Source organism: Esox lucius, chromosome 15 (assembly GCF_011004845.1).
Source record: "Esox lucius isolate fEsoLuc1 chromosome 15, fEsoLuc1.pri, whole genome shotgun sequence".
Classification (NCBI taxonomy): domain Eukaryota; kingdom Metazoa; phylum Chordata; class Actinopteri; order Esociformes; family Esocidae; genus Esox; species Esox lucius.
Genome location: NC_047583.1, coordinates 26827185 through 27115542, shown reverse-complemented (window position 1 = coordinate 27115542; position 288358 = coordinate 26827185). Strand labels below are relative to the sequence as shown.

Sequence of the window (288358 nt, the reverse complement as noted above, 5' to 3'; positions counted from 1 at the left end):
AGTGACACTGTATTCATCATTGATGCAGGCAATGCCTTCCTGTTGCGTATTAACGTTGGTGTCATATTGCTTTTACTCTACTTGTGCTAACGTCATGTCCCCTTGATTTAATCTGTTCATGTGGTTTTACTGAAAATGTTTTCTTGTCTATTCTCTTTCCATCTTCAACTTAACTATTAAAATGCTGTCATAATGTGTCATGGTTGGTGATATTTGGAGTGATCTCTATTTCTATGTTGTTGTTGGGTCTTCCTCTGGGATTCTGTTTGCTATGTTTAAAGATGTTATGCTTTTATTGGATCTTATTCAGATCTCTGCTTTAGCATAATCCTTTCACACTTTTCCCACCTTGTATGAGTTTGAGGGGGAATAGACAACTACAGACACACTTCCTCTATCACAGTGACTCTTTCTCCACCTCTATGAAAGATGTGGAGTTGTCCTGGACAAACTCATTCATTTGTTAACTTTGTCATGACATTTTGGATTTGATTTAAAATACAACAGCACACTTAAAAACACATTTCAACCGACTAATTCATCTCACTCCAAACACACTCATTACAGTATGACAGACTGAGACACAATCAGAAACACTCACATAGATGTGTATGGCTTGGTGGGACTCAAGTTGAATTCACACTGTAATTGTCAGTATCCTGTTATCTTTGGGCTGAGATTGTTCAGATCTACAGTAAAATATATTTATTTTCTTAACTAAGCAACTCATTAATTCCATCGTTGAATAATACTAAACATTCTCAGGTGTAGCCAGTAGCAGCAACCTAATGAAAGGCCTTGATTTATTTATTTACCTAGCAACAGAAGCTTCTTTGGATGACATTAACTTTACTTTGGCTGAACCTAGAAGAAAAGGGCTTCATTTGTACAGGTCAAACCTAATATCATCGCTTCCTAGCTAAGAAAATAAAGTGCTGTAAAAAAGTATATGCCCTCATTCTGATATTGTGCATTTTTCACATTGAACTTGGTCAAGGGTTGTCCTATATTGAGGGAGTCTGAGAAAAAAGACAACAAAGTTGGGTGCACGCTTCATTTGTTTGGTGTGGTAGGTAATCAGAAATGCAATCCAAAAAATGGCTGCACTCTTAGTTAATTCCAGCCAATACAGGGGTCAAGTGTTTTCAAATACCATGGTATCTAACTATCAGGCCTGATTTGAGCCAGCCCTTCCCAATATAAATTGGACTAATGTTGGCTCTTGTCATTATATTGCAGTTATCACACTGGTCCCAAAGCCACATCATGCAACAATCAAAAGAAATTCCAGAACAAACTGTTGATGTTTATCGATCTGGAAAGAGTTAAAGCAGTCACAGCTATATTCTCTAAATCAGGGCTGGCCAACCCTGTTCCTGGAGATCTACTGTCCTGTAGATTTTCTCTCCAACTCTTATTCAGCACACCTGATTCTAATTATTAGTTGGATGAAAAGCAGACTCAGGTTAGTCACAAATGAGGCTGAAGAGAAAACCTACAGGATAGTAAATCTGCAGGAACAGAGTTGGCCAGCACTGCTCTAAATGCAGAATGGGGACAGGAAAGGGACAGATTTAAATCTTCCCAGCAGTGGCCATCCTGTCAAAACCTCTAAGAGCAAGGCAGAAAATAATCCAGGAAGTCAGAAAGGACACTAGAACAACATCCAGGGATCTGCAGGCCTCTCTCGCCTCAGCTAAAACATGTGCATGACAATCATCAGAAAAACACTGGGCTAAAATTGGATTAATGGCACAGTAGCGAGACGGAAACCCCTGCTCATTTTGAGGAAAGTGAATCTTGAGTTTGCCAAAAGCACCTGGATGGTCCTCAAGATTTCTAGAACAATGTTCTTGGAAAGATTTGTTAGAACTACTTGGACAAAATTGGCTGTTATGTCTAGCTAAAACCAAACATAGCATTCCACACAAGAACCTCATATTAACAGTCTAGAGTGTCAGAGTGATGGTTTTGGGATGCTTCACCGCATCAGGACCTAGACAACTTCCCATCATTCAAGGAACCGTGAATTCTGCTTTGGATCAGAGAATTCTACAGAATGTCAGGCCATCCGGCCGTAAGCTGAAGCCCAGCTGGGTCATAGAGCGGAATGATGATCTGAAACAAACAAGCAAATCTACAAGAACAAGAAATGTAAAGTTTTGGTCAAAGTCCAGGCCTCAACCCCCTTGAGAATTTGTGTCAGCACATGAAATAGGGAGTTCATGCTCAAAAACCCAAAAATGTGAGTTAAAGCAGTTCTGTACAGAGGAGTGAATCATAAATCCTCCCTGGTGCTGTGTCACTTCAAAAAACATTTGGTTGCAGTCATGGCTGCTAAATGTGTAACCAGTTATTGAGTCTAACGGGATAACTAATTTGTCACCGGGGATATTAGGTTTTACAGAACTTTCTCAAATAAATACAAGTATCAACGTTGTTTGTTCACTAAGGTTCCATTTTATTCAATATTAGGCCTCGACATTCGGTGTCAAAAAATAAATAAATGAACAAAAAAAGAATACTTTTTACACAGCACTGTATATCATAAGGGAGGGAAAAGGCTTAGAACCAAGAGTAAGAGCAAACCTGCAAGGAATCCTTCAACTGGAGAATACAGTATGTCATGCCTTTACCAGGTTGCCAGAAACCATTCAGTGTTTATTTCAGTGTGTGTGTGTGACCTCGGCATACTTGGCTGGGAGGATGAAAGAGGAAGGTGAAGGAAGGAGGTCCTGGCACTGGCAGACTGTGGTACAGGAATCACAGTAGAAATCTGATTCATAATAGATAACAGCACTTAATTCATAAAACGGTATAAATTCTATTATATTATGAACATAAATAATTATTTCAGTACAGAAGTTCCGTGCGGGCTTGCTGTGATGAGTTCCATTCATTAATAACAAGGCAATGAAGGTTTTGAAACTGATCTCTAACTACTGAAGAGGGTTTCAGCACACAAGTACAGTCGTACTTTGTTCAGCTTACTAACGCAGGGTTTCTCAAGTGAAACTCACACACAAACCCCCCCTTTCTAATTTATAGAAACCAAAAGGAAGTATCTTTGGCAGAACTGTGGGCAGTTAACTGTCACTGAGAGCACTTTGTGATCTCTGTGTGAGTCTGTGCCTATTGTGCGATTGGTGCCAGTAACGGCATTTGGGTTTTTTTATGATTTTGAATTTTGAAATGACATATCACATTAAGTGCCTGGTTTTGCAATTACACATCCCCTCCTATTTCTGCCACACTTGTGGCTTAGGGTTACTAACAATAACTAATGAAAGTCTGGCCTCATTTTAAGCTTTTCATTGAACAAGTTCATTTCTCTTTTATTCAAGATTGTGTACATACTCTATCTGGTCTTGATCTTCAGGTGGGGTTGTGTCAGCCACTATCTCCAGAAGACATCACCAATGTTACTACAAAGGCTACACTACAAGGAAAAGCTAGATTAGCCTCAAAAAGTTGTCTTAAAATTACCAAGAACCCGCAGAGGTCTGTACAATGATTTCATGAACAGATTAGAACACATGATAGAAATGAACTGGTGATAGCAAGAGGAAATGCAACTACTCCTCTCAGCCCAGGAAGGTTAAGCGGTTGATAACCACCATCTCAAATCTAGAACCAGTATTCTTCTGTGGTCTATCCCTTACTCTATATTTGCCAGTGCACGCTGGAGCGTCATTTGCCGCGGTGGAACATTCACTTCCTCTGTAAGGCGCTGTCCCGGAGTCTTGTAATGACGTCAGAGTGTGTGGGGTGAAAGGTTAGACCGTCCACCTCCATACCCAGGGTTGCGGTCTTGCCGCTGCGTACGCCGTGCTGCACCAGGATGGACAGCATCTCCTCCTCCTGGGACACAGCAGACACAACAGTGACACAGGATTACCTACGGCACTTGGTTTCCCAGAATACCCCTCTCCTCCCCCAACTATACCGCGGCTTTTTCAATTCCAACGCCACACTTGATTGAACTAGTCAACCATTCAACAACTGCTAAACGTGTTAAATTATACGTGCTCGGGTAGGAATTGAACAACAAAAAAACTATCAGCGTTTCAAATAATAGGTTGAGTTTTGTTAAGCTCAGTAGTAAAATGTAGCAAGCTATGCTGGCACCAACCTGGGCATCCTCCCTCTATAGCTAGCCATGTTAATGACACATTGGCGTAGCTGGTGTTCACAAGTGGTCTGGAAGTTCACCACACATACAAAAACTTCCAGAATGCAGCGGCCAGCGTATTCTCCATGGACATCTCCCTCTCCCTATATAGCCATGGTGAACCACGCGTGTAAACATACTGAGACATGGTGGAGAGTAAACAAACCTCATCATAGGCACACGTAAAGCCAGAGTTGCTTAGAGATGGGGCCTGGACATTCCTACCATGGCTACATTTCTGCATCTTAAGGCTACGTTTATTATTATAAACCAGGTGGTTTCAATCTGGAACGCTGACTGGCTGAATGCTGTGGTATGAGACATTATACCACTGGCATGGCATTATTTTGCAATGTGTCGTGACTCGTGCCTGAGGACAGCTCTCACCTGTGGTATAGAGACCATATACCCCATAACTTTGTGCCTTATTGCTTTTTTAGAAACATAGTTGTTTTTTGATAAACCGGGCCAAGGTTCAGTTGAAGCGTCACACAACATATTTAGTGCAAATGCGGTGTGAGAAACTCTCAGAAAGTATTGCTGTTGTGATCGGGGACCTAGGCCATACCTTGGCTACAGAGGGAAGACTGGCAGCCCAGGCCTGTTTAAGGTCCTGGGCAGGGGGGTAAGGCTGACCAAGGCCTTTGTGGAGGTAACGCTGGTGAACTGAACAGAGACTGAGGATGTACAAAGCACAGGCCACTCCGTAGCCTCCCCAGTTAGACACCCCTACAACACAGAGAAAGACACGGTTAGCAAAGGACATTTGAAAGAGTCCCAGTCGACAATCTTTCATCTGTTTGGCTTGGTATTCCTAGCGCATTGTCTGGAGTTATTCCTAGTGGAGTGTCTGGAGTTATTCCTAGTGGAGTGTCTGGAGTCATTCCTGGTGGATTGTCTGGAGACTTGAACAGTACACCTCAACATGGTCTTTAGCAACACCCCATTGGGTTTTGTTCCAATGGGGACTGGTAAGGAAGAATTCAGAATTTCAGGCTGATTTAGTCTCTCTTTCCTAAACAGACCATTCTAATTGTTCCCATGTCACAGCCTCAGGACAGCTGGTGCTGTCGGTGCTTCATGGTCTCCAAAATGGTATGGTCCACTTGCTATTACGGGGAGTACATCCCAACGATTGGTTTACATGCCTCAACCTGACGGGCATTGGAGAACGTTTCTGAGATTCTGCTCCCAGGTTGTAGCCTGTGATTGTCTAGCATTTTCTTTTGATCTCTCCCAGTCGTTGGTTCCAGAAAAGCACTAGGACCGATGAGGCGCTGGGGGTTCATGGTGTTGGCCGCTCTGAATGATTGGCAGGGGGCGGTGCTGTCAGCAGACCAGTTGGCACTACTCACCTCAATGTTCCTTTCTCATTCTAAGTCACTGGGTTTCCGGGTGAACCAAATGGAAAACTGTTTGACTCCATATGTGGGGGGTCCGTTCCCTGGGTCTGGAAATGAATACACAGAGCGGACCAGTGCCCCCTCTGTTTAGCCCAGGTTTGGCTAGCTATGGGCTTGGTTAAATGTGAGTCTTGTGAGAAGTACCCGTGCAGATGTGTTTTTGTCAGCGGTCACAGACTTCCCTTTTTTTGGCAGCTGACAGACGAAACAACTTCTGCTCTGGCCCTGATGTAAAATGTTGATATTACGTTGAGGTCAGAAAGTCTGATTGTCTATATCAGTGACTTCTGTAGTTGTGACACTGGGCACCCTGGCCTTGCGGTGTAATACAGTTAAAGTCACGCCAAACTTCAGACAACCATTCTTCTGCCTGCAGTTATATGCCATGGTTTGCATAGGGCAATGGAGAATAAAAAAAAATATCTACAAATTCAGGGTTCCTTAAACATTTCTGGCTTCTATTAACTATATAAATTAGTTGCGGAGTTGTTACAGAAAATGTACGGGTTAAGTTGGGCAGATAAAATACTGATGTGTGTGTGTGTGTGTGTGTGTGTGTGTGTGTCTATGTATGTATGTATGTATGTATGTATGTATGTATGTATTTATGTATGTATGTATGTATGTATGTATGTATGTATTTATGTGTATTATAGAATCTGATTGGTGGATAAGCTTAGTGTTTTATTCACTTGGACTGGATACGACCAACTTAACTTAAGTGGCAGGTTTGGTTCCAAGCATTTGTTGCCATGGTATCTCATTGTCTACAGTTCATACTCCCTCTCTGGGGCCAAAACTTAAAAGAGTTTGCTCCAGTTCTGGTTTGACAGAGGTCGCTAGGTTACTGAGCCCATCAAGATGCGTATTCCCATTTCAAACCTGCAGTGATGGCAAAGTCAGCGGCCACATCGCAGGCTATCAAGCTCCCATTGGGCATGTATTCCCTCACCGCCTCCTTCACCTTGCCCATGCCCAGCTCATTCCCTCCGTCTCCTATCCCTGTTAACACACACACACATTCAATTAATTGGGCAATCCTTATTAGCCAATAAAATGTATACTTATTTAATTGGCTAATGTGTAATCCCATAAAATGTAGCCACTTTCAAATGGCTCTTAGTTTAGTTTAAATGTTGTACCCCAACAGAATCTAAATCTGAACTGGTTCTATTTGAATTTTGCTCCACAACACAATTTTGGATAGCTGCAATACCTGTAGAATGGTACCTGAATTCCAAACTCTATAACATCCCTGGTACCGACCTGTGGTGTTAACGCCTGATATGTGGCTGGCTGTGGTGAACAGGTCATCTATAGGGTCCACCAAATGCTTAATGTTCACTCCCCTCATGTTGTAGTAGTTCCCGTCAGCCGCTCTCCCGCTGCGCTCTATCGCCACCAAGTGGTCAAACCTGAACATTACACACAATATATATATAATTTAAAAAACTTTACAGTACGTAAATACTGCAGGATGGAAGTTGATCCATAGGGGTTTGGGTGTTGCTGGGTGTGTGAGCGTTTGCTCATGCATGCTGCTACTGCGGCATTCATCTGTCTAAACTTAACGTAAGGACCTGGGCTTGTTAGGGTCTCCGTCGTGACATAGGAAGTTCAGTGCTGAATCTGGGCTGTTGCCTTGGTAACTGAGCAGTGGTACTGCTGTTTTTATCACACCTGGAACAGAAAGACTGCGTGAGGTTATAGATAAGATGGGGCTCAAATTACGGGATTCAGTTGAAAGTCAGGGTACATTTCAAAAATATCATATATTATGTTATGTTTATCCCCATTTAAAATCTGTTTTCACTGACCCTAAGTCTAACCAAAACTGAACCTAACCGTAACCCTTAAACTAACCCTAAATCATAGAACCAAACTGCTAAGCCAAACTCAAACTCTAAACCCAGCAGTAACTTTCAAAACTGAACAAAACTCAAAACTGTGAAAAGACTTTCAAATTGTCCATGTTTTAGATTATTCCTGTCAGCATATTAAATTGCAAACACACACACACACACACACACACACACACAGATGATGTACAGTGCTGTGCAAAAGTCTGAGAAAATCTTTAAAGCTATTTATCGGGGCAGTAAGTGCCCCAATAAATACAAATGAACATTACAAATGAAAAACAAACAAACCTTAATAGAACAGAAAGTAACAGAACATATCTTCTTCACAGAACAATACCTTTCTTCACTGCGTCCTCCATGATCCTACAATTCATCTCCAGGGCACGGTGGTCTGTCACTATGACAACCTCCTTCCCTAGAGCCTGGAGGGTGGCTGCCATGGCGATGGCTCCAGGGGGCCCGTCAGTCTCTTCGGGGGGGTCGTGCATGTAGTGGGTGGGGAACCCAGTAGTTATGAGGACAGAGGAGGAGTGGGACAGGGACAAGCAGGACCTCAGCAACTCATCCTGGATAAACAGCGCGCGTATACCTCTTTGCCCCGGGTCCTCTCCAATGATCTCCTCCAGGTCTCTTATCCTCTGGACTGCAGCTTTGGACGTCACGCTGTAGTGCAAAGGCTGCTGGGAAATGGAGAAGGTCAAGGGGCACTGTTCAGGCTCGGGGGTGGGGGCGGAGACGAACGTGTCCTCTTGGTCAGTGAGAAACATGCAGCCTGGAGAGTGACTGAATGCCAGGGGTGGCTCTGAGTGAGAAGAATATTTAATGTTCTGTTATCAATGGGAATGTCTTGTAGCTCGTTGTGCAGTAATATTAGAACCAGATACATAACTACTCACTGCAGCTCCGGATCGCCTCCACCCCAGTGACCCCACAGGCCCAGAACACAGGTACATCCCCTGGGCCAGGGGTTACTGGATCCCCGTATTCTGGTTTTGAAGCATTCAGGATCCCAAGCACAGCTGTGGGTAGACTGTGGTTAACCGCCGGGAAAATACCTTTTGGTTCTCTACAATCAAAGGACCCATCTGCATTTGTTTACCTGGGTCCCCAATGTGAATGGGTCCCCCATGAGCCAGAGGGGTCAAGTGAGTGACCTGGGCCACAATGTCCAGCTGTTCCTTGGGTACCGGTCTCATAGTCACCACCATCGGGCACTGGAACTGACCCGGTCCACGACACCGAATCGAAGTCTGCAGGGAGGACAGGGTGTTAAATTAAATAATGTGCAAATGACATATTCTCGTCCTTTGTCTTTATGATGACAGCATATTCCGTCGTTTGGATTTGCTGTACCTGCCAGAAACCCCCGTTGCCCTGTCTCACCCTGAACATGCTGACGTTACAGTTTTGCTCCACGTTTCTCACGGGGACGCCAGCATCTCGCAGCGTCCGCTCAAAGCTGAAGCTACAGCCCAGGTAGAAGCTGACCATGTCCAGAAGCTGACTGGTGTAGGGCATCAGGCTGGAAACTCTGGATACCAGCAGGCCATCCTCAAACACACAGTACTGAGGACAGTCCACTCTGTGGAGAAGTAGAGGTACAGAAATGTGTCTTTGGTAAGAGAATGGGAGAGAGACAGATCTTGGGATAAGGTAGAGGATCTGTATGCTATTACCTTTGGCCAAACAGAACCAGTTCTCTCATTGCCTAATAAATCGGAAAGGGAAATGCTCTCTGGAAAATAACTTGGCCTAGTTTTAATTTCCTGACAATATGGACGGGACCCTGCATTTGGACAATAGATCCAGGATTTGTTAATAGTTTCTGCGCACACTGAGACAGCTTAGCTCAACTTTGGTGTGATAAGTTGGGAAACAATGGGGGTGTTTAAAGGTCACAAAACGTGTCATAAACATTGGTTCATGTTCTGAGAATCATTATATGAATACAGGACAGAGATTATTCGTTAAATCTACACAGCCTTCGAAGATAATTCATATTTATCCGACCTGCTATATTCTAAACAGAGAATGTTTAATAATTGTCTGCGGTTGTATTCTCAGAGACAACATGTCTTCTTTGCACATACAATAATAGTGCAACATGGAACTCAAGGAATTGTTTCAAAATGTAAAAATCTACATCAAAGTTAGCATTGCATGAATGCCTCCTTTCCTTCAGGAATACGACGCAAAAATTAAGACACAAAACCAATTGGGTCTGAGAGATCTTGTACAATTTTGTATAGCTTGTTTTCTGTTAATGTCATATTGTTGCATTCATACTATGACGGTTGTCCGACTGCAGGGGGGGGGTTTCAGTCACTACCTGATGTCTGCTTCTGCAGCGAGGGGTGGACAGCCCCACTCCCCAGGCTGACTCCTGTACAGCAGGGGCAGGGGGCTGGGGTTGGCATGGCAGAACGCCTCAAAGTCATCAGCCAGGCTCTTATGGAGTATCACCACATTGGCCTGCTGGTAGCCTGTCAACCAGATGCAGGGAGATGGCGGTTACAGTGGGTCAGAGAAGTAATGGATCGGACGTGTAACATGACTCAATACATTTCAATGCATTTCGTTAAGTTTTGTGAACACAAAGATAGAAGGAAAAATAGGGATGAAGAGTTTGTTTCTTTAACTTCTATGACGCACAGGGTGGCACTAAATAATTAAGCATGACATAAAAGATCCCAGAGTAATCCCATAATATTGCACAGTGGGTCTATTGAACATTTGTGTTATTCATTCTTTTTTGGCCTTGTCATCCGTAATCCCCTAACATAAAATGTAACCTGGAAAATACCGTGGGTTGGTATTGAAGCGTTTTATGTGTTATAAAGACCTAGTGTGTATTGATTATTAAGCCGTATGGTGGACATACCTGCAGCGAGTCCAGAAGTGTTCTCTATACAGTGGGATTTGTCACGGATCAAAGCCCTTAGAGAACTAGGGCTCATAACAGACTGACACTCAGACATCTCTTCTGACCTGGCTCACCTTTGGCTACACTGTCTTTTATCACCCTACCCTCACATGACTGTAGGGGGAGGGGCTGTCTAGTTGATGTTTCACTGGGCGTCAGGCTAATCTACAGTACTTTACAAGCATAGTCTTTGGGCTGAGGTCAGGCTTAACATTTGACCAAGTGTGATACTTGAAGTCTAGCCAGGAGAAGAGATTACTGTTGATGGCATTAGATAATGAATACAGATTCCACTTTCTGAACTTATCAATGACCTAGGTCCTCAAAAAAAAGACCAGTGTCTACCCAGATAAAAAAGATATCCTAATGACTTCCAGAGGACAATGAAATGTCCTGATGTTTCCGAGAACAGCTAAAAAAAGGTTGTTTGAATGGTTGTCTGGTTTCTTATTGATTTGATTCCGGTCAGATATTTAACTGATCTTATGAAGCTCTGTGTTCTGGAACTGAGATGAAAGTGCATGTGATGTCACTGGATGTCTTACCTGAACACAGTCTGGTACTGGTGACCTTGGCACACATTAGTCTTTGCACTGGATACAGCCTGATAGATTTGGTGAGTGCCCTTGTTATCCCTTGCCATGCCTGAAACATGCTTAAGCCTGAAACATGAGGTAGGTGTTAATAACAGTCATTACTCACTTTAATATCAGAAAACTATTAATTGGTTATCTAATTTAATTAATGAAAATGTCATATTAAACTTTTCAACTAAACAATTTCCTATGTAAATGAAAACAGTCTATTGTCTGAAAATGATTGCATTTGGGGGGGTCATTGCTTGACCAGGAAATGCAAAATACATAATTGGAGAACATGGAATGATCAGAAGGGGAGTTTTTGATTCTAAATCTAGACAGCCTTTTGGTCATTTTGACCCATCCCTATGAAGTCTAACCTGCGTCTACGAACTTATCGCACCACCTCCCAAGAGGCGTTGATTCTAAGGCCTTTGGATGTGCCCTCTGAAGAGCATCTAGCCATGCTATTCTGTTTCATAATCAATCTGATTGCTTAACCCGAAAATACTTGTTAAAACCAAAATGGCTGGAGAAAAAAAAAGAATTCACCTTTTAAATTATAATACCAAGAAACTATGATTTAAACCATACATTCACAGTGCCCTCCATGATTATTTTATTTTGGTAAAAATGTGTTAAACATTTTGTTTGTCTAGCTTTATGTTATACTTTACATGCAATCAAGAAAACTTTTTTAAAAAGATGTTTCATGATTATTGGCATAACTGCCAATTTAGTACTTTGTGTACCCTCAGTTTGCCAAGATAACAGCAATGGGTCTTCTATATTAGATGATGTGGGATAACCTTATCAAACACACCCCATAGCAAGGGACCTGAGACAATTCATCCATGCAGAATCTCCCCTGATCCTTTGAGAGTCTGGTTCCTTGCTCATGGACTTAAAAACACATCTTTCCAGATCATTGCAATGTTTTTGATTGTGGACTTCCCTCTTCAAATCAACCATAAGTTTTCAATTTCAGTTGAATTCTCAAAAGTTCAGGGACTGAGATGGCAATTACAAAATGCTTGTTTTGTGGACCTCGACGTGTTGTTTGGGTGACCGGCTTGCAGTAAGTTCCACTTCTGGGGAGGGTTGAGCATCCTCACTGAGGCAACCAAGTGTTTGGCCATAATATTGGTTTAAGTTCACAATGCTGTTGACCTTAAGGACCACGAGAGTAGACCGACTTCTAAGCCAAATCACCCCATTTTCTGCTTATGTATTTCCACTAAGAAAATACATTTAAAAAATTTAGGTCTTGTTAAAAAAATCAAAAAGCATCCTGGTGTGCAGCCAATGTAAGAAATGTGTACTGGTGATTTCCGAGAAAATATTTACTGAGCTCGGAAGGTTTATTACGGGGTGATGATGCAAACAGGAAGGAAAACACTAGGTGTTCTCTTCAACATTTTGAATGTAACCTTGAGCAAACAGACTACAACTGTATTACGATGACAAACGTTATGCTTTTCGTCAAAATATAACATTTTCATACGCAACGTTTACCTTTTAAAGGCGCAAGAACGTCCCACTGTGCGTGAAAAACGGGTTAAATATGAAGAGAAAAGTGACCACTAGCATTGCATCGGAAAAACATCTTCACTTTTGTCAGAACCAATAATAAAATACTTCCGTGTGACGATATTTCATAATAAAAGTTGCTGCGTAATAGTATTTAATTGTCATCCCGAATTACCTGAATTAATACTTTTTCTAAATGAATGCCCCACCTTTGCAATCAATGCCACTATATGAAATTGGACTATAAAGCATTTACAAGCTTAAATAGGTTTGGGGATGCTCCAGTAACCAAAATACAAATCAGGTATTAATAAATAATTTATATTTTAAACGAGAGTTTAGTGTTGACTTAATGCCCGGAATGCAAAATGCCAGCAAAAAAACACATATTTGCACTTGAAATGTCAACAGAGTAAACGTCTCTCTTTACAATCCATCCAAGTATATAAATACAGTGCATTTGGAAAACATTCTGACCTCTTCAATTTCTACAGATTTTGTTGCTTCATAGACTTAATTCATAAATGATTAAATATAAAATGTATTTATTTGCAATCAAGCAACACCAACACTCCAAACTGAAAAAGTGAAAACACGTTTTCAGAAATTGTGTAGCTTCAGTACAAGTCTGTAAATGTCATTGATCAGCTAAGTCAGAGCCTACATGAATGCCATTAAACATCTGTGGGGAGACTTGAAGATTACAGTTCATTGGTGCTCCCCCCCATCCAATCTGACAGAGCTTGAGGCGATCTGGAATGAAGAATGGGAGAAAGTAACAAAATCCAGTTGTGGAAGACTGGGATATATATATCCAAGAAGACTGGAAACATTGATTGCTGCCAAAGGCCCTTCTACGAAATCCTGAATATAGGGTTGGAATACGGATGTACTGGATGTAAAACAAAATCCCCCAGTAAATTGGCACAGATTTCTAAAATGTGGTTTTTGCTTTGTCAATTTGAGCCTTGTGTGTATATTGATGGCAACATTTTAAAAATAAATTATTTTGTGTATAACACCACAGCATTGGATGAAAGTAAAGGGTTGTGAATACTTTCTGAAGGCACTTTATCTTAAATTGCTTTTATGATGATAGGGTGCAGTAAAAACCAAGCAACTACTCTGCAATGCCTAGTGCCTAAGAACAGCTTGGTATAATAACCCTATACTCGCATTTCAGTTTTTCAACCAAAGAAATATTCCATCACATTCTTTGGAAGATTTAGGCTTGCAGAAAATGTACTTATATTTTCTAAATTTACCCCCACCATTGTTGCCTCAGAGAAATGGTGGTAAAAACTCACATAAAATCAGATATTTTCAGAACATTAAGGCATATTTAATAAAGCACTTCTTTCCATAAAATTGCATTCATTTCCATTGGGAAGCATGCGCAATTAACATCCTTAACTCATTATATTAATACAGCGCAATTTTGGTCAATGAAAAACAAATTACAATATTTTTATTGTACATATAGAGTAGTCTTTGTATATAATTGACTTAATCCAGGAGTAACTACATGTAGCCTCTCAAACCTGATTCCAGGATTCATTCATAAAATATCCCTGTGTCCATGTCTTGTGAATATCACTAAACATGCTGGCAAAAACATTGATGATGGCCATCATTTTACATATTTGACATGTATTTCACTGAGCATACAGTATTACCCTGGAAACTAGCATTACTGAACCACATTGCCTGAGGCAACAAAGAATAAAACTAAATTATTAGAATATACAAATGAACAAAACATGTTCCAAACCTATTAAATATGGTTAATTGTTGTTCCTACAGAAGTACATATTTTTTATTGTCAAGTTATATCTATTTAAAACATGCAAAATAATGAAATGTATTATTACCTTTCTCTCACACCATGGGCTCACGTCCCTCCACTTCCTGAAAGAAGGTCCCTCCCGCAACTGATACATCATAACTTCTGCACCACATTGGACTTTTCACAAAAATGTGCAACAATATACAAAGAATATACATGTGGGTGGGAAGGGGGTCAAAAAGGTTTTCTGTTGCCTGAGGGCAATGGTATTGCAGTAGAGGTTTAACTGTAAACCACACCTCCCTGTGCCATATTACTTAATATAAAATGGGATGGTTCTTATCCAAAATGATGAGCGGATGAAAGCACGGTGTACGTGAAATATACCATGGTTAAGATGCTAGATAGATTTTTACTGTTCTAATTTTGTTAATAATAGCAATAAGGCATCTTGGGGGTTTGTGGTATATTGCCAAAATACCAGAGCTAAGAGCTATAGCCAGGCACTTGGCAATACAACGTGCTTAAGAACATTGCTTAGCTGTGGTATATTTGCCATATACCCAACCTCCTGGAACAGGGTGGACTACCCACAAACATCACTGGCTGTGGAATTTGAATTTCACCTTTAACATAAAGGTCATAATTTCACCCACTGAATACGATTAACTGTAACATTTGAAAAAAATAATACTATAGTTGGCCTGTTCGTTTACATGCGCATCTTCTCTCTAATTGGTTTGAATGGTCCAAAATTATCTGGCCACCTGCTGCCGGACTTCACCTATGTGAGACTACTTACAAAAGGGATTACATCTACAATAGTGGAATTTGGTTTCACCTTCAGAATAAAGTCCCCTGTTAAATATGATGTAACAGACATTAACAGTAAAATCATGCCATATATTCACAAAGTATTAGAGGGCTGTTATATTAGCTGTCACAGACAGCCACGCAATGTTACTGCAAATAGTTTTCACAAATAATAATGATCTAAAAGGTGCACATAACGAACTGATGTGTAATTTCATTGAACTTGGATAAGTTGACACTCATAGACCTCCAAAAATTAGTTTGCTTATCTGTGCCAACAGATTTAGAAACAAGTTAATCCACTCTCTTAATCTGTTCCTCTATGATGATTTTGACAGAGACTTGATGAAAACACATCTGAAATCATAGTAGGTCTATTTGAGGAATGTTTGATTTGTAGTACATAATGGATATTACCAAGGGAATTGGAAAAAATATTTTCTACCTGCAAACAGCGATACTTCTGCACATTCTGGGAGTTTTGTCTGTTTCTTCTTACAGTAGTATAGGGAATTCTGGAACTAAAATCTCAGTGAACGTAATACAACATTCAACTGTTTCTGCATCATATTGCACATTAAAGAAGTGTGTATTATAAGACCTAATAAAACAATTCAGGTAGAACAGTAGCATGCATTTAAAAATGTTATCATTTAATGTGTCCTCCATATCATTATTTTGATAATCATAATTCACAACAATTTACATAATTATTTCTAAATCTTGATGATTATTGCTTTACAGTAAAATGCATTGGTTGGATACATCCATTTATAGCAAGACAAATACATTCAAGTTACACACCAATGTCTTAAATTGAAGATGTTATTAAGTCCATACCCAAAGGTCTTCAGCAACTTGGATGAATTACCCTTACGACTCTTCGCTCACAGTGAACCAGGTCACATTCACTCAAAAGAGGTCGCACATAACGGTGTATGTAACAACAGATAGTGTTTGCATGTGAGTAATGAACAAGTGTGCGTTCATGCATGCCATACATTGAAGTCAAGTTTATTGAAACTTTCAGTCAAAGTTTCTCTGTGACAGAGGAAAGCAACAGCTATTGTTATCAAGTGAGATAGGACACTATGTATGCACAGCCATGATAAATATTAGTGTGTGATGTTTTGTATCAACATGGACCTGACCCTTCAGGAGACCTTCATCCCCACCTTATGGCAATAAACTATATAAACGTAATGATAGTATCTGTTATTTTGTTCATTTTAAAACTATTACAAAATACACATATCCCAGTTCATAAAAAAAAAATCATGGCACAAAAGGACATCATCAAAATGAGTAGAAGAAATATTAAAGAAGGGAATAAATCAAGTGTGATTTTAAAAGTAAAATATACAGCCACTAAGATCACCTTTAAAATGTATTTCTGTGGCTTGGTGTTGTGAAGAGTTGCACGAGACAAATCCAAAAAAGTAGACCTCCCATCCCATTTAAAATAAGAATATACAGTATAGAACACAAGACAACGAAGAAATTGTTAAAGAATGGATTAACATCCAGGGCACAGGCAGGACACACTTGTCTTAAACCCTGCCTAACACACCAGGGTTATGATCATTAGACTCAAAACGGAAGAAATTGACTAAACATACCTGCATACCTACCCAACAAGAAATAATGTTAAATGTTTTCCGTTGTGTGCTCTAATTAACATGACCCAGACTGGTACAAAAGAGCTCGCCCTTTGCGTGTTTGTTGGTTTAACATGCAACTAAGATGTAGGTTGAAGTCATAAATTAGACCTTAAAGTGATAGTTCGACCTAGATTCATATTTGGGTGTAATAACGCTTACCCATAGTTGTTCTTGAAGGCCCAATTAATAATTTTTCACCTGTCCCAGCCTGGACTTCGCAATGTTAGCATCGTCTAAACTCATGAATTGGAACTGTGCTTCCCAAGCTACAAAAGCTGCATTGAACGCGTGAACAAACCCCAAAACACTTCTGTCACTCTGTTACGCCAGAATCGATTTTTTTGACTGCATAATAACAAATCAGCTTGCTGAATTTGGTGACTTCAAATGAGTGACTGATAGTTAGCTAGGGTGGTCAATAAAGTTGTCGGAACTTTGATAAAAACAAGGATTTATACCATTGCGAAAAAAACGGACAGGAAAACATAACTTGTGAAATCCTTTCACTTTATTTGTATTTGAACTCAATGACCACATTTGCAGACCAATAAACCTTGATCAACACAACTTGAATCTCCCTGGTTGCTGTTCGTGTTGCATAAATAATAATGATGCCTGTATGTGGCTTTGTAATGCGTACTAATTAGCCTAACCTTCGCGGGTCTTTTGACCGCGGAGGAAACGCACACATCAATGGGCTGAAGGAACCCTTGGTTGCTTTTTGGTGGAAACGCGGCTATAGGTAGCATTTCATTTGAAAATGAGATTTATATACCTAAAATAAAAACATTATTTTTTGAGGTAAACAACATTGAGAGGTTCTTTGAGATAATTAACACCACTATGTCTTAGTTTGAAGTAGGTTTCCGCTTGTAATGCAGCTTTTGTAGCTCGGGTTTCTATTCATGATTCTGGACAATGCTAATACTGCTAATTCCAGGCTGGAGAGAGTAGAATGGCTTGTTGCGAAAAACTACTCAATGGGCATGCAAGCACAACTTAAGGTACAGTGTTATTTCACCCAAATATTAATCTAGGTCAAACTAATGAGCAGAAGTGAACAGACCTCAGGATTTCAACAACATTCATCTGGCTTAAATACAACACTGACATTACCCTAGTCAGGTAAGACCATCACTAATCATAATTGCACCAGCTACTCCCACTCAGAATCACATATTGAGAGTTTAGTCAATGCTTTTGAACATTCAAAAATCGACAGGTTCTCCCGATAGCCGTGGCAATATGGTAATTCACGCTTCCCAGCTGAGCATTTTTGTCACTTTTCAAAACAATGATGTTTAATACAAGTTGATATGCAACGTAGGCTATAGACAAGGATACACATTATCCTACATGCTAATCAATACAAACGTCAAGTTTTATTTGGCTGCTCTGTTTGGCTTGTTTACAGCACGTAATTTCAATAGATGGAGGCGCTAGTAAGTTACTGTTATATCTCCGACATTCGACAGTAAAAGATACTAGCATTGCGGCCGTTTTAAAACTTGGCCAAACTCTCAAAATACGTGGCTCTGGTTACCAATGAGAAGATAATTTTGTTCCTGTGTGTATCGCGTGTGTGTGTGTGTGTGTGTGTATGTATCTACGTAAACGTTTGAGTGCGCATGGGAAGTAAACGTCTGACAAGTGTGTGTACGTGTCTTTGTTTTTGGGCATTGGTATTAAACATTTGTGTGTGTGTGTGTGTGTGTGTGTGTGTGTGTGAGAGAGAGAGAGAGAGAGAGAGAGAGAGAGACAGAGAGAGTACGTGCATGTGTACTTGCTCATTAACTTGTACAGTATAGTATCAACGATGCTTTCAGCAGCTTCAATAAAACATTATTCATTTTTTTCCCTCAAATGCATAATATACTAGTCCATCGTAACCTGGTACTTTTTTTCATAAAGATTGCATACGTGTTTATATAATATAGACCACACACTGCATCGAACGTCTGCTTTTCGGCACACAAAACCGTGACAGCACTTTTGAACACTGAAACACTACTGACATCCAACACAGTCACCACACAAATGCCGCCCTTTGCCCCCAAAGTGACCCCTGACCTGGCTCGTGTTTATTAGGCACCAAACGGGAAAAAGGAGAATAAACAAGGAAGCAACTACCTACGTTGTCCAATAAGAAACACTCCTTTTTAAAAAAGGTTCTCCGTCATGTGCCCTGATGAACACGACCCTTAATGAGGTCAAGAGGTCAGTTAGATGGGTGGCGGTCAAGAGGTCAGTCAGATGGGTGGAGGGCGACTCCACTCGTAGCTGCCAATAAACGGAGGTTACCAGAGGGACGCATAGGTTGGTCATCCCCCTGAGCTTCTGCGCTGAGGGATAAATAAATAAACTCTGCCTCGCATCCAATCAGAAGACATGATCAGAGAGATAGAGGCAGAGAGACCAAGATGTAGGCAAGAGGAAAATGATTATTTGGGTGAGGGTAGAGGAGAGGTGGAAGCAGTTTAAAATATGTACACAGGAACTGCATCCAATCTGCTCTTCCTTACCCGATTGGCAGAAGGAAGCGCTCTGTTCATAACAAGAGGACCTCAGCTTGTGCATGAAGGGGTCAAATTTCCACACCTCAAAAGCCGACATAAAGACCTGTGTCATTGTGCAGTACAGATCCCCGTCTGCGGTCCTGGTCGTACCCTTCCTGATGTATATAATAGTCTGTCCCGTATCAACCAGGCTGTCCCATATCAACCACCGCCAGTGTTATGGGAGGCACTGGTTAGGCCGGGGGGGGGGGGGGTCACAGGAGGGAGCTTGTATTGTATAGGTCCGGGTCTCTGCCAGTAAACTGTACAAGAAGTGGCCTCTTTAAGACCTAAAGATAGCTTTTATTCTGCCAAAGGGCCCACTTCCGGTTACACTACACTATTTGTTAAATGACCGTCCACTAAGCACCATAGGCATTGAGAGTCACAGTATGGAAGTCTCCCAAGAGGCGTTCTCCTCTCCACGTGGTGCTGAATACTAACAGATTAGACTCCCCTTTACTTCTTCTCATCAATTTACCCACACTAAAACACTGTTCACAGCATATCAGAGCTCCTGTGTTTGTCAGCAGTTTCTTGCAGTTGGAGAGCATCCAGAAATAGAAGAAGCACACTTTCTTCCATGAACTCTCCTCTTGTTGCCAAAGAGAATGAGTGTGGACTTGGCACATCCTGCCTGCCTCCCTGTCTCTTTCTTATTGCACTATGCAAAGGGAGGGGAACGATGAAGCAAAAAATATAATATGTTGTGTATATTTACTCTACTTCAACATTTAAAGTGCAATATTTTCTTGAAATGTACGTCCTTTTTCTCCACAAGGAAACATATGAAATAAATCAAGAGGGAAAAAATGAGGTGCAAGTCCTTTAGTAGATAACAACTCCGGTGAGCTGCCTGACCAAAATAAAATAAAATCTCCCAGTCAGGATGAGATACCAACCGCAGAAGACGTTTATCCAGGGTTACGTAAAGACTGGGTAGGTTTCCACAAGCTGGACTTCTCACCTTCAGATGCTGCGTTGAGCTTTAGAGGCAAATAGGGAGACTCACTGTCTTTTCCTCTGGGTTAGTTGGAGACTATATGTTTCTGTTCGTATTTCATTTCGGACAAGTGTAGGGAGAACGTTGTTTGAGGGTCTGAAGACGTTGGGAACCCGTAGGAATCGAAGGATTTTTATGTTAGAGATAAATACGGAAATCATTTGAAACCTGTATAGTCAGGGCAGACATTTACGATGTGGTTATATTTATGTAAAGTGAAGGCGTGTCTAGATTTCCATTTTACTTTCTCTTATTTGTTCAGTTCTATTGATGTTTCTCTCATGTTTATATTTCCAAAGAAACATTTTGTCTTACTTTTCTCACAGCTTACTCTGTTATTTGGAAAGCACCTTGAAATTAGATTATTGTAGGAAATGTGACAAATTTAGTTGGATTCAAACAGAAACGATTGAGTTAGTTGGGGTTTGAGTTTCCATCCGTCTGTGTGGGTCCATTGTTCAGCTGTGACTTCCTGTTCCGGTCTGGTGGTGTAGGTCATCCTAAAGGCGCTCCAGACACATCGGCAGGTTGACGAAGGTGAACACGTTGTATTCGATCATGATGGAGAAACACAGGAAGACGACGTACATCACCAGCACATAGACACCCAGCTTCAGGTCCAGTTTCCAGTTATTCACATGGATCCCAAGAACCTGCAGGGCACAGAACGAGAGAGGACAGTTAGAGAGAGGAGAGGTTTAGGTAGATCAATAGATTGTGAAAGAGAGAGTTACTAGGGTTAGGGTAAAGCCTACAAATCGGGAAAGCTTATGTTCTGTGACTGGGTAAAATAAAAATACATCCATAATTTTATTTTTAAGTGTTGCATTTATAAAATCAAGGAATTGGATAGCAAGGTGTCATAGCTATACAGTTAAAGTGCTATCAGCTAGGGGATAACACGCTTTTTAAAATACTTAGAAAATTGTCTGAACTATAGATCACCAAATCAGCCAGTAGATGGTATAGGTGAGCTTGTCAAGAACACATCTAGTCGATTTTGTCATTGTATATATTTGGTGAAAGTTTACTGAAAGTGCTGTCAAAATAATATCCTTTCCTCATTCCATTACTATAAAGCAAAGCAGTTCCCACATCTGTTTCCCCGCTTACACTCAGATAACCTTCTGCATTGTCATAGCAACCAGACTGACCAGCTTTGAACAAAAACTCTACCAAGTTAAAATAGGTTAACTTTTTAATCAAACCACTTAACCGGGTCATTTTGCTAGCCTGTCCAGAGAGAGCATTATGTAGCATTACATGTGACATTTTCAACGGATTGCCCCTTTTAAGCAGAGCAAAGCATCAAAATAATAATCCATATCCTTTTACTCACTGTCAGAGCTACAGAGCCCAGTAGCAACACCACAGAGTAGACCAGCCCCCTGCTGTTGATCATCACCTAGGAGAGAGAGGGAGAGAGAAGACAAAGAGAGACAGAAACAGAGACACACACACACAAAGAGGTAGACAGAAAGCGTGAGATTGTGATATTAAAGAGGAATTGGTATTAGGTAAAATTGTGACGCAATAGCATAAGGACAGAGTGGGACATCATTTCTTTACCTCAGAGCCATAGTCCACAGCCATGGTCTGTATAGCCCAGGGAAGACCAAGTCCCACCAATATATCAAAGACATTACTACCAATGGTGTTGGAGACGGCCATATCCCCAAGACCTAGATACAAATAGAATGTAAAATCCTGTTCAGACCATACTGTACACCGGCAAATTACACAACAACATGAAGAGTCATGGAGAGAAAGAGAGAAATAGAGTGCAGGGCTGTACCTTGCCGAGCAACGATCAGGCTGGCGATACAATCAGGGACACTGGTGCCGGCTGCCAGGAAAGTGATGCCCATGATGACATCAGGGATGCCCAGGGTATAGCCAATTACGGTGACCTGCACACACAGGCACATATAAAACTCTAACAAACAACATGCAAAACGAACAGCAGCTTAGTCGTTATGCTATCAGTGTCACTCTGGCTAGCAACTACTGGAGAGAGCTTGCCTGCGCTTTTGTAAAGATTTGTCGCTGATCATTTACATGAATGTGGATCTACCCACTTGTGGCAAAATGGTTGTGGAAACATCGGATTTAGTCGTCCACAAATCGACGGTGACATTTGAACTTAGAGAACCTCAAGTGTGTCTCACCATCCAGACCATCAAGTAGGAGAAGACGGCAATCCACACGGTGGAGAGGAAGAAAGATAGCATGAAGAAACGTTCCCAGCGAGGCTTGGCACAGTTTGGTATGGTGAAGTAGAGCAACAGCAGGATAGGCCAAGAGATCAGCCACTTTGACATCTCCATGCAGCCCCCTGGTGGAAGGAACATCAAACACCAGCTCAACCATTATAACCAATAGGGTACAATCAGTTATTTCATTTTAAGTAGGGTGTCAGAGTAGCATATTATATAAATATACAGCCACACACACAAACTTCTTGCCAGTCCAGTTTGTATTTCTATCCTTGTTCTATAACACTAACTCTAACATTAACCTCAAGGACCTAACCTTCATGCCTAACCTTAACTAAGCAATAATGCTTACCCTAACCCATGATATCTCAACAGGAAAGTAACCCCAGTTGTAAAACTTACCCCAGTAACTTCAAAGTTTTACCCTAAACCGAACACCTAAACCAGAAATAGACTGGTTCCTTGTGGGGACCTGTAACACCTTTCATCTTTTGGTCCCACACTCGGCCTGTACTACCTGAACACACACACACTCACCAGGGATGGTGAATGGTGAGTTCAGGGCTTCTACCTCCTCTTCCTCAGCAGTCTTATCCTCTGGTATAATGCCATTCTCCAAGGTCTCAGGTTTACCATCAGTGATCACCATGGTTGCGTTGTCCACACCGTTAGACGCCTGCACAAGCCTTTGTTGCTGCACACACACACACACACACACACACACACACACACACACACATATTTACACACATGTTGAGACAAAGGAGACTGAACAGTTCCTGGCTGACTTCTTTCAACAACGTCACACACGTCCATTCCTGTGCTGCCTTTGGCTGAAACACAAACACACAGTGCTGCCTCACGAGGGTTTATCTTTCAGGTATTCATTTTGATATTTCACTATGGGATATGCCCCAAGCGTATTTGTCAGAAGGTCTTATTATATTACACAGGTCATGATTTGCTGTACACTGAGACTGTCACGGTTCAGTAGAAGACAGGACACAGGTGCAGAGGGATCCACAATAAACTCACGTTTAATTGCAGGGCTCAGAGACATGAAACATCACGTGGGGAACCACACACAGCAACAATGAGATCCAATAATGACTGACAAGAAACCCTAGGAAAAGAGGAACTTGAATAGGGACTTAACAAGGATTTAATGAGACACAGGGGAAACCAATTACAATGAAACAGGACAACTAGAACTAAAACACACAGAACATGGCCGTGACCAGGCCACTACAGAGACACTTTTGTCAGTGGGGAGATGACGTTCCTATCCTACAAAAGGGCCAAGGGTCAGCATCTCCGAATCATTCGAACACTTCTTGCTTTTCATCAGAAAGCTGCAATCTCTATATCCTCTGTCCATAGATGTAAGCCTACAACACGTTTGCCTGGCGCAATTCTCCGGACGGGGCGGTTGTGATGGTTTTCCTTCCCTTTACCTTAGCGGACAAAAACCTTTCCAGAGTAGGAACGGCCACTGCTGTGACATGGCCAACCCATTTCCCCATAATTGCTTCATAAAACATATTAGACGCCTAATTGGAGAGGATGACGACTCCACGGGACTGGGGAGTTATCTGACAGGGGTGACGACTCTTTTGTTCCCTCGGCCAGGTTGTCAAGGATCTGACCACCATATCCTGCTAAGAAAACTATCCAAGGTAGTTCACGCCAGTCCTCCCGGAATGCTTGAAGGAGGCCAGCTGCACATCAGGCACCCCGCAGTCTTCCAAGAACCCTATTCACGTTGGGTTGGTTCTGGAATGCGTCGACATGGAGGGAATTGGGCTCACCCACGTCTCCTGTGGAACTCCTGGAGTGCACCAAGCCTTCGGGCTAAGTACAAGCGATTCTAGTCATCCTTGACGGAGAGGGTCTACAAATTGGTCTTCACGGCGGTGAGGGCTCTCAACACTGCCTCTATGCACTCTTCATACCAAGCTGAGCTGCAAGAGGATATCTTTATGGCACCCGAACAAGGCCTGTGGGATGAATTCTGCGTTACCACAGGACGTCATTCAAGTGTCAGGCAGAGCAACGGGCCTGACGGTTTATCAGGAAAGGGTACGTTTCAGCTCTGTCTGCCCATGAAGGTGCAACCAGGGCCTAACCCGGTGCCCCGCCAAACCTTTGTATAGCCTGTGGCACACCAAGCCGCTGCTGTTTGCAGACACCCTCCTCAAGCTGTGGGCCAGGGACAGCAGAGGGTCGTGAACCCCAAGGCCTCCCGGGTCTAGGAAGCCTTATATAGAAATAAAGGTTTCTATATCTCAACATTACGTTTTATTTTGGGGTTTTGGGGCTCTGCATATGGCACCATGAACAGGCCATGCTCTGTGTAAACGAAGAGGCACTGCACACACAAAACATCACGCAGCTGATCTGCTGGACAACACACTGTGAATATATCCAAGGATTCGTTTTTTTGCTATGTAAACCAATAGCGATCATCTGAAGAGATTGAAGCATGCAGCCCATCTATCAAAGTGTGGGCTAATTATCACTTTTAACTACACCTTCCCTATCCTACATACACCAGTTGCAATAGCAAATCGTATAAAGCCAAAAGTTTCTCTCTGTCTCTCTAGTAAGCCTAGTTTTGTTAAACAATTAATTGTTTTATACTAATTTATTGACAGCAGATTATTTTGAAAAACACAGTATTAATGTGTAATGGTTTAAAATCTAAACAGGCCTCCAAATCTGTGTGCCACGCTCTGGTATAGATCTCAGGGTGAAGTGGTGCCTCAGTACTTTGATGTGTTCTAGATCTCTGGGCCCTAAAAAAGCCCAACTAAATCACACATTAACCAAGCTCTTCTCCAGTAGATCTAATGTCTTTATAAATGTAACCCTTCCTGTAACAACTACATATTCTGATGCTGTGTCAGATCCCCTCGGCCTGACCCCGCTAACTGATCCTGTACCCTCTGACCCCCAACCCCATTGACCTCTCCCACCTCATTGATGATGAGGCGGCTCGCCATGCGGAGCCGTGTCTTGGGGCCAAAATGGTTGGTAATCATGATGCGCAGGCCGGCGTCGGGGAAGCGGTAGTTAGGAGGGCTGGAGTTGATCATCTCATCCACCATCACCACAGAGCCACGGCTGTAAATCTTAGTGGGCTTCACTGGAGACACAGAGACACAGTGAGATACAGGCCAGACACACTTGGCCAGACACAGTTGGACTGACCATACAGACCAACCAGGAGAAAGGGGTGAAGGATGTGGAGAAGTAAGAGAAGTGTTACAGCACATAGAAGCATTAATGAGCTACCAAGGCGGGTGTCCACATTGACATGCAATGATGAGGATGGCCAGACATACATTTTATGACTCCAGAACATGACTCCCTCACACGAACACACACACACACCACCAGCCAGGAGGACACGGTTTCAGGGTGCAGATAATCAACTGGACCAGATCAAGGACTACTGAAGTCCTAAAGATGCCTTCACCCAGGACCATCAGCCATAAGCAGGGCCGGGCTACAGGCATAAGCAACATAATTATTCACTTAGGGCCCCTGTCCGATAGGGGAGAGGGGACCCCCAATTAAATGTTGCTTAGGGACCCCAAAAAGCTAGAGCTGGCACTGGCTGTAAGTTGCTTATGCTACAAAAGTGGAAATACGTTTGCTAATGTGGGTGATAATGGATAGGATAATGACTTTAAAGGCAAAAGCAATGGAGGGGCGTGGAGTTTGTTAACAGCTTAACAGGGCTTTTGATGGGCTAAACTGGTACGCTAACCCTACATGTTGTGACTCAGGAATAATGGACGGTACTCAAATCTGCAGAAGAGGGTGAGAAAAGGGACATCACAAGACATTTCACAGCTCAATGACCAGGTCACAGCAGGCAGGCAGGTGGGCAGCAGGCTGGTTTTGTAAGGCTAAACAGACAGGCTTGGCTAGAGTAGCGACAGTACTGCCACATGGCAGTAAGAGGTTAGCTTACATCTAATATACCAGACAGGAGAGGAGAAACACAGCACACAGACAGAAGACGAGTCAGTCTGTGAAAGAGAACCTTGTAGAATCGAGTTCTACAAAGGAGATGTATTTAACTCAGTTTCAAGGATTGGCGCTAAGAAGCGGTTCGAAAGACATCAAGCTAAAGGCAGGAGATAGCTGAGGGGACGGTGGATGACGTTAACCCAGATTGGAAGAACCAAGAGAGGTGTCTTAGGGGTTGTGCTAGTCAGCCAGAGTGGCTGTTTTACTAAAAGGCCAGTCAGAGTGCCAGAGGATTGGCTGAGAGCCGACCATGAAGCCTGCCTGATTACCCTCACCTGATATGAGTAACGGCACTGACGGATCGTCCCATATGCAAGTGTCATAACAAGCGTTACCATCCTCCAGCTCGTTGCTCATCACTGTGTTGCCATTGGCCAAGCTCTTGTCCTCCTTCCCTGAGAAGTAGTTTTGGAGGCTGCTGTTAAATCTGACCGGAGAAAAGAGAAAAGGTTTTCCATTCTTTGTGCGGTCGAACCTATGGTGTGTGTGTGGTACACCCAGTACAGTATCCTCCACAGGTATTGCGGATATTACTTGTGGATTTACTCTTTCTGTGTGTTTGCGAACATGCTTTACCAATGGGGACAATAAGTATCCCAAACTTTGGTTAAGCCAGAAAAAGCAATTCATGGGGAAATGTTTCACTGTTCCCTAGTTTAGGTGAAGCTATATGTTTAGGGTAGCCTCTTAGACCAGATCGTGCATCAATAGGCCTGACAAACTTAGAGTTGAACAAAAATGTTTAAAGGGGGTGGAAAAGCGGTGTAAATCGCTGGCGCCTTGTAACACACCAGCCCAATTAAATGCCTTATGTGGGTTAAACCCCAAACGGTGATCATTAAATTATTTTCTTAATTGCAAAATTGTGTGAGGATAGACAGAACGTTTCTGAATAAAAGGCCATTAAAATACAGCTCTGGAAAAAATTAAGGGACCACTACACCTTTTACTTCCCTTTCCAAAAAAGTCGAAAAGGAAGATTCTGAGTGAGGAAAAGAAGGGGTTAAGAGACCAGATTGAATGGTTCTGTTCTTCACTCAAAAGGTGCAGTTGTCTCTTAATTTTTTCTTGAGCTGTATGTTGATGAACACTATGTACACTGTGATAAACTATTTGCTTCTGTCAAGAACAAACTTAATCACTATTAGATACCAGATTTAAAAAAACTAATTCTGGAATGCTTAATGACAGATTTTCTAAAGCAGCAATGACAAACACAATATACCACATGCCTTTAATGTGGGAGAGGTTGCTTGTAATTTAATATCTAATAGAAATCTTACTGATTCAAACTGAACACTTAGTTCCATTCAAACTGTTTTGAAAAGTTTCCAGGCCGCCAAGAAAGCATGGCAAGATTTCAAGGTATGGCCTCACGAGACTAGGTTTAAGGTAAAAGATACAATTGAGGTTAGGGTTTGATTTAGGTTCAGGCATTAGTGATTAGGTTTAGGATTAAGAGTAAAAATTAAGGTTTGGTTTAGGATGAGTAAATTTGAATTTGTGGAAGTCCCCATTTATAGAGCTAAGCTGAAAGTGAGTGTGTTTGTATGTGTGTGTGTCTTTCACATGGAACTCACTTCATGATCAGAATGTACCCAAAGTACATCACTACCAGCACTAAGCTCTCCCACCTACAGAGACAGACAGAGTAGAGTCACATGTCTGCAGGCAGGCACACGCGCACACACACACCCGCGCACACACACACCCGTGCACACACACGCACGCACAACCTCTTCTGAGACACAAGGAAACTCCCAGCTTGGGTACTTACCACACAATCTTTTCATCATAGATGAACTTAAATAAAAAAAATGAAAGAGGAATATTTCAATGAAACAGCTGAAATCTCAAGAGAAAAAATCATACATTTTTACTTTTCTTGTGAAGAAACATGTATATTTTCATATTTTATTGAGCTATTAACTATGAAAAATTAGAGATGAAAAAAATGCCCTAAACTGTCTTCCTTAAAAGCAGTGACACAAAATGATTTATCCTTCCCACAAAGTCTCTGGTAGATCTCCAGGAAGTTTTCTTCCTCCCCCAGTGTCAGTTTGTCTGTCTGTCAGTCTTTGTCTCCTCCTCCCTCTCTGTAATCCCTTATGGTTGGAGGAACTGGCCTGTCTCTCCATGTGCCCAGTAGGATACAGTAAAGGATGGTCTCAGAGTACTAAATGGTTATCCCTTTTAAATCACAGGGAATAAAATTAACACATACGATTTTATCCTAGACCAGCGCTTCTGCTCTTAGATGTGTGATACTGTTTAGGTCTTTCTATATTACAGTTCCAAACGTACGCACACGCCTATACACAAACACACATGCACACATAAACTGGCAGCTGCTGGGTCTTCTCCCTTCGAACATTTATGCTCCCAGTCGGCTAGTCAGTAGTTCGGTATATACAGGTTAAACAGCCATTAAGAGTTGGATCAGTCTGATTGGCCTCATTATGTAGACAAGAGATGAGATGAACAACGACTCACTGCAATCAATGCCACCACAGACAGCGTGTAGTAGATAGAGTCCCGGAAAACTGCAAACTTTGTCAGATACACCACCTGGATGCCCGCACACCACACAAAAGAAAGAGAGACGGACAACCAGAAAGAATCAGAGAGTTGCTGGTGATAGATGAAGCGTGAAATTGATTCTGCATTCTGTTCGTGCATGACCTTAGATGAAATACTAGGTCAACAGGAGTCACATTCACTTTATTCAGTAGGCACATTTATTATACCAAAGTTTTCACCCATTAGAACCCTCTAATCGGGGACTTATTTAGACCTGGGACACCAGGTGGGTGCAGCTGATGATGAGGTAGAACAGAAAACCAGCAGGCACTGGACCCCGTGGGGTAAGAGTTTAATACACATGCATTAGAACTATATGGGCTGAGAGGGTTAAGGAAACTTCCGGTACCGTCCACATCAAGTGAAACCTCTTACAATAGCTACATTAATGTAAGTGGCGTATGTTATTTAGTGTAAGGTTTTATCCTAAGTTATTTACAGTCACGCATGCATACATTTAACATATGTCTGTTCCCTGGAGTCTAAGTGACAGTATGCCGGGTCTTTGTGACAGTATGTTGAGGGTTTTAGCACCTAAACAGCACAGCACAAGGTCACATAGCTTATGGCAACCCAGACACTTCCATTACAGTTAACTAGTAATCCTTTAGAGAAATGTTAAAAACCTTCAGCAGCTACAAAACAAAGCTCTAATCCTCTGGGCTCTCATCATTTCCGCTGTGCATGGCCCTCGCTTGTCCTGTTAAAAGCAGTCGAGGGTCTTTCAGGCTGCAGGCAACACTTAAAAATGCAACTAAACCATTACAGCTTTTTTCTCTGTAGCAATTTTCAGACAAAACACAGCTTTAAATCATGATGACATAATAGCGCCAGATTAAGTTGTTCTTTAATACAACAATCCCTGCTGAAAGTAGTTATGTGATTTGCTCAAGGGAACAACAGATGTTTTTTTCCAGACATTGTTGGTTTAGGGACTCAGACCAGTGACCCATTGGTTACAGGCCAAATGCAGGCATCTGTCTGGTACACAAAAGGTAAAAAATACACCCTATATGCCTGTTCACAGCTAATTCTTCAGGTGTTATTTGGAGCACTAGATACTGTGACTTGTTGTACATTGACACCACTGACACCACTGACACCTCCTTCTGGCGAGGTGTCAGAACAGGCTGAAGGCAAATGGAGGTCACACACCTGACCGGCGAAGATTCCGCACACACCGATGATGCATAGAATGTTGAACACCGCAGAGCCTACAATGGTTCCAACGCCCACATCGCCGTGAGTGATGAACACACCTTAAGAAGGGCGGGGGAGATAGAGGGTGATGAGGGGGAGGAATGGGAGGGAATGATGGCGAGAGAATCGGAAAAAGAGAGGCAGCTGTCTTCTCAGTACGGACACAGGTCGATTATCTCGCCTGTAACACGTCATCAATCAATCACATTTATTTATAAAGCCCTTTTTACAACAGCAGTTGTCACAAAGTACTTTTACAGAAACACCCGGCCTTAAACCCCAAGGAGCAAACAAAAGTAGTGTTGAATTTCAGTGGCTAGGAAAAACTCCTTAAGAAGGCAGAATTTTAGGAAGAAGAGGACCCAGGCTCAGAGGGTACTTCTGGCTGTGCCGGGTGAGATATTAAGAGTCCAATTGGAATAATAAATAAATGCATGTGGGCTAAATCCAGAGTCTATTTAAATTTAGACTAGGTAAGAAGTATGACTAGATGGACAAGGACAGGGAGAAGCAACGGGCCCTCCAAACCAGGTACTCCGAAGGTGTGGACCAGGACGTAAGACCTTGGAACTGAGACGGGGGGGTCCAAAAAGTAGCTTACTTATAATTATGTCCAAAAAGAGTCCCGGTGTAGTAAAGTTGGGTAAGAGGTCAACAGATGAAAAATATAGAGTTGGTAAACACTTAAAGTAGAATTTGACCAATTAGTTTATATAGAGTAAATTAGAAAAATGTTTGGCAAGTTTCATCACTTTCTATTATGAATACCTTTTTGGCAAGTTTCATCACTCTATTATGAATACCTTCTTTATACAGCTCCGGAAAAAAATGAAGAGACCACTGCACCTTATCCTTTCCTTTCCAAAAAATCGAAAAGGAAGGTTTTGAGTGAGGAACAGAAGGGTTAAGATTAAGGGACCACTGCAAATTGAACACTTTCTGTTCCTCACTCAAAACTTTCCTTTTCGTTTTTTTTGGAAAGGAATGAAAAAGGTGCAGTGGTCTCTTAATTATTTCCGGAGCTGTGTTTTGGATTGTGACTCTGTCTTTTTAGTATTACATAATGTGCATATTCAGAGTCACCAGTGTATTTTTCCAACAATATTGTCATGTCACAAAATCAAATGGCTGTGCTTAATGGCAAAAAAGCATGGAATACATCAGTTCCGCTGAGTAGAGTCTCTGGAATACGACAGAATCAGCATGATTCTGCTGTATGACCCACAGGAGATTTGGTATCCATCAAAAGGTTAGCTAAGTACTGTTCCTGTCAACCATGCCTATAAGAGACATGCCTCAAGAAAGTGGTCAACATTTTTTTCTCCAGTTTTCTTACATCTACTTCAAAACAAACTTCCTAATGACTTTTTTCCCACTAAGTGTTTATTCATGTTTCTGTACAATATTTCTTTATGCATCAGAGCATTAATGGACAATTTCACTATAATTTCAGATTATACAAAACAACTAAAATAATCAAGGTCAATGGAGAACTCCATTCAGCAAATTTTCATAGTCCTAGACTAGGTTTAATCTTTGTCCGCAAAACCGGCCCAATTAGTCCTAAAACTCAATAAACAAAATCCTAAATGATCGAACGCATGTCTTGAAACAATTCCATCAGTTACCTCAGTAGAAATCTCACATTGCGGGCAAAGACATCGGTGAGAACAACCCTGATCGGAAACCAGTATACCAAGGTTTACCTATGAACATACTATACAATTCCATACTACTGACTGTATTTCCTCTGCATTTGTTTGAAAACATTTGTACTTACACAGCATTTAAGTGTATCTGTGTGAAAACATCAGACAGACCATCTCACCTATAATGGAGGCAAACAGCTCTGGTGCTGAGCTGCCAGCAGCCATGAACGTAGCTCCAGCCACGTCTTCACTCAGGTCCAGTTTCTGAACGACACAGAGGACAGAGTGTCACACTGAAGCCTTTTCCACACTTACTACAACAACACATCACATCAATCTCGCAACAAGGTACAGATGTAAGATCTTAATTTGCAGTTTTGTAGCTGTAGTAAAACAATTCTGCAGGAGGAGGCCTTGAATATATTGTGGCGCGCCTGCCTGTCTTTTCCCTACGAGTGAGAGCATGCAACCATTGGAGGTTCAGGAACATGGAGGGAATGCCCAAGGAGTACGCTAGAAGCCACAGGAACATTCTGGAAACAGCTAGCCGGGCAGGATAACCAGAGAACAAATCTCCAGTCTGTCTCTGCCCTTGTAGACTGTTATGACACCGACGCCTAACAGAAGAGTCTGAAGTCAACCCCTGTGACCTGGAGAAGCCACACTTGGTCAAGGTTTGTGTAACGTCGTTTCTTTTGGGTTGTTGTGTGTTCTTAAATACGCCTTGGGGCCTGGCACTCTCTGTCTCCTTGTCTCGCTACAATATATTTTGACATACGTCATTTCCAAACAGAAAACGGCTACAGTAAGCTACTGAATAGTTTAAGGGTAGTCAACGACATCAAGAAATGTGTGCTAAACATTAAAACGCTGTCAATTCGTACTTTGTTATAACAAGGTAGTTGTATTCTGTCAGGTGCCTTAGCATTTGAGTGAGCGAGAGAGAGAGAAAAGTGCAGATTTCAGTGAATTCATCACAAGACTCATTTGAAATTCCTGTGGTGTAGGAGAACAATGTCCGACCACCAAGCAATCCAGTTCAGTTCATCTGTAGGAGAGGAAACAGGCTGATGTCCAAGAGGATGTTATAGGGACCCCACCCACCTCACAGATCTTCTCCAAGGACATCACAAAGTAGTCATCGCAGACTATTGCCAAGGCTAGAAACATGTAGAGGGCCTGAGAAAGAGAGAGAAAGAGGGAAGTCAGAAAGAGGTGGATATGGTGAAAGATAGTAACAGAATATAGACTGTACACTCCTGCTCTCCTCTATCCTCGATCTATCCTGTGCACACAAAGTAGGAAGTTGTTTTCCCTCCAAGAGAGAGGAGAGTAATCTGAGGACACTGTGCGTTTGATGTGATGAGAGGCCAGAGGCATTGTCAACAAGCCAACACTGGTGCTGTTCATTGGTCAGCCAAGGACCAGGAGACCGAAAACAAATATATATTTATAACTGTGATAAAAGAAACATGCAGCCTTGAGACAGCAGGGTCATATTTTAGCCCACTAATTAGTGCATGGGCGGATACATTCAAGCTAAAAACATAAACAAGTACGGACAAGCATGCGTGCGCATACACACACACACACACACCAATTTCCTACCGCAAATATGTGCAGCAGAACTGCTCCTCTGGTGCGATGATAAGTGGTGAAAATATCTTCAGGGAACTCATTGATGGCTGAAAGAAGACAAAAGCTGTTTCAGAGTCACCTACTGGTGATGCAGCACCAGCAAATTTTTTGAGATATTTTGTTTGCAACAGTTCTGTACCGGCCATTTTTCCGATTTGAAAGATTTATCCAGATTTGTTCCTTTATCAAGCAAAGTATGAGAGTACTTCCTTTCAACTTGAGCTGACAGGATAAAGCGTATTTCGGTGAGTCCTATTGCCCTGAATGGAAAAATCGTAGAGTTCTGCTTCTAGAAGCCTTGATAATTGACAATTACAAACCATGTCTCTTAAGCTAGAGACTCAGTCCGTCCTTTAGAACATGTGGGTACGTCTAAGTCCAGCCTTTAGAACTGTGTTGGAGCCTCAGTTCAGCCTTTAGAACTGTGAGGGAGTCTACGTTCAGCCTTTAGAACTGTGTGGGAATATCAGTCCTGCCTTTAGAACTTAGTGGGAATCTCAGAGTTGCCTTTAGAACTGTGTGGGAGCCTCAGTCCTGCCTTTAGAATGAATCAATCTTATTTATTTATAAAGCCCTTTTTACATCAGCAATTGTCACAGTGCTTTTACAAAACACCCGGCCTTAAACCCCAAGGAGCAAACAACAGTAGTGTTGAATTTCAGTGGCTAGGATATTTAGGAAGAAACCTAGAGAGGAACCAGGCTCAGAGGGGTGACCAGTCCTCTTCTGGCTATGCCGGGTGAGCATATTAAAAGTACAAATTGTAATAATTAATAAATGCATGTGGGCTGAGTCCAGAGTCTATTTAAACCTATTCCAGGTCGGAAGCATGACCAGATGGACAAGGACAAGGACGGGGGGGGGGGGGGTCAGCAGAGTGGCAGCTGAAATCATCAGGTTGGGTCTTGATCTGCAACACAACCAGGAGGACTTTGGACAGGGACAGCAACGAGTCTTTCAAGCCTGGTACTCCAGAGGTGTGGGCCAAGACCTCATGTCCTCCTAAGTTTAAAACAGGGCAGGAGAGAGGGAAAATTTAGAAAATGCATTCTTAGATCTACTGTACAAGGATCTACAGTGGAGAAGGAGAACTGACCCTACTTCCCCAGCACAATAACATAGCTGCGTAAGACCTTGGGGCTGAGACGGGGGGCTCCAGTGACACTGTGGCCCTATCCGGGGGAGGCCCCAGACAGGGCCCAACAGGCAGGAAATCAATCCATCAACATTGCCAAGCATCAACCAAAGGGACACCCACCAACCACAACCACCCTGAAATGAGGGCCGAATATTGCCAGCAGAGTACAGCTAAACTGCACAAGTGCGCAACAGAGAGACAACAACAAACCAGTGACTCCGCCCCCGAATGGCATTGGAGGGAGTGGTGATGAGAGCCCACCAGGGAAAACAGCCAGGGTGGACAGAATCAAGCCTTTCTGGTCACCTTCACGCCCCTGGGCCAGAATACACTTAATTATAGACCATGCTGTAGAGATTAGTCTTTAGTAGACACTTGAAAGTTTGCACTGAGTCTGCATTTCTAATCTTAATTGTCGAATCATTCCACAGTAGTGGAGCTCTGGGAGAGAAGGCCCTGCCTCCGGCTGTTTGTTTAGAACAATTAGAAGGCCTGCATCTTGCAATCTAAGGTTACATGTAGATATGTATGGCTGGATTATTTCAGCAAGGTAAGTAGTAGCAAGTTAATGTACTGATTTAAAGGTTAACAATAAAACCTTAAAATCTGCCCTAACCCTTAACAGGCAGCCAGTGTAAAGAGGCTAGTACTGGAGTAATATGTTCAAAGCATTTTTGATCTAGTTAGGATTCTAGCCGCCATGTGCAGCACTAATTTAAGTTTATTTATTGATTTATCAGGATAACCGGAAAGAAGAGCATTGCAGAAATCTAATGTAGAAGTAACAAAATCATGGATTCGTTTTTCTGCCTCAGTTTTTGATAGAACGTTTCATTTTTGCAATGTTTCGAATATGAAAATATATTTTATATTTTCATCAAAGGAGAGGTCAGCGTCAAGGATAACGCTGAAGTAGAACTTTGTGGGAGCCTCAGTCCTGCCGTTAGAACTGTGTAGGTGTCTCCATCCTGCCTTTAGAACTGTGTGGATGAGTCTCCACCTTGTCTTTAGAACTTTGTGGGTGTCTCCATCCTGCCTTTAGAACTGTGTGGATGAGTCTCCATCCTGCCTTTAGAACTGTGTGGGTGAGTCTCCATCCTGCCTTTAGAACTGTGTGGGTGATTCTCCATGCTGCCTTTAGAACTGTGTGGGTATCTCATCTTGCCTTTAGAACTGCGTGGGTGAGTCTCCATCCTGCCTTTAGAACTGTGTGGGTGATTCTCCATGCTGCCTTTAGAACTATGTGGGTGAGTCTCCATCCTGCCTTTAGAACTGTGTGGGTGAGTCTCCATCCTGTCTTTAGAACTGTGTGGGTGAGTCTCCATCCTGCCTTTAGAACTGTGTGGGTGATTCTCCATGCTGCCTTTAGAACTGTGTGGGTGTCTCATCTTGCCTTTAGAACTGTGTGGGTGTCTCATCTTGCCTTTAGAACTGCGTGGGTGAGTCTCCATCCTGCCTTTAGAACTGTGTGGATGAGTCTCCGTCCTGCCTTTAGAACTGTGTGGGTGAGTCTCCATCCTGCCTTTAGAACTGTGTGGATGAGTCTCAGTCCTGCCTTTAGAACTGTGTGGGTGAGTCTCCATCCTGCCGTTGGAACTGTGTGGGTGAGTCTCCATCCTGCCGTTGGAACTGTGTGGGTGAGTCTCCATCCTGCCTTTAGAACTGTGTGGGTGAGTCTCCATCCTGCCTTTAGAACTGTGTGGGTGAGTCATGCTGCACCACAGGGTGATCTCCCTCAGGAGTGCTTAGCCGTGCTGGGGTAGGTTCTGTTGCCCAAGTGGCCCATCTGTTCCCCCATCAGATCAGCGTCCCGCTCAGCCCCGCGTCTCCAGAGACCCAGAGACAATGCGAGGTCCATGTGTTCCTCCAACTTCCCCAACCAATTACGTCATTACATTCTGTCACCTTTCAGTTCCCTCCGGCTCTTCCTTAATCTCTCACATCATCGTCTGTAACTGGCATGTCTCCCAGTTACAGACGATGAACAGAAGCCCACTAGGTATAAAGAATGGAAAGTTGGGGACTCCAATCAAATCAACATACAGAGTACATACAACGCTCCTACCAACTAAAGTCTAGATTGATTACAGTTCCTATCACTGAAAAACAAGTGTCCATAGTTTCCAACCTAGGTGTGCACACCCAATTTGGAGCACCATTTTCATGGGGCTGTGGGACCATTTTCTTCTTTCTCATTCTTACAAAATTTTTACAGAAAAATATAACCAAAGACTCGGTTGCACATTGGAATATTTTTGTTTTGTTTCTAGGAAATTTAGAAGCTTAGCCAAAGCAATAAGTCAAACAAATTGACTTGAATTTATGTGTGACCCTTTAATTGATCTAATCACTTTCAAAATATTACATAATTTATTTAAGGTCCTACCAATTATCTATTCACTTTCTTCAAAAAAAACCTATATCTATAATTGATTTTAACTTTCATATACAGTTTCCTAAAATAAATAAAATACAAGATGTTTTGAAGCAAATCTACAATTCTGCATATTGTACTCTTAATAATGTTCCTGAGTCCCTTGCATTCAAAAACGTCTAATCTTGTAATTACTTGCTGTGCTGTGCAGAATACATTCCAAAAATCACAAACTCAAACAGTAGACAGGTTTACTGGACAAGGGCATGAACTGCTGACGTCACAACCACCTGCGTCGGTCCATAGCAGCCGGATCATCAGTAGTAGCACTGTCCCTCCCACAGGCACGTACTGTAACAAACAGCGGGAACACCGTAGCCCCCCCTCCACCAACAGAGGACAGGTCTCAAGGTCAGCAACCGGGATGTGAGGAGAGGAATGGAAGGAGAGGGTGGAGTCTTTCTGAGCAAGTCTCATAAGCAGCCTGCTGCCCATGTGCAAACAGGGCTCACACAGCCTCTCTTTCTCATACCGCTAGCACAGTCTGCAAGCTTTGCCACGATTCAAGCTGACAACTCCAGCTCCAGTTATGTTCACAAAATACACAAACTACAGAGGTTGTAGCAGCTTCCCATATCGACTTCAGCAGCGTATAACAGATTTGTGTTTATCAATGTACCAAGCATGGAACCGTGTTAAGTATTTGTACAATAGCCTAATGCTTTGACAACCGTCTTGGTTTTTAAATAGAACAGATTTCATTAAGAAATTCAAGAAAACCATAACATATCAGTTGGATATCCACATTCCTTTAAAATAGAACAGCAAACACAACCTTCAGCCAATCAAGGACTAAGGAGGACATGGGTCAACCAAATGTTTGTGGAGACTCATTGACGTTTCTTCATGGAGGTTTCTTCCCTTGCTGGGTGATGCATCTCTGCAGTACTCCCCCCTACCCAGGATCCTCCGGGATGCTCCTGCCTCCTGCTGACAGGTCTTCCATTATAAGTCTGTCTGAGGAACCCAACCAGCAGTGATCAATAATAGAAGACAACACCATTACTCCCTCAGCAGTAGACAACAGTCAGCAAGCCAGGACATTCTGCTGGTGCCATATTAGTGTCTCACAAAAACAAATGTGAGAAGACAGACATGCAACCCAGAACGTAGGTTAGGACAGTCATTATTTCAGTTTTATTGCCTGTTTGTGTGTGTTTGTACAAGCGCACGTAAACAGTTGTCGCTGGCAACTAGTAAAGTCAGACTAATGGTCCTGTGGGTAAAGTTGAGGGCAGCTGAATTTCACCATCATTCTGTTAGAAAATAACTAGGTATCTAAAGTTTCAAAGCAAGAGAGAGACATTTACTTCTCAATCAATCATCCCACACTCTTTTTCAGGGCGTCTTACAGATGTGAGGAAGGTTTAGTGCCTTGTTGAAGCACAAGATTCAAACCAACGACCATTCAGTTATTTGCCCAAAATTCTAACCACTAGGCTACATATCTACAGTAATGTGAACAAGTAACTACACTCCCGAACGTATTCTTTCTTGGAAGTAAACACTATTAAGTGATAAAGTTAACCTAATTTAACAAATGACATGGAAAGATTGTGGTTTGGAATTTATTCATCAAAGATATATAGAAATTTATTTTCATACTGTAGAAAAATTAAGTAAACCCTTAACATCAATATCTGGTGTTGCACCATTTGGCAGAAATAATTGAATTTAGCCATTTCTGGGAACTGTTTATCAGTCTCTTACATCGACTGGGAGGAATGTTTCCCCACTCTTCTATACAGCAATGCTTCAACTATATCATGTTCAAGAGCTTTCTTGTATGCACCTCTTTCAAGTCTCCCCACAGCACTTCAATATGATCTGGGCTTTATCTCGACTATTCCATAAAACTCAATTCATTATTTTTGAGCCATTCTGTTATAGCTCTGCTTGTGTGTTTTTGGTCATTCCCAAAAACAAGGTTCCCTTGGATATAAGCAAAATGCAGCCCCAAACCATAATGCCAACACCTCCATGCTTTAAGGTTGGTATAAGGCTCTTATATTCAGAGACAGTGTTTCGTTTTTGCCAAAACAAAACCTAAATTAATCTGAAATTAAATGTTCAATAGGCTAAGTTTGTGCAGACTCTTTCCGACAGTTGACTAATTCTCTGCGACAGTGATTGTGGCAAGAAAGGCCTGTTGATCCCTTAATGTTACCATGTGGTTCTTAGAGACCTTAATGAGCGCCTTCTTGTCAGCTTTTGGCCTGAATTTGGTGGGACAATATGTCCTATACAGATTGCCAGTGGTCTGGAATTTTCTGTTGTACAGTGAAAGATCTGTTGTATATTGGAATGATGAACTTCAAATTGCTTTTGAAATGGCTTTGTATTCATGGCAAATTGTATTAATTTGCATTTTATGGGAACGTAGAGGCAGGTGTGCCTTTACCATTTTATGGGAGCTAGAAAATTGCATTACTGTTAATTTTATTGCATAAATAGTTACAAATCAAAAAATGTCTTGGGTGATTTGTTAAATTGGGTTACCGTTGTTAATTAATGTGGTTTCAATATAACTCAAATATCCATGTGTCCAAATATATTAAAAAAAGGCAACTTTCCAGGAGGTGTGTTTACTGCCAAGCAAGATAAATAGAGACTGAGAGAGACCAATGGTTGGTAAACATTCACAAAGATTGTTCTGGCAAACAAACACAAGCGCACACACACGCACATACTGTACACACACACCCACACACACCCACACACACCCATACACACACACACGCCTTTATCCCAAATATTTCAAAACAGAATTAAGTATTTTTGCAACACTATATGAAAATACACAGAAAATACATATTTAATCTTATATATATTCATTTGAACCCAGGTTTTGTTATTAAATGTAAGTCCACAGTAAGACTGCTAATACTCTAGTGTACATTGGCAGATGATCAACAAACAATTCCCTCTGTCTTCCTATTTTACTGTTTGTTGTTGTCATTGGGTCCTTAAATTAAAGGCCCAGTTAAAATCTCAAATTTCTAAGTTAATAGTGTGTATATTCATTAACAAATAATGTTTCTGAGTTTTTGTATACTCATTTGATCCCAAAGCTTAAATTTGAGAGCCAAACCTCGAACCTCTACTACAAACAAACAGAAATATTCACAGGAGGATGTCATCATCCCCATGAGGAGTTTGAGATGGGCAATCAGCAATCTAGAGAATGGTGAGCAGGCCAATCAGTGGTCTACTCATATTCATATTTGATATGACCAGTATACGCACACCTGCCATTTTTGAACAAAAAAGTGTGTTTATAACATAATGTCAATGTTTTGGGAAGGAAAGCTATTTTCACTACTAATGTAAGAAATTATAGGTAGTGTTTAACAACAAATCTGGAAACACTAGGCACCAACATCTAAAAATAACCCCTGTTGGACTCTGCTATGGCACTTCACTGCACTGCTTATTGCAAGAAACAACTACTAGCAACACTTGGGCTTCATCCTCTCACTCGCCCTCTTTTGCTCCTTCTCTCCCTCTCTCCGTAAATCCCAGTAATAATGACTAAATCCAGAGTGCTCTCTTCCTTAAAGAAGCTGGACGTATTTCAGAGGCATATCCTACTCTACTCCATCTGAACACTACAAACAGAGAAGAAAGGAAGGTGGTATTTAGGATTGCTCTTTTAGCTACAGAGTGTCTCTGTGAACTACCCAATACTAATGAGAGAACCATATTTGCTACTTCCTTTCATTCTGAAATCCAAGAAAAATGCTTTTTTGAAATATCAAAGCCTTTAAAAATACATTACCTTAATCACACCCCACGCCAAAAAGAAAAGTTATCTTCAAAATATGACTCCTAACGCCTCCTGACGTTTGAAAATGAAGCTGAAGGATGAAAGTGATGCAGGAGCAGAAAGGGATTATGGGGGTTTTGAATTAAGGACGTGTTGTAATAACATTATTGCTATGTATCTTTTTAATGGCAACATAAATCATTAATGACAAGACAGGTGTAATTATCTCAAATGAGAAGCTGATAATTAATGCATTACATAATTGTTCGTTCTGTACCTTGGTGGAACGTGGGATGTGGCTTTGTGTCTTGAGGCTACTTTCTGTTAGGTAACAGCCAACAGTGTGTTGATTGCTGACAGTCTAAAAACATTAGCTCTTTGTTTCTTTGTTTCTCTAGCCTAATTTCCTCTTGTTTGTGTTTACAGAAGGGAAATGAAACGAAGGCCTGACTGATGCAGGGGATATCAAGTGTAGAGGGGTGTGTGCTTTGGACTGGGACCAAGCTGCAGGTGTTATGGACGTCACGCTGCTTAGCCAGCGGCTCTCCCTCTACTGTTTCATTGTCGCACACAGGGATCGAGCCAGTGGCTTCACAACACAAATGGCTGTCCTCAAGCAGCTTAAATGCTGTGCCACTCAAAAGCTGACTGATGACTGGTGCATATGCGGACACTGGCTTAAGGCTATGGAGCTGATTGTACACACTTAAGTGTGCTACACAGGCAATCATGTCTGACAGAAATGTGGATGGGAGGACTGACTATACATGATGTCAATGTAATAGTTGAACACGTGTTTAAGCTGTAATGCATTTATTTACACAGCGTGTCATTAGAGCTGACTTTTGGTGGGAACAACAATTTCACTACGCAAACATGATATTCTTAAAAAATCTGTGGGTACACAATGTAATGATTTATCAGTCCATAACAATGATGTACTGTATCAACTAAGCACTCTAGCATTAACATTTAAACGAACAACCATGCAAAAGCTCCATTTGGCCTTTCTGCTCAACACGCAATTTCACTGTGTACTTTTCAACACCCCTCCAGAAGTGGCATCACAGCGATAATTCATTAAAACGGGGTCAAGTACATTCACAGCTGACCTCACACACCAAGAAATGTCGATAGGTATGGTGTGACACATCTACTTAACTTGATTAGATTTCTTCTTTCTTTCATCACTTGGTAATCTTAAACCACTTTAATCAAGTATAAAAGAATTACTAAAAACTAAACAAACAGGCAAAACCCAGCACTATGTGTTAGGCTGTATGCACCAGATACAATACATGGGTCTGGTGGTAAAACCTTTCTAACAACAGGAATAGAACGAGAATAGAATACAAAAACGATATTGTTCGCAAAGTCATATACAATAGGTGGTAATATAATGGGATATGAGTTGTAAGTATACAGAAAAATAGGACTAGAGTCAGTCTGTCCTATCTCAGTCCCCCTTATAAGGTCAGGAGCCCTTGGATGTCCACCTTTTGAGGACATGAGCCCTAGGATGTCCACCTTTTGAGGAAATGAGCCCTAGGATGTCCACCTTTTGAGGACATGAGCCCTTGGATGTCCACCTCAAGAGGACATGAGCCCCTGGATGGATTCTACCTAAAGACTCAAGTCCAGCTCCTCTCTTGGTTTTTTCTCACGTTCCAACTGTACTAGGGATTTCTTTTTTTGTTATTACTTGCTCTTTTGGGGTTTCAGGCTGGGTATCTGTAAAAGCAATTTGTGACAACTGCTGATACAACAAGAAAAGGAACCAGGCAAGCCTAGTTCAGCTGGCCCACAATTAAAGTGATAAATGTTGTTTGTTGGCCTCACTGGATTCAAATCCAGGTTTCCCACATGAGTGGCTGTGTCTTTAACCACTACACAACAGCGCCATACATTTGCCCATTTTGTCATTAACATTACACCAAGTTTGAATATTTCGCTATACACCATTAAGCGTTGTGTTAAACTGATTAACGTTTCTTATTAAGTCTACCTCCAACACAAATAGCATATATGAACTGTATGGCTTTTGCCACTGGCCGTTTTAACAGCTTGTTAGCCAGTAATAGGCCTACTAGTATCTAACTTATTACTGCTTGAGCAATTGTTAGCGAAAATTAAAATGAACTTTAAACAGCCAAAGCTAGTTCATGGCACAACAACGTTGGTTTTTCTTTCATTCATGAATGACAATGATACAATGACTATCAGTATAGGTGACGAGACTTTTACGTCAAGTGCAAAGATGAGAGAATCGTGGAAACTCCTCCTCTTTTAACTCCTCAAGGGGTTCTGATCTAGCCTATATTACCCCGAAAATCATGCATGGATGTGTACTTCGAAAGTCCACCAGAAATAGTTGCAATATAACCGTAAACAGTTTTATTTTAGGCTTACTATAATGTAGCTACTGAAGGTTGTATCCAGCAAAGTGTTTGTCTATCCGGAAAAAAACCTAATGCATAATTTGCTTTAGGATTTTTGCTTTGTCTGTGATGAGATTCAAACGCAGGATCTATTGGTTGAAGGTCCTCGTCTCTAACCAATATGCTATTTAACAAGGGGTAGTATTTTTGCTCTTCTTGGCTGGCTCCAATTACACGGTCTGGCAAAAAGGGCTTTGTAAAATACATCTGATTGATTAATATGCTCATTTCTAGATTGAGTATATAATAGGAGGCCTGACATGGTGAGACATAGACTTGTTAGTCTTTTTATCACTGTTACCTGCTGGAGAATTTCTGGAAGTGTGGGTGGCCACTGGCCTGGGTGAGAGTGGTACCCTGCATGCTTCGTTGGCCTAGAATCAGATGGTGGGCAGGCAGCAGTTGCGATTTGGGGGTGGGTTAATTGTAGTCAAGAAATGTTGATTTTTTCACAGATTATTTGGGCGTCACAGGATTGGGCAATGGCGGTTTTTAAACTCTGAGTGTTTCATGCGTGTTTGGGGAGTTTGTTGAATAGGCGCAGGAGCTTAAACAAAAGTTAATGCTTTATTAATATCCATTTTGAAGATCTCATTAATGGTATTAGTATCATAATTAACTACTTCAAAAGTTGCTTATGAACACGTGAATCTGTAGGTTACTAACAAATGTGTCATTATAAAGTGTGATCGGAAAATGACTGTTTTTCAGTTCACAGAATCATACTGCCAAATATAACCATATAGTTATTAAAATAAACAATTTAAGTCTTCCAGTTGCATTTGTTCTTGGAAAAAAAAATACATTGTTGAAGAATACGTTTTCCTCATGAGAAATTCAAGCTTTTATCCAAGCCCTTTCTGTCAGTACTTCTTTCTTCATCATCTATTGGCATCACAGCATTTACAGTAGCCTGGGGTAGTAGTAGAACAATGTAGTCGACAGGCACCTAATCAGTCAAAACCCTTAAAACCCCAAGAGGGATTTGACACACGTCTAATAGTGTCCACATTGGCACTGGGATAGATACAGTGAGACAGAGCACAGTTGATCATAAGGAGGGAGAGCAAGAGAGACATAAGGCCATCTCCCCTTCCTCTCAGCCTCCCACCCACCCACACTCTAGAGATGCTTCTCAATTGTGACAGGCACGGCGACCTCTAGTTGGCCTTCATTTCAGTATGGTGCCTTCAGCTCTCTCTCTGTCTGTCTGTCTCTCACTTTGTCTCCCTCACACACTCCATCATATTTCAGTCCACACTACACTCTGACAGATCTCATCGACAGACGAACACGCCAGTACGTATCACACACACTTGCTGAGAGATATCAATGAAGATGCTATTTTGCCTAATGATGGGAGAAAAAAAAGATACTGTTTCATATTGTGATATTGCCTTTGACGATATATATTCATATTTGTACAATATTGAAATACAAATGTGTGCTAGTTTGTGAATCCCCACTAAAACTCAAGCTCGTTTTCCCTTCAAAATTATTCTCTTTTGTGCCTTTTCTTAAAAATAGAATCACATGGTTTTCAGGCCTTTCACATTTATTCAACTATTTTTCCATTTATGTATCATTGAAGCAAACATAAGGTGAGCAATAAGTTAAAAACATTTAATCAATTAAATCACAATTGAATCGCAACACACTCAGGACCAAAGCATCACAGTAACATCGTGACATGAGGTTCCTCGCAATTCCCAGCGGTGGCCCTGAGTGAAGCGTGGTTCAACCATGTGATGTGTGCCAACTATGGAGAGGAAGGGGTGCACACTTGCATAGCTATGAAAACGACGGCACATGGACACGTCCTGTCATATGAGGCTTGCTGAATGTCTCTGCTCCAACCGACCCAGCCAGGTGTGTTTCACTCTATTCCAAATCCATCCACAATTTTCAGTTAAATCATTTGACAGGAAGTATTTAGTTGTTGTGTCTTAATGATTGGTTTCTTGGTCCTCTAAGGTCTCTGCTTGTGTCTCCCATTTTTCTGACGTGTGAGAAGCAGACAGCCAATCAGTCCATGAGAGCAGTCAGTCGATACAGCAGCTCACCGCTGTATCGGCTACTAAAAATAGCACACCCCATTCTATTAATAGACAGCACACCCAAGGTCCTGTCAGGAAGGAGACTATCAGCATTATGTTGAAGGATGTAGTGATACTGAGGGTTGGAAAAAATCGCTTCTATAATCACTGGCTAATAAAGATAAGCAAAAAACTCAATTATTTATATATATACTGATCTAAATTGGATGCAAATAAACATTGGGAAATTGTTACACCAATATTAATCCACAGAGAAAAACATTGTGCATCCTCCCCTTGCAAGTGTAATGGAACTTTATGCTTTATTAGATAGAGGAAGAAATTAGTCGCATTCTTCATACCAAATCTTGTCAAGAGCAACTTACAGTAGTGAGTGCATGCATTTTCATATATTTTGGTCACTTTTCTCACTGCCCTCCCCCCAAAGGGATCAAAATCCACAACCCTGGGGTTGCAAACGGATTTACTTTACCAAGTTACACTGGGCCAGATGGCAATTATTTTTTTGTGGATTATGATATTTACTTGGGGTCATTGAATGGTTGGAAGATCTACTTGTGGCCAAGTTCTTTCCTCCTGGCAGAAGCAACAAGGTTTTTGCGTGAACTCATGATGCTGTTGACCTTAGTGAGCCCTAGGGTGAGTGGAAGCGAAACATCCCCCAACATCAAAGCCTCACCACCATTCACTGCATTTTGGAGGTATTCAGACCCCTTCACTTTCTCTAAATGTTGCTGTGTTATAGATGTAATAATTTATTAAATTGATTTTAGAAATGTATTAACCAATTTATTAAAAACAAAAACAGAAATACCTCATGTACATAAATATTCGGGCCCTTTATTTAGCTGTTTTTTTTAGGAGCATCAATGGAAAAGATCAATCATTCTCATTCAAGTCACTACAATATTGCCTCAGCTGTGTGCTTTGGTTCGTTGTCATGCTGAAGCATCTAATCTTCACCCCAGTCTGGGGTCCTGTGTGCTGTGGATAAGGATTTCAAGGATCTCTCTGTATTTGCTCAGTTCATCCTTCCCTCTAACCTGGTCAGTCTCCCAGTCCCTGCCCCTGCGAAGAATCCCCACAGCATGATGCTCCCACCACCATGCTTCACCGTAGGGATACTATTTGCCATGTGAGCAATACAGTACCTAGTTTTCACCAGACATAGTACTTAGCATTCAGCATTTGATTTTGGTCTTATCAGACCAGATAATACTATTCCTCATGCTTTCAGAGTCCTTCAGCCTGCATGACATGTGCTTTTTATTCAGGAGTGGCTTATGTCTAGCCACTCTACCATAAAGGCCTGATTGATGGAGTACTGCAGAGATGGTTGTCCTTCTGGCAGGTTCTCCCATCTCTGCAGAGAACCTCTAAAGCTCTGGTAGAGTGGCCATTGAGATCGTACTCACCTCCCTGACCAAGGCCTTGCTCAATTTGGAGTGTCCTGGCAAAGGCTCTGAATAATTGCATACATGAGATATCTAAATTTTTTATGGTAATAAATTAGCAGAAATGTCTCAAACGTGTTTTCGCTTTGTCATTTTGGGGGAATGTGTGTAGTTTGATTACATTTTTTTTTACCAATTATAAATTAAGTCTATAGAACAACACAATCTAGAGAAAATTAAGGGGTCTGAATACTTTCCAAAGGCTCTGGATATTTTTTGTACTATCTGCCTGATTTATGAAATACAACAATGACAAGCCTTTTTTAATTGTTTTAGTCCTTTGCCTTTGCCCATGGTGATACGACTAATTGATTTTAGATGCATGTTAATTTTACATCCCAGTAAAACAAAAAATCATGAAAAGCCGATTTGTTGTTCCTTAAATTGAAATAATTTCATAATGTTAATTAGAGATAAGATTTTATTTATTTATACAAATTAGTGGTAACAATCAATTGGACACCTACCTTTAACAGATGTAATACTTTTTTTCCTTTGTTATAGTTCTTCTTAATTTAGGTGTGAACCATTATGCATGTAACTGTAGAATCAATACCAACACATAAATGTTTGAAAATAAAACAATATCAATTCCCCCCCTAAAAAGACACCATAGCAACTATTCCCATGACCAGCATTAAGTGGAATTATTTGCTTTTTACAATAGTAACTACACAGAAATTAAAATAGACATACAGCCTAATTTACGTTTTTGTGCCACAGTAATTCCTGCCATGGTATCATCATTTGTTATATTCAAGTGACTACATGAATCTGTACAGGAATTGTGCTTCCTCCCTCTCCTCTCTTTTGCTCTCGCCCACATCGTGGAGCTTTTCAGCTCCTTCTTGTGCCTCCAACTCCCACTCATCTCATTCGTCATCCAGCAGGAGAAACACACCCACCCACCTGGACACCAAGGTTGCCCTCATTTGCAAATCTCCTCTGCACCACAAGCGCGGTAAATCGCTAGCGGTGGTACATAGAGTGAAACATCTTAGGCAACCGATCACTTCCTGTCTCACCCCAGCTGTTGTTTCTCTGTCTGACTCAGAGCATGTGTAGGCGGAAACATGTAGGCTGTACCATTGTATAACACACTGTGAAGAGCTTTCCTGTTATGTTATCCCAAATGGCACAAGCTAGCTGGCAAAGTTGTCTGTACTGTACTTGTTTTGGTAACAGCGCAGTAGCTAGCTTTTGCACAGAAGTAATCCAGCTTGGTTTAGGGCTTTAGTAGAGTGCAATACTTCACCCGTCTTTGTGCAGGTTGAAGTTATAGGGTTAAGTAGGTTCCACGTCTAAGTTACACTACCTGGCTCTGTGCAGTTCTTCTCCAATGTGTCGTTGTCCCCATCCAGGGCCATTAGCCTGCGTCCCAGATGATCTGATGAGTCGACCAGCCCATGCTCCAGGACTAGACCATGTCCTAGAACAGGAAAGAGACGGCCAGTGAACATACAGAAACATTAAACCAGACCATGTCCTAGAACAGGAAAGAGACGGCCAGTGAACATACAGAAACATTAAACCAGACCATGTCCTAGAACAGGAAAGAGACGGCCAGTGAACATACATAAACATTAAACCAGACCATGTCCTAGAACAGGAAAGAGACGGACAGTGAACATACAGAAACATTAAACCAGACCATGTCCTAGAACAGGAAAGAGACGGACAGTGAACATACAGAAACATTAAACCAGACCATGTCCTAGAATGGAAAAGAGACTCGGCCTGATGCTAAACCGACAGGCTCTAAAACACGACAGGTTGAAGCCCACAGGGACAGGATCTAAAAGGTTCAGCAGTACAGCCTACAACATAAGAGGATAGTAGCCAACCCAGGTACAGTCTATAAACACAGTGCGAATCACTGGAAATAAATCTAGAAGGTTCTGTCCAGGAAATCAGAAGCCTGCAATGTAATGCAGTTAGGAAAAACAAACGCAATAACAGTTTCCGTTTTGAGCTCGTTGTTGTGGTTTATTAAACATATCATCATAATAAACAACTGATTTCACAGCACGAAAAAATATAATGGGACTAATGTACAGTATTTGTAAGCAAAAAAACGAAGCTAAACGTAAGTTGCTCTGGATAAAAGCATTTGCAAATGACCAAAACATAAACGTTAAATGGAAAGCATCCCTATTATACACATGAATCTCCTGCCCTAACAGTTACTTCTCTGTGATCATGTATTCTCTATCCTTTACATATAATATAATGTTTCATATAGTATAATCACTAAAATACGGTTTAATTGAAAAATTCTGTGATGTGTTTTCTTTTATGTGTTGATGAGAATAATGACACAGCAATCTGAACCATAAGGCAAAAAGTTAAAGTAAAATGTTAAGTAGCCTAGGACAGAATTTACAAGTTGTCCTGTGCCTATTGTGAAAGATCAGTCTTATTATGCGCGCGCGCGTGTGCGTGTATGTGTGTGTGTGGGGGGGGGGTGTCCAGAGATTAACATATTTCATGAGTCAGGTGGATATGTGGTTCATTAAAGCTCCACATACCAGTTGTGAACTAATCTGGTTTGAGGGGTAATTAATATCAAAGCCAGTATCAAACACACCTACAAATAGGGTGATTGGATTACCTCATTCAGCTCTAACTAATCATGTATGGCACAGAAAAGGAAGAAAGTGTGCTGAATAATCTTCAAGCAACTATATATATATATATACACACAGTGGATATAAAAATAACTGTTAAAATGCCTGGCTGGGCCATTCCAAAACATGAATCTTCTTCTGGTGAACCCATGCTTTTGTGGATTTGGATGTGTGCTTTGGGTCGTTGTCGTGCTAAAAGGTGAACTTCATCTTCACCTTTTTACCGGACGCCTGAAGGTTTTGTGCCAAAATTGCCTGGTATTTGGAACTGTTCATAATTCCCTCCAACCTGACTAAGGCCCCGGTTCCAGCTAAAGAAAAACAGCCCCAAAGCAAGATGCTGCCACCACCATGCTTCACTGTGGGTATGGTGTTCTTTGGGTGATGTGCAGTGTTGTTTTTGCACCACACATACCTTTTGGAATTATGGCCAAAAGGTTCAACCTTGGTTTCATTAGATCATAAAACAATTTCCTGCGTGCTTTTGGGGGACTTGATGTTTGTTTTTGCAAGCCGGGCTTCGATGTTTTTCTTTGTAAGAAAAGGCTTCCGCCACCCTACCCCATAGTCCATTCATATGAAGAATACGGGAGATTGTTGTCACATGTAGCTCACATCCAGTACTTGCCAGAAATCCCTGCAGTTCCTTTAATGTTGCTTTAGGCCTCTTGGAAGCCTCCCTGACCAGTTTTCTTCTCGTTTTTTCATACATTTTTGATGGATGTCCAGTTCGTGGTAATGTCTCTGTTGTACCATATTTTCTCCACTTGATAATGACTGTCTTCACTGTGTTCCATGGTATATCTAATGTTTTGGAAATTCTTTTGTACCCTTCTCCTGACTAATATCTTCCACAATGAGATCCCTCTGATGCTTTGGAAGGGTATGCACACTTATGCAACCAGGTTATTGTAATATTTTTCTTTTTCATTTTTCCGCCTTGAAGATTTCAATTTGTTTTTCAATTGAATTGTTCACATTATAGGTCACATTAAAAGTGGAAAAAGTGCTGCCATGATTTATTTTTGTCTCATTCTTTTACAACACAAAAACCTGGCATTTTCACAGGGGTGTGTAGATTTTTATATCCACTGTAGAGAGAAACAAATGAATAATAATGATTTCAGTTTTTTTAGCCATGACTTGGAGTTGACTAGTAACTGACTAGAGGACTACTAATATACTAATGTGTATATATATATATATATATATATATATATATATATATATATATATATATATATATATATATATATGTATGTGTGTGTGTATTTGATTATATAGTATATATAGGATATATAAGTATCCTATACTGTGTTTATCAGTCTCTTCTCAGTCCACACACAGTGATGTACCGGTTAATACCAGGGAGGTCTTATTTTGGATGTAGGACAGGTTGAAACGAAAGATGTTTTCCCACAAACCCACGCAGCGGGCGCCCAACACTTGCGGTCTCCGAGCCAACACTTTCTCATACGTCGCGATGCAGCAACACGTCCAAAAATGTCAATAGGTGAATGCGATAAAACAAATGTATATTTGGTAGTTTGAGAATGACCTGTGACCTATTCTAAAAACCTAGCTACGTATTGCATATTGCGTCGCACTGAGCAAGCGTGATTAACGAACATTATAGGCTACAGCACACACATAGGTTACCAACAAAACACACTGCGACTACACGTGAGTAACATATCATGTTTGCCAGCATATCTGAGTTTTGCAGACGCAGGGGAAATAAACGAATTCTACAAACGGACTAAAGTAGTGCCTGCCTGTCTAGTTGGAATCCTTAGCACTCTAATCCAGTTATGTTGTTGCATACCAGACATCTCCTTTTTTGAAAATTTACAAATCTCCCAAAATGGGACACGACACGCGCATGCAACAAACAATTCTCCATCCTTAACCATGGCTCGGTCCGGCTATACCGATATTCAAGTGGATTGATGAGTCAGATACACACTTACATAATTTAATCAGTGTAATAAACCTATGAGTTTTCTGGATATTAATTGAGCAATGTGTGCCAAAAATGCGCAATCACATCGCTAAATTCGTTTTAGTTCCTCACTGTTCGGTGATTTAAAAGCGTTCCTCTCCGGCCATCCCTGGGATGCCTCTCAGTGACTCCTCGTAACCTACTCACCTGTTTTTGTAAGCAGGGCGGACATGCACCACGTCAAACATAGAATACTGCAGATGAAACTGACTTGAACGAAAAGCATTTGTCTCCTCTTGCGAACTTTAAAGATTTTAGCTATCGCGCTCTTTTTCGACATGGGGCGGTTCTGCCCTGGTAGCGGCTCCATGGCTGTCCAGTAGCCTATGCAGAGACAGCGGACAGTAGGCTCGTCCTCTCCCCTCTCCCTGCAGATTGGGTCCCAGTCAGTGTGGTGCTGCAGAAAGTTCGGACCTCTGGAATCACCCGAGTATGGTTTCACACAGTCACGGGTCTGGATTCTGTCATTTCAAATGATCGAAGTGGGGATCCCGAACGTAGGCACCGACGCGAACAGTTCGCATGTGTAATGGAGCTCTGTCCAGCTCCCTCGAAGCCGCAGGAAAAAAGCTACTTAGATGTTGGATTACGAAAGCCGTTCGTGAGAATTGTCTCCTGTGGCGAGATTGCTTCTACTGTTAATCAAGTAGGGCCTAATTACAATATCTGTCAATTGTTCATAATCATATACGCACATTAAGATTAGAGAGCCCGCGGCCTATGCTACAGGCCAGAATTTATTCTGAAAATAACACAATTTGTCAAGTATCCTAAACCTCCCAGCCAGTTGGCAGCTTCAAAGGCAACTGACTGTGTCCCCGTCTGCACCCGTCCGTCGAATTTATAACAATGTTGATTATTTGGTCTACAAAAAATATCATATTTTTCTGTTAGCTTGATGTTGTTTCCATCTCCCAAAATCGCTCCGGGTCCAAAACATTGTTCTGATTAATTATTAGCTCAGTCCATACTTTAATTCCATCACTGAGCGCGCTCCCCAGTCAGGGTTGCCAGATTTCATTCACAGTATTCAGGTAAATCAACAGCGGACTATACAAACAACTGATCAAATGCACTTTATTTCTATACAACAGTGTCTGTAAATCGACCCGCCCAAGGCGATTTTTGCCCGCACAGGCGCACACTGTCATTAAAAATAGCCTAATTGTACAGGAAATCTCCCCATCTGGCAACACTGCATGCAGTTGGAACTTCTATATGTGAGTGGGGCTAGAACACGTGACGCACGACAGCAAACGAGCTCTCTCCTCGGCGGTGGTACCAATATGCTGGATTGTTTTCAACGCTAGACTAGTCCATCCTACATGGTCCTGTTTCGACCAGTTTCGACGGCCTCAAAGGCACGGAACATAATTGCCACCGGACAAGTGTTGGTTCCCAGAACGTTCTAGGAACGTTTGTATATGGTTGTGGTAACGTTCCACGAACAATGCACCAGTTTCAATTGATAGTTCTAATTCTATATTTCTTATGTTCTCTAAAGGTCTCTAAATTACGAACGATCTGTGAATGTTCTCTGACGGTTACAAACACAGATATAAAGCATATATGGGACATAGTTCTGTCTGACGTCTCAACAGCTCCGCCATCTTACCTGGGATCTGTCAAAGCCACTTAACTCATGGTGGTATTTTGTGCAGTTGTAATTTGGTGCAGAAAAAGGATAAACGATACAAAGGATGAATGTTATGATAACATACTTCACTTTACATACCATGTTTTAAGTCAGTGAACAAGAAAGCTAATCCAGCCTGACCGTAGCTGTTGAGCTACGTAAATTTACAGTATCAGAATTCTGTTTGTTTTTTAAATTAACGTTCTCAGCTAGCTTGCTACAGAAAAGTACGAGTTAATGTTGCACACAACCTATGTGAAATAACGCGTTAACGTAAAAAATAAAACCCGTAATTACTATAATCGGCAGGTGGCGATGGTGGGTATTTTGTCTACAAAAAAGTAGACTTGTTATTCCTATTTTAATCTTCCGATTACTATGCTAGTGTTAGCATACCAAATTCAGTGAGATAGCTTGCTCTGTTTAGCGTAGGTCAATTGTTTGTACACTGAGATTAAATTACAATATTTATATGTATACAAATACATACAGGTATTATAAATTAAAATCACAGTTAATTGTTTTCTTTGGAAATAAAGAAGTATATATGTTCACTGCATTTAAAGTACTGTCCTCTATCTTCCTATGTAGATCATAGTAGGCTGGACAGATGAAATATTTAGCAACAGTATTTCTGGGTGAAAATTTGTTTACTGCATTCGTCATGGAGGCCAGTATATTAATATGACCTTATATCCAAGCTATGTGTTGTAGTTTTAGAGAAATTGTGGGAAAACAGGACTTAAGGTGTTATTTCACCCTGGCTCTTCCTATCAAGTGTATTGAGCCCTGTGGCGCCACCTTGTCTTCAGAACGTGTTCTAAATCAAAACAAAAAGCCCACTACTGCTATTCATACAGGTCCACTAGTATAGGGAGGACAAAAAAGTCATAAAATAAAGAATATATGTCATATGTATGTATCTTTTCTTAACTGCTATTCACACTTTGCATTTAAATTCATTGTCATCTACAGTTAGCCTTTGACATTGTCATCCAATGGAAAAAGGCTAGATATGCAGACCTGCCTATGTAATTCATACCATATCTAAAAATGCTAAAAAGACCATATCTAAAAATATCTAAAAAAAAGCTGCTTGCCTATTGTCCTGTAGCCCATCCCAGCCTTGTGCAGGTTACAATTTTATCCCTGATGTCCTTACACAGTTCTCTGGTCTTGGCCATTGTGGAAAGGTTGGAGTCTGTTTGATTGAGTGTGTGTACAGGTGTCTTTTATTTTAGAATTTTATAAGAGGGGCATCATTTTAATCAAGAAAATCTCCTTTTTTTAATAAAATATGATTTGGCCACGCCATTCCTTTTAATCAAACGCTAGACTAGAAGTTGCAATTTTTTTATACTTCCAGGTTACCCAGATGTAATCGCAATTGATACAATAGAGAGTCAAATGTTTACTTTGTTCAGTATTTTTTTCAGTTTTGTCTTAAGAAGCGAAGTTAGGAGTAAAATAAAAATGGACACATTTCTTGGTGCCATTTTGAGAGAGTGGAATTATTAGCACTAATCATGCCACGAGAGGCTCGGTGAATGTTTGATTTAATTAGTTTTTTTCTGAATGCTTAAACCCTAACCGTTATTGTCATAGCACAATTTCTAAACATATTAATACTTATAGCAAAACCACTCACTGAGTTTGCAAAACTAAAAGCACAAACACTGCTTTGCACTCAGTTTTCAATTTTGTAACACACACTGCAAAACTGTAGGTACAATCCACTGCACAGCACTCATTTTGCGGAACTGTAAACACAACGCACTGCTTTACACTCATTTTCCAAATGATCAACACACTCCTAACAAAACTATACACATGTATGGCTATTATTTACACTATTTAGCCAACTGTCTGGCACACTGTCACATGTGAAAACTGTTTTCGATAATTAGTTCACTTGGCAATCAGCCTAAGCACTATAAAGAAGCCACAGGTGAGCTGTCCGTGTGGAGTACAATGGAGGGAGCAGGAAGAGTGAGAAGAGTGAGAATTAGAGGAGGCAGAGGAAGAGGAAGTGGAGGTGAAGAAGTAGGAGGAAGAGGACGTGGAGGTGAAGAAGTGAGAGTGAGAGGACAACAAGGACGAGGAGGTAAAGTTAGAGGAAGAGGACAAGGAGGGCCTGGACATGCAAGAGGAGGACGAGGATGGGGAAGAAGAGTAAGAAATAGAATTACTGATGACATCAGAGCTACAATAGTGGACCATGTAATCGACCATGGAATGACCCTGAGGGAAGCTGGCCAAAGGGTTCAGCCAAACTTGAGCCGCTACACTGTAGCAAGCATCATAAGGACATTTCGAAATGAGAATTGGTTAGTACAGACATTTTGCACTAAGTGTTGTAGCACTGCCATACTCTAATGAGAAACACAACAATACCATACATGTAAAAATACTGAAATTGTTACTTTACAGAATTGCTAGACATCCAGATGCTGGGTGCAGAGGAAGAATGTTCACTGCAGAACAAGAGACCCATTTGGTCAGTATGGTGATTGCAAATAATTCCATAAGGCTACGAGAAATACAGCAGCGCATAATTGAGGATGACACCACCTTCCAAAACACACACAATGTGAGCATTTCTGTATTATGTTCAGAGACCCTAATCTTCAGAGTCCCTTTTGAAAGAAACAGTGAACGTGTGAAACAACTGCGATATGACTATGTGCAGGTAAGCTATACTAACATTGGTACTGAATCTGGAAGTGCATACTGTAGTGCTGTGCATGGGCCTGCTGTGCTGCATTTGTTTTGTCTTGTTCAGAGAGTGATGGAGCTAGAGGCAGATGCCATGGGTCACGAGCTGCTTTTTGTGGATGAGGCAGATTTTAACCTCACTACAGTTTTTCCCAATTGCTAAAACACAAAAAGTGAATGCCCAGATCAAAACATCAAAACCGTACCATTTGCATGCATGTCTTACACACAGGCACCAAATGAATAAACACATTGTAGGCATTGCACTGCAAACAATTGTGCAACACACGGTGCAAAACACTACACACAGAGTGTTGTATGTTACACACGTTGGAAAATGAGGAAACACTTTGCATACAGCACATCCATTCAATAATAAAAACACATGCGACAATAGCAACACCCCCGCACACACAGTAAAACACTTAACCAGTAATTGAACACCAATCAGTCACAGCTGTAGCACTATAAATAGAACTCAGGTATGTGCACCTGTCGTGATACAATTGCGAATATGGAGGCCGAAGGACCAAGGGGAAGGAGAAGACGAGGAAGAGATGGGGGAAGAGGGAGAGGAGAACGAGGAAGAGATGGAGGAAGAGGGAGAGGAGAACGAGATGGGGGAAGAGGGAGAGGAGAACGAGGAAGAGGGAGAGGAGAACGAGATGGGGGAAGAGGGAGAGGAGAACGAGGAAGAGGGAGAGGAGAACGAGATGGAGGAAGAGGGAGAGGAGAACGAGGAAGAGGGAGAGGAGAACGAGATGGAGGAAGAGGGAGAGGAGAACGAGGAAGAGATGGAGGAAGAGGGAGAGGAGAACGAGATGGGGGAAGAGGGAGAGGAGAACGAGATGGGGGAAGAGGGAGAGGAGAACGAGGAAGAGATGGAGGAAGAGGGAGAGGAGAACGAGATGGGGGAAGAGGGAGAGGAGAACGAGATGGGGGAAGAGGGAGAGGAGAATGGCACCAACCTGAACGGGAACCAGGCAGACGCATAACTATCACTGACGACATCAGGGCCACTGTGGTGGACCATGTCATCAACCATGGCCTGACTATGAGGGAGGCCGGGCAGAGGGTCCGGCCCAACCTCAGCCGCTTCACGGTAGCCAGCATCATTCGGACATACCAACAAGAAAACAGGTATGTCCTGAATTAACGCCAAAGGACTGCACAGTGAGGTCTGCTACCCGACCCGAGCCCGACGGGACCCGAAAAATGTGCGGGTTTCGGGTCGGTTTCGGGTTAATGTTTAATGAACAGCCTCGGGTTCGGGTCGGGTTCGCAAAACTAAAAAGTCTATATATAGTTTGCGTGCCGTGTGCTACTGTGCTTTGCCTGCTTGCTGTGTGTGTTGTGGTGACCGGCACGCGAGAGAGAGAAAGTACATGCGTGCGCAGATGTGCAATCAATGTGCATATGTTACACAGACACACAGGCGCTCCTCTCTCTCTCTCTCTCTCTCTCTCTCTCTCTCTCTCTCTCTCTCTCTCTCTCTCTCTCTCAAAAAAAATAATAAAAAAATAATATATATATATTTATTTATTTTATCATTATAATATCACAAAACCGTTTTGCGCATGTGCCACCGCTCTCGCACGCTATTTCAGTCACAACAACACAGACAGCAGCAGTGTGACTGTTACAACTGTTCGACCACAGCAAAGTTATGCAATTGGTAAGTTACGTTTTTTTTCTCTTACTGCTGTGCTGATGGGGCCGCTGCGCCTATGTAACGATATTTGTTTATCGTTTTAAGCAATCATTAAATACATATTGCAAACATGTTTTATTTTTTATTTTTTTTGACCTCGGGTTCGGGTCGGGTTTGGGCTTAACATGTAAATGTAACTGTCGGGTCGGGTCGGTTCGGGTTAAATGATCGCGGGTACGGGCCGGGTTAGGGCTTCAGTTTAAAGCCCGTGCAGACCTCTAAGTACCCACACAGCAAATTGTCTAGTGTTAGTGTAGATTTTCCAGTGTTACAGTAATTTAACACTTTTACAGTGGTTACATATAAACCCTGGGGAGTGTTAATTTGACTGTAACTCTGAGAGTGTTAAATTTGCGTTTTCAAATTTGCTGTGCATCAGCGTTCTGGCTGAATCTGGTTATACAGTATTTCACCACGTACAGTATGACAGTACGGGATGGGGAACAGAACCTAACCATCGAATCTAATCATGAATTGTTTGCAGAACTGCCAGGCGACCTGCCGTGGGAGGAAGGCAACGAGTGTTCACCCATGCCCAGGAACTGGCCGTTGTCAACCTTGTGGTGGCAAACAACGCCATCACCCTGCGCCAATTGCGTGAGCGCATCCTCGAAGACCAGGCAATTTTCCACAATGTGCACAGTGTCAGTACGACGACACTCGCCCGGGTCCTGCGGGAACACCACGTCAGCATGAAACAACTTTACAAGGTTCCATTTGAGAGGAACAGTGTTGCAGTCAAGAACCTTCGCTATGACTATGTGCAGGTGAGTGCCACAGTACCACTACAATGGCAGTTGTGTGTTTACATGGATATATACCTTGCAGTCGCCCCCTTACTGCAAAAAAAATATATACTTAAAAATCTTGTTCCATTGGCAAAAAGGTCACATTTATCTTGTTTTTATGTAAAATAAGCTAACCATCTAGATTGTTTTACCTGAAAACAAGATAAATTTGACTTTTTTGCCAATAGAACAAGATTTTTAAGACAAGATTTTTTGCAGTTGGAGGGACACTGCCAACATTTTGGTGATATCCGAATGTGTCCAACCCAATCCACAGTCATTGTGCGACATTGTAGAGGCAGTATCGCTGTATTCAGGAACACAATAGTGACATTTTGGTATATGCATGTTCTGTTAGACTGTCCTGGCCTTCGATGCGGCAGCGCAGCAACATGAGTACATCTACATAGATGAAGCTGGGTTCAATCTGGCAAAAACCAGACGTCGGGGCCGGAACATCATCGGCCAAAGGGCTATCGTGAACATCCCCGGGCAGCGCGGGGGCAACATCACCATGTGTGCCACCATTGGTGGTCAAGGGCTCCTCCATCACCATGCCACCCTAGGACCCTACAACACTGCACACCTATTGGCATTTCTCGATGCACTACATGCTGTGGTCACACAGGACAGACCAGGGCAGCCCATGTTTGTTGCCATCTGGGATAATGTCAGTTTCCACCGGGCTGCTCTGGTCCGGGACTGGTTTGCCAACCACAACCATTTCATGGTGTTGCACCTGCCCCCTTATTCCCCGTTCCTAAATCCGATCGAGGAATTCTTTTCGGCATGGCGGTGGAAGGTCTATGACCGCCTACCACATGTACGCGTGCCGCTCCTGCGAGCGATGGAGGAGGCATGTGGGGACATCGAGGTGGGGTCGATCCATGGGTGGATACGCCACACACGGAGATATTTTCCCCGTTGCCTGGCAAGGGAAGACATTGCCTGTGATGTGGACGAGGTGCTGTGGCCCGACCCCAATCGACGACGAGATCCCTGACATGGACCTGCAATAGAAACACCTACACCAGATGTTCAATACTTATAGTAGTTCTGCACCTGTACACTGAGTTTTGGTTGTGGAAATAAACACGGTTTACAGACTACAAATGTAGGCAGTGTCTTGAGTACAGTTGACCTGTGTGTTGTGTTTGCTTTGACTGTTTATATTGCATGTGCATGTGTGTTTCCTATCGATCCGAAGAGGGCCTTTTCAAGTTAGAGTGTTACGTTTTGATTGCAGAATGTTATTTTGCATTGGCAGTTAGATGTTGATCTCCAAGTGCTGTGTCAAGAAATCTTGTGTGTTGAGTTTTGACACAATGAGCCAAATTTTTATTTTTGTGTGTAAGCAATTGAAAAAAACTGTAAAACAACAAGACGTATCAGGAACATTATTGGACACTGTGCCATAATAAATGTCCCAGGACAACGTGGCGGTAACATAACTATGTATGCAGCTATAAGTCAAAATGGTGCTGTTCACCATCATGCAACCCTAGGCCCATATAACACTGCACACATCATTACATTCCTGGACACCTTACATGACATGCTCACTAATGTTCAGAGACCAGAGCAGACCAGATGCAACATCATATGAGACAATGTTAGTTTCCATAGGGCTGCTTTGGTCCGCAACTTGTTTACAGATCACCCACTCTTCACTGTACTCAACCTCCCCGCATACTCTCCATTCTGGAATCCAATAGAAGAGTTCTTCTCTGCCTGGCGCTGGAAGGTCTATGACCGTCATCCCCATCAATGCATAGCCCTTTTACAGGCAATGGAGGAGGAATGTGGGGATATTGACCAGGCATCATGTCAGGGCTGGATACTGCATTCCAGAAGCTATTTTCCCGGTGCCTTGGACTGGAGGACATTGTATGTGATGTAGACGAAATGTTGTGGCCGGACCCAGAGAGACCACACGATATAGACTGATATTATTTTTCTTCTCAGTGAAATTACTATTTTGTGTTTTGACATGGAAAAAAACACTTGTGTTTGTTTTGAAAATTAATAAATAAACACAAATACTTGAAGTTTGGATCCCTGTATGTTTACAGAACTATGACAAAAGTATGACCTCAAACTGACATAGCCTACCTTGTGCACAGAGAAAGCAAAAGCCAGATGTGTTTTTTATTCATGCCATCAGTGTGTAGTTGGCACATTGTGTGCTTATTAATGTGATGGCTTGTGTTAACTGTTTGCTAAGTTTTTTTTTTTTTACGAAGGTTTGAAGAGTTAAGCAAGGATTATTAGCTTTTGCAATAGAACTACAAAATTTTGCTGATTTGGTGAAATGTTTTCTTATTTGGGTGTAGAGTTTTGCAAAAATAGCCAATAGTTACAAAAAGTTTGCCTAAGCCATCAGAATAAAATATATAATTTGCTATGGCCTCACGCTAAAGTTCCAGCTCAGCCAGCATTCTTTAGAAGTTTTACAGGTGTTGCTGAATTTGGAAGCGATCTATTGTCCAGCCTAACCATAGCCATTTTGTCCTCATAAATTAAAAATAATTGAAAACTATTTAAAATTGATTTGTTTGATAATGTTCTGAAAAGTAATGTCATTTTGTGCATTATGAAATGCATGACAGTGGCTATTTATATATTATTAAGGAAATGTAACTGTTATAAGAACTGTAATGCCACTTTTACCATTTGTTTGTATTGTAGATTGTTTAGAACGGGTCCCAGGTAAGATGGCTCACAAATAGCTCCATTCGGATTTATAGCACATCTACTTTTCTATTACATATGGTTACAAAGTTGGGAATATTGTGTGAATGTTCTCAGAAGATTACAGTGCGAATGTTCTCTAAAGGTTCTCTGAGACTTAGATCTTTGGTAGCATTCTGAGAACATTGCCTAAGTGTTTCTTAAAGGTTCACATTTTTTCCCAAAAAGGTTTCCACTTATGGTTTTCTTTACTTTTTTAGTTTATGCTTCTAAAGTTACATGATTGTAATATAAACTAGAAGGCAACCAGTTTAAACTGGCTTTCCTACTTGCACGTATTAACATGCAGCATGTATACTTTGTACTAAGCCTGCTTACCTTTAATTAGTAGACTTTTGGATAAAATGGACCTGCAAATGAGACAAAGAATTATTCACACTTTACTTAGAATTATGTACTATCTGGCATTATTACCATTTAGTAGTTTTCTGTTCAACTTCTAAACATATTTTATCTGTAACATTCAATACATGACCACTGCTGATGTAAAAAGGCCTTTATAAATACATTTGATTGATTGTCCTTTTGCCTGCCCTGTGTTTTAGGATTCTGGAATTTAGTTGTTATTAAAACATAGCACTCTGCGCTTGGATCCATTCCCTCGTTCGTGTGTTCATGACATTTACAAAGTTGTGACAATGGTACTGAACCTGGTGGAACATCTCACAACAAATTAGGTTAACTGGCAATATTTCAGTAATGTGATTGGGTATAAAAAGGGCATCCCAGAGAGAATGAGTCTTTCAGAAGTAAAGATAGAGAGGAGCTACCCACTCAGTGAAAGACTGCATGGGCAAATAGTGCAACAATTTATCTCATAATCTACAGTACATAATAGGGCTGCACGATTTGGATAGAATATTGAATCGTGATTTTTTTTACAAATATTGCATTAATGGATAATGGATTGCGATTTTAAAACATGGGTGTAAACATCGTAGATAATCTCATTTAAAAATAGAGATAATAGCTTACATAATGTGCTATTAAACTGAATAAAAATCTAGTTAAAATGTTTTCTATTTTACACTTCTCACCAATTTGACCAGTTCTTTCCCAGTCTTTTGTTGCCCTGTCCCAACTTTTTTGAAACGTGCTGCTGGCATCAAATTAAAAGCGGGCATATATTGTTCAAGGAACAATAACATTTCTCAGTTTCAACATTTGATATGTCGTCTTTCTTCTATTTTCTATTGAAAAGGATCTTAAATGATTTGCACATCTTAGCATTCTGTTTTTATTTCCATTTTACAGTGTCCCAACTTTTTTGGAGACAGTGTGTCATGACCCCTCCTCCGTGAGGTGTGTGCTTTTTCCATGGGTCTCGTTTGTGAATGTGTTTCTGTCTTGTGCGTTGGCGTGTTTGTGTGTCCTCTTGTCATCTCTATGATTTGGTCTCCCGGGCTACGGGCGGGCGAGGGGGCGTGACGTCCTCACGGAGGTAATTCCAGTGCCCAGCTGATTCCACTCAACCATCACACACCTGAATCTGCCGTGCCAATGACCAGCAGGATTTAGGAGCAGTCCCGACGTCTTGCCACTGCCGGATCGTTAGTCACGTTTGCACGTGTCAGACCTACCGGCTAATTGTCTGTGCCTTTTGTTTGCTATTCCGTTCGTGCTTGCCAATTCGTGATTGCCAGTTCTTGTTTTTTTTCCGTTAACCTGTCCAGTAATTCTGCTCTCAATACCCCGTTAGGAACACCCGCTGTCACCAGCTTACCTGGACCATTGGGCCCGTTCCCTCTCACCACATGGATACTCACCTGCACCACCTTCCCCGGATTCCGGACTTCCTTCACTGAGCCCACCTTTTCTCCCCAAGCCTTGCTCATGCCTATTCACCTTTGTCCCTGTTCCAATAAATATTCATTATACTGTGTCTGGTCTGCATTTGGGTTTTTTCCCTCAGGAACCCTGACACAGGGACCCCTTGGAAATATTCAGCACCATCCACTTTGATCCCTGTGCTGATGACAACGTTAACAACGTTTAAGTTGGTATACACAACTTTTAGGTAACCTGTCTGAAGCATAACTTTCTGTGGGAAAAAAACTTCAAGAACTGTCAACATAGAAAGTATGAAGATTCTGAATCGAGCACACAATAAACCTGATCTAAATATTTAAAGTTGCCAACATCAATTTACAATTACTGAAGGTTATCTCTTTCACAGTGATCCATTCATCCTTCGATGGCTACTTTATATTGTTAAGGAGAGGGAGACGTTTTGCAAAAGTGACAATTTCTATCTGACTATCAAATCGTACATACTCAAAAATGGAGGTATGAAACAAGAACAGTTCTATAGGTACACTTTTGAAGAATGTTCCATCAAAGTTCAAATTTTGGTCTTTATGGGTGACAGAAGACCACCCTTTGATTAACAGAAATGGTACAGAGTGAATTAAAACAAAAGAAAGCACACATTTGTACTATTTCATCCCAGAGGATAGGGGCTACATTGGACCCTGCAGCACTGAACAACATGTGTAGGTCATTTGCTGGTACAATTTGATTAGGTACAAAAAGGGACTGGCACTAAAGGGCACAAAATTGTCTCTCAAAAAGGTACCCCCCCCCCAGTGACAAGAATTTGTACCCTTTTATGTACACAACGATACTTCTATTTCTGAATGTGTAGTGAGCAGAGAGCTATATAATCTGGAAAATCAATACTATACTATTCTTTAACATAATGTAAATCAATCAATAAAAATTTTACACTTGACAGCAGTTTCCCTCAACAAATGGGTATACTGGCCATCTAGCATTTTGGGTAAAGACCCAATGGGCTGAATAACTTTAGCCCAGTGGGCCTGGGTAACACATTTTTACACAGAAATATAGTTATCTAGCTAATATGGGGCATTGTCATGACATATGATATGTTAATACAATATTAACTTCTGCAACCAGGTTATTGTAAGGTTTTAGTTTGTTTTTCAATTGAATTGTTCACATTATAGGTCACATTAAAAGTGGAAAGGTTCTGACATGATTTATCTTTGTCTCATTCTTTTACATCACAAGAACCTGGCATTTTAAGTGTAGACTTTTTATGTCCACTATAATTTGCCATTGATCTACGCACAATAGCCCACTATGATGAAGCCAAACAATGTTTTGAATTTGTGTGAATTCATTGACATTTTTTATCTGAAATATCTCATAAACATAAGTATACATACCGTTTGACATGGCAACCAGATTTAACTCAAATGCAACCTGTGTGCTTTCATTATTCTTGAAATGCCTTTAGAACTTTCATTGCAGCCCATCTGTGGCATTTAAATTGATTGGACTTGATTTAGAAAGGCACACAAAGAACTTAAATATAATTGTGTCAAGGCATATATCTTGAGAAGGTTATAAAAAAAGGTAAGTAGGCTCCATCATAGTGAAATCGAAGAAGTTTGGAACCACCAAGACTTTTCGTAGAGATAAATTAAGTAACTGGGAATGAAGGGCCTTGGTCAGCGATTTGACCAAGAACCCAGTGGCCACTCTAACAGAGCTTCAGAGTTTCTCTGCAGAGATTGAAGAACGTTCCAGAAGAACAACTATCTTTGCAACATTTCATCAATCGGCAGGCTTTTGTGGCAGGGTGACTAAACGGAACCACTCCTGAGTAAAAAGTATTCAGACAATAATGAGACCAAAATCAAATTATTAGGCTTGAATACCAAGCAGTACATCTGGTGAAGAAAAAGTTCTGCTCATCACCTGGCTAATACCATCTCTACACTGAAGCATGGTGGTGGGAGCATCATGCTATGTGGTTGCTTCTCAGTGACAGGATATCAGAGAATAGTCAGGATTGGCAGAAGTATGCAAGTGGTGGTCTGAGCCACTACATGATGTGCATCTTACCAATTTTAACCTTCAACTCTCACAAACGGATGCATGGAGAAGGCGGTAAATCATAAGACGTCAAGAAATTAGGCAGGTAAAATGTTGTAAATGTGGAAATTGTATTTCCATTGGCCTGTCATGCTGAACATCCACTCCAGGGCTGCAACATAAAGCCTCCTCCAAGAACCACTCATTAAATAATCTAGATAGTTCTTGTAAGGGTGTAAAGAACCTCAGGTGTCAATAAAAAACATGTACTTATTTTTAAAAATTAATCATTAGCTCTGCTTCCTGTGGATGGTGGTTCAATTGGCCAGCACCTCCTCTGTTGAGGGGTTGGTAAAAAAAAAGAACTAAACACCAAGTATAATTTACAAAGATGTTCATGGATTGGTTGCCTGTTAACTTTAGTATTGATTTAATATATTTCATCTAAAATGCATCTGACATGACAGGGTAGTTAAAGGGTGCATTTAATTGTCTTGGTCATAGATATTCTTTAGTGCTGTGAGAGTTTTCCTTAACACACAGTCAAAACAGATAGTCAAAACAAAAATGCATAATGAGGGTTTTAAGTGTCTTTCCTATATGACCAACATAATTCAATAGGAACATATTTTAATTCTACATACATATATTGCCATTTTATCATTTGTATGCATTGGAAAAAATGCAAACCTATACACGTTGGTCATTTTTAAATCCTTGCACCTGCCTACCTTAAGATTGTTCTTCAGAAGCTAGTGTGTGGATTCCTGAGAGTGTACTGAATCATTTTTATATGTATTTATTCATACAGTCGGTTTTGTGAGAAGACAACTTCTGAGAAAATAAGTTGATATCACAGACTAAAATTGGATCTGCTAAAGCCTTTACTTTTGGAATTATTTTTGAGTTCTGCATATGGTTTCATAATGATTGCTGTGTCCAAATCATTTTCAAGTCAAATAAAATATTACATTTAACAGGCCACCTGCAATTCAAGGACTGAAAATAGTCTCAACCTGAAAGAAGTCTCAACCATAAACACAGTTATTTCATAGAACATTGTTGCTGTAAAGGAATATGTGTTTTCAGTCATCTTACTGAAATAACAGAGAACCAAAAGGAATGACGCGGCCAAGAACTTAGCAGTAAGTTTAGCATTGTGCGTCACTGCTGCTAGGTGTTACAGAATTTAACCCAATTTGCTGTTTTTGTCTACATCATGTTGCTTAATCTGCCGTTAATCGAAGCCAAAACAGTTACTTTGAGATTGCACAAAAGATCCTCTCTCCTATAATACACAGTAGCTCAGCCAAGCTCAGTGTAGCTCCAAAACTGTAATATAGTTGAAATTGCATTTCATTCAAATAGCAGATAGTCCATTGGTAAGTAGTTAGTACACAGTTTTTATTCGGATCCACTGAGGGAATTGAACTTATAATCCAAACTTTTCAAGCACCGTATACCAACGGAGCCACACGTGACATATTTTCAAAGTCACACAAAATGCACTGAGTGAATGGATGTTTGGTAAGCTATGTGAAAGATATTGAACCCATAACCTTAGACAGTATGTACAGCCTAAAGCATGTGTTTCTTATCCCTGGGAGAACTGAACCCACAATATTCACATTTCTCTCGAATCAAGTGAATCTTGTATCACACAGAGCAGTAGGGCTGGTGGTTGCTCCGTTGTCTGGCTGTACTACTTCCAGACTACACAAAGGCAGAAGTGTTTCTGTCTCTCTGGGTGGTAAATCACATGATGTCAGAAAGCCAGTGCTTTGTCTAGCCCTCGGCGGGCCTGCACTCAGATGACTGGTCTTCTGACTTAGTCACCACTAATCTCTAAAGGTAATGCAAAGCGCTAATATTATGCAGTCTAGGCAAATCATTTGATGGGCTTACTGTAATGGTTGAAATATATTTCATTGTGTGATATCGAACACATGGTTTCCATTCATTCGATCTAGTCGTAACTATGAGTTCAGGGTCTCCTACAGAGATAAGAAAGTATTTTATTTGACAGTAAACTGGATTACTAGTTGAGGAAAGATCAGGTAAAACTAATCTATGCTGATTAGTTTTTAAACAATTTACTTAATCTTTAGCCTACATTGAAAATATAGGATTTAAGATATGGTTTATTGTATGAATAATTTACAGATATCGAATTTTGCCTACCGGTGTCCCCGTTCCACCAAAAATAGGTACGAGTCACAATTAGTTTGGCCTCTTAGAAATCTATGTTTAATAACACAAAATAATTTCAGGATCACCCTACTACATCCACACCAACCCAGAGGATTCTGTTTTCCCTTGACGGGAGCAATGAAGTGGGAGTTAAAAATACACCCATCCACGTCTTTTGTCTTGTCCAGATCATTTGGCTCTCCATGAGCCAATGAAAATGAGATCCTGATGTATGCCTGTTATCTGTAGGAAATGATAAGAGTTTAGAAAAGGTCAAGAAACGACCTCATAAAGACATCGCCACATGACAGAGCAAAATATATAAAAGCCTACTGTATTTTCTCCGTCCCAAACATGTACCACTGATGGTTATCTGAACAATTCGCTACACACTGTACAATAATCCACCGTGAAATAGTTTGATTCGATTTCAGATTTGGTTTAGGTCCTTGGGGCTACATCTAACTGAACGTTGCACTGCACCACACTATTTCCATCGAATGCGATCATATTAATAACATTTTCCCATTGTCAGAATTAAATTACTGAATGGTTATTTCCGGTTATGTAATATAACCAGCTTCATGCTACTTCTGTCAAGGTAGATGTTTTTTAACATAAGATTTAGCATTATAGAATCAAAGCCAGTAGTCGCCTGATACTGTACATTAGTGTACAGAGAAACACAGCTTACAAATGTATAGGTCAGATAACATTGAATCTGACTTAGACTTGCTGCTGAAGAGTCTGACCGGTCCATAAGATTATAAGGCAATCTGATGATACAGAACTGATACAGAATTGTGTCTAGAAACGGAATTTCCAACACAAGATGTGTTGATATCATTTGTTACTTCTGCATGGGCCTCTTTATCATGTCTATACCCCATCAGAAAGAACGAATGTCCTAAAACGATACTTCGGCTTTTCTTCTGGGACAACGCTTTGAAGAACCCTATTGGGTTCCAAATAGAACCATTTGATTCCAGGTAGGACTTTTTGTGGTACCATGTCTAATCATTCTCATTTAGGGTTCTACATCGAACCCAAAAGAGTTCAACACGGAAACCAACAGGGTTCTCCAAAAAAAATATTCCACAGCAACAGCCAAAGAACACTTTCAAAAGAGTATACAATATTTGTAATTATTTCATTTTCTTTGTCAATAAGTGTACATTTGTGACGATGAGTATCAGTTTTAATAAGTTCAGTGACATATGAAGGGGAAATCAGGAACACAACGTGACTGCCTCACCAACATCACGTCTTCAGGTGTCAGCATGGCACTGACAGTAACTGTATATTACATTGTTATTAGTCAGCAGTCAGAGATCAGGGCTGAGTCACTCTACTCCCAGCATGCACTAGATTTGACCAGGGCCCAAAAGGCCATTTAACAGGTTTTTTTTCTAGCTTCCCTCCCGTAGGCCTGACCTGAACTGAACAATATGGTCATGTGAATAGCTTGATTTGTCTACAAGTGCGGGGATTGGGTAACCACTTTAAGTAACATTTGGGAGGTCAGCTGATGAGGATTTGGGCTAAGGAAATCAGAGCTTCAGTCAAGACATCAGCTGAGGGGTTTACTGGAATCAACAGTGTGTGTGTGTGTGTGTGTGTGTGTGCGTGCATGTGTGTATGTGTGCGTGCGTGTGTGTATGTGTGTGTGCGGGTGTGTGTGCATAAATGTGTGTGTGTGTGCATAAATGTGAGTGTCTGTGTATTTGTGTACTGGTTTTACTATATTAAAATAAGGACATTAAATCAAGGATAATTTTTTTTGGGTTTTACACAAAAGTAATCACTTTAACCCTATAGTCATTGTATGATTTTAAATAAGAAGAGTTGAAATACTGAACCAAAAATTAAATAAAGTATGTCACTTTCAAAATTCTTTGGGTGTTCACTGTATTCATACTCAAGGATTTACATTTATCGGTCAAATAAGACACTAAATGGGTGCATTTGGGCAACATATTACAATACAAATGTGAGGTTAAGTCCTTTTTGCTTAGCATGTTAAATTCAGGTGCGTCTGTTGGCTTTTGATATTTTGTGATTTAGTCTTGTTGGACAGTTCAAGTCTACTAACAAATCATCTCCTAAAACACTTTATCTCACAACACCTTCCTGAACATGTCTTGTACAACCAAGCACTAATCACTAGGTTGTAATGTTTATGTGGGACAGCTGAGCATACAGCCTAGTGATGCTGTCTCAATAAATACTGACTCTGGCCATAGCAGTTCTCACTTCATTAAAACATGTTCATTGTCATTGAAAATTGTTGTAGGCTATATTAGCTGATTATTTTGTCTTTTGTGTTATGAAGTCGCTGCCTCAGGCTAGACTGGATGTAATCGAAGTGGTATTTTATATAACATCAGAAATACAAACCCATATCACAGTATTTTTTATTCTGTATAAACAAAAAAATGACAAATACTTTACCCAGTAGTCACTCCCATAGAATGGTCACTAACGAAAGGCCAGTTTTAGTAGTTTTGTCGTTACAGGCTCATATGTGCTGGATGGAAAATTATTTGAAACTGTCTTCAAGTGCGGATTTCAGCAGGCTGTTTATGTCTGACGGAACAAAGCCCATATCACTCTGAAGAACTGCCCTAATGAAATACAGACGGGTGGTGTTATCTGGCCGTTGTTGTTGCCTCTGCTCCTCCTATTCCATGGGGTTTTTTTGGGACACTGTCCTTGGCAACAATACACTGTTACCTGCCCTCCTTCCCCAGTTTGTCCAAGTACCTGGGTGGTTTGTATACTATGGCGTCAGTGCAGGCCCGGTTAAAGACATTGTTACCTATCCCTCTTCCTTTAGGTGCAGGCCCGGTTAAAGACATTGTTACCTGTCCCTCTTCCTTTAGGTGCAGGCCCGGTTAAAGACATTGTTACCTGTCCCTCTTCCTGTAGGTGCAGGCCCGGTTAAAGACATTGTTACCTATCCCTCTTCCTGTAGGTGCAGGCCCGGTTAAAGACATTGTTACCTATCCCTCTTCCTTTAGGTGCAGGCCCGGTTAAAGACATTGTTACCTATCCCTCTTCCGTTAGGTGCAGGCCCGGTTAAAGACATTGTTACCTGTCCCTCTTCCTGTAGGTGCAGGCATTTTTTGTGGAATTAGGGAACTGCACCTTCTGTGGTCAAGCATCTGTCAGTGACACAGCTGCTTAGCCCCCTGACAGAAAACCTAGGTGAAATAGAAAATGAGAGAGAAGAGTAAAAAAGGATATATTTGGGGAAACCAGCTTAGAGGAGAGGTTTAGGGTCCATCTTAGAGGAAGTGGGTTTAGGGTTAAAATTAGGGTTAGGGGTTAGGATTGGGTAAGGGGGAAGGTATTGTATGTGGGTGGCGTAATGATATAAATGAGTGCTTCAACTAATCCATGACTAGTTTTGTATAATGTGCTACTTATGGGATTTATTCACCATGTGTAACAAAGGTGAATATGAAGAACATCACGCTCTGTTTAAAACAATAGGTACATTTCACAGCCAATTACAACACTGGAGGATTAGTAAAACTGTGAAACACAATTGTTACTGTAAATAAAGGTTTTACTGCAGACAGGTTATGGAGATTTTCAAGATTTTCTAATAAACTTTGACCATTTGGACTGATCCTTGACCACATATACTGAAAATTCACATGAGACATCTCGCATTCATATATCCGCAAAAGTAAACGAAAGATTCCTGGAACAAATGTTAACTACGAGCATTATCTTTGTCAGCAAGAACAAGTGACAGGTACAGCCTTGCTGGCACACACACAAACGCACTCGCACACACACACACACACACACACACACACACACATACACCAACATGCACACACACACACACACACAATATTCACTTCCTGGCTGCTTGTTACATTAACATAGAGGCTTCTGTGACAAAGTCGGCATCAGGGACGAAGTAAGAGGATTAACTTATGGACATTGCTGGCATTATTATTGTCAATTATTGAAATGAAATTGGTCAAAAGGTAGAGCTGCAATGCTCTGTCACAGACACTCCCTCTTCATATATTCATACAAACTCACACATACACACACACAGATCTGCCCACACAGTGAATAATCACTGAAAATGTTGGGAATATCTGCAGAGATGATTACATTTTTGTGATTGTTAACAGTGGATTATCTACATTCAAATATTACTGCTGTTAAAAAAAAACATTGTAAAAATTCACCTTCACTTGGTGCAACAAGAAAACATTTGGTGCTGAATGACTGCTATATTATTTCTGTAATCATGTTTGATGTTTTTCCATTCACTCTATTCCAGAAAATATTAATAGCCGTCCTTTAGATTACATTAGATTCCACTTTTTTGTCATTGAACAATACAAGTACAGTACAATGAAATGCAGGGAGCATCTAACCAGAAGTGCAAATAGAAGAGTGCAGAGACTGTACAAATATTTAGAATATATACATTATCTCACAAAAGTGAGTACACCCCTCACAGTTTTGTAAATATTTGATTATATCTTTTCACGTGACAACACTTTGCTACAATGTAGTAGTGAGTCGGTTTGTCTGGCCCCAGGAGGCGAGTACTTTGTGGAGGGGGACACGTGGAACAATGACGCCTGCACCCAGTGCACCTGTCACAGTGGGCGTGTCCTGTGTGAGACAGAGGTGTGCCCGCCCCTGCTCTGCCCAAGCCCAATCAGAACGCAAGACTCCTGCTGCCCTCACTGTCCAGGTGCGTTTGTATAGGAAGTTGCAAGTTGGCTTTAAATCACTATTGACCTTGAACCTCAATGCTCTGGAGTATGTCTGGAAAGTATGTATGATCAATTATTTTATAATAAAGAGCAGCGGCCTCATTGCTTTACTTGAAAATAGCAGAAGCCCGAAGGTAGTGGTCATTAGAAATGTGGATAATGTCTCAAGGTTGTCTTGATTGAACTGAGGAAATTATACTGTGTCCGCCACTATTTTTTGTACCCTTGGTAAACATGAGTAAAAAAGGATATACAGTATCTCACAAAAGTGAGTACACCCTGCACATATTTGTAAATATTAGATTTTATATTTTCATTTGACAACATTGAAGAAATTACACTTTGCTACAATGTAAAGTAGTGAGATTACAGCTTGTGTAACAGTGTACATTTGCTGTCCCCTCAAAATAACACAACACATAGCCCATTAATATCTAAACCGCTGGCAACAAAAGTGAGTACATCCCTAAGTGAAAATGTTCAATATTATCAATATTTTGTGAGGCCACCATCATTTTCCAGCACTGCCTTAACCCTCTTGGGCATGGAGTTAACCAGAGCTTCACAGGTTGCCACTGGAATCCTCTTCCACACCTCCATGATGACATCACAAAGCTGGTGGATGTTAGAGATCTTGCACTCCTCCACCTTCCGTTTGAGGATGCCCCACAGATTCTCAATAGGGTTTAGGTCTGGACACATGCTTGGCAAGTCCATCACCTTGACCCTCAGCTTCTTTAGCAAGGCAGTGGTCGTCTAGGAGGTGTGTCTGGGGTGGTTATCATGTTGGAATATTGCCCTGCGGCCCAGTCTCCAAAGGGAGGGGATCATGCTCTTCTTCAGTATGTCACAGTACATGTTGGCATTCATAGTTCCATCAATGAAATGCAGCTTCCCAGTGCCGGCAGCCCTCATGCAGCCCCAGACCATGACACTCCCACCACCATGCTTGACCCTAGGCAAGACACACTTGTCATTGTACTCCTCACCTGGTTGCCGCCACCCACACTTGACACCATCTGAACAAAATAAGTTTATGTTGGTCTAATCTGGTTCCAGAAATCCATGTTCTTTGTCTGCTTATCTTCAGCAAACTGTTTGTGGGCTTTCTTGGGCATCATGTTTAGAAGAGTCTTCCTTCTGGGATGACAGCCATGCAGACCAATTTGATGCAATGTGCGGCTGACAGTACGTGCACTCAACTTCTTTGGTCGACCATGGCAAGGCCTGTTCTGAGTGGAACCTGTCCTGTTAAACTGTTGCATGGTTTTGGCCACTGTGCTGCAGCTCAGTTTCAGGGTCATGGCAAGTCTTCTTATAGCCTAGGCCATCTTTATGTAGAGCACCAATTATTTTCCCCAGATCCTCAGAGATTTCTTGGCCATGAGTTGCCATGTTGACCAGTATGAGGGAGTGTGAGAGCGATGACACCAAATTTAACACACCTGCTCCCCATTCACACCTGAGACCTTATAACACTAATGACTCACATGACACCGGGGAGGGAAAATTTGTAATTGGGCCCAATTTGGATATTTTCACTTAGAAGTGTACTCACTTTTGTTGCCAGTGGTTTAGACATTAATGCCTGTGTGTTGTTATTTTGAGGGGACAGCAAATTTACACTGTTATACAAGCTGTACACTCACTACTTTACACTGTAGCAAAGTTTAATTTCTTCAATAAAATATTTACAAAAATGTGAGGGGCGTACTAACTTTTGCGAGATACTGTATGTTACAAGTGGAATGTATGGATGTGCAATGAAGGCAAACGTAGCACAAATGGCAACACTAAATGTGCAATTAAGGCAAATGAAGGAGGGCAGAAAATGTACATGTATTAAGTATAGTGTATGTTACAAGTGGGATAATAGTTGTGTGGGTATAAATGGCATTCTAGGTGTACAATCAAGGCAAAATGAGTAAGGTAGCATGTGCAACCAGGATGCAGAGATAGAAGCAATGAGGTCCCAGAGGTAGACATGCGTATGTAACACCTGTAAAAATGCAAGCACGATAGCAATACCAAATGTGCAAAGAGGCTTATTGAATGTACAAGGTGCATGTACAACTGAAATGCAGGGATAGCAGCAGTGAGGTTCCTGAGGAAGACATGTACCTGTAACAACTGAAAAACTTCCATTATCAGACTTTGCAGGGCAGTGTCAGAGTAGTACAACGACAATCAGAGTAGTACTCTATGCCTCCTGCTATGTGAATGTGTGTACAGGAACCGGCATAGAGTATTTTAATATGCCACTGTGCTATTCCAAGCTCTCTGTCTCCTCCTTGTGGTCTATACTGTTTGTTTTTGCATCTGTTTCACTTCCATATTATGACATGAATCATTATTATGACTGGTTTTCCCAGTCTCTCTCCACCCTCTCCCAGACACATTGACACTGACTTGGTTCCATAAATAAGAAAAAACATGACCAATTACTGTTAGTAAGAGATGGAACCTCATTTATTTACTATTTTATAGCAATGATTTGTTGTAGCAGGTGAGAAACAATAATAAACATATTCCAGCACAGTCTGAATGGAGTACTGAAGTCACTTAATATACTTTTCTCCTATGCGAAGAGCAGAGGTGTTAAAGTACCCAGCTGTGTTCACCAGTTTTGGGAAGTTTGAAATAAAAACCTATATGATGAGAACCTTTATGCTGAAAGGAGTTCATAAATGACCTGGGACCTTTATTTGTAAACTTTCACTGTTCCTTTTTATTTCATTGATCACTGGTTAGTTACTCTCTTTACCTGTTAATTTAGGTATTCATTACAAACTTTCCTAACCTGGTTGACTGAGGCCAAACACAGTTTCACGGTACGTTTTACACCTCGGATGGATAGTACATTATATACTGTAGAAATAAGGGCTTATTGTGTAGTTGAACAGGTAGATCTTTTAATTAAATAAGATAGAAAAGAGAGTCAAGGGTATTGAGGTGCATCCACTAATCACCATGCTACTGGTTTTACAAATGAAGCTTTTTACAGACCTCCATTGAGTGTTGAATGTCGAGTGAATGTGTTTGGAAATTACTGACAGCCAGTTCCATATGGTCATCTTGGACAGGATCCATATGGGCATATCTCCATGATTAAACGCTACATATGGCCCAATGATGGCATGACATGTTAGAGGTGGTATGGAGAACCAATCAAAATAAATAGATATCCTAAATGTGCTCAATATACAGTACTGTGCAAAAGTCTAAGGCTGAAAGTCAAACTAAAATCATTTATTTGGATAGTAAGTGATAAGTGATTTGATATATTGACATATATCAATATATATATACAGCTCCAGAAAAAATTAAGAGCCCACTGTGCCTTTTTCTTTCCTTTCCAAAAAAGTTGAAAAGGAAAGCTTTGAGGGAGGAACAGAAGTGTTCAATTTGCAGTGGTCTCTTACTTTGCTGGAGTGCTGGAGAGGGAGAGAGTATGTAGCGCCATGCAGAGTAACTGTCACCCATCTTGAAAATATTTGAGCTCCATCAGTTCACTGTGAGGCAAATCATATGCTGTCAGAGAGAAAAAAGCTGCGCTATATTCGATGTCTAGCATGCAACAATAAAAACATGCACCACAACAAGAAATGTCATATACCCAGTACATCCAATTGCAACATCATTACCTTTATTTTTTGCACAAAACAACCAGTGATCTAGTTTAAATAATACCTTACACATTGTATTCAAGCTTATATAAAGACGATAGCAACAAAAAGCAATCTGTTGATGTAAACAAAAAATCCACTCACCATTATGATTATGTCCATTCTCATGTCCTTCTTTATTAAATTGGTAATGGCATGTACACATAGCTTGTCTTCTGATTTTAAATCCGAAAAAAGTTATTTTTCAATTGAAATCAAAGCCAGGGGTGACAGCTGGGCCATCGCCATCCTTATATACAGTACATTCACCGCAAAAACCTATCCAGCTAGCTAGGCTCAAGCGTAAGAAAACAAAAAAAGGCTCGCTGTTGGCTCGGAATTAGTGACGTGAACGTAGGCCCTCTAGAGGGCCTTCAGGCGTCATACAGGCGCCCACCTATTCCAAGACAATTTTTGATTGGTTGATTCAACTGTCATTCCAAAATGCAGCTCTAATTAAAGTCAGTATCAATGACATTGGATGGTGCCTTCTGTTCAAAATCTGAGGGCCTAGCCAATGAGCGCTGAGCATAGCTAGATCATTTCTGCCCAGACACTACCAAAGAAAATTCTGATTGGATATTTCTTTCTCTTGGATATTAACTCTTCTTTTCCCAACACAAACCAAAGAAATTCAGTAGGAAGATCATTACAATTAAGACAAAAAAAGATAAAATAAATGAAAAACAAATTGCATGGTGTAATATATAAAAATATATACAGATTTGTATCTATCCTTAGGTCCTATCTGAAGGTGTAGAGAGCCCTGACAATTCCCCACTGACTGCCTACTATAAAAAGAATCCCCACATTCAAGAATGGCGATGGGAATGTTAGGATCTGGGGCTGCTTTTCCTCCTATAAATCATCAAAGGAACCATGAGGTATCTCCTGAGGTATACCAGGCGATTCTTGAAGATAACCTCAGGCCATCCATCAAGGAGCTATAGCTGGGCCAAAAAAGAGGTTTGGTGTTTTGGATTGGCACCTAATCCAATTGAGATGCTGTGGCATGCGGGCAGGGCATACCAGACACACCTGAAACCTCCCTAAAAAAAAGTCTGATTAGTGGCTATTGGAGACGTTTAAGTTATCGCTACTGAGGTGACACACTGCGTATTATTATCATTTGACAGTCTTTGAATGTAAAATCTAGAAAATGTGGATAATGATCAGGAATCAGGTAGAGATTTAGAGGGGCCCTCTAAAGGATATAGACGTATGTGCCCTTCTCAGACAATTTAATTGTGTCCTCCAAAACATCTATTTTCCCAAACTGATTTACTGCAGAGAGTGCATACATTTGTAGTGTGCCTAAGTCCTGTGGGAATTCAACATTCAACAGTGCACTATGCTATTGCCATTTTTGTTCAGCAGTTTGTGGACGGTTTACTGACCAGTCTGTAGAGAGCCTTATAAGTGTATCACTTAGCAGACAACTGGAAGTGGATCAAACATTATTTTCCCAGCCTCAGCCAGTGTGACTGATAAAAGATTCTGCTTCCATTGCATTCAGCCCTAGTGTGAGGGTTGACCTGTTGGTGTCTTTTCAAAGTGCTGTAGGTGGAAGGAAACATGTTTTTGTGCCTCTTGAAAAAAAAAATCTATTTATCTTCTGGTCTTCATCAGAACAAACAGAGATTTCTGCCTCAAGCGGAAAATGGAAAAATTGCTCAAGCAGAAATCACTGTGACTTCCCAAATCCCCTGAGAGGTAACAATGACAACACCGGTACTATTAATGCTAACAATAATCGCATTGAAGAGGCTCATGCATCTGTTTTCAAAGTATTTATTGTGCTGCAAAGAAAAAAACAAAAATAATACATAAACTTGCAAAAGAATCTGCTGTGCTACATGAAATTCAGAGTCAAATCTTCATCTATCCTCTTTATAAATCTTGTTTTTGCAATATCATCATCAGTATCAACATAGTTTTTTTTCTTTTTACATAAGCATGAAACACCAGTAATATACAGACTCTAAAGGGGATTGGTAGTTGTGTGAATAAAATTGGAAAAAAATAACAGAAAGAATGGGGACAGAGAGATATCACTCGCATCTCAAAGGGCATAACTGGAAGAAGCTCACCAAATTGTCAGGCTTTTGGACAAGGCATATTAAGCCTAAACCCCAGATTTGTTTGTTGTTCAGCTAGTCAACTTCTGTGTTCACAGTAACACTGTGTGACAGTCAAACTGTGTGACAATGACCATGTAGGAGTTGGCAAGACAACATAAACACTTCTGGGAACAGGCTATGGCAGGTCCACATGTGAACAAAAACCCTGACAAAAGATGAGGAAGCTTGTGATCCTCCAACTTCTCCACCTACCTAAATTACAACCTTATTTAAACGCTCTTTGAGAGACCAACACAACACCAAAACAGATGTACAATTTCAGCTGCATCGTCCTTTCAGCTCCTATAATGTTCATTTTCAATTGTCTTGCTCATTAATAAATTATTTCGGTCATTTAACACAATAAATTAAATCTTTTTTTCTCTCTTTCTTTGCAACCATGTTTTTTGTTTCTTTTTGTTTTGGCAAGTGAAACTCAAGTATTTAGAACAATACTTGGAGGATGCACTGAAAAATACAAAGATTTCACCCTGTAAGACCCATTGAGAATAAGCTGCATATCCTTAAGTAGGACTTTATGCGACCGTGAATTGTAGAGTCAAGTCCTGCAACCTACAGCAAAATCAAAAAATAACTCAGTTCATGTGATGCAAGTGCAATATATCTTGTTAATCCTTAATCAAATCAATAACTATCATCTCAACATACGTGAATTCTGAATTTAGGTTTCACAAATTTGGTTTATTTCCTGATGATAAAACTGCATATGATGTTAGAATCATTCCCATGTGGTACCTGTTGGTTATTCAGTTGCTTTGAGCAAGTTTTTAATATGAAGGAAACAGGCAAGAAAAATATCTACCTATCAAAACAGTAACTGACGCTTGTCGTTTGATAGGTACATATTATTTTCTGACAGATTTTTTTTTAAATTCTCTCCTATAAACAGAAATGTACTGCCTGTATAGAGTAATATGCAATTTTTTGCATTATTACTAGTATCTTATTTTTACACTTTACATTAAACACACAAGCATACAGTTTAATTAAAGATGCACTCCAGAGTGTTAATTATGCATAATATCATTGTGTAGCCATTAAAGTGGTGCTCAACGGGTCCCCGTTTGTTTTGTGTACCACATCATACAATTGTATTGTATACTACATCACCCATTTCACATGATATGTTACAACCTGCAAAAAAACACACAATACAACACAACCGAATCAAATTCATAACATATCATACAAATCTGGTGAGTTTAATATCCTGGAATGCATCTTTAAATTACACATGGTTTTGTAGGTGAAATTCAGACAAAAACATTGAACCTAATGGTAACACTGGGTCTCACAGGGCTACAAAAAAAAACTAAGGGCAACTTTTTCAATAAAAAGTATTTGTTTAAAAAAACACACCAAAAAAGTTTTTTTTCTATATAAAAGTGCCAAGATGTATGATTCTACTTATTTTTATCAGACAGATTAAGATACACCCAAGACAAACTATCACAAGTCGACTACTACCCCTCCCTTCCTTCATCCCTCCATCTCTCCCAGAGCTTATGTCCACCCACTATCCAGTAGTTTTGACATCAGAAGCGATGAATGAAAGAGAAGAATACAAGATTGAGAGAACCTGGCACTGCTCTGCTCAAAACTCACTTGTCATTACACGGTAGGCATTTTGGACTTTGCTTCATTCAGGGAAGCAGATTGACTCAAATACGTTAGGAACTCACAGACCAATCGAACATAAAAAAAAAATATTAAACTGCCATCAAATGAATGAGAAAAAAAAGACAATGAGATGAATCTTTTTTTCTGTCCTGTCTCTATCACTCCTCTTTATTACTTTTTTCAAACAAGCAATGCAAATGGAATGCTTGTTCTCATCGTGTTTTCCATTATTAGATAAAATCTATTTTTCTCAATCATAAATACATTCAATAGAAAATTAATTGAGAAATGTACATGTGAAGAAAAAAAATCAGGTGTGCATGCATGTATGTTGAAACACGTACATACATGCATGTACAATAAACACATACAGTATAGTCACACAATAGTCCATGTATTTTTCATTTCTAGCAGTAATATGTACATAAGTGTTCCCATAATGTTTGAAACCAATTTTTGCAAAGAATAAAAGAACACAAAGGTGCTTGGGTAATATTAGGTGATGTAACAACCTCCAGAAGGGGGGACTGTTAGTCTCACAGCCAGTAAACAAAACAAAAGGAGGGGAAAAATATCAAAGAGCTACTTTACTGTAGCTTGTCATTAGAGACCCCCAGAAAGAACACAGACATTTGAACATATTCTTTGATTCTATGTTTCCTTGTAGGCTTATCTCAGTGTTTCCTAAATGAGTGTAAGAGTCACTCCGTGTATGTGTCTGACTCAATGGAAAACAGGGATTACAGAAACAAAGCAGAAAAGCAGCACTTGTATAGCATATCCCAAAATCCTCAAGAACTCCACTAGCCTCATCCTGCCTTTATTAACCTGAACCCCTTTATTCTATATCCCAAAAAAATACACAATTGTTTGGAGTGTTTGAAAGTCAGAGTCAACCTGCCCTTTGATGTGAAACACATTTTGCAAAAAGATGATGAAGATTTGAAAGTGACCAAGAATAGAACATATCATACAAGTCAAAGGAAAAGAAACGGATGTACATCAGTCCAAACGACAGACCCGGTGAGAACAACAGCTTGGTGATGGAGTGAGTGATGCTTCTTCATCTTCCTTTCCACCTCCTTTCTAATAGGGGACGTTCCACGGCAAACGAGAAGATAGACCAGTTGAGACGATTTCAAAGGGGGGGAGGAACAGAGGAAGGAAAGAAGAGAGGACTAGTCCAGGTTGAACAGACCTGAGTGGGGTGCTCAGTTGAGTTTGTGATGAGGGTCTACGGTATCAGACCTCTCTCTTTCAGCTGAGTGCCACCTACAGTAGAATAGGCAGTCCGTCCTGCCATGGCTCAGCTCAGACAGACAGACCACATCATTCCTCCAGCATCTCTTACATAGTGTGGTTTTTATTTGAAAGTCAGTGGAGCTTTGGTTCTAAAAGTTCAGTGTTCAACAGCAAACACTAGCTTGGATTATTCTGTTTAGCTCTTCAGAAGCCTTTTTCAAGGAAGCAGGAATGTTTGTCCTAATCCTAAAGATGCTTATCTAACTTCACTTACTCGCTCATTCGCTCAAGTCACTCGGAACGCATGCCTCCACAACGCACAGAAACACACACACAAACATACACACATACACACACACCCCCAAACACACACACACACCAAACACGCTTGTAACACTCGCAAAAAAAGTATATTAATAATCTAGGAAAATTCTAGATTCTGGTTCTCCCATTGTGTTAGCTATAGTTTTAAATCATCATTATTTTATTTTGTTTGGTATGTTATCTTGTGGAGATTCGTCTGTCTGTTCTTTTTTTGTCATCGTTTGGCGTGAACTTAGCTAGCTCTTTTCTCTCCATATAGGTTTGTCTGTCCGTCTGCGATCATTAATAGTTGCTCTACCTGTGTGGCGGTACTGTAGTAATGTGCTCTCTCTGGTTTTGGCTGCTTGCTGACTGCTGAGTACTGGACAAAAGGCGAGGCTGATTTCAGTCTCACTGAGTCTGGTAGAAGTTGTCGGCCTGCAGGTTGTTCAGGTTGTTCTGTTTCTGCATGCTGTAGTAACCGCTGTATCTGGAGTCAGGGTCGGCGATCCGGAGCGTACGCTGGGAACTGTCCACTTGCACCTTGGTGCCTTTCTGGCAGTCCACATACACCAGCTGGTTGTTGAGACAAGTGGGCTACAGAATACACACACACACACACACATACACCCACACACACAGAGACACAGACACACAGACACACAGACACACAGAGTCAGTTATCCCCACAGATCTCCCAATAGATGAGAGACGTATTTATATCAGAGCTGTTGTATATTGTATTGCTTGGCAGTGTTATACATCAGTTTCATAGTATAAGTATGTTTTACTAAATTAAATCTATATAAAGAAGTGTAAGCATTTATGAAGTGTGCATCTCCATGAGAGGAACATGTTATATTCTCTATTGCTTTAGACCAGAGGGGGCTAAAGCTTGTGGAGCGTATTTGGATTTTGAAACTGACATAGCCGTTAACCTATAATAGAAAATGTAAAACATTAAACATACATCATTTTAACCTGCCCATAGGTCACCAGACAAATTAACCCACTTAATGGAAAAAAAAAGGTCTTGCCCATCTGGCACTGGCCAGAATTGCCAGACGGCCAGTCCACCAAGCAGCCAGCACAGAAACCAAAATGAACGTGGGTTATGTCTCCCCCTACCTTAGTCGGGGTGCGATAGCAGAGCACGGGAATCCACTGTTTCTTCTGGTTGATGTAGAGCAGAGCTGTAACAGTGAACAGCATCATGATGACGGGCAGGGCAACCCAGGCCACAGAATGCAGTGTGGCATCCTCACTGGGCACAGGAGTCTTCCCATCCAGATATGGCATTTGAAGACTACCAAAGTCCCCTGTGACAGAGCCAGCACAGAAAAATTATGAAACTATAAAAACATCTGTATCATTGGTGTTTCAGCATTATTCTACAACACAGGGTTTTCTTATACTGAACAGTTAACCTTAAGAACGAGAAGAAAAAACCTGAAGCTATTAGACTTAGTATCAAACACAACACTGAATTAATTCATACATGTAACTGACAGTGTCCATTTGCAGTCATTACTAATTTGGGCTAAATGTTTAACCCTGCCTTTAAGCTTTTTGTGTTAAAAGAAAACCGCAGTCTTCAGGTGGGGAGCTGAACAGGTACATGTAGACCTGTGTAGATACACTTAGCAGCCAGCTCAGTGCAGAGGGGACATTATAACTGTGTGTGTGTGTGTGTATGTATTGGGTCGTTTATTTGGTTTCAGCATGACAAGGCAGTAAGTGTTGGATTTAAAAGTCTGACCTCTGAACTGTGGCATGATGTCATTCTCACTGCGTGTCGGCCAGGCAGGCTGGAACGGCTTCCTATCTCCTTGTCGGTCGGTCTTCTCGATGGGCACGTTGGTGGGGGCTGGAGCATACATCTCTATAAGGTAGCATGACACGGAAAAACGTGGTTAGGCGAGGAGAGGGGGAATGACACAGGGTAAGGTGGCGTAGAGAGAGAGGAATTCTCAGTAGGGGCGTTGAAATGAAGAGCGAGCGCTGAGCGAGCTCTAAAAAGGGACATTTTTCATTTGACATCATCCAGATTAGATCGACGGATTCAATAATTCATATTCATTAGCTCTCTTCTACAAACTACTGTTGGACTCCACTACCACGGCACGTAATTACGGGGGGCGGTGCAGAAAACCTAGTTTAAACAGGCTTTGTTTTCTTAAAACTACTTCCCTGCCTCACTCTTGTCCGGATGCCTAGAGTGCCAGGTGGTAGGAATCCAGACTTTCGGCAAGCTGATGTTACCTTTATGCCAGACAAGCTTAATCAAGGGGATTTTGAATAGTGTTGAACCCAGTGGGTGGGAATCAGGGTCAGCAGAGTTCCCTGCGCTGCTCAGAGCTCACCAGCTAATGACACTGCTGCTGTATCTCATCTACCCGGGGCCGAGCACTGACACGGAAAACACTGAGTATGATCAATGTTATTAGCTAGCCTTAGCAGGGCATGCTAATTTACCACACAACCCAGACAAACTTTAATCGCTCGTTTCAAATGATTAGTCTTAATGAAGGCGAATTTGCTGTGCTTGTCCTCCTCAATAAGAGGTCGAAGATTGGAGTCAACAGAAAAAATACCTGAGGTACGTATAATAATCAACAATGGGGGGCTGTCTGATCTCTTCGATCGTCCGCGCAGTTAACTGATGACAAGGTTTTAAAAATATTTTGCGAGGTTGTGTGTGTGTGTGTGTGTGTGTTTGAAGAGAAGGAGTTCCTTACAGGCTCCCGCACCAACCTGAACACATGGGGCAGCAGCTCCCATCAACTATAATGGGCTGGCGGCAGGGCAAGGCAGGGCAACTGACAGTGGAGCAAAGTGTCTGTCCCTGAAGGCAGTAGCAGTGGGTGCAGCTGTCTATGTCCCAGCGCTCCTCGTCCGCATACGTCTTCCCATTGAAGTGGCACACGGCCCGCGGGGTGGCATCTGCCGGAAGACGCGAAGGAGAAGATCAAACAGAATCAACCTCTGAGGCAGGCAAACATACGGACGATTGTTTTTCCAGTACATACGCAGAGCGCGCGAAAGCCCCGACGCGCTGATAGTGATCAATGGGATGTAATACAATTTCCCACAAGCGATAGCTACGTTAGCGGTTTCGAACAATGGTGTGCAAACACACCATCTTATCTGGCTGGTTAGGCAAACCGTACACTCTCCATCCGTGTGTCGTGTGCACCCTCTGGTTATCTCCACATTTTTTTTTGCCCAGCAGTGTGTCTGTGCAGCATACCTAGGCAGTAGGGGCAGCACTGTCCCTTGCGCAGAACGGGCCTGACGCAGCCTACGGGAGGACAGGATTCCGAGAAGCAGCTGATCTGTCCGTCCAGACACACACAGCTGGAGCAGGTGTTGGGTTTCCAGGATTCCGCTGCCAGGAAGATGTCCCCCTCGTCGTTCCGGCAGTAGCTGGGCATGCTGTCATTAGTAGGAGACCGGGGAGTGAGAGGTTCATCTGTAAAGAAGAGAGAGGTTTGAAACGCTCCATTTGAATCCACAAATCAGAAATGACACTCGACAGGTTTGAACAGTTGAAAGGTCATAAATGTCTCGACTGTTACTTGTAAGTACTTCGTGTATGAACTTTTATTAACCCCTAACTGCCCTCTGACTTCTGACACAGAGCATTACCTGACTACTTGGTTTTAGCCAAAGCCTGCAATCTGCCTCGCCCGTGAGCATAGACCGACACTCGGAAATACTACAACCGCAAGTCTGCACTGCTACCCAGAAGGCTGTTGGAGAGTGACACGTGCGGCTGGATTATTTGAACCTTGCCTAACCCTAACCCTAACCCTAACCTCCGTATAGTGGTGAAATCGGTAACCCATTTCCAAGATGAACATGTTCCCCTGGCCCCTCCCCCGAAAGAAACAACAACATATTTGTTACAATATATAGTGTTTGTGTACACATACTGATGTAAGCACACAACCACCAAGTTAAGATTTTGTTGCAGGTAAAAGTTGTTATTATTATTCTTTAGGCACCAATGTTCCGTGCTTAGTTACTGGAACCCTGCACTGAAATTCCAAAAGACTTGCCTATCTTCAGTCAGCTCCTCTGAAGCTTGTGTGCATCACAGAGAAAAAAAGAACATGAATTCATCCAGAATAATCTACCAAGTATAACTGTAGCAATTTTTTTGTAGCCCAAATGATTTGGTCCTTACAGTCAGTTTTGTAAAAAAACATATTTGTGGGGCACTCAGGGCAATACCAATGATTCATTCTGATATCAGATCGAATTTGTCTTATAAGGTAACATGAAAAACTGACAGAGAGCACTGAGCTGTTTGGGCTACAAATGAATTACTATTACAGTTATACTTGGTGGATTATAACTTTTAAATCCACCAGAGCAGCCAAACACTACATCATCTGACCAGAATAATACCCAGTGCTTAAAATATTGATGACGTTCACGTGGCGTCTTTGGTTAATTCAGCTCAAACATCTCAAATAAACAGTCTAAGAGAAGTAAACAAACAAACTATCCACGTGAGATGTGTTGGTTCCCTTTAAGGCATCCCTGTGCTCTGATGCCGTGTTTTACGGTGACAAAAGCCTAAAGCACTGCTGTCTGTTTCACGTTTGGCTTGGCTGGCCGTGTCTCCGTTTTCCAATGCACTATTCATGTCATGCTCCCTGACTTATGCATAATGCACATTTTTATTATTTTGTTACTTTCTTCTTCTCTCCACAGCGTTTGAATTTGGGCTCCGATCAGTGGTATATTTCCCCAGCTGTTTACCCATCAGAAACAAACTTTCATTTCGCTCCTCTCGCTGTGTCACTGTTGTTCTGTCCCAGCCTCTTCCGTTCTTTCTGGCATACCCGTTTGGTTATTAATTCTGGTTTGTTGTTGTGCAAAAGGTGCCAAAGCAAAATGTAAACACTATTATAGCATCTTGTTCAATGACAGCTCTGTGCAGCTACGATGCCCTACATAATTATTGGCACCTTTGGAAAAAACATGGCTGTAAATACATGTCTTTGTTATTTGTCAGCTTGATCATACATTAACACATTCTAGAAATATCAAATCTGAGGTAAAACATTTAAATTGTATATTTATCTATATTGATATCTTTCTACATTTTCATTTCAGTCAGTTAGGTTAGTTGACACCCTTATACAGTGGATATAAAAAGTCTACACACCCCTGTTAAAATGGCAGGTTCTTGTAATGTAAAAGAATGAGACAAAGATAAATCATGTCAGAACTTTTTCCAACTTTCATGTGACCTATAACATGAACAATTCAATTGAAAAACTGAAATCTTTGAGAAAAAGAATAACATTCATAATAACCTGGTTGCATAAGTGTGCACACCCTTAAACTAACACTTTGTTGAAGCACCTTTTGATTTTATTACAAAACTCTGTCTTTTTAGGTGGTAATCTATTAGCATGGCACATCTTGACGTGGCAATATTTGCCCACTCTTCTTTGCAAGAGCGCTCCAAATCTGTCAGATCGCGAGGACATCTCCTGTGCACAGCCCTCTTCAGATCACCCCACAGATGTTCAACTGGATTCAGGTCTGGGCCATTCCAAAACGTTAATCATCTTCGGATGAAGCCATGCATTTGTGGATTTGGATGTGTGCTTTGGGTTGTTGTTGTGCTAAAATGTGAACTTCCTCTTCATCTTCAGCTTTCTAACGGACGCCTGAAGTTTTTGTGCCAAAATTGCATGGTATTTGGAACTGTTCATAATTCCCTCCTGACATAATTCCCTCCTGACTAAGGCCCCGGTTCCAGCTGAAGAAAAACAGCCCCAAAGCATGATGCTGCCACCACAATGCTTCACTGTGGGTACGGTATCCTTTGGGTGATGTGCAGTGTTGTTTTTGCACCAAACATACCTTTTGGAATTATGGCCAACAAGTTCAACCTTGGTTTCATCAGACCATAAACCATATTCCCACATGCTTTTGGGGGACTTGATGTTTGTTTTTGCAAACTTCAGCCGGGCTTGGATCTTTTTGTTTATAAGAAAAGGCTTCAGTCTTGCCACCATACCCTATAGCCCATTCATATGAAGAATACTGGAGATTGTTGTCACAAGTAATACTTGCCAGAAATTCCTGCAGTTCCTTTAATGTTGCTCTAGGCCTCTTGGAAGCTTCCCTGACCAGTTTTTGTCTCATATTTTCATACATTTTGGAGGGACATCCAGTTCTTGGTAATGTCTCTGTTGTGGCATATTTTCTCCACTTGATGATGACGGTCTTCACTGTGTTCCATGGTATATCTACTTATTTCGTACCCTTCTCCGGACTGATATCTTTCAACAATGAGATCCCACTGAAGCTTTTTGGCTTTTGCTCTGAGATGCAACTAAGAAAATCCGACTAGAACAGCTGAACTTTATTTGTGATTAAACTTTAAATGATGGCAGGTGTGTAATGACTTTGATTTAACATGAGTTTGAATGTGATTGGTTAATTCTGAACACAGCCACATCCCCAGTTATAAAAGGGTGTGCACACTCATGCAACCAGGTTATAGTAAGGTTTTAATTTTTTATTTTACCCCTTGAAGATTTCAGTTTGTTTTTCAATTGAATTGTTCACATTATAGGTCACATTAAAAGTGGAAAATGTTCTGACATGTTTTATCTTTGTCTCTGTCTTTTACAATACAAAAACCTGGCATTTTAACAGTGTGTAGACTTCTTATATGCACTGTACAGAGCGACTTACAGTAATTGCACACATTTTCAACCTGGTCCCCAATGAGTATCGAACCCAAAACCTCCAACATTTTTTGTGCCATGCTCTACCAACTGAGCTACACTGGACAATTTTTTAAATAGATATTCTTAGAAACCACAACTAATAGGAGCATCTTCAGTATGAATATTTATTTCAATAGAAACTTTTAAGTGGTTGTCCAAAACTTCCTGTTTCACTGGCGTACAGATATATACTGATGAGAGTAGCTTTGTTCTGGTGATCCAAATAACTTGTTAGCAGGGAGGTGGCGTCTAACTATAGTTTTGGAGCCATGGTGACCCTAAGAACGTCTGCAAATCTCCAACTGTGATCCATGGCAGTAGCAATAACCTTAAATTAAAGGTTATTTCCCAAATTATTATAGAGTTTGATCAAGCTAAAACTATGATGATTTGTTTCACAGTATCTCACAAAAGTGAGTACACCCCTCACATTTATGCAAATATTTGATTATATCTTTTCATGTGACAACCCTGAAGAAATGACACTTTGCCATGTTGAACTTCCAGTGACCAGTATGAGGTAGTGTGAGAGCGATAACACCAAATTTAACACAGCTTCTCCCTATTCACACCTGAGACCTTGTAACACTAATGAGTCACATGACACCTGAGAGGGAAAATGGCTAATAGGGCCCAATTTGGACATTTTCACTTTTGTTGCCAGTGGTTTAGACATTAATAGATGTGTGTTGTGTTATTTTGAGCAAATGTACACTGTTACACAAGCTGTACACTCACTACTTTACATTGTAGCAAAGTGTCATTTCTTCAGTGTTGTCATATGAAAAGATAAAATCAAATATTTACAAAAATGTAAGGGGTGTACTCACTTTTGTGAGATACTGTATATCCTTTTTTACTCATGTTTACCAAGGGTAAAATAAATAGTGGCGGACACAGTATAATTTCCTCAGTTCAATCAAGACAACCTTGAGACATTATCCACATTTCTAATAACCACTACCTTCGGGCTTCTGCTATTTTCAAGTAAAGCAATGACGCTGCTGCTCTTTATTATAAAATAATTGATCATACATACTTTCCAGACAGACTCCAGAGCATTGAGGTTCAAGGTCAATAGTGATTTAAAGCCAACTTGCAACTTCCTATACAAACGCACCTGGGCAGTGAGGGCAGCAGGAGTCTTGCGTTCTGATTGGGCTTGGGCAGAGCAGGGGCGGGCACACCTCTGTCTCACACAGGACACGCCCACTGTGACAGGTGCACTGGGTGCAGGCGTCAATGTTCCACGTCTCCCCCTCCACAAAGTACTCGCCTCCTGGGGCCAGACAAACCGACGAGTCTCCCAGGTCTGGTTTGTGGGAGCTAGGCTCCTCTGAAGGAGTAGGATGGACAAAAGAGCACAGGGTCAAAGGTGAAAAACTATGAAAACAGCTGTACAGTATTAACAACATTTACTCAGTAACGTCAAGAATGGGAATATTAGCAAAATCTTTTTTTTTTCAGACTTTCAGCCTAGGTCGTCTGGAAGATATACTGTCTACACAACCAATTTGCCAATCTGATGTATTGCTCAAACCAATAGCTAGCGCAACCTTTTTTACCTGCTATACCGCAGAAGACGTAAGCTGATGAGTGTGCAGAGGCAGTAGCACTGGGTATCTTATGCGTGGTTGGACACCTCAAAAGATACTACAACGTAGAACTAGTCTGAATCTGCCTCTACGTTCATCAGCTGGTTACGAACGTTTGAACACTTAACTAAAGCACCAACGCCATAGAGGCAACAGGTAGAGAAAACAGGTAGCCAAAATGTCTCTTTTCAGCTTTTCAGTTACTGCACCGGGCATTGGCCGCGCCAGGCCAAGACTAAGCCTAGCACCCCTATTAACATCCGTGGGAATGATTTAGGAATGTGTCGATTCCCAACCGCGGCACACAAGTGATCGGCACCCCCCGTGTCCAAAAATCCCTGGCCTTGACTTAGCGCTACCTTAGCTAAAAAATACAGTATATAGTATAGAATAAACAATATCTCAAAAAAGTGAGTACACGCCTCACATTTTTGCAAATATTTGAGTATATCTTTTCATGTGACAATACTGAAGAAATGACATTTTGGTAAAATGTAAAGTAGTGAGTGTACAGCTTGTATAACAGTGTACATTTGCTCAAAACACAACACACATCTATTAATGTCTAAACCACTGGCAACAAAAGTGAGTAGTGAGTACACCCCTGCGGCCCAGTCTCCGAAGTGTGGGCAACATGCTCTGCTTCGGTATGTCACAGTACATGTTGGCATTCATGATTCCTTCAATGAACTGTAGCTCCCCTGGAAGAGCACTTTGCCATGTTGAACTTCCAGTGACCAGTATGAGGGAGTGTGAGACCGATGATACCAAATTTTACACCCCTGCTTCCAATTCACACCTGAGACCTTGTAACACTAACGAGTCACATGACACAGGGGAGGGAAAATGGCTAATTAGGCCCAATTTGGACATTTTCACTTAGGGGTGTACTCACTTTTGTTGCCAGTGGTTTGCACATTAATGGCTGTGTTTTGAGTTATTTTGAAGGGACAGCAAATTTACACTGTTATACAAGCTCTACACTCACTACTTTAAATTGTAGCAAAGTGTCATTTCTTCAGTGTTTCTTCAGTCACACGAAAAGATATACTCAAATATTTACAAAAATGTGAGGGGTGTACTCACTTATGTGAGATTCTGTATACCACCATAAATTATGATTTGATTACTGTACATTACATTAGATGAAGCGAATATGTGAATGTGTTTTTAAGTGTCATTTCAGGTGGTCTCCATGTTTTTATCTTTTGAAAGATGTCTTTTCAACATCTTTTTAACGTCCTTTGCTCAGTGGATGCTAACTACCGAGTACACAATTCTCTCCTTATTTGAGTGGTTTTGGGTTGCCTACCTGGGCAGGACGGGCAGCACTGTCCAGGCCAGATGGCAGGGCTGTCGCAGGCTGGCACAGGGCAGGAGATGAGGGCACACATCTCTCTGCCGCTGTGGCAGTAGCAGTCCCGGCAGCCGTCATGCCAGTTCTCCCCGTTGTTGTGCCGTCTTCCATCCATGGAAAGACAGGAAGCCTTCTTCACTGCTGGGGCCACAGAAGAGGAGCTCGGATCTGGAAGGGAGATAGAGAAGTGAGGACAGCTTATAGAGACCTTAATAGCATAATCTTATCATTTCCCTTACATTGTAAAGGACAGTTAGCCTGACCAATCACTGACTGGTTTACACGAGCAAGGACCAACCAATCACTGACAGGTTTACAGGAGCATAGACCAACCAATCACTGACTGGCTTTCTGGAGTAATGGGCAATAAAAAAACTGACCGTGATTAAAATTCTGTCTGAGATTCTTAACAATATTCTAAAGGGATACAGATTAAAACATTTAAAGCGAGTTACGGTCACTCATTTGTGAATATTTCAAAGGCAGTTAATTATTTAGCGCTAATCACTTCAGAACACAAAAGGACTATTAATAATAGATCTTTGGAGAAATGCCCCTTGGTTAACCAACAGGTGGGTTTGAAAAGCATAATAGCAACAATACCTTTATGGTTAGAGGGCCCAGGTCAAAAGTACTATGGAGTTTGCCTGATGACACAAACAGATATTTTACTGCTACATACTTTAGTCTATGACTCCTTCCATCGCAGGCGATTCGGTGGCGATAAAACGAGGGGTGTTACAACCATACAAATTTGTCAGTGATTGGATCATCTCTAACCATTCAGAGGAGTGAGTCTTCGAATAAATATGAATAATTATTATGATAACAAACAAAAAACTCCTATATTCTTTTTTTCCTTGATATCAGTTGATGCCACTCACCTCTGCATTGGCACTTCAGGCAACCCAACTTGTCCTGCTGGAAGCCCATTGGACAGGCCTTGTCGCAGGGTAACTCTGGACACTTCTTACAGCGACATATATCACAACCATGCTTGTTCTTTCTGATGGAGTAGAGAACAAGTGAGAGGACAGAGTGAGAAAGAGAGAGTTAACAATAATTCACAAGGTAAGAACATACGCCTAGGTCTTCACTTATAGCGACTATACAATGCTGCATCTGAAATCTATAGTCTATAGAAAACTTGGACATTCCAGTACAAAAGTGTCAATTGACATAAAAATGTCCCTTTAAATGGAGGAAAAGCACTGAGAAGTGAAATATCCCAGGGACAGTTGGGTGAACACAGCGTGGAAACGTGAACAGCATAGAACCATAGCCAACATGATCAACATGGGAGTTGTTGTAATGAGGATGCAGAATACTCTTCTTCTACTGACGGTTGTGTCTTTTATTAAAGTGGATGAATGGTAAAGGTGGAGGTTTGAACCGGACCACCCTAAGCCACTTATAGTTATACTTCTACTAAACAAATGAATTATTCAAAGAGTTATTTATGTGGACTGCAAAACTAAATGTTTAGCGGCAATACAAATAAATGTACCGAAAAATTTTTTCATTTTCATAAGCACCAGCTTCCAACTGTGTTTGTATTTTGGCCTATGAAAAAGAAATCAAACAATGAAACGTTACTACCACATGAAATGCGGCTGAATAAAAGGACCCACAATACTTTATCATTCAATTGTGCTCTAAAAAAAAAGAAAAAAGTTATAAAATAAAATAATGCAGGTTGCTGTAGCACGGCTGTGTGTTTAAAGTACAAATAATAATTTTAGGCTATGATGGTTTCATATATCATCATTCAATGGCACAATAGCACTGCAAAGGTTATATTTATCGTGTGCCACTGTGCTTGTTTGTGTAACATGCTTTCGTACGTTTACAACAACACTGTGCTTGTTTGTGTAACATGCTTTAGTATGTTAACAACAACACTGTGCTTGTTTGTGTAACATGCTTTAGTACGTTAACAACAACACTGTGCTTGTTTGGGTAACATGCTTTAGTACGTTAACAACAACACTGTGCATGTTTGTGTAACATGCTTTAGTACGTTAACAACAACACTGTGCTTGTTTGTGTAACATGCTTTAGTACGTTAACAACAACACTGTGCTTGTTTGTGTAACATGCTTTAGTGCGTTAACAACAACACTGTGCTTGTTTGGGTAACATGCTTTAGTACGTTAACAACAACACTGTGCTTGTTTGTGTAACATGCTTTAGTACGTTAACAACAACACTGTGCTTTTTGTGTAACATGCTTTAGTACGTTAACAACAACTCTGTGCTTGTTTGTGTAACATGTTTTACTATGTTAACAACAACACTGTGCTTGTTTGTGTAATATGCTTTAGTAAGTTAACAACAACTCTGTGCTTTTTGCAGTGGCATTTGTTTCATTCATATGACATGGTTTTTGGTAAAAGGTAAACAGCCAAAAAAAACATAGCAAGCAGGGGGTACGTTTCAGCTGACAATGCCAAGCAGCACCAATATCATCAGTTAAAACAAGTATATTGATAAGGGTGTGTGTGTGTTTATGTGTCTGGGAAGGATTGTGTGTGCATGTCAACAGTTGGCACAAATGACTGACCATAGAGACATATCAAACAAATGCTTGGCTCCCTAACTGGCTGCTCAGACCAGACAGCACAGGGCCCCTTCCCTATCCTGTGTAAACATTCACCTAGCAAATGTTCCCTATCCCCTCCCTCTCATCCTTCCATCCTCCCCTCTGATCCTTCCATCCTCCCCTCTCATCCATCCCTCCCTTTAATCCTTCCATCCTCCCCTCTCATCCATCCCTCCTTTTCATCCTTCCATCCTCCCCTTTTGTCCCTCCCTGTCATCCTTCCATGTTCCCCTCATTTTACCATCCTCCCCTCTCATCCATCCCTCCTTTTCATCCTTCCATGCTCCCCTTTTGTCCCTCCCTGTCATCCTTCCATGTTCCCCTCATTTTACCATCCTCCCCTCTCATCCATCCCTCCCTTTCATCCTTCCATCCTCCCCTTTTGTCCCTCCCTCTCATCCTTCCATCTTCCCCTCATTCTTCCATCCAACCCTCTCATATGTCCCTCTCATCCTTCCACCTCACCTCTAACCCCTCCCTCTCATCCTTCCAACCTCTGCCCTCGCTATCCCATCAATCCCTCTCATCAATCGCTGCATCTTATCCTTCCATCCACCTCTCTTCATCCATCCCTCCCTCCCTCCCCCTCATCTTTCCACCCCACCCTCTCATCCTTCCATCCTCCCCACCTCCCTTTCCTGCTGCTCTCTTATCTCATGAATAATAGGAGCGAGGAAGAGCCATCATGTGCAATCCGCATTTGGTTTGGTGATAAGGAGCTATCAGGGGCCATTTCAGTTGTGAGGAATATCAATAGAGTCTGTACGGAGAGGAGACGGCGGCATGTTGAATTATTCAAACCAAGCACTCTGCTGCTCCCACATAGGGGGTAAGCCAGAACTTTGACGGGGCTAAATAGATATCTAAAATTAGAATCTTAGATGCAAGCATTCACATCGTGCACACTCATTCACGACAAAGATTTGAGAGAAAGAGAGACAGAAAGAGACAGAGAGAGAGATGAACGGTGAAAGGAAACAAGCCGAAAGAAAGAGATATTTAGAGAGAGAGAGAGAGAGAGAGAGAGAGCGAGAGCAAAAGATAGAACCACGATTGATTCAATGCAGACACACAGCAGCAGAGTGATCCCTGGCTGTGACAGACAGGTGTTGAGGGAGAATTAAGTTCATCATGAGAAGGTTAATGTGTGGACGGAACACTGCCTAGCGCCCGGGCGTTTCGCTCACTGCCCATAACTATTCTGTCACAATAATCCCCAGCAAGCCGACTGGCCGGTCGCTCCGCTCCACAGTTAAGATACAGGCCAGATGGATTATAGTGAAGACAGACGGTGTCCCCGGGGCCCGATGCAAAAGCTGCTAGCTGCTCTATGAAAGAGAAGGTGTGCAAATATTACTACAAGGGACCGGAGAAAAAAGCCATTAAAGCCACACCCCGTCAATCTTTGTTTTCCTCTTCTAACTAAAACAGCTTCCCTCGTGCGGCGCCAAACAACCACTCATGGTTACAACGGGGTGAGTTCCGTATGAGCAAACAAGGCATTTGTAAGTTACATCCTTCAAGACTCAATTACTTCATTAATTGTAATTGCCACTGAACGTCAGACGTCCGATTGCATCTTTTAGCTGAGCGGTGACGAGCCCGAGGTAGCTGGTGGTTAGTCCGAACCACAGACACAGATCATCTGTTTCTACAGCTATGGTACTGCAAGAAATGGGTTGATACGATGTTGAGGTATATATTTCTGCTGCAAAGCTCATCAGAAGGAGCCAGAGACTGAGTCATAATGGTTCGGTAATTGGTCATTTTAAACTGGGTTAATCAAATCAGAAGGGGTTTGTTGGGCTCTAACCTGCCGTTGTTTTGCACAGTAAATGAAGGAGGTGTGTGTGTGTGTGTGTGTGTGTGAATATTGGCCTGTGTGCGTACCTTGTTAACCTGCAGACAAGATTCCGTAGTGAATGCTGCAATAAATCACTTTCCTGACATATCTCGGGTTGTAAATGGCAATCAGTGTATTTTTGGGAGGGGTGTGGTGTGGCTACAACGACGATACCAGGGGCCGGATGCATTTGGTGAAACCAAACAAACATCCTGTTAGAAGATTAGCCTTTCAGTGTCACTATCGCAGGCTATTCTTTATGAAGTGCAACAGCAACAGCCACGCAGCCAACACGGTTGAAGCTAATTAAAGTGTCAACTCCACACGCAGTGGCTGTTTAGCCAAAATGAGTTGTGCAGAAGGAAAAAGGGAATCAATTTGTCAGTTTAGAAGTAAAAAAAATAAAAAAATCCCTTAAGCTTAACAGGCAACGCAGGTAACATTTGTGACATACATTTTCAGGAGACGCAATTTCAATTTAAATTGGCCATCTGTCTGTCTGATTTTGTGAAGTTCTACTGCTTGATAACGGCAGAGAGCGACTGGAAAAGTAGGCATAATTTACCCACGAAAGATTTGAAATTGCTATATATTTCAAAGTGTGGAGCGCTGGAAGTGAGAACTACATGATAATTAAGTGAGAGCAGGGAATCAGCATGTTGGTTTTGAAGGGTGTCTGAGTAGGTAGTATGGGAGGGAGGACCGGGGGAGTGAAGCTACACAGGGAGTTGTCTAAGGGTAGAGTAAGGGAAGCTACACAGGGAGTTGTCTAAGGGCAGAGTAAGGGAAGCTACACAGGGAGTTGTCTAAGGGCAGAGTAAGGGAAGCTACACAGGGAGTTGTCTAAGGGCAGAGTAAAGGAAGCTACACAGGGAGTTGTCTAAGGGCAGAGTAAGGGAAGCTACACAGGGAGTTGTCTAAGGGCAGAGTAAGGGAAGCTACACAGGGAGTTGTCTAAGGGCAGAGTAAGGGAAGCTACACAGGGAGTTGTCTAAGGGCAGAGTAAGGGAAGCTACACAGGGAGTTGTCTAAGGGCAGAGTAAGGGAAGCTACACAGGGAGTTGTTTAAGGGCAGAGTAAGGGAAGCTACACAGGGAGTTGTCTAAGGGCAGAGTAAGGGAAGCTACACAGGGAGTTGTCTAAGGGCAGAGTAAGGGAAGCTACACAGGGAGTTGTCTAAGGGCAGAGTAAGGGAAGGGGAAAAACAGGGCCTTGACGGATAGAGAGAAAGACAGAGAGAGAAGCACTTCCTCACATGAAGCCGAATGGGCAGGCCTTGTCACAGACCACAGCCTTGCACTTCTTGGGCCTGGGGCGACACTGGCACACATCACAGCCACGGGCATCTGTCTGCATGCCGAAGGGACACCTCAGGGCGCAGTCGGAGATCAGGGCGCCGCACAGCTCCTCGCCTGCACGAAGGACACCGACAACAAGCTCATCACGTGTCCGTTAATAGCTAGAAGGCAATGCAAAGTCGACATACTGTTCGGCGATCCGTGGCGAAGGTACTGTACATGCGTCAATAGGTCATCGCTGGTGGAGGCTCAAAAGTGTTATTGAAACTATGATGATCCCTATTGCAACAAGTCATAACAGAAATGGGTAGAAATCCATTCAGGATGTATTAGTGTGCTCTTTGAGTGCGGTGACATCAACAGACAAGATGAAGCGAGACGCTTGAGAATTATGTCTCAATGCCATTGGCCCAGGGCCACTCCTCTGTGTATAAACTAATCCAGTCAGAGGAAATAATATACGTTACCTAGCGCAATGTCAGTCTGAACCATGGTTGAGAATCAAATTGAAGAAAGCAATCTTAAACGGGGAGGTCACCAGCCTACATGAAACACTTGTTTTCTTTTTTCATTGGAAAATGGTGACTGGCTCAATACTCACGTGTTTTGCAGAAGCAGGTGCGACAGTTGTTCTGGTCCAGTTGGAAGCCGTATAAGCAGTCTTTCTCTGACAGGGAGCAGTTTTCTAGTGACTGACAGGTAGGGGGCGCCATAGTGATGTAGGTGGGCTCTGTAGGAACAAAATCAAATACACCACTTGAGGTGAGTCACTGATGACTGAGTAACTTCACTGAACACACATGCACACACAGCTTTGTTCTGAAATTATGACTCATCACTCAAAGCAATTTCTTCCCAAACCCTCACACATTCATTCAATTAATTTTGTAAATATCAGAATACGTTTTGGAAAACCCTAGCCTACAATAATATTCTATTTAAAAGCATAACCAACCTCACCGACAATATTTTTTATGTTTCATTAAAGGCACAACCAAACCCAAATTAAACACATGCTACAACTTCAGTTACAACCATATCCTGGTCAGAAGCATGACCAAACTCACATTAAATACAGTTTTGTATTTATTTAACCAATATTTAACCAGGCAAGTCACCTGGCTATTCTAAATTTCAAGGACGAGTAAAGCATTTCAAATGCCAGACAAGACAGTACACAAAATAACATACATTATATAAAATTGAAATATGTATAAATACAAATGAACAAAAAAATAATACATTAAAATAAATATAGCAGTACACATGAACTGTACAGACAGGAATAGAGGAACAGACAGGTGCAGTGGTCAGATAGCGGCTCCTTTATGTTATCTTTGAGTAAAGTGAGACGAGTGTGTTGAGCTTAAGGGTCTTTTGCGACTCATTCCAGTCACTGGCAGCAACAATGACCAACCTCACCTACAAGAGTATCCTGCTTAAAGGCACAAGCAACTCCACCAGTGATCCTCACGTTCAAAAGCCCAACCAACGTCCTCTATAATAATCCTGTTTATACGCACAACTTTGCCTTTGAGACCAGCACCGTCTCTGCTTCTCCATCTAATGCATATCTCTTAACACTGAGGCATCTGCTTTCAATTCACTTTGTATGAATCCATTGAAAGGATATACTGCATTTAATATCGTATTGGAGGGCTCCGGCTGGCCGTTTCTCACAGTCACAGACCTCGGAACAGCGTTTAGCTATGACACCGTTGACAAGTTCCTCTGTGATGCCTGCCATCATGCCTGGCTGGCTGTTCACCGCTGCACAGGGTTACTGTCTGCTGAGCTGAGGGACACAGCCGTACTGTGATAACAGATGAGGAGGCTCGTACCAGCGTCGGACCGGCGGTCAGACCAGGAAGTCAAACAAGGAGAGGGGAGGATGAAGAGGACAGGAGGAGCAGGTGGGGAGGAGACGGGGAGGAGGGGAGGAGGGGGTGGGAAGGATGACAGGTGAAGGTGGGCAGGAGGAAAGGTGGGGATGAGGAGACGTGGAGGGAGGGGAAGGACATGGCGGTCAAGGTCGGAGGAGACACCCGTGAGTAACTGCTCCTTCTTTGGAGTAAGCTATTATCATGCATGCAATCATCTCAGAACCCAGAACCAAATCACTTCAGGATTGGCCGTTCGTATGTCGACAGAGGTCCTGAATTAACATAAACAGAGTGTCAGAAAGAAAACATAAAGCCATCGCTGAATTTATTGGAAACCATGTCAAATAAAATACACTGAAAAAATAAAAACTCAACATATTAAGTGTTGGTCCCATGTTTCATGAGCTGAAAGATCTGAGAAGATATCCTTGCTGTCAGCATTTCATCTTTTCCAAAACAATCCAGGTAACCTGACAGGTGTGGCATATCAAGATGCTGTTTAAACAGTGTGATCATTAATATGGATGCATCTTGTGCTGGGCAAAACATGGCTTACACTCAATTGCACAGTAATACTTGTCACACAACAAAATGTCACACGGCATGTTAACTGAAGCGATACCTACCAAAGCTATTGCTAGACAACCGCACGTTAATATGTCTACCAAAAGCCACCACCAATGTTGCTTCAGAGAATTTACCAGGACGTCCGACGGCTCTCACAACCGCAGACCACGTGTAACCACGCAAGCCCAGGAGACGAGCCAACCCAGACAGCTGATGAAACCGGGGGTTTACACGATCAAAGAATCTCTGCACAAACTGTCAGAGTATCAGTGTCAGAGAATCTCATCTGTGTGCTTGTCGTCCTCACCGAGGTGTTGACCCGACTGCAGTTTGCCGTCAAAACCGATTCAGTTGGCAAATCATCACCTTTGATGGGTTCTGGCATGCTGGAGAAGTGAGCTCAATCAACTGCACTCGGTAGTCGGCAGACAGCTTGTTCTGTGCGGCTTCAAGTGGGCGAGGGGGTTCGGTTTAGCTGCTGCCAACAGAAGCACGGTTCGAGCAGGCATAAGCCACTGACAACGAACCCAAGTTGCATTTCACTAATGGCTGTTTGAAAGCACGGAGGTACCGTGACAAGAAGGTACCACACCCCCTGTTGTGCCATTCCTCTGCGCCATCACCTCAAATTTCAGCATGGTGACACACGGAAACATCTGCACAGGGTGGCTGAAAATGAAGGCCCGCGTACTTACCAGACATGTCACCCCTTGAGTATGTCTGGGATGCTCTGGATCGACATGTGTCAGTTCCCGCCAACATCCACAGAGAGTGGGTCAACATTCCACAGGCCACAATCAATAGCCTGATCAACTCAATGCAAAGGAAACAGTGGTCACACCGGACACTGACCGCTTTTACGAAGCAAGGTGTCCGCCACAAACAAACACATACCTGTACTCCCGGTGATAGGAGTTCCCTATATTTCAATTGGCTGATTTCCTTATATTAATTATATGTCAGATTAATTGTTGAAATTTGAAAGTCAGTACTATCAGTAATTGAAATGATTGCATTTTATTTCTGAGCAGTGTAGCTAGTAGCCGATAAGGCCACTTAATTAAATGGACCAAAACACTGTTTGGCTGAAAAGTTGGGGTCACTTGATTAATTAATTCCCAGTAAAAATGACTGGTCGACAGGACAGTCAGTCTGAAGACAATGCAGTGCCAATATTGCGGAGGTACAAATTTAATTAGGCCCAATCAGATAAAAGAAACAAAATGACAAGACACTCTTTTCCCATCTGCTTCCTTCTCAAGGTTGTCTCCGACAATTGCCTTTATGTCTTTATTTCAAGAAATACAATTATTATGAATTAAGAATGAGCTCCATCTCTCGCTCTGTCTCTCTGATTTCATTAACCAGCAAAAACCTAAGGCAAAACAAGGTACAGTATCCCTGTTAACAAGCAATTGATGGGTGGGCTGAAAACTGCTCAGCAGATACAGTGGCAGAGACATAGCAATTAATTCAGGCAAAAAACACGCCATGCAATGCCAAAAGGCCATGGACACAAACAGCGACAAAACAACACGCAGACAAAGCGACTGCACCACACAACACAACCCTGTTACAGGTTGATTCCCCCTTATCCTTGGTTCCGTTTTGCCGTTTGGTGTAGGGAACTTATGCAGAATTAAGCACAGAGTGTATACGAGCCCTCCGGAGGCCTTTATCCCAATGTGACACCTTTCATTTGCTTAATTACCGACAGTACTTATGGCACAATTCCCCACCAGGAAGAGGGGCTGTTTCACCTGGAGGAATCAAGCTCTCCTAAGAAACTATCCTATGACGACTCTTTAAAATTTCATGCAGATATCACAAATACACTGTTTCATAATTCTATTGACCGTACATTCAGGAGTCCAGGGAAAGGAATACAGAGAGAAAGGAAACAGAGAGAGAGGAAACAGAGAGAAAGGAAACAGAGAGAAAGGAAACAGAGAGTCAGTCAAGCCGGGGCTCAAATCCCCGTCGCCAGGAGGCATTGTGCTGTCGGAAAAATAATGACAACATTCTAAGCATTTCTAGCACAGCAAATATATGAACAAATACATAAGAAACGTTGCAGTAAGCGATAACCCCCCGTAAAACAGCCATTTTCTCAGATCTTTCAGCAGACTGATCGAGTTCAACAAACAATTGGAGCTGTTTGGTATTTTTTGTTCCTGAATTAGGAAATCAAAATGGCTGATGTGACGGGCTGACAGTGGAGGGAGTAAATGAAACTGCCAGGAGCAAAGGGCCATGTGCCCCCGGGGGCCACTGGGACAAACTAAGATGTGGGGGGCATGTTGTGTGTGCTTGTGTACCGCCTGGGAAGGAGCGACAAGGACAAGGTTAGTGTGTTTATGCGTGTGTGTGTGTGTGTGTACTGCCTGGGAGGGAGAAGGGCAGGGGTGACAGTAGCAGGTCCTGGCTTGTGTTTACCTCCTGTTCCCAGTGGTCCAGGACACATCAAGGCCCCGGACCCAGAACAAACAACACCAAGTCTAGACAACACTCAGCTCACAGTGACTGCCCCAGCCTCATAACCAGATGACAATCCATAGCTACAGTTGGGAGATTAAGTATTTGATACACTGCCGATTTTGCAGGTTTTCCTACTTACAAAGCATGTAGAGGTCTGTCATTTTTATCATAGGTACACAACAACTGTGAGAGACGGAATCTAAAACAAAAATCCAGAAAATCACATTGTATGATTTTTAAATAATGTATTTGCATAGACTAGGCATAACAGCTATCCATGGGTTAGTTCCCAACATTAACGTTTGAGGATTTTTAACATATTATGCTCAAAATAAAATCTATAAGTGACTTTATTGAGCTTGACAATCAAGATAGTTTAGGATGATGAAATTTGCATATACAGATATGTAATCTTCACTTCAACACCATTGAAAGATAAAGGTAAACAAATGTAACACATCTGATACTGACTGAGTACAACAAACATCTAGAAAAACTTTTTTCACAATGTTCATACATACATGCATGTTCATACATGCATAACTTTTGATAGGATTTCCCTATTGTTAAAATATCTTTTACTATCACTATGCTCATTGGTTCTAATTGAACATCATTCAACCATTTGGTCATTATACTGTATGTATTTTACATTGTTTTCCCTAGAATGTGCAGACTGAAAAGTATAGAATCACCATAGATTTGTATGACCTCAATAGGATTCAAACAAAAGTCAAACGACCACTGCACAAAACAACCAAAACATTTCCACAAAGACCACTACATTGCCTATGTACAAAACAATACTGTCAAATACAGGACACAATTGCCATCCATAGTAACCACATCTGGTAACCAAATAACCATATAAACCATGTGAACACTGGCAGTCTTTCAAAATGGAGCAGGATAGACAGCAAGGTAGAAGAGTGAATCACACTTACTATGGACAGAGTCACAACTACAAACCGAGCTGCTGTAAACCATCACAAGTGCATCTTTGTTGACAAAGCAGGCTTACCTGGCCAGAACTGGACACAGTATCACTGGCCTATGAGCAACTGTCCATGTGCCTGGACAATGTGGGGGAAAACCATGTGTGTAGCCATATCTGAAGATGTGGAGCTAGGACATAAGTCCCTTCTTGGGTTCTTATAATGCTTGGGCTGCTCACCTCATTGAGGTTCTTAATGAAATAGTGTGTGATAATGTTGGCTCCATCCCCAAGAGCTGATTCAGGAATGGTTTTGGGTCACTCCTTGGTTCCTGACCCTAGACTTGGCCCCATAATATCCTTTTCCTTATGGAGGTGGAAGGTCTATGACTGCCCTCCCCATGAGCATGTCAAAATTCTTCAGCCCATGGATAAGCCAAGTCATGACATCACTGGTGACCAATGTCAGGTTTGAATTCACCATGCCAAAAGATTCTTCCAACAGTGGATGAAAAAGGAAGATATTCATTGTGACATGGACTAGATATCATGGCCAAATGCCGAAGACAGAATTTAAGCAAATTAGTGTGTGCGCTAAACATTTACATTACTTTTATTTATTTCTGATAGTATTTCTTACAAATGATTAGACAAAAAAAAAACAAAAAAAAAACAAAAAAAAAACTTTTTGCATAAATTAGTGTAGAAGATTGTAGAAGATGAGTGTAAAAGATGTCTTCATTGCTCACACTTTTGGTTATGGGATATAAATTATATAAATTATTTTCAGTGAATTGTGATGTTAAAGCTTTGCCAAATGTGAAAACAGTGAAATAAACTGTAACAAATTACCATTAGCAATTTTACTTGTGAGCCCCGATTCACTAGGATAGAGGCCCCCCCCCAATCAAATTTTGCTTAGGGACCCCAAATTACTTGGGCCGGCACTGCATGTGTCTTACATTGTTCGGTCTTGGACTAACTGATTGTTACAATGACTAAGCTGAGAGAATTGCATGTTATGTTTTAAATGACTTATCCAATGTTCTCATTATATATTTCATCAAAAACTTGGTGTTTGATCTTATGGTGTGTTGTGGAAATTCTTGAACTGATGTATACTTGGTCCTATACATGTATAAATGGGTTACTAGTTAAAGGTACCGAGGCCCCATGTTTGGATGAGAAAAGGAATGTAGTTAGAGAGGTATCTGGTGTTTACCTTGGGGGCATCCTTGACCGTTTAGAAACCAAATTAAAGCCAAATCAGTAGTTTTGAATGCAAAATGTAAAGGTTTACAAATATAATCAGTTAGGAGTTTTGCACTAAGAGTTCTGAAACAGTGCAACATGCTATTGATAATAGTACCAAAGTGACAAAAAAACTATAATAAAAATCCATAGAAATGCAATTCCTGTTGATTAAGTACACCCCTAGCTTCGATAGCTGTTGTTGTCCTCTTTTACTGAAATAACGTAACACAGTTGATTTCTTGGAAGTGTCAGTCTCAGAGGAACATTTTCCCACTATCTGTTTACAACACTGTTTCAGCTGTGTCATGTCTGAGGGTGCCTTGAATACACGGCCCACTTCAAGACATTGAGATTGGGGCTTTGATTCAGACATTACATAACCCTCCATTTCTGCTTTACTGAGCCATCCTTTTGTATCTTTCCATCACTGTCCTGTGGCAAGGTCCATGTTTGGTTCCGCCTTTGTTTATTGCCAGATGGCCTCATATTCTCTGTGGTTCCATATGGAATTCATAGTTGACTCAATGATGGCAAGTTGGCCAGGCCCTAAGTCAGGAAAGCAGCCCCATAATGCCACCACCTCTTCTGCTCAAAGGCAATGATTTGCTTTCGCCAAACATGGCATCTGGCATTGTGGACAAACAACCACACCTTTGACTCATCTGTCCAGAGAACAGTGTTCCAGTAATTCTAGTCTTTATCCAGGTGTTGTCAGACAAACATCCGCTGTGTGTTGATATTCTTTTTTTGAGAGAAAAGGCTTTGTCCTTCCTGACCACTCATGTAGGCCATGTTTGTGCAGTGTCTTTCTGACAGTTGACTCATGCACATCGACATTGATTGGGGCAAAAGAGGCCTGTAGATCACATAGATGTTATCCTGGGGTTCTTAAAGACTTCTATGATTATCTTCTGGTCAGCTCTTGACCTGACTTTTGTGGGATGATGTGTCCTCTGTAGATGGTCAGTGGTTTGAAATGTTCTCAATTTGTAGATGACACACCAGACAGTGGAGTAATGTATTTTGAATTGTTTGGAAATGGCCTCGTAATCCCTCCCAGAGCATCAATATTTTTTCAGAGGGCCTCAGAGCATTTTTTTTATGTTGGCATGGTTCGTCACCATATACCTATATGCTTAAAACCAAACTAAGCCAAGTATCTAATGTTTATGGAAGGGTGGATACCTCCCAAGTTACTCACTGATGAGGATTCAATGCACTATGTAATTGTAAAGGTAAGGGCTTTTGTATTAAGCTAAATTTGATAAATTGTTTCAAAGTACAGTTTTTGTGTGATCTGTTAAATTGGGTTAACATTATCAAATAGTGTGTTTGGAATTTAGCTCAAATTCCAAATATGTCCAAATATGTAAGAAATATATGTAAGAAAAGACATGTACTTCATTATTCACATCACTGTATTTCCATGTTATTTTTGTCACATAGCAGGGATTGCTCTATAACCTTGTGTATAGAAACTATAAATTGTAAGTAATGTGTGATTTTGTAATTTAGGTGATTTATCCCATTAAATCTGACAGGCTATAACAGGGAATAACTTTACCAGAGTATGCAACGAAATACATACCCAGCCCAGGCAGTGGGTGGCAATCTTTCTGTAAATGAATCAATACAAACCACCATTACCATAGTGTTCAAGTACTGTCTGATGTGGTCAAAAGATGACCAGATGACTGAGATCACCAGAGGGCTGTTGGGTTATCTACAAAGGGCACCCAGATGCACATCATTAAGTCATCCGTCTTCGATAAGAAGATGAGGCTAAGGGCATTAGAGGCATAACGATGTGCAACATTAAACTTGCTGCTCACGGCATCTCACGAGGTGACACGGTGGCCTTTTGTAGCACCAAGCTGACCACCACAGTATACGACTGAGCCTTGACTGTGCTAGAAGGCCCAGTGTGCTAGAAGGCCTAACAAATAGCTAGAAGGCCCAGTGAACAATGCCTCGGGAGGAATCGTCAGTGGGGATTTCTTGTTCTTGTTGGACTCTAGCAACTTCCTCAGGGGGCTTGCAAAGCTAACTGAGGTCTGGAGGTGAGTGAGCCTGCCCTAACCAACGGTGGCACACGTCGGACAAGCAGCGTGGACAAAATATGAATGTCTTTGCGGGGATGACTATGAGGAAGACATCTCCTCTCCCAAATAATTTGGGTTTTTTCTGATGAGACAGGTCTTTAGAAAGAATTTTTAATTACTAGATTAAGGAAGGTTATTCATATCTTCTCAAAGAGGATGGTAAGTGACTAGGAATTTAAGTAATAATTTCTTCAGTTCAGGAGATCTGTTCACAAGCAACCCCACAAATAAAAGAATATCATCTAGAGTATGACTGTGTCTCAATGTAGTCAAGGCATGAAATTATTATTATTGCTATTTTAAACTATAATGGATTTTCAAGTTTAGTTGTGTTCAATTTGTAGTGTACACATTTACGCCAATTTCTTTTGATAATAATTATACATATTTTTGGCCCTAAGAACTAAATCGTCCCACTGCAAATTTTGGTTTCTCCCCCTACCAAGAGACAATGGTTTATATCTTAAACAGAACACGGGTGAAACCCATCATATAACAAAGAAAACTCATCCCATGCATGAATGGAATATAAATAGGTATTTGGTTAGAAATCAAATGCGTCAGTCTGTCTCATACCTCAATTAAAATGTAAATAAAATCGAAGCCAAGCCTAGCTGAGTGACTAAAAACACGATGCCCCATAGAGATTCAATTCCCCAAACTATTATAAGTAAATGTAATGGTTGTAAATGTGTGTGATCAGAAGCATATCAAAGAAGGGAATAATATACAAGCTCTATGTACCACAGCTTTGATCTGAGCCCATCCCCCAGAATGAAATGAAGCCTCACGAAATCAGCAACAGAAATATTATAATGTCTCACCTATTGAAAATACAGAAAGAAAATGAGGAAGTCATAAGGTGTATGAATGCATGTGATCTTCTATTATTACTGTTACCATTCAGGGTACGTGGACAGGCAAGCTCGGTGCGAGGACCGGTGCTGCATGGTGATTGGCCCGCAACCTGGAGTACCTTCACCCCCTACCTGACTCTTTCTCCCTGGGTACGAGGCTCGGTCAGTCTAACATGGGTAATTGCTTCGGAGGCGGACAGGTGCATAAAAGATTAATGGGAAGGGGTAGGGGTGGTGGTGAGTGGCACCACAGAGTAGAGGTAAGCGGCCTGCGGGCACGGAGACACGGCGTGGAACGCTGCCTTTTCCCTGCCTTTCCTGTGCTTAGTCAGGTTGATTTGTTTCTCCACACACCAGCATCCATCCATTTCTATATCCATCTATCCCTATACCCATCCATTGATTCATAAATCGCTACCTCCATCCCTATAGGAATCCATCCATCATCCCCTCATCTATCAATACATACTGTACATTCAACATCCATCCCTATATGAATCCATCCATCATCCCCTCATCTATCTATACATACTGTACATTCAACATCCATCCCTATATGAATCCATCCATCATCCCCTCATCTATCTATACATACTGTACATTCAACATCCATCCCTATATGAATCCATCCATCATCCCCTCATCTATCTATACATACTGTACATTCAACATCCATCCCTATAGGAATCCATCCATCATCCCCTCATCTATCTATACATACTGTACATTCAACATCCATCCCTATAGGAATCCATCCATCATCCCCTCATCTATCTATACATACTGTACATTCAACATCCATCCCTATAGGAATCCATCCATCATCCCCTCATCTATCTATACATACTGTACATTCAACATCCATCCCTATATGAATCCATCCATCATCCCCTCATCTATCTATACATACTGTACATTCAACATCCATCCCTATATGAATCCATCCATCATACCCTCATCTATCTATACATACTGTACATTCAACATCCATCCCTATATGAATCCATCCATCATCCCCTCATCTATCTATACATACTGTACATTCAACATCCATCCCTATATGAATCCATCCATCATCCCCTCATCTATCTATACATACTGTACATTCAACATCCATCCCTATATGAATCCATCCATCATCCCCTCATCTATCTATACATACTGTACATTCAACATCCATCCCTATATGAATCCATCCATCATCCCCTCATCTATCTATACATACTGTACATTCAACATTTACTTCATTGGAGACTTTTGCATCCTGATTACAAAACAAATTGCCATCAAACTTTAGCTAACAAGATATCCCAAATTCAACATTCGCTGCTGTACTGCAATGCTTGCTTTCTCCCTGGGGCGCGCGTTAGGCATGGGTTGACAAACAAGCAAAATAAAGTGAAGTGGTATTTGCACTATGGATGGTTCTGAGGCTCAAAGAATAATCACAGTTAACACAGTATTTTTTTTCAAATTAAGCACAAGCATTAAGAACTACTATTTATTAGCGCTGATATATCCCTTAAGTTATATATCCCTCAAGTTACTGTAAAAACATATAATAACAGTATTTATATAGGGTTATAAAGGGAATAATTTAATGTCAGTTGACATATGTGAGTGTTCAAGGGTAAGTAACAACATAGTATTGTCAACAACACTGTAACTTAGTTGTTGTCACGTTAATGTTCAATATAAACAGTTAATATGTAAGCCAATTAAATTTTTTCCCCCTTTGTGTTAATTTACAGTGTTGAGGCTGGTTGTGTGTGAGTGTAATACCTAGTTCTGGCTAGACTAGTCGGACAAATTTAGATATCTGGTAAAAATAACTCACATGGGCTCTTGTTTCTGGTTAGGATAACTGTATTTAACGTAAATATTATTTGATAAGTGGTTAGATTAAGTTATGTATACTAATCAACTTTAGGCATGACTTTGAACTTTTAATAAACAACCCTGAAGTTGTGTAAAATGTAAATAAAAATAGAATGCCATGATGTGCAAATTATTTAAACCCTATATTCAATAGAAAATTGAAAATGAGACATTTTATTTATTTGTTGAAAAATATATGCCCACACAATTTGATGCCAGCAACACGTTTCAAAAAGGTTGTGACAGAGGCAACAAAATACTGAAAAAGTTGTGTAATGCTAAAAAACTAAACCTGGTGGGATATCACACAACTAATTAGGTCAATTGGCAACAGGTTGATAACATGATTGTGTATTAAAAGATCATTCCAGTGAGGATGGGTCTGTCAGAACCAAAGATGGGGAGAGGTTCACCATCCAGCTTCTTATCAACGCACAGTTCAAAAGTCAGTATCTGTGATGGTATGGGGGTGTAGCAATGCGCATGGCATGGGTGACTTGCACATCTGTGAAGACACCATAATATAAAAATGTTTTGGAGCCACATTTGCTGCCAACCAGACTTTTCAGGGAAGACAATGTCAGACCACATTCTGCATTTAATACAACATCATGGCTCTGTACTAAGAGTCTGGGTGCTAAACTGGCCTGCCTGTAGTCCAGACCTGTCACTTATTGAAAAAATGTGGCGTAGGAAACTCTGAAATGTTGAGCAGCTGCAATCCTATATCAAGCAAGAATGGGAATACATTTCAAACTACAGCAATTGGTCTCCTCAGTTCCCGAACGCTTACAGTACTGTTAAAAGAAGAGGTGATGCAACACAGTGGTAAACATGCCCCTGTCCCAACCTTTTTGAAATGAGTTGCTGGCATCAAATTCAAAATGGGCATTTATTTTTCCAAAAACAATATTATTGCTCAGTTTCAACATTTGTACATTTTATGCAGCGTCCCAAGTTTTTTGGAAACAGGATTGTATAAAATATTGCAATTCCCAATGTTACATGTTAAAGGCTATCTATGCTTTAAGACAAAAACAGCAGTTGGGGCTGTAAGAGCATGCAAACACTAAAATGGGTCTAGCAAGTTCTTTTACAGAGAACTATGCTAGGCTTTAACCTAGTATCAGTCTCTTGGATCACTGATTTGGGCTATTGCTGAGTCTCAGCTTTCATGTGAAGGGGAAGATCATGGTTGATAATCTGTAGGTTAGGTCATCGTGTTCCTTTAAGATAAGAGGCTTGCATGAACATGGCACTTGGCTGCTTAACAAAGACTACAGAATACCAATGAAGATCTTCTACTGTACCACCGACACATTATGTAAAGTATGTAAAGTATAGAAACGGACAGCTTACTAGAACCTGGTAGCTCCTTGTACACTTGGTGTAATCTCATCAGTGATAGGAAGCCAGAGAAAGCCAGAGATTGCTAAAGAGAGATAGACAGAGATAAACAGCAGCATCCCCACATAGCTTTGCAAAAAGCCATACTACAGATTTGCCTAATAAAAGATTAGGATTCTGTAAGCCGCTAAGCTCACTGCTTCCACTAACCAGACAAACGAGCAGTAAGCAGCGGCGCCGGTCCCTAGCGTCTTTCCAAACCAATATGAAAAACACATGTGAGGGTAGAGTAAAGAGTAAAGTGATATTCTGAGCAGTGCATCATAAATAAAGATACAAAGCGGCGCATCTGTTGTGGGAAAAGAACGCCAGCAAGGATTGTCTCAGTCTTGGTCTCTGTGCGTGTGCGTCACCTGATTGCATGCGGACTGCGGCTGTAAGACTCCAGCAACAGTGAAGCAGAACCACACACCTGCTAACTGGAATGATAGGATGCAGTTCCGTCTCGGCGACAGGCTTCCCTTGCCATGCTGATTTGGAGTTCCTGGGAGACTACTGTCGTATGCCCCAACTGTTTGATTACTGACTTGGATGTTGTTGTTGTTTTGTTTACCAGGGAGAAAACAAGTGCGTTAACACAGGAATCAGCACAGACACTGACCCTGTCCATGCCCACAGACACGCTACACTGTCGAGGAGACCAAACGTAGAGACAAACAAACAAACAAACACATGGGTCCACAGATGGATACAAAGACAAAGGCACATAAAACATACCGCGCACAACGGCAGGAAAAGAGCGAGGCCGGAGAGAAAGGGAGAGATGAAGAAAAAGGTTAAAAGGGCGAGACTACAGAGAGAGAGAGAGAGAGAGAGAGAGAGAGAGAGAGAGAGAGAGAGAGAGATGGGCGGCACTAGAATGAGGAACAGACAATGGACGACAACAGAGAGAAGGGACACAAAAGAGACAGGCAGGCCGAGGAAATGAGGCAAACGCAGAGGCAGGCAGACAGATGCGAGAGGTCACATTGGCCGGTGGCTCGTCGCGGGCGGACTGTTCTTATCCATCCATCCCCACACTTACCCTCACACACACACAAACACACACATACCCTCACACACACACACACACACACACTTACCCTCACACACAGGACAGCACTCTCCCGGTACTGTAACGGGGTGGAGGCAGCTGTGACGGCACGCTGCAGCCACGCACCGCGTGTCGCCGCTCACACACTGGCAGAAGGTACAGTCATCCTCACGCCAGTGGTCCCCGTGTGCCAGGATCTCCCCGTTCACGTAGCAGCCGGCAAAGTTCAGCACAGGGTAGATGGGTTCTGGAAAAGGGAGAGTCCGGGGAAATTGGATGAAGATTACAGAGCGACAGAACAACAGGCCACGGCTCTGTTTGACACACACTTAACCCAGAACCTTTCTCGTCTAATACGGACGGAAGTGTGATTACCTTGTGGGAGTGTACGTGTTAGACATTTAGAAACCAAGTTTTCACCCTCACAAATTAAAACAAAAGCCCTTTTTAGTTAATTATAACAATTTATTGTGTGGTTTGAGGTACAATGTAGTATTTCATATATTCATAGCATCTAGAACATATTTACATGGATTTATGGGACTCAAAATTCTGATATACCTAACAACGAAACGGATAAACTAAATATTAAAACCAAAACAATACTAAACCCTCCATAAGGCCAAACCGACTATTAGCACATCGGGATCCCTTCTGATTATTCCAATCTTAATATCCTTGTTTCCACATAAATCACAGTTTTATCCTCATCCAAACAAATTCAATATAACTACTGACGCATGTTATCCCACACATCCCACTCCCTCCAAACATGATTCTACGGTCCCAAAGTCAGTAAATGGGAGGTCACGTGAGACAGTTTAAACCTTAAATATCTCCATCAGGCCAGTCCAAGCAGACTCCAAAAAACAGATTTCTCATTTGAAGTGACCTTTTCAATAGGAAAATCAATGCAGATTTCTTTGCATCCCTTAAAGCCCAGTGTGGGCAAGTGACATAACTTAAGCAAAAAAATTATAATATATATATTGCCCAGACATTTTATGTGCATTAAATCTCAGAAACTCACAAATTTGATGACATAAGAGACCACTATAATTGGTGATTTTCCAATGTTCAGCATCAATCTTCAACAATGTAATTATAACCATTGGCCACCAAATGGTGCCAAAGGTATTTATTAGGATCTGTTTATTTTATTGTATGTACAGACGTCACACCAGGTGTTTAAACTGAAAACCATGTGACATATCTCACATTACATCATCAATCAGGCTTTGATTGTGTGCAGCTGGGTAATGTCATGGCATTGTGGGAGTTTGCCTGATTCATCTTTCACCTGATGTTTATTGATTCTCTACACTCAGGCCTGGAGCTCAAGAACCTGCACGTAAGTAACCCCTATTTTACCAGGTATGTTGACTGACAACACATTCTCATTTATAGCAATGACCTGGCGAAGGAGTTAGAGGGGGAAGAAAGAAAAACCTGGGGATAATTCAGTGGCCATGATGGTGAGGTGAAGACTTGAAATACAGCCAGAACACAAAGATTAACAGCCATTCTCGTATTGTACATACCCACAAGTGTCTCAGTACATTTAATGACCTGAGAGATTCAGGACAACAGATTAACAAAAGAAAGCACTCCACGCAGGGCAATGTCGCTATAACTGCCCTGGGGGCATTGGGATTTCATCTTTAAATCAGAGGAAAGAACGCCTCCTACTCCAGCACCATTGTCTCCACCTAGGACCTACCCGCTCAGTTTCAGAGGCAAGCCAGCAGTGGAATTCAGTATGCTATATTGCTTTACCACACTCATATGAGTGAGATGATTTGAAATGCTTTGGTCTCAGCAGACATGTCTGACCTTGAGGGTCTTTAGAAACCTGGTTCAGGGGATATCTAACGTTTAATGTCAAGGGCCACCAGAAATATTGAGCCCTTGGGCCAGGACAAAAAATAGATTTTCATTTTCCACCAGTTAAGTTACTGACAGCTACACAATGACTTCCAATGGTAATCCTGCGATATAATATGATATATAACAATGGTCTAACTTCAACTAGTCTGGAGTGAAACAGGCAAATTGTTGTTGTTTGATTGAAGACACACTACCTTTTCAGAATGTGAAAAATACGGGCCTATTTTACCATTAACATACAATTCAGAAACTTCAGAACCTATTTTGAAGACATTTTCTTGGTCCTAGGGTGATGAAATGTTAGCGCATATTGAGGGACATCTTAACCTTGCTACATATATTAGTGAGTTACATAAGGATGAGTTTGGTGGTTCCCTTTAAAGATTGACTATTATGGGATTTCTCCTTCATGACCATTTGTGTCTGTATGAAACAGTAAGGCAACACAGGTCCTTTATCACCACTCCTACTCGGAGGCGACTCCCGAATACAGAGTCTGTGTCCTGCCATACAGTGAGGAAGGAGTTGGGGTAACGTCCCTCCGTGACGACGTCATACCTTCGCATACGGGACAGCACTCTCCCTCAGGGACGTAGTAGCGTTCACAGTGCAGGACGCCGCACTGGGCGGTGAAGCAAACGGACACCCCTCCCTGACAGCGGCAGAAGCGGCAGGCATCCATTCGGAACATGTCTCCGTCATGGTACTCCGACCCGTTAAAGCTGCACGCGGGCTGGGTCTCTGGAGAGGGAGAGAGGATTTATGATGTGACATTAATCAAATGTGTGTTTTTACACCAGCGCGTTCGAATCAACCCACCCTGAAACCAGAGACCCAGCTCAACATGGCAGCAAATGGTTGGGAAATAGAAATGTTTCTGGTATATTTACTATGCCTATGCCAACTGAGTGACAGCTAAGAACAAAACACTTCATTACAGGAACAAATGAGCAAACATCTTTGTAACGATGAGAAAATTGGTACAAAGCTCTAGTCAGACTGCTATCATGGTGATGATGTATAAGCATCTCTGAGTGAAGCCTTTGTAAAGTTACGACTAGAGTTTCAGACGGCTATGGAATTGGTCTCTCCTGGTATCCATGGCAACACAAGGTGCAAAATTCACCGTTCAGCCTGGTGCTTGATATAATGCCTACGTAGAGAGTATTTCAACTACTGCAATTCACAGAAATCCATGCATGAGAGACCAATGTTAAACTCCAGATGGATGGAAACACTGCCCAACCACATGAAGTGTTAAGACGCATGACTGCGAGAGACACAGTCACACATACTAACAAAGTTGTTCACAATAACAACTGTCAACTCTTTGTTTTGCTCTTCCTCATCTTCAGCATGACACAACCGTGTTATCTCTTGTCCCTCTAAGGAGTCTGTCATCTCTCTGTGCAACAGGCAATTTCTCCGTCCTCTTCAGCTATTAAAAGCTCATGGCTTTGGACATCTGGTTTAAAACATATTTCCACAAGTCTAGAAGCACTTAATATTGTGCAGCTGTATCAGAGAACAGTTAATATCCAGGAATCAATAGCCAAGGAAAATTGGTTTCCGCACACATATATATATAAATAATTACAAATCCTGCCAATATGGCTTGTGGGGTCTTACATTCTCTGCTACAATTTTTTTTAATTAGCACTGGTTCAATGAATAGCAATGTGACTGTACATATTATACACACGGTTGTCATACATGTGAGGACAGTGAATTCAGTGAAACACTTTTAATCTGCCTTTTGTTAACATCTGAAAACTGCTACTCGGTTTGTCTGTGGCCCTACCTGCTCGTATCGAGGGTTATAGTGTGTTAAAAGCACATGAGCAGTGTGCTTCAAGTGTGTGTGTGTGTGTGTGTGTCTGTGTGTGTGGGGGGGGGGCTCGTTAAGGAAGCCTCAACTTCCATAATGAGGCATACTATGAGATAACTCTTTTGAGTTTGAATACCTCATAGGCAGCTGCAACCCATATGATCCACCGCAAGAGTTCTCAATAATGTTTTAGCTGTCATCCATATAACACCACAAACCAATGCTGACACTAAGATTCCCATCAGGGAGCCGCACAGTGCTATGAGCACACTGGAAAATAAATCTGCAGGGATGGCTTTCCTCAGGGGTTGAACGGTGGGAAACTGAAATCTGTTCAATCTAATTTTCATGTTAACCGCAACAAAAAGGTGACAAAGAAAATCCTTTCTCTTCACTCTCAAAAAGGCCACCCCTGCACTGGTGACAGCCTAAAGAAGGATGTGTTTTCATGTGAAGCGGATGCTAAATTACTGTTGAGCAAACAACGCCGACACGACAACCACAGCAGTCCCCAGCTTTGCTGACCAACGCATGGATGACATCGTCCCCACAGCGAACATACTTCACAACCAGGAGCCTTACATTCAAGGCAAAATCTGTACGTTTAATGTCAGAGCTGCTGTTTTCAAGAAGACAAATTCGGTCGCCAATAAGAAATACCACAACAACTTTCGACAAGCCATAAAACAGGCAAAGTGTCCATATAGAGCTAAAACCGAATCTTATGAAGCTTGCTCTGTCACTCGTAAGATGTGGCAGGGCTTGCAAACCAAACCATCGCAGGCTACAAAAGGACACCCAGCTGCAGACCAGCTGGAAGTGCAGTCACAGACATCTTTAACCTCTCTCTGACCCGGTCTGTAATACCAACTGACTTCAAGAAGACCATTGTAGTCCCAGCCCAAGAACTCAAAAGCAACCTGCCAATAATTACTGGAATTCAAGTAGCACTCACGTCTACAGCCATAAATGTTTGGAAAGGCTGGTCATGGTTCAGAAACACCATCTTTCTGGACAACGGAGCCACTCTAGATCGACAGATGACAGGATGTATTGCGTTCCACTAAGCCGCCTCACACGGACAAGAGGAATATTTCTTGTGAGGAAGCTGTACATTGACAACAGCTCAGCCTAGTCAGAGTGCCCTACAAGCTCATCCCTAAGCTCAGGACCCTGGGACGGATCAGGACCCTCCCTCTGTAACTGGATCCCGGTCTTCCTGGTGGGTTCCCTAACCAGAAAGTGAACCTACTTACTGTTTTTAAATAGTTACGTGGAAAAACCACCCTGTTGTGTGGTAAGTGCATTCTACTCAATTCATTAGTTATTACCAGGTTCAACCTAAACTCAGGGGCGGCTCAGTGGCGTAGGCTACTCCTTGTTTACAACATCATCAAGTCTGCAGACAGATGACATGATGGTTGGAGCCTGATCACGATGACTATGAGACAGCTACCAACTCCGTCATTTCATTTGAATACACCGGCCCATTTTGTGCCGTCGAAGATGTCATTGCTCAACATGTTTCCCAAAGTAGACAAAAAAGCAAGGGAAACATTATAACCACAAAAGGGTACTTAGTCGTCTAAAAGATCCAAATTAAGGCACTCATGTGGGATTTTTGTATAATTAAAAAGCCTTTATTGTAGGGGCTAAGAACATGATGAACACTAATATGTTTTGGCCACTGCCATCGTCAGAGTATTTGGAAAATATTGGAAGAGAGACTTAAATAGCCAGAGCCTGTGTCAAGATGACAGGTTGACATTGACCAAAATTCTATAAACTGCAATTCTTCTATGTAGTGTATGGACTAGAGGGCAACTGCTGTTGCTTCTATATAGGCCTCACTAAGAGAAGACTGAGGGATAGAGTAGCAGAACATAGGTATGACATTCATACAGGCAATCTGAACTATCCTGTGGCTAAACATCATTTGGAAGCAAAACATGGAAGTGTCATTACTTTGCAGTTTTCTGGCATTGAGTTAATCTTATGAGATTCCATGGGTGGTGATAAACGAAAATGCCAGAAGTAGTGTGAGACATATTGGATATGTGATTTTATATAGATGGAGATATTCTTCTAGTTTTGTCTTAATATAAAATAAATACTGTAGGTCATTTTTGTAATGCTGGTCCCTAGTGGTCGAGAGGGTCAATGCCAAACAGTCATTTTGACACAGGGTTAGGGTTTGACACAGGGTTAGGCTATGTAAGGGTCTCTCTTCAACTTCCATATACACTGATCAGCCATAATATTACAACCACCTGCCTTATATTGTGTAGGTCCCCCTTCTGACACCAAAACAGCCCTGACCCGTCGAAGCATGGACTCCACTAGACCTGCTGTGGAATCTGGCTCCAAGACGTTAGAGGCAGATCCTTTAAGTCCTGTAAGTTGCGAGGTGGGACCTCCATGGATCGGACCAGTTTTTCCAGCACGTCCCACAGATGCTCAATTGGATTGAGATCTGAGGAATTTGGAGGCCAAGTCAACACCTTGAACTTGTTGTTGTGTGGCTCAAACCATTCCTGAACCATTGTTGCTTTGTGGCAGGGCGCATTATCCTGTTGAAAGAGGCCAATGCCATCAGGGAATACCGTTGCCATGAAAGGGTCCACATGGTCTGCAACAATGGTCAGGTAGGTGGTACATATCAAAGTAACATCCAAATGAATGTCAGGACCCTAAGAACCTAGGCCGTCCATGACCCTGTCGCTGGTTCACCAATTTTCCTTCCTTGAACCACTTTTGAAAGGTACTGACCACTGCACAGATCCTTACGCTTGCCAATTTTTCCTGCTTCTAACACATCAACTTTGAGGACAGAATGTTCACTTCCTGCCTAATATATCCCACCCATGACAGCGGTCATAATGTTATGGCTGATGGGTGTATCAGTGTTTTTCACTTCACCTGTCAGTGGTCATAATGTTATGGCTGATCAGTGTATCAGTGTTATTCACTTCACCTGTCAGTGGTCATAATGTTATGGCTGATGGGTGTAACAGTGTTATTCACTTCACCTGTCAGTGGTCATAATGTTATGGCTGATCGGTGTATCAGTGTTATTCACTTCACCTGTCAGTGGTCATAATGTTATGGCTGATGGGTGTATCAGTGTTATTCACTTCACCTGTCAGTGGTCATAATGTTACGGCTAATCGGTGTATGTTCCAAACACTGAAAAAGGCACTGGCCAAAACGCATTAGTATTTACCATGTTCTTAGCCCCTACAATAAAGGCTTTCAAATTTTACAAAACTCCCACTCGAGCACCTTTATTTAGATCTTTTATACCACCTAGTTTGTTGCCTTTTTGTCTACTGTTCCTTCCCAAGAGCACCTGTGGATTTTTAGATTATCTTTGGAATACCTGAGGCACTCCTGCTACTGTGTTTCTTTCAAGGTTTCCCAGTATTGAGAGGCCTGACGTCATTATCTTAAAGGAAATGTTTTTTTATTTTTTATCCTGGGGCCTTTTTTCAGATTATCTGGCATAATCTTGGACTGTGGAGACATTATTAAAGAATGTTTTAAGAGTTTACGTTTTTTTTAAAGGAGGCCTCTCCTGGCTACAATGAAAGTAAACGGGGCAGCGGATGTAGCATGTGGAATAACATGATATTTGGTTTTCCAAAATGGGAAGGCCACTGTGTATTGATATAGGTCTCCGTATGTTCTCCTGAAATATGTTTGCCAAAACGAACATTGCTTCAATCGTCACTTTTCATTTTTTCTGGAAAATGTATAAGCAGCTGCCGTGAAGATGAATCTGCCTGTGAGGAGGCTGGATCTGTAACAAACTTTGTTTACTGAACTGTAGCTCACGTTAGCTAGTATAGACTACTATCTCAAACAAAAATGCCAACAAGTTCTATTAGCTGCAATGCACTGCACTACCTCACAAAATCTGTAAACTTCCGCACTCAAGCTAACAGCACGGTGCTGTTTCAAAACAGCTGAACTACGGTGCTGACCTCATTGGAGTTTACTAGTTGGCAACAAGCTAATTTTACAGTATTTATCAAAATGTTTCTCAATAGAGTTTTTATAAATTATCATAATATTATCAAATTATCAGAATATCACTTTACTCTTTACCCTCACATGTGTTTTTCAAGTTGTGAAGGAAACCCGTCATCACCTCTTCCCCGCTTAGGAGTCTGAACAGATTTTGAATGGGCCTGGAGATCCTAAAAAGTTTTTCAAAGTTACACCAATAAGGAGCCTGCACTGCCGCTTGTCATGTCAACTGCATCACGTCTGGGTGAGATAAAGTTCTTCTGTAAGACAGGGTAGATAACTGCCGGAGACTCAATGGCTGGAGTAAAACAAAGGTGACAGGGTGAGCTGTAGGAGAGCTGTAGGAGAGCTGTAGGAGAGCTGTAGGAGAGCAGTAAGAGAGCTGTAGGAGAGCTGTAGGAGAGCTGTAGGAGAGCTGTAGGAGAGTTGTAGGAGAGCTGTAGGAAAGCTGTAGGAAAGTTGTAGAAGAGTTGTAGGAGAGCTGTAGGATAGTTATAGGAGAGCTGTAGGAGAGCTGTAGGAAAGTTGTAGAACAGTTGTAGGAGAGCTGTAGGAGAGCTGTAGGAGAGTTGTAGGAGAGCTGTAGGAGAGCTGTAGGAAAGTTTTAGAAGAGTTGTAGGAGAGTTGTAGGGCAGTGCTGGCGACCGTCATGACAGATGGGAATTCTGGCATTGCACACTTCCTTTCCAGATGTTCACTGAGCGCCTCTCTCTGGGGTATTATCCCTTTTATAAAGATGAGAGCTTCCCGCTGGCACATGAAAATCACAGGCCAACAACGCAATAAGCTACTACAGAAAAACACTGTCCTGTAGCTGCAGGTGGCACCAAGGACTCATGGGAATCCTATGTAGTATCTGTACTTATTGGCATTCTTTATGCCCCCAAAAAAATATCTGTAGGCTGGAAAGGGACAGAGTGGCTCCCATGAGTGGTTCCCAATATATTTCCTGATTAAAGTTGCTCTGTGAAAAACTCAGGGACCTTCCTTTTCAGAGCAGTTCTTCAGCGTGTCATTGGTCCACTGCAATAACGACTAAACCTATCAGAGGTTAGGGATCTAGAGAGTTCTTACACAGCTATGAATCACTGTACCATTGGTTTCTCGCTACGGTGATGAAGCACACTCTGCGTGGTTATTCTAGCCATGAGAATGAATTACTCTCTGAGACTGACTGTAAGCAGATTGATTGGGCAGAAAACAAACTATAGACAGATTTTCCATAGCGCTTATCCCTTTCTCTCCTCAGGATGAGGTTTGCAGACAAAGACAATGATCTTTGCCAGATTTTGATTGTTTTTGAGTGTTTCGGGACCCTCCTCTGTCAACCGGCTTATCATTTGGCAATCGAACCGCATTCATGACTGGTTTAATCATAATACCACTATGTTTCTGCATTGTTTGGTGGGAAAAGTCTTTTGTCAGGGAATGTGTTTCCAGATTCTGCGGAAATTTGGGCTTTTTTCGATGGCCAGCTAAAACAGTAAACCCTTGTCTTTCTAGCAATATAGATCCCAAAATATGTTTGAACATCTTAAGCATATACAGAAGCCAAATCCAGCAAGCTACAGCCATATAACTACTCAGTTATTTATATGATCCTATCATATAACATCACCATGAGCTAATAGTATTGCTGCTAAAGCTCTGTTGATCTACAAAACACCTACAACCAAACAAAACAACCATTCAAATGGTAAACCCGGAATCAGGTTCAGAAGCAGGCCTTTGAAGCCTGGATCACTCAGATGGAACTCACCTATACGCTCCCGAAAACTCCCGGAAAACAACTTAGGACATTAGAGTTTGGCAGGTAGCATATTACACAGAGCCAGGGCTATGAATCGTTAACACTTTCTTCTATGGCCAAAAAGATCATTCCCATTGGACAAAAAAAACAAACACTTTTATTGCCAATAAGTTCCCGTTGGACATGATCAAGAAAAGCCCCGCTCCCGGGAAGAGAGAAAGATCCTCTCCTTGGTAACTTTAAACAACGCTTTATATCTCATTACTTGGAGGACGATTTAGTTTCACTACGGTGATGGATGATGCTAAGTCCACTGTCTCATAAGGGCTCACATATAATCCTATCAATCAACCTATAGAGCAAAGACAGGAATCCAACAAGGATTGGCAAACTGTGCGAGTGTGTGTGCCTCTGTGTCTTAATTTGATCCAAAGAGAAGCACCTTTCATAGCACCCTGATAACCTACTTGTGATTGAGAAGTAATATAGTTCTAGCATTTGGGAGTATACATTACCAGTGTTACGCTTGCCAAGACACAGAGCCCAAGGACATAAAACATTAAAAAAACAACAACAGATGTGCATGTTGTGGCACTGCATGATTGAGGTATCCTGTTCATGTAAATATTTGATTACCCACCAAACCTGGATGCGGATCCACCATTGGCTGTAAAATACATCGGAGGGAACAATGAGCTTAACATGTTTTTGTAATAGCTAATGCACCTATTGCGAATATATTCAGAAATGTACTGCCAGACATGTGATTCAAACATTGTCTTACTTAGCATTGCCACCATGTTCACAAGCTTAACACTTCCAAAAGCAACACCTGGCTGCCTGTCAATCAAAATATGTAAAGATCCTGGTTGCTACGGTGACGAAAATCAAACAAGGAGATACTCTTTTTCACAGCCTAATTTTTACCGCTGCATGCCCTCAAGGCAATAAAGAGTGATCCAATACCCACAAACACTGACACATATACACAGACACACTTGATTTACAATCATTGTGTGGACCAAAGCAAGTTGTATTTTTCCTGAAGGGGACTGGCAAAATTTCTCCACAATATCTAATTTTTCTTGTTAAATTACCCATGCAGGGTTTTATGTAGTAGAAACCTGTACACACACATACAGCCCTACACACATGTATATCAGCTGGTTCAAATTCAATGTTAATATCTATTAGTTAGTCTAATATGCTCTGTGATCAGTGTAACAGACTGTAATGTCAGTATAACAGACCGTAATGTCAGTGTAACAGACCGTAATGTCAGTATTACAGACCGTAATGTCAGTATAACAGACCGTAATGTCAGTATAACAGACCATAATGTCAGTGTAACACACCGTAATGTCAGGGTAACAGACCATAATGTCAGTGTAACAGACCGTAATGTCAGTATAACAGACCGTAATGTCAGTATAACAGACCGTAAGGTCAGTCTAATAGGTTGTAAAGTCAATATAGAAGCCTTTAAGATCAGGCCAATAGGTTCTGAGGTCAGTATAATAGATTCTCAGGTCAGTATAATAGGCTCTGTGGTCAGTATAATAGGCTCTCAGGTCAGTATAATAGGCTCTGAGGTCAGTATAATAGGCTCTGAGGTCAGTATAATAGGTTCTCAGGTCAGTATAATAGGATCTGAGGACAGTAGAATAGGCTGTGAGGTCAGTATAATAGGTTCTCAGGTCAGTATAATAGGCTCTGAGGTCAGTATAATAGGTTCTGAGGTCAGTATAATAGGCTCTGAGGTCAGTATAATAGGATCTGAGGACAGTATAATAGGCTCTGAGGTCAGTGTAATAGGTTCTCAGGTCAGTATAATAGGTTCTCAGGTCAGTATAATAGGCTCTGAGGTCAGTACAATAGGCTCTCAGGTCAGTATAATAGGTTCTCAGGTCAGTATAAGAGGTTCTCAGGTCAGTATAATAGGCTCTGAGGTCAGTATAATAGGTTCTCAGGTAAGTATAATAGGTTCTCAGGTCAGTATAATAGGCTCTGAGGACAGTATAATAAGCTCTGAGGTCAGTATAATAGGCTCTGAGGTCAGTATAATAGGCTCTGAGGTCAGTATAATAGGTTCTGACGACAGTATAACAGGTTCTGAAGTCACTATTAGGCTCTGAAGTCACTAATATGTTCTGAGGTCGGTCTAACAGGCTCAGAGGTCACTCATATAGGCGCTTGAGGTTACTCTTTAGGAGCTGGGGTCAGTCTAATATTCTATGAAATCCTTTTACTATGCACTGAGGTCAGTTTAATAGCCTTTGTGGTCAGTTGTACTAAGCCCTGAGGTTAGTGTAATACGGTATGAGGTAGGTCAAGTAGGCTGTGAGGTCAGTGTAATACGGTATGAGGTAGGTCTAGTAGGCTGTGAGGTCAGTGTAATACGGTATGAGGTAGGTCTAGTAGGCTGTGAGGTCAGTATAATACGACATGAGGTAGGTCTAGTAGGCTGTGAGGTCAGTGTAATACGATATGAGGTAGGTCTATTAGGCTGTGAGGTCAGTGTAATACGGTATGAGGTAGGTCTAGTAGGCTGTGAGGTCAGTGTAATACGATATGAGGTAGGTCTAGTAGGCTGTGAGGTCAGTGTAATACGATATAAGGTAGGTCTAGTAGGCTGTGAGGTCAGTATAATATGACATGAGGTAGGTCTAGTAGGCTGTGAGGTCAGTGTAATACGGTATGAGGTAGGTCTAGTAGGCTGTGAGGTCAGTGTAATACGATTTGAGGTAGGTCTAGTAGGCTGTGAGGTCAGTGTAATACGATATAAGGTAGGTCTAGTAGGCTGTGAGGTCAGTGTAATACGATTTGAGGTAGGTCTATTAGGCTGTGAGGTCAGTGTAATACGATATAAGGTAGGTCTAGTAGGCTGTGAGGTCAGTGTAATACGATATAAGGTAGGTCTAGTAGGCTGTGAGGTCAGTCTAACAGGCTCTGAAGTCTGACAGAGCTGTGTGGTGAGTAAAGCAGCCTTAACAGTGCCGTGAAACAGCATGAATGAACAAGGACAAACCTATATAATTTAACCCCAACTTTTTATCACACAATAGCCTGCAATCAGTGAAACAGTTTTGTTTAACTACAGCTCTTGGTAAGGAGAGTGTGTGAGGAGAGAGTAAAAGGAGAGAGCTACTGCTCCCGAGGCAGACATGTTACACACGCACAAGCCTCCCAGCCCCTCTATAAGCTGTGAACTTCTAGGGAGAAGAAGGGCCCGCTGGAGGATTTGCATAACATACTACATGCCATTTTCTTTAATGGAATACTTCATATCAGGCCCACAGTGACTAGTATGGCTGCATAGCTGAACAGATACCCAGAAAATATGCGTCACGGTTTTGCAAGATTTTAGTGGTCGTAAAAGGTTAAAATGAAGAGGTTTCAACCGCCAACAGCTTTCATTTCATAATCGACAGTCTTACTAAGAGAATCCCAGTGTTATAGTACATAGAAGTGATCCTACATAACGCTGGCCATTCTAGTATGTGCACCTTCCTAAGGTAGAAGAGCAATGCTCCATTAACAGACGTTTTCTAAACACACTGTGGATATTTTCACTACGAGGTCTCTGACTGTTCTTCTGAACCGAACCACCCATGTGATGTCCTCTCTATTAGGTATCATGTACCTGTGAGTGCACTGTCTCCCAGCTCCTCTTCTCTGCCATCCCCCTACCCACTTGCCAGTCTCCTCGATATCTGCACGAGACCAACCACCTCCCCTTTTTCCCCTCCCTCCCTCCCTCCCTCCCTCCCTCACCTCTCCTACCCCCATTCCCAGCCGGCCAGATCTCTTCATTTCCCGGTGCCACCACGCCCTTATGTTTTGGCTGTGCTGCTGAGACGGAGACTAAATAATGTGATAATGTGATGAAGCCCTCGACAGGTGTGACTCCCCCCCCACCCCCACCTCCCCCCCTCTCCCTCGGTAGACAGATAGACAGATGGACTGAAAAGTCTCAGCTCTGCTCAACAACACATCGCTAGCCCCACCAGGCAGCTGACAACACCTGCGAATCAAGGTTGCGTTGCACAAACAGCCTCAAGAGTTCAGAATAATATTCATTTATCGAGTGAGACGGTGCCTGATGCTAAAGGCGATGCAATAAATTGTAAACAACATCTGATCTCATAATGGCTCCAAGGCCTGGTCAATTGTTGGTTTAGGCTCTTCCACATAGAAATACTTCACAGGTTAAGTCACTGTGCCTAGTCAGTAATCATACAATGCAGAATGAATGTGAAATGGTATGTTAGCCTATACTAGTTTGGATACAGGATATTGTTAGGTTTCCGATTGGAGCTGATGACCTTTAGTAAATGTCCTGTTTCTATAGTCAACACCAGCTTCGGGTTGTCCTCTGACTCGCCGGTCCGGTAATGTGTTGTTTACTCTAACCTGTGTCTGTGAATCGCCATTAAATCAGTCACCGCTTAAACCAGAGTGGCTTTAAGGTACTGCTAAGCAGTAATCTCTCAAAATAGCAGACTATCGGCTGCCTCCGTTGAACATTCCAAGACTCCTTCCTAATTCGATGTGTGTTAATCTGGCCATAGCCGTAAGAGAGAGCACATTGTTCCGTCTGGCTTTCTTCACATCATCCTAGAGCAAGCAGAACTACCCAACCTAATGCACAGCCAGGGATTATCCCGGGTCTAATTGCTTAAGGTCTGGTACCCACACTGTTCTGGATGGCTGAGGAGGGGGCGGGCTGGGGCTGACATAGCAAAGTTATTACTCAATAAGGGAAAAACAGGCAACATGAGATCGAGACGTTTAAGGTGCTTTCCTGTCTCTCTCTGAGTAAACTGTCAATCACCGGTCTCGCTATAGCAACAACAGTTTTTCCTACCACCAGCCTCTTCTCTCTTCCAGGCCTCAAATGGGCAGGCTAAATAAACCTGAATGGTCCTAACCATGAATGTTCTAGAAGTCTTTCACCAGAGATGATCATATCTAATGTAAAGAGATGGATGAATAATTAATAATCGGTAAGTAGTATTCTGTCAGTGAGGCATGTGCAGGCCTGTCTAATGACAGAATCTAAATGGATGTCAAGTCTGACTGAGAGAGGTCAGTTTGGTCGGATCTGTCGGCAGACAAGCAATGGCTTTCTAGCTGCTGCAGAAGCCCTGTCTTGGTCAGAAGCAGCGTGCCTCTCTGTCTTTTGGTTTCAGGGCATGACTAGACAGGTCTCTAAATACATGGAACCAAATTACATTCTTCATTTCCCCAAAATACTATTTGAGTTATATGTTAAGAGAAAAACAAAGTCAGTAGCATGGAGCCCAAACTAGATTTCAAAAATGTGTGAGTGCCTTCGTCTCCCGATAACAACCTCCTTCAGGGGTGAGCGGCGTTGGGCAACAGAGGACAGACATACAGATGTGTCCACCAGTAACAGTAGCACTTCAAACACTCGATCCAAATGCCACCCACATTCAATACAAATGTCATCTTTAAGTGTACCTGCCCTATAAGTGCCAGAAGAGATTGGCGGCTTTTCCAGCTACTTTGTCACACTACATTACGCCAGAAAACACACTACTTCAACAGACGGAAAAACAGGTGGCTAAAAACAAAGGATACACGGGCAAATCAATCCAACATCTGGCTCCACTAAATGCAGCATAAGTTGTAGTGTATTAAGCTCTGGGGCGATATTATGTCATATTCAACTATTGATTGGTTATTTTCCAGCGATACTGAATCAAACGATCCCAATGTGATGTTTATCACAAGGTGTGGTCTTTGTTGACTTTATCACTGAGCCCCTTTGCCTGCCGAGTGTGTGTGTATACAATTAATATGGCATCTCTCGATGCTAATAAGACTAACAGCACTGCATGCCATTTCACTTTCAATCATGGAATTAACAATCACTGTGAAAATGCTCGGTTCCATGCCATTCACATTATCAATAAGCTTCACTTCACTTTCCATTTCCTCTAAGCATCTCCAGCATGGCCGGCATCAAAGGGACTCACACATAAGAGCTGACTCATTGGCTAGTAACCAGATGAAGAAATACTGACTTACCATACCGTACTTCCCTTTGTGTCACTGTACTTGGAGCAGACTGAGCCGGCATGGATGAACATCAACATCACAAAATTGGCAAACTTTCTCCTGGGTGCAGCGAGCGCGCGCACTGTGCGTGTATGTGTGTTTGCGCGTGTCTGCGCAGCAGGTTCCCAGGCCATTCCAAACATGCTCCGTGGAGTGCCTTGGCTGTCTCGTCTCCTCTGCTGCAGCTAACATTTGCTGTCGGAGTGGGACAACAGAAGCTCGCAGACACCACTGTTTGCAGATGGCCCCACAGTTGATCCAGTCAAAGCTTTCTTCTCTTGGCCATGCTCCTTGCTCCGTGAATTGGGCTTCCAACCCAGACGGTCTCAACGAGGTAGCGTTAGACGGCAGACATAACTGCATTTATTCCATTGATATGTCTGCTAGCTGACAGTGGAAATCTTTAACTGTCATTACTTCAATTGAGCAAATGGTCACATATCAGAGAAAAAGACATTGCGGGATCTGATTCAAAAGGTGAATCAAAGAGTCTGGGTCGATGATTGTCTGAGAAGTATAGATTGTCCAATGACAACCATAATACAGCTGTTGAGGGTTTTGGTTCCCCTGCAGTGAAGCCCAATGAAATACTGGGAGCAGTCATTGATTGAGAACAGCATGTTCCTTAAACACATGTACACACACACACAGGCACACATTTTGGGTTTTACTACACATGTTGGAACACAAAGGTATTCCCATTCAAAGTATTCCGGGGCTGAAGCGGCGCAGCTAGGACGAAAAAGTATGAAAACATACGCACTCACTAATGTTAGTCACTCAAAGTAAGGGCTTCTGCTGAACAACATTGATGGAAATATTAAATTGTCAAACACTTAATTAAAACCCTAAACCTAGTATCATGAATAGGATATGAATAAAAAACAGATGAGCTTTATTTTTCATTCTTTTGTTATAACTGTATAACTCAAAATAAATAAACTTCTGTGTGAATTGTTGTCATCACCACATTATCAAATCAGTAGTATATTAAAAATGCCTGCCACAGCTTGGTGTGGCAAGTTTTTAGGAGATCATAAAATGATTTGACTATAGGCTAATTAATGGCTTTAAAAATTACAGAACTAAAAGTGCCAAGGCAGGGCACAGAACCAAAGAGGTAGGCTTGCTATTTAGTTTACAATCTGGATGACTGGAAAGGGAGGAAATGCACCGTTAAATGTTTTGTACTCCCAATTTGACTAGTCTAAACATCTCTATGTTGGATGTGGTCAAGCCAACCACTATGTGGTCAGGAGGTATGATAAATAACAAGCAACAAGTCAGTTCACGAGGCCAGTGTGAGTGGACTGCTGTACAGTAATACCTCACGCACTCATGAGCACATGGTAATCTGGGAATATCTCACTTTTGTTTAAATGTTAACACATTTACACACATGCTCCTAACCTTATTCTCACAACGCTTTACCTCCAAGTCTCCTGCCATAGCTTTTGCAAGGTCAGACATTGCAACACATCTTCAAGCAATCGGAATGCTAGTCTGGAAACCATAATAAGGAAAGACGGATGCAAACAATTTTCTACCAAGAAAAAAGGCATACCTAATATATAAGTGATTATCTTTGGAGATTTTAACTTAATCTGGGAATCACAAGAAGTACACTGTATGAAGGATTTATGTGTTGAGCTGAACTTAACCAAGCTAATCAATAAATCAACACAACCAAATCTAAAAGAGCCAGTAAAGTCTACATTGATTGATTATTTTGACAAATGCTCCAGATAAATATATGACAATTGGTGTATTTCCACTAGATATTAACCAATGTACAATAAGAGATGGCCCAAGTGCATATCATCTACAAAATACATTTTTGGAATTTTAGTGAGTAAGCTTTCTTATAAGACCTTAACCAACGTGACCTTGATTTCATTACTGCAGGTTGATAAGCCAAACTGTCCTCCCACTAAATAAGTTTAGGGACCCTAGTATCCTTGAAAACGTACCTATCTCTAAACTGTTATGCCTTGCAAAAATTCTGGAGTCATTCATAAATATGCAGTTGTTGTACTTGTTATATGAAAATTGCATTTTGAAAAGATATCAATCTAGTTTTAGACACGGGCATATTACTATGACAGTGACTACATATAGTCAAAGGCTTGGATGAGAAATTCTCTGTATAGTTGACTGCTCAATCTTACTGAAAAAGCTGTCTTCATTGGGCCTTGCCAAAAAACTTGCTTCTGGTTTCAAACATACCTAATTGATAGAACCAAGGCTATTGTAACTGGTGGGAATTTCTTGTTGTTAATAAAGGAGTAAAATTTTTGGTTCAACATTGTTCAAGTCAAAATATTAGTGATATGTGTACAGTAACACACATCACTAATGTGTACAATAAAAAATGCTAATGACAGTAATACACCAGCGGTCTGATTTCGAATAATTAAGTAGGCTGGTACTAAATGCCAATAGTACTTGCAAATTAAAAAGTATTTTCTATTCTCTAGATCACAAAACCCACTTATGGATGATGCTAAATTCACTACCCTCAACGGTTCTGATACAGAATGTGTTCAATCCTAAAAATACCTTTGGATTTGGATAGGTGAAAATCTGTCTTTTAAAAGACATCACTGAGTTGGTGAAGAAGCTAAAGATAAAAAAAATCTTCTTTTATAGAAAGTCAGCACAGAAATTAAAATGTGCAAGCAACATTTATATACCTTTAAGATTACAACCAAGTGATATATATGTATGCCCCAGCCTGTACTGAATCCTGTGGATGCAATCTATCATTCAGCCTTGTGTTTTATCATTGATGCAAATTGCTGCAAACGTCATTGTCTTTTATATATCCCAGGTTGGCTGGGACTCCCTTACTTCTAAAAACGGACAGACATTGGTAGATGTTTTATATCAGCCTGTCATGCAGAAACCTCCTGACTATCTTACCTCAATTTCTGGGGAAGAAACAGCAGTTATCAAACATGCTCTTAAGACTGACTAGCCCTGAAGATACTGCAGGCTCATTCAGAACTGGGTAAAACTGCTTTTAAAGGTTATGCCTCACACTTGTGGAATGCCAATCAGAATGACATTAAGCTAAGTTTCAATGCCTAGAAAGCAATTGAAATGTCTGATAAACAAACTTTTCACTGTAAATGTGATTGTTTAAAAGAGATCTAATTGGATTACGCATTTAGGTCATGTTTGGACTTTCCACAGGTGGTACCCCATGTCCAATCAACCAATGCATGAGTCGATGAGGATACTTAGCTGCTATGACAATGTTAGCTTTGCTTGGTGCAACAAGGCTGTAGTTGGCTTGCTTGTTTACGCTGTTACTGATATCTATAAACTTATAATAACACCTAAAATAGCTCCAAAATAACACATTGCTTAGAAATTGAAAATGTCTGCAGTTTTTGGTAATTGTTTTCAGGTTGACAGGTAAAATATAACTTTTGCCCCAGAGTATAATGACCTGATCTAACAGGCTATCCTAGTCCTTAAACTAACCCCAATCATTGATTCTAACTGAAATGTTAACATTTACCCTAAATCTTGCCCTTGAGCCAGAAATAGCCTTTTTCCTCAGGGAGATTTGGCAACATTTTCCTGGTTTTACTATTCTTGGGGGGGCATATTTGGTTCAGACAACTACAGAAAAACAAGGACACATACACACACAAATGTATGCATCAGCCATACTGAGCAGCCAGCTGCGAGTCCTTATCAAAAACTCTGAAAACCTATATAGGATGCTAACGGTCAATAGTGTAGAAATCCCTCAGTGTCTTTAGCTCTCTCACTGTGCACAAGAGTCACGCCCGAGGTTTATCAGCGTTTCTGCGTGCTTGGTGTTCATTTGTTCTTAATCACTGGGAGTCATGGCAAACCTGGAAGAGGTCAGGTACATGTAGGATTACAGCAGTGCCGCAGCGCATGCATGTGTGTGTGGGTGCGCGTGTGTGTGTGTGTGGGTGGGGGTTGGGGGTGGTGACGTGTGCTGAACAGCTGTTGTTCAATTGATTCCTAGATCAGTCTCCACCCTATAGGGATCAGTTCATCTTCACTCCTCGTTTCCTCCCCCTCCTCGCCCCCTTTCAGCCGCGGAATATTAATTAATCCCTATTCCTTCCATCCATGCAGATAATACGCCGTGGAGCCAGAGTTCAATCAGTTTATATTTCTGTTAGTTGCTTTGATGTTCCGCAGATCTCCGAAAGCGTGGCTCTTTGTTCTGAAATCGGTGAAACACAAAGGGATGTAGGGACGACACGGACCACTGGCTGCACATCCCTGGCGGACTTTTGTTCTAGCCAGTAGGGCTGAGAGGAGAAGGGATGCTGTCTGTCACATCCAATCCCCTGCCACCACAACCATCAGAAGAATCCCTGCCCTGCTGCAGCTGAATGGCTTTCCACAGGTGGTACCCCATGTCACATCTCTCGAGGCTTCCCATGGAGAGATCTTTCCACAGGTCGTACCCCATGTCACATCTCTTAAGACATCCGATGAAGAGATCTTTCCATGTGTCCTACCCCATGTCACATCTCTCAAGGCTTCCCATGGAGAGATCTTACTATAGGTGGTACCCCATGTCACATCTCTTAAGACAACCCATGGAGAGATCTTTCCACAGGTAATACTCCATTTCATATCTCTTGAGACATCCCATGAAGAGATCTTTCCATGTGTCATACCCCATGTCACATCTCTTAAGACTTCTCATGAAGAGATCTTTCTATGTGTCATACCCCATTTCACATCTCTTAAGACTTCCCATAGAGAGATCTTTTCAGGATGTAATCATTTTCTTTTTGATACTAGAGATTCCGCTTTTTAAAAAGCAAGGTCTTCAAATGATTCTTTAGAAGACCGTCTCAGCCTTTAAAGTTAACTGATTCCCATAACGTAAGCTCTATAAATCGGTGAGAATTTGCTATAATTTATAAAGTATCCTCCCCTCCTTCAAGCTTTTCTCTCTTACTCTATTGCTAATTTGCGCTGTTCTTCAACCTGTAAAAACTGCTACCATAAAGCTGCTGGGTTGATGAACCACAGCACATTATGGGTCGGGTATTCTTCTTCTGCCTACAGTATAAAATCTATTTAGGGGTGGCATTTTAGGAACTCACCATTGTAAAAAGATCAAGAATTCTGCAACAATGTAATGTTTTCTCAAATCTGTAACAGTCTTTTGTACTAATGTCTTCTCATTTAAGTACAACACCCTCCCACAAACCTTTTAAACAGACATGATTTGCACATTGCATTTTAAATTCATCATTACGTAACTGCCCACCCCCAATCACCAGATTTTGAGAAATAGATATCTATTTGCTGTAAATAGGGATATCTCCTAATCTCTATAATATTAGCTATACTGGCATGGGACTCTATTTTAAAAAAATAACCAGAGCGGAAACTGAAAAACAAAGCATTACCATTCTTAATAACAGTTCAGGAGCAGTGAGACAGGCGGTTCAGATGAGAGAGAATGGCCAAACTCACCGTTGATACACTCATAAATATCACAGCATCGCCCAGGGGTTCCATCGCCGTGGGACACGACTTGGGCAGTGCTCTCCGCGGTGCATTGTGGGAAACTGCACAGGCCGGGCAAGCACTCACACCTAAAGATGGGATTTACAGAGTCAGTGCACACTCACGCTTACCGGACTACATTTAATGACAGCCAGGGAGACAGAGAGCGGTGATCCTTGCATTCAGCGGGAGGTCGAGGCTCACCTGGTGGGAAGGGTGCAGCAGCCGTCCGCGGTGAGACGCACCTGGGTCTCATAGCTGTCAGGTGGACACTGGACCTGCTGGAAGGGAGGGCACTCCACTGTGCTGCAGTCTACGCTAAACACTAAATAGGGTACAACACAGAGACACTCGTCAGAACAGTGGGACTCAAAAGGACTGAATCAAACATCTGTATTCTATGGGTTTCATAGCAAATATTATTCCTCCTTCTTTAAGTTTGCTTGACCAGGCTATAATCCTCCTGGCGCATGTCTGTGGAAATGTTTACTTTTCCCCCAACTGACTACACGTTTCTTTTAGGTTTTTTTGACAACAGATGTGTTTTAAATGCTGCATGCTCAGTCACGCTCTCACGTCCGCTCACTTGACCAGGTAGGTCTCAGAACGGGAACGTCCCTATTCTAGAACCTGCCCTCTTCCGTTGGCTAGGTCACGCCAGAGCCCAGCTCAGAGGTGACACACCGCCGGCAGATGGCTGCCGCGGCCAACACTCAAGACCCCACAAGGCTGGTCACACCGGGATGACTCTGAGCAGACGCTTGAGGCGCATTCTGAATACTCCGGCCTTTTGGGGCCTGTTTGGAACGGTTGCTACCTGGCTTGCACTCGTACAGGTCGCAGCATTCTCCAGGCTTCCCGGAGCCCTTGGACACCAGGATGTTGAGGTAACCTGGCTGGCACACCTTCCTCAGGCACCCCGCAGGGCTGCAGACACAGCGGCTGGGCAGCGGACAGCACTCTCCAGGGGGGGCGTAGCCTTCGATTAGCACGGAGTCCTCAGGGCATCGGGGAGAGAACTGCACTTCACACCGCGCCTTGGAACAGTCCGGACGCTCCTCTGAGAGAATGGGAGTGAGTAAGGGTGGGGAAGGAAAGAGAAAAAAACTATTGTAGACAATGGTCAATCTTCCCTGGCTTTGTAGCCCAATCTAAGTTTATTCAAAAAGTACATTTCTCAAAGATGCTTTTTCAGTAAGTGGTTATCAAAGGACCTAATGGCAACAAAAAAATTAGCAAAAGAAATTCCAACCAATACTTAAAAGCACTGTTGTTCTCAGTGAATGTTTCTGAAATAATTCTTAGAATATCCAGTAAACTTGGCGTGAACATCAGAAGAATGAAGTAGGAACATTCAAGGAACTAAAACGTCTCAGCTGGGAAATCATTCATACTGACTATTGACCTTTCAGGTCAAAGTCCAACATTGTATACACACAATTAGTACAGCCCATTTTCCATAAAAAACACAACCGTTTCTGTACAACTCCGACCTTTATAGAAAGTGAGATGAAGTGAGTATATAAGTACACAAGAGAGGCAGCTAAAACAAGCTTTCCACATATGTGAATGTCAAATGCTGAAATTATGAGTAAAACACTCACATGGAGACAAGTTAAGCATGCTAACCCTGTTTTTTTTAGGAGAACACGCAGGCCCAATGCAGGCTAACAGGCAGACATGTGAACACACACTCTGAAACATTAAAATCCTCTTTGCTTTAGAATAACCCCGAAACTGCAAGGCTGTACAGTGCAATGTTGGACTGGAGCTCCGGAGACACCTCTAAAAGGTTCTACGAGTGAACCAGCCCTAGGTTATACAGTTGATCTTTGTCTTGTTGTTGGGTATTTATTTTGTTGGGTGTCAAGTGGAAAGACAATAGGAGAGTTTCACCATATACCTTCTGTAGTATATTAATAGTCTGTGATCAAAACAAACAGATCATCTGGTAAGACCAGTCCATAATTCTCAAATGACAGCAGTAAGCAAAAACACAAAGGAGAAGGCAAGCATTCGGTTTTCTCTTTTTCAAATCCTATCAGGATCGCATGAAATGTGACAAAGAAGGAAAAATCTGGAAGACAAGACCTTTTACCAAACAACATTATTTAATTAAGGTTTGAGCTGAGCTCATAGCTGTCAAGAAAATAGCGGAAAAATACTATAGGAAGTGCCTTTGTACTACAATTTCTTTTTTGGCAATGGCTCTTAGAAAAGCACATGCTCTGCATAAAATACAGAGTTACTGATTTTGTGTGATGTCAGAGAGACAGAGAAAATCTTAAAAGGGTACCCAGAAGTGATCTGCCAGGGGGCTAGATGGGCAATGTTTGGGAGGACAATGCAAGGTAGTAGAAGAGGAGCTAAGGAAGCGAGGAGAAGAGAATGTTATCTCCTGCTTATATTTAACAACTGTATCTATGATTACACATCAAGTCATGTCATGTCACATCTCAAGGTTCACAATGGACCTCTCACAAAAAGGACTGCCGAATATGTTTTTGCAGTGGGGAAATGGGCGATTGCTAAATGAATATCAAATAACATGGTTTACCAGTGGAACATATGTGAAGTGAAGAACACCTTTGGAAGCCCACCACATCTCTGGAAGGAAAGGATCAATTGGGGAAACAACATCCTCCTACTTTCCTCCAGACCTTCTGACACTTTTAACTCTGTTAGAAGTCCAAAGCATCCGTAAACGCCAGAGGACGTTAAACTGAACTCTTCACAGCAACAATCCGCTGGACAGAACGGAAATGTGGAAACAATGTCATTTCAACCAGTTTGCCCGCTGGCTGGGAAAGATCCAACATAACCGTACTTGCCAGGGAATGAGAACAGTTGATCGCGGTACTTCGTTTTATTCATGACTCCATATGAGTGAGTCCACTCCCATTTGTAATTCAGACATATCTAAACTTGTAAACTTGAAGTCCTTCCAGTATGGTGGCTGCTTGCGTCAATATCAGAGAATATACTTGATATATTCTATATCTACTATATACTTGATGTATACTATATACTATATTTACTATATACTATATATACTAAATTTACTATAAACTTTATATATTCTATATACTATATTTACTATATACTATATATATTAAATTTAATATAAACTTTATATATTCTATATACCATATTTACTATATACTTTATATATTCTATATACTATATTTACTATATACTACATTTACTATACACTTTATATATTCTATATACTATATTTACTATATACTTTATATATTCTATATACTACATTTACTATATACTAAATCTACTATATATTATATTTTTCATCTACTAAAAGCAAGAGACCATTTTATATCTCAAATTCCTCCTTAAACTGATTTTGTAAGCTCAGAAAATGTATTTCCTGACTGAACATTGGCTTTTCTTCATAATGAATGGACTTATTGAGCACAATATGAAACAGATCACATTGAGCAATAATTCTAGTTTTCAGCCAACTCTGCTGTTTACATAGTTTAATGTAATGGATGGGAATGGGCTAATGTGCAGATAGTATTTTGTGTAAAAAAAATGCATACACTTTCCCATAATTCATTAGCCAAAGGGACCTTGGTTTCCGATATCTGAAAGAGAGACTTCATAGTTCATGGCGGTAACCTTGGAAAACGAAAAAAAGGGAGGGAGCACCTTCAAATGCAATCTCTATTGTCTCTTAGCCGGCGACTGAAGCAGGGCCTGCCTGTAATGTAGTCGTGATTTAAATGCCTTCCTTCTTCGCCTCTCTCTCATTTGTGTTTTGACAAAGGCAGCTGGTGGGGTTTGATCACATCAGAGTGGTGGGTGTGTGTGTGAGTGTTGCCAAGCATCTGGAGAGGCACAGGACACCCATTGTTAAACGTGTAATCAAACTGATTGGCCATACCATGCATTTGTTTAGACCTCGATCACAAAAGAAATATCAGTTCTACCACAACATCTTACAACAAATGACATGGATACAATCAAACTGATTGTTGGATCTTGGAGACTCACGCACATGCACTTCAAGGTTACACACCATAATGAACACCAGGTAAACTAAACTTGCGTATGTGTATTTAAACCCGCTAATTACAACCCAACTCAGATAATTATCCGAAGCGGATAATTGTCCAATCTGTAAACCTAAACCTTATACAACAGGGAGAGAGAGAATGATTCTGGTGAAACGCTTCAGGGTTTGAAATGCAAGCAATTATTTGATATTCCACACAGAGATGGCGAGAAACGGTGACAAATCATCATACCTTGTCAAGTCAAAGAAAGCCCCACGGGATCAAAACAAACAAACCTCTAAAATACCCAATGCAAAATATGTGACACCACAAACTCATTAAAGTTTTGCAGGAGAAAAAACAAGAACAGAAAAATAAAGAAAACTTTAGGTTCCATCTTAGCTGAAGCCGGCATTTAAATTGTACATTTTGTCGGCTGGGAGAATAACATACTGTCACCCAAACAAAATAGTTTAAAATACTTTTAGTCAAAGTAGTTAATCTCATACAGTAAGTCTTATAGCTCCAGTCGTAGTGTTCCTAATTATATAGCCTGGTGCCTGATATAAAAGGCTACTATGGAACTAAAGGTGTTGGCTACACAACAAACACAGATCTTGCAGCATGTTACAGTGTCCATAAGATGAACCGATGTGATCCAGCAGACTTTATATTACAGAGAGCAAAGACTAAGGGTTATGGTCTAGTGATAGGATGAACATCAGGGCTGTGATATTTGTTCCGACACTATTCCTTTGGTCCTTCTCCCATTCAAGGATCAGCTGGACGGGTTTCGGCTGATGGAGGCGGGGGTGGTAGAGAGTATCCATAGAGAAGAATGAGATGAATATGAGACGCCGTCGATATGCCTCTCCATGCTCTCATTAACAACTCTCCTTAATCTTGTCAGTCACAAACAGCACCGCACACACGCTCCCCCCCTCTCTCGCTCTCTCTCTCTCTTTCTCTAGGCTGTCCACCTCGCCATCTTTATACCTCTCCTCCCTACATCCTTCGCTCTCTCCTCCCTCTATCCTTTCATTGCTTTGTCTCCACGTAGCCCTCTCCACCTGTCATGCTTCTCCTTCTTTTATCTGTCAAAGTTTCCCTCCCCCCGCTCTACCTTCCACCATCGTCTTCCCTGCACACTCTTTTGTTTCAAATAAAGTACGACGAACAGCTGGCCCGTGTCATTTCACTGGAAACAACATCTGCTGTGACATTAAAATACAGTATGGCTGACAAGAGGCACAACACACACACACACACACACACACACACACTGCTGTGCTGCTCCTCCCTCCGCTATGTTAGTAACGTCCGCGTCCTGATTGTTGTGGCTCCATTTTGACCTCTTATCACTAAGGCAACCAGTCCCCCCCCCTCCCCACCCCCCGCCCCATGGTTTCTCTGGCAACCGATTTCACTGCATTTGGTCACCCTTCCCTTTAGGATGGAACACATGTGTGTTTTTCTCAGCTAGGTTCAACTGGAGGAACATTGTCATAATCCTTCAAGTGAGACACAAATCCATGCTTCATATGCCATAATCTATTTCGGAGATTAATCAACGTGTTTGTGAAGAGTTGGCTGTATATTCCTAATAGTGAAGGAATGTTCAGTCTCCCTGGTATCCTCATTAACATAGCCAAATTAAAAACCCGAGAATAATTATTGTATGAGGCTCCAAACTGCTATCACACCGTAGCCACCCCTTGTTTTAAAGAACACCGATATGAACAAATAATAACGCAGCAACAGGAAAAAAATGGAGTAGAAAAACTATTAGCGGTTTTACAACCTGTTGTAAAATACAGTGTGCTCTCTAACGTTATTGGACCCCTGGGTAAACTGAGCAAAAAAGGCTATGAAAATATACCATTGTTGTTTATTAGCTGGATCTTAAAATCTGTTCAAAGAAAAATTTATTCTTAATCAAGAAACATAATAATAACAGTTTTTACAAAAACACAAGTGGTTACCCATGACTTCCTGTTTTGTTGGGTATATTACAGTCACACACGCTAAACTCCTTTAGTCAACTATCAACAGATGAAGGTAAGAGAACACAGACATTTAAAAAGAAAAAAGGTTGTGAACATTCATAAATTAAACAATGGCTATAAAATAAATAACTAACTAAAAAAGACCAACAAAAATTGCTATAAAAACTACCAATCTCTACTATTAGGGCAATATCAGCTGAGAACAACCTACATGAAATTTTGCCCCCACACACACAGCAAGAAACATGGATTGATAGGTAAAAACTAATCCAAGGATCACAGAGAATTGCAGAAATTGTTTGAATTTTAAAGTTACCAACTTTCCAAAACTACAATTATATGCCATATCCATGCCAACAAACTATTTGGACATTTTGCCAGAAGAAAAAACCCTCTTCTGATATCAAGTCATAAATGTCAGCGCTCAGAGTTTACTAAACATCACTGGAAATGTAATTGGAAACAGGTTCTATGGTCATAATGAGACAAAATGGATCAGAGGTGAGTGTATTGTGGAAAACAGGGATGGCCAGGCAGAAGAAGTATGTTGGTGAACAACAGGGATGGTCATTGTGAAGTATGTTGGTAATGTGATGTTGAAGTATGGTGACGAATATGTGATGTTAAAGTATTGTGGTGGATATGTTATTTTGAAGTACGGTGATGGATATGTGATGTTGAAGTACGGTGATGGATATGTGATGTTGAAGTACGGTGATGGATATGTGATGTTGAAGTACGGTGATGGATATGTGATGTTAAAGTAAGGTGATAGATACGTTATGTTAAAGTAAGGTGATAGATACGTTATGTTAAAGTAAGGTGATGGATATGTGATGTTGAATTACAGTGATGGATACGTGATGTTGAAGTAAGGTGATAGATACGTGATGTTGAAGTATGTTGGTGGATATGTGATTTTGAACTCTGGTGATGGATATGTGATGTTGAAGTGGATATGTGATGGTGATGTATGTTGGTGGATATGTGATGTTGAAGTACAGTGATGGATATGTGATGTTGAAGTATGTTGGTGGATACGTGATGTTAAAGTAAGGTGGTGGATATGTGATGTTGAGGTGGATATGTGATGTTGAAGTATGTTGGTGGATATGTGATGTTGAAGTAGGGTGGTGGATATGTGATGTTGAGGTACAGTGGTGGATATGTGATGTTGAGGTACAGTGGTGGATATGTGATGTTGAAGTATGTTGGTGGATATGTGATGTTGAAGTACGGTGATGGATATGTGATGTTGAAGTACAGTGATGGATATGTGATGTTGAAGTATGTTGGTGGATATGTGATGTTAAAGTAAGGTGATGGATATGTGATGTTGAATTGCAGTGATGGATACGTGATATTGAAGTAAGGTGATAGATACGTGATGTTGAAGTAAGGTGGTGGATATGTGATGTTGAAGTGGATATGTGATGGTGATGTATGTTGGTGGATACGTGATGTTAAAGTAAGTTGGTGGATATGTGATGTTGAAGTACGGTTGTGGATATGTTATGTTGAAGTCCGGTGATGGATACGTGATGTTAAAGTAAGGTGATAGATACGTTATGTTAAAGTAAGGTGATAGATACGTTATGTTAAAGTAAGGTGATGGATATGTGATGTTGAATTGCAGTGATGGATACATGATATTGAAGTAAGGTGATAGATACGTGATGTTGAAGTAAGGTGGTGGATATGTGATGTTGAAGGACGGTGGTGGATATGTGATGTTGAAATATGGTTGTGGGGCGGTTGTGCCAAAGGCCCAGGGAACTCTGATTCCATCTAGTAATAGATTTCAAACCATAATCTGCCAGGAGGCAGAGAGCCTGTTTAAGACCTCCATGTACGACAGTAGGCATAGCTCCGAGGTCAAAACCGGGTGTAAATATATACTTTCAACTATCTTTTCCTGCTTAGGAGGCTTCCCAGGTAATCAGGGGTCTGTAGATGTACTTCTATGTATAACTCCAGTATGACAGCTTTGGGTGACTACAGTAATCGGACAACAGTGAAGGAAGTGAGGCACACATCTTCAGCTCAACCAATAAGCATTTTAACAGTGGAATCCCTTCTGTGGGGATAAAGACTGGACTTAATAGTTTTCTGAAGGAAATGTTGAGCATTTCTAAGCCTATTGCAGCATCACAACACATATCAGGCTGCTCACACACAGTCCACTTTTGTCCATATAATTCTCTGTGCAACTACGCAGCAACAGAAAAATAATTACTATTTTGAAGGCTTGTGAAGGACATGAGAAAATTCAACACGTTTTGTTTTGTATCGCAAAGGCCTTAAACCATTCGCTGTAAAGGCTTTCTTGTCCGAAGAAGGCCTAACGGTGCCTTTAAAACTGTTGTGACAACAACAACAGCAGCTGTGACAGTAGTTTTGTGAAGAGCCTCCATATTGGATTATGGATTGGATTACTAGAACGACACTCTAGAGTTTAAACGGACTCATTTATCTACCACGCAGTGCGTGACCCTGTCAAAAAGATCTTTACATATTTATCAATCAACCTGAAAAATGCAAATTCGATGCATTCAACTGGAATCTACAAAGTGAACTTGAGACGTTTAAATCATGCTTGTGAACTGGCGTTGGAATAAAGTGTCTGACTCCTTTCCTTCCTCTCTCTCCCACTCTGTTTCTCTCCCTCTCTCTCCCTCTCTGTTTCTCTCCCTCTCTCTCCCTCTCTGTTTCTCTCCCTCTCTCTCCCACTCTGTTTCTCTCCCTCTCTCTCCCACTCTGTTTCTCTCCCTCTCTCTCCCACTCTGTTTCTCTCCCTCACTCTCCCACTCTGTTTCTCTCCCTCTCTCTAGCTCTCTTTTCGCACTATCTTTCTGACACATTCACGCCTGGATAAGTATTTAAAGTGTGCTTGGCCTTAAGGTCTACGCCTTGTCTCTGCTATGCCATTCCTCGCAAGGGTGTGCGTGAATTTGAGTGTGCGTGTGTCAGGTGAGGGCCTGGCTTCGCTTTCACCTTCCTCTCCATAACTGACATCCCAGTGACAGCTGCGGGGCACTCGGCTTGACGCAGCAGAGAGGCAGGGAGAAAGAGAGTTAGGAGAGAGGAGAGGACGTTGAGAGGAGGAGGTAGGGAACGGCAGAGAGACAGAGGGCAGGTACGAGTGAACAAGGGTGAGAGGGGGGGAGAAAAGAAGATCCGCGGCTTCTGGCCAGCCGAGGCGGAGGATCAATCTGTCCCTCGCTGCACCGAGTCACACAAGTCGGCATGAATAATGGAGCGCGCCTTACTCTTCCATCCCCTCAGCCCCTCCACCACCACCCTTATCTCCGCCTGCGACCTGCGTTACGGGAGGCCGGCGTCATCCCTCCACCCTCATCCTGTAGCTGACCGGCCTCATCCCCCTGGGTTGTAACTCCCAAAAACGTATCGTCATCGGGTTTCGCTGCTCTGCCGTGGAGTCCGCCGGCTGAAAGCTAAAGCTGAAATAACAAACCTTTGGTTCTTTTACTTTCTAAACTGTGCATATTGTATTTTTCTCTCATCTGACAATGTGTGCTGAGGAATCAAAGGACTATGTTAGCGAGAACACAGAGGGATGTTCCACCCGGGTGAGGAAGAAAGATAGATCCATAAGGCATTGCAATATGTTCCCTGTTCTCTGTCTCTCTCTCTCTCTCTCTCTCTCGCTCTCGCTCTCTCTCTGTCCCTTTCTCAAATTTTCTCTCTCTGTATCTCTCCCCTCATGTTCCTTACAAGTCAGAGAGCTCATTATATGGATGGGGGATCTCCTGTTCTTTCTCCACACTCTGCAGCCACTCTAAGTGCTCCTCACATTCAGACTGTAAATCATTAACAGCTAACACAGAAATATAACCTTTGAATAACCGTAAATGGTTCAGTATGAAACAGCTTTTCCAATAGAAATCTTGGATCACGCTTCAATGCGATGTCATGGCGACATTAGCCACAGTAGCTAAGCTACTGCAGAAACACGTCATCGGCTCTAACAGTTGTGTCAGGCCGAGCTATGCATGCAGCCTAAGTGCTATCATGTCAAATAGCATTTGACAACAAACATGTTAGTTGTCGCATTCATGACGTTGCCATAATAACAGGCCTATTGAAACAAAGATTGGCCACTAGATTAATGCCAGGCATCTCCTGGTAAGCCATTAATACATTCAGTCAACAAATATGTCAGTGTTTCAGTCTTAATTGCCACCAAAGTTTTTAAAGGTCATTCTGCACCCTATATTACCTGTGACTGTATATGTGATACAGTACTCCCTCAAGTGACTTATTGCTTCATTAAGACATTGCTAGCATATTAAAATAGCCGGCTTTTATAACCCTAAGTGACAGCGTTTGGGTTTAGGAAAGATCCAAGAAATCCAAGAAATAATCAGTGTCGATGGTTAATCTGATCTGTCCCCTAAAATAAAAATACTGAAAGAGCTTCTTCTCTAGCCTATATGTGTTTATTGATTTTTGTCTGGGCAAAATCAGTGGAGGTGCAGCTCATGACTTCTCCTTATCACTTATCAGAAAAATGAAATCACACTATTATGTAAGCCCAAATAAACTTTGCCACTCAAAATATGCTGTTGACCTCAAGTATGATATTTATAACAATGTAGGATAGTAGATAATTTATAATGTAGCAGCTTAGGCCTAACCATGCAATTATCTCATACAGGGTTACTGACCATCACAATAGGAACTAATATAAGTGTTAATTAAGCTAGTTGGCCTTGGGGAGAGCAAGGCACTATGAAAAAAACTGCCAGGGGATGAGGATACATTGTGTAGAATACATTAAAATGCAAAAACATTTTTCCCTGTCTGTACAGAAATTAATCGAGTTATCTGCTTGCGAGTCAGGTTGTATGCTCTCTCTGCAATGTATAATCTTGCTTACGTGAGACATTCTGCAGACGTATGACATTTGGCACTTATCTGACGCTATAAGACATGAAAACTTTCTTAAGGAGGCAAAGTGATGTTGTTCAGATGGATGTTAGGCGCCATAGTGTTTCTAAGATGGCCAACACAACATGGTTTGGAAAGCTGCTCATTCAATCAGCAACAAGGATGCAAACTAAAAGTTTCATATTCAGGATTATAAAGTGGGTTGCTTGAGCACTGATCATCAGAAAGCAGTGGCATAGTGGCTCTAAAAAGTATTCACTCACCTTGGACATTTCCACAATTCATTGTATTACAGTTTTGCCACTGATCAACACAAAAAAATCTGAAATGAAAAATTAAATCAGTAAATTGTTCCAAATGAATTACAAAAATAAAACAGAAAATAATAGATTAGGTAAGTATTCACCCCCTTTGCTATGACACAGTTGAATGGAGTCCACCTATACTTTAACATAGCTTGGGGGTTTCACAAAAGTGTCCAAAAAACTCTCACATCAAATCTCGGCTAGGGTTTGCTAGAAGGTTTGTGAGAGATTCCAGGACCTATTGGAAGAAGATAAGAAGATTTTTTAACTCAATGCAAAGCGCTATGTTTGGCGCAAAACTAACAAGGCACATCGTCCTGAGCATACTCTCCCAACCATGGAGGTGGCAGCATCATGCTAAGGGGTTGCTTCTCTGCGTCAGGGCTTGGACAGCTGTTAAACATAGAGGGGCAAAGTGGATGCAGCAAAGTACAGAGAAATCCTGGAAGAAAACCTTCTGAAGTCTGTAAAAGACATGGGACTAGGGCGAAGATTAATTATCCAGCAGGACCCTATACATAGAGCTAAAGCCTTGAAAACAAAACATTCTATGTCCTGGAGTGGCCCAGTCAAACCGCAGACCTCAATCCAAATGAGAATATGTTGAAAGAGCTGAAAACTGCTGTTCACCAAAGGTACCCATCCAACCCTTTTGCAAAGAAGAATGGGCAAATATCGCTGTGTCCAGATGTGCAGAGCTGGTGGAGATTTATCCAAATAGACTCACGACTGTAATTGCTGCCAAAGGTGCCTCTACCAAATATTGAGCCGTATTGCTATCCTATAATAGCAAGACGGGTCCTCGGGGGTTTGTGTTATATTGTCACGGCTATTCCTAAAAACAGCCCTTAGCCATGGTATATTGGCAATATGCAACACCTTCTCGTGCCTTTTTGCTTAAATAGAGCATCATACTGATTCAAGAGGATTATAGATGGTGTGTGTGTGTGTTTGTGTGTGGGGTGTGTAGACCCGTCAGAAGTCAGGCAGATTAGAGTGTTTTCATTTTAGAAAAGAAGCTCTCAGCTTTCTGAGAGAAACCCTGTCTCTAGATTTCTATTGAAAGTCATATGACGCAGCATTAGAGGTGAAAAAATATGTGCGGTTTGAACACCTCCAGCAGTAAAGGTTTCAAAAACAACACAGTAGCAGTGTGATGACACACAGTACATGAAAAATAACCAAAAGTACTAATAATAACCAAAACTTCTCTAAAAGTCACCCCTCAAAGCTAAAAACGCTCAATGACACGATTGAAATAGGAAAACAATCTACAGTTAATTTTCAAGCCCCTTCAGTAGTTTTAGCTCTCACAGCCCCTGCATGCCTGGGTTTTTCTCCAAATGTGAAATAAGATTAACATGGTTTCAAAACTAAATTCCACGGGGGATTAGCTGTCCCATGGAATGTAGGAAGGAAAACTGGACTACATGCAATATTTTCTAAAAACCACAGCAGCCGCCATTTTAAATCAGTTTGCAAATCCTACCGCTCTGACTTCCAAATCTTATGACCGATACAATTACACACAACGTTTCGCAACGCAGACCCAGATGGCCAAGCGCTTAGCAGGCGCAACAGTGCTTGTATAACTTTAATATTTCATGAAAGCTAGGCACATTCACGTGAACATAAACCGGTTACTTCCAACGATAGCATATTTATTGTGTTGTTACGGATGACATGATTGCGGTTCTGTGCACTTCTATCTAATTCTTTCTCACAGGCAATAATATCTTCCGACGTTGAACCTTGTAATCCTCCTGGGTGGGTCAGTGTACTTGTCCACTGGGTCCAGGGACAAAGGCTAAAGGAGGCCAGAGGTCAGGGGTCATTAGCTGGATTAGGATTAGGAGGTTCAGAGAGGAAGGACATTAATTGGGGGTCTGTTTGGACGGTGTTCTCCATGGGGATGAAGCCTAGGAAACTCTGGCCTCTTTTTCTCTCCCCCTTTCTCTCTCATTGACCCTCATTTTTTCTGTCATTCCTCGTATGGGGCTGAAGTAGAGCGGGTTGACGGCTTCAAAGCAGGCGGCGCCAGAGGAAGGCTCAAATCATCCTAGTTCAGACCTGAACCAACATCACTGACTTAAGGCAGAGTGGGTCAAAATTCCTCAAGAGTGACGCGAGGGACTGATCAACAACAAAATAATTTGGTTGTCGTTACCGCAGTTGGACGTGGCACGGTCAATTATTAAGTAAGGGGGCAATCACTTTTCAGGCAGCTTTTTTAGACAGATTGCCAGTTGGTGAAGGCCATAGCCGGTGGGAAGAAAATGTTCAGTCAGCTGGATGTTTTGGTCATGAATGACCAGGCCGTCTGCCTGACACTGAAAACACTGTGGAACAGCGGGCAACTGGGCTGGGAGGGTTCAGCAATAACACTTCCTTAGCCTGGAGTGCAGGTGACACAACAATGCACCTTCGGCAGCCTGTACAATGTACTGCAGTTTACCACTGACCAAAAATGCCGCAGAGTCAAATCTGTCATGATTACTGTAGCAGATCCACAATGTGCTCTCATAAGCCAGGTGAAACTGTAGGTTGTAAATGTTTCCCGCTGTATTTAGTGTGATTTTAAAAATGACATGAACAAATTCTTATTTACAGCACTGACATGAGAGGAATTAGGGTTAACTGTCTTTCTAAGGCACACGACAGGGTTTTTCACATTGTCGGCTCTGGGATTAGACCACCAGGCTGTTAGCCACTGAACTACCCTACCTAGTATTTATTGTCTGTGTACAGTCTTGCATTGCTATTAAATGTCTTTGGCCATTTTGTCTTTTAAATGAGAATTGCACTCAACTGACCTACCTAGTTAACTTTGGTTTAGAAGCCTAAATAAAAAAATAACAGGCAGTAATAGGTGTTTTCAGCGCTCAAATGATTTTGAAAACAGGAATGCATCGGACAGGCAACACCAATACTAATGAAACAGCACAACAAAATGGAATACAGAATTCCATTTAATGTTCATTTGCTGGTGCCTTTTCATTAAGATAGGCACTAACAAAAATAACAACTGCTTTCCAGCTGGCCTCAATCAAAGCATGTCTGCAGCGTGTGGTGAGGCAAAGAAATTCAGTGGTCATAACTATTCATCTTGCGGTCAAAACCATTCATTATTCTGGTCCAAAAGTGGAGGTGCCCAAAAAACATACATTGGGACTTTAATATTCAGCTCTTCTTCTTAATTAGTCCTCCTGAAAGCCACAGGGGCATAGTTGTTGTTTTATTAAAGGCCTTGTAGTATTGCAAAGCCTGGGACACTGAGGGCTTGTTTATATTAAGAGAGAGAATAAAACGCTAGATAGACTTATCTTGGTTTGCATAATCATTTCCATCGTGTTTGAATTTACTCCGGCATGCCTGAGACGTGCCCGGCAAGATCGTCGCCGTCAATCGTGGGAAGAATCGAGCGATATGCGGGGGCATACTGCACCGTAACTCCACACAGTTCAGACCGAATTCTCCTCACCCTGGCAAAACTCCAGTGAGGGCTCTATTTTAAATGTGGCGCAGGCTAACTCGAAAGGTGGCATCTTGAGATATCGACACCTGTTTACGCGACAAAATAATCTAGCATCTCAGGTCTTCGTGATGTCTTGGAAAATGTAGCGTCATCGTAAACAGGCCCTACACGGGTAATTGTCATTCGTGATCAAAGTGACAAAACTGGCAGCATAGAAAGAGAGAGCGAGAGCGAGCTACAGACAGACCTCTTTTCATCAGATCATTATAAGCCGATGAGGTTGTTTTTTGTGTGCCAGCTTTGGCGGTGCAATTATGAAGAGAGTCCAAGGAGATAAGGTGGGTAGGCTGTGACTTCAGGTACAAAGGTGGGGGCACTGACACCCATATCGGGTATAGCATCAAGACTTCTCCTTCTTTTCATTAATGAAGGCCAGCTAGATTTTCCCCCATCCATTCCCCACACTCATACCCTTGGCTTTAACACATTTCAAAACATTTGCGAGACACAACGCTGAAACGCACATAACACTATACTCTCTGCCTGACATCATCGCATCTGTCCTTCTCTCTCTCTCCCTCTCTCTCTCCCTCTCTCTCAGGTCCTACGTCAGCTCGTCCTTGTCGCCCTCGACAGCCAACTCGACCCCATCCCTCCCGCTACTCGCTGCCTCGCCAAACTTCCTTTACTCCTCCTTTAGCGCTAGGCCGGTCATGCAGAATGCCTCCCAACCGGGGCCCGCAAATTATTTCCCGACGTGTGTTCAGAGGAGTTATTAATAAACGACAGGCACGAACTGCGGGCCGCAGCTTTTCTGGGGGAGTCGGTGGGCGAAACGGTCCACAAAGTAAGGAAATCCACAGGAAACGGATTAGAGAAAGAGAGCGAGAGAAAGAAAGAGAGAGGGGGGAGCGTGTACTGTAAGCGGTGCCTCTCCTAATAGCTGTGTTCCAGAGATTTGTTTATCTTGATGAAAACATCTGACAGCAGACACAGAAGCTGAGACAGACGCAGTGCCAGATCGTCACGTGTGTCCGCGGGGGTGTGTTTACGCGCGTGTTTACGTGCGTGTATGAGCTACGACCTTTAGAAGCATTTTGTCGCTTACAAGAGCATCCAGAGTGATCCAATTTCACTTTTAAGTGCATCTTAAGCTATTAAATGCATTTCCTGTTGTTATGCTGAAGAAATGGACGACGGTTGAATCTGAATCCCTGCGTCGCTCTACGGAGCATGATATGATAGGCTATTACATCTGCTGATGGTACAATATGTGACGATTCCCAACATTCTATGAGCATCGCCACATATACCACAATGTGATTTCATTGCAACTGGATATACCAAACGTACTGAACACCATATGTTGGCTGCAGATGGACAAGGGAGAATCGTGAGAAAACAGGTTTTGTTCAGCTTACCTGTCCTTTAAACAAGAGGTTTAGGAACAAGCTTTGAGTTAAAAAATACTGGCATCTTACGGATACAGAAAGATAGCACAAAAATAACATTGCGTTTTTGACAAAACAATAGGATGCAATATTATCAAAACTAACAAGCACCAAATATTATCCTGATATTTTATGATTTATTTCTTCCCCATTACTTTCTGGCTCCATCTAGATTATGATCTGGGTTTGACCTGTCCTGTACTGTTTTTATTTATTTATATTGTATTATTAAATGCAAAAAGAATGTTCCTTCCATGTTTTGTTTTTTTACTAGGACATGTGCAATGCACAGTGAACTCTTGGTCGTGTCATAGCATGGTATGAAATGCAATTTCCTTTCCTCTAGTTGTGATATTAAATCAGCGAAAAGGAAGAGAGAGAGGTGTAGAACAAACAGTATCGGCTTTCAGAACACACGTAGACATTCCTCACTGCATTTATTCACATGTCAGTAAATTCCCATCTTCAGCATCCAGAACAGTCATCGCTCACAATATGCGATATAGTTAATTGCTATTGGAGTCCATTCACTGAAGAACAAACCCAAACTGGAAGTGCCGGCTTTATTAAAAATGTGATCTATGTAAAGCTGAAATGGCTGCCACGTTCATCCATTTATCAGTCCCTTTTCATTCCGGCTTGTTAGCTTGGGGTGAGTCTCAGCACGCCGAACAGCATGGAAAAAAATCCCCTTCAGAATCATTTCTCAACATCACGGCTTAGTCTCCTCACTACTGTGTCTGAGGGAAGCCAGTCCAAATGCCAGCCTGGCTGTGACCATTGGTTGGCTACCATCAATTTTCATAAAAAATGAATAAAAAAAAACATCTTGCCCTGTGTATTAATCACACCGTATCAATAAAACCCCAGCAGGTGGCCCGTCGGAGATAGATCAGCTGATTGCCAGCTTACAAGCGCTACACTTGCTGTCTCTCTCTTTCTCTCCTTATCTTTCCCCCTTTCCTCTAGCTCCCTTTCTTTGTTTTTTACGATTCCTTCTGTCATGTTTAAGGCTTGTCTAAGTTCCTACATCCCATTTACAGAGGCACTATTGACAGCGACTTCTAGACATATCTGTTTGACTGCTGCAGAGCCAGCACTATATCAAGTAGATCAGTCCTTTGCGTACACTGTACATGTTATCACATTTTAAATGGGAGGTTAAATAATTGTCAACAGCGCTTTTATGCACTGTACATGCTGTCATAATATACATGAGACTCACGATACTAAGAGACGAAAGGACATCTAACTCACTGGGAATATTAGGTAAAGAGACTAATAATTTTATTAGCTGGACTTATTTCTCTGTATTTCTCTGTATATATATACATATACAGTATAAAAGGTCCTACCGTACTACAAGTATTTCAATACTGGGTGTCTGTGTTACAGGAATGTCAGGCCAACACCCAATTCAAGCTGGGAGAGATCATTCATCTGGGGGCTTGGGGTTACACCTACTTCATGGTACAGTGGTTTACTGAATAGAAAAACTAAACTGTCGGTTTTAATCCTTTAAATGACTGGGGAGCCTAAACCTCACCTGTCATGAATAAAACAACAAATAAAACCACATCTAACAAACTCCCCCATCCAGCAACATGCTTCTCTCTCTCTCTCTCTCTCTCTCTCTCTCTCTCTCTCTCTCTCTCTCTCTCTCTCTCTTTCTCTCACAGACACACACACACACACACACATGCACAGTCTAGTAGTTTGACAAATAGGGTTGTAAGAAAGTATTTTGGCATTAGCCAGCTGGAAAGTGTTTTGCTCTGTTCTGTGTTGTTGACCAGTGTTATGTTTGCCATTAAAATGTCCACAGCTTTCAGTGCTCTCTTGTTGTCAAGTGCAAATTGGTCACACATGATGACAGAGCCTTCAACCATGGGAATTCTGTGTGGTCATGGTCACACCTATATGTAGTTGAATACAGCTCTGGTGGTTCAAAATGTGCTTTGGGAATGAAAACAATTGTGCTTGGTACAAACCGACTTATGTCAAGATAAACGAATAACTTATAAAGCAAAACAATTTTGATTATGCAGTCTTTTTCTGGGAATGATGACAACACTCTTTTTTCTCCTTTTGATGACAGGCAATCCTAAAAATAGTCCCTTTGTGGTATTAATATTTGAAATATTTAAATGTGTAATTTTGTACCATAGCTATGCTAATGTCCTAGACCCAGTGTCTCAGGGCTTGGATGCCGCTGTTGTATTGGGAGGTATTGTGGATGCCAGAGGCTGTACATCAAAACCCTGCACGGAGTAATGAAGTCTCAGAATACAGAAACAGAAATCTAAAACCTCCCAATGGCCTCATCCCATGGGGGAACACATGAGGTACCTAACCATCCACCCACCCAGCCAACGTAGGGGAAACACAGGGGGAATCTTACACCGGTTTCTAACCACCCACCAATACCGCATCCTGTTACACCAATGCTTTATGTGAAAAATACTTTTTTGGTAGCTGATACATTTCATTTTAGTGGAATGTGATTTCAGTACATTGCAGTGAACTTCCAGAGGCCATATTCCCCACTGCAGCCCTGGATTCCATGACATCTCTCCCTTCTCATTGTGACTGTACAGGTGTAATTTGACACGAGTCTCTCGGCCTTCCTCAGGCCTTTAAACCTGTGGTCCGTGCCCCACTATATCACAGCCTCATCGCTCAGCCTTCAAAGCCAACAGGCCTGACAAACTACATTAATCCAAGCTGCTGCACCCACCCGAGTCAGCTGTTACAAATGAAGGACAGCCAACGAAGAGTGGAGACCGGGAACGTTTCATTCTTTCCCCTCTCGAGACGTTCTTTCTTTTTTTTTTGCTAGGAGAGCAAAATCCAGAGCCTGACTGATGCATCTGTGCGAAGCGTGGGCTGGCGGGACACGACCGGAGACGGAGGACGGGAGAGATGGAGTGAGCTGGCACCACACAGCGTTCCACCACCTCTGCAGCTCTGCTCCGCCACATCAAGCCACTGGCTTTTGACACGCATAGATCAATTAGGCCTGCCATGGCACAGAGAGGGAGTCGACAAGAAGATAAGCACAGCTCCGACAGGTTCATCTGTCACATGTCTTCATCCCTGATGTTAACACTTTGCAAAGTGGTCCGGTCACCTACACCCTCGTAGCCTGTGCTCCTTTTCTTTCTTTTTCTCATAGGAAAGCACCGGCTTTACATACACTACCGTTCAAAATGTTGCGGTCACTTAAAAATGTCCTTGCTTTTCAAAGAAAAGCACATTTCTTGTCCATGAAAATAACATCAAATTAATCAGAAATAGAGTGTGGACATGTTGTAAATTACTATTGTGGCTAGAAAAGGCAGGTTTTATTGAATATCTACATAGGGAAACAGAGGCCCGTTATCAGCAACCATCAGTTCTGCCTTCATCTTTTAAATCTTATTACTTTAAAAGATGATTTGATCATTCCAAAACCCTTTTGCAAATATGATACACAGGTGAAAACTGTTGTGCTGCTTAAAGAAGTAATATACCTAGTTGAGTATCTGGAGCATCAGCAATTGTGGGTTTGAGTACAGGGTCAAAATGGCCAGAAACAAAGACCCTTCTTCTGAAACCCATCTGTCTATTCTTATTCTGAAAAATGAAGGCTATTCCATGTAAGAAATTGCCAAGAAACTGAACATATTTTCTATTCAGCTCTAACCAGAATAGAAAGGAGTGAGAGGCCCTGATGCAGTGAGCAAGAGCACAAATCCATGTGTCTAGTTTGAGACACCTCACAGGTCCTCAACTGGCAGCTTCATTAAATAGCACTCGCAAAACACCAATCTCAACTTCAACAGTAAAGAGGTGACCCCAGGATGCTTGCCTTTTAGGCAGAGTTGCAAACAAAAAGCTCTCAGACAGGCCAATAAAAAGAAAAGATTAAGATTGCCAAAAACACACAAACACTGGACAGAGGAAGATTGGAAAAAAGTGTTATGAACAGACAAATCTATTGAAGTGTTCGGATCACAAAGAAGAACATTTGTGAGATGCAGACCAACTAAAAAGATGCTAGAGGAGTGCTTGACGCCATCTGTCAAGCATGGTGGAGGCAATGTCTGGGGGTCTCGGGGTGCTTTGGTCTGATGGTGCTTTAGTGGACGTTTGCCTGGTCTAGGGGCGCTTTGGTGGTGGTAAAATGGGAGATTTGTACAGGGTAAAAGGGATCTTGAAGAAGGTAGGCTATTACTCCATTTTGGCATCCAATTAAATGCCATACTCTATGCTTGATTGGAGTCCATTTCCTCCTACAACAGGACAATGACCAAAGCACAGCTCCAAACTTTACAAGAACTATTTAGGGAAGAAGCAGTCAGCTGGTATTCTGTCTATAATGGAGTGGCCAGCACAGTCATCGGATCTCAACCCTATTGAGCTGTTGTGGAAGCAGCTTGACCGTATGGTATGTAAGAAGTGCCCATCATGCCAATCCAACTTGTGGGAGTTGCTTCAGGAAGTATGGAGTGAAATAACCCCACACATTGACAATTAGAATGCCAAGGCTGTAATTCTTTACCAATTAAAAATCATAATTTCAAACCGTATCAATTTATATATTTCCCATTCAAAATAATTGTGTTTATCTTTTCATGGAAAACAAGGAAATGTCTAAGTGACCTCAAACCTTTGAACAGTATTGTATACTGTACAGGCTACAATGAGTTTGGTGCAACTAAAAATAAAAAAATATTTTTAAGAGAATTGCCAACTCACTGGCAATATAAAAACCGGGGAGCATTGCATGCTAGTCAGGGCTGTTTAATTTAGGAGCCTGCACATCTACAGTACAGTGTTTAAGAACAAATATCTGCTGATGAAGACATATCAATACAAGAACACCTGACAGCAACAAAATAAAAGAATAGCCTTCTATATAAAGTATCTTATCAACAGAAATGAAAAGAAATGACCTGAAGAGAAGCTGCTCTATGACTGTAGTTTAATTAAGAACCACATCCTTTATTTTCATGTCTTATCTCAGTATGTGGCGGCCATTTTCTATACCCTCTGGAGACCAATGGAAGATGAAGCCAAGATGAAGTCCATTTCATCTTTTGAATTTTTCATAGTGTTGAATTTCAAGTGTTGAAGTTGTAATGCAGCGCATACAGTTCAGCAACCCCCCTGGAACTCAACTGCCTTTGAAATGGATGTCTATGATGTTCAATAATTCACAAGTGATTTTACTTAATTTACACTAGTTGCTTTAGAGAAAGAAAAAAAATGTTAAGGGATTCGAGTTCATTAGTGAAAAAGATTTATGCCATATTATTATGACCTGAGCGTCATGTTTGCTGTTAGTGGTGGTGCGTTGTCGTTTGGTGCATTACATTCTGTCTGTCAACCTTGAGGAATCGATTCTGGCGACCTCTGCAGATGACAGCAACAGCCGCCTCTGCCGGAAAACCTCCTAATGCCTGACACTGATGTATCGCCTGGCGCATGGACTGACGACGTTCCCTCAAGGCATGATGGGTACCAGAAAGCCAAGCTGAGCATCATCATGGGGCCTTCAGAAAGGGGAACCAAACAAAGGCTCCGCTCCCTTAATTCAGAAAGCAGATCTGGAATTCAATAGGCCAGTCAAATGCACCCCTCCGCATTTCTATAGGCTATAGAATTAATAGGGCACAACCTTGTGCTGATAATGGAATAGGATGGACCTCTGGTACCAGTCAACTGTATATCTCACCAACCCCATCACCACCCACCCTTATAAGCAGAACTTTATCACATCAAAGCTCACCATCACAGCCCCATAATGCCATTTCCAGGAGAAAAGCATCCCCCTGTGAAAGTTCTCCCTGTTGGGATAAATGAACCCAGAGAAGCAGCCCGCCTTAAACATTCCAAGAAAAGTCTGAACATGTCCCGATATCCAAAGAAATCGTTGACTCTGGAAACTGTGTTACATAATACATGGAACCATTAGGCCTGTAGATGCTAATATGTTATGGGAAATTCATGAACAAAGGCTTTGATGGCTTTTATAGGAATTATTAACAGCTTTTGTTTTTGTATAATGGACTACCAGTTATTCTCAAGGACAGGCCTTGTGCAAATCAAGTGGGACAGAGAATGAGAGAGAGATTGAGAGAGAAGTGAGAGAACAAAAAAGAGAGAAAGAGGAAGAAAAGAGCGAGAGTGAGTGAATGACAGGGAGACAATGGTGGACAGGGCAGGTGGAAGAGGAGGTACAGTATATTGAAGCTTAGCTTAAAGCTTTATAGACCTTTCATTTGTTCAAAAAATGGATTTCCCTTAGTCTTTGTTTAGCCCACGTCTATTGAAAAACGTAATCAATAATGTAATACCCTATCTGTCAGGTTTAAGACCGGCAATATTATGTTTTTTTAGAGTTGGGACTTGAAGTAAAAAGCATCTGCAATACTTTAATTTGTATTTTCTTACATATATACTATCAAACTACATTGTATACATGAAGTAACTTTTAAGTGAGTTGTACATTACAGACACAGTCTGGGATTTCAGATATTTTTCTAATCCTCCCATTTTGGGCTGGATGTGTAATATGTTGCTTATTTATGTATAATCTAGTTGAACCCCTATCTTAAATCAGTTAGAAATAAAATTCCAAGGGTCAAAGTGATTGGTTATCATGAGCTGAACTCAAAGATTGTTCACAAATCTGTCTAAATCTGTGTTAGTGAGCACTCCTTTGCCGAGATAATCCATCCACCTCACAGGTGTGGCATATCAAGATGCTGATTAGACAGCATGATTATTGCACAGGGGTGCCTTAGGCTGGCCACAATAAAAGGTCACTCTAAAATGTGCAGTTCCATCACACAGCAAAATGCCTGTTTTATAAACGTTGCATGGATTGTGGAGTGGAGATGCTGAGGACACGATGATTTAGATTTTCACAGCAGCATAAAAAAACATCAAGGGAATTGTGATATTACAATATCTTAAATTTCGTTTATAGACTATAAATCCAGTGATGCAATCCCAAACATTTTGACCGGCAAACCCAAAAACGTTGATTCAAACTGTGTGACCCCCATGCAAACACGTGCCAAAACTTTTGAGCACAACACAGAAGCTGTGCAGATTGTCTGTTTGATCATAAACAACAACACATTTTAAAAAACCACAAAAAAAAAATTTACCTGCATTTTTAGATAAATGAATCATGTCACCTGACAATATTGACCAAGGACAAGTAGGGTTCAGTGAAACATATCTTCAGTGACTCAAGCCTGGGTTCCCAAGATGATGCTGACACCTAAGCTAACTCTGGCTTAATAATCAATAAGTACACTGTGCAGTCTTTAGACAGTAGGCATTCATCATTGATGATTAATTTGAATTGCTATTGCTTATTGTGCTAATCAGTATAAAATGATTAATGTATAGGCTAATGCTGCTTTCAATTATTTTCTGAAAGAATATACAACATAGTCTTATAAATTTATAAAATTCACAAAAGTGCAGTAATTTGTTACCCATCCCCCCAGAACGCTGTAGACCTCCCATGTACTTTGTAGTTATACAGCTGGGTATGTGAACCCAGACTCTCTTTCTGCACCAATACTGATGACTGACCATTAAGTGATGTAATATATGAAGTAATTACATTGAAAGTGCTTCATTCTGTATAACAGGGCTGAGTCTGTTCAGCCGACTAGTCGATTGTTTAGTCAGTAGTCTATTCCTCGACTAAGATTTTTTTAGCCTAGCAATCGCACGGCCACATGACACCTATCTGATTCCCGCTGTCCCAGTCCATTGCTGCGGGCATGAGGATAGCGTAATCCAGGATAAACAATATTTTTTCATTTGAACTACATTTTTCACTTCTCAAATAGTTGTTTTTGCAGGTTTTTGTAGCATATCGGCATTCAGCAACATCAGGACAAACACAAGGTTTAAAGTAATAGCCGCTGAATCTGGGAAGCCCAGCAGCTGCAGTGAGTCAGGACAGAGAGATGTTTTTATATTTCTGGTTATCTTGTCAATACCCCTCTTTAGATACTTATTTGTTCCTTATGTTATAATCCAACATTGCCTTAAAGCATCAAAGAACTTGGTTTTATTAAACAAGACTAACAACGAAAATCCAATTTGTGTTTGTTCATCTCTTGAAGGACTGTCTGTCTAGGCACGCAAGTCTGTCACTCAGGGAGAGCCGGTTCAAGCTAGCACGAGTGCTGTTATATTACTATCCCCTTACTAAAGGCATTTGTGAAATAATGACTGTCAATGTGAAAAAACTAATGTTCTGGAGTAACAAAAATACACTCCAAACTCCAAACGATTGCGGTACATACCTTATAGATTTTCTGTGATAAATGTCAGCCATGTGTTTAAAAGTTTACCTTTTCTATCATGTCCAACATAGACCTCTGATGGCCTCTGATTATTACTCAATTAGTCAAAGAGATCAGTCAAATCTCGATTTACCAAAAAAATGCCACACGTGTCAAGTGAATAGATTGTCTTGGCAAAATTGTAGGCAACATTTTAAGAAAATAAGGATAATGTGCGTATGGAACATTTCTGGGGTCTATTTTATCAGGTCATAAAAACATGGAACCAAGACTACATGTAGGATTTATATTTTTGCTGACTATATATTTTTTTCCACTCACAATATAATTTGGTTTCAAAAACAAGAGAAATGCATCTTGGTTTTCTCCTGTGTTGTCCAGTCAAAACAGCACAGGACCCTCTGAGTCTGTCGGCAGACTGAAAACAATAAGCTCTTGTTTAGGTTGTTTTGCAGTTGCTCCAACCGCTGCTCAATGCTTTCAGGTTCAAATTAAGGTCCCCATAAACTCGAATTGGCTGTCTAACTCAATTTTCATCTCTCAAACATGCATACTTCTTATTCCTCTTTCAACACATTTTTGAAGTGAGTGAAAGAAAGTAGGGAGATCACAGATGCAGCATATCCCACCCTTACAAAAATACATTTAGATAAGGCTACATACACCATGTTTGCAAACACACATAGATACAAATGGGCTGTCACACACATGCAATCATACAATCTGACCTAGCACACACTTTTTCAAATACACACAGGGCAGGCATACGTACACTAAATCTCGCTTAGGGACCCCAAAAGGCAGAGCCGGAAAACAGAGCTAGCACAAGCTCACAAACATACATGCAGCAAGCTTTTACTCAGCAAACTGGGACAAGAGACCTCTCCAGAGCTTTTGTGAGTTGACAGAGATCGCATATTATGAGCACTTCAAAGTTATTTTCCAGTCCAGCTGTCAGATCGTTGACTTTAAGGGGGTCATTTAAAATATAAAAGAAACATCCAATAGTTTTGGACATAAGTGTGAAACATTCACTTGAAAACAAACCAGAAATATCAAATTGGATAAACAAAGCCATTTGGATGAGAGTCAGGGACCTCCATCTGGAAATGGAACCAATAGTGTCTCCTCTGGCGTGACGTTCATTTCCATTCCGGGGCTCTAGGTGAGTGTACTTGGCAGATGCTGATGGCCCAGTCCATTTCGATACCACCATAACACAGTCACTCACATTCATTTCACCTGACTCATTTCCTGAGACAGTTGAGTGTTTGCTTATGCATACCTGATGAATGGGGTGGCACATGGTGACTGTTTGCAATGCCCTTTTCCTTATGTGGTTATACTTGCACTCAACATTAAGTGACCGTAAATATAATAACTGTAATTAATAATAGAGATAATAACACTGGAAATGTAATACATTCTATTAGAGATATGTAATTAAACTGATAAACCGAATCTTAACCTAAGCGTAGCCTCAATAGACAATGTTATGCCAAAACCTAACCTCATATTTGACCAAAACCCTAAACCCAAACCCTACCTCAACCCATAAGCCTACAAAAGCATTTCGAGAAGTCAGGAACACAATGTTTCATTTTTTCACCTAATGACAAGAGGATACTTTATCATTTATGGTCCGGTGAATTTATCGGATAATACTTAAAAAATTGTAAATAACTTTAACTGAATTGGTTACAGAAGCACAGAGATCATACTAAAGGTTGCCAACAGATTATCATTTTTTTGGCAGAAGCAAGGAGCGCCTGCCAGCTGAAATAGAGGCGCCGCTGACGTTTGTTGAATGTTTTGCACCACCACCCCCCCCCCCACCCTGTTGGCTAGAATGTCACCAGAATGCCACCCGTGCTGACATTACTCACATCAGGATAACACTCCGGGTGGGTGCAGTGAGGACGAGAACTGAAGCCTCAATCAGTGAGTGTCAGACAGTTTTAAGTGGCTCCTGGCACTTCGCCGTCCATCTGAAAGGCTTTTGGTGTCCATTTGAATGGCAGGAGGTGGTTCAGGGGGGCGGCGACACTGACAAATCCTTGTACAAACGTCCTGGAGTATGAGGCAAGGCCCAGGAAGCCTTTAAGTGGAAGATCCAGTGACTCATCGAGTCCTTCCAGGACCCATTTGCCCCTTTTTAAGGAACCATGAAGACACCCAAGGTTTCTCCCAACGGTTGCTAAAAGGCTTGATGAAGCCCACCTGCAGGATGACGTCTTGTCTTCTGCTGCCTCCTGGGGGCCAGTGGAATGGGGGGGATATCTTGATGGGCGTAGTGTGGCTCATGGAGATATCATGTGCCACTAGATGAGTCAATATCACCTCCTCCTCACTCAAAGAGAGATGTCGCTACACTCCAACAGCTGAAACCGTTGCTGCCCCCATGGCTCAAAACTAGGGTCTCACAAAAAGAAACTAAAAAAAAAAAACTACAATGATTAGGACACTTATCAGCTCGTTTTGCATTCTGACTGCATAGGTTTTGGAGGCAGAATATGGCATGTCACTGAAATCAGCGAAGTCTGAGTTCAACAGAACAATTGACCAGCTAGCTGAGTATTCACTTTGATATGTGATCAAGCTGCCCTTGGGCACCTGTCATTTCAGACGCTTAAGCTTCATTTCCACAGAATCGATAACGTTTTAAAAAAACATTCTGAGATATATTGTTATATTTTTGCCATATCACCCAACCCTATTCAAGACCATCCCAGTTCTGGCTCCAACATCTCCCAGACTGCAGACAGTGTCCTCTCCTCTTCAATCTGGGGTATCAAGGATGGAGGTGTGGTTGAGGCTCAGGGTGGGTGTGTCACGGAGGTGGCTCTGGGAATGTTATAAACAGACATGAGTCACTGTTGCTTTTGCTGTTGGACTGAATGTGGCCCTGAGGTAAATGAATATAACATGGGGGGGGGGGGGTCCACATGTTACCATGGACCCAGTGTGTACCAGGGGCATATTGGCCACACCCCCAGCAGTTCATATGGCCGGGACAACTGGTGGGTGTGGTCTGTGTACAGCTTTTCGCATGGTGGGCGGGCTGTTTGTCACCATGCACTGCACATTGGGTGTAGCTCGATCCAAACCCAAGTGAAGAACTAAGTCCAGACAATATCCCTTTCTGGTAGGATTTAGATGCACCAACTGGGTCTGTGCATGCTGTGCACAGCTTTGTAATGAATCCCAGTATGTCCGCTGCGTGAGCCTCTTGTCATTAGCTAGCACCCATAAAGGTTATCCTGCCCATGACTATTCTCTCTCAGTTGGGAGCGCAGCAAACCGGCTTGTAAACAATGTTTAAAATGCCTCCTCAATTCTTCAACTTAAGTTTAATTGCAACTTTCCTCCAAGCTAAGTAACAACAAGCAAGACAGACAATCGTCAATGCTAGCAAAGCAAGCTAAAGCTAATTGCTTCCCAAACCACCTCACCGTAGTATTTGGGTTCCTAACAGCAATGGATGTGACCAGGGAATTGAAGCAGCCATGGTTTTTACATGCTGAGCCCCAGCCTTTCTGTCAGGCAGCGTTGGCTGCACAAATCCCAACCAACAGGAGACAAAAGGTCATTTTTACCAGAGGCAGCTGACAGTGCTTTCCTTAAATACATTGCCTGCTTTGTGAGTTAAATATTCATTTCTGTTAATATACTTTCTGACAAACAATATACATAATAGTTATTCCCTAAATAAACTAATACAATTATTTGAACTTTACCTGTTTTAGGCTGGAGGGGTTTCTAGCAGCGACTGCTACTACAGAACTGAACTCCACTGCTAATAGGATTCATCCCACTCACCTTGCCACAATACTATACTGTTTGGCCATGGTCTAGACAAAGACATCAGTAATAAAATAAAAAGGATTCAACACTCCGTCAGGATGTAGAGACGGAGGAAACAGGACTATGGAAGCCTGGCAAAATGACATAACCTTAGGACAAGAAAGTCAATGTGTCCAGGTGACACAAACACATTATACAAGTCTATTGTACAATGGAAACAAATACATGGGGGTGTACGTGTGTATAACGGAAACATATATTTAGCCTATCCAATGCTATAGAACGCCAAACACAGGACACGCTTGGAGCAGAACATAATCTCTTACTCACTGCTTCCAATCCAGTACGAGAACACCTAAAAAGTAACGTCCGTGAATAAACTGAGACCCAAACACTTGTAAGCTGAATCCTTTGCTTAAATATGGTATTATGGCATTCCGTAGACCTGTAGGTTAGAAACTTGTCTTTCCAAGGAGCCTGTAACCTGGATCCATGAGGTCAAATGACTGGTGAAGAATAACCAAAGGGTTCTGAAAACAAAAAATGATGGGTTTATAAACCTTTTCTGATTTGTGTCAAGTTGTGTGCTTGAGTCTGAGGGCTGACAAACAACAGGTGGAAGTGAGCCAGCCTTATGTAGCGGGTAACTTGAAGGTTTCAACAACAACACAAAATACAAGCAGTTTTTTCCAACTGTAAACATTTTTATGTTTTAAAAAGTCTAGTTTTTTTTCCTGTTGTTTTCCAGCTGATTTAAGTTAATTAAGAACCAATTCTTATTAAGAGGGACAACTTTGGGGAAAGGCGAAACAATTAGGGTTAGCTGTCTTGCTCTGGGACAGAATACAGCTTTCACCTTGGCAGAAGGGTCCTTTAGAACCAGGGACCTTTTGGACACTAGTCAGAAGGATAAGAACCAGCATCTTTATCTTAGGCAGTGTGTCATCTGAGTAACACCTAATGGATCTGGAAGATTTGGCAAGCATTCCTCCTAGGCATTTGCACAAAGCCAAGCCTTTTTACACCCTGTCCAACCAGGAAGTCATTTCAGTTAACGAGTGTGAGGGCACGCCCACTCACCTGACGACCACTGTTAGCTTTGCAAACAGTCGTGCCGCCAGTGGAAGACACTTGAGTTTGATGAGACCAGGAAATCTGTGCTGAAGATGCAATCCCCATCCCAGGTAATCCTGACCAATTTGCATCTGCCATTTCAATTGTTGTTTCCTGTATTATTTGTAAGAGTGGATGTGCTGTGTGCATCAAATTATGGCAATTAGTACAAAAACACATAGATTTTGATATGTTGCTACATGATTAGTTCAAGGTATTACATTATTCACACAAACATGTATCACCACTGGTTAATGTAATGACTTTTTGCCTTTATCTGAAACAAGTGACAACATTTAATTGCACACATTTAGAATCTAAAAAAAATAAATAAATATATATATATATATATATATATATATATATATATGATCTTAAGATAAGTTATGACGTCACCATAGGCCAAGCCATTTCTGACCTGATAAGCACATAATTTGCATACATAGAGTTTTAGCACAACCGAACAGAGTGTAATTCAACAGCAAAACCAGAGTAGGAAAAGCTCTCTTGACATCCCATGCTGTCATCCTCAGTGACAAGGTAATAAAACAGAGCTGTTTCTCCAGATTGCAACATCACTGACATTTGGTTTCAACAAATAAATAAACAAACAAACACAATTATCATGAGACGTCAGCTAGCGAACAGCAAATAATGCTCCTACTCTGTCTTCCACAAAGCTTTTCCAAAAAAAACAAAAAAAACAACGAAACACAACACTTACGCAGGCCCCTCACATTAGCAAGAACGGAGCGACAACACATTTTTCTCTGAAAGGTGTTTTGTTATCGTTAGCCGCAGCGGGACAAATGAGAGGTACGCATGAAAGAGGCTCTGTCTTATTCATCTTTATCAGCCAGTCTGGCCGTCTGCACCACGCACGTACGCACGCACGCACGCTCAGCTCCGACATGGACCGGCACCACCACACCCCGTATAAACAGTAGCCTCCGCTCCAATGGAATCCAACACAACACAAAGACAACTTACCTCAGGTGACCAAACAAACATACCCAGGGATTTCAGTAAGCAAAACGAAACACAGTCTTTTAGACTGTTTGGCTCTGCCCCTGTTGTTGTACATCTCACACAAACCATACAGAAAGATAGGGCAGAAGACATGCTTATCGCAAACAGGCCATTTTTGTCGATTTAAATAAAGAACGACAGGTGATGATGAAATGCTATCTCTAGTGGAGGGCAATCATCCAACTAAATGTCAACCTTTTGAAATCCAATTTGAAGAATGGCGGGGAATAAACACATTTCTGCATGTTCGACAGTACAAAGACAGGCAACGAGCCGAAAGAATACTGTCCCCGAAAAACATATCTGACGGAATGAAAAGAAAATATCACCTGTCCAGTAGGAGAGGACTGCATGGCAATATTCAATTGGGAAACACACAAATGCACGAGCGCACACGCACACACCCACACAACCAAACCAGCTCCCTTGCAGTCTGCTAATCTGATGGTTCCAGCGTGTTCCCGCAGCCCCGTTGTCTATCTGTGGCCTCAAAACTTCCGCCTGAGAGAACCTGCCAATACCATGAGGCCGGGCTGCACACTGATGTCCGCGGGGCCCTCTGGTGCGTAGGAGGGCTGCTAATTATCGAACGGAGGCCCCACCACCGCTACAAGCGCTATTGGCGACTTTAGATAATTTGATTCCATCTCCCTTTGTCCCCAAAACAAAAGACAAAGCAGCCCTTTCTGGTCCCGAGAGTCATAGATCACTGGGTTGGTACTGGGACCATGGCTGGTCACTGCATGTTGGTAGACAGTAGAAAAGCCCCGGAATTCGTGTTAATATTTGTGGTAGCAGTGCTAGTGGTGGTGATTTTAATATTACTGGGTTGATACTGGAATCATGGCTGGTCACTGCATGTTGGTAGACAGTAGAAAAGCCCCGGAATTCGTGTTAATATTTGTGGTAGAAGTGCTGGTGGTGGTGATTTTAATAGTACTGGGTTGATACTGGAATTATGGCTGGTCACTGCATGTTGGTAGACAGTGAAGTCCTGGAATTGGTGTTAATGCTTCTGGTACCAGTGGTAGTGATTGTGGTCGTACTGGTTGTAGTTGTATTGGTTGTGGTATTCCTGGTTGTATTAGTACTGGTTGCAATGGTAGTTGTTCTAGTAGTATGGTTGTGGTAGTGGTTGTAGTGGTTATGGTTGTGGTAGTACTGATTCTAGTAGTTCTGGATGAAGTAGTACTGGTTGTGGTAGTACTGTTTGATGTTGTAGCACTGGTTTTAGTAGTACTGGTTGTGGTAGTACTGGTTGTGGTATTAATGGTCTTAGTCATGCTGGTTGTGTTAGTACTGGTTGTAGGGATATGATACCAGAAATGTAGTAGTCGATACCAATACCAGTGAAATGCCACGATTATTGATACCCAATTCGATACCACGGTAAGAAATAAAAACTAAAAAATGAATCCCATGTACTTCCACATACACTCCTTCAATAAAAACACTTGAATATTACAAAAAACAACAACAGAGGCATGTAGCCTTCAAGTAATAAAAAAAGAAACAACTATTAACATTACAAAAAAGAACAGTGGCAAGTAGCCTTCAAGTATTTAAAACAAACAATACTGTGCTTAAAATACAATCAATAAACCTTTTATGAAACAGCATTTAAATTGTAGTACCCAGCTGCAACACAAACACATTTACAAAATAAACAGGTAAACATTGGCTATAGATTAACATAAGTAGAACACTAATCAGGCCCCAAGAATCAAGTCCAGCACTGAAATACAGCCTTAAAATAAGCACCTGACACAAGTCTTAAAAGCACCTGACACAAGTCGAGGAATTGTATGAAATGACCAGCTAAAACTATATTGCTTTACATGAAAATAGCAAAAGTAAATCTGGATGTCTGTCTTTGAGGTGCTTCGCTAAGTTGGAACTGTTTCCTCTTTTAGTCTCAAAAGTTCGAAGGAACCGTTCGCATACTGGGTTTTGCTAATTTATTACTCCCCGATCATCCACCCTGAATGCAAAGTACTTCCACACACAAATCTTACTGTTTTTCTTTTGACGAGTGGAGGCGGAGCTGCAGCTGCACTTGTCTCCATCTGTCATGTGTTAGATCCCCGGTACCAGCGGTACTGTACAACAACCAGTACGTCATGTTTTCTGAATATTGCCACCGACTTTGTACTGAAGTATCGGTTCTCGTGACACCCCTCACTGGTTGTAGTACTGGTTGTGGTTGTACTGGCTATAGTACTAAGTGTGGTATTAATGGTTTTAGTAGTACTGGTTATGGTAGTACTGGTTGTGGTAATACTGGTTGTAGTACTGGTTGTGGAAGTGCTGGTTGTAGTACTGGTTGGGGTAATACTGGTTGAAGTACTGGTTGTGGCAGTACTGGTTTGGTTGACAAGTGGTTGCTGGTTGAAGGTGAAAATGACAGAAGTGAGCTGCTGTGGAAGTTTTTTCTGTTTTCACTGTTAATACAGGATAGGATACCACTAAGAAAAATGCACGATTAAATTTAGAGTTAGCCAGCTGTCCTGAATGATCTCTAAAATTGATATGAACCGTGACTAAAACAGTGGGGGGGAGGGGAAATGTTGTTTTTCCCTAACTAATGACTCTCTAACAACAAAAATGTGATTCTTCAAATGTTAACAACTATTCTGAAATCAATATTTTATTGATTTCAAACAGCATGCACACCAACCAAACATTCTAAGTAGAGTATATGAGTCTAGTCTAATCCATCTTCTCCATTTCCTACATCCTGTCTTAACAGAAAGGGTGACAGAGGGCGTCTTTCCTTCTGTCCAGTGCTCCCTGTGACCGGGGGCCATATTAGCCGTGTTGCCCTGTAAATGTGACACAGCCACAGCCTATTAACACACACCTCTGTGGCTATAGTGTTACAGGCCCGGCCAGACTCCGTGTCCCACTGGCCCGACAGATTGATGTGAATGGGTTTAGGAAGCCGCAGACGCCGTGGCTCTAAATCTCGGCTGGGGTCAGGTGGCGGAACTGAACACGTTGGCCGCGCTGAACGGCAGGGTCGGATAGATAGACAGATGGTGAAAAGGTGAAAACTCACTAAAGAGACGAACGCATGCCATGGATCTGTTTACAGACCTCTAGATTAGCCCCCCACACCCCCGGAAAAGAATTACTCTTCCCGTGTTCCACGTAATCAGTTAAATTAGCACACACATTTGCCGAGAGAGTCCAGAGCATATTTTGATGCTTAGATAACGCATAATTACAATAAACGTGTAATAATTTCTTTCACATTCATAGCACTTTTTTATACACCGAAGTGACCATGGAGTGTTTGGACACCTATCTAACACTGGGCATTGTCCTCATCACTGCCCTGGGGCACTGGGATTTGAGCTTAAGACCAAAAGGAACACCGCCCGCTACTGGCCCTCCAACACCACGTCCAACAGCAACTGGTCTCCAGCAGGACCACTGCTGCTTAGCTACAGTATGCAGGGTGCTATGTGCCGTTGGCCTGGCTTAACCTTCCTATTGTCTGATATTACCCTGCCTCAATTTGAGTTCTATACGTATTCTGTTCTGACAGTACAGCCCCTTCTGGTGTTGCTTTCCATGAAAATAGCTCCATTTTAAATGGAGACACATACAAGCAGTGAGCACGGCCTGTCTGTACGGAAACATGTTGCTTTTGGCACCAAGTAGGTCCCCCCACCCCCCACCCCCTCTCTCTTTCTGTACATAACAGGGTCTGCTGCAATTAGCACCGCCGTCTCCCTTTTCCAAATATCCAGGCAGCAGCACTGTAACCCTGTCAGAGCAGAACAACAGAAAAAGAGAGACAGAGAGAGAAAGAGAGAGAGAGAGAGAGAAACACACAACCCCTCGGCACGCTGAAGGAATGTGAGGCATTTCCTTTAATGTGCTTTGGCCTTGCTGGGTCAGAGGAACCAACCGACGCTCTCTTCGCCTCGCACTGAGCAGATCAGACTCCCTGAGAACAAAACTTCCTTTTTAACAGTCCCTAAAGAAAAATATGGCAGCCCTCAAAATGCCTCTTTCTCTCTCTCTTTTTATCTCTCCCTCTCTCTCTTTCTCCAATTCTTAAGTTGATGGATTTCAAATATTTTTGTTTATTTCTTAATGTTTTGATTATTTTTTTTGCTATAATGATCATTTGGGTTGGTAAGACCAGTTTAAAAGCAACCAGTGTACCAGAGCCAGCATCGAATCCCTGCCTACTTTGCTGGGGGTTTTCTGTTCACATGGCTGTTCTCACTCTTCATTCCTGATCATTTCAGAATGATCTGTGAGTCTGTGGTGACAGACCTGTCATCTGATCCTCGGTATAGTACATCATTAAACTTCATCAGGACACAGGCACATAACAGCCCCGTTCAGAGTCGCAGATGCTAGTCAGAGACATACCGTAGCGTGCAGACTGTCTGTCAGATGCACAGATAAGAATAGACACGCTGAACGTTCGTTAGTGGGAATTTGTTCTCCTTAGTCTAATGGTGCATATGTATGCAATGTCAGCAATATGCAAAAATGTTGTGGTTTAATTACAAGAATAACACAAAGAATGTGACAGCTGTCAGTTAGTGCAGCAATAAACCCACACAGGTCTTTTTAGACCAGTTAAATGTTAACTCATCAACTTGGCAACTGGTGACAGGCCTTGAGTGGCTCCAACTAAGGACCTTGATCTCAGTGTCTCAACACAACAACCACTTTGGACATTCCTTAAACACTGACATGGAAAAGTGACTTTAAGCCTCCTTAACAGGTTACCAAGCAACAAAATGCTCAGTTTTCTGATTCATGTTTTTTATCTTAAGTCTTAATATCTTAAAAGGTCAACATGCTATTCTATCTTTACAGAAGACTGATTTTCTGTAGTAGAAGCAGGCTGTGGGGTGTCATTAAAAACAGAAGAAGACAACAGTTTTATCAATCTTCTGCTGCCCTTTCAGACGACCTTCGTCTCTGGGTTAGGGAGTTATTAAAGACTGCTAGAGGAGAATGCATGATCACAGGTTCTACCAATCAGAGCACGCCATCGGGGGTAATTGAACTCATTGGAACAAGGATGTGCATTTGAAATGATTTTATTATTCAAATAGGATCTCACTTTTTTCTCCGATATCCAGATATTTGAATGTTACTAAAAACTTTACCAGTATGTCCTTAACCTGAGCACTAATAAATAATGTGTAAAGGAGCCCATGTTGTTCTCTTATAGCATTGGCGTAGTTGTGGTAATAAGCCAACCTGAACTAACTTGAAGCTATTCTTTATCAACAGTGCTTTTCTTGAATAGAGAAGCCTAGAGAAGCTAGCCAGGTATATGCTTTTGGCTTTACCTACCGTGGTTCTACACATTCCCAACCACATTCGGATTTAACAACAGCCTAGCTTGACATAGCTTTTTGTAGCCAATCAGTTTTGTCGCTCAAATTCTGTCGCTCAAAAGTGTATTCCATCTTCCCTTGAATTAGTGAGCTGTCATCCAATTTCTAACAGTACATATTACGCCATTCTGACTGATCTACCATGCAATTACTGACACTTTAACTGACCAACGTAAACAACAAATGTGCTAAGGAGCGCATGTGACAAAAACAAACTAGAAACGTTTGAAATGTCATGCCAATTTATTTCCACGTCACAAATCTTCGCAAAAATTAACACTCACACAAGTACTCTAATGCTAATTTAATTTGGAATATTCAAATATCCGTGCACATCTTTAATTACAACACATCCTTAATTACTACACATCCTTAATTATCCTACTCAACAGCAAATACGCTCTGTGCAGGTTCAACCTATCACAACACACCTTCAGAGCTCAATAAGCATATCTATAACAACCCGGTATGGAGATCAACCCACACATTATTTATGATTTATTCGTTTAACCAGCTCCAGACAGCTCACATACTTTAAATTCCTGCCATACAGCACATTTGTCCAGAGGTTCTTTTTATATCAGTCAGATCTTATCTTTTACAAGGACTTGGCTGCTATTGTGTGCACCTGGGCTGGGATTTGTTTTTTACCAGAGGAAGAAGGCTTTGTTTGAAAGCATTGTTTGGGGTCAAGGCAGAATACATTGAAATGTTAAACCACCTGACCAGGACTTGTGAGATGGTATGTACTTAGCCTGATACTTCATGATAAGTATGAACAAACAGCACAGTAATGGTATGTTTGTATTTGATGGGGCCAATTGTTCAATATGAAATGAATATGATCCTTGGTTATTATCTACGGTACATAAACAAACAGACAGGCAGTTAGCTTGTTTTACATGAATGCAAAAGGGAAAAACAACCCAGTTTTATGTAAGGGCATGAAAAATGAATCATTTTCTCTTTGAAACATGATTCCCAGGAAAAGAGGAAATGGCCCATTATCCTGGGGATATAGGATCCTCTTCTTTCTCACTATCATATTTGTCCACGTCCAAAATTCTACTTTATGTTCCTTATGGAGTACAATACATGTTTGGACCATAGCCCAATGGGCTGGTCAACAGACAATACTGCACTACAAAGGGAACAGAGAACAATTTGGGACACACAGAAGATGTCTGCCTCCATTCCACAACAACCAAAAACAAGCCCCGGCGGTGCGCGGAGAAATGTCCGTAGCACTGTGATGTTGTTGAGCATAATAATCCCAGTCAGTACTCAGTGTAAAGTCTGTGGTTCTGGCAGCGTGAACCCAATCTACACACACACCCAGGCACTAACGGAACCAGACATTGAGCAGACACACGTAGACACACTGGACCCGAACCAGAAATCCTAACAACACCTTCCACCAGCCATAACAAATGACTGAGCCAGCCAAACAAGACAACAACTACACAAAGGGACAGTTAGTTACACTGCAGTTAGACCGTAAAGTCAGTCACAATGACAGAAAACACAGCAGCTAAACTGTGACAGGCTATACGACAGGCAGGCCTTAAAACACAACTCAACTGCTCCACCGAGTAGCCGAGTTTGACTTGATAGATCTTCACTGTGGAAAGGGAACCGGTGCTTTTCCAAAAGAGAGCCGCCGCGGCACAGCGGAACTGAAGGTACACCTGCCGCATTATCACAACAAGGGCCGTCATCCCCGTTGCTAAGATTGTCGGTTGCCATAACAAGCCTATATTTTGGTGCTTTAATTGGCCGTCTGCTAACAGAGAACTGTGAACACACAGGCTGACACAGAGATAGAGCCTGAGAATCCATGGGGGACTGGATTCCTAGCTCCGCTACATTGGCATTCTGATTGGCCTATTAGAATCCTTATCAGCGTTTCAACCAAAAAACTATATTTGTTTGTTGATGCTTTTTTTCCCTATCGCAGATGCACCAAGGAGACTGTCACGGAAATGTGACTAAACAAACAGCACCCCTCACACAAAAAAAGAGAGAGAAGATAAACATGTGACAAAATTGTGTGGCGCCAGGGATTTCTGAGTTGCAATTCAATGCGCAACTCTGTAACAGAATTTTAAATATGCTGAAAAGGATGAAGATTATGAAAACAAAGCATGGGAACATTACGAAGAAAGACTGGCATTTGCTCACTGCATAATGACTCAGTGACAGCAATTCAATCACTTCGTAGGCTGCTTACCACCCCCAAACGAAGCTCGGAATTGATAATTCAGTTTGATTTATGTCGGTGTACGTATGAATAATAAAGTAGCACATAACAATTAGCTGAGTTAATTACTGCTAATAATAAATCCTAGAAGAATGGCAGAGACATATGGGGCCAATATATAATATCGACTAGACTGCTACAAAAAACAGTCCAAGTCAGATCACAATTCTGAATATGCATTTACTCGGATCGATTCAAAGTCATCCCAAACTGTACACTTGGAATTTACAGTGAGAAGACTGCCGAAAAACACCTTGTGTGTTTGGCTTGAAACCTGAAACATGACCATGCATGCAGCCCAGCTCACCAGTGTTGGAAACAGCGTCATACTGTACAGGCACTGTTCTGTCAGTGCGTTCTCCGTCGGGAATAAGGGCAAGAGGACAAACATAAATATTCCTTTGTCAACATTCATTGATATGCGTACCTTCTATCTTCCTTAGTGCTGTCTGACATGCGTCCTGGCTGGGAAACTCGAAGGGGTTGTTGCACGTCCGTATGCTGTCGCACTCACACCTTCCGTCGATGATGTTGCAGCCTGTGATCAGGTTCTCGTTGCACGGCTCGAATCCCAACAGCTGGTCGTCGTCCCAGTTTTCGTCTGATCGTGAAGAAAGGCAAAGTGAGAGGAAGGTCAACATAAGATCATTTCAAATCAAGGTCATCAACTCTATTGTTATGCTATCGGTGTCGACCAGCAGACCTTGTACACGATTCACATAACAATGTAAAATGTCTTAAATGTTTAAATTAAAGATTGGCTTTTACCATGCAGCCAACATTAATAAGTGAACAACACTAATCAGTTCTCACCATGCCCCATGATTGCAGTGCAAATTAGAAACTATAAAGATCAGTTACTGACAACTCCTGAGTTGAGATGTTGATCACAATGCTACACGACAGTGCTGACATCTCACAGAGCCTTCTATTACTATATAGTGCACTACCAGAATCATATGGTAGTAGGATACTATTTGGGAAGCCTCCAGGTATATGTAGCTAGCTAGCTCCCCACATTATCTCCAGTGACTTCATCTCCACAGGCAGACTCAGCTCCTTGACCCAAACACACTGCTATCTCAAAGCAACATTATGAAATTGTATTTGCTGTGCAAACATACATTTCAGATACAGCAATTTTTCTCCAGGTCCTTCCTTATCAGTATGTGTGTGTGTGTGTTTGTGTGCATGCACACACTCAAGTAGTGTTAGTGGGTGTCCAGATTTGTTTGTGTACAGTATGTTTTGGCATTCTTTCCATTGGTGGACATAGGAGTGACATTGGCAGATGGCATAAGGGTCAGTGTTTGAGTATAGTATAGTATGAATCAAAAAGTATGTGCACATTGTTTAGTCAATAACTGTCTATGCAGGCTTGGCTGTGCCGTGTCAGTCTGATGCATAAAACAAGTATAACATGAGAACTATTATTATCTAAATGCAAGATGTAGAATCATACAATTTGTCTTCCAATACGTTCTAAATTGATAAAGGCATTGTCTAACTCAAACTTCCTTGAAAACCTCATAGTCCAATTTGTCCTTTGAAGACAAGTTAAGCTGTCTGTAACTCATGTTGAAACGCAAAACACAACACCTCAGCAAAGCCAAAATACAACTGGTGAAGTTGTAGGCCCGTGGCATCTGACGTTCCTGTGATTTTAGAGACAGCTTGTGTTCCCAGAGACTCTAAAGCAGAGCGGTGGCACCTGATCGTTAACTTTGCAGGGGTTCCTGCCTGCATGACTGGAGAAGTCGACATTAGTGTTAGCTAGTACAAAAAGTACCTAATCGTTACTCATGACAGAGGCATTTAAAAAACGTAAGGTTTTACATCTATAGATATTTTGCAAAGGAGAGCAGAATAAAAGAAGTGTCATCATGAGACAAAACAATCAACATTAAAACAAAAGAAATGCTGCCAACCCTAACCGCTCCATCTCTTATTCTGGCCCTAAATGACATCCACTATCCAGCCCTGAAAGTTCTATCACTTTTCCCAGGCCCATGTTTCCCCTGAGGACAGACTGCCAGTAGATGGCTGACTCAGTTCGAAAACTATTTGAAATCTTTGCAATACTTTTAGCATTTGCTCTAGCCTGACTGGAGAGCCAGATGGTTGGGGCTTTGGTCTTTTGTCACTATTCAATTGGTTCCATTTATGCCACACAATCCCAGATCGGTATTTGAAGTGTTTCTGAATAGAGGGGGAGCGTGACAACAAGGAGGCAGTAGAGGAAGGGGAAAACATTTCCGCTTGTCTTCCCTCACTACTGACGACAACCTGTGTTCTCAACAAATTGAATCCAGCCTTCACTGGCCATATTTGTGGGAGCATCTGAAATACACCGGGGCAAAGAATCACCATTGACGCCAGTCACAGCAGTCACATCCGTCTTTGGAAAAAGGTGTTAAAGGGTTTTCACCATAGAGTGTCGGGATCTTATTTGGGCTGGTGAGCCTGTCATGGCCTCTGGCGTTACTCAATTAAATGTGTCTTCATTTCTCTAAGTGTTATCGCACGGTGTGATCCCCAAAATCACATTATAGTGATTGGAAAGTGGAAGCAATATTTTATTGTGTTGAAATCCATTTATAAATCAACCCAGCAAATGACTGCAGGGTGTAAGAGAAAAGGAGGCATCTGAGATTGGTTTAGGTTGGGTGGTTCACAACCCCTCTGTGCTTCACAACTGATTTGATCTATATTCTGTTATTGGTATATAGCCATCAGGCAACCATTCCTCCTGACAGGGGATTTTAAGTTTGAGATGGTGGAGAATTTGAGAGTGGTTTTATTTCCACAGCTCCATCCCTCAGCTTACCAAACAAAGTGGCAGAGAGTCAGGCTGTTCAAATTACAGATTGTGTCTGAGTTTTAGATGTATTTTTAGATGGATGTATGTCATTGCCAGTGGTTGAAAGAGAAAACCTTTGAGACATACAGAACAGGCAGAAGCAGTTTTGTTCCTCTATCAGTAGATGCCTGCAAATGAGAAGTGACTCCTTTCCGAGCACAACACTAATGAGAAGAGTCATTGTTACACTACTTGCTCCAGGTGCACTCTGTGTACTGAAATGTTTGTCATGTGCTAATGACGATTGACAATTACACCTGATGGAAATATTTATCCTTGAAAAGACTGAAACGCGACGTTCATGTTTAAATAGCCATCTAGTATGGTATAGGACTAAGGTCCACAGTTAGAGTGAGCTACACCTTTAAACCGCTAAGAAAATTCACCTTTAAACACTGCAAGTCACAGGTGGCCGTCTGTCTAACACGAAGCCCTTGAGAACGGACCTCAATGGAACTCCAGCTCATCTCATTCTGTAAATATTCTGCTAAAGCCGTGGCTAACATCACTGAGTAAAAATGTAAACTATGCATGTCGCCTTAAACAAGGTTGTGAGCTAAGCAAATATATTGTTATTATTCCTCCCCCCATGCCATACCATGCATGTAGCTTGTACAGATAAGATATAAAGGAATGTTGAACAGTAACAGAACACCAAAAAATTATAGAACATTCTATACTTGTGTTAGAATCTTTGTTGTATTTGCTTCATGTTTTTTTTTTGTCGCCTAGATTTATTTAATGTTTTTAAAACGCTACATTATTTGGCATCTTGCCAGTTTGACAAGCAGGCAGTTTAGCTAACTTTCAGATTCACTTCTGTGAGCCAAGCAAACATTCCAAGAGTGAACTGTAAAAACAAGAGGAAGAGGATATGTCCTAGTTCCTCTCAACATTTAACGTCCTTCCTAACTGAAGATGGAAGGCATTTTTATGTAGAAACCAATTTCATTTGGCCACATTCGTATTTTAAAAACAAGGGCCAGTCAGAGTCAACAAAATTGCATGACAGGCAGTGAGTGCTTGTTTTTATAGCATTCTGGCACTGCCCTGGTCTTATCACGATGGCATTTAATTTCATATCAACATTTCATCAACACTGCTGCTGGGCCTCAATGGAGAGTCTGTAATATAGATTTGAAAAGCACTGATGCAATAAATGTAGTATTGACCGCAGCCTAATGTTTGATTAATCATCTTTAGATGAGTTCATAACAAAGATGATAATCCACTCTGGAACCCGAAAAAGTAATTTTCTCATAGAGCCTCATTGGTTATGATCTTTACTTAACCATTCTGTAATTGTACTGATTGCCATCTGGTTCATTTTGCCTATTACTCCTTGACAGCATGAACATTACCAGAGTGCCCTCCAAGCTCATCACTATGTTCTGGACCCTGGGACTAAAACACCTCCCTCTGTAACTGTATTCAGGACTTCCTGGTGGGTTCTGGTAAGAAACAACACACCCACCAGGTTCACCCGCAGTTCAGGGGTCCCTCAGGAGTGTGTGGTTAGTCCCCTCCTTTACTGGCAGTGTGCATTTCCTGCCACATGGTCAAGTTTGCGGATGACAACACGTAGTAGGCCTGATCACCAATGACGACCAGTCAGCCTATAAGGAGGAAGTGCAGTACCATGCACTGTGGAGCCAGTATGTACTTTTTACCGAAAAAGTCAGCAAGAAAAATGAGCTGATCGAGGACTGCAAATGAAGGGAACGAGCATGCAGCCATGCAAATGATGGGGCTGATATAGAGAGGGTAGAGAGCTTATAGTTTACTGGTGTCCATATTATCAATAAATGAAAATGGTCCATACCCACCCAAAAAGAAAGCAAAGCAAGGACACGTCCCTCCTATGATCAATATACACAACGTCAATGGACAATAATTCAATTTCAGTAATGTTTAGATAATGTTTAAATACAGTTTTCTATTTACAATGTGAAAATGTAGCGCTTACATATCTCAGCAATAGATTGAAAACTTTGTAAAAATATGTTTGGTTGCATTGAGCAACATGGATATATGGCTAGAAATTATGTCAATATCAGAAATCCATATTGTTACATAGTGACTGAATGATCATTTATATTAACACTGCAGTTGCTGCAGTTGGTATCAGTGGGAAAAGGTGACAACGTGACAACGTGCCTATGGAACGTTACCTTGAAAGGTTTTCACCCATTTAGACTATTACTATTTTCTAAGTCTTGTTGGTCTAATTAATACTATTGTAGTGTAAAGAGGCCTTTAAGAGGGTGATAGATTTTGCTAAGATGTACAATTGACCTCTACACAACAAGACCCTAAATATAGTAAATTACTCTATAGCCACCCAACTCCTAGGCTGTTCTCTATACTGCCACATGGCAGACATGGCACACAGTAGCAGTGCCTCTAGTCTGTAACCAACAGGTACTGTACAGCTTCTACCCCAAAGCCATAAGAAATTAGCTAAACACAAATTATTAACCAGCTATCATCTCTTTAGTACAGACAAAATGCATAGACTAGCCTCTAGCCCTCTACCCCCACTCACTTAACACACAGACGGATGACAAATTAAAGGGAAAACCTGAATAAATGAGTGGAGGAACATAACGAATGCATATGCTTCCATGCAGGTGTACTGCATGATACAATAAAACAATAAACATCATATTACGATCTGGGGCATGTACAAAAATGCTGAGCAGGCCCTGTTGACTTAGATTTTGGATCAAGATGGCAGGAGGAAACAATCTTACTGATTTTGGAAAAGGTCTCTATTATTAGTTCTCTTTCAGGATGACAATGCCCCCCGTCCACAGGGCACCAGGGCTCACTGAATGGTTTGATGAGTATGACAATGTCGTGAATCATACACTTTGGCCTTCCCAGTGACCAGATCGCAACCATGGGAGAACATCCAAAGGAGCAAAAGTCTTTACGATGAATTATGTTCCATCCCTCCAGTAGAGTTCCGGAGACTCGTAGAATCTATGCCAAGGAGCATTGAAGCGGTTCTGGTGGCTCGTGGTGGCTCAACACCTTCCTGAGACACTACGTTGGTTTTTTCTTTCATTTCTCATCCGTCTGTACACACACACAAATGTGCAAATGCATAATGACAGCAAACACACATTCATTCACAACTATCCGCCTCAATCCCAACTAATATACACATGAACCTGAATTAAACGTTTCCTTTTTTCATGTACTTCTCTCTGTTTCACCTTTTTAAACGGATAGAAAACTACCCCCAAGACCCACACACACAGAGTGGCAATGTTGTACTATGACACTGCAGTATGCAAGGAACTCATGCTCTGGGTTCACCACGCACCTATTTAGAAGTGTCATTCACAGTCAAAGCTTTGCTATTTGTGGTCACTTGATAGCATTCCGTTTAGTGGCACACCTTCAGATGACCGTACATTGTGTTAGCCCACTGTGAATGAGGGGGAAGTGATGCTGGCAATGTGCATTAATGTCATCAAAATGGTAGATTATTATTATTTCACAATTTGTAGCCATATTTGCATACTGCTTCCTGGTAAACATGGCAGCTATTCCCAAGAGAGCGACTATTCAGGCACTAAACAACTAGTGCACGTAATCAATGACTTCCAATATGGTTAACATCAAGGACAGAGGCAGAGCTTATTGTTCACCCCGATTTCCTCCTTAATAGACCAATGACCTTTGTCTTCTGGCTTCTTACCCATTCCAGGAATGATGTATAACTCAGCAAGACTGAGTGATTATTATTCCACCTACCCACTTCAAAAGCCACGTCAATGACTGACTACAAACATTGGGCTGGTAGGGTGCTACATTTCGGAATTGGCAAATCATTATTGGTCCATTTGTTTTCCTCTCGACTGGCCGTCAAACCATAAAACGACGTTGAAACCTGACAGATTGATTGGTGACAGATTGATTGGTGACAGATTGCATGTCAGACAGTGTGTTCTAAAGGACGTTCCAGGGCGGCGCTGAGAGCCTTGAGGCTGTGCATGGCCTGAAGCTTGGCGCTGCCTGCCTGCCTGGGTGGTAATGTAACTTCTGTGTCAGTGAGCTCCAGAGTGCATCTAATGTCCCCTGAGACCCAGACCATCCAACAGCACACAACAACACAACTGGGGAACTGGGACAGAGAAGAACGCCTGACATCCACAGCAGGGCTATCATCCCCACTGGGATAACCCTAAAGACAAGAGCCTCCAGACCCTTGAATCTGCCGGTGTTCTTTGTTCCACGTTATCCCATTAAGCAGGCAGCGTTCTGGGGGGGATCCGCTGGAGGTGACCTCAGGGTAAGCCACTTATACCATACCCCGTGTGATTGTCCGAAGTCAGAGTGATCAGTAAGAGTCCCTGGCTCTGGCTCATGACATAATCTCCCGGTTTTGAAATGTGATCGGATTCGTTTGAACACCTGCCGGCAATGCATGGACTGACGTTAAGGGGCTAAAGGCCCCTGGTATTTCATCTGACCCTCTGTGTAAAGTTAGAAGCTCTCAATTAGTAACAGTATCTCACAAAGGTGCCTTGGAGGTACGGCGGAACGAGGCCCCCTGGGCCACACCAACAAAGGGCCGTGCCCCGCCTAGGCCGGCGTGACACCCACCATCATTCATAATGAGCCATTACGGCTGACATTAGCTGTCACGAAGCATAACGCATTGCATGCTCTGCCTCGGTGAAACTATGAACACCAGCAGGCATTACTTAGCGATGAGTACTAGAGCTGTTATGTGCTGGGCTGATATAGGGCCCTGGGGGGACACCAAGGGAACATTATGGGTTAAAGGTGGGAGATACTATAGCTCTAACGTATTAGGAAAAGTACCTGTGGGTAAGGGGGCGGGAGTGTTAGTGTCGGGGATGGGAGGTGTGGAGGCAGGCTGTGGGGCAACTCTCATGCTATGGGTGATGCACCGTAGCAACATGGGTGGCGTTCCATGCACCTAGGTTTAAACCTGCAGGAGACTGTTGGAGAGATAAACTGTAGTTCCTGTTTTCTCCACAGGTCTTATGTTAGACAGAGTTAAAAGCACTGACTGATTGATTGATATTATTTGTGTTTCACAACCGCTGCTTCACTACCAGTATTTGGGTTATTCAGAAAAATATCCAAAATGTGTACAAAACACAGAAAATAAATGTTTAACAATTGAATGCATACACTACCACTCACCACTATGTACAACCTTCACCTTGTCAGACAATATAATTCTCCTTCTGTCCTGGAATGAAAATACATTTTGCCATGTCAAGCACTCCGGTTCTGGAAAGGAACCCAAGTCTATGCTCATCCTGTATCCACAACAGTGTGAGATCCAAATCATTTACCAAACAGAACATCTTACAAATCGTCATGAAGAGGGCAATAAAATCATTTAATTGTATATATCCCCAAAGGCACACAATCCGTCCTTTTCAGGAACTCTTTTGAAAAGACCTGTCACTTTTTGTCTCTCAAAGCAGGCAGCTTACTTCCGCAATCTTAAGGGTGCCGAAACTTAGCTGCACACAAACTGACCTTTGGCCTTTTATTACACTTATACAGACATACGGTTCGGACTAGTTTACCTGTGATAACAGTACAGTATTATGGAAACCTATTTTTAGTGCCAATGTGTAAACCAGTTTAAAGGGTGATCAATGGCTGATATATTTTCTGCCGATATTGAATATAAATTCCCAGAGACAGCCATTAATGCATAGATTTAAAATTAACCAATGAATGTGTTTTTACCACTCTAACTACATCACAAATTCAACACTACATAATGGGAATTAATGTAGTTGGTACTGTAGGTTTTTTGTCATTACTGGTATATCATGATGTCATAGGCCTACTCACAGTACTGGTGAATACTAATTACATTTTTATTTGTATGCATGCAGTGAGCTTGTTTTTCTGTAGAATCCAGGGTGCAACTCTTCCATTTAATTTGGTCCTTATACTAGCCTACTGATAAAAAACTTTTTCATAAAAGCAGTCTTGCCTGCATGAAAGGGTATTATGCACTGCTGAAAAAATTAAGGGAACACGTAATCTTCATAATATAACACCAAGTCAGCGAAACTTCAGAGATATCAATGTGTCCAGATAGGAAGCAAATGAAAGTGACAACAGATGCACTGGAGAGGCAACTGCAAGACAACCCCCAAAAAGGGAATGGTTTTGCAGGTGGTGGCCACAGACCATTGCTCTCTCCTTATCCATCCTGACTGATTCTTCTCTAATGTTGCATTTTGTTTGTATCCATGTCACTACTGATAGCATGAGGCGGTACCTTCAGCCCATTCAGGTTGCACAGGTAGTCCAGCTCCTCCAGGATGGCACATCCATACATGCTGTTGCAAGGTTTGCTGCGTCTCCCAATACAGTCTCAAGAGCATGGAGGAGATACCAGGAGACGGCCATTACACAAGGAGAGCTGGACAGGGCTGTAGAAGGTCATCAACCAGGCAGCAGGACCAGTATCTGCTCCTTTGTGTGAGGAGGAACAGGAGGAACACTGCCAGAGCCCTACAAAATGTCCTCCACTGGGCTGCTGGTGTGCATGTTTCTGACAAAACTGTCAGAAACAGACTCCATGAGGGTGGCATGAGGGCTCAACGTCCTCTAGTGGGACTTTTGCTCCCAGCCCAGCACTGTGCAGCTCGACTGGCATTCGCCAGAGAACCCCAGAATTGGCAGGTCCGCCATTGGCGCCCAGTTCTCTTCACAGATGAAAGCAGGTTCACAATGAGCACATGTGACATGAAAGAGTCCGTAACTCTGTCCATTTCACATATCCACTGATTTTACTGGCGTGGTTTGCTTAGTGATCACTTGTTGCTGCCTACTACTATTATAACAACTAGCTTAATCAATTAATTGTCTTTTTTTCCACAGAAAAGCTGCCTGAATCCCCAAAAGCAAACAACAACAAGAAATGCATACACATTGGCTAGGAAAATCTCCCTTGTATGGCAGGAACCTAGGAAGAAACCTAGAGAGGAGCCAGACTCTACAACACTATGATAGGAGCCGAAGATTACAACACTACATGACCTTATGGAGATTACATCTTCTAGCAAGCAAAGAATGTATGTAACTGACAAGAGCAAAAGTAGAACGAAGATACTGACGATGCACTCTCTGAATGACTCAAGTCATTCAGTAAGTAAGATCTGTCACATCATCGTCCGTCAGCTGCTCCAAACATACAAGGAGATCCAAGGATGGTAAGGTTAATGTAATGTCAAACTTTATCTAAGAATCTTTTCAAATTGTTTTATATTATGTCAATCATGTTGTCCAACTATCAACTGCAGCTGGTCAGCACAGACTAGTCAGTTGCTACAGCACTGTAATGTAGTTAAAGTACATTGCAAGTTAGATGGCGCCATTGCTAAAATAGGTGGATGTTCAAAACAAAAACAAGCAAATTACATTGGTTACGCTATTTGGTAATCTAGCCAGCTATCTAGAACTGTGGCTAATTAAGCTAGGTAGATAGCTGACACCACAGATAAAAAGGTTAGATAGTTATCGTAATCTTTGCAACAGCTTAAGTTATTTAACTAGCTACAAACTAGCTTCCTTTTTGCATGGTCACACTGACCCATGCTATATTATTAATATATTAAACTAAATGTATATTTGCCACAGAATTTCTATGTTTGGCAGCTTCTTAATATGTCACACTACTGTGTACTGTTTACTGTACTGTAAAATGTACTATCCTTGAAGCAGATTTCCTCAGCTAAACGTGCAGTGCTCCTCTTGGCTGGCTATGCAACATGGTCTCGGGAATATGTAACATACTATACGTAAATTTGTGACACCCATTTTGTATGATATGTCACCTTACGTTAGGTTACATTACAACATGCTACCAAAACATATTAATACGTTATGAATTTGGTAAAATGGATAGTAGGTTACAAATGCTACTAAAATGTATAATATATTACGAATTTGCACAAACGTATAATGTGTTATGAATTAATCTTAAGGTTTGATTTAAGGTATGTATCACAGTACTGTGGTAAAGGTTAGAGTTAATGTTTGGGTTAAGTTTATAAAATGAAAAAGGTTAGATTAAGGTTTGGTTAATGCTAGGTATCACAGTACTGGAGTTAAGGTTTGGGTTATGCTTAGAAAACCCTCCTCCTCTGGTTGGATTTGAACTTGTGACCATTGGCGTGAAGGTTGGGATGGTGAATGTTACTGCCCATTCACCCTCCCAGACCAAAATGCCTTAACAAAACATCCTCTCTATTTATCCCTTACTGCACTCACCACTGCCTCTAACGGATGGTCTTTATTCTGACATTACTTGACATTATGTAATATACATCTTACAAATTCAGCTGTCAAAGATTTACATTAAAAAGTTTAAGCACCAGACCAGTTTGGGCCACTTGCTACAGCACAGCAGCAGTTTTCAGAGTCAACACAAGAGCATACAATTTGATTTCTTGCGTAGGGAATGATCGGAGAGGCAAAAAGAGAAGTGCATAGCCGACAAACTAGAAAAAGTTTATATCGGCCTGATATATCAGCAAACCAATATATTAATAGTTCTCGATATGTTTAGGTTTAAAAAAGACGATCCCCATTTTTCAGGTGGACCAGAGAAAAATGTTCTTTGACTACTTAGGCTACTTACTGGCTAAACATTTGAGACACTCATCAACATGTTTTCATTAATGACCTGCTGCCCCTTTTGGAACCTGACTCCTTGTGTCTATCTCTGTGGCGTCCTCTAATGCTGTCTATGTCTACTGTATGCTGCATATAGGATTAAATAATGTCAGGGGTAGTCTCCTTCCACACAGATAGTATGATGGATTGGAAAATCTGTCATATCTTTGAGCAGTAGACTTTGAAGTCTGCTTAATTTAAGTATTTAAACTGAGACAGATATCACATTTATGATCCTTCTGTTCATGTATATTGCTCTCCACTGGGGTTCTACAGTATAAAGGCAGAAGGGGTTGGGGATTGGAATTTAAGCTTGAAAAATCACTGAAAATAAGTAATCTATGCTTCAATTTCTAAGGAATGAAATATCAAATAAAAATGTCAGATGTTATCGTGATTTCTTTTTTTAATGTTCAAGGATTCCTGCCCCTATCGACATTCCACAAGTGCAATTACATAGCCGTATGCTCGAGCCAAACGATAGCGTCGTACAGAGCCAGAGCCAGCAGCGTCAGTAATTGAGTCACCGCGAATTGCGAGTCACAAAGGATAATACACCTGTGATTCCAGGTATTTGCGGTGCATATATTCGTTCGGGGATATGTAAAATATACCGGGCTGACGCACACGAAGTTGCATAGCAGACATTCCATTGAAAAACCAACAAGCCTCGGCGGAAGGAGAGGGGATGGCTGCGCGTCCAAAAACAGCACGGAATCCGTTAGCAATACCCTAAAGAAATGGAAAACCGACATGCTGCAAACACATTAACTAGCTCTCGCATGCTCAATCTTATTACAGACCCCCACATCGCCAGACAGAAGCACAGGGATACATGTTTCTGAAAACAACTAAGCTTCAAGTTATGTAGTTCACTTTGATTATTGAGATAAAAGCAGCATTAAAAGCAATAACATTCACTTTTGAAAATATAAATAACTTCATATGTAACCTACAGCCATCTCATAATAATCAGTTAACCTATTCATAATTTTAGCATCATTTGCACAACATTGTCAGGCCTATTACATGTGTATTAACCAGTCGAATAAAGCAATAACCTGCGGTTACACTTTAGGCTAACATAAATGCCAAATGCACATTCTGTTAAACTCCAACAAAGGTCAATGTTAATAGTTTCAACTAATTTAAAAACATTGTTTCCTATTTGGGAATTGATTTTGAAACAATAGCCCATAGCCTGCCATGCATAGGCGAAGTGGAACACTGTATCTCTGTTTTGGGTGAACTTTTACGCAGAGCATATTAACTATTCATTATAGTGAACCATTTTAACTCGTATACAAACCTTCACAGACTCCGACCTCATACTGCGTGATGGATCCACCGTTCAGGGGCGGTCGGATCACGCACCGAAGCCCCCGGTCGCAAGTCCCATACAGACCATAGACACCGCCGCAGCTCTCGTTTTTCTGCTTGGCGCAGACCGAGCAGCAGCCGCAGATACCGAGAACCACCGCGCCAGAGCAATGTTTTGGCTCCTCGCATTTAGACTCATCACATGGCAAACATAAAAGTGCCCGACTGCTTTTGCAAATTAATGAGATCAGAATGCATCTCGTTATAAGATACATCCTGGCAGAGGCCATTAATAAAAAAAAATATATATATATATCCACAACCCGCCCCCCGGACCCCCAATCACCAGTCCAGCAAGGTAGAAAACCCAGCTAAGCTATTCAACCCGAATAGCTCCACGCAGTTTTTATAAAAAGCTAACCGTTCCGGTAAACCGTCTAGATTTTTCCAGTATGTTGTTTTACTTTGTCTTAGATAAACTTTTGTCCCAGTTCTTGTAAGCCAGAAAGAAAACGATCCGTTTAAATGCGCATAAACAGCAACTATCCCACACTGTACATAGAGTGCATGGTTTCAGTGTTCCGCGCTGTACTCGTGAGTTTCAGTTTGTTTTAAGAAATGGAAACTTTCTTCACTGTACACTCATATAGGTCTCCTTCTCCTTCCCCTCGCTCTCAGAAAGCAAGGGAATTCTTCCTGTTCAGCTCGCCCGTAACTGCAACACAACCGCTCGATTTAATCTCTCGGTTTCCTCGCGTGGAAGCTCACTCCGTTATTCAACTTGCTTTCCGAAATTCGGTTTATTAACCTAATTGAAATGTTTTCATCCGCTGCACATTCAATGTGTGCGTGTCTCTCATGTTTATCGTCCTTCAGTGCAGCTCTCTACGCCTGCTGCTGCTGCTGCGCCCCCGGATCAGTCCCTCACCGTGACCTCATAACGGAACCACTCCCATCTTGCATTACTTTGCTCCATTGGGTAGTTCATTCCAGATATGGAACACAGGAAATGTTGGCACACGAAGCGCGCAGAGTCATTGATACGCAGGCTGGGAATGTAGGTTTAGGTGCGGGGCAGGTGTGGAATGTGGTCTCCACATTACCCTCATGTCCTCAGACAAAAATGTAGTTAATACTATAAAACCACTCCTGAAATAGGTAGCAAAAGACCAACTTGGACCAAGACCCCTGGATATCTTTGAATTAGTACATTAATTGCAATAGATAACTGATCCAGTATGCCAAAAGCTAAATAATCCAGAGGCGAACCTTGCATGCACAGGGCTATTCATTCAAATACAGGCTACCCAATATAAATTTTTTCAGCCTCAATCAAATATAAGGCAAACAGGTGGGACGGATTTTGTCATACATGTTGTTTGATAGGGTAATGGTAATATACTTTAGGTAATATGGATTTCTTTTGGAAGAATTTTTTTTTTGCAGTGAAAACATCTTTATATAGTAAAGTCAGTTTTGAATAAGAACTTGGTGGACAGCTACCATTTACAAATGGTCTAAAGTGATTATTGATCCAAGTTTTATGGTGTAGGAATGGCTTGGGTTGATTCTCCCCACATTTCTGAGATGGTAAGGTCATGTGGATGTGAGCATTTAGGCCTATTGTTAACCATTAGGCTTATGATACTTAAGCTGACAAATTAGGGATCTCTTCCTTCGTGATAACGACATAAAGTCTTCTCTACTTCTCTAATGAATTCATTACATTTCTAAAGTCATTATATTAAATGATTTAAGTCTGTAATTAAACAAATATTAGTTGGAAGACCAAATCATAAAAGATCGTCTGTGGTCATTGAGTGATAGGGAAGAAAACTTTTGGTTTTAGCCTTCCACTGCCTAATCAGATGAGCTGAAATCCATCTGCATTTTGTGATGTAGGATCCAAATGACCTTAATTGTGTTGTGCACGGAGTCAATACTAGGCCCCCAAACCTCTTTTGTCAGCAGTATTGTTCTTTGGTTGCTTTTGTCTAACACCATGATTTAGTGTGCATCCAAGCAAGTGTTTAACTATTGCTTTCTGTAGAAAGAAACACACTCACATAGTGGAACGTGTAACCAACAAACCCTGAAGAATGTAATATGTATTCCAATAATACTTAGTTACTGACCTTGTTATTTCTTATGGATGTGCTTGTCATCTTTCAGGCTCTCTTCTCTCTTTCACATGTGACATGAGGGAAACTCTGGTAAAATGAAGCTAGTTATGAAGCAAGTTATCTATCTGTTCCTTGAGGATTCTATTGTATTTGACCATGTATTAGGTGGACATCTATATCCCTGGAGGCCAGTCAGAGATCTCAGTGTGGATCGACTGAATGGCCTTTTATATGGATCAATAAACTCCAATCTTTTTGCTCTTTTTCAATCAATTTTCTTTCAATACTATATTTCACCCCTCCAAGAACTGTCCAATTTCTGTGGTTCTGTGGAGGTTTTCTGGCGGAAACCAAATGACGTCAGGAAGAATATCTTATGCATCTGCTATAAGACCAATGTCCTCAAGCTTTACATCCTCAACTATTCTTATTGATCTGCACATTGCTTTTAGTCATTCACATGTGTTTGTTATTCAGTGTTGACCTGGAGGGCTGTCTGTGTATTGTTCTGTTAGTATAATTTTATAAGATCTGTTATGTTATCCCTAGCTACAGAAGCTGCTTCTTGCTGTTGCCCATTCAACAGTGGAGCTGCATTTTTGGATAGACAGGGGACACCTGACATTTAAGTTGGCGTACGAGGATCAGTCTACCATGCTTTGGCAAAGTACAGAATCCTGCTCTGTAGAAAAGAGACAAAAGAACTGTTGAGCCTGCCGCAAGCAGAGCCAGCCAATGATAGTCTAGCAATTATTGTGGACCAATAATAGCAGGGTCATCAATCGCCACTCAGCTGAGGGCAAGGAATTTGGGGTCATTCGTGAGATATAAGTGGTGTTCTGTAGTTAGAATAATTCAACAAAACCCAAAGAGCCTGTCACCAAAAATGTCATACATTTAGGTCTGCTCATATTTAATATAGAGAACAAGTGCAGTTTAAGACCATTTGTCAAGGGATGTATTGTATGTAGAATTGCTAGATGAGGTATACAAAAGGCTGTGGAGAAAGAAGAGGTGTATTTTGTTGATTAGAAAGAAGTAAACACATCTTTCAACAACATATGAAATGCCATTCTTAGTTTTCCATAAGAGGAAGGATTTATAAAATGTGTGTGTTATTTGGTAATTTAGTTTTGTTAGCTTAGAACATGAAGTTGTTTTCCGTAGTTTCAGCCAGAGAAAATATTTTGGCACATTATTTGAGCATGAAATTACATTTCATGGATTTTTTAAGGAGAAACATTTGCTTTTGGAATTTTCTAAATAGTTCATAAATTATTAATTTCCATGTCTGCTATATGCACAGAATTGTCCTTGTTCAGAGCAAAGAATCCCAATTTCAAACTCTCTTTAAAAAAAAAAAGAGTTTCTTGCAACAGTCAACTCTTAAAACTGTGATTTCTAATGAGTTTGGTCAATGGCATCACAATGACCCCTATATTGTGCCCTCCACCTATGTACAGTAGTGAAAGAAAACCACCTGTAAATTCTGTACTTTTTCCATTTAAATCATCATGGTTACAGTATCATCAACTCCATCTCCCTTTATTCTGTTCTTTAATATTCAGATTTTTTTTAATCAATGATCTACAAGATATTCTTAAACCATGAATGTACTTTCGACGCTAGGTAAATAAAGAATTTTAGGACAGTATGTAGGTATCCCCCATCAAATAGAAACATATTTACGATTACAGTGAATAAGCCTTTACTGCTAGAGTGCGCAAGTTTACTAAAAAATACAAGTTTATTTTGCTACGTAATGTTTTATTAATAATATTCTAGGATTTGTGCAGCAACAGTACTCAGGTTACCTTTATATTTTTAGAGAGGGTTGTGAGTCCTGAGACTCTACTGACTACTGAGTCTAATGAGTGTGTTAATGACTTTGTAGCTCCAACAGTTAGGTTAATGTGTCCCTTTCCTTTATCAGAAAACATCCTCCTATGACTCGAAATGAAATGTTATGTAACACTGGATGTGATAGTCACAGCTAAAAAACATAGAGAAAGTAAGAGAATTGCATAAGTTTTTATGACTTCAGTCTTACATGGACATTTTTATAAAACCCTGCAAAATGTTATCCAGTGTATTGCAAACCCTTAAATGCTTACTATGTAGGCGGATTCACAAGAGTCAGACGGAACTGGTAAAAACACTTTGGATAAAAGAATGTGAGAATGTCATGCAAACTTCATATCACAGATTACTTTATGCTTTTTTAAACACCTGTTGGACAATAAAAGGATGTGCCTTTTATAGTGTCTGACGGAGTTAACGTAAATACAAGACAATTTAATACATGTGAGGGCTGATACTTTGAAATGTAGTCATGGATTGGCTCAGTGATTAAACCATCCATACCCAACCAAGGTTTTCAACACATTGTGCCGACTTACTGCAATAGCTACTGTATACTTCAAACAGGAAGGTTGCTCAGGATTCAAACCTTCTTAAACAGCCCAATTTATATTCTTATGGGTGGTAACCCCCGAATCATGTGATTTGTACTGGATACATGGTTAGGCATGCAATTCTTCACACACCACGCTTAGACACGATCACATTCCATTACCTCTTTAAGCCTTTTTTTAATTACATAAAAGCAAGCTTTGCGTTTATACTTATACTCTGCTATCTTGTCTTGAAGTAATATGGTGTAATAAGGTGTCTGCTTTTTATTTAACCTTTATTTTAGCAATTCATTTAATTGTGATTTAGTGATTAGGTGCCCAACATAACAAAATGTGGTTGTGTGTTGGACACAGTCACTTGTGATGTAGAGGTCTAGAGCTTCTTTTTAAACTTTATTTAACAAGGAGATAACCCTTGCAGTTAAAACCTCATTTTGAGGGGGGCCTGGCAAGAGGGTCAACAGGAATTAGCAGCAGTTTCTCTGCATTCCTTATTTCAATAACTGTTAGCTTACCTCAGTAATATTTACTCAAGCCCAGAACCACTTGTTTTTCTAATATGTTTGTTTTATCAATAGCTGTGCTCTGTCAAATCAATATCTGCTTAATGTACGTTTGTTGTATTTGCATTTTGTTCCATGAATATGGTGAATACACATTGACAATAGGCGTTTATCTAAATAATACAGTACAGTACTGTGCAAAAGTCTTAGGCCCCTGAAAGTCGAACTAAAGTAATTTATTTGGACACTAAGTAATTAGTTGTAAAAAAAAAATATATATATATATATATACAGTGGATATAAAAAGTCTACACACCCCTGTTAAAATGGCTGGTTCTTGTGATGTAAAAGAATGAGACAAAGATAAATCGTCAGAACTTTTTCCACCTTTAATGTGACCTATAACGTGGACAATTCAATTGAAATAAAAAAAACAAACTTAGAATTACTTGATTGCATAAGTGTGCACACCCTTAAACTAATACTTTGTTGAAGCACCTTTTGATTTTATTACAGCACTCAGTCTTTTTGGGTAGGAGTCTATTAGCATGGCACATCTTGACGTGGCAATATTTGCCCACTCTTCTTTGCATAAGCGCTCCCAATCTGTCAGATTGCGAGGACATCTCCTGTGCACAGCCCTCTTCAGATCACCCCACAGATGTTCAATTGGATTCCGGTCTGGGCTCTGGCTGGGCCATTCCCAAACGTTAATCTTCTTCTGGTGAAGCCATGATTTTGTGGTTTGGATGTGTGCTTTGCATCGTTCTGAAAGGTGAACTTCATCTTCAGCTTTCTAACGGACACCTGAAGGTTTTGTGCCAAAATTGCCTGGTCTTTGGAACTGTTCATAATTCCCTCCACTTTGACTAAGGCCCCGGTTCCAGTTGAAGCCCCAAAGCATGATGCTGCCACCATCAATCTTCACTGTGGGTATGGTGTTCTTTGGGTGATGTGCAGTGTTGTTTTTGTGCCAAACATATCTTTTGGAGTTATGGCCAAAAAGTTCAACTTTGGTTTCATCAGACCATAACACATCTTCCCACGTGCTTTTGGCGGACTTTGTTTTTGAAAACTTCAGCCGGGCTTGGATGTTTTTCTTTGTAAGAAAAGGCTTCCGTCTTGCCACCCTACCCCATAGCCCATTCATATGAAGAATACAGGAGATTGTTGTAACATGTAGCACACAGCCAGTACTTGCCAGCAATTAATGTTGCTGTAGACCTCTTGGAAGCCTCCCAGACCAGTTTTCGTCTTGTCTTTTCATCAATCTGGAGGGACATCCAGTTCTTGGTATAGTCTCTGTTGTGCCATACTCGACACTTAACTGTATTCCAAGGTATATTTAATGCTTTGGAAATTATTTTGTACTCTTCTCCTGACTGATATCTTTCAACAATGAGTTACCTCTGATGCTTTGGAAGCTCTCTGTGGACCATGGCTTTTGCTCTAAGATGCAAATAAGAAAATTTCAGGAAAATCCTACTAGAAAAGCTAAAGTCTATTTGTGATTAATCAGAGTAACCTTAAATGATGGCAGGTGTGTAATGACTTCTATTTAACATGAGTTTGAATGTGATTGGTTAATTCTGAACACAGCCTTATACCCAGTAATGAGAGGGGGTGCACACTTATGCAACCAGGTTTTTGTAAGGTTTTTATTTTTCATTTTTTCCTCTCGAAGATTTCAGTTTGTTTTTCAATTGAACTGTTCTTATTATAAGTCACATTAAAAGAGGAAAAAAGTTCTGACATTATTTATTTTTTTCTCATTCTTTTACATCACAAGAACCTGGCATTTTAACAGGGGTGTGTAGACTTTTTATATCCCCTGTATATATATATATATATATATATATTATTTTTATTTTATTTATTAAAACACTACCCAAATTAATGGCCTTAGTTCGACTTTCAGGTGCCTAAGGCTTTTGCACGGTACTGTACATTCCTCTAATATTATACAGTTATTTGGTACACGACAGGGCTTGCTTAACAACTTTTTTTTTAGCATGGCTGCGCTCTGGCCTTAGGTGCTTGCTCTGACCAACCATTGTAGAAAGTGTTTTAATAGCAGGACTGAGTTAAGTCCATTATCCCTCTAATGAGTATGCATTAGGCTGTTTGAGAAGGTTTGAATTCTAAGCAACCTGCATACACATTGTTTTAAGTACAACACACCAACATAGCTTTTGTAGTAGGTCAACACTGAGTGCTGAAAAACTTAGGTAGAACACAGGTGAAATGACCATTGTGGCGCTCATGTACATTTTATTTATTTATTTATTTTATTTTTCTGTTATGGAATATGGTATATAGAAGCAATAAGGCATGACATACCAACATACCACAACTAAGAGTTGCACAATGCATTGCGGAGCCATGGTATAGTGACAATACAGTGATGCATGACAGTATGTGAACCTCTTGTGCAATTATAAATAGTTGCTGGACCGCATAAGCGGAGCCGGTAAAGAAATGTGAGTGAGTGACTGTCTGGCTACACATGTTAAATAGTGTAGTGGTTAGAGACACAGACCGCAAGGGTGTTTGAGCCTCGCTGCAGTCCAAGCAAATGATGCATTAGGATTTGTTCAGGATATACAAACACTTTGCTGGATACAACCTTCAGTAGCTACGTTATAGTAACCCTACACTAAAAGTGTTTACGGTTATACTGGGACTATTTCTGGTGGATTTTTGAAGTACATGCTTTTTTGGGTAATATAGACTAGATCACAACCCCTTGGGCAGTAAAAGAGTAGGGATTTCCACAATTCTCTCGTCTTTTTACTTGACGAAAAAGTCAGTTATCGTCACCTATATTGATGATTATTGTATCAATGTCATTCACGAAAAAAGAAATAAGAACGTTGTTGTGCCATGAAATGAAATGGCTTTGGCAGTCTGAAGTTCATCTTCCCTCTCTCTAGCAATTTTTCAATTCTTATTCCAACAAGTAGTTAGTTAGTAAATACTAGTAAGCCTATTACTGGCTAATATGCTGTTAAAACGGGCAGAGGGAAAAGCTATACAGGTCATAGGTCTGTGGTGGAAGTAAACTTAATAAGAAACGTTAGTCTGTTTAACACAATGCTTAATGGTGTCTAGCAAAATATTCAAACTTGGCATGATGTTAATGCGTGACAAAATTATCTAATGCCAAGACACTATACCAACATCCAGTGTATATCTTTGTGGCATAGTGGTTAAAGACACAGCCTCACACATGGAAGACCCTGGTTTGAATCCCATGTGGGCATAGTTTTTCATCTATTGTAATAGTTGGCCGGCTGAACTTGGCTTGCCTGTGTTCACCATTAAATCTTTTTTTTAATCAGAACCAGTCTTCTTGATCTGACATAACAGGTCTTTAGTTATATATTTCATGCTGGTTTGGATTAAATCATGCATGTAGTAGAATGTTATTTAAAGGAATTAGAAGTAGAATCAGTTAGGAAAATGATGGCCCAGCAAATTAACCAATCAAAGGCATTAGAATATTCCTTTGCATGTACCATTAAATAGCATTTTACTCTCATATACATCTATAATAATCAATACTCCCCCCCCCTACTCTTTCAAAATTGATGCTAATTTACATTCACTGTATCTACAATATTCAATACTACTACAAACATTGCTCCTAGTTTACAGTACTCTTTTTAAACTGCGGCTATGTACATTGTTATGTATATTATTGCTATATGCTTTTGCTATATTTTTTGCTGTGTGTATTTTATTTCTTCTTAATTCTCACTACACACTGTAGTTGTAGTTTGCTATGCCACCATTCATAATCTTATTGCACTCATGTATCTATAATATTCAATAACTCTAACAATTGCCGCTAGTTCACACTGTTATGTATATTGCTGCCATACTTGCCAAATCAAAATGTTCAATAATACTACCCAGATTGCTGCTATATCAATAATTCTACCCAGAGTTTACAGTACTCTTTGTTTTAAACTGCTGCTAGTGTACAGTGTTCTGTATGTTGTTGCTTTATTTTATTATTATTTTATGTCTAGCAATATTTGAGCTTATATACTTTCCTTAACTCTCACTACAAGAATTTGTGTTGTTCGGTGCATTCGGCCAAAAAACTTGAATCTTTAAACTCGAAAGGAGGTATATTTAGGAAAAAGTTTGGACAAGACTCTGATAAATAGAGACAAGAAACCAGGGAAATTTGGTGTTGCCCATACAGGTGAATGCAAAACACGCCATGCTGAGAGGAAAGGAGATCTCAGAGGACATCAGGAAGAGTGTAGTGAGAGCACATCAGTCTGGGGAATGCTATACAACAATCTCAACCAGAAAAGGAACCAGGCAAGCCTAGTTCAGCCGGCCTGCAATTAAAATTGATAAACACTGTTGCCCTCCCTGGATGGGGACCTGGGTCTCAAACATGAGTGGCTGTGTCTTTAACCATGACACCACAGTGCTATATGTCTGCTCTGTGTCAGTATAGCATCTCAACATTAGAACATTTTGTACGTATTGGTTGCAGGTCTGTGTCTCTAACCACTACGCTGTTTAACAAGGGGTGGGTGGGTAATCAGTCAGCAAGTCAGTCAGTCACTCACTCACTCACTCACTCAGTAAGAGACATTCTCTCTTCTTGGCCGGCTCCATTTACGCGGTCCGGCAAAAAGATTTGAGCTCCAATCTTTCCACTGTGAGTGAAATTATTTACAAATTGAGAGCATTTATCATGACAGCAACTGTGCCTAGAAGTGGATGCCCTTCCAAAATATCCCCAAGAGCCAGAAGAAAAATAATACATCAGGTCAATGCCAACCCAAACACAACATCAGGAGATTTGCAGACCTCCCTTGCTGCATCTCAGGTTACTGTGCAGGCCTCAACAATAAGAAGAACCCTCAATCAAAATGGCATTCATGGGTTGGTTGCTAGGCAGAAGCCTCTGCTGACAAAAAAAGCACCAAATTGCCTGTCTTAACTTTTATCAGAGAACACCTGTACGAACCGGATGTTTTCTGGAAGTCCATTCTCTGGACAGTCCAAAATTGACATTTTGGTCACAATCAAAGCCTCTATGCTTGGCAATATTCCAACACTGCCTACTACCAAAATAATTGCTGTATCCCTACAGTGAATTAAGCATGGTGGTGGGAATTTCAAACTCTGCTATTATTTCTCTGGACCTGGTTAACATTAAGGGAACTATAATTTGTGAGGTATGCCTGGTGATTCTAGAACAGAACGTCAGACCATAAGCCAAGGAGCTGAAGCAGGGCCGAAACTGTCTTCCAACAAGAGAAAAACCTAAAGCATTCAAGTGTATCTACCAAAAATGTCAGAGAAGAAAGAAGGTTTGTGTTTTGGATTGGCCAATTCAAAGTTCTGACTTAATCCGATTGCTGCGGTGGAATGCTGTGGCAGGACCTGAAGCAGGCAGTACAAGTCAGACGCCCCTCAAACCTCAGTCAGTTATCTGTATGGAGGATTGGGCAAAACCCCCTCAAAAATATGAGACTGACATTTACTCCAAGTCATGCCACAAGCAATACATGAAGGGGTTCACATATTTTTGCACATATAAAATCAGGTATTTTGTAAAATAAACCACTTTTCTTAAGAACGATGAAAATGTATCATATGATTTTGTTTGTGTCCTTAATTTGGAGTGTCTTTATTACAGCTCAGGGTTTAGATAAGGATTTTATGATTTTGTTTTAATATTTTATAAAAAAGCCCACATCTGTAGGGTTCCCAATATACACTATCTCACAAAAGTGAGTACACCCCTCACATTTTTGTAAACATTTGATTATATCTTTACATGTGACAACACTGAAGAAATGTCACTTTGCTACAGTGTAATTTGTGTAATTTGCTGTCCCCTCAAAAAAACACACATGAAAAGATACAATCAAATATTTACTAAACTGTGCTCACTTTTGTGAGATACTGTATGTAGATATTATATATATAATGTGATGTCATACCCGTGGTAGTGGGCCCGTAACAGAAATTGATACAATTGTGTGAACATTAGCTGATTGGCTGAGGGCCTGATGTTCCCCATGCACATGTTGGTGTCCTTCTTTAACTAGAACATCTAAATCCAACATATTGTGGGATGGGAGGATCCCACTGCCGCCTCAGGGAACATTCCTATGACCATATTCAAATCAGCACCTGTGGTAAGTCATGAGGCTTGGGAAAGAGCTGTTCTTAGACACGCCATAATGCAGAGTGCCTGTATATTGGATTTAGCCATGGTATAATGGACATAAAACTGAGTGGTTTGAATTCTAAATTCTTATTGGCTGATAGCGGTGGGGCTGTATGACACTGTAGTTATTCACTCTTTATTCAAGGGGAACATTTTTAAACATTTTCTTTCAGTTCATTACTTCAGATTCTACAAACTGCCATGACCTACGCAACATGTTGTGTGTAGAGAGTAAATAGCCATACCATATAAAATATGTACATAGCTAACTGTCAGTTAATGGAGTAACTGAAATAGCAATTTAAAATGCTTGTGCACAACCACATTTCAATTGATGTATTACACTATTTATTAAGGTCAACATTAAGACCCCAACTGTGTCCTCCCCCCAAAAGGTATGCATTAAAACTAAGTGACCGCTTATGTCACATATGTCTGGAGCAGGCCCTGCAGAAAATTAACCACCTTGGCATCAAACACTGTAACCTTGGGCTGTATCTTGGGGATTGGGTGCATTTCAAGGATAAGGATATCATATTCCTTGAGAGAGTGATGGCAGGTCTCTCCAGGTATTGCTTGGCCACTCTGGAGAAATAAAAGTAACTAATGCAAATATTTTAAACAGAATGCAATGATGAGCAAACCGTTTATCCCTGTATTTAATTGAAAACTGTACAAAAACCATCCATCCATCTTCTTCCGCTTATCCGGGCCGGGTCGCGGGGGCAGCCGTCTAAGCAGAGATGCCCAGACTTCCCTCTCCCCAGACACTTCCTCCAGCTCTTCTGGGGGGACACCGAGGCGTTCCCAGGACAGCCGGGAGACATAGTCCCTCCAGCGTGTCCTAGGTCTGTTGAACTGAGAAATATTATTGTTTTGGGAAAAATACATGGCAATTTTGAAATTGATGCCAGCAACACGTTTCAAACGTTGGGACAGGGCATGTTTACGATTGGGTTGCATCACCTTTTCTTTAAACAATACTCTGTAAGCGTTTGGGAACTGAGGAGACCAACTGCTGTAGTTTTGAAAGGCAAATGTTTTCCCATTCCTGCTTGATATAGGATTGCAGCTGTTCAACTGTTCTGGGTCTGCTTTGTCATATTCTTTATTTCATAATGCGCCAAATGTCTTCAATGGGTGACAGGTCGGGACTGCAGGCAGGCCAGTTTAGTACCCAGACTCTTTTACTACAGAGCCATGCTGTTGTGATACATGGAGAATTGGTTTGGCATTGTCATCCTGAAATAAACATGACCTTCCCTAAAAAGGACATAGGCATATGTTGCTCCAAAATCTGTATATATTGTTCAGCATTAATGGTACCTTCACAAATGTGCAAGTCACCCATGCCATGAGCACTAATGCACCCCAATACCATCATGGATGCTGGCTTTTGAACAAGGCACTGATAATAAGCCAAATGGTCCCTCTCCTCTTTAGCCTGGAGGACACAGTGTCCATGATTCCCAAAAAGTATTTCAAATTGTTATTTGTCAGACCCCTGGATAGTTTTCCACTTCGCCTCAGTCCAGAGAAGGCAGAGGCAGTTCTGGATCTTGTTTGTATAGGGTTTCATCTTTGCATGGTAGAGTTTTAACTTGCATTTGTGGATGCAGTGACATACTGTGTTCACAGACAATGGTTTTCAGAAGTGTTCCTGAGCCCTCTGCCATCTGAGGGCCCGAAGATCATAACCATCCAATATTGGTTTTCAGCTTGTCTCTCGAGCACAGAGATTTTTCCAGATTCTCAGAATCTTAATGATATTATCTACCATAGATGATGAGATCGCCAAACTCTTGGCAATTTTACATTGAGAAATTTTATTCTTAAATTGTTGCATTATTTACCTGCGCAGTCTTTCACAGATTGGTGAACCCCTCCCCATCTTTACTTCTGACAAACCCATCCTCTTTGGGATGCTCTTTTTATACCCAAACATGAAACCAACTTCTTTTTTTGCCCCAGTCCCAGCTTTTTTGAACGGTGTAGCAGGAATCAAATGTACAGTGAGCATATGTTTTTCAAGAAACAATAGCATTTCTCAGTTTCATCATTTTATACGTTATCTTTGTACTATTTTCTAATGAATATAGGGTTTAATTGATTTGCACATTATTGCATTCTGTTTTTCTTCACCCTTTTCACAGCATCCCAACTTTTTTGGAAATGGTGTAGTACATGTATTTGTGCCATGTTCTGGCAGCCAGCCATGCCAGTGTATCCCACACCCTCTCTCCCTGACTTCACCACGGACACCTGTTTTCTTTGATTATTGCCCACACCTGTTTTCCCTCATCACAGACCCTATTTAAGCTTCTGCCTCCCTATTGTATCCTGTCGGTCTTTGTATTGGTTTCCCTCTATGTAACGTTGTTTTGTTGGTTCCCATCCTGTCACTTTGTTTTGGTTTTGTTTCTTTATTAAATGTTCCATTCTCCCTGCGCCTGTGTCCTGCATCATCCTTCAGCGTTATAATTTCTAATCATTATTTTCAAGTATGCATTCACAGAAGAAAAGGCCACTCTTTGGGTGAACTGTCATTTGTTGGATTCTGTCCGTCTACGTCAATCATTTTAATTGGCTGTCTCTTTAATGGTGCGCAGGTAAATCAGTGATTTTGATTGGCTGATACATGTTTTGAGCGTGAGAAACTGTTAAAAGGTATGGTGTAGCCCCATGGTGTTTCAAGTCATGTTTAGAGAATAATTAAATCCCTTCACTCTTTGTGTCAGTTTCCTCTCTTTAAAACCATTTCACACTATAATGATGTTTTGATTCCTGTCTACTGCAGAATTAGATCCTTCTTCTGGGGTTTCCAAATAATGTAATTTGGAGTCCCTCCTCTTATTGTATTTCATCTGCTCTTAAATGTTGTTATTGATTTAACATTTTTATGCCCAAAGTAAGGTTGTGGAAAAGGATTGTTTTGTAAAATTACAAATTAGTAAATTTTTTTGGATTAGTGATTACAAATCATTTTAGAATCTGTAGTCTATTGATCATATTTGCAAAAATCACTTTTATTTTTATTTTTATTATTTTTTCAGAATGCACAATTTGAAACATGATTGAGTTCTGTAAATGCATTGATCTTGTGTACTTCAGCAACAATATACTTACATCGAATGGGCTGATTATAAGTCTAACATTCTCTCAAACAGCTTGATTATTATACAAGCCTGATCATAGACTAGGTTCTCCCTATTTATGTAGTGCAAGGTATATGTGTTCGTTCATGTAAGACCAAGGTATACAACTTCATTTGATGTTTTATTTAACTGACCTGGAAGACAAGCTGTGTTGAATTAAGACAAATTGCTGAACTGACCACTTGTGACCTCTTGGAAAGAAGTCCTGCAGGACATCTTCAAACTCCCCATGACCCTGTCTCAGTACCGTGCACAGAGACCTTGCGAGGGGCGTGTGCTGAATCTGAAAAAGTGGGCGGAGTTGTCTGCTCACATGGACAAACGATGTGTTGGAGAGAGTGACGTGCTTAAAAAACGGCTGATGTATGCCCCTTTGGAGTGACGAGCGTAAGAAAGACGGACGACGCCTGCCCGTTGGTGTGTGCGACGCACTTCACCAAGGTGGACGGGCACATGTCAACGGGAAAGGGCACTAAATAGCAAAGGGGCATGTTCTCTGCACAGGTTGAGCCTTACCTGTGCACGTGCCTGCCCAGTTGTAATACAAACTTGCTTCAAGCAGACCCCCTTAGTCCTTATGTCCAGGAATGCAAAGGAAACCTGCCGGCATGAATAGAAACAGTAGCACTCAGATCTGGATCCACGAAACGCTTAGAAAGGCTGGTTATGACTGAATAAACACCATCTTCCCCGACACTCCAAGACGTATAACGCCCCATCAGATCCACAGACGCATCTCCACGACGCCCTCTCCCCCACCGGACCGAAGGGACACCCACGTGAGGACGCTGCTCATCGACTCCACTCAGCATTCAACACCAGAGTGCCCTCCAAGCTCATCACCCAGCTCCGGACCCAGGGATTACACACCTGCCTCTGCCACTGGATCCTAGACTTTGTCACGGGCAGGCGAATGTAGTCAACAACACATCCGTCATACTCACCTTAAACACAGAGGCGCCCCCAGGGCTGCATGCTTAGTACTCCCCCTGTGCTCTTCACGTAAGACTGTGGCCGGCACGCAACTCCAACACTGTCAACGAGGAGACGATGAGTTTCGGCCGACAGTCACCAGGTGCAGAGCAGGGCTAATGACGGACTACAGGACAGAGAAGGATGAGAAACGCCCTCATCCACAGGGAGGAGGCTGACGCACTGAGGGTAGAGAGATTCGAGTTCCTCGGCGACGTCGCCAATAAACGAACGTGTCACACACGCGGTCGGATGGTCGTGAAGGAAGCACATTTCACGCCCCCCCTCGGGAGGCCCCAAAGGTTGTAATGGAGAGACACATGGAGAACGGACAGAGAGGGCGTGCACAGGGCCTTGGAGGGTGATTTCCCATGATTAATGGTTGTAGATAAACGTCTTTGGCCACTTGGCTTTTAATTAGATAATGCATTTGGGTCCTCAATCATTGAATTAGGGAATAATTTAATAAAGTCACAACTTGCTTGCGATGTTGAAGTACTTTCATCAAAAGGTGGCCAACTATCCCCCGGAGTTACTGTGTAGAGGCCTCCACCTGAGCCCCACCCTGACCAGATTGTAGACATCAGCTACAACACAAAAACTTACAAAGGTCAGATTCAATGAGTCTGCAGACCTAGCTTTCCAACAGAGAGTCTTACGGGTTTTATAAATTAGCCTAGAATAGCAGTTAGTGTACTCAGTGCCACAACGCCAAGAGATGGGAGATATATAGGATCAGAGGCCAAAAACCATCTATTGGGCTACCGATAGACACTTCCAATAAGTGTGGTAATCATGAAACCTAAATGTAAGGGCTTTGTCTGATGGATCGACATGGAGAAGACAGCCCCGGCACTATTTTCATTTCAAATCTTTTGGAGTTCACTGTATTTTTAAGCTATATAAACCGGTTTATTTTCCGGTCAAGCAATAAAGAAAGCACAACCATATTCTTCTGCATATGATAAGGTATAGTTGTAACACACTTTAAAACATTCATACGTTCTATTATTTAAAGTTGGGATTGGTACATCAATCTTGTACTTTTCAATTATTTACAAGTGTGTATGTTTGGAGCAGTTGCATTGTGTGGAATGTAATGTCTAGATAATCTGTCACTAATTCATGTCATACCTTGTTCTGTCATTCTCCTATTCGCTTACACATTTCCTATCTGTCTCTCTACATCTATCCCTCTTCTTATCTCTGTCCTAGTGTTCCGGGAGAGGATTAAGAGACACTGTTCTATCTAGACTTATCAGATTCCCCACCTCAGCAATGTTTGCATACCTGCTTGCTTTCTGATACATATGGGAGTATTACTTGTAACTGTTGTTACAATTTTAAAACCAAATAGTTCTGTAATTTCAGGTGATTATGGTTTTGGTCTTGGCAGCTCTTCCCACAAATTGTATTTATTCCACTTGTTCTTTTTGCGGCATTCAAATCAGGATTATTATTGAACCCTGAGTTTAGTACAAGAAAAAAAGCATATAAATACATATCATTAAGAAACCGTTGCAACATATCTAAATACACAAGTGAAGAAAAGCTGTAGTACTCATCATCACACAGGCCACCAATTAGCCCTTCAGACTGCCCCAGAGGCACCAGTTCATGAATTCTGCATTTTATTCCCCATATAGGGCGCAACAAAGCTACAAGCTATTTTACCAATCTTTGTGGAATCCGAGGGGGGCGATAGTGTAATCCAATTATATGACCTGATTAGAAAATGTGTAATTCTAAAATGAGTCATCATTGTTAAATACATTGTACATTAGTAGTTACATGAACGCCAGAGAATGCTGCTTCTTACACAGCCACATCCAACCAGATTTTTTTAGAACCATAACCAGCAATGAGACCAAGGGTACTGAAACCACATCTTGTTAGGGTTAGTCTATATCAGAAAGTAAAGTATTTTCTTCCCTATTTGAACTAATTAGAAATGTTTTGGTTCTGTCAAAGAAACCACGCCTTTTAAATGACAACTTGTGATCAAGTAAGATGCCAAGATTCCTTGCCAAAAAGATTTCAATGTAACTTAATATAAGGGTGATTCCACTAGTTACCATTATGGTTGCACTGTAAACTCTTCACTCCTCCCTGCATTTATACTTTGTTGCATAAATCATTACAGTACTATAGTATCTCTAGTACAAAACGAGCCACATAAAGATGCATGCTATGTTGCTACTCTGCACCAGGCACTCTGCTGTCTTATGAAGGCCATTAGATTATATCTGTCTCTTCCTGGCAATAAGACCAACCTGCCCACTATAACACATTACATGTTCAGTAATGTATACATAACACATGATTAGCTATCATTTTACGATTAAAATGATTTCCTTATCTTACTGACTAGTAAAGATCATTGTGTGAATTGTTGAGAAGTACTGCAGTTTGAAGTTTTATTGGAAGATAGCAGTAGGAAGAAACTTGTTTGATTGGTTCACCCTGTAAAGTAATAACTGAAAATTATTTTCAATCTCAGAAATGTGACCTGGAAAAATGCATGCATGTGAACTTTTGCAGCACGAGAAAGTTAGACCCCAAATGTAACAATTTAATGTTTTAGCAACGTATTTAGATTCCATTACTTTTTCCCCACATATTTTTGTTACATCCTTATTTTAAAATGCTTAAATTTCTTCACAAGTTTACACACAATGTCCCATAATAACCAAGGAAAACTGTTATTTTCCCAAATATATAAAAATATGAAAATAAGAGGTCACATCTATGTAAGTATTCACACCCTTTGGTATGGCATTTGAAACTGAGCTCAGTTGCATCTTGTTTCCATCCTTCAGATGTTTCTACAACTTGATTGGAAACTACCACCTCTAGTAAATTGAACTGATTGGACATGATTTGGATAGACACAGAACTGTCTAATGTCCCAAAGTTGATAGTGTATGTGAGAGAAAAAACCAAGCCATGAGGTCTATGGAATTGTCTTTAGAAGCCAGAGACAGAATTCTGTCGAAGGGCCTTGGTTAGGGATGTGACCGGGTACCTGAGTGCCACAGAGCTCCAGAGTCCCTGTGTGGAGATGGGAGAACCTTCCAGGAAGACAACCATCTCTATAGCACTCAAGTCTTTATGGTAGAGTGGCCAGACGGAAACCACTCCTCAGTGAAAGAATTGGGGGAAACGCCCCAAATACAGGCATGCCAAGCTTCTAGCGTCTCAAGCCTGTAATTGCTGCCAAAGGTGTTTCAACAAAGTACTGATATCATTGACAACAACCATCATTGCTGAAATATTACTGTGTTTAGGTCCAAGTCCTGATTGATACACATTTAGAATACAATTTGCAGACAGAAAAGAGCAGCGTTGTTAGTTGATGAATGCCTCTAAAAATGTCTGCAAGATATTGATATTTTTCAAGTAAGGAGTGGCAGCACAATAACTTCCTTCCACGAATTCTAAATAATCCCTCACACTAGTGGTACATTTAAAATGTGTATTATTGAGACAGCAATTAGGGAATTGGGGAACTCCCTACTAAAGCAATGACAGGTTCAGATTGTCAGCCCTTAAAAAACAAACATATATTTCTGTGCATTGCCAGATAAATAAACCTTGAATTCCCTTCCTCAGTTCACTTCCGCAGACATTTTTATTCCTCATAAATTGACTGTTGAGGTAGCAGGAAGATTTATGTTGGGAGAACAGTAAACTGAATAGTCAGTTTGACCGACCTTTATGTTGAATGCAATTTGTTTGAACCTGATTAAACAAATTTATTTCAAAATAAAGGGTGGTCAGTCCTCAGGTGTCATATTATGCCCTGCACAATTATTGGCCCAATTGGTAAAGATGAGACAAAAAAGGTTTAGAAAAAAATATATCAGATTGATCTTGCAATATGGGAGGAATGTCAGATTGCACCAAGATAGAATTGTAACAAAAAAAAAATAATAATCTTATTTTGTGCAACCCCCCCACACCAAGAAAGCATCACTGAGTCTTCCCCTTTATATAAAATGTTTGTGGGAGTACCCATCGCAATGGATATGAAACCCTTCATACATGCAGAATCTTTCCGGATCCTTCATCGTCCTTGATTGTGGAATCAATAGTTTTTCAATGGGGCTTACTGGCATGGCCATTTCAAAAGCTTAGTTCTGTGGTCAATGTGCCATTTTTGTGTGGATCACGAGGAATGCTTTGGATCATTGTTCTACTGGAAATCAGATTTTGCTCCAAAATCTACTGGTACTTGACAGACTCCATGAATTAATGTGTTCAAACAATGTTCCTTGGGTCTTTGGAGACAAAACAGCACCACAAAATCATATATCCACCACCTACTGGTTTTTGGATTGACCAACACCTTTTTAAAACTAACCTGCACTTAAACGAAAAGCTTCTTGGATGGTCCTGTAGGGATTATTCCAAGACCCTTTTAAAAGTATTTTTCAAGGAACTCCTTTTTAAATTGTTTTTCAAAAAAACATTTTCAAGAACCTCGTGGGGTAGATTTTTGAGCTGATAGGTTGTTCATTTCTTTGTGAAAGTTAGCCCGAGTCATAGTAGTGGTAGATGATGGCCTCACCAAAAACCTACAGCAATGTGTTTCAGATCATTACCACAACAAACTCTATTGCTATCTCTTGTGTTTTTGAAGAATAAACATGTAATCAAAACACAAGCCTGAAGGTCAATCCTTCACATAGAGTGTATTTCCTGTTTTGCCCATGTTTTGAAAAGTAAAAAAAAAACACTGAGTTAAACACATTTATGGTCATAATAGTGGGAATTACCCTATATTTGGATATTGACATTGGTGTACAACATGAAATGGCTGTTGAATTTCTTGTGGAGGGCCTTACATTGTGTTTTTGGTATGTCAAATTGATTTAACACAATTTTAACTACATGGCTAAACTTCTTGGTGGAAAACAAGAAGTTAATTGCTGTAGGATTGAAAAGTTTAGTATGTAGTCTGTGGCTGTGTAGAGTGTCTAATTTGTTAATGTCTCTGTCTAAAGTTAATCTGATCTGATCTTGCAATCAATGAAAATACATTCAAATTGTATTGATATAGAAATGTTATGAGTCTTACTGAGAAAGCATTGAAAATCCCAGACAGATCAAATATGCTAATTTAAACCTGTAGTCTATTTGTTTGGGCCCTATGCTCAGAGTAGTGTAATTACAAAAGAAAGGATATTTAAAGTTTACAGGATATATTCTGCGAGGGTGTGAGACATTGTTTGTTGACGACATGTAACATATACTGTAGGGACTCAGCCAGGAACTATTTCCTGGATACATTTAGATTAGCTCTGATGAGACACACAGAATAAAGTATGTATGCACAATATATTATGTACCACCCACTAATGTTTACAATGGCAATCGGTGCTCTGTTTGCATGATGTCTCTCTCTCTCTGGAAAGTATTTAGACCCCTTCACTTTGTCAACATGTTGTTGTGTTACAGCCTTAATTTAAAATATTTGATTAAATATATATTTTTTTTAAAAACAGTTGCCGTCATTCTTTACACAATACACCATAATATCAAATTGGAAAAAACATTTAGAAATCCGTGCCAATTTATAGAAAAAAATCTCATGTACTTAAAGGGGTGGACATAATAACAGAAACACACGGAAAAGGACGGTAACTTTGTTACTGTAACAATGACACAATGACAGTCGTACCTGCAGGGGTCACATTGGGTTCACTTCCAATAAGCAGCACATATATGTGTCAGTTATAAAAAATAAAGATCTGACAATTACCCAAAAAATGAACACAATTAAATCCACACCTCTGTGACCCACCTCTGAGATCTCAAAAGAAACCGTACGTTGTGTGCTTCACAAAGCTAGGTTTTATGGCAGAGCTGCCAATCGCAAAGCACTTGTAACTAAGGCCAGACCAAAACAAACCATGACTTGGTTAAAGTAATAAGGTCTGATGAGTCATCATTCACCCTTTTCTTTACATCCAAAGGGTTTCTGTTTGGAGAAATCTAAAGGATGTTAAACTGTTAAACATGGTGGGGGATCTGTAATGGTATGGGCAGCCATCTGGTCAAGTTCATCAGGTCTCTTCCTAGGGCTGGCCGTCTGACTGAACTAAGTAACCCAATAAGGGCCTTGGCCAGGGAAGCAACCAAGAATCCAATAGCAACTCTAACAGAGCTTCAGAGTTTCTCTGCAGAGATTGGAGAACATGCCAAAAGGACAACCGTCTCTGCAGTACTCCATCAATCAGGCCTTTATGTTAGAGTGGCAAGACTGAAACCACTCCTGAGTAAAAGGCATATAACATACCGCCAAAAGGACTCTCTGGCTTGATGAGACCAAAATGGAACGATTAGGCCTGAATGTCAAGAGCTATGTCTGGCAAAAACAAGATACTACTCATCACCTGGATAATACTGTCTCTACAGTGAAGCATGTTGGTGAGAGCATTATGATATAGGGATACTTCACAATGACAAGGACTGGGAGGCTTGTCAGGATTGAGGGAAGAATGAACAGAGCAAAATTCTTTGAAGAAAACCTCAGACTGCCCAAATCTGAAATGTGCAAAGCTGGTAGAGCCCTACCCAAGAAGACTCACAAGCTTTGATCGCTGCCAAAAATGCTTGAACAAAGTACTGAATAAAGGGTCTGAATACTCATGTACATCAGATATATTTTTCTCAATAAATTAGCCCATATTTTTTCAACTGTGCTTTCACTTTGTCACTGTGGGCAATTGTGTGTAGATTGATGGTAAAAAAATCTATAAAAAGTAATTGTGAAGAAAGGGAGGGTGTCTGACTACCTTCTAGAGTCACTGTAAGGCGCCAATGCATTATTTCTGGCAAATGGGCATAGACAATGAAGGAGAAAAACAACAGCAACAACAAATTATTAATGTTCTCACAATAAGATGTGGCGGGTTAAGATTCATGAGGCAATTTGATTCCTGAGCCTCTCAAATACACATAAGCTGTAAAATGTCAGCTTGGTGTTGGCTAGTGTTGAGTACGCTAGAGCTGTGATGACGGAGGCCATAGAGTCATGGGGAGTGGAGCGCCTCTTCAGGCACTGGGCTAACTGCCCCATTAATCATCCACAGAGAGAAAGAAAGATGGAGGGAGGGGGATACAGAAAGGAAGAGAGAAGGGGGGGGTGATGAGATAAGGAGAGAGTCCAAGAGAGAGAGAGAAGAATTGTAAAGCTAGAGAGCGATTGTTAGAGATGGGGGAAGAAGAGGATGGAGGGAGGAAGGAAGGAAGGACGAGGAGGGAAAAGGAGGGAAAGCAAGACAAAAAGGGAGAGAACGAGGGAGGGGAGGGGAGAGAGGACGAGAGATAGGGGGTGACATGCATCACTGAGCGCACTGCACACTCCAACACTATAGCACAGTGTATTTATCTGGTAGCAAACGCTACTGATGGGGTTACATTCAGCTCAGAACAGGAGTCTTGAAAAGTTTGTGCGACTAATTCTGTTTAAAGTAAAAAAAAAAATGGGTTTGTTTGTGGGAATTCAATGCCTTCCTGTGTGGCACGTTGTCACTCTGTGTGCTTTTCAACGAAAAATAAGGTTAAAACAAACTCCAACTAACAGCACTCCTTTCTGTTCTCTGTTCTCTTGTGGCGTTCTCCTGTGTTATTACATCATTATATTATTCCAGAATAATAAGACAGGAAGCATTTATGATCATTTCAGATGTTCTGTCACTTCATGTATTACTTATCCTTGTTTGCATCCTGAATGTCACCCTGTCCTCCACTGCAATGGAGATCAATGTGCTAAAGGGAACCAGGTACTATTTGGGGACAAACCTCTTTCCACAGACACACAGGGGTTAAGGGTTATGAACGCCACCTTGTGGCTCATGCAGAGACTCCTGACTGACATCAAAACTTACATTCCTGAGGTTTTGTCTTTGCAGGGGTGAAGCACAACCACAAGAATCATGAGGCAAAGCATGCAAGATACACAAAGTCTGTCGGAAAGAAGTCTTCAGCTATGAAGAAACTGTTTTGAGGAGGACATAGCATAAGGGGAACTACATTTTGCATAGCATGGGAAATAACTGCCTGTTTTATTTACCAGACATTCCAAGTTATCATTCAAACATCCCAAATATGAATAATATGTTAATTGCTGTGAGCTTAAATTAGACTGTTAGAATGAACGCAAAGGCAGTTTACTAATTGGTATTGATTTAAGCACTAACTGAAGTATTACTGCATCTGATTATTTGCACAAACACAAAGCATATTTTCAGGTATTTCTTTCTCTTTGTCTCTATTCCCTCTATCTCCCACTTTCTCTCTTCCCTGTCTGTTCCTCTGTCTCACTCCCTCTCTATCTTCCCCTTCCTGTCCAAACCCAAACCTATGAACTGCATTTTGTAGTCTTTTAAGCGGATCACTCTTTTCACATGGTCCCTGTGTTACATCAGAGCCTCACAGACAGATAGTGTATATTAAACATTAACCAAAGCCGATATCCACTAAGCACTATATGCAAGGGTTTACTCACTGCAATTTTTCTATTCCCTGTTGCCCCGTTTTCTCTCTTTTTCATGAGCACATGATAAAAGAATGCTGGGAATGCCAGTGAGAACGGCGCCAGCAGCCTTTTCAGTAGCACCCGTCTGTGAGAACTGTTGGGGGGGGTGGGGGTCCTGGAGGTCTAGGCTCTTCCATGTGTTTAGGGAAATTATTGCTTGTTTCCATATAAAGAAGTGCACATACCACAGCCTGAGACAGTATGCTAAAGCCCACCCCCCCCCCCACGTCATAGCAGTAAGGGAGGGAGAGAACTAGAGAACGAGAGATAGACAGGCAGATGGTGAGACAGACAGGCACAACCTATTGTACTCTGTAGGAGGGTGTTTCAGTGTCACTTTCGGCTCCTCTGTGTCTCTCAATATGACAGCCTGAATGTGAGAGGTTGTTTGGTGCCACACACACTTCCATCCCAGGGAGGAAAACCTCAAGGATACCGCTTTGAAACAACATGTACAAAAACGGTAAAGTAGGGCCAATGCCTGCATATCAAGTTTGGAAAAGGGTATGTTGTTTTTTAAAGTGTATGCTCTATCTATAAATTTTTGTTATTTGTTTTTGTCTTCACAGTGTCTGATTATTAATCATATACAGGACGTTGCGGCTGATTGGTCATTTATAAAGTTATTCATATCTCAATGATAACTTTGGATAATAATGAATGAACAGAATATTTAGTGTGAGTTCACAGCCCTGGGCAGAGACCTTGTATATGTCTGGTTCCACATGCACACACAGACAGACGCATGCAAGGATTCAATTCACACAGACATACAAAAACACACAAAGATGCACCAACAGCAGTTTTCCTCTCTCTCTCTCGCTCTCTCGCTCGCTCTCTCGCTCGCTCTCTCTCTCTCTCTCACACACACACACACACACACACAATAATCTAGAGTTAGTAGGTTAGTAGGTGGCAGCAAAGGTTGTGATGAACAAAGAATCGAGGCACATGCACACACACCCACACACCCACACACCCACACACAAAGACAACTTTATAAATGCCAGAGCAAAGTCAGCCATTACACAGGGAGAGTATTCACTTATGCTATACACACATGAAACCTCTGCCACCATCTGCTGCTCCATGATAGACACAGATAAGGGCTTCTTTTCAAAATGCACACCCTTTATAAGGAAATTCTATTCAAGCCTCTCCCCATGAAGATAAGATTCGGATCATAATTTCCCCTCATTGGCGCAGCTTTTTGACCATACTGTGCTGGAAATGTTTCTTTTACAGGGGGTAATTTGCTACCATCACCTGTGCAATCACACTTTCTAGCCTGTTTTACAGCTTATAGAGGTCTATCTGCATGCCAAGGCAGATGGCCTAGCAGTCTGACCAGGGACTAAAAGGGTGCTAGATCGAATCGCTGAAATGAAGGTGAAAAATCTTTTGTCCTTGTCCATGTGCAATGGAGTCAGCCCTTTCCCCAATTTCTCCCTACACCTGTTCAGTTTGGATGAGTTTGGTTGAAAGCAGAAGCGAAATTTCCTTTGAACCTTGTGTTTAACTGACAATTAAACTTTAAGGTCCAAAAACACACGGGCACGCACTGAATGTGGTCACGTCGATCCATCACCTCATTACCATTGGAACTGTGCCAATCGCAGCATTTTTTTCTATTGTGTTCAGCGGAACTTGACGAATAAGCCGATGTCAGCCATTACGGTAAATGCGTTATCAGGACACTGTCATTTGCAGTCTTTTTGCAGAGGTAGACATCAAACCGTTTGTGGAGGCCGTAGATATAGTTGATTCCGTCCAGAGTCAGCAATGATGGCTGTCACTTAAACAATCATTATGGCCAACTGGTTGAGCCCATGATACATTTAGACATGCAGGCTTTACTAAGGATCAAATGAAAGTATTACATTATTTTTACTTGTTTCTTTTTTTTACTTTACTGAATGGGACTTCTGCTATTAATCCTTCCCTTTTGAATTAGAGAGGTTGTAGAGCCTGGCAAACTGGGTGCATCGGGGGTTAGGGTCAGACTAACTCTTTAGCATTTTTTTTTTTTTACGACTGAGACCTTCAAATACTCTGTTTCCTACGTGGTTGAAGGCTCCTAACCTCTAGACTACCTGACGAAGAAATGTGTGTGTTATAAACGTTTGTGCATATTAAGTATGTTTCAAATCTAAATTTGGACACTTTTCTTGCCCTTTTTTGATAAGTCCCAGATTAGATAATTATTATTTTAAATAATTGTTCCAATTTAGATCATTTGAAGTCAAAAGAATTTGACCAGTGAGAGATTTGTTTTTGTTGTTTGGCTCTGTATTAAAGCACTTTGTTATTGAAATGTTTTGTGCCTGCTGCTCTCAATTCTGGGTACCAAAAGTATTTAGATGAATTGCTTCACAGCTGTTCTTTATTAGGGAAATGTACTTGATGGCATCATGTGCATGCACAAGAGAGCTGTAATGTCTACTCTTGACTCTAGGCTTTTTGAATCTAATGCTTGTGGCTGATAACATGAGGACCAAAAAAGTGTCAGTGCCAAGCTGATCCACATGCGGCATATAAATCTAAATGAATGGATAGCCAAAACATCAGGCATGCTAAAAACAACTGAATTGTATGTTAAGAAGACAAAAGTGAGGCGAAAATCAGGAACTGCCAGTAATCCAAAGTATACCAGCTCATTTATGAAACAGGGTGAAGGTACTGATATGACTTAGGCTTTGTATAGCTGCAACTGAAGCTAGCTGACACGTCTTAACTGATGATGACAGCAGCAGGATGAATTTTCAGAAACATATTGTCTGCTGAGATGCAATTAAATGTCTCCAAAGTCTTCGGGGTGGGGCTAAATTATGCAGGACCATGACCCTAAACACTGCCATAGCTACTTACCAATGAGTTTTTCAGGCTCAAAAAGTGAAATGTTTGTGAAGTCAATCACACGGTCTGAAACCAATTGAGCAGGCCTTTCAAAAAAAAACTGCAAGGAAAAAAGGTGGGAATCAAGCAGGATCTTACGATGCTACAATACATCACAAGCAAAGATACTTAACATCTATAGCCGTGGAAATAGTTATGCTGGGGGTGCCCCCCCCACCCCCCTCCCACCACCCATTGTAGCCAGAACATCCCCTGACAGGACTATCAAAAGTCAGTTTTAGCTTTGTACTGTTGGCTATTCGCACAACCGCTTTGTTGACTTTTTTTGTTCATGAAACAAGCATGGAACGTTATTGAAATATCTTTTCAGATGCCCCCTCAGATGACCATTTTTTGTAATCCTTTTTTAATAGAGTTTCTTTTCTGCGACAGTTTATACGTTTATTTCCCTGGATATAAAGTAACATCATCAACAGCTCCACAAAGTTATCCTTTTAGACGCTTTAAACAATTTGGTTTTGTTGCTACCATTAGAAAACTGGCTGTTATAAAATGTTTGTCCTCACATATCAATTAGCCAACCACATGATGAGCCTAGTGCAGTCATTGTATTTCTCAGACCTTAATGCCCAGTCAGAGTATTAAATGGGTCTTGGCTCACCAGACGAGTAGCCATTGAAACTTCATTACCTTGGCTCCCATTAGGAATAACAGAGATAAACACATTATCACAGGCCTGGGCAAGAAGCATATTTGTGAAAATCGGAATAACAAAGACACACGGAAGGAAAGATTTTTATTTAATATGCGTGCCAAATCGAACCCTTTTCCCTATCCAGTAATGTAGTGCACTTCATCTGACCAGGATCCATATGGCACAGTTCCACTGGTGCTCTACCCAGACACCAGTGGGGCACCAGGGTTTACTGCTAATGTTGTCAATACAAATACCAAGAAAACATTGGATATATTTTGTCTGTTAATATCTCGTTAACATTACATACCACGCCTTAACTTGTTACTGTAGATACGGTAAAGTAATGATTTTTCAACAAGCCATATAATAATACAAGCCATATTACATGGGTTTAATGTCGTTTCAGGCTCAACAATGGGCCAAGATGGTGTTCTTAGTTACAATCTAGGTAATCCCTTTGTTTAACTGGGAAAAATCATGACATCACTGCTTTACCCAACTAAACAACTTGAAATATGTCCAAAAGAAGACAAATGAAGTGCCAGCTAGTTAAAAATATTTTGTCCAAACTAGTTCCCACCACGTTAGCTAATATTACTTAGTTACCATACAGTAGCCTGCTAACTGGCATATATTTCCTACCAGCATCCTGCACCAACCCCTCCAAACCCCGGCCAAAGTCCTAAAGTCCCCAGTGGTGCTGGGCGTGGCACCTGGTAGGAATTGGGCTAGTTCAAGGTTTTGGACGGATTAATATAATGCCCAAATTCAGCACTTACGTTTGGTGTTTGGATGCATAATTTGCATGCAATAATTGCCTGAAGACTCTTCGCTATTGAAACCTACAGTAGGTATTTTTTCAGTGATGCTCTTTCAGACCTGGACTGCAGCATTATTTAGTTAATGTTTGTCTTCAGGTCTTTTTCTCTTAAATCACAAACAAACTAATGTTCAATTGAATTTAACATTGACATGGACAGTCAAAAGAATGTTATACTTTTGAGCATTCAGCATTTACTGAGCTCACCTGTGCGTTCCTTTTTTTTTATTATGCTACCAACAACTGTTATTAATAAGCCTAAGGTTTTGTACCATTTATCAGGCTCATAATGGCTTCCATTACATCCATTGACACATTTGTCCTCAAGTTAACAGACACCAATAGCAAAGACAAATGCAAAGCCTAAAATAAAGATCAGTCATTGACAGCTCTTGTATATCAGCAAATGATGTCACCGAACCAACCTAAATAACCTGAAACACCTGTCAAGCTTATTGTACTGACACTTTGGTGCCCTTGAAATGTGGATACTTTAAAAATGTCGTCATTTCTAAATATCAAAACCAGTTTGAACACAAATTTCCAAAAATAAAAGCTGATTGTCTATACTACAACTGAATAATAATTGTTGGATTTCCAGTTGTTGTTGCAAATCCAGATTTGATTATTGGAAAAATAGAAAATAGATGCCTCACTGTCCCAATAATTACATATATGCTATTGAGATTTATCAAGATGAACGACTGAGATTGATACTGAATGACAATGGCTATACTATTACAGGTCCTTGAGTTCAGCGAGGAGTTTCCATCCATTATAGCTACATTCAGATATGTTAACCTTTACCTGTAAGTGAATAAGGAGTGTCATTAGAAATATGTATCACGTTGAGGTGAAATCGATCTTCATATACCCACTATAATGACATCAGCAATGCCACTATGAGGTGGATGAGGAAGGCTTAAAAAAAGCTCAGTCATGTGTAGGCAATGCATCTTGCATGCATTCCTAGGATCAACATAGCAGCCTAATGTGCTTCAAGGTCAGACATGTTTTTTCTCAGGCCCAGCCCAGCATAGCATTAGGTAAGAATCATTACACATGTGTATAGCAAACTGTAAATGTCCGGAGCACCAATTATTCCAAATTCCTTCAAATCTCCCTTAAAAATAAGTCAGCATCTCTCTTCTAGGACCCTGCCTATCACTGGGACAGTGCTCTCACCTATCTATAACTCCTACTGTATCTGAAATATCATATTATCAAGAACCTTCATACTCCAGCCACTTGTTGTTCATTCGCTTACTGACGGTCAGCCACAGACTGTATCTAAGCATAGGGTCTCGTACTTTAAGTTTGATACTTTTTTTGAAAAGCCTGTTATGTCCCATTATTATTATTCTCTATTTAACATTATTTTCCCGGGGATGTATGACAAAGAAACAAATTCTTCTTTTCAGCAAAGACCTGGGAGCAATTTGGGTTAAGTGCTTTGTGATTGAATTGTTGTGGCTATATATCGACAGAAGTTGAAAAGGGACTAGTGACTGTTTTGTCTAAATTACGCTGTAGTATGGTCTTAAAAAATTATTACATTGCTAAATTAGAAAATATTTAGTAGAAAACAACTTTGCCATAATCATCAGGTTATAGACTATACTTTAGACGAATGGCAACGTTGTCATTAGCTATGTCAGTCAAAAAGAACCATTCTAACGTTAGCTAGCTCAAATTCACCTATATTTTAGCTAGCTACAGTAGCTATTGTTAAACTTGATATAAAATCAATCTGGTAACATAAAAAGTAGGATACAAGGTTAAACTATTATTTGCCCTCTGTTAGAGATTTCATTCTGTTTTCAAGCCACAGTAATATGCTTTATACTGGATCTTTATCAGAGCCTGTTGACGATGCATTTGACATTGAGATTTAGCTAAAAATGCAGGTCTAAAAAAACATTACGGGAACGCATCACATGCTAGGCTACATTAGAGTAGCGAATTTGTGTCGGTTCGCATGTTTAAAATAAAATTCAACCAGCACAGGAAGTGGTGATTGAGGGAAAGTTGATATATTGCTTTTACAGTAAATAACAGTGAAAACGATATAGGAGGACAAACATGAGTCCTGCATGTCAGGAAAAATATTTAATGAAGTAAACCCCTAACACTCCCATACGGAAAATAATGTATTTTAAATATATTTTTGAATACATTTGGAAAATATATTCCTGAACACATTTGGTAAATATATGTCAAAATGTTTGAAATTGGATGCTTAAATATATTTATAAAAAATGTGTGTTTCAAACCCACAACCTTATGTTCCTCAGTCAGGCGCACTAACCACTAATCCAAACAGGATTAAATTATTGGGAGAGGCAAGTAGGCTTTTTACCAAGTTTGCCTAAGTACGTTAGACTATATTTGTGACTATAAGAAGACATTTATTTTGGTAATGTAAATCTATCAAATGTGTTTCACCTAAATGTGATAAAATCAATAGGTCGGTAATTACCAAGCGTGCCGCACAAGCCCTGAAAAGTGAAGCCAAAACGTCTCGATCGCCCCCTGGGGAGTGGTCCCAGTATAGGTCATAAACCCCGCCTCCCCATGTTATTCAATGGGACGCGAGACCAACTAAACAATTAAATTACCCTTCAAATATCTTTTTTCGAAGCTGGTTTCTGTCATTTACTGTAGTTTGTATCACGCTAATGTAAATTCAAGAGTTTGTTTTTAAAATAAGTTGGTTTTTAGTTAGTTATTTAATGCTCTAAAAACGGTGGTGTGACGTCGTGATTGACAGCTATCTGAGCCGAGGAGCAACTGAAGCGCCAACAGGCTTTTTTCGCGATCTTCGGAGGACTAAGGAGATTGGAGCTTTAAATTTAATCTCTAAATTTCTATAATTTATATAATTTCACACGGACATAATGGGTTGTTCTGCAGTAGATTGTGCTAACCGATCTGGCATTTCAAATCGATCTTTGAATTTTTTTCGGTAAGTAAAATTTATAAGCTATTTAATTAGTAAATAAATGTAATGGGCTAGGTAACGTTAGCTAAAAGACAACAAGCCTTGTTAATAGCCATGTTAATAGCTAGCAGGTGATCGTTAGCTAGAAGTTACCAATTATTTTTGTATTAAGCCTATTCTAAATTAAGGTTAAACATTATGTAAGTTAGGCTATAACATATCGTATTTTAATGAGGTTGGAGTGGAACGGAGCAGACAGAGTTCACAGGAGCAGGACTCCACTTCCAAAACAGTGCAGCGTGTGCTTGCGATTGATTACGGTATGCGCATTCTGCGAGGGAGAGTGAGGGCGGGGCACAGGGGTGGGGCCGTTGATTTTGGCTTTACTTCCTGCTCGCTACTGCGCATAACTACTGCGCAGAACTGGTCCCAAGATCGGGACACTGGCGGCTTCAGTTTTCACCAATGGAAAAGAGCGAAGGGGCGTCGTCCATTTTTTTTACAGTCTATGGTAATTACATTTCATCTTTTCACTTTTACAGGATCTGAAAAATGCATTTTGATATTGGCTTCAAAATACATTTTGTAATGCATTTTCTATAATACATTACAGTTTTAATGAAAGCATTGTTGACGTTGAAATAGAGTGGGGAGAACAAATATTTGATACACTGCCAATTTTGCAGGTTTTCCCACTTACAAAGCATGTAGAAGTCTGTAATGTTTATCATAGGTACTCAACTGTGAGTGACGGAATCTAAAACAAAAATCCCGAAAATCACATTGTGTGATTTTTAAGTAATTAATTTGCATTTTATTGCGTGACATAAGTATTTGATACATCAGAAAAGCAGAACTTAATATTTGGTACAGAAACCTTTGTTTGCAATTACAGACATCATACGTTTCCTGTAGTTCTTGACCATGTTTGCACGCACTGCAGCAGGGATTTTGGCCCACTCCTCCATACAGACCTTCTCCAGAACCTTCAGGTTTCAGGGCTGTTGCTGGGCAATACAGACTTTCAGCTCCCTCCAAAGATTTTCTACTGGGTTCAGGTCTGGACACTGGCTAGGCCACTCCGGGACCTTGAGATGCTTCTTATGGAGCCACTCCTTAGTTGCCCTGGCTGTGTGTTTCGGGTCGTTTTCATTCATCTTCAATGCTCTTACTGAGGGAAGGAGGTTGTTGGCCAAGATCTCGCAGTACATGGCCCCATCCATCCTCCCCTCAATATGGTGCAGTCGTCCTGTCCCCTTTGCAAAAAAGCATCCCCAAAGAATGATGTTTCCACCTCCATGCTTCACGATTGGGATGGTGTTCTTGTTGTTGTACTCATCCTTCTTCTTCCTCCAAACACGGCGAGTGGAGTTTAGACCAAAAAGCTCTATTTTTGTCTCATCAGACCACATGACCTTCTCCCATTCCTCCTCTGGATCATCCAGATGGTCATTGGCAAACTTCAGACAGGCCTGGACATGCGCTGGCTTGAGTAGGGGGACCTTGCGTGCGCTGCAGGATTTTAATCCATGACGGCATAGTGTGTTACTAATGGTTTTCTTTGAGACTGTGGTCCCAGCTCTCTTCAGGTCATTGACCAGGTCCTGCTGTGTAGTTCTGGGCTGATCCCTCACCTTCCTCATGATCATTGATGCCCCACGAGGTGAGATCTTGAATGGAGCCCCAGACCGAGGGAGATTGACCGTCATCTTGAACTTCTTCCATTTTCTAATAATTGCGCCAACAGTTGTTGCCTTCTCACCAAGCTGCTTGCCTATAAAATGCTAATTAATTACCTAAAAATCATACAATGTGATTTTCTGGATTTTTGTTTTAGATTCTGTCTCTCACAGTTGAAGTGTACCTATGATAAAAATTACATACCTCTACATGCTTTGTAAGTAGAAAAACCTGCAAAATCGGCAGTGTATCAAATACTTCTTCTCTTCTTCTCTCCACTGTACATTTGGACAAAACTTTATACATTTTCAAATACAATTCAGAAATAAAAGCTGAAATATGTTTTGAAAGCTGAAATGTATTTTAAATAAAGTTAAATGTGTTTATACATTTTTAAATACATTTCAGAGTAAAAGGTGAAATACATTTTGATACCTGAAATATATTTTGAATAAAGTTAAATGTATTCGACATAAATTCACCATATATTCTACATACATTTTGCATTGCAAAAATATATTTCTTTTCCATATGGGCTCACTTTATTAACACTATATTTAACAATGGCAAAAGTACACTAAAATGGGAGCAAAATAACAACACCATTAAAAAATATATATAATCAGCATTATAACTAGCCATGTGCAGGATAATATCTATAAGTGTCCACCACTCATGTCATGGTGGATCTGTATATCCAGAATATAAAAGATAATGTTTATTTAATTACAAATTAAAAGATTAGTTAAATTATGTCGCAGTGTGAAAAGGCCTCCAGTGGAATATGTCACCACCGAACAAGACTTAATCATAGATTATTGCAATGCAAAAACTAGGGCTTAGATGTTAGGGTAAATTACATTTTCATCCTATACCAAGGTGCTGACACTAAATGTACTTTTTAAAAATGTTTTCTTGTGCCCAATTCAAACCATTTCGAATATTTATTCTCTAGTAAGACATCATAAGATGAATAAAGATAAATTACTTGAAATGGCTTGCAGGAATGGATATGGTAAGTACAACCAAGATAATGCATTATTGTAAAATAACATGTTAAATTAATGTTATACAACAGTCAACTGTTGTGTTCATTTGCTTTATCTCTAAGTATTATTAGAGAAGATTTGCAAGAATTAGGTTAAAAATTATTCTCTCTCTGCTATCACCACAGAAACAAAAACCTAGCCAAATGTCTTTTTTTGTAGAGAACAAAACAATAACCAAATCATAGGCAATAACCTGTAAGATACAAAGTGGTTGCCAGAGCAACAGTGATGATAGATTATTGATAAGGGATGTTGAAATTAGACTGAACATTTTGTAGTACAATTATGTTGGTAGTTAAACTGTGGAGATTACAACAGTACATTTCTTTTATGTAACTTGTGTAATCTTCAATAATATATCATCCACCCTAGTGGTTGTATTGTTTTTTAAATTGTCAAATAAGTGTTCACTCAGTAGCTAGTTTCCTTGTTCATTAATATTGATTACCTAGGCTGTGGCTTGCCATATGAAGCAAGCAGACAGGAATCAACACATTTAGTTACTATTCAATTTATCTTTAGAATGGACAAAGAAGTGACCTAAGTGGTATGAAAGATAATGCCAGCCGCAGGTTCTAGTGCCTCTACAAAGGTCACCCTCCTGGGTTTTTCATGCACAAGAGTGTCTAGGGTTTACACAGAATGGTGTGACAAATAAATAACAACTAGTTATTGGCAGTCCTGTGGTTGAAAACAGCTTGGTGATGAAAAAGGTCAAAGAGTAACAGAAGGAATTGTACAAGCTAATAGGTAGGACACAAACAATTGCAGTCATAATAATGTCAAAGTATAACTGTGATGTGCAAAACGACATCTCAGGACACATGACATTGTGACGGATGGGCTATTGCTTCAGACGACCACACAGAAGGGTTACAGTAGGTCCCTTTATACCAACTAAAAAGATTCTGGATGACACAATATATTTGAACATCATTGCTGACCAGGCACATCCCTGTTATGGCCACCAGTTGACACTTTGTCAAATGGAAACTATCACATCAGCATGGACCAACATCCCTGTGGAACGTTTCCGACACATTGTAGGATCCATCCTCTGACAGGCGTCTGATTGGCTGACTTGACAGGGCAGTGATAGTGGAGTGATGCTGTATCCTCTATGATGGATCCTCTAGTAGCAGGAGTTTCAAGCCTTTTAAATGTTACCCACACTTTTAAATAGCTTAATTACTCACTCATGTAGTGTGACGTCAATATATTGGTATGTCATCTCAGAGACGCCTAAATAAAAAACATTGCAGACAATATATTTCAACTCAAATCTGTAACCAGTAGTAAGCACATATTGCCATAATGGTTATCTTAAAATTAAAAAACTACTTTAACAGTCCTTGCCCAACTAATGTTGTCCCCATTGTTGCCCTGCTAGCTAAATACTTAATTTGAGTTACCTTAACCATTTTCAAATATAATGCTTGTGCATGACAACAATGATAGCTAACTAAAGTTAGTAGATTCAGCAATGGTCATCTGAGCTGTTATGGGCCAGCTGGTTAGTCTATTACTGCTCATGACTAGTTAACTGACATACCTTTCAGTCATATCTACCAAGTTACTTTATCCACTGATTACAGAAATTTGTAAGGATAGCTGACAGTGGTCAAGAGTATTAAACCATTAAATACAAGGTCAGTGGTTCTACCCCGGAACTGACAATGTAAAAAAAACTTTTGTTCTGTCCTTGAGCAAGACAGGTTATTACTTTAAATAAGAATGTGTTCTAAGCATACTTACCAGGTAGGATAATGCTACATTTGTTTTGCAAATAAAGGCATTGTATTGTTTAGTGCTCTACTTTATGGTTTGTTTTTGGGCTTTACTCACTGTCAATTGTATGACTCCAGGATACTATTGAGCAAGGTAGCCTTTTTATCATGAGGCCGATCTGCCACCGAGGCAGACATTATATCTGATTGCTTGTGGAGCTGAAGTCATTGAAAAGGAAATGTAAAAATGTCTACTGAGTCCAAAGGAAGTGCCAGCTCAACATGAACTTGAAGCCTCTTTTAAACATTATTTGTTCATGGTACAGTCTTCTCAGATATATCATTGGAATTAGCTACAGGTTCCGACTACAGGGTCTGCATGATTTGAGAGATAAACTATTGGAAAACAAATATATGCAATCTTTTATCTCTTATAAGTCACGCAAGAGTAGTTAGAAGGTAATGAGGTTTTCCACATTTAACATCATAGAAAGTCTCTGGACACTGCATCAAGCAGACATAGTTTTTGCTGACAAGAAAATGGTAAAGCATTTAAATGTAAGGCTGAATATGTGAGTGTCTCTAGGAATTGTTTGTTAAAGGGATAGTTTACCCAAAACTAAGAATTATATATCGGTGTCATTACCCTGTATGCAGTCTGGACAATATTTGACAGGAATTCCTGCTTTTCCCTGGCACTTGGCAAGGATAAATAAATAAAAAAGGAAAAATACTCTGAACTTGGTTGACATTGTACAACAAATTATACAAGGTTCAGGGTTAGGGCAAGGGTAGGCAAATAGGTTAAGGTTAGTTACAAGTACTAACCCAGGTCATGTGAACTACTATCCTGGCTCTCCAGTGAGCAAACAGTCACATATTTCTGTATTGGGGGAACATAGTCCTCCAGTAGAACATTTATAATGAAAAACGTGAAACTGCCTTAATTGATCACAATCTACATCCTTGTGAAAACTTTAATAGCCAAACATTGTTTTCACTACATGCTGCTTTCCTGATATCACATATAACTTTTTTGTTTTACTTTGTCCTTCTATTTTCTTTTTCCCTCTAAAAGCCAGGCTTCATGGGACTTTGAACATAGAAAAAAACTGTATTGAGATGACAAAGCCTGCCTACTGGAGCTTGGTATGAGAAACCAAACACATTACCAGATTATGGCTTTGTGCTTGGGTGCCATTGTTCATTAAGTGTCAAAAAAAGGATAAGCCTGTATGAGTTTTCTAATGGCATCTCGTTCTCCCTCTTGTCGCCAGTAGCCTGTAGCTCACTCGTCTTCCTGCTGGGTAAGACAGAGCTACTTCTCTTAAAGCGTTTCATTTAGTACAAGGTTGTGCTATGCTGTTAACCCATGAGTCAATTGGAGAAAAAGAAGAGCTAGAGAGAAATATGACCTTGCAAGTTCTATCTCAAAACTATTTGATTAATATTGCCAATGTGTAGCTGAGATATTTCCTTTTCAGAACTCACAAGTTGATAGTTGTCAGATTTAAAGTAATTGTTTAAAGCAATGTTGAATATGGGGTAGTTGTGTTCATTAGTGGGGGATAGCTATAGACCAGCCAGTATGTAACATCAGTAGAGGATAGCTGTAGACCAGCCAGTATGAAACATCAGCAGGGGATAGCTGTAGACCAGCCAATATGTAACATCAGTAGAGGACAGCTGTAGACCAGCCAGTATGTAACATCAGTAGAGGATAGCTGTAGACCAGCCAGTATGTTACATCAGTAGAGGATAGCTGTAGACCAGCCAATATGTAACATCAGCAGGGGATAGCTGTAGACCAGCCAATATGTAACATCAGTAGAGGATAGCTATAGACCAGCCAGTATGTAACATCAGTAGAGGATAGCTGTAGACCAGCCAGTATGAAACATCAGCAGGGGATAGCTGTAGACCAGCCAATATGTAACATAAGTAGAGGAAAGTTGTAGACCAGCCAGTATGTAACATCAGTAGAGGATAGCTGTAGACCAGCCAGTATGTTACATCAGTAGAGGATAGCTGTAGACCAGCCAATATGTAACATCAGCAGGGGATAGCTGTAGACCAGCCAATATGTAACATCAGTAGAGGATAGCTATAGACCAGCCAGTATGTAACATCAGTAGAGGATAGCTGTAGACCAGCCAGTATGTTACATCAGCAGGGGATAGCTGTAGACCAGCCAATATGTAACATCAGTAGAGGATAGCTATAGACCAGCCAGTATGTAACATCAGTAGAGGATAGCTATAGACCAGCCAGTATGTAACATCAGTAGAGGATAGCTGTAGACCAGCCAGTATGTTACATCAGTAGAGGATAGCTGTAGACCAGCCAATATGTAACATCAGCAGGGGATAGCTGTAGACCAGCCAATATGTAACATAAGTATAGAAAAGCTGTAGACCAGCCAGTATTTAACATCAGTAGGGGATAGCTGTAGACCAGCCAGTATGTAACATCAGAAGGGGATAGCTATAGACCAGCCAGTATGTAACATCAGTAGAGGATAGCTATAGACCAGCCAGTATGTAACATCAGTAGAGGATAGCTGTAGACCAGCCAGTATGTAACATCAGTAGAGGATAGCTATAGACCAGCCAGTATGTAACATCAGTAGAGGATAGCTATAGACCAGCCAGTATGTAACATCAGTAGAGGATAGCTATAGACCAGCCAGTATGTAACATCAGTAGAGGATAGCTGTAGACCAGCCAGTATGTTACATCAGTAGAGGATAGCTGTACACCAGCCAATATGTAACATCAGCAGGGGATAGCTGTAGACCAGCCAATATGTAACATAAGTATAGAAAAGCTGTAGACCAGCCAGTATTTAACATCAGTAGGGGATAGCTGTAGACCAGCTAGTATTTAACATCAGCAGGGGATAGCTGTAGACCAGCCAATATGTAACATAAGTATAGAAAAGCTATAGACCAGCCAGTATGTAACATCAGTAGAGGATAGCTGTAGACCAGCCAGTATGTAACATCAGTAAGGGATAGCTGTAGACCAGCCAGTATGTAACATTAGTAGAGGATAGCTGTAGACCAGCCAGTATGTAACATCAGAAGGGGATAGCTATAGACCAGCCAGTATGTAACATCAGTAGAGGATAGCTATAGACCAGCCAGTATGTAACATCAGTAGAGGATAGCTATAGACCAGCCAGTATGTAACATCAGTAGAGGATAGCTGTAGACCAGCCAGTATGTTACATCAGTAGAGGATAGCTGTAGACCAGCCAATATGTAACATCAGCAGGGGATAGCTGTAGACCAGCCAATATGTAACATAAGTAGAGGATAGCTGTAGACCAGCCAATATGTAACATAAGTAGAGGATAGCTGTAGACCAGCCAGTATGTAACATCAGTAGGGGATAGCTGTGGACCAGCCAGTATGTAACATTAGTAGAGGATAGCTGTAGACCAGCCAGTATGTAACATCAGATTGGGATAGCTATAGACCAGCCAGTATGTAACATTAGTAGAGGATAGCTGTAGACCAGCCAGTATGTTACATCAGTAGAGGATAGCTGTAGACCAGACAATATGTAACATCAGCAGGGGATAGCTGTAGACCAGCCAATATGTAACATCAGTAGAGGATAGCTATAGACCAGCCAGTATGTAACATCAGTAGAGGATAGCTATAGACCAGCCAGTATGTAACATCAGTAGAGGATAGCTGTAGACCAGCCAGTATGAAACATCAGCAGGGGATAGCTGTAGACTAGCCAATATGTAACATAAGTAGAGGACAGCTGTAGACCAGCCAGTATGTAACATCAGTAGAGGATAGCTGTAGACCAGCCAGTATGTTACATCAGTAGAGGATAGCTGTAGACCAGCCAATATGTGACATCAGCAGGGGATAGCTGTAGACCAGCCAATATGTAACATCAGTAGAGGATAGCTATAGACCAGCCAGTATGTAACATCAGTAGAGGATAGCTGTAGACCAGCCAGTATGAAACATCAGCAGGGGATAGCTGTAGACCAGCCAATATGTAACATAAGTAGAGGACAGCTGTAGACCAGCCAGTATGTAACATCAGTAGAGGATAGCTGTAGACCAGCCAGTATGTTACATCAGTAGAGGATAGCTGTAGACCAGCCAATATGTAACATCAGCAGGGGATAGATGTAGACCAGCCAATATGTAACATCAGTAGAGGATAGCTATAGACCAGCCAGTATGTAACATCAGTAGAGGATAGCTGTAGACCAGCCAGTATGTTACATCATTAGAGGATAGCTGTAGACCAGACAATATGTAACATCAGCAGGGGATAGCTGTAGACCAGCCAATATGTAACATAAGTAGAGGATAGCTATAGACCAGCCAGTATGTAACATCAGTAGAGGATAGCTGTAGACCAGCCAGTATGTTACATCAGTAGAGGATAGCTGTAGACCAGCCAATATGTAACATAAATATAGAAAAGCTGTAGACCAGCCAGTATTTAACATCAGTAGGGGATAGCTGTAGACCAGCCAGTATGTAACATCAGAAGGGGATAGCTATAGACCAGCCAGTATGTAACATCAGTAGAGGATAGCTATAGACCAGCCAGTATGTAACATCAGTAGAGGATAGCTGTAGACCAGCCAGTATGTAACATCAGTAGAGGATAGCTATAGACCAGCCAGTATGTAACATCAGTAGAGGATAGCTATAGACCAGCCAGTATGTAACATCAGTAGAGGATAGCTATAGACCAGCCAGTATGTTACATCAGTAGAGGATAGCTGTACACCAGCCAATATGTAACATCAGCAGGGGATAGCTGTAGACCAGCCAATATGTAACATAAGTAGAGGATAGCTGTAGACCAGCTAGTATTTAACATCAGTAGGGGATAGCTGTAGACCAGCCAGTATGTAACATCAGAAGGGGATAGCTATAGACCAGCCAGTATGTAACATCAGTAGAGGATAGCTATAGACCAGCCAGTATGTAACATCAGTAGAGGATAGCTGTAGACCAGCCAGTATGTAACATCAGTAGAGGATAGCTGTAGACCAGCTAGTATTTAACATCAGTAGGGGATAGCTGTAGACCAGCCAGTATGTAACATCAGTAGAGGATAGCTGTAGACCAGCCAGTATGTAACATCAGTAGGGGATAGCTGTAGACCAGCCAGTATGTAACATTAGTAGAGGATAGCTGTAGACCAGCCAGTATGTAACATCAGAAGGGGATAGCTATAGACCAGCCAGTATGTAACATCAGTAGAGGATAGCTATAGACCAGCCAGTATGTAACATCAGTAGAGGATAGCTATAGACCAGCCAGTATGTAACATCAGTAGAGGATAGCTATAGACCAGCCAGTATGTAACATCAGTAGAGGATAGCTGTAGACCAGCCAGTATGTAACATCAGTAGAGGATAGCTGTAGACCAGCCAGTATGTTACATCAGTAGAGGATAGCTGTAGACCAGCCAATATGTAACATCAGCAGGGGATAGCTGTAGACCAGCCAATATGTAACATAAGTAGAGGATAGCTGTAGACCAGCCAATATGTAACATCAGTAGAGGATAGCTGTAGACCAGCCAGTATGTAACATCAGTAAGGGATAGCTGTAGACCAGCCAGTATGTAACATTAGTAGAGGATAGCTGTAGACCAGCCAGTATGTAACATCAGAAGGGGATAGCTATAGACCAGCCAGTATGTAACATCAGTAGAGGATAGCTGTAGACCAGCCAGTATGTTACATCAGTAGAGGATAGCTGTAGACCAGCCAATATGTAACATCAGCAGGGGATAGCTGTAGACCAGCCAATATGTAACATCAGTAGAGGATAGCTGTAGACCAGCCAGTATGTTACATCAGTAGAGGATAGCTGTAGACCAGCCAATATGTAACATCAGTACAGGATAGCTATAGACCAGCCAGTATGTAACATCAGTAGAGGATAGCTATAGACCAGCCAGTATGTAACATCAGTAGAGGATAGCTGTAGACCAGCCAGTATGTAACATCAGTAGAGAATAGCTATAGACCACTCAGTATGTAACATCAGTAGAGGATAGCTGTAGACCAGCCAGTATGTAACATCAGTAGAGGATAGCTGTAGACCAGCCAATATGTAACATCAGTCAGAGGATAGCTGTAGACCAGCCAATATGTAACATAAGTAGAGGATAGCTGTAGACCAGCCAGTATTGTAACATCAGTAGGGGATAGCTGTAGACCAGACAATATGTAACATCAGAAGGGGATAGCTTATAGACCAGCCAGTATGTAACATCAGTAGAGGATAGCTATAGACCAGCCAGTATGTAACATCAGTAGAGGATAGCTGTAGACCAGCCAGTATGTAACATCAGTAGAGGATAGCTGTAGACCAGCTAGTATTTAACATCAGTAGGGGATAGCTGTAGACCAGCCAGTATGTAACATCAGTAGGGGATAGCTGTAGACCAGCCAGTATGTAACATCAGTAGGGGATAGCTGTAGACCAGACAATATGTAACATGAGAAGGGGATAGCTATAGACCAGCCAGTATGTAACATCAGTAGAGGATAGCTATAGACCAGCCAGTATGTAACATCAGTAGAGGATAGCTGTAGACCAGCCAGTATGTAACATCAGTAGAGGATAGCTATAGACCAGCCAGTATGTAACATCAGTAGAGGATAGCTATAGACCAGCCAGTATGTAACATCAGTAGAGGATAGCTGTAGACCAGCCAGTATGTTACATCAGTAGAGGATAGCTGTAGACCAGCCAATATGTAACATAAGTAGAGGATAGCTGTAGACCAGCCAGTATGTAACATCAGTACAGGATAGCTATAGACCAGCCAGTATGTAACATCAGTAGAGGATAGCTGTAGACCAGCCAGTATGTTACATCAGCAGGGGATAGCTGTAGACCAGCCAATATGTAACATAAGTAGAGGATAGCTGTAGACCAGCCAATATGTAACATAAGTAGAGGATAGCTGTAGACCAGCCAGTATGTAACATCATTAGGGGATAGCTGTGGACCAGCCAGTATGTAACATCAGTAGAGGATAGCTGTAGACCAGCCAGTATGTAACATCAGTAGAGTATAGCTATAGACCAGCCAGTATGTAACATCAGTAGAGGATAGCTGTAGACCAGCCAGTATGTAACATCAGTAGAGGATAGCTGTAGACCAGCCAGTATGTTACATCAGTAGAGGATAGCTGTAGACCAGACAATATGTAACATAAGTAGAGGATAGCTGTAGACCAGCCAGTATGTAACATCAGTACAGGATAGCTATAGACCAGCCAGTATGTAACATCAGTAGAGGATAGCTATAGACCAGCCAGTATGTAACATCAGTAGAGGATAGCTATAGACCAGCCAGTATGTAACATCAGTAGAGAATAGCTATAGACCACTCAGTATGTAACATCAGTAGAGGATAGCTGTAGACCAGCCAGTATGTTACATCATTAGAGGATAGCTGTAGACCAGCCAATATGTAACATCAGCAGGGGATAGCTGTAGACCAGCCAATATGTAACATAAGTAGAGGATAGCTGTAGACCAGCCAGTATGTAACATCAGTAGGGGATAGCTGTAGACCAGACAATATGTAACATCAGAAGGGGATAGCTATAGACCAGCCAGTATGTAACATCAGTAGAGGATAGCTATAGACCAGCCAGTATGTAACATCAGTAGAGGATAGCTGTAGACCAGCCAGTATGTAACATCAGTAGAGGATAGCTGTAGACCAGCCAATATGTAACATAAGTAGAGGATAGCTGTAGACCAGCCAGTATTTAACATCAGTAGGGGATAGCTGTAGACCAGCCAGTATGTAACATCAGTAGGGGATAGCTGTAGACCAGACAATATGTAACATCAGTAGAGGATAGCTGTAGACCAGCCAGTATGTTACATCAGTAGAGGATAGCTGTAGACCAGCCAATATGTAACATCAGTACAGGATAGCTATAGACCAGCCAGTATGTAACATCAGTAGAGGATAGCTATAGACCAGCCAGTATGTAACATCAGTAGAGGATAGCTGTAGACCAGCCAGTATGTAACATCAGTAGAGAATAGCTATAGACCACTCAGTATGTAACATCAGTAGAGGATAGCTGTAGACCAGCCAGTATGTTACATCATTAGAGGATAGCTGTAGACCAGCCAATATGTAACATCAGCAGGGGATAGCTGTAGACCAGCCAATATGTAACATAAGTAGAGGATAGCTGTAGACCAGGCCAGTATGTAACATCAGTAGGGGATAGCTGTAGACCAGACAATATGTAGACATCAGAAGGGGATAGCTATAGACCAGCCAGTATGTAACATCAGTAGAGGGATAGCTATAGACCAGCCAGTATGTAACATCAGTAGAGGATAGCTGTAGACCAGCCAGTATGTAACATCAGTAGAGGATAGCTGTAGACCAGCTAGTATTTAACATCAGTAGGGGATAGCTGTAGACCAGCCAGTATGTAACATCAGTAGAGGATAGCTGTAGACCAGCCAGTATGTAACATCAGTAGGGGATAGCTGTAGACCAGACAATATGTAACATGAGAAGTGGATAGCTATAGACCAGCCAGTATGTAACATCAGTAGAGGATAGCTATAGACCAGCCAGTATGTAACATCAGTAGAGGATAGCTGTAGACCAGCCAGTATGTAACATCAGTAGAGGATAGCTATAGACCAGCCAGTATGTAACATCAGTAGAGGAATAGCTATAGACCAGCCAGTATGTAACATCAGTAGAGGATAGCTGTAGACCAGCCAGTATGTTACATCAGTAGAGGATAGCTGTAGACCAGCCAATATGTAACATAAGTAGAGGATAGCTGTAGACCAGCCAGTATGAAACATCAGTTACAGGATAGCTATAGACCAGCCAGTATGTAACATCAGTAGAGGATAGCTGTAGACCAGCCAGTATGTTACATCAGCAGGGGATAGCTGTAGACCAGCCAATATGTAACATAAGTAGAGGATAGCTGTAGACCAGCCAATATGTAACATAAGTAGAGGATAGCTGTAGACCAGCCAGTATGTAACATCATTAGGGGATAGCTGTGGACCAGCCAGTATGTAACATCAGTAGAGGATAGCTGTAGACCAGCCAGTATGTAACATCAGTAGAGGTATAGCTATAGACCAGCCAGTATGTAACATCAGTAGAGGATAGCTGTAGACCAGCCAGTATGTAACATCAGTAGAGGATAGCTGTAGACCAGCCAGTATGTACATCAGTAGAGGATAGCTGTAGACCAGACAATATGTAACATAAGTAGAGGATAGCTGTAGACCAGCCAGTATGTAACATCAGTACAGGGATAGCTATAGACCAGCCAGTATGTAACATCAGTAGAGGATAGCTATAGACCAGCCAGTATGTACATCAGTAGAGGATAGCTATAGACCAGCCAGTATGTAACATCAGTAGAGAATAGCTATTAGACCACTCAGGTATGTAACATCAGTAGGAGGATAGCTGTAGACCAGCCAGTATGTTACATCATTAGAGGATAGCTGTAGACCAGCCAATATGTAACATCAGCAGGGGATAGCTGTAGACCAGCCAATATGTAACATAAGTAGAGGATAGCTGTAGACCAGCCAGTATGTAACATCAGTAGGGGATAGCTGTAGACCAGACAATATGTAACATCAGAAGGGGATAGCTATAGACCAGCCAGTATGTAACATCAGTAGAGGATAGCTATAGACCAGCCAGTATGTAACATCAGTAGAGGATAGCTGTAGACCAGCCAGTATGTAACATCAGTAGAGGATAGCTGTAGACCAGCCAATATGTAACATAAGTAGAGGATAGCTGTAGACCAGCCAGTATTTAACATCAGTAGGGGATAGCTGTAGACCAGCCAGTATGTAACATCAGTAGGGGATAGCTGTAGACCAGACAATATGTAACATCAGAAGGGAGTAGCTAAAGACCAGCCAGTATGTAACATCAGTAGAGGATAGCTATAGAAGCCAGTCCAGTATGTAACATCAGTAGAGGATAGCTGTAGACCAGCCAGTATGTAACATCAGTAGAGTATAGCTATAGACCAGCCAGTATGTAACATCAGTAGAGGATAGCTGTAGACCAGCCAGTATGTAACATCAGTAGAGGATAGCTGTAGACCAGCCAGTATGTTACATCAGTAGAGGATAGCTGTAGACCAGACAATATGTAACATAAGTAGAGGATAGCTGTAGACCAGCCAGCATCAGTACAGGATAGCTATAGACCAGCCAGTATGTAACATCAGTAGAGGATAGCTATAGACCAGCCAGTATGTAACATCAGTAGAGGATAGCTATAGACCAGCCAGTATGTAACATCAGTAGAGGATAGCTATAGACCAGCCAGTATGTAACATCAGTAGAGGATAGCTATAGACCAGCCAGTAATGTTACATCAGTAGAGGATTAGCTGTACACCAGCCAATATGTAACATCAGCAGGGGATAGCTGTAGACCAGCCAATATGTAACATAAGTAGAGGATAGCTGTAGACCAGCTAGTATTTAACATCAGTAGGGGATAGCTGTAGACCAGCCAGTATGTAACATCAGAAGGGGATAGCTATAGACCAGCCAGTATGTAACATCAGTAGAGGATAGCTATAGACCAGCCAGTATGTAACATCAGTAGAGGATAGCTGTAGACCAGCCAGTATGTAACATCAGTAGAGGATAGCTGTAGACCAGCTAGTATTTAACATCAGTAGGGGATAAGCTGTAGACCAGCCAGTATGTAACATCAGTAGAGGATAGCTGTAGACCAGCCAGTATGTAACATCAGTAAGGGATAGCTGTAGACCAGCCAGTATGTAACATTAGTAGATGGATAGCTGTAGACCAGCCATTATGTAACATCAGAAGTGCGGATAGCTATAGACCCAGCCAGTATGTACATCAGTAGAGGATAGCTATCAGACCAGCCAGTATGTAACATCAGTAGAGGATAGCTGTAGACCAGGCCAGTATGTACCATCAGTAGAGGATAGCTATAGGACCAGCCAGTATGTAACATCAGTAGAGGATAGCTGTAGACCAGCCAGTATGTAACATCAGTAGAGGATAGCTGTAGACCAGCCAGTATGTAACATCAGTAGAGGATAGCTGTAGACCAGCCAATATGTAACATCAGCAGGGGATGAGCTGTAGACCAGCCAATATGTAACATAAGTAGAGGATAGCTGTAGACCAGCCAATATGTACATCAGTAGAGGATAGCTGTAGACCAGCCAGTATGTAACATCAGTAAGGGATAGCTGTAGACCAGCCAGTATGTAACATTAGTAGAGGATAGCTAGTAGACCAGCCAGTATGTAACATCAGAAGGGGATAGCTATAGACCAGCCAGTAATGTAACATCAGTAGAGGATAGCTGTAGACCAAGCCAGTATGTTACATCAGTAGAGGATAGCTGTAGACCAGCCAATATGTAACATCAGCAGGGGATAGCTGTAGACCAGCCAATATGTAACATCAGTAGAGGATAGCTGTAGACCAGCCAGTATGTTACATCAGTAGAGGATAGCTGTAGACCAGCCAATATGTAACATCAGTACAGGATAGCTATAGACCAGCCAGTATGTAACATCAGTAGAGGATAGCTATAGACCAGCCAGTATGTAACATCAGTAGAGGATAGCTGTAGACCAGCCAGTATGTAACATCAGTAGAGAATAGCTATAGACCACTCAGTATGTAACATCAGTAGAGGATAGCTGTAGACCAGCCAGTATGTTACATCATTAGAGGATAGCTGTAGACCAGCCAATATGTAACATCAGCAGGGGATAGCTGTAGACCAGCCAATATGTAACATAAGTAGAGGATAGCTGTAGACCAGCCAGTATGTAACATCAGTAGGGGATAGCTGTAGACCAGACAATATGTAACATCAGAAGGGGATAGCTATAGACCAGCCAGTATGTAACATCAGTAGAGGATAGCTATAGACCAGCCAGTATGTAACATCAGTAGAGGATAGCTGTAGACCAGCCAGTATGTAACATCAGTAGAGGATAGCTGTAGACCAGCTAGTATTTAACATCAGTAGGGGATAGCTGTAGACCAGCCAGTATGTAACATCAGTAGGGGATAGCTGTAGACCAGCCAGTATGTAACATCAGTAGGGGATAGCTGTAGACCAGACAATATGTAACATGAGAAGGGGATAGCTATAGACCAGCCAGTATGTAACATTAGTAGAGGATAGCTATAGACCAGCCAGTATGTAACATCAGTAGAGGATAGCTGTAGACCAGCCAGTATGTAACATCAGTAGAGGATAGCTATAGACCAGCCAGTATGTAACATCAGTAGAGGATAGCTATAGACCAGCCAGTATGTAACATCAGTAGAGGATAGCTGTAGACCAGCCAGTATGTTACATCAGTAGAGGATAGCTGTAGACCAGCCGAATATGTAACATAAGTAGAGGAATGCTGTAGACCAGCCAGTATGTAACATCAGTACAGGATAGCTATAGACCAGCCAGTATGTAACATCAGTAGAGGATAGCTGTAGACCATGCCAGTATGTTACATCAGCAGGGGATAGCTGTAGACCCAGCCAATATGTAACATAAGTAGAGGATAGCTGTAGACACAGCCAATATGTAACATAAGTAGAGGATAGCTGTAGACCAGCCAGTATGTAACATCATTAGGGGATAGCTGTGGACCAGCCAGTATGTAACATCAGTAGAGGATAGCTGTAGACCAGCCAGTATGTAACATCAGTAGAGGATAGCTATAGACCAGCCAGTATGTAACATCAGTAGAGGATAGCTGTAGACCAGCCAGTATGTAACATCAGTAGAGGATAGCTGTAGACCAGCCAGTATGTTACATCAGAGAGGATAGCTGTAGACCAGACAATATGTAACATATGTAGAGGATAGCTGTAGACCAGCCAGTATGTAACATCAGTACAGATAGCTATAGACCAGCCAGTATGTAACATCAGTAGAGGATAGCTATAGACCAGCCAGTATGTTAACATCAGTAGAGGATAGCTATAGACCAGCCAGTATGTAACATCAGTAGAGAATAGCTATAGACCACTCAGTATGTAACATCAGTAGAGGATAGCTGTAGACCAGCCAGTATGTTACATCATTAGAGGATAGCTGTAGACCAAGCCAATATGTAACATCAGCAGGGGATAGCTGTAGACCAGCCAATATGTAACATAAGTAGAGGATAGCTGTAGACCAGCCAGTATGTAACAATCAGTAGGGGATAGCTGTAGACCAGACAATATGTAACATCAGAAGGGGATAGCTATAGACCAGCCAGTATGTAACATCAGTAGAGGATAGCTATAGACCAGCCAGTATGTAACATCAGTAGAGGATAGCTGTAGACCAGCCAGTATGTAACATCAGTAGAGGATAGCTGTAGACCAGCCAATATGTAACATAAGTAGAGGATAGCTGTAGACCAGCCAGTATTTAACATCAGTAGGGGATAGCTGTAGACCAGCCAGTATGTAACATCAGTAGGGGATAGCTGTAGACCAGACAATATGTAACATCAGAAGGGAGTAGCTAAAGACCAGCCAGTATGTAACATCAGTAGAGGATAGCTATAGACCAGCCAGTATGTAACATCAGTAGAGGATAGCTGTAGACCAGCCAGTATGTAACATCAGTAGAGTATAGCTATAGACCAGCCAGTATGTAACATCAGTAGAGGATAGCTGTAGACCAGCCAGTATGTAACATCAGTAGAGGATAGCTGTAGACCAGCCAGTATGTTACATCAGTAGAGGATAGCTGTAGACCAGACAATATGTAACATAAGTAGAGGATAGCTGTAGACCAGCCAGCATCAGTACAGGATAGCTATAGACCAGCCAGTATGTAACATCAGTAGAGGATAGCTATAGACCAGCCAGTATGTAACATCAGTAGAGGATAGCTATAGACCAGCCAGTATGTAACATCAGTAGAGAATAGCTATAGACCAGCCAGTATGTAACATCAGTAGAGGATAGCTGTAGACCAGCCAGTATGTTACTTTATTAGAGGATAGCTGTAGACCAGCCAATATGTAACATCAGCAGGGGATAGCTGTAGACCAGCCAATTTGTAACATAAGTAGAGGATAGCTGTAGACCAGCCAGTATGTAACATCAGTAGAGGATAGCTGTAGACCAGCCAGTATGTTACATCAGTAGAGTATAGCTATAGACCAGCCAGTATTTAACATTAGTAGAGGATAGCTGTAGACCAGCCAGTATGTAACATCAGTAGAGGATAGCTGTAGACCAGCCAGTATGTAACATCAGTAGAGGATAGCTGTAGACCAGACAATATGTAACATAAGTAGAGGATAGCTGTAGACCAGCCAGCATCAGTACAGGATAGCTATAGACCAGCCAGTATGTAACATCAGTAGAGGATAGCTATAGACCAGCCAGTATGTAACATCAGTAGAGGATAGCTATAGACCAGCCAGTATGTAACATCAGTAGAGAATAGCTATAGACCAGCCAGTATGTAACATCAGTAGAGGATAGCTGTAGACCAGCCAGTATGTTACATCATTAGAGGATAGCTGTAGACCAGCCAATATGTAACATCAGCAGGGGATAGCTGTAGACCAGCCAATATGTAACATAAGTAGAGGATAGCTGTAGACCAGCCAGTATGTAACATCAGTAGAGGATAGCTGTAGACCAGCCAGTATGTTACATCAGCAGGGGATAGCTGTAGACCAGCCAATATGTAACATAAGTAGAGGATAGCTGTAGACCAGCCAATATGTAACATAAGTAGAGGATAGCTGTAGACCAGCCAGTATGTAACATCATTAGGGGATAGCTGTGGACCAGCCAGTATGTAACATCAGAAGGGGATAGCTATAGACCAGCCAGTATGTAACATCAGTAGAGGATAGCTGTAGACCAGTCAGTGTGTTACATCAGTAGAGGATAGTTGTAGACCAGCCAGTATTTAACATCAGTATGGGATAGCTGTAGACCAGCCAGTATGTAACATCAGTAAGGGATAGCTGTAGACCAGCCAGTATGTAACATCAGTAGGGGATAGCTGTAGACCAGCCAGTATGTAACATCAGTGGGGGCTAAGGCACATCTTGGGGTTGATGTAAGAGAGTTGGAGGAGTCGGAAATTATTGGAGCAAGACAACAAGGTATTAGGTTACTGTAATATTTCTAATATTATAACCAATGGCCAATGATGAATTTGAGCCTGACGGTTAGTTTATTTACCTATGCCTAAACATTTCACAACAACTCAGACACCAAAAAATGTCAGTCCACTTCTTGTTTTCCACCTTCTTTATGCCCAAGGCTATAGGTACCTACCACCAATGGTGGACTGACGTTAGCTGCCAAGGGAGTCATTCACATCTAATGCGAGATAGCGACAATTATATGCCAGCTATCCAACCTTGGCAGTCTGCTTTTATATCTCTGGCGGTTGTCACAGTCCTAAGCACTGCTATCAGCCATTGGCAAGTCATCAAGTTCACTGGAAAGACAAAAGAATGGAATTTCTCTTATCTCATATTTGACAGCAATTGCCATCCAGAGCTGGGTAGTTGTTTGTCATTTTAATGACTCAGTGTTTCCCAATCTGTAAGAAAAAAATAAAGAAAATATTTTTGACATTGATTTTGCAGAGCCTATTAAATCATGACTAGTCCATTTTTAGACATTATGTTCATGTCATGGCTATAGCTAAACTACTTCCACTCCCCGCCGAATTAGATCATGTAACTGAACGGTTGTCAAATGAGACTATATGCACGTAACTCATAAAAATATGCTGCAATATACAATTTCTTAAAACTCACAAAATTATAAATAACTTATATTAAAATTATATTAATTATTATTAAATTAGATTAGATGCAGTTTTTGTCTAACCAGAAGTGCAAATAAAGAGATTTAGTTGCAGTATATGCATATGGCAATTCTAAATGTGCAGTGGAAAATTCACACATTTACACATTTTCAGTGCCATCGATGAGAACTGGAGCGGGACTGCAGCCTTTAGATTTCCTGTAATCTACAATGATCTCCTTTATGAGGTTCTTTGCGTTGAAGGCCAGGTTGTTGTCAGCGCACTATGCCGCCAGACACTTGACCTCCTCCCTGTAGGCTGACTTGTCATTGTCACTGATCAGGTCTACCACCGTGGTGTCGTCTGTGAACTTGACGATGATTACCTTGCATTATTGTGAGAACACATTCCAGCTTGGGCTTTAAATGGTCTTTCACTGATTTATACCATCCAAAATTCTACATAAACGTATCTTAGTTTGCCTACTTTCCGTAGCGTTTTAATTTACGGCGACATGTTGGAGACGAACCATGCAGGGTTCTGGCCGTCAATCAAGCAGTTTGTGTACACACTACACAAAATCCTGATACAGATAATCTGAATTATCTTCACATTTGCAGAAATTACTTGCGGGGCTTGTTAAAAAATGTGGCGCATGCTACCTCAGAAGGTGGCGTCTTGAGCTGTCGATATCTGCAAGTTTACACAACGAAATAGTCTAGTGTCTCGAGTCTTCTTCAATGTTTTGGAAAATGTAGCATAATGTAAACAAGCCCAGAGAGACCTGAGGAGTATACTACGAGTTCAACCTACTCAGATTTAACTCTGGGTTATCAAGGAAAGTCCTACCATCTTGCGAACTGCGTGGCATAGCCTGCAGTATTCTGATCAGCACGAGACAATGTTCAACATGAGCGCATTACTCCGAGTGGCACTGGATACGTCTGGCCCTAGAATCCGGCAAATATACGGAATTCCATCAGATCGATATCTTCATTAGTGAACATCATCAGGGTAAACTAGAGTTACACGGCCTCTAAACACGCTCCCCCTGCGGAGTAGGCCTCTCGCAATCCGTGCAACAATGTATATTGGGTGTTCCAAACGTGCCTGCCTTTTTGTGGGAGGAAGGGTGGTGCTTATGTTGGGTAACATTGAGTTAACAATGAAGATAACCTGCTCGTAGCAGTTTAGAGATGCAACGTAAGTTGCCATGACAGCATACCTCATGTAAAATTTATTTACCTTTTGTGGTACGGGTTAATCGGGAAGTTACACGTTACTCCAGAAGTTACCTCGGTAAGCCAGTTACCTTGCTTCGTGGTATACCCCTCTGGTTGTTCATTTCATCGCCCCATAGTGGTCCATTAACATGTTTCTGTAAAAGTCATGTGATGAAATCCCTAGCATCTCATTGGTGCAGAACATCCCCACAGGCAAGCAATTTATATTAGATCCCTGCACTGGACGTTCTGCCTAGCACCTAGAGCTTCTGTCTGACTGAGCAATAGGAAACTGAAAGCTTGTTTTTACCAATAAACAGTCACTAAACAGTCAATAAACAGTCACTTTTTACCAATAAACAATAAACAGTCACTGATTTAACACAACTCTAACAGAATTTGTGACGTAATCCGTATCATAAGGAAATATTACAATATTACATAATATTACCAAAAAACACCCTGATGGCCTAGTTGACAGGCTGCCATTGCTTAGAAATGCAATTGTCTGAAAATGCATTCAATAAAGCATATAGGATACCTCTATCTGACTCATACTCATATATTGCAATTCCCTTGGTAATTACTTTTAGTTTGACACTTGAGTTACAAACCTTTATTTATTTATTAAAAATCCTAAATAATACGGATCAAATAAATCCTAAGTTGTTGTTAGTTCCTCCTCCGAGTCAGATGTAAAAGGAAATCATAATTTTATCTTGAGATCTAACGTTGTGTTTCATGATGGAAACACATACATATGACTTGTAATGCTACTGTTGTCACCTTGTAAGAGAGGTGTGCAAAGCATAAAATACTTTATTATGAACATGCATTTATCTGCAAGTAAGAGGACCTATGGTGAGTTTCAATGATCTGTCAAAAAACGTCATGAGAAAGGATAAAAGCTTTGTTGATGTATGAAGAGAAGACAGACATAAAATTGTCTATGATCCACTATTTACAGACAGGAAACTCCTGAGAGCACAATGTGTGTGTGTGATCATGGTTTGACTATAAATGTGGGGACCAGAAATCCTCACCGAGATCTCCATAAAGAAGCAGGCTATTTCAGGCTTAGGGGTTAAGTCGAGGATAGAAATGTGTAATTGTGGTTAGTATTATAGGTTTTTGATTTAGGTATTAGGTTAAGTTTAGGGGCGATTTTAGGATTTGGTTTGGTTAAGGGATAAGGAAAATACGGAATCGGTTTTCTGGTCCCCACAAGGACTTAAAATAACGTATATTATGTGTGTGCATATGTGTGTGTTTATTTGCTACTGAGACACTCAATCATTGTATCTAAGTTTCTTGTTGTTTATACAGAGCCACTCGAGGGCTAAAGAGACGTACAGTGGGGCACAAAAATATTTAGTCAGCCACCAATTGTGCAAGTTCTCCCACTTAAAAAGATGAGAGAGGCCTGTAATTTTCATCATAGATGCACAAATGAGGAAAAAATCCAGAAAATCACATTGTGGGATTTTTTATGAATTTATTGGAAATTTATGGTGGAAATTAAGTATTTGGTCAATAACAAAAGTTAATCTCAATACATAGAGGTCAAATGTTTTCTGTAAGTCTTCACAAGGTTTTCACACACTGTTGCTGGTATTTTGGCCCATTCCTCCATGCAGATCTCCTCTACAGCAGTGATGTTTTGGGGCTGTCGCTGGGCAACATACACTTTCAACTCTCTCCAAAGATTTTCTACCAAAAATTTTACCAAAAAGTTATATTTTGGTTTCATCTGACATTCTCCCAATCCTCTTCTGGATCATCCAAATGCTCTCTAGCAAACCTCAGACGGGCCTGGACATGTACTGACTTAAGCAGGGGGACACGTCTGGCACTGCAGGATTTGAGTCCCTGGCGGCGTAGTGTGTTACTGATGATAGCCTTTGTTACTTTGGTCCCAGCTCTCTGCAGGTCATTCACTAGGTCCCACCATGTGGTTCTGGGATTTTTGCTCAACGTTCTTGTGATCATTTTGACCCCACGGGGTGAGATCTTGCGTGGAGCCCCAGATCGAGGGAGATTATCAGTGGTCTTGTATGTCTTCCATTTTCTTATAATTGCTCCCACAGTTGATTTCTTCACACCAAGCTGCTTACCTATTGCAGATTCAGTCTTCCCAGCCTGATGCAGGTCTAAAATTTTGTTTCTGGTGTCCTTTGACAGCTCTTTGGTCTTGGCCATAGTGGAGTTTTGAGTGTGACTGTTTGAGGTTGTGGACAGGTGTCTTTTATAGAGATAACAAGTTCAAACAGGTGCCATTAATACAGGTGATGAGTGGAGGACAGAGGAGCCTTCTTAAAGAAGAAGTCTACAGGTCTGTGAGAGCCAGAAATCTTGCTTGTTTGTAGGTGACCAAATACTTATTTTACCAAGGAATTATACCAATGAATTTATTAAAAATCCTACAATGTGATTTTCTGGAGAAAAAAAAATCTAATTTTGTCTCTCATAGTTGAAGTGTACCTATGATGAAAATTACAGACCTCACTCATCTTGTTTAAATGGGAGAACATGCACAATTGGTGGCTGACTAAATACATTTTATGCCCCACTGTATGTGTCACTACCACTAAGAAAGAAGCAGAAATACTGAGGTTAGCGTACAGGTCACATTCTCATTATAAGATCTCCACATCTGTACCACCCATCAACCCCTGTAAAAAACATTAATACAAGCAGCATTTCACTGAAGGTGACGTTCATTACCGAGACTCTCATCGCTTAGCTAATTCCTTTCTGTCTCTGTGCACTACTCTTTGCATGTAGACATCTGACATCTAGTCGATCTATCAGGACCAGTGTAGACAAACAGATACTCAAGTTAGTGTGATGAATGCGGCTAAGAACCCTGTCCTTAAAAAATACATGATTCTCTGTGTTATGAATTGACAGATTCCAAATTGATGTCTTATTAATAGGAATGCTCACACACGACAGGGCTATCATCCCCTATTCACATAAAAGAATATGACAGAAATGATTTCCCCTTGCTACTGTCAGCGGAACTCACTTCAACAGTATTGCTAGTATTTCCAGTCACCATCATCCGTTGCTGTGATCCCTGGAAGTGCTGTTGACTGACTCTCTATTCAAATTGTGTGACAAAAAAGTCCTATGCAATAACACTGATAACCTGAATACCCCCTGTGTGTGTATATATACAGAACACTCTATACACATATAAAACAAAGAGCAGGTAAGACTCCCATGGGAACCTTTTGATGTAGCCTGTCAGTGGGGTGAACTTAGAGATGCAGCAGCAAGCCTCATCCATTCTCCAATCTTCTCCCTGTTTCTTTCACTGCTAACGTCAGATGTTAAGGTTATGCATAAAACACTACCAGACTGTTGAAACCATCATTATTAATGTTAAAAGAATTGCTAGCAGTAAAACGGGTTATACCAAAATGAAAGTTACACAGAACTATATCAATGATCTGTTAATTTGACTGTGCTGGACAATTCTGATATAACAAATCTGGACATAGCCTGCCTTACTGTTAGACCTGCACTTGCCCAGGTGCAACACCATACTAGCTTGTAAAAACTCTCTCCTTTAACGAAAATCCATCAGAAGATGGAGGTTCTGTAGTTTCAGTCAGGGGCGACTGGTCATTAGGGCAGGTTAGGGGCACAGCCCCACCTGTTGTCAACAGAAAGAACTGTAATAAAATTATTTTTAGTTCTTGAAGAATACTTCCTATAATTTATTATCTATGAATATAGCATTCTTCCTAAATTGCATATAATTTGTGTTAGGATTTTATTTCATGTTCATTGGTCCCTGACTTGCTGCTTCAGACTGAGTTCTGCCTATCCGAGTTTGCAGTAGTAGGCAATAGGCTAAGCGTGAATGTGGGCCTAGCCCCTCTCTCACAATTCAATGTACATTGTACGTGTGAAAATATTAATATGCATGCTCAGAATGTTTAATGTGATCAATGTAGATCACACAAGTTTGATGCAAGTAGCCGGCAGCCCCACTACAGCGTCGTTTCGTATTTCAGACCTGATTGGCTGTATGTCTGTTTGGTGCAAAAATTAGTCGTCAAGATGAGCGAGGAATGTAGATTGTCTTAGCTAGCTTGTTAGCTTCACAAAAGGCAGAAAATACTCGAGCACCGGTTTAATTTGGAGGAGAAACTTGAAGTAAAGCGACTTGGTGCCCATCAGCCACGGAATATTGTCATCACTCAAACTGCTGGTAAAAGTAGAGTGGTTTTTGAAGAAAAAGTGGCTAACGGTTAGCGTACAAAAGAAGGCACTCCTCTGTTTTCAATGTCTGCTATTTGGTTGAGATGGTACTTGGTCGAGGACGGGTTACAAAGATTTGAAACATCTTTCTGAGAGGATTGCAAAACATGAGAGCAGCGGGTGTCATCTGGACAATGCTGTGAAATTGGGCTTACTTGGAAGGGTAAATGTCACAGCCCAAGTTGACAGTGCATACAGGCGCTCCATTGAGCGGTGGACTCCCTGAACTCCCTGAATCCTGGAATATTCAGAGGCATTTTAAGACTATGTCTGAGGGCGATTCGAGACTTCTGAGGCAATGTGACGCTCAGCCCATCTTCAAAGGGACATCTAACACTGTACAAACGAACTGTTGTATGTATGAAGTGTACAGGGAGGAGATAGCCAAGCAAGTGGACGAGACATAATTTGTTGCCATACAGGCAAATGAGACAACTAATGTCTCCTGTAAATCACAAATGGTGGTTGTGTTGCGATACATGTTGCCTGACAATACAGTGACAGGGAGGTTTTTGGCGTTTGTGGAAGTCAAAGATAAAACTAAACTCGGCCTCTCTAATAGCATCAAGGGTGTGCTGGAACCACTGAAGCTGGGAGAAAAGCTGATCACTCAGACTTATTAGACTGTGTGGTGCTGTTCTTTTATGATAAACGACAAGAAACGGGATTCCTCGTGTCAGTGTTTTTTTGTTACTTAAGTTTTGCCTCTCCATTACACACTCGCTACCCTCACACCTCACAGTGAGTTACTTCTGAGAGTGGGGATGCACCGAAGTAGGCTTAAGCTTGACCCCCAAATCAGGAAATTGGTTCACACACTGAACCATGATGAATGGCTGCAAATGTCAGTGAAGTAATAGATTCTATTCTAGTTATATATCATTTATATTTCTTTGACGACTACACACCACAACAATTCATTGGATGCCACAGACTTGTTCTGTATAGTGTCACATGGCTAATAGAATATTAATTCATGCAGAATTAAGCACTGCATGCTGTAAAATGATATCAGGGCTCAACATTTAGGGCCACCTGCAGGCCCAGAAAGGTTTTCTGAAGTGTTCTGGACCAGTCGATCATCCCTGTCAATACTTCACTTGGGCTAGTGAAAAGATAGTAACAATGCTATTATATGGCCGTATAATACATTTAAATTTTATTAAATCCTGAGCGTGTAAGTTTTTAGCCTAGTATGAAAGAAACTCTTGCCAGAGCTCTCACACAGCTGGAGAAGATGGAAATTATGGTTATGCAAACCAGGTATTTTAAAAGTGAATATTTGCACCACACAATTTAATCATCATGCAATGGAATAGCCTACCTTGAAAATTATTTCCTTTGGGCTATTTTGTCTTATGTAACCAATTTAGAATTTCTACTGCTCTAATGTAATTATTTTGTTATTACATTTCCCAGTTGTTTTTTATTAGGAATGTAGATTGGTTTCCTGTCATTTAAACTGGCAGGTGTTTCCTTTAGTATATTGCTTTGTATGCAGTTTCATGATTCACTCAAATACTCAATACTTTTCAGTACTGAATGTTGGTTTTACCTTGGTTTTGCATAGACAAGGCTTTTATTACAGAAATAACCAATCTCTTGTTTTCAAAATGGATTCAATGATCCCTCAATGAATAATTGTTCAACATTTCAAATGACAAGAATGACTACTGTAGGGTACAACATGAATTTGAATTTAGGGAAGACTTATTTAGGAATACCATCTCCCTCAGTAATGGGATCAGTTATCTCCTCTAGTGCTCTAGTATAATCATATTTGTTGAACGTCCTGCTAACAAAGAAATTGTATTTGCTGTTATGATTGAGATTCCCCCACAAGTGTGACCCACATCAACCACAGATTTTAAGGGGCTTGTCTTTTTTCTCAATGAGGCCATTAGCTAGCTCATTCTTTGCTAATACAATGGAATGTTTTTGTTAGCTCACCACAAGTTCCTTTGAGGATCCTGCCTTAATTTGCATTCACGCCTCGCAGGATTATTTGCTGAAATTAAATCACTGCTGAAACATGTAACAATGCTTAGTACAGTCACTCCAACAACACCAAATTTGAATGGGGATAAACAATCAGCAATCGCCTGGGGATGAACTAACTTGAACACTTGACCTAACTTGATTAGTGTGTTTGAGTAGAGCATGCCCTATTAAAAAGTAATTAGGTGTCAAAGGATAGGTCTTTTTTTTTTTGCATAGACCTACAGTGAGAGGTACGATTTCTTTAAGTCTTGTATTAATTGAATTTCACTTGTCTGCAAAAGCAATCAAACTTATTTCATTTATACATTTTGGTAAAGATTTGCTACTACTGCACTAGTCCCAGAATGGCTTAGCTTCAAAAACAGAAATTAAGTAGAAAATATTTGTGCCAACCCACTACATTTTGAAAAGAAGGACTCATTCTAATATTCTGGAATTATTTAGTCTACCAATGACTCTGCAGTAATGGGTAATATATTTTGGCAGATTTTTTTAAGGTATAGTTGTATCACCAATTTCCACAAATCTGTCATCTATTTGTGAGGACAAATCTCTCCTCACAAATCTGTCCTCTAGGGTGGCAAGAAAAAAATACTCCTTGAAAAGGCAAAATCAAGTCTCGTTTGAGCTTTGCCAAAGTACATTGCGAATTCTTAGCCAAAGTGGCAAAAGGTGCTGTGGTCAAAGGAGACCAAAACTGAACATTTTGTCTGAACACAAAATCTTTGGTGAAACCCCAATACATCTTTACACCCAAAGAACACCCTGTCTTCAGTAAACCACGGCAGTGGAAGCATACTGTTGTGGGGGTGCTTCTCTTCACCAGAGACTGAATTGCTTATCAGAATAGAAGGGAAAATGGACAGTGCAAAATATGAACAGATTCTTGAAGAAAACCTGCAGCCCTCTACTAGGAAGTTGAAAATGGGAAGATATTTCACATTTCACCATGACAATGACACAAAGCACAGCACCAAAGCAACTTTACAGTGGCTGAAGGACAAGAAGGTGAATGTCCTTGAGTGGCCAAGTCAGAGCCCCAATCTAAATCCCATCAAGAATCTGTGGTATGACTTGAAGAGTACAGTCCATATGTCATTCGGAATGCAGTCTCTCCAGTCATTTGGATGTTGTGGGTTATTTTGTGTAAATAAATCTGGAAAAAGTCAGGTTTTCTGTGTTTTCATTTCAGGCTAATGATGAACACTTTGAATGGGGGTGGTGACTAACTATCGTCGCTATACATATACTGTCAAACATGCATGCTTAATGACAGCCATATAAAACATTGTAATATCCTAACTTTTGCTTTGAAAATACAGACATATTTTCTTCCTCAATTATTTTGTAACGTACACCCCCATTCCAAAGTTTGGGGTCACTTAGAAATGTCCTTGGTTTCAAAAGAAGATCTAATCTTTTGTTCAATAAAATAACATAAAATTGACCAGAAATACAGTGCAGACATTGTCAATGTTGTAAATGACTATTGTAGCTGGAAAAGGCTGATTTTTAATGGAGTATCTACACAGGTGTACAGAGGCCCGTTATCAGCAACAATCAGTCCTGTGTTCCAATGACACAATGTGTTTGCTAATCCAAGTTTATAATTAAAAAAAAGTTTATTGCAAAAAAAAACACAGACAGTGCACAGAGGAATACTGAAAAAAAAAGTGTTATGGACAGACAAATCTAAGTCTGAAGTGTTCGGTTAACAAAGATCATATGTGAGATGCAGACCAAATGAAAAGATGCTGGAGGAGTGTTGGTATGTACCGTGTGTTATGTATGTGAGTGCCCATGAAGCAAATTCAACTTGTGGGAAGGTGAGATCTCTTCAGATTACCTGAACAAATTGACAGCTGGAATGCCAAAAGGTCTGCATTGCTGTAATTGCTGAAAATTGTGGATTATTTGACGACAGCAAAGTTTGAAGGACACAATTATTATTTCAATTAAAAAGTGTCATTTCTAACCTTGTCAAAGAAATGTTGCCATATGTCTTATTTAAACACATTTCATGTAGGTTTTCATGGAAAACAAGTGACCCAAACTTATGAGTGGTAGTAGGCTATATCATTATTCAGGGCATTGTGATATTTGCATTTATTATGCAAGATTCTGTATTAACATTTCTCCAGCAGTCGACATTTTCGTGATAGTAATTTACTCTAACCGTTTTTTAGAGTCAATCCAGTACACATTTGTTCGAAATCGTCTGTAAACACATTCAGTTTGGTGGAAGCATGTTGCATGTTTGATGCTTTTCCGTAATCTGAATCCCAAACACCACCTCACCATTCCGTCCACCCTCCCACAAATTTGAAAGTTAACTTGCGCCTCCCCATTAAGTGTCCCAAAGCTGAGGGTGTAAATATGATCAAAAGTGTAGTTATATGATCCTCCGATGGCACATTCAGCGTGTGTTCATGTATGTGTGCGCGTTATTTTAGAGTTTGTGAAGTTTTACATTAATTAATGGATAGTCATGTCTAATTGTGTGTAATTCATTTCAGATTTCTTATACGGAGTTGGGTATTTCTTCTAAAACGTTAGGGTTTTGTGCATTTGATTTCCATGCTTGTTTTATTAATACAAATGGACCATGAATTGCTTTATTCGTGTCCCGAAGTTTATGCGTATATTAAAGCCCTATAGCCACTCAGGAAAAAATACACTCCAAATATGGTATGCGTATGGTTAGGGCTGGGTTAGAAACCACGAGTTTCTTTTTAAAAAAAGCGCGTCTGCTCAGTTATTAACTCAAGCAACAACAATATGCGCAGTGGCAGTGCAGTATGCCTGTAATTTATTGCTACATTGGAGTGTAACAGAAAACAGAAACAAAAAACACATGTCAATAAGAGGCCATATGTTGTAATATTGAATAGCACACCAAAAGCAAACAAGAACACCGCGAACACCCTTTCAGTCAAGCAGTTGTATAAGGAACTGAAGCCCAGGGACTTATGACTTATATTGCCAAACATGTGACTCTGCTTCCTCAGTCCAAGATCCACAACTTTATAATATACCTGTTGTAGTTGAATAGTAATAGTAGCATGATTTAGATAGTTTTTCGTATTTCTGTTACACTACGGATTTGCTTTCACAAAAGCAAGTCAACAACTATGTCAGCATGGGGACAATGGATCCGAACTTTCGTTACCGTGGAGCCGGTTATTTTTCTTTACATGACCAGCACGTTTATCATGACGCCCACTTTCCAGCAGCTGGTGATTACTAAGGTACAGTGGCAAAGATGTGCCTGCTTCATTATCAAACACGCCTGTTTAATTCAGTTTTCAATAGCGTCTACTGAAAGCAGTGGTTAAGTGTACAAAATTATAGGTACATCCCACAGTTTCGGCTGTAGACTTCTGGGGGTCCTTACTGAGATTTGGTTGCGAGAATTTTAAATTTAAATGGACGTGTTTTGATGACATGGGCACAAATAGGCACATGCATGAAAAGTACATTTTTGGTGATCCATTTTGGCTCAAGAGTGAGTCTTTTACCAACAATGGCCAGAAATTGTGTATTGAATCACTTAGTTTGCTTCAATTCTATACATTGTGGCATGGAGCATAGCAAATGTTTTGTGGTTTCAACCCTCATACTAGCAACATATGACATACTTTGAACAATACCCGGGGTCCTAAGAAATTGTCCTTTTGGAAACACCAGTAATCATGAGAAAATCTATCAATTTCTTATCAAAACATCATAAACATGTAAATATTATTATTTTGATATGATGACGTACTAGTAAAATTTCAGTTAAATGGGAATTATGTCGAATTTTAGCATTGTAAAAAAGTTTTTTTGTTTAAAATGACTACAGATCATCCACAAGCCTCATTCATCTAGCTAAAACCATGGTGAAGATGATGAGTAGTTCAGTTTGTTAATACTGGTAAAAAAAAATATTGAACTCTTCAAAATGTTCCTGTGCATCCCTACTTCCTGTTTACCTGTGACATTATATACCTCACCAACCACCTGACCCATAACCAAGTTATACTGCCCTCTAGAGATGAAAAGTGGCAGCCCTAATAGACATAACTAGACAAACATAAACCAAATCAAAACGTCTATTATATTATTGTCACTTAGGGATTACTAAAGACAGCTGAAGAAACCAAAAGGGCCTCTAAATGTCTCATAACAATCAAATTGTATTTGTCACATGCTTTGTCGTCGACCAACAGTCGAAAGCTTACTTTTTCCCCAAAAATGGATGAAAGTGTCAATTGTTTCACAGGGATTTACAATGATGCACATAAAAAAATATGGAATAAATTAAGGAATAAAGTTATATCAATAACAACAACATTTTATTGGCTATTTGCAGGGAGTTCACACACTGAGTTTTATAGGAATCTCCTCAACACATTCTATTCCCACCTCAGGATTAAGATTTTACCAGTGTACAGGCAAGTGATTTTCAGACACATAACTATCCTTCATAACAAATAATTGTGACATATCATATTCTAAACTATTTGCTTTATCTCATAACATATTGCTTTAGTGGACTGCATGAGATTCCTACAAATCAGTTGCACATTTTCAAATTAATAAAAAAAAAAGAATTAACAGTATTTAAAAAAAGCTGACTCATAAATACTATATATCCTAGGATAGTGTGCACATAGTATATTGCCCAATCCTATAATTCAGCCTGTGAATATGCTTTCAGTGGTGAAGCTGTGGAATGTTTTTAGGATTTGCGGGCCTCTGCAAAATCTCCTTAGGAGGAGGTTCTGACGTGCTTTTTTCATAAATGGTTGTTTGTGTGTGTATCATTTTATTTGGATGGTAATGTGTACACCAATTATCTTAAAGTATGATGGTGTTGAATGCTGGGCTATAGTCAAGATTGTGTCATATGTGGATCAGTTTTGGTGGTAAGCAAATTGAAGAGATGATAGTGTTGATGTTAGCCATGACCAGCCTTTGAAAGCATTTCATGGCTACAGATGTTGGTGGAACTGTACAATATTAATTTAGGAAGGTTGCCTTTGTGTCTCAGGCACAAGGACTAACATGGTCTGTTTGAAGATAACTTATTACTGAGTGTGTGAGGAGTTGAAGATCCTGAAGTTCCTCAAGTCACCTGCCAGCTGGTCTGTGCTATGAACACAAGGTCTGTTTATAGCCCTGTTCGGTATTACCTGCCTTCAAAACCAGCATAGAACACATTTAGCTTGTCTGGTAGGCTCACTGTGAAACTTGTCCTTTGTAGTCTGTGATAGATTGCAAACACAACCACATCCGACGAGCGTCAAAACCGCGTAATAGGATTAGATCTTAGTCCTTTATTGACGCTTTCACTGATTTCTGTCCCATCAGACGTTGCTGCAATGTTTCTGACAGCGACCAGATTTGTGTCCTACTCTTGAAAGCAGCCGCTCTGACATTTAGCTCAGTGTGGGAGATTTTGCTTTTCATATATGTCTTCTGGTAAGATACGTACAGTGCCCTTCATAAGTATTGGGAAAATAAAGTCAAAATTGCTATTTTTGCTGTTGAGACTGGGCATATGAAAAAATGATTAAAAGATGAATGTGAAGAAAAGTACAGACTGTAACCATTTATTTCTGGGACGCCACTTTCAGTTCCGTCTCGCCATTTTATGCAAGCATAAGCAGTGCTTAATTTGTGCCGGAACCAAACGGCTCGGGATCCAGGACCTCCGGTTCCAGATCCGGGACTTGGCGACTCTTATCCAATACCTATTGGGACCTGAATGTAATTTGAAGGATAATGTTATCTGTCTTAATAGGTATGAACCCATTAGAGTTTGACCAACAAAGCTTTCAAAAATAACTAAAATGTATCAAATCAAAACACAAAATTGCATAGTCACGTCATCCAGTACGCCACAACAGGGCTGTGAAAAGAGCAGGTGTTAACCAGCTGTGGTGGAACATTGATACTTAGCTAACGTTAGACATAATGTCTAAAAGACAATCAGATTTATTTTCATTTTTTTAAAAACCAGCGGGTCAGTAGGCCCAGGGGAGGAGAGCTCCATGGCTGTTAAGTGGAGTCTTTTTGACAATAAAACAGAAAGGTATGAATATTATTTTTCCATAATCTGTGATGGTTTTGATGACTGATCATATAATTTTGATGTAATGCTGTAGATAGCTATGGATTGTGTTCATTGCTTTAATTATGATAAGAGATGAGTTTGGTTGTTGGTGTACCATCATTTAAAAATGTGGGCACAGACCAGTTTTGGCAGTGAGGAAAGTTATGGATGTGTTAAGGCATTGTGTTGATTATATTTATCTTTTCTGCTTATTTCACCATTATTTCAGCATGGCGCTGCTGTTACAGCTCGTTCCACATGGCACCTTGTTCTTTCAAAAGATTTACCGGATCCGCATTCACTTTGAAATCTGGGACCTCTAAATTTACAGATTAAGCTCTGAGCGTAAGTATTGGGACTTAAGTTCTCCTTAATTCCTTGCATTCAATGAAAGCAGTGAGTCTGCAACCCACTGACATCACCAAACTCTTGGCGTCATCCTTTGAGATGCTTTGCCAAGCCTTTCTTCTGCCATTTTGAGCTGTTCCTTGTTTTGAATAGTTTCTGACTTCAGTCTCTTCTTTAGCAAATTAAATGCATGATTTAAATCATGAGATTGACTTGGCCAGTCTAAAACTTTGCACTTTTATTCCCTGATTATGCAGAGAAGCATCCCAATAGCATGATGCCACTGCCACGATACGTCACTGTAGGGATAGTGTTCTCAGGATGAAGTGCCATGTTCAGCTGGCGCCAGAGTCTACCACAAGCTATCTGGCAAACTCTTGCTGAGATTTGATGTGAGTTTTTTTTCCCTTTCACCCATCTCCCACGTAGGCCACTTATTGTGACGCACCCAGGCTAATGTTGCAGTATGTACAGTGTCTCCTAACTTCAAAGTTGTCATAGGACTCTTGGGGGGCTCCCTGACAGATGCCCTTCTTGCCTAGATACTAGGTTTGTTCTAGACAGATACACAATTGTGCCATATTCTCTCAATTTTGTAATAACAGACTTTTCTGGGCTCCAGGGGATATTCAATGCCTTGAACATTTTCTTATATCCTACAACTGACTGATACTTTTGAAGAACCTTATTCTGGATGTGTTTTGAATGGGATTTCTTCTTCATCACATAGTTTTTGTTAGAAATTATATTAACCAACTGTGGCACCCCCAAAGGCATGTGTATTTAAAATAATGTGGAACACTTTAATTGCACACAGGTGTACTCCATTGAACTAATTAAATGACAATGCAAAAGGGGGAAATATTTAACAATTTGCGGATTATATTTTTCACTTAGACATGGACCTTTATGTTGATCAGTGGCAAAAACAACTTTAATACACTTTTACTTAATATTCGTGAAACAATAAAATGTGGAAATGACCAGTTGGGCTGAATGCTTTTGAGAGCCACACTGTGTATCCTCATTTATATGAGATAATTATTTTGCTGACAATACAGACCAGACTGTGTACAGTTAGAGGGTATCTGTATTACAGGCTCACCGAGTATTTTGACAATTGGCGGGCCTTTATGAGCTGTTTTAACTGTAACTAAGCACTAGGTAATTTTGGCAGGTGTCCCTTTACCTACTGAGGATTATTATGAACATAAATGGCAATATTCGTATTTACATTCTCCCCCTTGAACTTGCCTGTGAATGTACACCAATTCAGGCCCCTGAGTTGGTTCAGAGCCTATTGGAAATCTGGATTGCATTTCTATCAATTATTTATACTACAGACTATGCAACTGGCAGACTTTATATGCACAAAAATACATTTTGTATTTTTATTTGTGCATGGTGATACAATACATGGTAGAGTTAAACTTTTCTATGTAATATTTTTTATATTTCTCTAGAGTTCAAGTTGGTTCACAGTTGTTGACTGAACTCTATTGTGTTGTAAGTATGGGTGTTCTGGAGTAGAGCCATCAGAACAGCTCTCTGCCTAGACTCACACTGTAGTATAATCTCAATTCTGTATTGCTGTTCTATCATGGATTTATGCCAGATTTTAATAAGCACTAACCAAAGCAATTTTAGTTTAGTACTTAGTCATGTGATACACGGTAATTCACATTCACACCTAGAGTTTAGCCTGGGTTTCCGCCGGTCCACAATCAGCACTGAAACCCTTGGCAAGCCTCTGCCAAACTTGAATATCCATGTGAAGGGAGACAGAACCTGCACATGAAAATACAATACAGCGTTCAAAGTTCAGAGAACATTTGTATGTACATAAAACCATGTAAGCAATGTCTCCTGTAGTGAATTCCAACATTTCTGTATAATTTAGCTGGGATTTTCGGCTTGTTATTGTTCATACTCATTGAATTATTTCATAGGGTCAGACAGATATCTGATCTGTTTCTTTGATTGGACTCATCAGTCCTGCAGCACTCTCCATGTTGCCGTTGCATGCAAAGCACATGAAATAGTCCCTCAAGTAGGTTCAACTGTGCAGGTTGGATTTTATCCACTAAAATTTAAATGAGGCAGAAGTGTAGTTTAAATGAAACATGTATTCATGAGTCTCTGTCTGCATTGGGAAGTGTGTGGGTTCAACTACGGACATTTTATTATTCTGAGCTGAATCCCGAGGTAGGCATTATCTCTGGAGGTAATGCCTACCTCCGGGAATATCTCAAAGAACCTAACCTCATTCCCACACAGTTCAGCCCAAATTCGGAGAAGGACTGGTGGAACAGTCCATGAAACTTGGCCTCCATTAGCTAATAACATATTTGTGAGATATTCCCGGTGTGTGTTGAGTTAATCGGCTAAGTACACCAACCAATCATCTCCTGTGACACCTTCCTGTGCATGTCTTTTGCATGCAAGCACAAATTCTTTGTACTTGGCAATTTAGTTGATTTGATAGATACTGCACTGACTTGGGGCAGAACAAGTCTGTTCTTGCTTTAATTGTATTAAAAAGAAATTCTTACGTTAGCTAGCTAGTTAATGGAAGGAGCATTGCATTAACCCACAGTTTCCCAGTAAAAAAATCTATCCTAGTCCTGATAAAAAAAATCTAGCGCATTGGAGAGTCTCCACAGGATTTGTTTTGTCCTGGACAATGCTCATTCTGTTTCTGGGAAAATGGACCTTAACTATTAGCTGGTTAGGTTATTTTGTATTGTGAGGTGTCAGGCTCAGGATTTGTTCCATTTTCGAACAAAAGTACCAAGCTCTTTACCCAGTATGGTGACTCCCACTATGACCAACTTTGAAGTGCCACCCTTCTGTGGGCTGTATGCAAATGCCTTGGGATGAGGTTACAAACAAAAAACAATATTGCTCATTTCTCATCCACTAGACAGGTCAAAGTATTTTATTTTATCCAACTTGCAAGAGTTTAATCAGTTAGGGACTGGTGTCCTGTACCCAGGTTAAATCCTTCCTGGACTTAAGAAAAAACATAACATGTTGATTTGCCATGAATCAAACTTTAATTGTACAACACTAGGCTCAATCTTGGCAACAGGTCTAAACTCTCTGTATCTTCGTCCAGGTGTGTTATGAGCTTTTTCGCGACACCGATATCTGCCGCAGCCCGGAGCGCTACAAAGACAGCGAGGAGCTGATCGAGGATCGTTCTTCCTTCCTTCTCCTGCTCTTCACCTGTGTGACCAGCTTGGTGTCCATCCCTCCAGCCCTGCTGCTGGGCTCTTGGTCCGACCGTTCCAGCCGCAAGGCCGTCATGCTTCTGCCTTGCCTGACGTCTTTGGTCAGCGGCGGGGTGTTCATAGCCTTGTCTCTGCTGGAAGACGCGAGTGTGTACTGGTTGCTAGCCACGGCAGTGGTGACGGGGCTCTCCGGGGGATACGTCTCCTTGTTCCTCAGTTCGTTCAGTTTCCTAGCAGATGCGACAGCGGGATTGGGGAGCAACCGTACTCTGCGCATGGCGGTGGCGGAGTCGATGGTCTTCGTGGGGGGGGCCGTGGGGTTCTTGTTAGGCGGCCTGTTGATCCAGGAGTTCGGGGTGACCTCTGCATTCATGGCGTACAGCTCCTGTCACGTTCTCTCAGTGCTCTATATCCTGCTTTGGTTACGCAATCCTGAACGCTCGGCCCCACCTACTCTCTCGGGAGACGATGGAGAAGGACTGCCGCCTGTGGCCGGGGATGCTGAAGCGGAACCGTCAGCCAATCTGATGTGCCTGAGTGATGTGAAGAGGTCCTTCCATTCCGTGTTCAGGAGGAGGCCAGGACAGCAGAGGCTGAAACTCCACCTCCTTATTGTCTGCACATTCATCAACAACATGGTAGCTGTAGGTGAGTGGACTCCATTCTGTTGGTTAACTGCTATTCACTCACACTTAGGTTTTTATGGTCATTATACAGTATGGTATGACAGTTTTAGTAATACAGCATTTGTGCGCATTCGGCTACCCAGACCCAGTTTTACATTCCTTGTCACTTCATGTATCTTTTTCGGTACTGTTGGTTGTAAGACTACTTCCTGCTAAATAATGCATCTTAAACACCCTTAAGCACTTTCTATGTAGGCTATAGTTAGTCAATTGCAGAGTAAATTTCAATACATATATGTTACAGAACACAGTAAACCCGATTTCCTTTTTTATCGCCAAGGTTGTCCATTGCACATTCAAGCCCATACTTGCAACAAAACATCTAGTCAAATAAGGTAATACAGAATAAAACCTTAAACGGTGAATAAAATGCTCACATCAAATATGTTTTATAGAAATATTCCTGGCACAGAATTGCTTTATAAAAAGAATCATATGATGTACCATTTCAGTGACAGTTGGTATTTACCGAAGTATGCAATTGCCCTGTACACCTACACATAAAGATCCAGTGAAAGCCATTTATGGAAAGTCATGGTTCATGTACAATATATTTAGAACCGGCAAGTCATATGCCATCACAACAACGACATTATGACACACAGAGGATCTATTAATTATGGCACGCTGTACATGAACCTCTTAAAAATCTTAACCTTTCTCTGAACACTAATTTCACTGGCAATCATTTACTGTGTGTGTGTGTGTGTGCGCGCGCGCATGTGCTTTCTTTCTCCAGGAGAACAGGCTATCTCCCTGCTGTATTTGATGTATAAGCCCAGGGAGTTCACCACGGAAATGTATGGAGTGTTCAAGTCTACACAGATGCTGTTGTTGGTAAGTGGTTTTCTGTCATCTGAGAGGTTGTGATTGTTAGTCAGAAGCTGTGCAAGCTCCCAGCACCCAAACATTCTTAGCACTTAGATATGCATTGATAATGAAACTGTAAAAAGAGTATAACATAAGGATTTGATAAAGATAGGCAATTGTTTGCCATTTGTTCCAAATGTAAAAATGATGTCATGGCATTTGGCTTTATATGGCCCTAGATATGGCTTTATATAGTACTGTCACGCGTCATAGGAAAAACAAAATCTGTCAAAACATTTGAACATGACCAAGGTTGCATGAGAACTTTTTCTCAGTCTGCTTAGTTAGCCAATAGAACGTATTACACCGACGTCCACAGGTCTTGGCTGGCCTTCGATTGGTCGATAGTTAATGAGATGCACTGTCTATGCCCCATGGCTTAGAGTGGTAGATACCATCTGGTTCCCCAGACTGTAAATACACATTCTTCTTACCATTTAACATGTGTTTTAGAAAACACAACAAGATAACAGAATCTAAAATAGCATTGCCGACAGCTCATAAAAACATCCAAACAATGTATAAATACTTAAGAAAACCTTTTATAGCCACCATAGGTTTCAACATATTCCCAGCAGTTTCAACTTGGTTGCTATATTCATGTGTGTAAGAGGCTCTTATTTTCTCCCTGTCTGTCAAGCTATTCATTGTGTGTGTGTGTGTGTGTTTTTGCTTGTGTGTATGTGTGCGTGCGTGTATGTATATATGTGTGTGTGTGTGTGTGTGTCTGTATGTGTGTGTGTGTGTGTTTGTGTGTGTGTCTGTGCCTGTGAATTGGGTGTGCATTCACTTGCACGTGTGCGCTCTTGAACCTTTGTGATCTCATCAACGAGTCTGGGTCGATGTCTTGTCTTGCTGTTAAACCTAACCAAAGACTGCTTGTTAAAGAGCTCCCAATCCAGATCGGTGGGGTAATGCTTCTCCATTTAGTCTGTGTGGGCTTGGCTGCTCATACAGGGCCAAGGGGGCTCTCAGAACGCTCTGCTGCCTTTTGTCAGGCTGACTCAGAGGCAGGCAGCCCCATCAATTTGGAGAACCAGGAGGTGTATTTTGTGTGTAGTCTGTGCGGGGTCTCTTGAGTGTTGCTTTTTGCCCTATGCTGCAAACACCCCAAAATACTTTAATTACCAACCGATCAAAGTCTACAAGGAGAAATAAAAAGTAAAAAACGACAGGGTTTGTTTTTAACTCACAGGTTTGAATCGCTGAAAATATGTAAGGGATAGGGAATGAGCAGGTCGTTAAGCGGATGTGTAGCCTTGGCTCTACTAACACATGTAAATCTTCCCCATTGTCTAAGTTAGTTACACAGTAAAATATCAAAAGGTGATGCGGTGGCGAAATGTTTTATTATTATTCCTCAGTAGTATGGTTAGGAGGTCTGGCATTCAGGTCAGTTCACGAAGCCTCTCCTTGAGGTGGCTTTTAATGAATGGCTTGAAGGTTGAGAATGAGATTGACTTGTAATTAGGGCAGCGCAGAGTTCCCCGGGAATTATTAAACACCACAAGCCATAATGACTTGATTAAAGTAAAAACATAGAGAGCTGACCTTCTTAACAAAATGTTTATGCATTCCAATTATGTTTCCTGGCGCAGATTTGAGACAGCTAGTGAGGAAAGGGGGCAGAGGGGGAGGGGTGGGGGCGGTGGGGGGATGCGGGGCGGGGTTAGTGAGGGGGGGCTAATGACACTGGCAACTTGTCACCCCGAGCTGGACGGGATAATTAAATCAAACTTGTCAGCTTTTAGATAAAGGGGCAAATGAGTCACAATACACACAGGAACTCAGACGGGAATACACACTGTCAGGCACACACACACACACACACACATATAAATAATCCATATTTGTTACTTTAACACCATGTCATTATGCACCCTCCCTGAAGGTTAATTGATGCAGTGTTTTGGCTAGCTAATGGATGCTGGATTCAAACATTTCATTCCTCGTTGTGAGACAAACTGAATGGCAGGCATTCCCAAATTATTTTAGCGATGATCAGTAAATTCGTGGGCCGGCTGGACTTTGTATCGCTTCACGTTAGGCACCGTCTTGCTCAAGGACAGACGGAATGATTGTTTGCCTTGTTGGGTTCAATCTAATTAGCATTCCGTTATTGGTCACATGGTCAAACTGCGCGGCTGCCTGGCCGTCCCTGTAGGCCTAACTGTATACATTGTTTCTTCCTAGGGGTTAACCCTGCTGGTGATATTCCCCCTGCTTATGAGAGTGGTGGGAGTGATGACTCTGGGCAAAGTGAGTGTCCTCTTCAGGACAGCAGGGTTTGTTCTAATGGCCTTCTCCACTAACACATGGATGGTGTTTCTAGGTGAGGGGACTCACCCAGTATTGCATCCTCTAACTCACCTGTCTATGCCATTGTGTCCATTATCATAAAAAAATCCAAACTAATCCTCCTCTGAGTCGCTTACTATTCTGAATACAGACCCTGGTGTTTTCAAATAGAGGCTCTGTAACCCTTCTCCTGGAGAGCTACTCTACTGCAGGCTTTCTGCTCCAACCCTAATCTAGCACACCTGGTTCTCGGAATGTTGGTGTGTTAATGTCTGATTTGGGGTAACTGCCTCTAGTCTAAATGATTACATATTTTTAAGGTTTTACAATATGCTGAGGCCTTCGTAACTGATGATGGTAAGACTGCGATGTTAAGACAACAGACCAGATGTTCTGTTTTAGATTGACAGTACTTACTGTGATCTTATTGAAGAGACACAACATGATTTAGCCATTGAGTACATCAGATATTTATTCTCCTGACGGCTTAACACAGAGACCAGTGCATTGTGCTGCGTATTGACATACTTACAATAATTAAATAGAGGACTTTGGAAATTGTCATTCCAGTTGAGGCAGAGGTGGACCAAAGCCTTTTAAAGAGGTGTTGAGTTACGTGGACACACACACCGTCAGTAGATATCTGCATTCTGCTTTCTCCTCCTTTGCCTGGGTTAGTGGGTGTTTAAGTGCTGGCACAGCTTCAGAGTCATCAGCAACCAGACATTGGTTGGTTTGACTCTAATAGTTGGGATTTGAGACTTTAGGTATAAGAATACAGTTTTGAATGATTCTGCATAAGATTTGATTGACTGAGTAAATAAAGAGAGAGATAGGGACGATGGATGTACTACACAGCAATGCCTATGAATTCAGAAAATAAGAGAATATGTATTGCTGTGTAAATATGTTAAATCTGGTGTTTTAAAGTAACAAAACAATACAGCCATTTTGTGTCATTTGCTTCAAATTATATTACATTTAAAAGATAGCAATATCTTTTTGGGGTCAATGTGTCCTCCTTTTTCCTGTCTGTATTCCCCTGTCTGTCCTTCCCTGTCCTGCCTGTCCTCCAGACCTGTCTGTCATTCTTTATATAATCTGTCTTTCTGTCCTGTCCTTTCTCCTCTGTCCTGTCTGTTGTCCTTTATATTGTCGGTTTTTATGTCCTGTCTGTCCTTCTCTACATTGTCTATATGCTTGTTTTTTTCTTTCTGCCATGTCTGTCCTCTTGTCCGGGCCTATGTCCTTTATATAGTATGTCCTGTCTATCCTCTGTCCTGTCTGTTCTTCTCTATCTTGCCTGTATGACTGTTGTTTTTCTTTCTGTCCTTCTGTCTAATGGATCCTGCTCTGACTGTCCTGTTCTCTTGTCCTGTGTCTGTCTTGTGTCTTTTGCAGTGTCTCTGGTGTCTGCTCCTGCCGGCATCACCCAGGCAGTTGTCCGCTCTCTGTCCTCTAACGTTGTAGATCCAGATGAACAAGGTAGGTTCTGGGCTCCCCATAAATCAGTTCAATGACTGGAATGTCATTCACAGCATGATCTGTACTGATATGTAATTTTTGTGACAGTTTGGAACCTCTGGGATATGACCAATGAAGTACTTTTCTTTCTAACGAGATGACCATTAACAATAACCTAATGCGGCGTGATTGTAAAAAGGATACTTTTTAGAACTGTTTGGGAATCAAACCTATAACCCTGGCATTGCAAGCACCATGTTCTTACCATGTGAGCAACATGGGACCAGCCAATATTTGAACTAGACTGGAATTAAAAGCGAAAATGTAACTCTGGAGTCTTTACCCAGATTTTGCTTGAGCCAAACTTGTGAGAGAAAGTTCCACATTATTCTGTTTTCATGAATTTTGAAATCCTGATCTAATTATCCCTGGTTAAGGCCACCTGCCTGTTGGATGTTGTTTGTTCTTTCCATCCATCATGGCACATCAGATAATGGCTGGATTTACAAATGATTCACTGTGATTTTCCCTTTCTCTATTCAGTACCTGTATTAAAAGAAACTGCTTTGTAGAATGTTTACTTGTATTGACAGATTGCATTTTTAATAAGGGATTTACATACTTATTGAGCAGCTATTCAGAGACTAGAGGATGACAGTATAAGATAGAGGCTGAAAGAGCAGTATGCCAGATTTAAACCAGTCCGTTTAAATATGCACATGATAAAAGAAGTACATCTTAATGATTTAATTGGGCGGGGGGGGGGGGGGGGGGGGTTGCCCTGACTAAAATGTAACTAAAATGTCTGTCATATTAGTCATAACATTTTTCTTTTAATTAATTAAATAATAATTTTTAGGCTAGCTCTTAATAGTTCCACCATGTGCACATTCAAAAAGGTTTGCCCTGTTACAGAAGACCTATTGTCAACAGTTTTAGTAGACTGTAAAGTACAGTACAACAGAATGGCTGCCATACTGGAGGGAAGGTGTTGAGATAATAAGATTGTTACTTTATTATCCCAGAGGGGGAAATGTTTCTGGCAGTTTGCACATACAACACAAGGACAGACATACACAAATACTAGCAATAAATATCATGCAAAAAGTTGAAATCTGGTAAGATCACCAAGTCCTCTATTGGCTGAACCGTACTGTATGTACACAGACTTCAGCCTATTGTGTGCAGGCCAGTCCGCTGGTCTGGGTTTAAATTTACATTTTCAATTAAACAAGATTTTTCCAACTCTGCTCTGTCATCTTTATTGTGATTTGCTAACAGGCCTACTTATATATTATTAATGCACAGAATGTTTTCCCCCATACTATCAATAAAATAATAGCATAGTCAAAAAGGTTTTACTGTTTTATAACTTCGAAATCCATCTTGTCATATGTAGTAAATGCAAAATATACAGTGGGGAGAACAAGTATTTGATACACTGCAGATTTTGCAGGTTTTCCCACTTACAAAGCATGTAGAAGTCTGTAATTTTTATCGTAGGTACTCTTCCACTGTGAGTGACGGAATCTAAAATAAAAATCCAGAAAATCACATTGTATGATTTTTAAGTAATTAATTTGCATTTTATTGCATGACATAAGTATTTGATACATCAGAAAAGCAGAACATAATAATTGGAACAGAAACCTTTGTTTGCAATTACAGAGATCATACATTTCCTGTAGTTCTTAACCAGGTTTGCACACACTGCAGCAGGGATTTTGGCCCACTCCTCCATACAGACCTTCTCCAGATCCTTCAGGTTTCGGGGCTGTTGCTGGACAATATGGACTTTCAGCTCCCTCCAAAGATTTTCTATTGGGTTCAGGTCTGCAGACTGGCTAGGCCACTCCAGGAACTTGAGATGCTTCTTACGGAGCCACTCCTTAGTTGCCCTGGATGTGTGTTACGGGTCGTTGTCATGTCGGAAGACCCAGCCAGAACCAATGCTCTTACTGAGGGAGGTTGTTGGTTAAGATCTCACGATACATGGCCCCATCCATCCTCCCCTCAATACAGTGCAGTCGTCCTGTCCCCTTTGCAGAAAAGCATCCCCAAAGAATGATGTTTCCACCTCCATGCTTCACGGTTGGGATGGTGTTCTATGGGTTGTACTCATCCTTCTTCCTCCAAACACGGCGAGTGGAGTTTAGACCAAAAAGCTCTATTCTTGTCTCATCAGACCACATGACCTTCTCCCATTCCTCCTCTGGATCATCCAGATGGTCATTGGCAACTTCAGACGGGCCTGGACATGCGCTGGCTTGAGCAGGGGGACCTTGCGTGCGCTGCAGGATTTTAATCCATGACGGCGTAGTGTGTTACTAATGGTTTTCTATGAGACTGTGGTCCCAGCTCTCTTCAGGTCATTGACCAGGTCCTGCCATGTAGTTCTGGGCTGATCCCTCACCTTCCTCATGATCATTGATGTCCCACGAGGTGAGATCTTGTATGGAGCCCCAGACCAAGGGAGATTGACTGTCATCTTGAACTTCTTCCATTTTCTAATAATTGCGCCTACAGTTGTTGCCTTCTCACCAAGCTGCTTACCTATTGTCATGTAGCCCATCCCAGCCTAGCATGTCTACAATTTTATCTCTGATATCCTTACACAGCTCTCTGGTCTTGGCCATTGTGGAGAGGTTGGAGTCTGTTTGATTGAGTGTGTGGACAGGTGTCTTTTATACAGGTAACAAGTTCAAACAGATGCAGTTAATACAGGTAATGAGTGGAGAACAGGAGGGCTTCTTAAAGAAAAACTAACAGGTCTGTGAGAGCTGGAATTCTTACTGGTTGGTAGGTGATCATATACTTATGTCATGCAATAACATGCTAATTAATTACTTTAAAATCATACAATGTGATTTCTGGATTTTTGTTTTAGATTCCATCTCTCACAGTTGATGTGTACCTATGATAAAAATTACAGACCTATGAATTACAAATGAATTACAATGACAATCAGCTTAATACCTGAAGTTTGACCAAAATATATCATTATGATTATTTGTTTTTTTATACATAGAATATTTTGAGTATAACTACACCTTAATGCAGTAGATACATAAGCTCTGTATTTATGTTTTATATATTTTGACAACCACTGTTACTAGATTCTTAGCTACTTTACAGTCCTCTGTATAATTCTGTTAACGGCATAGAGGTTGCAACAATTATTCAAAGGTTTTCTTCCCATTGTCTTTATTTTGAAAGGCATTCTCCATCTGCCACTTTTGAGTTTACATTCAAAAGTACTTAGCTAGATGTCAGTCGCTCTCTCAGATCAATAAGTATTCCATGTTGGAACCACTTAAGATTGCCCTTCCTCTGCTCCATGTATTTCATCTTATTCTGCTCCAGTTGCTAGAGTGATGCTTTATCATTGTATACTTCACAGTTCAAAGTTATTCCACTGGACTCTGTGTACTAAAATGTAAACAGTGAATGTAGAATACAAAAAACATGACATATTTTAACCATGGTAGTTTCTCTAAACTCACTTTTTCTGGGACAAAAATTGTCACAGAGAAAACTTGTTTAGTTTTTTCGTAGAACTCTGTCAACATTACACAATGTTTTGTATCTTGTAAATGTTTTATTTCTGTTTGGACATCAAGAGCAGGGTTTTGGGGTGGAATTTTAACCACATGGTTGTGTCATCATGGTAGTCAAATTTTAACATTGAGTAGTACATCACTGCAACAAAATGTGTTGAAACTGTATCTTTAAAACAACTTCAGATCTTCAACATTATATCTGCTATCAGAAAAAAAACTGAAGTCACAGAATTCACTGCTGAATAATTTGCCTATCTACAGCTACCGTTTGGTTTTCCATCCACTGTTTTAACAAAGCCCAACCCTTCTTTGCTTAGAAATGTTAACTATTCCTAATGTGTTATTGTGAGAGTAACAGTTAAGAGATCATTACTTAACAATAAATCGATTCCTTATTGCTATCAAAGTAATTACAAAGGATAGCTTTGTTTAACAGACCAAATTAAATGTGACCATATTTTAGTGCTCATAATTTCATTGATGCTGTTTAGGATTGTATAGCATTGTGCTAGAAAAGTCATTAACCCAGTCCTCTCGTGTACAATTGCTTCAGTACATGTAGGCCTACAGTTTTATGTTCTGGTTGATTTAAAATGTAATTACAGTGGTTCTCAAAAGTGTTTACCCCCCCTTGAACTTTTACATGTTTTATTGTATTACAACATCAAATAAAAATTGATCTATGTAATCAGGAGTTTTTTTCACTGATCAACTCAAAAAGGTCCATAATGTCAATGTGAAAAATATAATCTGCTTAATTAATTACAATTTGAAACTGAAAATAAGTGATTGCATAAGTATTCACCCCTTTGCCATGACACATCTGAATGAGCTGTTGTGCTGTTGTCTTTAGATGTCCTGTAATTTGTTGAATGGAGTCCACCTGTGTGCAATTAAGGTGTTATACATGATTTCAGGTTAAATGCATCTGTCTCTGGGAGGTCCCACAGTTGGTTAGGACAATTCCTAACCAAAACTTCATTATGAAGACAAAAGAACAAAGCAAATCCGGATTAAAGTTCTTGTAAAGCACCAATTAGGGGTCAGATATAAGAACTTTTCCAAGGCATTGAATATCCCCCAGAGCAAAGTACAGTCTATTATTAAGACATGGAGATAATATAACACAACTGTGAATCCAGGCAAGAAGGGCAGGAAGACCACCAATAGGCAATTGGCAACTTAAAAGGAGTTATTGTCTTCTACGGCTGAGCAAGGAAACCCTGTGCATACTTGCAGAAAGTCATTGTTTGCCATAAGGACGATGAGACCAAGTGAAAAATATTCTATGGGTTGGTTAGAACAAAACGATGCTAAACTCAGAATTTTAACACCGCGCATCTCGTCATATCCATGGTCGCATTTGGGAGCCACGGCAACTGCAAACGCCTTCCTATGTAATCATAGGAAGTGCGTATGTTCAAGACACCGTGCAAAGGTTGTCACTCGTCCTCTTCACAGTCGCATTTAAATCTACACAGACCCACCAACAGCACTGGCTGCTTGCATTGTGGACTCCGTCTCAACTGGAATACATGTCATTTATTGCTGCCATTAGATGGAGCACAGTGATAGCAGATTAGTCTGTTGTGTAAACAAGCAAAACATTTGAACATGTTGCTTTTAAAAGGTTGCCGACATAGTAGTATCCCACCCACTTTCGGCTGTGTTTTTATTCTCTGAATTATCCGTGTTGAAATGAGGTGTCGTGCCCTTTGGTGAGGTTGTGTGTAAAGCCCTTTTTGTCACCTGCACAGGTGCCATGTTTTCCTTCTCTGCCTCTGTGGAGACCACGTGCTACATGTTCGCAGCGGTGCTGTTCAATGGCCTTTACCCTCTGACCCTGCCGACCTTCCCGGGGATGCCTTTCATCGCCATGGCAGGCTTTACGCTTATTGTATTCATCTTAATGCAGTAAGTCACCCCGCCCCCGCCCCCACACACACACACACACCCCCACCCCCCTTGTCTTTATTGACGCACACACACAGCACGTCTTTCATTGTTTAATGAGATCTGCTTAGTCATGTGTAGATTTAGAGGCCTTGGCATGCAGTATGTTACTGTACACAAGAGCAATAAGGACATGTATTCACGCAGGTACGGAAATTCCATGTTTAGCTGCAGTCACTTTGGCTTAAGGGAGCATACCGTAATTAACATTATACATTGTTAATTGGGTATCTTAAGTTCATTATCATTAATACCGTTACTATTGTTATTATTGTTATTATTATGATTACAAATTAAGCATTTTTAAAAGGGCAAGAAGGAATAAAGAGTGTATTTATTAACATAACATGCCATTAGGCAATATTCGGGTGCATTTGGTCCTTCGACTCAAGTTTAATTAAATTCTGCAGACTTTTAATAGACTTTGATTACTTCAGTGATTCATTTCCTAGATTTTGTATGTGATTTGCATATAGAATGGAAAAGTTATCATAGTACAATAAGGTGTATTTGTAGTGAGGAGGAACCATTGCTGTGTATTTCATTTCATTTCCAGAACATGTGGGGTTCTTGCTGATAATTATCAGATTTCTATTCATGGGGAGTGAACCGTTTAGTCTGAAGCTGAGATGGGTATCAACTTTTAAATCGATTTTTATAGATTTTGTCATATAAGGTATTAATATCTGTTCAGTTTTGTGCTGTCGATGAAATATTGAATACAGTACAGGACTTTGTCTTTATACCTGTACCTTTCCCTTTCTATTCATGGACATAAATGGCTATAAATGAAAGCCTGTAGAAACAGCTAAACTGCTGCTATTTCAACCAAAATTCTAGAGTTCAGGGTTTACGGTTGTTAAACTATTCTGACCTACCATGTTGCGCAGCAATAACACTAGCAGTACATTTGGCTTGGCTTTAGTGTAGCAACACACAATTCGGAAACACAAAAGCATTATGATCTCAACATAACGTATGTAAGGAAATCAGTAAATCAGAAATGATTGAACAAGGTCCTGTATATACATGTCTTCATCCATGGCTCTGGAGCTCTGTTAGAAAGTACCGCGCCTTAGGGCTTGGGTGGATATAACTGTCTGGATGGAGCGTTAAACGTTGTCAGGTCTGACAATAAACAGGCGCTACCAACTCTATTATAGTCCTTTCAATTGATTGTGACGGTCCATTGGAGTTTCTTCCTGCCACTCTATAATTAAGCCATTGTCTTTTGTAATGTATTAAGTAATTTAAGGTTGCCTGTAATAAAAGCTCCATGTGGTCTGGTCTGATGGTTAGTGTAGTCAGGGGTGGAACAGTTATGTTATTGTGCCCGGACTGTAATTACAACTCTAATGGGATGTTTTTCCTTGAGGCTGGCGTGGCAGCTGTTGCCTGTAGGTTACTGTTCTTTGTCGTGAATCTTGTTCTGGAGGCAGCTCCGCGTCGAAGGCAGGAATCATGTGATTGACTCAATGATTAGGGTACATATGTATACGCACATACACACACGTGCACACACACAAGTGCTGACAGATTAAGGCGCTTGGCACAAATAAGCTTTAAACTTCATTGCGCTTACTGCAGTAGCATGAAATTATAGGAGCGGATTATTTCCTCCAAATTTACTGATGCCTCAGCTACCTGTGGTGATTTTACTGCCAACTGTGTTGGAATCCTGAAAGACAAAGCTATTGACAGGTTTTGGAGGATTTTCTAAACCAATGGGATTTTTTGTGTAAAAATACTGTGAGGTGATGTGAGTCGTTTATGTACACAGTGTGTTCTTGTGTGCTTGTGTCCGTGTGTGTGTGTCCCCGTATGTGTGTTTGTGTGGGTGTGTAGACGCTGCCCTGACTTTTATCTGTTCTCTGTAACTTCCACATCCCAAATGTCAGAAGACTAAAGGGTTTTCAGCCCTCTGGGGGAATTGACTATTGGAAGGTGTGTTAGGAAAACACCAGCACAGCCATGTTGGCTCTGTTTCTGAAACTTGATGCCATCTGAATGGATCACTGTGATAATTCCGTTCTGTAAGCAATGGTTTTTATCACCCTCAGCAATTTAGTCCTCTCTTAGGGCCTTTTTACACCTTGGTCCATTTTCATATTGAGTAATACTCAAGGCGCTAAGATTGATTTGTAGCGTACTTGCAGATATTGCTCTTGAACCTCTCTTAAGCTCCTACCTTTTCACGTGCCCCACCCCCTGCGTAGTGATATGTCAGTGTGACATTTTTTCGTATGTTCGAGCAAGAGCACAACAACCAATTTGATAAGTGAATGTTTAAAACAGAGAGTGAAGTCACTGATTCTATTTACAGCCCACCATTCATTCAAATTAATTAAACATCACCAAATGCATCAGTTAAAATGACAGTTGAGTGACGCTGTCCATTCAATTGATCAATCAAATGTACTTCATATAGCCCTTTTTACATCAGCAGTTTTCACAAACACCCAGCCTGAAACCCCTAAGAGCAAACAACAACAGGGTTGCTGTTAGAAGATCCCAACAGGATTTCAACTTAGCAAAAATGAGGGAATATGTTCAAATTTTCATTCATAGGCTGAAAACACATCTCAAATATGCAGCTCACATCATCACTCTGGGGATATTTAGGTCTAGTGTTGATTTAAACTTCCTGAATAAAAATATAATGGCGACTGACACCATAATTTTGGGATGATCTATGCCTCTTGTTCTCTCTCTGCTCATGCCTAGGATAAAGTTTTGTTAATGTAAGTATAATTTTCGAATGCAATTTTCTTATGCAATATGCCTTTTATAATATAATCGTAAATTCAACAATGTTAACAATTTGCCTGTGATTCAATTCTCCTTCACCTTGTTCACGATTTCTGTCGCTGGATTTCACCCGTATAGTTCTTCATTTAGATACTATTAACACACTTTGTACACGTGTAGTCTTATACGCGTCACGTATGAGGCAACACATAATGCCATGAAAAGAGTTTCACTTAGTTTTTTTCAAAGGTGTGTTTTGGGGCATTCTCTTTGACAGAGGAGACGGTGGGCTTGAATAGAAGTGGGCAGGATTCAAATGCGCCACAGCGGTTTGGGATCACTGGAGGCAGCAGGAGACAAGGTTCCCTTCTTACACAGGTCACACAATTTGACTGACAATGCACACATTGCATCTACTGGATCATTCTTGTCAATTTGTGTTGCTGTTGTACTTGCATTTGTACAGCTGTCACCCACACTTCCCTCGAGGACCTTAATGCTGCTATCAATGCATCATGGTTGCACTTACTACCTTACTGCATTACATCTTAATTTGCCTCGTTTGGACATCTTGTATGCCATTTAGAAATTGCCATTTGTACCAGAGCAACTATTATCCCACTTGTAACATACACTAAACCTTTTTCTTGTAAACTTTCGGCCCTCCTCTATTTGCATTAATTGCACATTTAGTACTGCCATTTGTACTGCATTTGCCTTCATTGTACATCTACACATTCAACTTGTAATTACATATTCTTAATACTTGTAAATACTTGAACATTTTCAGCCCTCTTTGCAGTTCTTGTTAGATGCTAACTGCAATGACAATAAAGTTGAATCTAATCTAATCATTGCGTTAGTGCAAGAGACCGTGATTATGAACATGCACACAGATCTTAATTTTCTTTAGAATCTTCTGGAAGTACTGATGGAAAAGAGGGGACACTGAAAGGGAATCAGTGAGAAAGAAGGATGAGAGACTATATGCTGACATATTCAGTGAGAGGTAGAAAACTACTAAACAGAGAAAAATAGAGACCTAAGAGAGAGAATAAAGAGGAAGGGAGACCGGGTAGGGGGAGATATTTTGGAGACTGAGAGAAAGACGTTGGCGAGAGAAGAAAAGAAGATAGTGAGAGACAAATATATAGTGTGAGAGAGAGAAAGACAACGAGAAGAGACAGAGAACGGGAGAAAGAGAAAAAATATGAGAGGATGGACCATGTTTAATCTAACAATCAAGACAACTTTTTTTTCATTGCCTCTGTGAATGTATTTTCTTGTTTAGTTGGTACCAGATTATGTATTGTAATTTCCACAGTGGATTTTGAACCACATCTTTTAGACCTGTGTTTGTGTCTAGAATAATTCAGAGGTTAGTATTGTAGGGAAACTCAAAGTCACAGGATGTTGACTTGGCTTGGTTTTGTCGGGTAGAACAGACAGGTAACTGCTATTCCAAACCCTGTCCCGCATTTCTCCACAAAAGATCTGGTGAGACGAGGAGAGTTATCAAGTCAAACTGCCTCCCATGTTGGGTTATTGTTTTTAGCCTGGAATTCATATTGTTTTTATTGGTTGAGCAGGTTGGAAAATTTAAAGCAAATGTGATACAGTATATTCCCATCAAAATGTACATTTATCTTAACATAGGTCACACTGACTGACAGTGGGAATAGTGTGGAAAATAAATGATAAACAAATGTAGTATATCCCAATGAGATTGTCCACATTCGACCAATACCAGTAACCCAGATGTGTTCAAGCTGATAAAAACCACACAACGGAGTTTAATACATGAGATTCCTCTTCAGCATCTGTTAGGATTTTAGGATTTTGTCGTAACAGGATACAGTTTGGTGCAAACAGATAAGTGTGTGGTGTTTGTGTGTGTGTCTGTGTATGGTGTGTACTACCCTGTGCGTGGGAAGAGGGTTCTACTCACGCTGCTGCTGAAGGGAGATTTGTTGAAGTGATTGCATTGATTCAGACAGCGGATTGATCCAGTTTGGTAAAGACACAGACACACAAACCTCCAGCCTGCCAGATATGATAAACATATCATAGGGCTCTGTTTCAAGGCATAAATAAACATTTGGTTGGGTTGTTACTTTTAGACTTTTAGTTTTAATAGTTTAGTTCTTCATCTAATATACGGTATTGGCCTACTTCTTTTTTCTATTACTAAAATTACATTTCATGGTGTTTCATCTGTTTCTGGTTTTCCAATGAATGACCAAACTGTCTTTCATTGGAAAAAACTGACCAAACTGAATTGATAATACTCACTGACTAACAAAATTTTAATCGGTGAACACAAAATAATAGTTTGAAAATAGAAACATTATTTTTAACATTTTTGAAACACCATTGTTGACCACACCCATGTGGTTTTCTATGTATGATTGTACTAATTACAAGCAAGCATAAAAAAGGGTTATTTTGTGTTTTTGTTTGTGTGGTGAAGAGGTAACCTAAACCAAATGCACTCCTATTAAGCTAAAACGGATCTCCTGAGTAAACGCCATGTTCCAGATATTACAGACACATTTATCCTGCTAATAAACTGGGTGGTTTAAATCCTGATTGCTTATTGGCTTATAGAAATAAGGCGTGAGAGGGTGTGGTATATGGCCAATATACCATGGCTAAGAGCTATTTTTTGGCATGACACAGTCCCTGAACAAAGTGCTTAGCTGTGGCATATTGGCAATATATCACAAATCCCTGAGATTCCTTGGTTTTATATACCGGTTACTGACAAAATTAGAGCAATAAAAAGTTATGTGAAGTCATACACGTGGTATATGGTTTCATATGCCACAGCTATCAGCCAATCAGCATTCAGGATTCAAACCACCTTCTTCATAAGAGTCCATATACCGTGATACAATATTTCATTTCAGTCTTTTAGATGATACTCATATCCAGTTGGAATTGAAGTTAATAATTGCAGACATTTAGTACCTAGTATAGTGCTTTACATTAGATTTTTGTTATAGGGTGAAGATAATTATCCACTTGGAAGCTGTCGCTCATTTTAGCCAGGAAACCAAGGTTAACACCCTTACCCTTATGATAAGTGCTGTGGGATCTTTAGTGACGACAGAGATTCAGGAAGCATTACGTCCCGATGTGTGCTGTCCCCTTCTCCCCTGGGCATTGGCATATTTGGACGTGAGCCCACTGCTTTCCCACCAATACAACTTCCAGCAGTATCTGATCTTGCATCCAGGGACCAACTTAGGACTTACCCTGCTTAGCCTCAGAGGCAAACCAGCCGTGGGATGCAGGGTGCTATGCTTCTGGTTCAGAGCAATGCTATAACCCATATGTGACAATGTGGGTGATTATAATTAAGCAACAAGGCATGAGGGAACGTGGTATACAGCCAATATGAAACAAACCCAATGACCAAGATGCCTTATTGTTATTATGAACCTATTACCAACACATTTAAAACATTAAAGCGTTAGGCGATATCATACATTTAGCAGCATTCAGGATTAAAAATATTTGTTTAAAATAATGAATAAACGTAAGCAAGCCTACATATCAAGTGTACATAAAAAGAAAAGTTTAATGGTCTGATAAAAGGTATACACTACGCTTTTATGTTCTGCATGTTGGGACTACAGTACGTAGAATATGAATTTGTCCTGAAGTGGTCTTGCGAGACATTGAATCAGCTTTATTGAATAAGCCCCATTTCTCCCAATGCCACGGATACAGTGACACTCACAGGGTCTACCGTATAATCTCACTGGACATTCCTTCATCAACACCAACTGCACTTTCTGCAGGGCTCCGACTCAGAGAGGCTGCCAAAACATCTGCCATAATGAGAATTTTTGATTAACCGAAATTACAGGTTCCATTTGGCCTCAGCTGCGCTGCTGTTATTAGAGTGAAGAAACGACAACAGAGGGAAGGCTGTTTGGATTAGCTGTGGCTCCGGCATTCTAATGCTCTTATGTTCCGCATGTACACTCTCTCATTAAGACCGAAATGAAGGCACATCGCCGGGCCTGTCACAAAGAAATGAGCTTGCAAGCCACGAATGAATGCAGTCACCGGGATATACACATCTGACAGCAACAATTGGTTATCAATTCAGTCACCCGCACCAACCTCAGCTCCGACAACAAGCGGAAGTTTATTGGCTGACACTTTTCTAAATTAGATTTCATCCAGGTGATGTTTTTCGTACGAGTAGATGTTTAACGGTCAAATGTCGTATACACTGGGATATTGGCTAGTCCGTTAGTTTCACCACACCCACTGGTGTATCCTTTAATAATTCATAGTCACTTTTCTTATGTCTCCACACTGATATGCACAAAGCACCCATCTGATGAAATATAGGATATGAGATTTAGAGGGCTGGGCTGTGAGTGGGGGATCCCTGAGGGTCCTTTCAAACTGAAGCATTTCATTGGTGGACAATTTGGTGTGGCCAATAGGAGGTCAGTTTGTTCAATAAACAATGTCTCTCTCTCTCTCCCTCTCTCTTAATATTTCCCTCTCTTAAAATAGATGGATCAGTGAGATGCCGGCCACTCAAGCTCGACTGATCATACAGGACTAAATCCAGTCTTACAGAGTGCTCCATATCCATTCAGCAGCACATTATAGAGGTTGTTATATGGAATCCAGCCCTTGTGTTCAACTTTGAGGAAATGGACATGGGAAGAATCCTTGATTCAAAGTATTTATTTATAATGAACTGTGAAAACTGGAATGTCCCGCTGATTTTTAGTTAAGGCATTTCCTTCTAGGTGTGTTTTGAAGTTTTGCTCTCACCACACATGCTCTGCTTTTCTGCTGTGCTCCGCAGGAAAAGGGTAAACGTCAATGGTACTTTTCCCTGTTCTGCCTATTCCTTGAACATTTGAATGATTTCAGGTTTTGATTTCTTCACAAATGCAAAATTATTGCGGCTGAATGCCTTAAAAATTAAACATTATTATCATGATAAGAATGTATGTTGTTTGTACACGTTATATGTTCGTCTTATTACTATGCAATCCATTCTGTAGAAGACATTAGGAGGAGTACAGTATGTGAGATAGGAACAGGGGAGGGGAAGTGAGATAGGAGGAGAGCGATAGGGAGTTGAGGAGCAGGAGTGAAAGAGATTATTGAAGTTGTCTCACAGAATGGAGAGTGTTCTGATTGAGCTGATAAAGGAAGCTATTATAACCGGATAATGAAATTAGAATAGTATAAGGTCAGACTCCATATCTGGAGAATGTATTTGAGAAAAGCTGTAATAACCCCTCCTTCTTGTCTAACTGATAAGGCTATATGGACACAGACATACAGACAGATAGGCGTTTTTATACTGATACACCACAATTAGAATGGAAAACAAATGTTTTGCAACTGTTTTATAGAGAAAAATGTCAGCGGTTGATTTAGGAGATAATAGTTCATGCTGAGTAGAATTTCTCAGTCAGACTGCTGTAATAAAACTGAAAATGAAACATTCAAAATGTAACCTTTTGACATTCTTCAAATTATTACTGTGGGGGTACAGAAATAGTTTCTCAGAAGAACATTTTATATAAACTTTTTGCTCCCCACAACAAATATTATAATAATTATTATTTATCTGTATTACAACAATTATAAATACTGTAGTTTATATGATTAAGTGGCCAGATACACTGCTCAAAAAAAGCAAGTTAATTAAACTTCAGGGATATAAATCTATCCAGTTAGCAAGCATAAGCGATTGTGAATCAATGTCACCTCTTTTGGTGCAAATGAAAGTGACAACAGGTACACTGGAGAGGCAACTGCAAGACAACCCCCCAAAAAGGAATGGTTTTACAGGTGGTGGCCACAGACAATTTCTCTCTCCTCATCCTTCCTGACTGATTCTCCTCTAGTTTAGTATTTTGCTAGTGTCCTTGTCACTACTGGTAGCATGAGGCGGTACCTGCAGCCCATTCAGGTTGCACAGGCAGTCCAGCTCCTCCAGCATGGCACATCCATACGTGCCGTTGCAAGAGGTTTGCTGTGTCTCCCAGTACAGTCTGAAGAGCATAGAGAAGATACCAAGAGATGGGCCATTACACAAGGAGAGCTGGACAGGGTCGTAGAAGGGCATCAACCCAGCAGCAGGACAGGTATTTGCTTCTTTGTGCGAGGAGAAACAGGAGGATCACTGCCAGAGCCATACAAAATGACCTCCAGCAGGCTACTGGTGTGCATGTTTCTGACCAAACTGTCTGAATCAGACTCCATGAGAGTGACATGAGGGCCCGACGTCCTTTAGTGGGGTCCGTGCAGCTCGATTGGCATTCGCAAGAGAACACCAGAATTGGCAGGTCCACCATTGGCGCCCTGTTCTCTTCACAGATGAGAGCAGGTTCACACTGAGCACATGTGACAGATGTGAAAGAGTCTGGAGACGCAGTGGTGAACGTTATGCTTCCTGCAACATCATCAATCATGACCAGTTTGGCGATGGGTCAGTGATGGTCTGGGGAGGCATATCCTTAGAGGGTCACACAGATCTCCACGTGCTAGCCAACGGTACCCTGACTGCTGTTAAGCACTGGGATGAAATCACACATTGACAGACCTTAAGCTGGGGCAGTGGGCCCTGGGTTCCTCCTGGTGCAGGACAATGCCTGGCCTCATGTGGCCAGAGGGTGTAAGCAGTTCCTGGATGACGTAGGCATTGATGCCTTTGACTGGCCCTCGCATTCCCCAGGCCTGAATCCAATTGAGAACCTCTGGGACATTATGTATCAGTACATCCGATGCCACCAAGTAGCACCACAGACTGTCCAGGAGCTCACTGATGCCCTGATCCAGGTCTGGGAGAAGATCCCCCAGGACACCAGTAGCCGTCTCATCAGGAACATGCCCAGATGTTGTTGGGAGTGCATACAGGCATGTGGGGGCCATACACACTACTGAGTCATGTTGAAACTCAACAAATTCCTCTCTGTAATACGATTTACAATCAAAAGTCTTCAAACGTAGATAGCAGTTGGTTATGTTGATTTATTCGGGTTGCATGAGAGTAACTCAGCAGCTCGTCAGAATCAGAAGATACACTAACTGCAGGATGGGTTGCTCTCAGTCTTATGGTTACAGGGGCCTTACATACTCTTGACCAAAAGGGTGATTCTTTGTTATAAAATGTGTGAAAACTGGCGAACTGGCATCAAATTTTAATGCCATCTTCCTTTGTTCTCCCCCACAATGAACCAAAGAAACTGGCACTCCCACATTTACATTTATTCAATTAGTTTCACCCAAAACTAAACTCTTGGTCTCAATTATCTCTTAGTCTCCTTGCTCAAGATAATTATCACAGAGAATCAAAAGTAAAACCACAGTTTTAAAAACACAGTTATACAAATGATGGGATCAATTTAAAGGTTTACACTGCTCACTACAGTAATGGTGTAAGAGAACCACTAAGAATTATCAACAAGGATCTAAAAACAAGAAACGAGGCAAGCCTAGTTCAGCCTGCCCGCAATAAAATGTGTTAATCGTGGCTGACCTCTCAAGAATCAAACCAAGGTTGCCCACATAAAAGGCATTGTCGTAAAGCACTACATCACTAAACTACACACATGCCAAGCATTAGTATAGCCTATTCGCATTATATTATTTTCCCCCATTGACATCACACCAAGTTTGAATATTTTGTTAGACACCATTAACTAGCGTTAAACTGAGTTAAGTTTCTTATTAAGTTTACCTCCACCACAAATAGTATCTATGAACTGTAAGACTTTTGCCACTGGCTGTTTCAACAGCTTATTAGCCATTCGTGAATGACATTAATACAATAACTACTGTATCAAAATAGGTGACGATAACTGACTTTTTCGTCAAGTGAAAAGACGAGAGAATTGTGAAGCCAGCGAAGTGTTTGTCTATCCTGAACAAATCCTGAGACATAATTTGAAAATCCACCAGAAATAGTCGTAATATAAACAGTTTCATTTTAGGCTTCTCATAACGTATCTACTCAAGGTTGTAGCCAGGGAAGTTTTTATCTTCCCTGAACAAATCCTCTTTTGCCACTGGCTGTTTTAACAGCCAATTAGCCATTTGTGAATGACAAAGATACTGTATCTATCAATATAGGTGACTAGTGATGGCCATTCAAGGCTTCATTAGCGTTATTTTAGCAGTAGGATATTATGCTGGCAGCACTCAGATTTTCTTTATCACAATAAAAGCCATAATTGAAATATATATAGCAATATAGTTAACAATCTAGTCTGTGAAAAAGAATAACTTTTGAATGGACATTGAACATAAAATGTACAGTCGGGAGAAAAAGTATTTGTTACACTGCCGATTTTGCAGGTTTTCCCACTTACAAAGCATGTAGAAGTCTGTCATTTTCATCATAGGTACTCTTCAACTGTGAGTGACGGAATCTAAAACAAAAATCCAGAAAATCACATTGTATGATTTATAAGTAATTAATTTTCCACACACTGCAGCAGGGATTTTGGCCCACTCCTCCATGCAGACCTTCTGCAGAACCTTCAGATTTCAGGGCTGTTGCTAGGCAATACAGACTTTCAGCTCCCTCCAAAGATTTTCTATTGGGTTCAGTTCTGGACACTGGCTAGGCCACTCCAGGACCTTGAGATGCTTCTTACGGAGCCACTCCTTAGTTGCCCTCGCTGTGTGTTTCGGGTCGTTGTCATGCTGGAAGACACAGCCACGACCCATCTTCAATGCTGTTACTGAGGGAAGGAGGTTGTTGACCAAGATCTCGCGATACATGGCCTCATCCATCCTCCCCTCAATATGGTGCAGTCGTCCTGTCCCCTTTGCAGAAAAGCGTCCCCAAAGGATTATGTTTCCACCTCCATGCTTCACGGTTGGGATGGCGTTTTTGACATTGTACTCATCCTTCTTCTTCCTCCAAACACGGCGAGTGGAGTTTAGACCAAAAAGCTCTATTTTTGTCTCATCAGACCACATGACCTTCTCCCATTCCTCCTCTGGATCATCCAGATGGTCATTGGCAAACTTCAGACGGGCCTGGACATGCACTGGCTTGAGCAGGGGGACCTTGCATGCGCTGCAGGATTTTAATCCATGAAGGCGTAGTGTGTTACTAATGGTTCCCTTTGAGACTGTGGTCCCAGCTCTCTTCAGGTCATTGACCAGGTCCTGCCGTGTAGTTCTGGGCTGATCCCTCACCTTCCTTATGATCATTGATGCCCCACAAGGTGAGATCTTACATGGAGCCCCAGACCGAGGGAGATTGACTGTCATCTTGAACTTCTTCCATTTTCTAATAATTGCGCAGTTGTTGCCTTCTCACCAAGCTGCTTACCTATTGTCCTGTAGCCCATCCCAGCCTTGTGCAGGTCTACAATTTTATCCCTGATGTCCTTACACAGCTCTCTGGTCTTGGCCATTGTGGAGAGTTTGGAGTCTGTTTGATTGAGTGTGTGGAGATGTGTCTTTTATACAGGTAACGATTTCAAACAGGTGCAGTTAATACAGGCAATGAGTGGAGAACAGGAGGGCTTCTTAAAGAAAAACTAACAGGTCTGTGAGAGATGGATTTCTTACTGGTTGGTAGGTGATCAAATACTTATGTCATGCAATAAAATGCAAATTAATTATTTAAAAATCATACAATGTGATTTTCTGGATTTTTTAAAAAACAAAACAGCAATATCAGCAGTGTATCAAATACTTGTTCTCCCCACTGTACATATTAACTTATATAGATCAATGATGGCTTTTATTTAGAGAAATAAAATCTGAGTTAGCACTGCTAGCATAACATCCTGCAGAAGGATGGTAATGAAGCCTCAAATGGCCATTACTAACGATAACTGACTTTATATTCAAGTGAAAAGCTGAGAGAATTATGAAGTGTTTGTCTATCCTGAACAAATCCTAATATCCACCAGAATTATTTTATGTTTCCTATTATGTAGCTGCTGAAGGTTGTAACCAGCAACATTTTTGTCAGTCCTGAACAAATCCTAAGGCATAATGTGTTTTGACTGTGACAGGAGTCGAACGTGGGACCTGTTGTTCCATAGTCCGTGTCTCCAATCACTATGCTATTTAACAAGGGTCAGTCCGCCACTCAGAAAAATTCCTTTTGTTGGTCCCGCATGACAACAGTTTCAGAAATGTAATGTACGTAACGTTGAAGTCGGCAAAGTTTTGTCTGTCCTGAACCTCAGGCATAATGCGTTTTGACTGTTACGGGAGGCGAACGTGGGACCTGTTGTTCCGGAGCCCGCCTCTCTAACCACTACTCAATTTAACAAGGGGTAGTCTGGCTCTCAGGCACTCAGTAAGTCGGTCAGTCAATCAGTCAGTCAGTCAGTCAGTAAGAGACATTCGCTGTTCATAGCCGGCTCCACTTACGCGGTCCAGCAAAAATAATAATCTTGCCCCACACAAAGTTCTTCCTTTGGAGATGGGGTTCTTTGGGGTTCTTGCAGAAACCTAACCAGATTCTTCGTTGATATGACAACCGGTGCACGTATTTAATTAAGTTGGGATTTCTTGGACGATGTAAATAAATATTGTCGAAAAATTTCAGGAAAAAGATTTCATGTATATCAATCAACAATGTAGTAAGAATATGCTTGTTGCATGCATACATTTTAAGATGTTAATAGGATGGGAATCTTTTTTGTATACTTAATATTTTCCTAGCATTGTTAACGCATTTCCTATTTGCTAAAGTTTAATTTAGGCTTAACAATAATTAGCTCTTATTTATCTACTAAGTCAACATCCCTTGCTTATTATTATTATATTTGACCAGTTATTTTGGAAATATCATTGTAAAAATCCCTTTGCCCAATTTCATCATACCCATTGGCAACATCATATTTATTTCATACCTCATCGTAAACAACAATGCATTTGGGTGAGCTGTAAGTTACAGCAAGCCTTCCACCTAGTCATCTGTGCCAAGCCGTTCAGCTTCTTTTCACACGGCTCTGGAGCGCAATGAGACCAGGAAATCTCTGGTAATGATACCTCCACCTTCACTTGGCGGTGCTGGATAATTTGGTGGCCAATCGCCCGTGGGAGTTCCTAGCCTCTCATCGGCTAGCGGCACTTTCAGGGTTCCCTCCTAGACCATGAATTGTTATTAATATGTCTGTACAATGTTGAAAACAATGGCGGTGATACAATTCATGGGGGGATTTTCCGGACTGAATATTTTGAGCACCAGTGGATGTATTTTAGTTGTGTAACTCTTGTTTCTAATTCCACTCTTGTTTCTAATTCCACTCTTGTTATCCAATGCTTCTTAAGTGCTGTTCTTTTAAAAATGTGTTGACAGCAGTCAAAAGGGCCTTATTGCCCCCTGATGCTTTTTTCCATCATCAGTTTGAAATCCGAACAAGGTCTTTGGCTTGTCCTGTCAAATCAATGGCCCCTGGTGTTAGGGAAAGGAATAAACTTTTTATGCATTTGACATTTCAGTTGAGATTTTGAGTGAGGAACATATTAAATTCAAGAGACCACTGCAAATTGAATGCTTCTGTTCCTCCGTCATGACTTTCCTTTTCAACTTTTTTGGAAAGGAAAGAGAAAGGTGCAGTGGTCTCTTCATTTTTTCCGGAGCTGTATGTACCAAATACACCCTCTCTACTCTGACGTCTAGGCACATCCCCCTGCTCATATTCCCACCCTTTTACATCCACTCTGCTGATATGTAACGACCTGGTTTGGCAGCGAGAAAGTGCAGAGATCCACTTGATCACAACAGTCATAATCAGGGAAAAAAAGGATTTGAATTATCAATAGAGAAATGCAGCACTCTTGGCATGACATATTGCCTATGAAATTCAGGCCTTGACTTAATTTATGAAATGTGTATCGGGATGGGGTTAGTAAATAACTACACAGAACATCGATCAAAATATAAAACGTCACATATACATTGTACAAACATTTTTTTGGAGATCACTTCAGTAAGCAGATTTTCGTTATAATTTTTTTTTTTCCCTCATGTTCATCTCAGCTCTCATGTAGCAAGTTATGAGTAATGTTTGACCGGATTACCATTAAAAGTGGAGGGAGCGGGTCCCAGAGCTCCTAACGCCCCAGTGTTTGTGTGTGTGTGTGTGTGCTTGCATGGTTGACACCTCGTTATGCCATAGGGTGTGCGTCTGTGTGTTTGGGCGTGTGTTTACTTGTGTGTATTTGTGTGTGCTAAGACCATCAATCCACAGCAGACGAGTTCTTAATTTGGTGTTGGCGCTACAGCAGTCAGACTGACTGGCTGACTGACTGACTGCACAGAGTGCTTTCTTGCCCTTATGCCCCGAGGAACAGATAACAGATGATAGTGACATTGAAGATAATGAGAAATAGAAGTTGTCGCTAATGACCTTATCGCCGTAGATCCTCCAGTATGTGTTTTAAAAAGAATCCAATCTCACAGATTATTTCTCCCAGCAATATCTGCTCATCTGTACCGAAGGAATCGTTATTTCCAATTGACTCCTTATTATCCACTGAGATCAATACAAACCCAGCACAGCAGCATGGCTGGTTGGTCAGTGAGCTTCCCTCCACCACTTACTGCCTGACTCAATGGCAGTGGCCCAAATCGCAGCCTATTCTGTATAGATACGGCCCAATAGTAGTGGATTATGTTGGGAATAGGGTGACATTTCTGAAACAACCAATGGGCTAATGACTTTGATGCAGCAGCTGACCAATCATGAAGAGTATTGAGGAAAATCATCACATTTATGCTTGGCTAAAAAACTTGTAGTAGAGATGTGCATTGTATTCATAATCAGTGCCTTTCTTATTTTAATAGGTGCGCACATACCCAGGTGAAAAGCTGCTATTAGGTAACAGGAAGGGTCAGAATACATCAGGAACACATCTAATGCTTAGTATACAATACAGAGGTATAATGGCACAGTAGAGAGATTTTTCTTTGAGTATATGTACTTTTGTTTCCCAGTGTTGGGGCTGGACAATATGGCCAACATTTCACAGCTAGATAGTCTATGTGTTTAGTTTTTTAATACGTTTTACATATGCTTTATCATAGTGCTGGTTTTTATTATTATAACAGTTTAACCAAAAAAATTCATTACTGCACTGCATACAATGTCCCTGGGACTTGAAATGTAATTGGCCATCAGGTTAATGGAGTTGGCGTCAGACAAGGCTGCTCACATTTTAGTGACTCCTTGTGGCAGGTTGGACATCTGCAAGCTCAATCATACTTTTGGCCAATTGATGCATTCACCTCGAATTGCACAGGTTCTAATGAGTACTTCCTGGTTGAGCAATCAGTGTGATAAGCAAAATGTGCTTTAGAGGGCAAGTCTCAATTAGAATTGATTGTGCCTGCCAGGGGTTGCTGTGATGAAGCAAGACCATGAACATAGAATTGGAATGGGGGTAAAAATTCAACCCTACAATATTTTTTTCATTATGCAGGTTTTAGTACAAAAAAGGCAGATGTAAACTTTATAATTTAACAGTTCAATGTCACACCATGCTGTTCATATAAATATAGATTTTTACAACTGTTTTTGCCAATATTTATGCTGGTAGAATGTAACAGGTTTGTAGGGGGAATCCCTCTAAATCTTGGTAACACACAGGTGTGTTATAAGAAGCAGAAAGAGTTGGTGAGATGGGATTCAGAGGACATATCAATCTTTCGACTTCCCCATCCTGCCGTCCTTAAGTGAAAAGGGGAGAAAAACAGTATACTGAATTGATTAAAAAAATCTATATACTCCTATGCATTTCTCGATAATATTCTATGCATTGACTGTCATTCTCCTGCTTCTCTTTCATATTCCCTTACTAAAGCATGAAAAATTGTTGAAAATTATATATACAGCTTAATAAAAAAAATATATGGACTGTTACATTTTATTTGATGTGCTCTATTGTGTTATTGGGTCCTTTTCAAAGGAATGGCCCTAAAGTAAAAATCCAAACGGGCCCATGCATCATTACTGGTATACAGTAAAACAGGGTTTCCCGGCCAGTGCCCAGGGGCCACGGTTTTAGGGACGCATTTATCAACCTTGCGTTTATTTGTTACTAAATTCTGCCGCATGTGGAGATCCTAGGACTTGCCTGCGTACCGAATTACTGGAATTTATCAAAATGTCATGCGCAACTTATACGCATGTTTCCATCAATAAATCAGAGCAGCGCTATATTTCCGGGCCAGTTAACGTGTGTTAAAACCCTGCCGGGAGAAAGCATTTCATTCACCTTTTATGGTGACATAAACAATCTCATTTGCTGTGTGATTTGGTTACATTGGAACTCGGCCCTATCCCGTTTCTAAAAGAAAGAGCAATGCCAAAATGGATGTCATTTGAACAGTGGTGTGAATCTATAGCTGTGACTTTTCAAATGAAAGATGCCCATAAGGAATGCCCACACATTCTGAAAGATTGACTGTCAGTTCAAGCACTTGGTGAATAAATGAGCCAATGCACACACTCTGATAGAAAAGTCGACCTCAATATTTTTTTCCATCACCTGCCTTGGAAGAAACTCTGAGATGAAATAACAGGATAACATCTCTGAGTTTTGATACTGCGCGCCTATATAGTAGAATAAACAAGTTAGAACAGCAGAGACATTTTCTACAATACGATTCAGTCCAGGCCTAATGATGCCGCAGTCTAGTGCACAGGAGAAGTAGGCCCAATTAACCAGATCCAACCCTGATATAGATGGTCCATGAAACTGCGTTTGAGACCTTGAATAGATTATGCTGAAATCAACATTCAAACATTTTTGATGCTGTAACCAGTTATTTCAAAGATCAACGCCCAGGCCCAGTGTACCTCTGTCACAGGATCTTTGACTCTGTCCACATCAACCACCTCCTGCGTGATGTTCGTCCGCTGTCTGTCAGAAGGAACATAAATGAAAGTAGACTAGTCTGTTGAACTATTACTGACAATGCCGCGTTATGTGTAGTTTCAAGCTGACTTGGGGCCAAAGGCTGCTCTCTACTCTTGAAACCCCACTGTGATGACTTTTCACAATGACTGCGTCCCTCGTCACAGCCAGCCTTTAATGACACATGCCTTCTTTTGCTGTGGATGAATTGAAGAGTAATGGGGTGGAGTCATCTACACAGGCAGAGTTGATCTGCCTCACCTTTGAAATGTAAAGCAAAGAGCTTCAAGAGCTGTTAAATATACTGCCGTCTTCACTGACCTCCAGCAGCCACATGTAACAGTCAATAGGCAGGTATTGTGCTGCGATTGTATACCGGTATAACTTATGTGTAGGAGTACAAAAAAGGATATACTGTAGAAAATATATTGTGTTCCTGTAATACAGCTCTGGAAAAAATTAGACCACTGTACCTTTTTCTTTCCTTTACAAAAAAGTTAAAAAGGAAAGTTTTGAGTGAGGAACAGAAGCGTTCAATTTGCAGTGGTCTCTTCATTTTAACCCTTCCGTCTTCACTCAAAACCTTCCTTTTCGACTTTTCTGGAAAGGAAAGAGAAAGTTGCAGTGGTCTCTTAATTTTTTCCAGAGCTGTATGTTAAACTTACCTTACATATAAAAGATCAGACTTTAGGCACAACACACAGTTAACAACCATCAAGCTGGTAATGTCCTGTGATTGCACACTTGAAATTACATCTCTGAAATTCATGTATATCATACCTCATAATATGGCATTATGAAAGTTCTGGTTGAAAACACTGCAAAACCTACAGGCCTAGTGATCATATATAGCATGGCAATGAGGCAATAGTCTGTGGTCTTGTTTGTTTTGTCCTTTATGGGGCCACTGCTAATCACAGGATATAACATCTCTGTGATAAAGGGGACGTCGTCCTATAATCAGGAACCATATTTATGGGGCACAGTTTTGTGTGAGTGCTCTCCCAGGTGAGTGGGCACAATCCATATTCAGTGTGATTGCTGTATAATTCATCTTCTTTAATGCACTAAACACAGTTCAAACAGCTATAATAACGGCACCTTGCTAGAATGAGGATTATCTGGTTCGTAACTGTGCCCATGTGTGGATGCACCTGTAAAATTCCCAACACCTTAACTTAACTATTCGTTTTTTTATGTTTATTCTGAAGCAGGTACTTCTGCAATCAGAAGAAGGAGAATATGGTGTCATTTGTGGTAACTATTAAGTAAATGTATTCAGTAATTCAATGACTGGGCTTTCTTCCCATTTTATACTTTTTTTATTTATAATCTTATTTATGAAGCCCTCAGTGACTAATGACTTTGATTTTTAGGGACAAAGTTCAATTTTTGGGGATGATTGGCTGAGTCTGAATAGTGAGCCAGCATTGCTGCCCCAAGTGACATCGGTTGGTTCCCACTCCCTTTCCTTGGTCTGGTAGAGTTTGTGCATCTTCCCATCCTGTTATATGGAGAGGCAGCCTGGACACCACTGTAAAAGCTTATATATGGTATTGTCTCAGGGGTACTCAACTCAGGATTTCAAAGCTATATCCACTCCATTTTTTAATTGCAACCACCTAGTCAGGGACCTCTTCAGACCTGGGAAAACAGGAGGGTGAAATTAATAAAGAGGTACTTCTAAAAAAAACTGAGCTGTAAAAAAACGAACATTTGAAAAATCGATTTAGATGGCACAATGTTCAGCACTTGTTTTCTTATTTGAACAGAAATTGATTGAAAAGGGTCAACTTTTGGCAAACAGGAAATGTTAAGTATTAGAAAGTGCCTTTTTTTGCACATAAAATAATAAGAGTAATGCGAAACATAATCAGTAAACCATTATAATTCCAAAACAAGTACTAGATTCATATTTAATAGTTTTCCTAATTCCATGGTAGAAATCAGAAAAACTAATGGAAATACCTACCTTCAAATAACTCCTAGGAATCTTGTGTGCATCACAGGGCCGGAATTCAAACACATCTGTATTCACAGGAATTCCCTGAGTCTCCTGACTGTAACTATCCATTTGTAACAGATAGAAGGACTGTTATGAACCCCTTGGCTTAAAAGTCTAGGGTGGTTGACTGCGAGACCTGGAACATAAATCATGGAAATTATAACAGTGATAAGGGACAGTGAACAAAATTCACAGACAACCAAAACAATAATCAAACATAAAACATTTATTTTGAACACACATTAAAACAGTTTGGACAAAAGGGTCTGAGCTGGACCAAAGGACAGAAATAACACACATCAACAAAAAAACTAAACTGACCTTGTCTACCTCAAGAACCTCTTAGCTTTCTAACCATACAAAATACAGTGGGTGGCCCACCCAGTTCTAGCTAGTGTAATTAGACAAAGTTTTCCTATGGGTAGTGTATGCCCATGGGCGACTTGTCTATGAGTCCCCTTTCCCTAGGCACAAACAAACAGCATAAGTTATAGGACTCAGAGTGACTAGACAACAGTAATCAAGACACCACAGCAATATATACTCACAAGAAACAGGACAAGGTGAGATGTAAAGGCAGGACTATGTGGTGTATTAAAGAATGAATAAATTAATGTGCAGTGCTCAAAAAAATGAAGGGAACTCACATATAACACTTTAGGGATATCAATCAGTCCCGTTAGGAAGCATAAGCGATTGTGAATCAATGTCACCTGATTTGGTGCAAATGAAAGTGACAACAGGTGCACTGGAGAGGCAACAGCAAGACAACCCCCACAAAGGGAAGTGTTTTGCAGCTGGTGGCCATGGACAATTGCTCTCTCCTTATCCTTCCTGACTGATTCTTCTGTAGTGTAGTTTTGCGTTTTGCTAGTGTCCGTGTCACTACTAGTAGCATGAGTAGCCCATTTTCATACACAGTCCCCTTATTTCAGGGGCTGAAATATGATTGGACAAATTAACACAATCATAAATAATTTGTTGAGGATCCTTTGCAGGCAATGACTGCTTGAAGTCTGGAACACATGGACATCACCAAACGTTGGGTTTCCTCCTTTGTGATTCTTTGCCCGGCCTTTACTGCAGCTGGCTTCAGTTTTTTGTTTGTAGGTCTGTCTGCCTTAAGTTTTGTCTTCAGCAATTTAAATACATGCTCAACCCCTTGTTAAATAGCGTAGTGTTTAGAGATGCGGCCTGCCAGGCAGCCTATCGGTGTTCAAGCCTTGCCGCAGACAAAACAAATGATGCATTAGGATATGTTCAGGACAGTCAAAAACTCTGCTGGCTACAACCTTCAGTAGCTATTAGTCAGCCTAAAATAAAACAGTTTACGGTTATATTGCGACTATTTGGAAGTTTGCATCCGTGCATGCTTTTTGGGTAATAGCCTATAGATTACAACCCCTTGCGCAGTAAAAGAGTAGGGGTTTCCACAAGTCTCTCGTCTTTTCACTGGCCAAAATAGTCTATCTTCAGCTATATGGATAGTTATAGTATCAATGTCATTCACAAATGAAAGAAAAAACGATGTTGTTGTGCCATGAAATGAAATAGCTTTGGCAATGTAAAATGAATCTTCAGTCTCACTAGCAATTGCTAAATTCTTACAAAGTAGTTAGTAGATACTAGGAAGCCTGTTACTGGCTAATAAAAGCCATACATTTCATAGATGCTATTTGTGGTGGAAGTAAACTTAATAAGAAACGTTAGTCAGTTAAACACAATGACTAATGGTGTCTATAGCTTAATATTCTAACTTGGCGTGATGTTAATTGTGTGACAAAATGATCTAATGTTGAGATGCAATGCAAGATCTCACCTCATGGGGCATCAATGATCATGAGGAAGGTGAGAGATCAGCCAAGAACTACACGGCAGGACCTGGTCAATGACCTGAAGAGAGCTGGGACCACAGTCTCAAAGAAAACCATTAGTAACACACTATGCCGTCATGGATTAAAATCCTGCAGTGCATGCAATGTCAACCTGCTCAAGCCAGCGCTTGTCCAGGCCCGTCTGAAGTTTGCCAATGACCATCTGGATGATCCAGAGGAGGAATGGAAGAAGGTCAAGTGGTCTGATGAGACAAAAATAGAGCTTTTTGGTCTAAACTCCACTCGCCGTGTTTGGAGGAAGAAGAAGGATGAGTACAACCCCAAGAACACCATCCCAACCGTGAAGCATTGAGGTGGAAACATAATTCTTTGGGGATGCTTTTCTGCAAAGAGCATTGAAGATTGGTCGTGGCTGGGTCTTCCAGCATGACAACGACCCGAAACACACAGCCAGGGCAACTAAGGAGTGGCTCCGTAAGAAGCATCTCAAGGTCCTGGAGTGGCCTAGCCAGTCTCCAGACCTGAACCCAATAGAAAATCTTTGGAGGGAGCTGAAAGTCCGTATTGCCCAGCGACAGCCCCGAATCCTGAAGGATCTGGAGAAGGTCTGCAGTGTGTGCAAACCTGGTCAAGAACTACAGGAAACATATGATCTCTGTAAATGCAAACAAAGGTCTCTGTACCAAATATTAAGTTCTGCTTTTCTGATGTATCAAATACTTATGTCATGCAAAAAAATGCTAATAACTTAATTAAAAATCATACATGTAATTTTCTAGATTTTTGTTTTAGATTCCGTCACTCACAGTTGAAGAGTACCTATGATAAAAATTACAGACTTCTACCTGCTTTCTAAGTGGGAAAACCTGCAAAATCGACAGTGTATCAAATACTTGTTCTAAAACACTCCCCCAAATAGTCTTACTTTACCTTGGCAAACACAATGAACACAAAGGACAGGAACTGTCCCAAATAATCAATTTAAAAATTATCAAATATACGGGGCGATAAAATTTATTTACTAACAATATGGAGATTATATATTTATTTTATTTATCACTAAGTTTACGTTCCCTTGCACTCTTTTCCCTAGCTGTCCCCCAGCAACCATTAAGTGGTAAGTCTTTCCAACTACTCTCTCTTAACCCTCACTACTTTTTGTATTACACTGCACTAGCCATCTACAGTAATCTTTGTAAAAGAGTACACTTTAGTTCCGTTAATAAACGTTCTGTTGTCCACATTATTTCCACAAAATATAATGGCTGAGGTAAAAGTTACATTCCCGCTGCTTCAATAGCGTAATAGTTAAAGAGGAAGTCTGCCACATAGAAAACCAGCCAGGGACAACAACATTCATCCCTTCTAATCTTGGGTTGGCTGAACTAGGCTTGCCTAGTACCTTTTCTGGTTTTAGATGTTTTTTGGCAAAGTCTAATCTGGCCTATTCTTGAAGCTTATGAATGGTTTGTACCTTGTGGTGAACCCTCTGTATTTTCTCTCGTGAAGTCTTCTCTTTATGGTAGACTTGGATAATGATATGCCTACCTCCTGGAGAGTGTTCTTCATTTGGCTGGATTTTGTAACGTTTTTTTTTTTCTTTACCCTGGAAAGGATCCTACGATCATCCACCACTGTTGTCTTCCATGGACATCCAGGTCTTTTTGTGTTACAGAGCTCACCAGTGTGTTCTTTTTTTCTCAGAATGTACCAAACTGTTGATTTGGCCACTCCTTATGTTCCTGCTATCTCTCTGATGGATTTATATTTTGCAGCCTAAGGAGGGCATGTTTCACTTGCATTAAGAGCTCCTTTGATCGCATGTTGTGGGTTCACAGCAACAGCTTCCAAATGTGAATACCACCCATGGAATCAACTTCAGACCTTTTACCTGCTTAATTGATGAAGAAATAACGAAGGAATTGCCCACAGCTGTCCATGAAACAGCTTTTGGGTCAATCGTCCAATTGTTCCCTTGAAAAAGAGGGGGCTACATATTGAAGAGCTATATATCCTAAACCCTCCCTCCAATATGGATGTGAATACCAAATTAAAGCTGAGAGACTGCACTTTATGCCCATATTCATTATTTAACTGTAACTTGAATGTATTGCGGTAAACAGCCAAAATAACAAAACCTGTGTCAATGTCCAATTATTTCCGACCTAACTGTATGTCCGTAACAAGGACAATACTGGGATGATACAATGTGTGTGAAACTCACTGGCCAAAACTAAGAACTACCTTTTGTAGCTTAGCTTCTTTCATTTGCATTATCACACTTGTTGGTGTTGGTGACACTAATCTGACAGCTATCATAATATGACACTCTCATAACCTGTTATAATGCTGTCATTACACCATCATGTTACATATATGTAGATTTGTTGTGACATATATTGTTAATCGGTAACAATACAATAAAGCGTCATAACCCTCAAACCTTACTACCCAAGGCAAACCATTTAATCAAACAGCTGTAAATAAGCTGAACAAAAATATGAACGTAATGTAACAATATCAATGATCATGATTTAACTGAGTTCCAGTTCACATAAGGAAATCATCTAATTCAAATCAATGCGTCTGTGGATTTCACCCACTACCGGGAATACATACATATGTGTGTGGAAAGCTTTTGGGATCTTTTATTTCAGCTCATGAAACATGAGACCAACACATCACATGTATAATGAACGTTTTTGTTCAGTGTATTAGCTATGTTTATTCAGTAGTTTTCTGTATTATCATTTTAATTGTGCACACATTGAATTTGGACGCGTACCTGCCAGAATGCTGACGTTGATGACTGGGAAGGATGTGGGGAAGAATTTAGTCCTGGATATACATAGCTACAAAATGGGAGGTGTTGGTCCCATTGTGTCAGCTGTATTCCATGTTATGACATGGTTTTGATATGTTAAGTATGGAGATAAACTTGTAAGTAGCAAGTCAAAAGTATATACAGTGAGTCACAAAAACATAATGCTGTCAAATAAAAATCACTGTCAAGAAATATATGCATATAGTTTGCACAAACATATGCCAAAACGAAGAATGATTTGTTAATAAATGTACGACCGTTCTTTATGTTGAATCATGTTTTTGTGAATGTTACAGCATTTGACACCTGCATTATACACATCTGTGACTTGTATTTCATTTGTGAGTGGCCTTACATATTTGTGAGTTGCTCCACATATTTGTCAGGGCCGCTACATATTTGTGAGTGGTGTTGCATATTTGTGAGTCACATTTTACGGATCCGTCGCAAACAGAATACAGATTAGAACCTCCTTAGCTGTGGTTATGCTTAGTCTCCAGAACCCCTGTATGTTTAAAATATACTGTTTATAACACAGCACATCATTACTCGTATAAATAAGGTTTTGGGTAATAAGAAGGATTTATGTTTACAGATTTTACAATTCAGCCTAATTTTAGGCTGTGTTCTTGATTTCTACAGCTCACCAGCATTGTGTGGTTTTTAATTTTGAAATGATCAAGACAAACATTGACATTGCACTTGTCAGATTTAAGTCGTCGCAGGTAACTATGAAGTTTCCATCACCCGGTTAGCTTATTGAATATTGCCTGTCTTTCTACTCAGTCAAGTCAACTAATAGACAATGTAATCTAGCTGAGGATGAGATGAGCTAACAAGCTAATGTTTTGTTACTGCATGCCAGAGGTGGTCAAAAAATTTAACAAGCTAGCTACACATTGAGCAAAGCTTACTGGTGTAACAAAGTCCTAATACAGTAGCTAATGTGTTAATACCAATATTATTATTGGTACATCTTTCTCAATCCTCTTTAACACTGAGATTGCATGTATGTCCTGAAACCTTTTTCTCAAATGTTTGTTTTTAATCAAATAGAGTGGGTCAAATTGATATGCGGAAAGACTGTTTAGAAAAAGCCATGGTCTGGGATAAGACCACAATTAAATAATAGTATAATGATGTCAAGATACAACACACGTATATATTTAATAAGGTGTAACTTTACATTTTTACTTATTTGACTGAAGGAGAGAAAGACCAAAAGCGCAAAATCCAGACCGTGTGGGACTTCAACTCATCTCAAAGCCTAAGATGGGTAAAGGCTTACAGTATGCTCCATGCGTTAAGTACCTCTTTGTGATAAAAGCATTATGTATAAAGTATTACTATCCTGAATCATTAATGTGCAGTCTAAGTGCATAAGACAATTTATAAACTTATTTAGCTTTCTTACTACTGAAGGTTTGTGTACTTTGGGACCTGTCAATAGTTTATAAATCAATGTGTAGCTGGCTGTGGAGGAGAGACTGACCATCAAATGCTTAGCTAGCATGTGTTGCTATGGCCTTTGTTTAGCAACTCCAATGAATTTGAAATGCAAAGGTTTTATGGCGCTTTTACATTATTGTGTGTAACCTAGAAATGTTTTGCACAGCTGTAAGATATCATGTACTCTGTCCCATTAGTGAATGCAGTGACTTTCTTGTCAAATGCCTGTTTTTTTTTTTTACAGTGGTTTCTTTCTGCTACAGCCAACACTTAAGCTATCAACCCAAGATCCTGGTGTATGAGAGTTT

At 41.0% G+C, this 288358-nt stretch overlaps 4 protein-coding genes across 9 annotated transcripts; 1 reads left to right on the top strand and 3 right to left on the bottom strand.

Annotated features, from left to right (window-relative positions):
* Positions 1-2440: 2440 nt before the first annotated feature.
* dglucy (D-glutamate cyclase) lies at positions 2441-12569 on the bottom strand. 6 transcript variants are annotated; one of them, XM_010878651.4, is made up of 12 exons: positions 12453-12569; positions 10905-11021; positions 9766-9919; positions 8790-9018; positions 8536-8686; positions 8333-8455; positions 7774-8238; positions 7155-7254; positions 6841-6989; positions 6457-6576; positions 4740-4900; positions 2441-3861 (listed from the first exon to the last, which is right to left on the bottom strand). In XM_010878651.4, exons 2-12 carry the CDS (start codon positions 11011-11013, stop codon positions 3712-3714), a joined length of 1911 nt encoding a protein of 636 aa, XP_010876953.1. In that variant the 5' UTR covers positions 11014-11021; positions 12453-12569; the 3' UTR covers positions 2441-3711. The 6 variants fall into 6 exon arrangements, with proteins under 6 accessions (XP_010876953.1, XP_034153483.1, XP_010876954.1 ...); XM_034297592.1 differs by having other exon boundaries at positions 8820-9018; positions 12453-12568; XM_010878652.4 differs by lacking the exon at positions 12453-12569 and adding an exon at positions 11761-12176.
* Positions 12570-13903: 1334 nt separating this feature from the next.
* Positions 13904-52679, bottom strand: slc24a4a (solute carrier family 24 member 4a). Its single transcript, XM_010878656.4, has 17 exons — positions 51670-52679; positions 48209-48322; positions 33577-33653; positions 33073-33147; positions 32148-32232; positions 30275-30378; positions 29033-29107; positions 28317-28342; positions 28120-28173; positions 26875-26966; positions 25477-25646; positions 23039-23195; positions 22454-22620; positions 22081-22195; positions 21855-21967; positions 21625-21690; positions 13904-20938 (listed from the first exon to the last, which is right to left on the bottom strand). Exons 1-17 carry the CDS (start codon positions 51830-51832, stop codon positions 20786-20788), a joined length of 1806 nt encoding a protein of 601 aa, XP_010876958.2. The 5' UTR covers positions 51833-52679; the 3' UTR covers positions 13904-20785.
* A 24671-nt stretch (positions 52680-77350) lies between these two features.
* On the bottom strand, positions 77351-183690 carry crim1 (cysteine rich transmembrane BMP regulator 1 (chordin-like)). Its single transcript, XM_010878657.3, has 17 exons — positions 182758-183690; positions 170322-170495; positions 132646-132888; positions 132033-132153; positions 131796-131917; positions 113176-113358; positions 110780-110977; positions 96939-97067; positions 96295-96451; positions 91479-91600; positions 90550-90762; positions 88763-88978; positions 84132-84353; positions 83636-83824; positions 82641-82763; positions 82010-82200; positions 77351-81478 (listed from the first exon to the last, which is right to left on the bottom strand). Exons 1-17 carry the CDS (start codon positions 183056-183058, stop codon positions 81293-81295), a joined length of 3090 nt encoding a protein of 1029 aa, XP_010876959.1. The 5' UTR covers positions 183059-183690; the 3' UTR covers positions 77351-81292.
* Positions 183691-244738: 61048 nt separating this feature from the next.
* zgc:174356 (uncharacterized protein LOC100137120 homolog) lies at positions 244739-270466 on the top strand. Its single transcript, XM_010878659.4, has 7 exons — positions 244739-245033; positions 251352-252114; positions 252892-252989; positions 255216-255354; positions 256722-256805; positions 262102-262258; positions 269585-270466. The coding sequence occupies exons 1-7, from the start codon at positions 244917-244919 to the stop codon at positions 269634-269636; spliced, it is 1410 nt and encodes a 469-aa protein (XP_010876961.2). The 5' UTR covers positions 244739-244916; the 3' UTR covers positions 269637-270466.
* The last annotated feature ends 17892 nt before the right edge of the window (positions 270467-288358 follow it).

What these genes read in the sequence shown, in the direction of transcription:
- dglucy (XM_010878651.4), bottom strand. Translation starts at nt 11,013, where the DNA reads ATGTTTCAGGCATGGCAAGGGATAACAAGGGCACTCACCAAATCTATC. An exon ending in CATTCACATTGGGGACCCAG is followed by an intron (nt 8,456 to 8,535) that starts GTAAACAAATGC and finishes GTCTACCCACAG; the next exon opens with CTGTGCTTGGGATCCTGAAT. An exon ending in GTCTTCCCTCTGTAGCCAAG is followed by an intron (nt 3,862 to 4,739) that starts GTATGGCCTAGG and finishes GCTGTGTCCCAG; the next exon opens with GAGGAGGAGATGCTGTCCAT.
- zgc:174356 (XM_010878659.4), top strand. Translation starts at nt 244,917, where the DNA reads ATGTCAGCATGGGGACAATGGATCCGAACTTTCGTTACCGTGGAGCCG. An exon ending in CTACACAGATGCTGTTGTTG is followed by an intron (nt 252,990 to 255,215) that starts GTAAGTGGTTTT and finishes GTTTCTTCCTAG; the next exon opens with GGGTTAACCCTGCTGGTGAT. An exon ending in CACATGGATGGTGTTTCTAG is followed by an intron (nt 255,355 to 256,721) that starts GTGAGGGGACTC and finishes TGTCTTTTGCAG; the next exon opens with TGTCTCTGGTGTCTGCTCCT.
- crim1 (XM_010878657.3), bottom strand. Translation starts at nt 183,058, where the DNA reads ATGGCCTCTGCCAGGATGTATCTTATAACGAGATGCATTCTGATCTCA. An exon ending in CCTGTACGAGTGCAAGCCAG is followed by an intron (nt 132,154 to 132,645) that starts GTAGCAACCGTT and finishes TACCCTATTTAG; the next exon opens with TGTTTAGCGTAGACTGCAGC. An exon ending in GCTATCGCACCCCGACTAAG is followed by an intron (nt 81,479 to 82,009) that starts GTAGGGGGAGAC and finishes TGTATTCTGTAG; the next exon opens with CCCACTTGTCTCAACAACCA.
- slc24a4a (XM_010878656.4), bottom strand. Translation starts at nt 51,832, where the DNA reads ATGGAGCCGCTACCAGGGCAGAACCGCCCCATGTCGAAAAAGAGCGCG. An exon ending in CCTTGGAGAAGATCTGTGAG is followed by an intron (nt 32,233 to 33,072) that starts GTGGGTGGGGTC and finishes TGTGTCGTTCAG; the next exon opens with AAACTGGACCTGAGTGAAGA. An exon ending in CTCACCATTCACCATCCCTG is followed by an intron (nt 22,621 to 23,038) that starts GTGAGTGTGTGT and finishes TCCTTCCACCAG; the next exon opens with GGGGCTGCATGGAGATGTCA.